The 251,392-nt window shown below is 39.1% G+C and overlaps 1 protein-coding gene and 1 long non-coding RNA gene across 4 annotated transcripts; one reads left to right on the plus strand and one right to left on the minus strand.

Annotated features, from left to right (window-relative positions):
• Positions 1 to 22,562: 22,562 nt before the first annotated feature.
• Positions 22,563 to 27,774, plus strand: LOC141501811 (uncharacterized). 2 transcript variants are annotated; one of them, XR_012472312.1, is made up of 4 exons: positions 22,563 to 22,890; positions 23,316 to 23,586; positions 26,263 to 26,399; positions 26,923 to 27,774. It is a non-coding gene; the product is annotated as an uncharacterized LOC141501811 (long non-coding RNA). The 2 variants fall into 2 exon arrangements; XR_012472311.1 differs by having other exon boundaries at positions 22,563 to 23,586.
• Positions 26,745 to 196,305, minus strand: ADAP1 (ArfGAP with dual PH domains 1). Of its 2 annotated transcripts, none has more exons than XM_074206129.1 (11): positions 196,142 to 196,305; positions 160,475 to 160,605; positions 155,519 to 155,610; positions 130,471 to 130,553; positions 61,993 to 62,105; positions 56,736 to 56,882; positions 48,628 to 48,711; positions 37,993 to 38,055; positions 36,451 to 36,522; positions 31,553 to 31,781; positions 26,745 to 30,700 (listed from the first exon to the last, which is right to left on the minus strand). In XM_074206129.1, exons 1-11 carry the CDS (start codon positions 196,221 to 196,223, stop codon positions 30,672 to 30,674), a joined length of 1,125 nt encoding a protein of 374 aa, XP_074062230.1. In that variant the 5' UTR covers positions 196,224 to 196,305; the 3' UTR covers positions 26,745 to 30,671. The 2 variants fall into 2 exon arrangements, with proteins under 2 accessions (XP_074062230.1, XP_074062231.1); XM_074206130.1 differs by lacking the exon at positions 196,142 to 196,305 and adding an exon at positions 172,776 to 175,030.
• Positions 196,306 to 251,392: the final 55,087 nt, after the last annotated feature.

A 251,392-nucleotide genomic window follows, 5' to 3' on the forward strand; every position in this document is an offset into this window, starting at 1 on the left:
TTTGATTTCACATGAAAATAAGAATTTATAGTCTTATACATTTAGCATATTTTAATCCCCAGAGGTCATCTAATTAATTCATTTTGAAGAAAAGGAAACTGAGACCCATAGAAGTGATATGCCCTGAAGCAAATTATTTAGACTTAGATAAGTGTGTTGGAGAGCTGGAATTTAAGCTAGGTCCTTTTCTCTCTAACTTTACTATCATTTCTACCATACCTCTATAAGTTGTCCTGTAGGATCAATTTTATTATGTTCCAATTTCTTTGAGGACCACTCCAGCCTATCCTGCATTCAGCTGCTGTGTGTTCAATTGTTTTCAGTCATATCCTACTCTTTGTGACCCTTTTGGCATTTTCTTGGCAAAGATGCTAACTAGAGAATTTGCCATTTCTTTCTCCTGTTCATTTTACAGAAGGGTAACTGAAGTAAACAGGGTTAAATAATTTACCCGGGATCATATAGCTAGTAAGTGTCTGAGGCTGGATTTGAACTTAGGTCTTTCCAACTCTAGACCTGATGCTCTAGCCACTGTGTTAATTAACTGCTATGTAAAGATATATATGCACGTGTTCACTGTATGTGTCTTGCATGTACACATACATGCCTATATCCATGTATCTTCAATGTACATAGTGGTTTATAAGTTGTGTCCCCTCATTAACATGCAAGCTCTTTGAGGGCAGTGATCATAATTTTGCCTTTTTTTGAATCCTAAGACAGTATCTTCACTTGACTTGTAAAACATCCTGGTTTTTTGGAGTAATTGGTTTTTTTCCCTTGGTCCTGTTGAAATATATTGTGTAGCTCAGTAATTGCTATATTAACTCTAAATTCAAGGAAGGGCCAAGTGAATGTACTGTGGTTTGTGGGAGAGAGTTGAAGAAATATGATCAAAAGGAAAATGATGTTTTAAGCATCTCCTGGTGGCTTTGCTCTATAGTTCAGTCTCAGGGCCCTTTATACTATACACTTTTAAAAATTATTGAGGACAGGACAGCTAGGTGGCACAATGGATAAAGCACTGACCCTGGAGTCAGGAGAATCTGAGTTCAAATTCATCCATAGACACTTAATAATTGCCTAGTTGTGTGACCTTGGGCAAGTCATTTAAAACCTCCACTGCCTTAAATAAATAAAATTTTTAAAAAATTACTGAGGATAGCTGCAAGAGCCTTTGTTTATCAATATCTGTCTTTGGAATTAAAACAAGTACTATTACTTTGAAAATAGTTTTGACCTCAGGGACCACCTCAAACAGTATCAGGGACACCAGTAGTCCCTGCACTATATTTTGAGCAGCACTCCTACAGAAATTTCAGTCTTTGACAACTTAAGAGATACTTCTTAGTTTTTTACCTCCTGAGTATCTGTGTGTTTAGATATAAGAAAGAACTTGGTTTTTTTTTACTCAAAAAAATTTGTTTTTGAAAATTTGAAACATTTAAAATTTTTAATACATGTATAAATACAGTTATCCTAAGGCAAGCATTATTTTAGAAAAGTGCCATGTGTCCCAAACTCTCCTATATGCATTTTTTTAAAAAAATTTAACTTTTAAATATGTTTTACATGGTACAGGGGAAAGAATGCTATCCCTAGAGATCAGGCTTCAAATTCCACCCCAGATACCTTCTCCCTGTGTGACCATAGGCAAGTCATTTTACTTTCCAGAGCTTATACCTCTGCATCTATAAACTGAGAAAATCAGACTGTCTAGCTTCTAAGACTCTTCCCAGATTTGGCTCTCTTAACTTATATTTGGCTGTGAGCATTACTCATAATTCCCTGGGACTGCAATGGGGCTAAGGTATTAGAAATATTTTGGGGCAGGGAGAAAGTAATTATGGTGATGATGGAGAATTTTGATGCCCCATCAAGAACTTCAGACCATAAGCCTACCTTTGTCCTTACCAGTGTCAAGCTAGACAGTTTTCTACAATAATAATAATAATGATAATAATAATAATATAATATAGTAGTGATAATAATACTAACTCATTTATGTAACACTTCAAAGCTTGCAAAGTGCTTTGCATTATCTCATTTTCATTTCATTAATCAGTCAACGTTTATTAAGTGCCAACTTACTATCTGTGCTAAAACTCTGGGAATAAAATGAAAACAAAGCAAGATAAAGCAAACTGTCATAATATCTTGTTAACCAGAACTCCCTGTCCACTAGTACCGACAAATTCTCCAACATTGAATAGGTTTGTGATCTCATCAACATGAATTTTTTGTTCAGATGTGATTCTGTGTGACCCCTTGTTTTCTTGGAAGAAATACTAGAGTGATTTGCTGTTTCCTTTTACATCTGTAAAAATGATACAGATGAGGAAACTGAGGCAAAGAGGACTAAGGTCATACTAGTAAGCGCCTGAGAGTGGATTTGAAATGAGGAAGCTGTGTCTTCCTGATTCCAGACTTGGCACTGCACCACCCAGCATGAAATTTTGTTAGCAAACTGACTTTGACCCAACCTGCTAGCTTTAATGACCTCATCAGTTATGCCCAATCAGAAGCCAGTGGAAGGATGAAATCAGACAATACAGATCTGTGCCAAATAAGGGCCCACCATTTCATTCCATCCAAATGTGCAGGAGAAGAGCCTAGCCTTGACAAAAAGTAAGGAGATAGTAGGAGAATACATAGTTGGCCCTTGATGAATTCAAGTCACCCGGTCCAAATGAACTATGCCTTCAAGTCCTGTAATATCTGATATATGGGTTTGAGGAACAACTGCCAGTAATAGTTAAAAGATTATGGAATTGTAAGTGAGTATGACTTGAAATCCTGGCAAAATCTTGAAAACAATCTTCTGGAAACAATCATTAAAGAGATGGTTTAGCTGTTTTTCAGTATGTCCAACTTTTCATGACTCCATTTTGTGCTTAATTGGCAAGATACTGGAGTGGTTTGCCAGTTCATTTTACTGATGAGGAGACTGGGACAAACTAGGTAAAGTAACTTGCCCAGGGTCACACAGTTTATTAGTGTTTGAGGCCTATTTTGAACTCAGTGGGTAGAGTCTTTCTGACTCAAGGTCTGACACTCTATCCACTGAGCCACCTAGCTGCTCAAAAATATGGTAGTCAAACATCTAAAAAAAGAACAAAGAACAAATATGATCTCTGCAAGAGCATGTCATGTCAGATTAATCTCATTTCTCTTTTTTTTGACAATGTTACTAAATTAGTGGATGTAGGACTTATCATGACTAAACGTTACCTAGATTTTAGCAAAGCTTTTGATATTCTTTTTTATAGTATTTTATTTTTTCTGATTATATGTAGGGCAGCTAAGTGTCGCAGTGGATAGAGCACCAGCCCTGGAGTCAAGAGTACCTGAGTTCAAATCCGGCCTCAGACACTTAATAATTACCTAGGTGTGTGGCCCTGGGCAAGCCACTTAACCCCATTGCCTTGCAAAAACTAAAAAAAAAAAACCCCAAAAACAAACAAAAAAAAACCTAATTATTTGTAAAGATATTTTTGGCATTCTTTTTACAAAATTTTGAGTTCCAAATTTTCTCCCTCTCTCCTTTTCTTCCCCTTCCCTCTTCCTAAAACAATAAACAATTTGATATAGATTATATATGCACAATGTTGTAGTATATTTCCATATTAGTTATGTTGTGAAAGAAGAATAAGACCAAAAGGGAAAGAAAACATGGAAAATTAAAGTGAAAATAGTATGGTTCAGTCTGCATTCAGAATCTATCACCTCTTTTTCTGAATGTGGATAGCACTGGAATTGTCTTGGATCATTGTTTTGCTGATAAGAACTCATTCATAGTTGATCTTTACACAGTACTGTTCTTGCTGTATATGATGTTCTCTTGTTTCTGATCATATTCTTATGGAGAAAATGAAGAGATATGGATTAGATGAATGCATAATCAGAAAGATTCAGAACTGACTATATGATGAGATTTATAGAAAGGTTGTTAATAGTACCGTGTCAGTATGGCTCCAATGGAGTCCTCCTTGAATCTATGCTTTGCTCTGCATATATATCATTTATATCATTTAATGTTTTCTATCCATGACTTGCGCAAAGGAAAAAATAATTTGCTTGTCAAATTCCCAGCTGACATAAAGTAGAATACTGAGTGACTGAAACCAGATCAAGAGGGATCTGGATAGACTGGATTAAAAGGGTTGGCAAGTTATGATCAGAGTGTGGCCTTCTACCTGTTTTTGTATAGCCTCAAGCTAAGAATAGAGGCATATTTTAGAGGTGATGTTTGTCCTTCATTCTCTGACTGGGGTTTTAGCTGCAAGTCTCTTTCTTTTTTTCAGCAAGACAGTGGAGTTAAAGTGACTTTCCCAAGATTGTGCAGGTAGGTAATTATTAAGTGTCTGAGGTCAAATTTGAACTCAGATCCTCCTGACTCCAAGGTCAGTGCTCTATTCACAGCACCACCTAGCTGCCCCCTGTACTTCATTCTTTTCTTTTTTAATTTAAAAAAAAAATTTTTTTTTTTAGGTTTTTGCAAGGCAAATGGGGTTAAGTGGCCCAAGACCACACAGCTAGGTAATTATTATTGTCTGAGGTCGGATTCAAACTCAGGTATTCCTGACTCCAGGGCCGGTGCTCTATCCACTGCGCCATCTAGCTGCCCCACCTGTCCTTCATTCTTTATTTTTTTAGGGTTTTTTTTTTTTTGCGAGGCAAATGGGGTTAAGTGGCTTGCCCAGGGCCACACAGCCAGGTAATTATTAAGTGTCTGAGACCGGATTTGAACCCAGGTACTCCTGACTCCAGGGCTGGTGCTCTATCCACTGCGCTACCTAGCCGCCCCTTTTTTTTTCTTTTTTTAGGTTTTTTTTTAAAGCTTAGTTAATGTTTTTTTTTAGGTGTTTTTTTTCAAAATCCAGGGCTGGTGCTCTATCCACTGCGCTACCTAACCGCCCCTTTTTTTTGCTTTTTTTTAGGTTTTTTTTTTAAAGCTTAGTTAGTTTTTTTTAGGTGGTTTTTTTCCCAAGGCAAATGGGGTTAAGTGGCTTGCCCAAGGCCACACAGCTAAGTAATTATTAAGTGTCTGAGACCGGATTTGAACCCAGGTACTCCTGACTCCAGGGCCCGTGCTTTATTCACTGTGCCACCTAGCCACCCCTCTGTCCTTCATTCTTGAAGAAGACCATGACATTAAGGTGATGCCTGAAAAGCACATGAATTGGATTTAAGTGAGGGGGAGCTCTGCTAAATCACTAATCTCACTTTCTTCTCCATAATTATCTGGGTCCATTGGCCTGATATGAATCAAGACAATTGGAGATAGCCCTGTATGCAAGGCAGTTTTGGGGTTAAGTGACTTGCCCAAAGTCACACAGCTAGTTAGAGTCAAGTGAATGAGGCTGGATTCAAACTCCCCCTCCTGACTCCAAGGTCAGTGTTCCATTGCACCACTTAGTTTCCCCTATTTTTGGGGTATATTGAAGAAAAGATGACTTGGGAACGGAGGGAATATTATAGCTGCCTTTATATACTGAGTATTTGAGTTATTGAGTAAAGAGGGGAATAAGACTTAGTCTGTTTGGAACCTAAGGGTGATGGTGGGAGTTGTAAATAAATTCATATCAGTACAAACTTCTTACTAATTCAAGCTGGACAAAAGTGAAACAAAAGAGGTAGGGGGCCTTCCAGTAGAGGGTGGACAACCTCTTGTACATTATAGCCCAATGTTGGGCTTCTGTGACTCAGATGTGAAGACTGAAAACTACCACCAAGTATTTATTTATTTGTTTGTTTGTTTATTTATTTATTTTAATTAATTTTTACTAAAGATATTATTTGAGTTTTACAATTTCCCCCCCATCTTGCTTCCCTCCACCCCACAGAAAGCACTCTGTCAGTCTTTACTTTGTTTCCATGTTGTACCTTGATCCAAATTGGGTGTGATGAGAGAGAAATCATATCCTTAAAGAAGAGAAGTCTAAGAGGTGACAAGATCAGACAATAAGATATCTGTTTTTTTCTAAATTAAAGGAAATAGTCCTTGAACTTTGTTCAAATTCCACAGCTCCTTATGTGGATACAGATGGCACTCTCCTTTGCAGACAGCCCAAAATTGTTCCCAATTGTTGCCTGATGGAATGAGCGAGTCCTTCAAGGTTGAACATCACACCCATGTTGCTGTTAGGGTGTATGGTGTTTTTCTGGTTTTGCTCATCTCACTCATCATCAGTTCATGCCAATCCCTCCAGGTTTCCCTGAAATCCCGTCCCTCCTGGTTTCTAATAGAACAATAGTGTTCCATGAGATACATATACCACAGTTTGCTAAGCCATTCCCCAACTGAAGGATGTTTACTTGATTTCCAATTCTTTGCCACCACAAATAGGGCTGCTATGAATATTTTTGTACAAGTGATGTTTTTACCCTTTTACCCTTTTTCATCATCTCTTCAGGGTATAGTAGTGGTATTGCTGGATCAAAGGGTATGCACATTTTTGTTGCCCTTTGGGCATAGTTCCAAATAGCTTTCCAGAAGGATTGGATGAGTTCACAGCTCCACCAACAGTGTAATAGTGTCCCAGATTTCCCACATCCCTTCCAACAATGATCATTATCCTTCCTGGTCATGCTGGCCAATCTGAGAGGTGTGAAGTGGTACCTCAGAGAAGCTTTAATTTGCATTTCTCTAATAATGATTTAGAGCATTTTTTTCATATGCCTATGGATTGCTTTGACCTCATCTGTAAATTGCCTTTGCAAATCCTTTGACCATTTGTCAATTGGGGAATGGCTTTTTGTTTTAAAAATATGACACAGTTCTCTGTATATTTTAGAAATGAGTCCTTTATCAGAATCGTTAGTTGTAAAGATTGTTTTGCAACTTACTACATTTCTTTTGGTCTTGGTTACAGTGGTTGTATCTGTGCAAAAGCTTTTTAATTTAATGTAATCAAAATCATCTAATTGGTTTTTGGTGATGTTCTCCAACTCTTCCTTAGTCATAAACTGCTCCCCTTTCCATAGATCTGACAGGTAAACTAATCCTTGATATTCTGATTTGCTTATAGTATTGTTTTTTATGTCTAAGTCCTGTAACCATTTGGATCTTATCTTGGTAAAGAGTGTTAGGTGTTGGTCTAATCTAAGTTTCTTCCATACTAATTTCCAATTATCCCAGCAGTTTTTATCAAAGAGGGAGTTTTTATCCCAATGGCTGTACTCTTTGGGTTTATCAAACAGCAAATTACTGTAATCGTCTCCTGCTTTTACACCTATATTCCACTGGTCCACCACTCTATTTCTTATCCAATACCAAACAATTTTGATGACTGATGCTTTATAATATAATTTTAGATCAGGTAGGGCTAAGCCACCTTCTTTTGCACTTTTTTTTCATTAAGCTCCTGGCAATTCTTGACTTTTTATTTCTCCATATGAATTTACTTACAATTTTTTCTAACTCATTAGAGTAATTTTTTGGAAGTTTGATTGGTAGGGCACTAAACAGATAGTTTAGTTTTGGTAGAATTGTCATTTTTATTATATTAGCTCTACCTATCTATGAGCAGTTGATATTTGCCCAGTTATTTAAATCTGATTTAATTTGTGTGAGAAGTGTTTTATAATTGTTTTCAAAAAGTTTCTGAGTCTGTCTTGGCTAATAGACTCCCAGGTATTTTATATTGTCTGAGGTTACTTTGAATGGGATTTCTCTTTCTAGCTCTTCCTGCTGTATCTTGCTAGACATATAGAAAAGTTGAGGATTTATGAGGGTTTGCTTTATAACCTGCAACTTTGCTAAAATTGCTAATTGTTTCCAGTAGTTTTTTGGATGATTTCTTGGGATTCTTTAGGTAGATCATCATGTCATCTACAAAGAGAGTTTTGTCTCTTTCTTCCCAATTCTAATTCCTTTAATTTCTTTTTCTTCTCTAATTGCTGAAGCTAACATTTCTAATACAATATTGAATAATAGTGGTGATAATGGGCACCCTTGTTTCACCCCTGATTTTATTAGGAATGCCTCTAGCCTCTCCCCATTGAATATAATGCTTGTTGATGGTTTCAGATAGATACTGCTAATTATTTTAAGGAACAGTCCATTTATTCCTACACTCTCTAGTTTTTTAATAGGAATGGATGCTGTATTTTGTCAAAAGCTTTTTCAGCATCTATTGATATGATCATATGATTTCTGATGGGTTTATTGTTACCACCAAGTTTTTAAAAGGGTGTCATATAGAAAAGGAATTCATGGGATGCAAGGGCTAGAACACCAGTCCTGGAGTCAGGAGGGCCTGACCTCAGACATTTACTAGCTATATGACCCTGGAAAAGTCATTTAACCCCAAATGTTTCTCTTTCCCCCCACCTCAAAAAAAAAAAGGAAATGTATTAATTTAATTTTTCTTGGCCTTAGAAAGTGGAACAAACATCAAGAAGATGCTGGTCAGTTGATATCAGGAAATATTTCCTAATAATTAGAACTCTTCAAAAATAAAGTATGCAGTCTCAGGAAGCTTTGGGTTCCTTGTCAATGGAGTTCTCTTTAAGCTGAGATTAAATGACCCTCATGTTGGGTCATTATTTTTTTTTAGTTTTTTTTTCTTTTTTTTTTCCCCCTGCAAGACAGTGGGGTTAAGTGGCTTGACCAAGGGCACACAACTACGTAATTATTAAGTGCCTGAGTTTGGATTTGAACTCAGGTACTCCTGACTCCAGGGCCAGTGCTCTATCCATGAATGCATCTATATGGTTATAGTGCATAGAACACTAGACTTGGAGTCAGGAAGACCTGAATTCAGGTTATCTCAGACACTTATTGGCTGTGGTGATCCAAGTCATTCTGGTTTAGAATTTCTGGTTCAGTTTCTTCATCTATAAAATAGGGCATTGTAAGAATAAAATAAAATATTTGTCAATCTCTTTGCTAACTTTAAAGCTCTAGATAAATGATTTGTTATTGTTGTATGGTGATTTCAGTCATGTCTGATTCTTCATGACCCCATTTGAGGTTTTCTTGGCAAAGATATTGGAGTAGTTTGCAATTTCCTTCTCTATCTCATTTTACAGAAGAAACAAGCAAACAGGGTGAAGTGACTAACTTTCCCAGAGTCAGTATCTGAGGCTGGATTTGAACTTAACTCCTTTTGACTCTTCTATCCACTTCAATCCACTGCCCATATAAATGCTAGCTATTATTATAATGCATTTTATATGCAACATATAATGATATTAAATGTTATTATGAGAGACAGTTTGACTTATTAATATAAAGAGATAGCCTCAAAGTCAACTGGGTGCTGCTTTATTAGGTTTGGAAGAATCACACAAGGAAGCTAAAAAGCTGATATAGATGTCAAGAACATTCTATTCTAACATTACTATAGTGCTTTAGGGTTTGCAAAGAGATTTACAACCATTTTCTCATTTAATCTTATAGCAACCCTGAGAGGGAGTGCTATGATTATTATTCCAATTTTACAGAAGGGAAAATTGAGACTGAGGGAAGTTAAATAACTGATCACCAGAGTTACACAGCTAGTAAAAGGCCAGATTTTAACTCAGGTCTTCCTAATTCCAGGTTCAGTGTATCACCTTATCTAACCTATCTAAATTGCAGGAGAGGACAAGGATACAACTGGGACTTCTAAAAGTAAGACTGAAAAGTAGCCCCTGTTGTTGTTCATTCATTTTAGTCATGCCCGATTCTTTGAGAACCCATTTGGGGTTTTCTTGACAAAGATTCTAGACCGGTTTGCCACTTACTATTCCAGCTCATTTAACTGATGAGGAAACTGAGGAAAAGAGAATGAAGTGACTTGCCAGGGTCTTGCAACTAACTAGTGTCTGAGGCTAGATTTAAACTTTGATCTTCCTGACTCCAGGCCTGGTACTCTATCCAATGTGCCATCTAGCTATCTAAGTAGGCTGTATGAATTCATAATTAAAATGGAATCAATTCAGTTTCTTGATATGGCACTGGTAGCCTGTCCAGGTTTATAGACACACATCAATGAGGTTAGTACAAGGGCTCTGTAGACCTTCAGTTTGGTAGTTAGTCTAATCCCTCTTCTCTCCCATACTTTTCTTTCAGAGTCTCCCAAATACTGAGCTAGCTCTGACAATGCATGTATCAACCTCATCATCAATGTGTACCTCCCTGGAAAGGACAATGCTGAGGTAAGTGAACTTGTTCACAGTACTCAAAACTTTTTCATTTGCCGTAACCTATGGTTTCACATATAGTTGGTGTGGTGCTGGATGATGGAGCACCCGTGTTTTCTTGGTGCTAATTGTTAGACCAAAATTAGTACAAGCAGCAGAGAATTGATCCCTACTTTGTTGCATTTCAACTTCAGAGACTGCATTGAGCTCACAATCATCTGCAAACAGAACATGCACCAACACTCCCTCCACTTCAGTCTTGGCTTGCAGCCTTTTTAAGGTGAAGAATTTGTCATCAATGCATTAGCTGACCTAAGTGATGTGTTCATCTTCAGTGAAGGCATTTGATAACATAGCTGAAAACATCATTCTAAAAAGCATGGGAGAAAGGACACATTCTTGTTTCTTTCCATTGGTGACCAGGAAGTCTCAAGAACATCATCCGCTATCTGGAATCTGGGCAAGCATGATGTCCTGAAATCATTGTATAATACTGATGAACTTCTCCAGGCAACCAAATTTTAACATAATTTTCCATAAACTTTCATAACTGACAATATCAAAGGTCTTGGACCAATCTATAAACATATACAGACCTCTATTCTGCTCCTGGCATTTTCCTGGAGTTATTGGGCAGCAAGCACCATGTTGACTATTTCCTGACCCTTTCTGGAGCCACAATAAGGTAACCATCTTCCAGGTGAAGAATCAGCCTATTGAAAAGGACTCTGGCAAGAATCTTACTAGCAATGACTAAAAGAGAAACACTCCTGTGATTGTCACAGGACAATGCAGTTACCTTTATAGAGAGGGACAATGGAGGCATCCTTGAATTCTTGGGGGATAACCTCTTCATGTCATATAATCTGGAAATTTTCAGACAACTTTTGAATGAACAATGGGTCCCCCTTCCCAGCACCTTGCAGAACTCAGCTAGAATAGAAGCAGTACCAGGTGCTTTGCCACTTGAAAGGAGCCTAATGGCATTCAAAACCTCTTCTTCAGCTAGACGAGCTAGAGACAGATTGATATCAACTTGAGGTTCCTGCATTGACTGATGGTGGTCTGTTAAAAACTCTATGTAAGTATTCAGCCTATCTCTCTAGGATCATGTCCCTATCATTAATCAATGTGGATCCATCAACATCATAGATCTTTGACCCATAAATAACCTTCAAGGCATCATAAAAGCATTTTGGATTGTTACTCTCTGCATAAAATTGAATTTCATCTTTTTACTTATCTGAGAGTCCTGAATCTTTCTAAGCTTTACTTGTGGTTTATTTTAGATGGAGTTAAATGTTGGCTTCTTAGAAATTCTGAAAATCACCTGGACAGGAGAAGATACCAGACATTGAGGTCCTTTCTCAAGCTAAACTGCCAAGCATTCCAACATTACTACAGAGTACAATTATAATGGACTGGGCATGTTCTTAGAATGCCAGAAGTATGCTTGCCAGAAATGATATTTTATGGAAAATTCACACAGGGCAAGCACTCACAAGGGTATCAGAAGTATTGATTGTACAGCATGGGAGACACTGGTACAAGACTGCCTCATCAGTGAGGTGCTGTGCTCTAAGAGGAAGGCAGAATTGAAATAGCTCAGAGGAAATGAGGGTTACATAAGTTTAGGGTAAGCCCCCCAGGTGTTTGTGCCTGAACTGTGACAGAGCATTCTGAGCACAAATGAGTCTAATTAACATAGTGATGTCATTTTGGCCTTCTTCAATAATGAAGGACAAGAACCAACATGAATTTACAACTGTCTAGACCCAAGACACAGGGAGACACAACTGGGGAATGAAAAGGAAAAGAAAACCCCTGAACCCAAGGAATACAGAAGAGCCACCTTTTCAGGTGGAATCCAAGAATTATGGACACAGCTTGGAAAGATCTTGGAGGAAACTCAAGGTCAACTCTGTCATTCACAAATGAAGAAAATAAACTCTGAATGGAATGGGGGAAGGGGAGAATGAGCAATGTCTTCTCTTGTTTCAGCTTCAGGTAAAGGGAGAAATGATATGAGTCCAATACATTTATAGAAGCCTCAACTGTATTGAGTTGGGTTTGTTTGGGTTTTTTTTGAAACAATAGGGGTTAAGTGAATTCCCCAGGATCACACAGTTATTAAGTATTTGAGGACAAATTTGAACTCAGGGCATCCTGACTCTGGGGCCAGTGCTCTATTGGTTGCATCACCTAATTGTCCCTGGGATGGTCTTTTAAATTTTGTTTAGTGAGGATTCCTTATGTTAAAGGTTTTCCATCCCTCATTTAAAGCCTAGACCTGGGAGCACTGGTTGTGGAGGTCTGCTATTATGGAAAGAGTTTTTTAGAAGGCATTCTGTGCTACTTTCATTAGGAAGGCAGAGGAAATCATTGGTTTTTGGAGCATGAAACCAATAGCTATTGTTATGGGGAGCACCAGTCTCTTTTTCCTTCTTACCTTCCTTTCCTCTAGCTTCTTCCTCCTTAAGCTGTCTGGGTAGCATAATAAAGTTAGAATCAGCTTAGGACTGGGGAGAGTCTTGGAAAACTGACTTTAATACTGCAGAAAGAACTAAGCAATGTGGTAAAATAGGTAGAGAGCCCAGTGAAACCTCTTAGTGGCCAGGCAACATAGCACTAGAGAGTCTGGTCACATGTGTGACTTTCTGTGTATGTTCCCCTGTGGTTTGCTTGTTTTCGGTCATGTCCAACTCTTTGTGTTTCCATTTGGGGTTTTCTTGGCAGAGTTATGGAGTGTTTTGCTATCTCCTTCTCCAGCCCATTTGAAAGATGAGAAAACTAATGTTAAATTTGAACTCAGGTCCTCCTGATTCTGGGACCAGTGCTCTATTGGCTGTATCAACTAATTGTTCCTGGGATGGTCTTTTAAATTTTGATTAGTGGGAATTCCTTATACAAGTCTTTCTCTCATCCCTTTGAGTTACCAAAAGTTGAACATAGCTGAAAAAGAATTGAAGAATATCATTCTTAAGGCACAGTATATGCCAGAGGGCCTAGGATAATGAGGTCAAAGACTTTTTCATCCTTGTCACCTTCTGAGATCTTCTCCACTTTCACAATTACTTATGAGTCAGGGACCATGAGAACCTGGTAGTCTGTCACCTAAAGGTTTTAACAGGGGTGACAATCTCAGAAACAAACTTCCCTTCCCTGACTACCACTCCTCTTTTCACTAGAATATAAGCTCTTTGAGGGCTTTTCATTTTGTGCTCATCTAGCAGTGTCTGTCATCTGGGACATGCTTTTCCTCAACTTATTAAATATAGTGTGCTCATCTCCATCTTTTCATTTACTCCTGTAACATAGAAAATGTGATTATAAAAGAAGAAGCCTCTGGTTGTCAAATAAGATTATGGATAATGAGAAGGGGTTTTGAAAAGCTATAAGTGGTTCATCCTGGGAAGGTGTTATCAAGGATTTGGGACTCACAAGCTCTTTCCATTCCACCCAGACATCCAAAGTGACTGATCTCCAACCTTGTTCACTATCCCTTAGCTATGTCAGCCTGACCCTTAGACTTTCATCTGATGACAATATTCCCAGCCCCATTAACTTCTTTGGAATCTTATCAGTCCTTTCTTCTTTGGTATTCTTCTTTACACCAGTAGATGTCGCTAAAACTGAAAGATTGGGACGCCGATCCTGGGGGGGGGGGAACCAGAAGAAATCCCTCAGAGTCCAAGTTTATAGGATTAAAGAGAGAGAACTGGAAGGAACCTTAGAGACCACCTAGTCTAATTCTCTTTATATGATGAGGAAACTGAGACCCAGAGAAACTGAATGACTTGCTCCACGTCAGCCAGTAAAAATTCTAGGAGAGTTTTGAACCTATGTCTTCTGACTCCAGCACTACAGACCACGTTGTCCCATCTCAAATTTACTTGGCTAAAGGGTCAGACGACAGTAGAATTACAATATGCCTACATTTATGCAGATGAATAAACTAAGATCTTGGTACAGAATAAGGTATATTTTGGGCACTTTTAAGACTTTTAAAAAGCATGTGTAAATATTTCTGTTTTATGGATAAAGAAATGTGGTGAGGTGGATAATTGGAATCAGGAATCCCTGAGTTCAAATCCCACTTATTAGCTGTGTGATCTTTTTCACAGTGCTTCAGTTTCTTCTTCTATAAAAAGAGGGAGTTGAATGGTCCCTGGGGACCCTTCAAGAGGTAACTGAATCCACAATACTATGGAATAGAAGTTAACAAAGGTGAGAGTCAAGTTTTGAACCCAGGTCTTTCCTGATCCTAAAATCCAATAGTTTTCCTACTGATTATACTGTTTTATGTGAAAGGTCCAGACCAGACAAAACATGAAGACAGAGTAAGGTTGGGGCTGAGAAGAAGGTAAGAAAATTTTGTACAGTGAATTTAGTGTCATAATATTAGCTAGCATTTGTATAGTACTTTAAGATTTGCAAAACAAATATATTTTATATATTACTCATAAGATATCTTATTCAATTCTCACATCAACCTTTTCAGATTTTTTTGTTGTTGATAGTCATTTTTCAGTCAAATCCAGCTCTCTATGACCCCATTTGGGTTTTGCTTTATTTTGTTTTTGGACAAGGATACTGGTTTGTCATTTCTTTGTGCAGCTCATTTTACAGATGAGGAAACTGAGGCAAACAGGATTAAGTGACTTGCCCAGGATGACTCAACTAGTGTCAGAAGCAGGGTTTGAACTCAGAAAGATGAGTCTTCCTGACTCCAGATCTGGTACTCTATTCTCCGTGTCTAAGATGAAGCTAAGAGAGTTTCAAGTAATTTGCTCAGGGTCACACACCTAGTAAGTAGCTGAGGCAAGATTTGAACTCAGGTCTTCTTTCCTCCAAGTTCAGCATTGTGTCCATGGCACAAACCAAACTGTCCAGAACCCTAAATTCCAATCCTAGCTCTACTTCTTAATAAGTGTAGCATTAGTCAGTAGTAGTATTTCTATTTCCAAAAAGGGAAACTGAGGCAGCATGGTATAATAGAAAAAGTGATAATTCAGGAGCTGGAGGATCCAAGTTCCCAGACAACTTCTGGCAATTACAACCTGTGTGACCTTGGGAAAGTCACTTCACTAGACCTCAGTTTCCTCATCTATAAAATAAGGAGATTGTTCTAGATAGCTCCTACGGTCTCTCTGGTTCTAAATCAGTCTTAGAATTCTAAGACTGAACTTGCATGGATGAATCTTTCTGCTGCAAAGATGCATGTAAATCCTACCTTGAATGCAGTAAGGGTGGGAGGGAGAGAGAGAGCAGGCTGGACTGTGGAATATTTCCATGGGAGGAAGTGGGATGGAGGCACAAATGGAGGCTAGGCAGATGTGAAGAATAATAGGGACTGTGAAGAGTCCCACAGGTGAAGGAAGAATGGTGGCCTTTTAAGTTAGCCCCCTTCAGATGTTGCCCACAATGCTTCCTCCCACAATGCTTCTTCCCACAATGGAGTCAACAGAGAAGTTGTCCTTTCACCTGGATTTGCCCTAGCTTAGCTCTTCCCTTCTAGAAGGTCCATGCTCCTAAGAGACAATAATATCCTCTTCATTAAAAGCTTTTTTATTGATCTTTTTTTAAAAAATTGTTTTTTACATCATCAGAATTTCCCCAAGTATTCCTCCCCCTCCTTACTCATTATTTTTTATAGATGAGGAAGCTGAAACCCAGATGAATAAAGAACTTCATCACACTCAAAATACACCTCCCTCCTACTTTGGCAGAAGTGGGGAACTACTGGGTACAGAATTTTATATAAAATTACATTGTTATAATTATTATATATTTACCAGAGTGAAGTCATGTGTTGCTTGATTTTGCTATTTCTCCTTTCTTCTTTTTTTGCTAAACTTGTTACAAAGTGATGTCTCAATGGGTAGCCAAGAGGGAGGGGTAAATTTGGAAATGGAGGTGAAGTAAAAAAAGATAAATAATAAAGGAAAATAATATCAACTCACATATGTCTGTATATATGTATATGTGTGTATGTAAATATATATGTCACCTTAAAATCTACAGAGAGGTTAGTGACTAGCCCAAGGTCACTAGAGTAGTAAGTGACAAAAATCAAACCTATATCCTTCACAACATTTTAACATTTTCTGTGCTTGGATTTAGACAGTAGTAATCAGAATGTTGGTTCTAGAGAAAGTTTTAGACTGAATGTAAGGAAAAATTCTAATAATAATAATATTCTAATAAGTTCTAAGAACTTCTAAAAATGGAGTGGGCTGCCTCTTCTTTGAGGAAAGCAACACAAGATGACTCACTTGGTTGTTTAGACAGTATTTTCTTTTTTCTTCTTTCTTTTTTTTTTTTAAGAATCTTCTTTGTCCATTTGGTCAATTTTATTTTTTTTTAGGTTTTTTTTGCAAGGCCATAGGGTTAAGTGACTTGCCCAAGGTCACACAAGCTAGGTAATTATTAAGTGTCTGATGCCAGATTTGAACTCTGGTACTCCTGACTCCAGGGCAGGTGCTCTATCCACTGTGCCATCTAGCTGCCCCTAGACAATATTTTCAAAGCCCTTTACATATATCCATTATCCCATTTGATCTTTACAAAATCTATGTGAGACACCCTATAGAAGATAAGATCAAAATGGATACAGGATTTAGACATAAAAAAAAGAAAACTAGAAGATCAAGGAGTAGTTTACCTGTCAGATCTATGGAAAGGGAAGTAGTTTGTGACTAAGGAAGAGATGGAGAATGTCACTAAAAACAAACTAGATGATTTTGATTATATTAAATTAAAAAGCTTTTGCACAGACAAAACCTACTGTAACCAAGACCCAAATAAATGTAGTAAACTGGGAAATAATCTTTGCAACTAGTATTTCTGACATAGGACTCATTTCTGAAATATACAGAGAACTGAGTCAAAATTTAAAAAAAAGTCATTTCTCAATTGACAAATGGTTAAAGGATATGCAAAGGCAATTTACAAATGAAATCAAAGTGATCCATAGTCATATGAAAAATTGCTCTAAATCATTACTAATTAGAGAAATGCAAATCAAAGCTTCTCTGAGGTACCACCTCACACCTCTCAGACTGGCCAATATGACCAGAAAGGATAATGATCATTGTTGGAAGGGATGTGGGAAATCTGGGACACTATTACACTGTTGGTAGAGCTGTGAACTCATCCAGCCTTTCTGAAGAGCAGCCTGGAACTATGCCCAAAGTGCAACAAAAAAGTGCATACTCTTTGATCCAGCAATATCACTACTGGGCCTATACCCTGAAGAGATGATGAAAAAGGGTAAAAAAAATCACTTGTACAACAGTATTCATAGCAGCCCTGTTTGTGGTGGCAAAGAACTGGAAATCAAGTAAATGTTCTTCAATTGGGGAATGGCTTAGCAAACTGTGGTATATGTATGTCATGAAACACTATTGTTCTATTAGAAACCAGGAGGGATGGGAATTCAGGGAAGCCTGGGGGGATTTGCATGAGCTGATACTGAATGAGATGAGAAAAACATTGTACACCCTAACAGCAACAAGGGGGTGATGATCAGCCTTGATGGACTTGCTTATTCCATCAGTGTAACAATCAGGGACAATTTGGGGCTGTCTGCAATGGAGAATACCATCTGTATCCAGAGAAAGAACTGAGGAGTTTGAACAAAGATTAAAAAAAAACCTGATATCTTATTGTCTGATCTTGCCAACTCTTATACTTTATGTTTCTTCCTTAAGGATATGATTTCTCTCTCATCATATTCAATTTGGATCAATGTATGCCATGGAAACAATGTAAAGACTGGCAAATTGCCTTCTATGGGGGGGTGGGAGAGAGGGAGGGAGTTAAGATTAGGGGAAAAATTGTAAAATTCAAAATAAGTAAAATTTTTTTTGTATTTCTTTTTTTAATTTTTTTTTATTAAAGATATTATTTGAGTTTTACAATTTTCCCCCCAGTCTTACTTCCCTCCCCCCACCCCCCACGAAAAGCAATCTGTCAGTCTTTACTTTGTTTCCATGTTGTACATTGATCCAAATTGAGTGTGATGAGAGAGAGATCATATCCTTAAGGAAGAAACCAAAAGTATAAGAGATAGCAAGATCAGACAATAAGATATCTGTTTTTTTTTTTTAATTAAAGGGAATAGTCCTTGAACTTTGTTCAAACTCCACAGCTCCTTATCTGGATACAGATGGCACTCTTCTTTGCAGACAGCCCAAAATTGTTCCCGATTGTTGCCCTGATGGAATGAGCGAGTCCTTCAAGGTTGAACATCACTCCCATGTTGCTGTTAGAGTGTACAGTGTTTTTCTGGTTCTACTCATCTCACTCATCATCAATTCATGCAAATCCCTCCAGACTTCCCTGAAATCCCGTCTCTCCTGGTTTCTAATAGAACAATAGTGTTCCATGAGATACATATACCACAGTTTGCTAAACCATTCCCCAATTGAAGGACATTTACTTGATTTCCAATTCTTTGCCACCACAAACAGGGCTGCTATGAATATTTTTGTATAAATGATGTTTTTACCCTGTTTCATCATCTCTTTAGGGTATAGACCCAGTAGTGGTATTGCTGGATCAAAGGGTATGCACATTTTTGTTGCCCTTTGGGCATAGTTCCAAATTCTCTCCAGAAAGGTTGGATGAGTTCACAGTTCCACCAACAGTGTAATAGTGTCCCAGATTTCCCACAACCCTTCCAACAATGATCATTATCCTTTCTGGTCATATTGACCAATTTGAGAGGTATGAGGTGGCACCTCAGTGAAGCTTTAATTTGCATTTCTCTAATAATTAATGATTTAGAGCAATTTTTCATATGACTATGGATTGCTTTGATCTTCTCATCTGTAAATTGCCTTTGCACATCCTTTGACCATTTATCAATTGGGAATGGCTTTTTGTTTTAAAAATATGGCTCAGTTCTCTGTATATTTTAGAAATGAGTCCTTTGTCAGAATCATTAATTGTAAAGATTGTTTCCCAATTTACTACATTTCTTTTGATCTTGGTTACAGTGGTTTTATCTGTGCAAAAGCTTTTTAATTTAATGTAATCGAAATCATCTAGTTGGTTTTTAGTGATGTTTTCCAACTCTTCCTTAGTCATAAACTGCTCCCCTTTCCATAGATCTGACAGGTAAACTAATCCTTGATATTCTGATTTGCTTATTGTATTGTTTTTTTATGTCTAAGTCCTGTAACCATTTGGATCTTATCTTGGTAAAGGGTGTTAGGTGTTGGTCTAATCTAAGTTTCTTCCATACTAACTTCCACTTATCCCAGCAGTTTTTATCAAAGAGAGAGTTTTTATCCCAATAGATGGACTCTTTGGGTTTGTCAAACTATTACTATAATCATCTCCTGCTTTTGGACCTAGTCTATTCCACCACTCTATTTCTTATCCAATACCAAATAATTTTGATGACTGATACTTTATAATATAATTTTAGATCAGGTAGGGCTAAGCCACCTTCTTTTGCACTTTTTTTTCATTAAGCTCCTGGCAATTCTTGACTTTTTATTTCTCCATATAAATTTACTTACAATTTTTTCTAACTCATTAAAGTAATTTTTTGGAATTTTGATTGGTAGGGCACTAAACAGATAGTTTAGTTTTGGTAGAATTGTCATTTTTATTATATTAGCTCTACCTATCCATGAGCAGTTGATATTTGCCCAGTTATTTAAATCTGATTTAATTTGTGTGAGAAGTGTTTTATAATTGTTTTCAAAAAGTTTCTGAGTCTGTCTTGGCTAACAGACTCCCAGGTATTTTATATTGTCTGAGGTTACTTTGAATGGGATTTCTCTTTCTAGCTCTTCCTGCTGTATCTTGCTAGACATATAGAAAAGTTGAGGATTTATGAGGGTTTGTTTTATGACCTGCAACTTTGCTAAAATTGCTAATTGTTTCCAGTAGTTTTTTGGATGATTTCTTGGGATTCTCTAGGTAGACCATCATGTCATCTACAAAGAGAGTTTTGTCTCTTTCTTCCCAATTCTAATTCCTTCAATTTCTTTTTCTTCTCTAATTGCTGAAGCTAACATTTCTAATACATTATTGAATAATAGTGGTGATAATGGGCACCCTTGTTTCCCCCCTGATCTTACTGGGAATGCCTCTAGCTTCTCCCCATTGAATATAATGCTTGTTGATGGTTTCAGATAGATACTGCTAATTATTTTAAGGAACAGTCCATTTATTCCTACACTCTCCAGTGTTTTTAGTAGGAATGGATGCTGTATTTTGTCAAAAGCTTTTTCAGCATCTATTGATATGATCTCAGCATCTATTGATATGATCAAGTAAAATCTTTTAAAGAGAAAAAAAGCTATGTGAGATAGGAACAATTGTTATCTCTGTTTTACACATGGAGAAGTTAAGGCTCAGATTGGGTCAGGGTGACCCAGCTCCCTAGTATCAGAGCTAGAACTCAGGTGCACTTCATCTCTATAACCCCTTACATCTGTGCATCTATGTTACATTTTAACTGTTCCAAGTACTTTAATACAGTTATCATTTTTTTGTGTATGTGTGGAAATCTTTGAGGTCATTGAGGAATTGTTGAGTTATTGAAGTGGAGAGACTGTTAGCCTGGAGAGTCAGGAAACCCAAGCTCCAGCTTTGGGCATTTGACTTCAAGCATCTACTACCTGTATGACCTTGGAAAGGTCACAACCTCTCTGGGCCTCAGTTTCCCTATCTGTAAAGTATAGAAGTTGGACTAGCTGGTTTTGAGACCTCTTCTAGCCCTAAGTTTTACAATCCCAAGTTTGTCAACCTCATTTTTCTCACATATAGATTGAAGCAATCCAACTAGATGACTTTCAAGGACCCTTCAAATTCTAAAATTGTATTCTTTCTCAGGATTATTGTAAAGAAAGTGCTTTATGAGCCTAAAAGTTTTATAGAAATGGGTTATTGTTATACAATATCATGTTACATAGCAGAATATTCTATCATTGCATGTAAGTTTCTCTAGTTAGATACATCCTCCTTGAGGGCAGAAACTATTTCCAGGTACATAATAGGTACTTAATAAAATAAATAAATAGGTACTGGATTTAATTGAATTATCCCCATTTGGCATAGCAGGAAACTGAGGCACAACTCTGTACTCGTTCTGCTTCATAATCCATTATCAACAGTGGAGGAGAGCCCAGCTTGGGTCAAAACAAGGTCTAGACTATGCTGGTGTGCCCTAGATGGATTCAGAAGGGAAAATCAATAATCTAGTAGAGTGATATATCATCTTGACCTCTTTCTTCCCTTCTCTGGTTTTTCTTCTAAGAAGGGGAGATTGCTTTGTGATCAGTCTTGCTCAAAAGAGGTATGATTTCATTGTCCCCCGTCCCTCCAACATAACTTGTCATTGCTGTTGATGAACAATCTCTTTGCTTATTCAGGGTCTTTAGAGTAAGAATTCTTAACATTTTTTGGTGAAGCCTATGAACCTTTCTGAGAAACAAAACAAAACAATTTTTCAGAACATAAACTAAAATGCGTAGGATTGCTCAGATCTAAGGTTATTGAAAATTTAAATATGATTTCTCTTTTATTCAAATTCATTGACTCCAAAATTTACAAGCTTTCCTAGTTTGTCAAGAAGAGGATGAGTTGGGAGAAAGTGAGTCTGAGGAATGTCAATAAAGAAGGAATAATAATCAGAGGCTGAGAAAGGAAAATCTGACCTGGGAGAAAGGTGATCCTATTTTCAGAGCTGCTTCTCTCTCTGCACAGTTCATCATTTCTCCTTTTTTTCATCTCCTTTTAATCATATGTGGTTGAGAGTGTGCAGAGAGAAGCAGTATTCCCCACGGTACAACCCCCAAAGTATTAGTACAACCCTCACAGAAGGAGGCTGGAGAACTGGTTTCTGAAATTTAGCCTAACTCCTTGGCTAACATCATTCTGGGTCCAGGTGGGGAGAGGGGGAGGGGAAAATAGAAAAAGCTATTCCAATGTGCTATTTAAAAGTTTCTTTTTTTAAAGTTTTATCTTATTTGGGCCTTAGAGCAACCTGAGAAGTAGGTGATATTATTATCCGTTTTACAGTTGAGTAAGTTGTAGAGACAGAGGTTATATGACTTGTCCAGGATCACAGGCTAGTAAATATCTGAGGCTGAATTTAAACTCATGTCTTTCTGACTTCAGAATTACAATTATGTCCCCGGATGTCTCCCATAGAGGCAGACTGAAAAGGGCCTAGGATTTGCACAGAGGGATCAATTTTAGAATCCTCACCCAGACATATACTAGCATTGTGAACTGGGGCAACTCACTTGACCAATCTGATTCTCATTTTCTTCATCTATAAAGTAGGTATGATAAGAATGCCTATCTTACAGGGTCTCAAATAAGATAAGAAATGTAAAGGAATTTGCCATCCTTAAACTGCTAACTAGCTGTGTGACCACTGACAAGATCTGAGGTTTCAGTTTCCTCATCTGTGCTCTTGTATTGCCTCATAATTAGGACAGCACCATCTAGTCCAGATGGGGAAATAGGCCCAGAGAGAGGAGTGGATTTGCCTTGAGTCTCTCGCACTGACTCTGTCTCTGTCTCTGCAGAAGGACTTTGGTTTCAGTTCTACAAATTCCCCATCACTCTAGATGAGTAACCCTGGGCAAGTCACCCAAGCTCTGTCTCAACTTTCTCATCTGTAAAATGGGAGTACTATTTTAAAAACACACTCAAGTGTTTTTAGATTCTGAGCTATTAATGTTAGGTTTGGAAGGGACCTTTGAGATCATCTATCCAGGAGTTCTTAAGGTGCGTGTGTGTGTGTGTGTGTGTGTGACACCTGGTGACACCTATGGACACCACCTCAAATGTGCTTGAGTTGTTTTTACGTCACTTCCAACTCTTTGTGATCCAATTTGGAGTTGTTGTTGTTGTTGTTGTTGGTTTTTGACAGAGATACTGGAGCTCTCCAGTTCATTTTATAAACAGGAATGGAGACAAATAGGGTTGAGCATTTGGGATTGGATTTGAACTCAAGAAGTTGAGTCTTTCTGATTCCCAGCCTAGTAGTGCTTTATCTACCTGGCTATCCCCTTCTCAGAAAAAAGTTTCCAATAAGGCTTTTAAAAGCACAAAATAAGATAGAATTATAAGGGAAACCAATTATCAAGAGTTTTTTTTAAATTCAGATTTCCAATTAAGAACCCCTGAATGCCAACCCCTTCATTTTACAGATGAAAAAAAGGCCAAGAGATATAAAGTGACTTGACCAAGATAATCACTTACCAGAGTGAATAGGATCATCCAAATGGGATAACTAGTATAACAGAGTTTTGAAGACTATAAAGTTCTGTAGAGCTACTATGAATTGTAAATATCATCACTCATGGTTCTCTATATATATCAAGCATATTCCTAAAAATATATTTGCAAATCATGTAATTTTAAATGCAGTTGGAAGATTTACTAGAGAAAGGATCCTATCAATGCAACCATTTTCTAAAGGTGAGAATTATTTTCTAGTATTGTTATTGTCCCTTCCCTCCACATGATCTGATATGCAAATTTGATTTTCCAGTAGCCTTTCCTGTCCTCATTAAGACTAGGGGTTGTTTGGGAAAGACTCAGGCTTTGTGGGAACAGGGAATATCAAAGACTGGAAACTATCATCCAGACTCTGCTGCCAAAAATATTAGCCAGGGGATTAGCTAGGGGATCCCAGGGTAATTATCTAACCCTTCTCTGCTTCAATTTTCTCATCTAGTGTGTGAGGACAGAATGGTGTCAAACTCAAATAGAAACTGGTCTGAGATCAATATAGTGATGTAGAAAAGACAACCACAAATTAACATTATCAATGTTGTTTTGTATTTTAAAATTAATTTTGTTAAATATTTCACAATTAGTGTAATCTGGTCTAGGATATGCTCTGGCATTTTGTGGGCTCTTGGGCCTCAAATTTGATATTTCTGGATAGGGCAGTGGACTTGGAGTCAGGAAGACTCAGGGTTATATACTTCCTCTGACTTATCAACTGGGTGACCATGGGCAAGTCATTTTGATTCTCTGCCTCCATCCTCTCATCTCTAACAAATGGCTACAATAATAACCCCAGTGCAGCAGCAGAATTGTTACTCAAATAAGATACTGTATATTGTGATGCTCGGTCTTCAGACTGCTAATGTAAATGCCCATTGCTATTACTAAGGTTTGAAAGAGTTAAAATTTAAAGTATAATATTGTTATTCAATCACATCCAACTCTTTGTGATTCCACTTAGGGTTTTCTTGGCAAAGATACTGCAGTGGTTTGCCATTTCCTTCTCCAGTTCATTTTACAGTTGAGGAAACTGAGGTAAACAGGATTAACTTGAGTCCAGGTCACTCAGGAAGTGTCTGAGGCTGGATTTGAACTCAGGTATTCTTGACTCCAGGTTCAGTGCTCTAGCTTCTCTAAAAGCAAAATACAGTGGTATAAATTATTATGGGCACCTTTAATGTGGACAATTAAGACTTGGAAGAACCCAGTTGGAAATGGATCAGAAGGATAACGCCTTATTTTAGGGCTTTTCCTCACCCACTCTATCTGTTCCTGACTCTGGGATCCTAATAATAATTTCAGGAGAATGGGGAGGGCAGAGGAACAAAAAACTTCAAGCAGGGGATGAACTGGCTTTTCCAAATGAATTTGTAACCATTTTAAAAAAATAAAAAAATCCAGCCTCAAATACTTACTATCTGGGCAAGTCACCCAAACCACTCTACCTCAGTTTCTTCATCTATAAAATGGAGTCAGACTAGAAGACCCCTTTCTGGTCTAAATCTCTAATTCTGATTAATTGACATTAACTTAACCTTTGAAAAGGGTCTTTGTCTTTTCAACAATAAAAAAATCTCAAGAGAGTTTCCTCCTCCACATGAATTCTGAAGTTATTTTGATAAATTTAACATGTGACGGTTTGCAGCCATCTGTTAGGAAGAGAAGAGAGCTGGAGAGCTTTCAAAGCAAGCATCTAAATTCCCCACCTTCCTCCTTCTTCCCCATCCCTCACCCCATTGGAGTGAAGTGAATTAAGTTTCCTAGCACCGGGGCTCAAAATAGCTCACAGAATAGGCCAGAAAACTTGGGCCTGCAAACAGTATGCCACTGCACTCAGCCAATTACATAAATCTAAGGAGGAAAAGCTGAACATAGACCCACCAAAAAAAAAAAGAGAGGCTCTTGATGATATGGTAGAAGGAGGGCTGGATGAAGATGCAACACCTGGGTTCTAGCACCAGTACCGCCTCTGATAAACTGGTCCCCACACAATGTGAGGGCTGCTCTAACTGGGTGGTGTCAAATTCAAATAGAAGCAGGAGGGGCTAAAGATCCCTGAGGGTCATATACTGACCCAGAAAATATTAACTCGAGCCCTAGAAGAAATGATGACCCATCTCAGGCACTTGCAGCTGTTTGACCCTACTCAAGTCATGGAACCTGTTTGCCTCAGTTTCCTCATCTGTAAAACTGAGATAATAACGACACTTACCTCTTTGGGTTGTTATAAGGATCAAATGAGATAAGAATTGTTGCGTACTTAGGCATAGGGTCTGGCAAATATTAAGTGCTGGGGCTATTATTAATTTTGTTAACTATTTTCCAAGGATATTTTATTGGCTTGGGCCTGCTCAGACGGAGGATGGCTTTGTGTTTGACTTCTCTAACCGATCCCTGAGGCTGTCACGTCCAGATGTGAAACTTTAATCATTCCTGTGATTGGATGATACAAAAAAGGAGGGTTTCCCAGTAGTTGTTCCAAGTTCAGCTATTTGGGGATCACTTTCCTCATCTCTGCCAAGACTGACTGTAGTGCTGGCTTGCTTCATTGATCTGACATAATTCATGGATTTGAACATTTAGTACCACGATTTTATTATCAGTGACATAACAAATTTATATAACATGATGAATGCTGCCACTGGAGGAAGGGTCTTGGAGGTGAGATTAGCAGCAGCAATAGTAACAGGCAGTAGGGGAGGCCTTGTGGATCCCACAGCACCCTCAGAGACCACAACAAGAAGGTGTATCTGGGAGGCCAGATAGTCATCCTTGCTGGCCCCAGGGAGGAAACAGTCTGACCTGGTTTCTCCAAGATGCTTGTTCAGATGTTGGCCTTATCATCTGCTCATATTCAAGTAGGTTTGGGACCAGATGGATGAGACAGGCCTGCGTTGGTGGAAGGCATGCTATGGGGGCTGGCCCTAAGCCGGGTGGAAGAAAGGGGAGTGATGGATGACTTGGCCCACCATGGACACACATGACAAGAACTTCAGGAGGTTCATCTTGTTCATAAATTTGCCATCCTGACCCTTCAGATCCAAATTACAGATCCTTTCCATGTCCCCAGTCAGGTTGGGGGCTGGCCTGGGACAGAACTGCACTAATGGGAAGCTGAGAGCTTACCATCAACATACTCTGGCCTGCCCCAGAACCAGGCTTCATCTCATGCACCATTCACCAAGGCTTAGCTGGAGCAAGCATCTTGTCATTTGCCCAGCCTACTGTTGTTTGCCCTTATTGCTCTAAGACTCCACTTACCCTTCCCTGTTATTGGACAGCCAACCCTGCCTCCTTCCCACTCACCCCCAAGTAGAACATAAATTTCTTGGACACCAGAACTCTTTTGATTTTTATATTTGAATCCCCAGAACCTAACATAGTGTCTGGTAGAAGAATAATGCTTTCTTGATTATAAACATAAATACAGGAAATGCATTTCACATGGAAAATGTTTTATTTCCCTCCCCACTCCCCCAAGTCAAACTGACAGGTCAATTTATTTGCAATTTTTTTTAACAGATAAAAATTCCAACATGCTCTGTACATGGTCCATCCACTTCTCTCACCCTCAGCATCTCAGGAGACATTGTCCACAATTGACCACTTCTAGATGGCTCCCACCAAGAAAAACTTGTCCCCATCAGAGACTGGCATGCCCCCTTCAAGCAGCTGGTGTCCAAGGGTGGGCACAGAAGTACAAAAGTGGACTGGCCAGTTGTGGAGGACAAGCAAAAGCTAGGACCAGTCTGGTGGCCTGGGATTGGCAGTCGAGGGAGCAGTGAGGCTGAGAAAGTCAGTTCAAGGTCATATCGCTAGGTGGAATTGGGAGCAAAGTTTCCCCCGTAATACTGAATCAGTTTGGTTCTCTGCCAAACTTAGCAGCAGTAAGGGTTAAACCAGCTTTGATGAGCAGTGCCAGTGACCAGCACCTTTGGATTTATATCCCCCCAACACTGGTGCTTCAATACAGTATCCTAACTTGTCAGAGGTGGAACATGACCTTCTAGATCTGTCTGACCTCCTCATTTTTATAAAGGAGGAAATTGAAACCCAGAGAGATAACTGTCATGTCTGAGGTCTCACAGCAGCCAAGCCCAGGGCTAGGACCCAGGTCCTCTGACTCCTGAGTTCAAAGAGCTCTTCATTAATCCATCCCATCCACACAGAGCTTTAGTTACAAAAGTACCAAGAGGACCTTGTTGTAAGGCAATCACAACTAGAAGGTATGGAATTTGAGGACAAGATCATAGCAAGGTGTTTGTGTTTATATACTTATACATGATGTATTTTAGCAGTCCATTCTCTCCTCATGCTACATAAAATAAAATAAATAAAAACAACACTTGTCACTACTGGCCTGCCAGAAATAAAAGCTCTAGGTTAAACTCCAAGGTAAAGTTATGTGTGCCTCTTTCCCAAAGGGGCAGAGAGGCAAGCCTAGGCCGGCTGGCCACCCCCCCCCCCCAGATCATCCCTATACTCACTTCTGAATGAACCTGGGGTTTGCCCTTACCAAAGTGTTTCAACAACAAAAACAATCAAAAGTCTACCAGGAGGAAGCAGCTAGATGGTAAAGTGGAGAGAGCACAGGCTCTGGAGCCAGGAGGACCTGAGTTCAAATGTGACCTCAGACACTTGATACTTAGTAGCTATGTGACCTCGGGCAAGTCACTTAACCCCATTGCCACACACACACACATACACACACATACACACACACACATCTCCCAGGAGATAGCACCCACAGCTCCTCTGGATTTTTTCTTTAGCACTGAGCTTTACCTTGTAGAGTTAATAAAGGGAAGAACCTATAAGCCATCCCCATTGGTCTGGTTTCACTCCTTCCACTGAGCTCCCCCCAAAACAAAGATAAACTCAGAGCCAGCTGTTGGACAGCTGGATAAATGGGTGAGTCAGCAGAAAAAATAAAGAATTCTGCGGTATTCAATGGGAATACAGAGGCAACTTGTGATGAAGCCCCTCCCCTTTGCCCAAAGGAGCCACAGCCGGTGAGTAAAAGACAAAACAAGATGGAGCATAGCATGCTGGGAATTGTAGTCCATTTGTAGGACCATGTGTTGGCCACAACTGAGCAAACAATGAACTGATCAATAATCATTAAGCGCCTACTATGTGCCAGGCACTGTCCTAAACATGGGAGCAAGACAAGGATGGCAAAGACGGCTGTGGTTCCTTCCACAATGTCTTATTCCTTGGGTTCCAGCTCCACAGTTTGGATCAGAACATGTGCCTGTCACTAGGCACCATGGATAAAAGAGGCCAGGGTTTACTAAGAGGAAGGGTTTACCCATCATTGCAAGTCATTCTCCACTGATTTGGCTAAATGACACCCCCCCCTTCACTGGGAGGGGTGGTACAGTCAGGAGACAAACCAGAAGTGGAGACGAGTTAGGGAGGCCCACAGAACCCCGAGTTAACAGGGTATATATATATTTGAGCTGGGGTCTAAAAGAGCTAGGGAAGAGAGGAGAGCTTTGCTCTTGGGGCTTAGTGGATGAGGTTCTGCTGAGAACCTCAGAAAATGGGGTACTTGGGAGAAGAGGGAAATTCACTCCTAGAGAAGAGTGAGATTAAGTTATAGGAATGAATACATGTGTGAAAGTCAAAAACCAGTTCTGTGAAATTCAATGAAGCCTCTGGGTGAATCATGGCATCTCTGCGTCCACTGGCACATCCACATGAACTGAGAAAAAATTAGGTTTACTGATTCTGGGGCTAAATTCTTTCCTACTTTCATCCACCTTTCCCCATATAGAGCAGCAGAATGATGACTACCCCAAAGCACCAAATAATCCCATGGGAGGTGTAGACTATCCACCAATTATTGGTCAAATGAGGATGGGTGAAGAGGCTGGAGCAATACAAGGGCAGCTAAGGTACTACCCAACCAGAGGAGTAGCCCAATCCTATCTGAGCTTTGAGGACTTCTCATCTTGGAAGCTTCCATCTTCATCCATGCCCCTGTCAAACCTATGAAGGTGCTGAAAATCTGCAAATACAGGGACTTAGGGATGGCTGCGAGGAGTGACAAAGCTGCCCAATGATCTCCTAAAATATCCATTTTCTTGCTGATTCCCTGTCTTGGTGCATGAGGTGCTGCCCTTATCACAGACACATACAAATACAGCAGGAGGTGTAGCCTGGGCGTTCCAGTATTGCCTCTCCTGCCAGATTCTTTTCTTTTGATAGGGAGAGATGCAAGAACAGGTGAGAACAAAGGTAACGAACTACACAGGGATCGCTAGCACAGGTGGGCATGATGAAACGGCCCAAACACCTTAAAATTTTTTTCCCCTTAGCCTTCTAATTCTTGCCAGCAGACTGACCAGCAAGGTGGTGTCTTAGATGCCCATTTTACACTAAATTCCTGTTTCCTCACAGTTCCTTTCCTATCAGTTATTACATAACTTTTAAACCTCCTCTAGGAAAACCAGACAACTCCCCAGGTACCCCCCTAGACCTTCTCCTGGGGCAGAACAATTTCCTGACTGTCTCCACTTGTTGGCACATAAATGTACCCATCATTCCCCACTCTTAAAACATATGCAAGATTCATTTCTAGAATTCTCTCTGGGGCTGTGCTAAAATAAATCTGATCTTGAGGGCATGCATACAGTTCCAAATAGGAAGCAAGCAGGCTGCCTTTTGGGCGACATGGGGGAGGGACTTCTCAAGGATCATGGCCAGCCCCTGAGCTCAGTTCCCCAGCCTCCCCTTGCCTCCCCACTCAGAAAGCTGCACTTATCTGGATTTCCAATAAATAGACTCTTCATCCCGAACCCCCTTGGAGCCAGTGCCTTGAAGTGAAACTTGGGTCCAATAGCAGGGGGAACTTGGACCAGAATTAGGCACCAGGACCCATAGGACTTGGGTTCAGATTGCTATCCCCCTCCCCAAAGTGAATGCAGGGTATTGAGGTCTTCAGCCAGAATCTCTTTTCTAATGTGGTGAGGCGAACACAATGGTTGTGAGTGAAAAACGTAGCCACTGGAAACAGCAGATGCTTGCAAAAAATCAGGCCCCTTAGCAACAGGGGATATATTTCAGGGAGAAGAGGTTGCTCCATTTTCTTTCGTCAGTCTTCTGCCCTTTGCCTTCACTACCAATCCACTCCCATGTTGTCTTCCAACATGATCAGGTGGATGCTTGTCTTTTTTTTTTCCCTCTGCTTTTTACATGTCAAATAAAACCAGGTCATTCTGTAAACAGAATCTTGTGTCCTTGGATCCCTCAAAGTCAATCTTTCTTTAAGGTTTATGTTTGAAATGGGCTTCCACTAAAATAGGAAAAACAAACACACACACACATAGAACCCATTACAGTGAGATACAACAGGAACACGATGCCCTCCCTGTCTGACAGGAACATAACCATCCCAATGACAGTTGGACCCCACTCTGACTCCTCCTATACAGATGACTTTGCCAACAGCCCTTGTCTTCCCAGAAACAAGCTGTTTCCATTTGATTTTTGGAAACCCAGAGAAGATGCTTTTGAAGGAACATAACATCCCTGAGTTCCTGTCTCCTTTCTACCCCAAGGAACCAGTCACTCACTGGCTGATCCAAACAAAGGGGAAATGGGGAAGATGTCAACATCCACCCTAAGCAAGACATAGTGACCTCCGCTTCCCTGAGATACTCAACCCAAGATCTTGGTCTCCATGACTACCATACTCCCACAGGGGAGGGTCCTGTCTCACAGAACCAGGCTCAGAGTTATGGAATTATAGCATCCCCTTCCTTTCTCCCTTTCACCAAAGAAAAGGGGGAGAAGATGGGGACTTAATGAGACTACAAAGTAAAAACATTTTACCAGAAAAAAAGAAAAGGTAGGTAAAAGCATGCTTATTGACTATCCCTTCCCCTCAAGGCAGATAGATAGTGAGAGGGGCTGGATCCCACTCCATGTGGAGGGAGGGCAGAAAATGAAGTACAGGCCTGGGAGCCTTGGGGTGGAGGCAAGAGGAAAGGGAAAATTTTCCTTGAGAAGGAGAATTTCCTTGACTCTGTGATTCAAATCGTGTGTGTGTGTGTTCTAGCTTGTTCTGAAGTTAAATCTTCATCCCACTACCACCCAAGTCTCCAAGTACCTCCAGAAGAACAAGAACAGGGGCAGCCCCTCTCACCTGCGTACTCTTGGGGCAGCATTGGCCTATTAATCACTTTCTGAAAGGCTGCAATCCATTCCCGCTGGTCACCTTCTGTCTCACAGGCAAAGAGGAACTTTCGGTCGGGGGTGACGATGGTGATGCCGTGCTGCCAGTGGTGGCCCTGAGTGGAAGTTGGAAGGCCCTCAAGAACTGTGTAGCTGTTTTCCTTACTGCCGATGAAAACCTCCCCTCTGGCAAAGGCATCCTAGGAGAAGGAAAATTGATCTGTCAACATATATCTATGTATGGCCCATACTCTAGGCAGGAATTAAGGATGCTAAGGATGAATAACACAGTGCCCATTCTCAATACATTCTAAGTATAGTACTAAGTGCCTAATGGAGGATATGGACAATATAAAACATAACATAAATATAAATATGTACAAAGACATTAAATATAAGGTATTTTGGGAGGAAGGGCACTAGTAAGTATGGGGAGAGAGACCAGGAGGTCTGCAGGTGGGACACTAGATAGATTGTGAGGAGGTCCAGAGTCAGGAAGACACAATCTGGCCTCAGCTACTTACTAGTTATGTGTCCTTGGGCAAGTCACTTAACCTCTTTGCCTCAATTTTCTCAAGTGTAAAGTGGAGGTCATAGCTACCTCTCAGGGTTGCTGCAAGCAACAAATAAGTGCTTAGCACAGGGCCTGGCCCATTCTAGGCCCAATAAAAATGCTTATTCCTTTTCCTTTCTGCAGAAGAGCTATTATGTAGTAGGACTTGGGTTTAAATCCAAGTTCTATCAGTTACTACCTGGGTGACTCAATGAACCTCATTGATGCTCATTTTTTTCAAACTGTAAACCAAAGGAGGTTGTATTATACTGGTACTGGGGGGGGGGGGGGGGAGGGTCCCTTCTAACTCCAGATCTATGACCCTAGAAATACCTCCATGTCATAGTGAATAGAATGCACCTATAGTCAGGAAGTTCTGAGTTCAAATCTAACACTCGCTGTGTGACTCTGGGCAGGTCACTTCACCCTATCTGCCTCAGTTTCCTCTTCTTTAAAATGGGCAGGAGAAAGAAATGGCAGCCACTTCAGTAGTTTTGCCAAGAAAACCCCAAGCAGGATTATGAGAAGTTGGATATGCCTGGACAAACTGAACAACAACATAAACCTATACCTGTTCATACACAGTGCTGAGGAGGAGGAGGAGGAGGAATGTTGTCCTCTCAGTCAGGAGACCTGGCTGTGCGACACTGTAACCTTAAGCTTACTCTTTCTCTCTGATATTAAAATGTCCTTCTCAAAAAATAATACTTTCCCTTTCCATTCATCCCCTAAGACTGTGCTGACAATAAAATGAGGTCATGAAAACAAATGGAAGTACTTTGAGAAGCATCAGCATACCCCCATCTCTGCCTCCTGGCTTACCTGACTTCTTATCTCAGTTAAAATCCCACTTTCTCTAAGGAGACTGTCCTGATCCCCCCCCTAACTCTAGTACTTTTATTCTGAATAATCTCCAATTAATCCTGTTATGCTGTTATGTTTTATATATATTTTTAAATTGATATTTTATTCCAGTCACATGTTATGAAAGTTTTTCATATATATATATATATCATTTGCATATATTTCTTTGCAGGTTGTCTCTCCCATTAGGCAGGGGTGCCGTTTGTCTTTCTTTGTGTCTCCAGGGCTTAAGGGAAGGGGCATTATGATACATAGCTATATCAAGTCAGGAAGACATGATTAAAATCCTGCCTCTGACCCTTTGTGAGCCTGGACAGGTTATTCACCTCCTCCTCTCCCCTAGTGGCCACTTAGTTCTTTAGACCAATGACATCTTAGGTCTTTGTACAAATACCACACTGCATCTTCTCCATACTAATAATCAATAAATCACTGATAACAACAAAATCTCACATTTTGATAGCATTTTAAAGAATCTACAAAGCACTTTTTTAAAATGGTTGCTACTCAGTAGTGCAGATATTAAGTCTGTTTTACAGATAGGAAAGGAAAAATCAAGATAAGATGACCTGTCCAGGGTCACTCATTTCAATTTGTAAAATAAGAGGATTGGATAAAATGAACTCTAAGGTCCCTCCCAGCTCTAACATTCTTTTTTTTAAATTTAATTTTGTTTTATTTTTTCAATTAAATGCATTCATTCTTTTGTAAGTTTTTGAGTTCTACATTTTTCTCTCTCCTTTTCTTCCTCCCTTCTCCATGGCAGCAAGTAATCTGATATAGGTTTTATATCTAACATTCTTTAAAAATCTTTAATTTATCATTATTAAAATTAATAAGCATTTATTTTTCTCCCTCCTACTAGTTAGCTCTAACATTCTAAGACCCCATATTCCAATCTTGCCTCTTCTACCCATTCACTACCTATGTGACTGAACCTCTCTGGGTTTTATGAAAAAATAAGGAGTTTGGATTAAATGGTCTTTGAGGGTCCCAATACAGTTTCACAGTTTTGATCCTATGAAAGGACCTTGATATTCCCTAAATGGCCATTACATTCCAAAGTTGTTACATAAAGACCTGGGACTACTTTTCTCCTGAGAAGTAAAGATGAAGAAGTTGCCATCCTATTCTAAAAACTTCAAAGGCTGGAATTGCAGAGTTGATCATTGTCTTTTTTTTTTTGGTCACTTGCTAATTGAGATTTTCAGGCTACTGTTCAAATTAGAGAAACCTGGAATTCAGTTCTCTCCTGGATGTTTCCACAGGTGTATGGGGGTAGAGGGGAAAGAAGGGAGGCCCTACCTGACAGGACTGTAGAAGTCACAAGCAATTTGCATGAGCTATACCAACTTTGGAACAGGGAAGGAGAAGCATCACCCTTGATGGTTATGGGAATAGGAGATGTTCTCTGAAATAGTCTGGTCTCTCCTGTTCCCCACCGTTCTCAATGCTTATAATGAGAGTTTTCTATAACTTATGGACAATAGGATTCCTGTTCAGGGAATGGAAAAGGGAGGAACAAATACCCTTCTATGTTGAAGAGAATGCTATGAAGTTTGTAAAGTATGTATGTACCTTGAGACCAGAGACTCTTTTGTTCAATGAGCATTTGTATTCTAGGTGACTGGTACAATGCCTGGCCTAATATACTTGCTTGATTATTTTATAATTAGCAACTCATCTCCCAGGGTGGTTGTGAGGATGAAATAAGTTAATATTTGTAAAGGGCTTAGCACAGTGTCTAGCATATAGAGGCACTATGTAAGTGCTGTTATTTTTACTTTTGTGTATTTTATACTATTATTATTATTGTATGTATCGTGCATTTCCTTATTTGTGAAATCAATATTCCCCCAGTAGAACAAAAGCTCTTTGACAGCAGGAACCAGGGGCAGCTAGATAGTGAAGTAAAGTATGTAGAGCACTGACCCTAGAGTAAGGAAGACCTGAGTTCAATCTTGACCTCAGGGCAAGTTACTTAACTCCAATTGTCTAACCAAAAAAAGTTATAAACTACTCATAATGGTATCTGACTCTATCTTTCTCTTTAGTTCTGGGTACCTATGTGTAGGCACAGAATAAATGCTTATTGAATTGAATTGGTTTGGCTTCATAACTCCTCCCCATCCTAGGGATGATCCTAGAGTCCAGAGACCAGATAGTGAAGGTTATGGAATCTGGAGTTGAAGGGGTCCATACTGCATTCTGTTGTAGAGCAGTGGCTAGCTGGTCACAGAGAAAAATGGTTCTTCCAGGGAAAACTAGCTTTTCTCTCCAACTAGAGAGAGCCAGAACAGGAAAAAAATCTGGAGGTAAAATTGTTGATGAGAAGAAGGCTATGGATCAGTATAATTCCCATCCCAGTGGATGATGGGAATTACTTCAAAACACTCTTTGTTCTCCCATCTTTACTTTACCTGTCTCTGAGCCTTAGTTTCCTCTTCTGTAAAATGAAAATAATAAAAACATCTACCATATAGGATAGTCAGAATGATCAAATCAGATGAGATAAGGTACATGAATTGCTTTGGGAACACATATCAGCTATCGTTTTGATGACCTTAGGAGGGGGTAAGGATTAGAAAAACCATAAAACCTAGTCTGGGCTCACTGAAGAGAGTAGCACACTTATGTAATCCTAGCTCATTTGCATAAGACTCTCCTTTACAGTGATGGAAACCCATCACTTAATGTTCTACATCCGAGGGGAGGGGTAGAGTTGGTCTGAACTTGAGGCAGTTTCAACCATGAAGAAATTCCCAGAAGTCTCTAGTATAGTAAGTTGGGCACTTGGAACATATTGGTGATGCCCACTTCTCTACATACTGTCTTCTTCCCAGAGTTTTCCTCTCCCTTCAGAAACCTTTCCTTGAAGAGAATTCCTGCTCTCTTGAAGCTAGAAGCCAGACACCAAGATTTCTCTTCTCTCATCTCTCAAGATCTTGCCAACTCTGCCCCTCAGGCAGGTGTTAAAGCACCAAGTAATCAATTTCCATCAATTAGGAGAATCTTGGGCAAGACGGCTTTGAGTTAGGTTATATTTGTGCTGCCCTGAAGTATCTCAAGGTTTCACATAGTACCTAAGACACAGAAAAATCACAGGGGTTGGAGGGACATGGGGTTGAAGAAGGGAAGGAATACAATATATTGCACTTATTTTGGGGAAAAGAAGGGGAGAAAGACATTTCACCTCCATTTGGGTGGGTATAAATGAGAGAGTAAGACATATATTGTCCCCATTTTTTGGAAGAAAGTAGGGAGTAAGACATCACCCAGTTTTTGACATCACCCAATTTTTAAGGGTAAGGGAAGACGACATGTATTGCTCTCATTTTGGACCTCTATATGGTCTTCATTTTGTTCTACCACAGTAACAGTTGGAGGCCAACAAGTCATGCTTCTAGAAATCCTTGGTTTCAAAGCAAACACAGCACAATCCCTGCCCTTACCAGAGGGTCTTTGAAATACATGAGCCGCCTGTCATCCATGGTGAACCAGCGTTTCTTGAAGCCTTCAGTTTGCTAAAGAAACAGAAAAATGATTAAAAGCATTGGCCTCAGAGTCAGGAAAACTGCATTCTAGTTCCAGCTATTCTATTAACTTATATTGTGACTGTGGGCAAGTCACTTCCCCTTCTCAGGTCATAGTTTCCTCGGGTGTAAAAAGACAGCCTAAGTTAAGGCTAGATGATTGCTAAGGTTCCCTCTGGCTCAGAGATTTTATGAATCTATGATTCTAAGATATAGGTACTTTCTCCCCCAGCTCAGTTCATTATTAATTACATTGCCAAGAAATTTCAGTCTTTAGCAGCCAAATTATTTCCCAAGTTTTCTAGTCCTGGCTAGTATGAGAAATACTGAAACTCACAGCTGAAAGGGAACCAAGGAGCCATCTGGACCAGTCCTTACCTGGACAGAAGTCCTCTTGGCAACACACTTGACAAATAGTTAAGCAATAATTTGAAGACTTCTAGGAGGGAGATTACTAACCACTGAGAAAGTCCATTTTACTCTTCTATAGTTCTAATTATTAGATATCAGAATGGATAGAATAACAGGCCTAATTGTCTTCAGATACTAGTTGTGTGACTCTGAGCAAGTCACTTAACCCTTCTTGCCTCAGTTTACTCACCTTAAAATGAGCTAGAGAAGGGAATGGCAAACCAATCCAGTATCTTTGTCAAGAAAACCCCAAATTGGGTCAGGAAGAGTTGAGTACTTCTGAAAAACCACTGAACAACAACTTAAAACTGTTAGATCCCTCAAGGTCTTCAGGTTTGGGACACTATCATATCAGCAACATGTACCTCAGGAAGACAGCGAGACATCTTTATTGTTTGTCAAGGGTTAACATGCCTTGGTTCTAGTTTCTATCCTTCCACCACCAAACCTTGAGTCCAGTCATTCATAAAAGAAAAAGTGGTCCCAGTTTGGGCCTCCAAAGAGGAAAGACCAAAGAAGAAACTAGAGACTCTAGGTTGAATTTGTTTAGATTAGGAAAGGAAATAAGTATGCATTATCAGGGGCTAGCCAGGCTACATGCTTTACAAATATTATTTTTTTTTTGATTTTTGCAAGGAAAACGGGGTTAAGTGGCTTGCCCAAGGCCACACAGCTAGGTAATTATTAAGTGTCTGAGACTGGATTTGAACCCAGGTACTCCTGACTCCAGGGCCGGTGCTTTATCCACTACACCACCTAGCCACCCCTTACAAATATTATTTCAACGATTCTCACAACAGTCTTGGGAGGTAGCTGCTATTACGATCTCTGTTTACAGATGAGGAAAAGCTGAGACAGAGGTTAGCAACTTGCTCCCGGTCACCCAGCAGTTAAATGTCTGAGTTTGGATTTGAACTCAGGTCTTCCTAGTAACCAGATCCAACCCTCTATTCACTGTCTGCCTCTGATCTTGTCATCACATTTGGCCAAGCAAAAAAGGAATGAAAGTATCTGTCCTTTGTGGAAGAAATAATTAGTAGTATATCCCACCTTTGGTCCTGTTTTCTCCATGTAGCCTTCCTTCAGGTAGTTTCTGGACAGCTTTGGAACAAGCTAGAGCCGACAAAATAAAGAAGAGAATTCAACATAAGGAAGACCCAAGAGACAGACCCACCTGATCTTTGGTATTCTTCCTGCTGACCTCCCAACTAATGCTAGGAGGCTGGGCTTCTGAAATCCCTTGATTTCCCTTGACTCAAGGGTGTCTGTGTGTTGCTATTGTAGACTTGGTGGATGGGGTTGGGTTTTTTTGCAGGTGAAGGTGTGGGGAGTAGTGAGAAATGAAGGGAAGGACTGCTTTTTAAAGATGTGAACAACTGTCCTTTTTAATTTAATTTTTTAGTTTTTACAAGGCATTGGGGTTAAGCGATTTGCCCAAGATCACAGCTAGGTAATTATTAAATAACTGTCCTTTTTAAATAAACCACTAGGGTTCCATATCTGGCCATAGAGGCTCAAGAGATAGGTCAAATGCCATAGATTGAGGTACTGCTAACTTATAGGTTTTTGGGGGATGGGGATTCAAAGACCAGAATGCTTTCTATAAGTTGTGGTTTCCCATAAGCTGTGGTACATGGAAGAGGCCACCTAGTAACAGGACGGGGGGACATGGACACCTGATCAGAAGGGAGTTTTGATGCTTGGCCAGGGAATCTTCACTCAGGTCCACAGACTCCCAAGAGGTTCATGGAAAGATTTCCAGGATTGGAAATAAATCAATCTTTATTTTTTACCTCCAATTGACATTGAGCATTTCATTAAATTATGAATGTAGGTACCTCTGACTCTGTTACCAATAGAAATTATAGACATTTTTATATCATATTACAGATATGATAGATAACTTGAAATAGTTTTTGGTCATCACTACTTTGAAATTACTCCAGTTATACCTACAGTAGCTAAACAGCATGTGGTTGGCCTTTTCCTGTCTACACATTGTATCTCAGTATGACTGGTTTCCTTGGTAATACTTTGAATTATATTTTATACATTTCAAAACATTATTCTGAGAAGGGGTCAATAGACTTCACTAGTGCCATGACACAAAAGAAGGAAAGAATTTTTAAATTTTACCTTTCTAAATATAACAGAAAGCTTCTAGAATTAGTTGAAACCTTTGATATGGATGCTGCTGTCCCTGAAAAGAACACTGAAAGACAAGTGGTTGCCAAGAATCTTAGCAGTTCAAGGGAGTAGGTTCACCTTGGGGGAGACCAGTCTTTTGTTGCAGTATTTCCTCATTCTCACAGTTATCTGATCCCAACAAAATGGTTTTCTAAGCATCTCAGATTTCCCATCCTGATTGTTCTGCCTCAAATGTTCTTAATGAGGAGCAAGAAAACAGATTGTTGATTCTTTTAGTTAAGGTCTTTCTCTTTCAGATTGCTTTTCATCTAGGGTATTTACCTGGCATACACTTAATTTATTTTTTTAGGTTTTTTTGCAAGGCAAATGGGGTTAAGTGGCTTGCCCAAGGCCACACAGCTAGGTAATTATTAAGTGTCTGAGACCGGATTTGAACCCAGGTACTCCTGACTTCAGGGCCGGTGCTCTATCCACTGCCACCTAGCGCCCCCATATACTTAATTATTTACAGGTTGTTTCTCCCATTAAATGTAAGCTTCTTGAGGACAGGGACTGTTTTCATCTTCATCTGGCATCCTTAATACTTAGCAAGATGGCTAACACAGACTAGATAGAATTGGAGGGTAGTAGCCCAAGTCATGAACATTTTTGGATATCTCAGGCAGAGTGGGAAATTTAAGCCTATGGTCATAAGATGTAGCCAAAATAATTATTACTCAGTGACTAAATGTGGAACTTGGTGACCACTGACAAGAGGAATAGTGTCTAGCTCTAAACTTTTAGGGTTTCAACTGCATATTGGGTCATAATATAATCTGATCTGCTCACTTTCTCTTCTGATTTTGACTTGAATTTTTGATATACTCTATCCAGCTAATTTCTTTTTTTCTGACTTTTGAACTTTCTCTTCATTTTTTAGCCTCATTAAAAAAAAATGTGGATAAACTTAGTGGTCTGATTTGGCCCCCCCCCTTTTAAAATACATTTGTTTCACAGAACAATTTTTCTTCTCATTCCAAGATAGCTGTCTGCTTCCTGCAGAACTCTGCCATTATTTGATTCAAAAAGTGTTTATTGATAACTCCATTAGGTGCTGTGAACTAGATCTCTGATTTCATTGAGATAGGGAATTCCTGTAGGATGGAATTAGAAGGGGGGTAGATAGGGAGAAGGGGTACAAAGACAAAAATCAAACAGTCCCTGCTGTCAAGGAACTAAATTTCATGGGGAGGGGCAACAGGTATAAGTAAATACAAAATATTTAGAGAGTTGTTGGGGATTGTGGTCAGGAAAAGAGGTGGCATCTGAACTGTATTCAGTTTGGATTTAGGGATTCTACATTTCTCTAGCCTTCTGGTTGGTTCCCTCTGGTTCAAGGCTCTTTCACACTTTAATCCATCAACTGACAAAGTGATTTTTCCTAAAGGGCAGATCTGAACACTACTCAAGTTCCCTATTGATTGTAGAAACATAAAATCCTCTGTGAGGCATTTAAAGTCTTGTATATTCTGGCCCCTTCCAAGATTAATAAATGCTTGACTGACTACAATGCGGAGGTGAGGAAGGAGGGCACTCTAGTCCTGGGAAATAGTCTGTACATGGGCATGGAGATAGAAGTAAGTTTTGAGCTGACTTATGGGACTGATTCTCTTTCTCACTATTTTTTAGGTTTTTGCAAGGCAATGGGGTTAAGTGGCTTGCCCAAGGCCACACAGCTAGGTAATTATTAAGTGTCTGAGGCCAGATTTGAACTCAGGTACTCCAGACTCCAGGGTCATCGCTCTATCCGCTGCGCCACCTAGCTGCCCTCTTCTCACTCTTTTGCTTCCTCCCTCCTTTCCTACCTCCTTTTGGCTTTTGGAGACAAGCTCACTCAGTTTTCCTTCTGTTTCACTGTTTGTTTTCCTTTGGTGATTCCTCATTTCCACTCCCACACTCATTCCTTAAGACAGATGTTCAGTCCCTTTCTTTCTCCTTTTCCTCTCGATACACTCACTTGGGAATTTCATTTTCTTCTAGGACTTCAGGTACCATCTCTTTGAAAACTTCCCACTTGAGCCAATCCCAGGTCAAACTCTCTCACCAGGGCATCTCTACTTGGATGTCCTGTTGGTGCCTCAAGATGCAAATTGAAATTTTCCCTCCTCTCAAACCTACTTGTCCTTATGACTTCACTATTTCTATTTCCCAAATGGTCTCCTAGGTTCAAAATCTTTTGGTATCTTTAATTCTTTTGCCCCTCCCCTTTCTATCACTTTATCTTGTCTTGTCCTTCTACTTCTAAAATCAACTCCTGAATTGGTCCCTCCTCTCTATATCCTTACTGCTCACTGTGTTTGATCAGAAGAGACACCAAACAATCTGGGGAGCTTCCAAGCTAATTTCATTAGATTACAGAAAAAACATTTTTTGGAATAAATGGGGCAACCCCCCCCCCCCATGAAGGGTAGGGACATATGCACTTCTGCCGTGTTTGAGGATAAAGGCATGTATTTGATTATTTTTCAGAGACCTGGGATATCCCCAAGATGAATTACCTGACAGACTCAAGAGGATAGACTATTGTAACAGTCCATGGTCTGTAAAACTGAGCAGACAGACTAGAGCAGAGAAGAGCAGAGCAGAGCCAATTTGTTTTCTAGGGCCAGGGAGTGGTGGTGGTGGTGGTGAAGGCTATATCTATATAGTCTTGTCCTGTTCTACCCACTCTCCTACCTTCTTACCCCCTTCTACCCACTTCCCTCAAGGACCTGACATTAGCTGTCTTAAGGTAGAAGACCATGGGAAATTCAAAAGTTTGCTTAATTAATCAAAGGAAAGATCCTGAGAGTGGACTTTTCCCAGATCAGGACATAGTAGCAACCAAGGACTGACAAATTTCCTGAAGAAACACATGACAAAAGCAAGGGTGTGTTCATGCATATGGTTCATAAAGGTGATTTATGGGCAATCTTCATGAGCTCTACACCTGTGTAATGGAATATAGATTTAAATTTCTAGGCAGTGTAATTCTTAGTAATAATCTTGGAAATATCAACTTTAGGAGTTACTTTATGGGTAACCCCAAATTCAAAAGTCAGAGTGTTAGATGTTGTATAGAAATAAAGTGATTTCAAGCATATCACATCTATTCTGGATCTCAGTTTCCACATTTATAAACTGAGGGGATTTATAGCCTTAAAAGGACCTTAGAATCTTCTACTTCAATTCTCAGACTCCCCTTCCCCATTTCTAAATTCTTTCAATGGGAGTTCTTAACCTTGAGTTCATGGTCCCCTAAGGGATCCTTCAAGAGATTTCAAGGGGGGGGTCACATAATCCCTGAACAGAATTCTACCCTAGAGAAAGATCCACATGACCCTTGCAGCTGAAGGATGAAAGCCACACCATACAAAATGTTCAATTTCTTCTAGGTCTTAAAAGCCCAACTTAAATGCTACCAGTTCCATAAAGGGAGTTCTGAGATCTGGACCTTGCCATTCCCTGATATTTTAGTGAATTATTGGGATGGGGGTCTGATATAAAATGATGTTAGTGTTTAACTTCTTTCTAGGGATGTTTAAACTGACTATAAGTCTCTCTTTTGAAAAGAAACTCACTGGGCTAAGAAGTAGTGTAGTGAGTGGATAGTGGAATAGGTAGATACAAAAGAAACAAACAGTAGTCAATAGCTATAGAAATCTACTGTTTGATGAATTCAAAGATGAGCTTCTGGGATAAGAACTCACTATTTGACAAGGGAAAACTGGAAAACAGCATGGCAGAAACTAGCAAAAACTACATCAACATCTCATACCCTATCAAGATAAGGTCTTAATGGGTCCAGAATTTAGACATAAAGAGTGATGCCATAAACCAAACAGGAGAACAAGGAAGAGTCAAATCTATGGAGAAGGGAGGAGTTTATGACCAAATAAAGATAGAGAATATTATAAATTACAGAATAGATAATTTTGACTGCATTAAATTGAAAAGTTTTTGCACAAATAAAACCAATGTAACCATGATCAGAAGAAATGTGGAAAACTGGGAAGAAATTTTTACAGCTTCTGTTTCTAATAAAAGATTCATTTCTAAAATATATAGAGATGTGAGACAAATTTATAAGAATACAAATCATTCTCCAATTGATAAATGATCAAAGGATGTGAACACAGTTTTCAGATGAAGAAATTAAAGCAATCTATAGTCATGCAAATTCCTCTAAATAATTATTAATTAGAGAAATAAAATTAAAACAACTCTGAGGTACCACCTCTCACCTATCAAATGGGCTAAAATATAAAAAATGAAAATGATCAGTATTGGAGAGGATGTTGGAAAACTGGGACACTGATGCATTGTTGGTGGACTTATGAACTGATCCGACCATTCTGGAGAGCAATTTGGAACTATGCCCAAAGGCAATAAAATTGTGCATACCCTGTGAACCCTGTGAATACTAGGTCTGTATCCCAAAGAGATCATAAAAAAGGGGAAAGGACCCATATGCATAAAATATTTATAGTAGCTCTTTTTGTAGTGCCAAAGAATTGGAAATTGAAGGGACACCCATTAATTAGGGAACTACAAGTTGTAGGATATGAATGTGATGGAGTACTATTGTTTTATAAGAAATGAGAGGCTGAGGGGTGGCTAGGTGGTGCAGTAGATAAAGCACTGGCCCTGGAGTCAGGAATACCTGGGTTCAAATCCCGTCTCAGACACTTAATAATTACCTAGCTGTGTGGCCTTGGGCAAGCCACTTAACCCCATTTGCCTTGCAAAAACCTAAAAAAACCCAAAACAAACCAAAAAAGAAATGGGAGGCTAGACTTTAGAAAAACCTGGAAAGACTGGAATGAACTGATGCTGAGTCAAGTGAGCAGAACTAGGGGAACACTGTACACATTAATAGAAAAATTGTAAAATGATCAAGACTTGTGATGGAAAATGCTGCCCATATCCAGAGGAAAAACTATGGAGTCTGAATGCAGAGCAAAGCATTCTATGTTTGCTTTTTAAGACTTGTTTTATTTGTTTCTCATGCTTTTTCCTCCTTTAATTCTAATTCTTTTACAACATGATTAATATGGAAATACATTAAGCATGATTGGACATGTACAAACTATATTATATTACTCTTGCAATGGGGAAGAGGAGAGAAGGGAAGGCGATAGAAAAATATGGAAATCAAGTTCACAAAAAGAAGACTATTGAAGTTTATCTTTGCATGTAATTGGAAAAGTAACAAAAGAAAAAAGAAAAAATGAATTCATTGAAATAATTTTGTAATTAAACATAAATACATGTATACACATACATTTACATGTTCATGTGTGTGTATAAGTGTACATATGAATTTATAGATTCCTGTCTTTTGTCTTTCTCATTTTACGTGGGTTGAAATATAGGCTGGGTCATCCTTGATAAGAATATTGTTACTTTGACCACTGGTAAGGAAGCAAGCCCCCCTTTTTTACCAATATTTGGAGAAAAATAGATACAAGCTAGACATAATCCATACTTGGAGACTTTCCTGGAGTTGTTACAGGTAAGGGTAGTGGACCAAATGAGATAATATGACCTTATTTGGTCAGTCCAGAGTCTTTGGGGCTCTCATAGCCATTATCTTTGCTACAGTAATAGGCTTCTAAATGATCTTTTGGTATTCTCTCCCTTTGCTGAAGACTAATTCTGTCTGAAAATTTGTTTTTAAATATAGATTTGGTTGTACCATTCATCTTCTCAAAAATATTTAATGGCTACCTGTCTATTAAAATTCAGTTTTGTCTGGCATTCAGGCTTCTCCAAAGTCTGGTCCCTTTCCAGTCTTATTTCATATTACTTTCTTCTAGACCATCCAGAGCATCCAGATCCCAGTCCAATGACTGCTAACTCTAAGAACACACCTTTTCCATTTCTTTATTTTACTCACACTGTATCATATACCCAGAATGTCCTCCTTCACCTTCAATTTTTTTAAAATTTCATTTTACTTACGGCAATGGGGTTAAGTGCCTTGCCCAAGGTCACACAACTAGGCAATTATTAAGTGTCTGAGGCTGGATTTGAACTCAGGTCCTCCTTATTCCAAGTCTGGTGCTCTATCTACTGTGCTATGTAGTTGCTCCCCACCTTCAAATTTTTTAAAGTTAAATTTCTTATTATAAAGAAAAACATTTTTGAAAGTGAGAACTCTAACTGATCCATGCCATGATTTCATATGTCTAAAGATGAAGCATGCTACTCACCTCCAGACAGCAGGTTGGATATGGCCAATGGGGGAATTTGCCTGATTTGACTATGCTTATTTCTTGCAAGGGTTCCCCCCCCCCTCTTTCTGTCTTTTTATTCAATGGGGCAGAGAAGGGAGGGAGAGAAAATAAATGCTTGTAATTTGAAATTTACAAAATTAAAAAGCATAATTTCTTCTAGTCCCTATCATCCATGAAGTCCTCCCTAATTTCTAAATCCAGGAACAACCTCAGACTTCATATGGCATTTTGTTTTATACCTCTTTAGTAACTAATATCCTTTATATGACATCATTACACATTATAATTATTTATATATCTATGCCTTTGGGCAGCTAAGTGGTGAAGTGGATGGAGTGTCTGCCCTGAAGTCAGAAGGAACAGAGTTCAAATCTAGCTTCAGATACTAGCTGTGTGACTATAGACGAATCATTTATTCCTATTGCCTCAATTCTATACTTTAAGTTTTTCAGGGCAACATCTTACCTAAATTTCCTATTTTCCTTAGGTCTTGGGAACAGTATATTCACCTAATAGCTATTCAAAAAATGTTTAATTTAATAAATTAGATCACTGGAAATAACCATGGAACTAGATGACAGGCTCAAACCAGGGGGGAGTCTGTTTCTCTGCCACTGCTAACTTTAAAGGAAAATGTTGCTGCCTGGACCCACAATTGGGCATGTCACTGCCTATCTCCTGAGCTGGCCTCAAGAAGGTTTAAAAAAAATAAATTTCAACCTTCGAAGCTAGGTGGGCATGGTAGAAGACTGTGCAAATCTTCCTCAGAAGACTAAAGTAAGCTTGTTAATAAAGTCAACTTGAAAGAAACCAGAGAAGGTCTTTTCCAGGGGGGTGGGATAGGGATTGAGACCATCTGATGAGTGGATGAGCATTTAAAAACTGTCTCTGCGACAAATGACTCTTAACTGCCAGGAGAGATGGAGGGAAGGAAAGAAAAAAAAAATCTTTAAGTTGTACAACCAAGTGAGATCTGGTAACCCAACTTCTCTTCATGAAACAGTCAAGGGAGCACACTTTAATTCTACCTTATAGTGCTGATTATTGATGATTATTCTGGGAGATGCATCCAGATATTCCTCAGTACTTGTCCCTAATCTATTGGCTGCTCTCCATTTGGTTGGGGTGATACAGCAAAGAGAATTAAAATGACAGATAACTTAAGAAGTGATTGAATTAGGAGTTCTTAAAAGGGCAAAACAAATCAATGTGGTAAGTTAAAATATCTCCAATCATATTGAAAAAAATGGACATCTTTGATAATCCAGCAGATGGTAGTAGTTTGAGGTATTACCTCATATCCTTCAAATTGGGAAGAAAATATCTAAAAGCGATAAAAGACAATGCTGGTGACACTGAAGAAACAGGTACATTCACTCACTGCCGACAGAAATGTAAACTTGTAGAATCCTTTTGAAGAGTCATTTTGCAGAGCCATTCTGGAGAACAATTTGGAACTAAAGGGCTTGAAAACTATGTTTACCCATTAAACCAGTAATACTACTACTGGGCTTGTATCATAAAGAGATCAAAGAAAAAGAAAAACAGGACCTATATGCACAAAACTATTTATAGTGCTTCTCTATGTGACAAATAATTGGAAATTGAGGGGATGTCTATCAATTGGAGGATGACTGAGTATTTGTAGCATATGATTGTTGATGGAGTACTATTGTGCTATAAATGACAAGCAGGATATTTTCAGAAAAAAATATGATAAAACCTATGTGAACTGATGCAAAATGAAGTGTGAGAAGAACCAGGAGATCACTGTGTACAGTGGCAACAATGTGGTAATGATATTCATTTGTGGAAGGGAACACTCTGATCAATACAATGCTCCAAGACAGTTCCAAAAAAATCATGATGATAAAATGCTATCCACTTCTAGAGAACTGAAAAACTCTCGAGTGCAAATTGAAATATTTTTTTTTTACTTTATTTTTCTAGCTCTTTATAAAAAAAAATATGGTAACTAGGTAGCACAGTGGATGGAATGCAGGAAGACTTATCTTCCTGAGTTCAAATTTGGCTCAAAATCTTACTAGCTGTGTAACCCTGAGCAAGTCACTTAACCCTATTTAACTCAGTTTCCTCAACTGTAAAATGAGCCAGAGAAGGAAATGGAAAACTATTGTAGTATCTTTTCCAAGAAAACCCCAAATTAGTTTATGGCCAAGTCTGACACAACTGAAAAATAAACAACAATGGCAATATGGAAATATGTTTTGTATGATTTCACTTGTATAATTGATATCACATTGCTTGCCTTCTCAGTGGGTGGGGAAGAAGGTGGGAGGGAAGAAGAGAATTTGGAATGTAAAATTTAAAAAGAAAAGCATGTTAAAAATAAATAATAAATTGAATTTTCTTTTAAAGAATAATTTGGCAATGAAAAAGTAGAAGGTATAAAAATAAACCTATTACAAAATAATTCCACAGCTGAGTATAAGCTCTGAAAAGTTTTTTTTTTAAAAAAGGAACTCTCTGCTCAAAGATTTTCATAGTACCCTTATGTACAATTGAAAAAAACTGGAAAAATTTAGTGTCCCAAACCAGGCAAAAGGTTAAATAAATAAAACAGGCAAAAGGTTAAATAAATCATGGTAACATAATGGAATATTATAATGTGATTAATTAAGATGAGAAAATATAAAGAAACTTAGAAAGGCCTTTACAAAATAATGCAATGTGAAAAAACAGATGAGAAGAATGGAATATCTACATGATCAAAAAAAGAAGAGAACTGAGGATGGACAGAATTCTAAAAGACACATGGATGGAGGAAGTGAAAGTGTCATGACACAATGTGATGGAATTAATTTAAGAGTAAATAGTCATTAAGCAAGTTCAATTGTTTGGAATGATGTTCTATCTTAAGGTTTTGGTAAACAAAAAAATGATTATTCTCATTGATATGCATCGACAATTCTTGGGTCAAGGAAGGATATCTTTTGATTCATCCACTTTAACAATATCTGAGCTAGCTAGCTACTGAGGAAAGACACAAGGGTTTACACAATTTTTCCAATGTTTACAGGCAGCTTGGGTTGGGGGAGAAGGGAGAAAATGATAAAAGTGGGTAGTGCAGAAGTGAGGAGAGGCTGTGGCTAGGGTGCTGGTCTAATCTTCCTGAGTGCAAATCCAGCTTCAGACACTTACTAGCTGTGAGATTCTGGGCAAGTCACTTAACCTTGTTTGTCTCAGTTGCAAAATGGTAGGACCACATCACCAGTGGAGACATTAAGGTGCTACTTCAGTAAAATATGAATCAACTCACATCAATATCGCTGGCTCCAGGAAATGCCACTTGTAAGTAATGAAATCGGGCTGCCCGGATGGCATTGAACCAATCCACAATTTCCTGAGGAGAAAAAAAAGAAACCAGAGTAATAAAACAAACATTATTAGGAGACTGTTTTCGAGAAACTAGATAATCCAGAGGACCCATAAGAACTGTGGACAGAGGAGAGGAAGGTATCAGTGAAATCAGAATATCTTTCCTGGGAACTAATGATAAGTGAAATCTTCCAAACAGGGAAAGTAGTTCCATTTCCAGGGACTGTATGCTGGCTTCCCTTCCCTTCCTCAAAGATATTTTCTGAGAGGCTTTGTCTCTAAAGAGCAGCTGACTGCAATCCTTTGGGAATAATTTTCCTATAAAGGAGTCTGATGAACTGAAGTCTCTGAAATCATTCCATATTATTCTGAACATTTGTGGAGCATGTCACATTGGCAAAATGTTATTTCCAAGTGACTCCTATCAAGGACATTTTCATATTACTTTCCCTCCTTCCCCAACTCCACCCAGGTACTCTTTTCAGGTTCCCCATCTTCCTTGAATACTTCTGGGACCAATTCCAGACCATCTGAGACTTTCATATAATTTTTGTTGTTATCTAGTCCTTTTCAGTCATGTCTAAATCTCTGTGATGACATTTGGAGTTTTCTTGGCAAAGATACTGACTGCAGTGGTTTGTAACTATTTAACAGAAGAGGAAACTGAGGCAAACAAGTTGAAGTGACTCGCCCAGGGTCAGACAGGTAGGAAGCATCTGAGGCCAGATTTGAACTCAGGAAAATAAGTCTTTTTGATTCCATCCCAGTGTTCTAACCACTGGGACACTTAATTATTTGTATCACATTATGCCATATTTGATTGATGGTCCCAGTTACTTTCTAGTTGTTTATAGTAACGTAGGTGGTTAGATGGTTGTGTTGGACTTGGAGCCAGGAAGACCTAAGTTCAAATTCTATCTTAGATACTTGCTATGTGACCCTGAGTAAATCACTTAATCATTTTATGTTTCTTCATTTGTAAAATGGGGCTATTAATGATACCTTCCTTGCAATGTTGATATAAGGGTCAAATGAGGTAATTTATAAAATACTTTGTAAACATTAAAGACCATATAAATCCCAGCTATTATTATCATTAGAAGAGGCAGCATGGCATAGCCATAGATAGAGATGGTTTCAAAGCTGAGAAGATTTAAGTTCAGGTCTTAATTTCTAACACAGACTGGTTGAATGATCCTGGGCAAGTCATTTCAACTTTTTCAGTCTCTAAGACCAAGTTGGTGTCAACCTACATTGATAGAGACAGTTTTCCTCATCTCAGAGTTCTTTATCCTAATGAAATCTCAAGTCTAGTCACAGTCACTATCTCTTAAGATAACAACAGTAGTTAGCATTTATATAGAGTTTTGGAGCAGCTAACTGGCAAATGCAGTGGCTGGAGCACCAGGTCTGGAGTGAAGAAGAACCAAGTTCAAATCCAGCCACAAGACACTTATAGTGTGATCCTGGGCAAGTCACTTAACTCTGACCGACTCCAGTTTCTTCATCTGAAAAATCAGCTGGAAGAGGAAATGGCAAACCATTCTAGTATCTCTGTCAAGAAAATTCCAAATGGGGTCATGAAGAGTCAAACATAACCGAACATGACTGAAGAACAGATAGAGCTTTAAGCTTTGCAAAACTTACAAATACTATCTCATTTGATTTTCACAATAACCCTGGGAAGTAGGTACTATTATTATTATCCCTTTTTCAGAGATGAGGAAACTGAGGCTGATAGAGGTTAAGAACTTATCTAGATCACACATCTAGTGTGTCTGAGGAAGGATATGAACTCAAGTCTCCTAACTGTTCTGTTCACTCTTGTCACCTAGCTGCCTCAGTAAAAAGCATTATAGCACCATCCACAGAACATTGTTCTAAATAAGTTATTACAAACTGAGGGGGTACAGTGGATAGTGCACTGGCCCTGGAGTCGGGAGGACCTCAGTTCAAATGTGGCCTCAGATACTTAATAATTATTTAGCTGTGTGACCTTGGGCAAACCATTAACCCCATTGCCTTGCAAAAAACAAACCAAAAAAAGATCATTTTTGGTTCTGTGCTATTCTTTTTGTTTTTAGAAAGAGTCCTGAGGGTTTGGGTTTCAGTCCTACTCTCTTTTTAAAAATTAAATTTTTTATTATGAATCTAATTATCAACAAATATTTCAATGTGCAAATAAGAATATGAAGGAGATCTGTATAAGGAACCGTAAATTTGCTACACACAACTTTTTTTAAGATACACACACACACACACACACACACACACACAGAGCTGCTGGGTGGTGCCAGCCCTGGAGTCAAGAAGACTTATTTTCCTGAGTTTAAATCCAACCTCAGTTTTACTAGCTGTTTGCCTCAGTTTCCCCATCTCTAAAATGAGTTGGAGAAGGAGATGGCAAAATACTCCAGTATCTCTGCCAAAAAAACGCCAAATGGAGTCATGAAGAGTCAGACATAAATGAAAAACAACTCAATAACAACAACAAATATTACCAGATAATAACAAACCTTTCTAGCTCTACTTCTTACATCATGGGGAGAATAGTGGAAAGTAGGCTAGTTTCAAATGAACCCACCTCTGCTGTTTATTAACCTTGTGACCTAGGGCAGGTCAATAATCTTTTAAAAGAGGGATAATAAGACCTATAATACCTATCTCTCAGTTCTTGAAAAGAACAAATGAAATAATCTATTTGTGATGCTGTAAAACCTCTGTGTAAAAACTCAGAGTGAACTGAGGGTTTGACGTTATAAGAGGAAAGTGCAGGATAGAAGAAATGTACTGGGTTTGGAGTCAGCTGATCTGGGTTTGAATCCCAGTCCTGTTACTTGCTGTGAGGTGTGAGGATGGATAAATCACTTAACCATTCTGTGTCTAAGTATCCTAAGGGCAGCTAGATGGTGAAGTGGATAGAGCACTGGTCTTGGAGTCCGGAGGACAGGAGTTTAAATCCAGCCTCAGACACTTGATACTAGCTGTGTGACCTTGGGCAAATCACTTAACTCTGATTGCCTCACACTCAGGAACATCTCCAGTTGTCCTGATTCATAACTGGCCACTGGACCCAGATGGCTCTGGAGGAGAACGTGAGGCTAGTGACTTGTATAAGACTATGCAATGTGAAAAAACAGACAGGCTCCCCCTCCCCCCATCCCACACTCAAATCCAATTCATGTGCTTGTCATGGCATCACCTCCCCAATGTTGTGGTCTTCTTCAAAAATGAAGAACAAGCATTATTATAGTAAGTATTCGTGGTTGTAAAAAGGGGGCAAGGCTATCTGATATCTTTATTATCAAATGAGAATACTTGTGAAGCACCACTTTAGCACAATGCGTGGCAAATAGTAGGTGCTTAATAAAGGCTTGCTGACTTCTCCCTCACTCTCTAACAGAGATGAAGTAAGATAATGAAAGCAAAGTTATTTGTAAATATTGAAGTTTGACAAAGATGCCATTGATTCTTAGGATTATGATTATTACATAAAGAGAACAGAGATCTCATCAGGTCTCACAGATATCATGTTATGTGGAAATATGGAGAAAGATTTCCAGTGAGGTACTATGGCTTACAGTCTCTCATGAAGGTTTTCATAGGAAATTTGGAAAGTTATCATATTAACTCATGCATGAGTATCTCCTCCCACTCTAGTATCATTTCTGAAGACTGGAAGTCATAAAAGGTGCTCACCTGACAAAAATGTTCACACCTGGATGTTCTGGCAAAAACTGGATGTGGTTATTCAGCAACAGCCACTCTTAGAAAAAGCAGTTTGGTAATGCTATGGGAGAAATGCCCTTGACAATGAAGGGTAAGATGAACTAAGCAGAGGGTTTGGAGCTAATGAAAGTCTAGGGTGGCCTATTGTTGAAGGGAATCAAGGGACACAAGGAGGGCATTTGTACAGGCAGCTGAGGAGAGATTGCTGGCTTACCCTGTTTACAGGAACCCCCCCCCCCCAAATACAGCCATACTCTGCAACCTGCTCTTGTGGGCTCTGTGTCAATGAGCCAAGCCCCAGTGCTTTGCAGGGCTGCTAACTAGGATAAATGACTCCTTTTAAGTTCTTTCAGGCTTCTCCTTCCTCCTTTCTTCTATTTTTTCTTCCTTCCTTCATTCCTTCCTTCCTTCCTCTCTCCCCCTCCCCCTTCCCCCCTTTTCTCTCTCTCTCCCCCCCTTTCTTAATTAGAATGTTTTTATGATGGTCTTCATTTCAATTGTTTGTGCACTTTCTGGGTTGCCTAGGTGGGGAGGGGGGAATGGGAGGGAGTTTATTTATAAGATCCATTCTGTAGCAGCTGAGAGCTTCCACCCACGCTGCAGGGTTACTTCCAGCCAAGCAAGAGCGGCTGCAACTGGCACACAGAATTAGGAATTTGTGGGGGTTTGGAGGGTAGTGGGATGGAGTTCACTGCCAGAATGAGGAGATCACTGATAACTAATTAGATAATATGTATCAAAGTGCTTCACATACATTATCTCATTAGATCAGGAGTCTAATCCTGGCTGGCTCTACAGTTAACCAGTTGGGTGGTCTCAAGTATGTTATTGGCCTTCCGGTCCTTAGTTTCCACATTTGTAAAAGGTGGTGGGCCCTTAGAAGTCTAGTTCAGCATTTCCCATCCCATTCTCATCACCCTATTCAAGCACTCTCTCCAAAGCAGGTACAGATTCTTATCCTTGGGAGCTAAAATGTCCTTAAATAGATTTTTTTTGGGGGGGAGTCCATGAATTCTTTTAATAGGTTCATAACTGTTATTTCAATGTAATTAAATTTGCTTCGTATTTTATTTTGTGAATTTAAAATCACTCTTCTAAGAAGAGGTCTGTCCAGTCACCGACTCTACCAGACTGCCTAAGAGCTCATGCCTCAAAAGGATGAACAATCCCTGCTAGTGATGGGAAGTACATGGGTTTGGAATATTGTGTGGATATTTTAGGCTTTTTTTTGATGGACTTTCCTGGGAGGGTTTTTTCCTTCCTTTTTCTCTTTTCATATATATATATATATATATATATATATTATATATATATATATATATATATATATATATATATATATATATATATATATATATATATGTATATATAGATAGATATAGATATAGAGATATAAGGGATGGTTCTGTGAGGAAGAAGAGATGACAAAAATTTTAGCAATGTAAAAATAAAAGAAATAAAATTTTCTTTAACAAAAGAGCATCCCCCTGCTCCATTTCACCTCAAAAGGAAGTTCTCTAGGTTTTGGAATATTTACAATAATGGGGAGTTTCGCCCCAAGAGGCAGCTAACTCTAATGCCCAGACTTGTGGCTTTTCCTCTTTAGCCTATGGAGGCAGAAATCAACAGGAAACCTATTTTAGTTGTAGTGAATCCTGGATGGTTGAGCCCAGACCCTTTGTATTTCTTAGACCTGAGCTCTTTGATTGAGAAGCTAAATGTTGGGGTGAGGAACATTCCTGTGCCCTATCTGATATGAACATAAATCAGATAACAAAAGGGAACTACTACTGGGGAGTAAGGGGCAAACTCCTATTGGCCTGAAGCCAACTTAACCAGCTTTCTTGAGTTGCTATATTTTCCAGAAAGATTGGACCTGGGGTATACAGGAAGCCCAGAAAGAGTCAAGGAGGAAGACCCTCCCACTGACAAAATTTCCACCCTTCCCCGGATGGAAGGGGCTTGAATAATTTCAGTTATATTGCTACATGGAACTCCATGCCTTGCTAGGCTCTTCTCCCAACATTGGGTTCTGATAAAATCAAATTACAGGTAGAGATTTGCTTGCAGAATCACATGGGGGGGCAACTAAGTGGTGTAGTGGATAGAGCACAGTCCCTGAAGTCAGGAGGACCCGAGTTCAAATCCAGTCTCAGACACTTAATAATTGCCTAGCTGTGTGGCCTTGAGCAAGCCACTCTTTACCCTACTGCCTTAAATAAAAAAAGAATCACATTGAAATATTATTCCTCTCTTGTAGGGGTGGGGGAGACCCAAAAGAGAGATAGACAGAGAGAAATAGACACATAGAAACAGAGAGATTTGCTTTGTGATGGTTCTCAGCAAGAGTGACACTTTCCAACTGGAGCCAAAGAGAAATCCCAAAGAGGAAATCCACCTTGGATGATGACTCCCTGGATGTCTACAGCATATTGATTTCACTTTTTTTTGTTTTTTTTTGTTTTTTTTTAGATTTTTTTTTATAAGGCAATGGGGTTAAGTGGCTTGCCTAAGGCCACACAGCTAGGTAAAATTATTTCACTTTTAAGAGAGAAAGTGCCTACTTCTCTCTCTCTTTTTTTTTTTTTGCAAGGCAGGAGACTATGGGTGAAGAACTTTGCATACAATGTCAAACTGTTGATGTCTTGGGTAGTTTTTCTAAACTGCTTTTCCTCCCCCACTTCCCACCTGTCCTTTACTTATTCTTCATTATATTATGGTTTAGTTTGAAGGTGTGGAGAAGAGATATTTTAACTTTTTTTTTTTTTTTTTTTTTTAGTTTTTGCAAGGCAATGGGGTTAAGTGGCTTGCCCAAGGCCACACAGCTAGGTAATTATTAAGTGTCTGAGACCGGATTTGAACTCAGGTACACCTGACTCCAGGGCCGGTGCTCTATCCATTGTGCCACCTAGCCACCCCGGGGAAGAGATATTTTCAGAAATGAAGGTAATATAGAAAAAGACTGTTGTTCAGTCATTCAGTCTTGCCTGACACTTTATAATCCCTTGTCCACCGGATTTTCTTGGCAAAGATATTCTATGGTTTGCCATTTCCTTCTCTAGTAAATTAAAGCAAACAAAGGTTAAATGATCTGCAGGGTCACCCAGCTAGTCTGAAGTGGGATTTGTACTCAGATTTTCCTGACTCCAGGTCCTGCTCTCTAATTCACTGGGCCATCTAGCTGCTCCGAAGAAGAAAAAAAGAAGATATCAACAAATATATTTGCTCAATTCACTCCTGTTTACATGTGTTATATCCTTGTAGTTATTTTCAGATTTTTTCCAAGTGACTGGAATGTCTTGCTCATTACAGGGTCAAGTCCCCTACTGCCTTTGCCATTTGTAATGCAGTATCAAATGAATGTTAGGCTAGGAATCTTCCAAATAACTAGTTTAACTTCCTCAATGTAGAAATTAGAAAACTGAGGCTGAGAAAGATAAAGACTAGGTCATTCAATAGGTCAAGGGCAAAGTCAGATTTAAAATTCAGCACTCAGCTCAAATTTCTTTCCACTTTACTACACCTTCTCCGTACTTTTATTCTTGTTCTGAGCTTTACCTCCCTCTCACACAACGATAAGGGCTCTTTTAATGCCAGCAGAGAGGAATTCTTTTAATTTCAGTAAGGCAGCTAAGTGGCGCAGTGAATAGGGCGATAGACCTGAGTTCAAATCTAACCTCAAGTACTTATCTGGGTAACCCTGGACAATTCTCTTCACTTCTCTCAGGCTCAGTTCCATTGTCTGAAAAATGAAAATAATAATAGCATCTACTCAGGGTTGTGAGGTTCAAATAGGATAATATTTGTGAAGAGATGTGTAAACATAGGGTGCTCCATATATGCTAGCTAGCATTATTAATCTCTTTGGTTAATTTCCATATTATTGCCTTTAAAGATCTTGCACCACCATCTTTTTTTCTGATATACTTTACTTCTTAGGAAGTATCAATTCCTGGGAGAAGTAAGTTAGATAGGTGTGTCCCATGGTTTATGTTAACTTGTGTCAAAAATATTCAGTATTGTTCTCCTTTCCATCATCCAAGTCAACTCTTCTGAGTCCATAGCTCATCTCCTGGGCCATGCTGTTTTTGTAGGTTCAAGTCAGAGAGGAACTCTATGGAATGAGGCGATTTGTCTTACCCTTGTTTGCTAGGAAATCCATGGAGAGGTTACAAAAGAACCTGCTTCCCCTTCCTTCCTTAACCACTAGAGAGAAATGGGTCCCCCCACCAAGTGAAAATCAAGTCACTCAGATTCAGGGCTATCTGCTAGGCTGAAACAGGACCTTTGCCCCATTGTTGGTGTCCTCACTATCCTTACCTTGCCATCTTCATGATACACAAAAATATTCCTGGTGCTGTTATCCTTTAGGTAAGTGATCTGGAGGCCATGAGGATTCCCAATTTTGGTTGGCTGGAAGGTAGCGTTTAAATGTTCAATCTTCATAATTGCTTTAGGTTCCTTTGCCTAGAAAACAAAATCAGATCTAGTTGGCAGCCTGGAAAACACCTCAGAGGACTATCCTGAGGGGTAGGTTCAATGCTTCCTGAAAAGGATTGTTCAAAGTGTGACTCCCACTGCCAAGGACTGATGATTCAATGTATTCACTCTATCTCCTCCCAACCCTGGTGATGTTGTCTCCAACTGAATACTCATCTTCATGCAGAAGCCTCCTTCAAGCCCAAGAAGAAAGGTGAGTTGTCAATCTCAGAAGGCTCCAAGCCACCCAGGGCTAAACAAAAACCTCCTTTGTGGATGAGTCCTTTGGTCCCAGAGAAGAATATCAGAAATGGGCAGACAATAGACTACACCTGCTGTCTGCTCCCTGATGAGCCAAAGGGCTATGCCTCCCTCCCCGGTGCCTGTTGTTACTCATCCTGGAGTCTGTTCTCCTGCCCAGTACTGAGATATGCTGCCAAGTCCCTGGGCTCAATATATCCCCAGGCGGCAGCTTGTCGAGATGTGGTGTCTCTGGCTGTCATTAGAGTCCTTGTAGCCAGTTCAGCTCAGTCCATAGGGTGGCAAGCTCTGCTCATGTCTAACCAGGGACATGTCACTTAGCTCCTGTCAGTCCATGGGTCACTGAAGCACATTTTCCACTTAGGTGTTTTGCTAGAGATTTTTTTCAGCCTGTTTCCAGAATAATCTATCAGGCTGACCATGAGGTTAAACTGATTTTCTTGTACTGATGGCTGAAAATGCCAGACAGACTCTCAATATGGTGAGTTTCTGTTGTATAAACACAACCTCAGTGTGGGCAGTAGGAAGACTACAAGCCACCTGGTTCTTTCTTTTTTCTCACACCTGACCTCCTGGGCTCTACACCTACCCCTGCAGAACCACCATCCTCCCTGGCTTCCATTCATCTTCTCAACCTCCTGAGGCTGGTGGCTCTCTTATTTCCTGTAGGGTCAAGGCTGACAACTTTATAACAAGTTGTAAATGCAGAATTTGGGCAAACACAAATATGATTTCTTTTTGTCTATCAGAATTTGGAACAGAAACTATAGAAAAACTTCACATTTACTATTCTCTTGGCAAAAGGTGTGAGACTACGGATGTAGGATGTCATTCATTGCCAGCACAGGCAACATGTTGATCTTTTACTGTACAATATTTTTTTGTTACAACTGAGTCTGGCAAATTATAGGGAAGTAGAGGGAAAAAACCCTTCAGTATAAATGTTTAAGAAAATATAAGGAATATGAAGGGGGAAATTAAGAAAATAAGGAAATCATAAGTGGAACAGAGAAGAATGTTGTGTATGGGTTGCATTAGATTACCATAAAAGTTCCTGCCAACAAAATATTTTGTAAATATGAAGTTGTCTGGGATGTAAAAGAATATGTATGTCATTTATGATAGGATGGTTGAGGGGCAAAATGTCAAATCTGTTTTTAATAAAGAAAACCTTTAGGTTATATATAATTGAAAATATATGATTGAATATAATTATATTTTAAGTTCCAATAAAAGTAAAAAAGAAAAAACCCCTTATGTTTATAGATCATTTGAGGGTTGACAAAAGCACTATTGTCCTCACTAGGTTGTTTAAGTCTTACTACTCCCCCTTTAAAGACAAGGGGACAGACCAAGGCTAAAAACAGTCTGGCGGATGGTCTATGGTCAGACCCCTAGGAAGCAGAAGGACCAAGACTTGACTCCAGACAACTATTCCAAGTCCAGTCAAGGAGAAAGTGAACATCCCCATCTCCTAAGACCTGATGCAAACTTGCCATATTATACAGACCTACTGCTGCCCTCTTTCTTCTGTTACTCTCAGCATCTGCTCTTTCTTCAGACTTCTGATGTTCATAAATGTGACAGCTGTTGAGATGGGGAAGGGGTGGAGCTTAATGCACTCAAGATAAAAGTTGATTCTTACTGGAGGAAAGATTTATTTTTTTAACTTTAAAAAGACCACTCAATAGGAGGCAACCAGGTTTAGCAATGGATAGAACTCTGGATCTGGAGTCAGGAAGACCCGAGTTCAAATATAACCTCAGTTAAATTATAAGCTGTGCAATCCTGGCAAGTCACTTAATTGCTGTCTGCCTCAGTTTCCTCCTCTGTAAAATGGATATAATATATATTATAGATTATATATAATATATGTATATATATATATATATATATATATATGTTCAATATAGCATCTACCTCCCAGGATTGTGAAAATCAAACGAGATATTTATAAAGCACTTTGCATACATCACAAGATAAAATAAAAAAAGATTACTCAATGGTTGGTGCCTCTTCTCCAAAATGATCTTATACTTATTACACACATGTGTGCTATTGTTTCCCTTGACAGAAAGTAGGCTCCCTGAGGGCAGAGATGGATTAATTTTTGTTTTCATATCTTCAGCAAATTGCTCATGCTCGATAAATATTTGTTTTTTGAGCTATAATGTTCCCTGAAACTAGTGACTATTCCCAAACCTTTTTTTTGTTTTTGTTTTTTTTTAGATTTTTTTGCAAGGCAAATGGGGTTAAGTGGCTTGCCCAAGGCCACACGGCTAGGTAATTATTAAGTGTCTGAGACTGGATTTGAACCCAGGTACTCCTGACTCCAGGGCCGGTGCTTTATCTACTGCACCACCCAGCCGCCCCATATTCCCAAACCTTTTATAGACTATTGTTATCGTTGTGTTTTCTTGGGAAACATACTGGAGTAGTTTGCCATTTCCTCCTCCAGTGGCTAAAGGGTCATAGAGCTAGTGTCTGAGGCCAGCATTCTTCCTGACTCGAAATTCAATCTAGATGGCTCTTGCTGAGTTCAAATCCAGCCTCAGACACCTATTAGCTGTGTGACTCTGGACAAATTACTTCACTCTGTCTTAGTTTCCTCATCTGTAAAATGACCAAGGAAAGAAAATGGCAAACCACTGTGGTATCTTTATCAAGATAACCCTAAATGGAATCATGAAGAGTTGGATATAACTTAAAAATGACTGAGCAACAATAACAACTTTCTGACATCTTAGCCCTCTCTTCACTGAGTCACTTAGTCTCTTTAAAAACTAGGTAACTTCAAATACCTTATGCGAAGTTTATTTGGGATTTTCCAAGTGATGTTCTTTAGAGTCTCTGGCTGAGGTAGGAGGAAGGGAGAGGAGAGGAGGAAATGGTATCACCAGTGAGGCTTTAGCTGCCTAGAGGGGCCATCCTGTCCAGGGGACTTTTCTCATCTTAATCCCAACCCTGGAAAAGTTCCTTGTCATGTGGCATCTGGAGACCTGCCGAGGCAGATCCTGAGACAGAGTCTAATCTAAGTCAGAGTCTAAGCTTGGTTTGGCAGATTCCTCTGAGTCCTTCTTGTGATGAGCATTCTCTGTTCTATCAGAGAACTCTTTTGGATTTGGGTTGGGCTAGATAACTACTGAGACCCCTTTCAATTAGAAAGTTTTGATTCTCCTTGGTTGGCTGAGCAGTGGCAGTGGGGGGGACAACTTGAGGAATTCGGATTGCCAGCATTCCCCCCTACACACACTTTCCTTTTATGCCCCCAATCTTATCTAAATAAACTGAGAGTTGCCAGGGTAGAGGTGCACTGGACTTGAAGTCAGGAAGAACAGAATTTGAATTTCACCTTTTATATTAATGATAGGATTTTACTTCTCCATGCCTCAATTTTTTCATCTGTAAAATGAAAGGCTGACCCTAAATCTAACCTTTTACCAACTCTAGGATTCTTTTTAGCTCTCAATGCATGATCCTAACTAACTAATTTTTATATAGTACTTTATAAATATTATCTCATTTGGCCTTCAAAACAACTGTGGGAGGTAGGTATTATTATGAATCTCAGTTTTTAGTTGAGATAACTGGGACAGACAGAGGTTAAGTGACTTGGCCAGAGCCATTAGGCTAGTGCCTGAAGCAGGTTTTGAACTCAGGTCCTCTTGACACCAGGGTCAGTGCTCTATTTACTTAGATTTTTGACCCTCACATGAGAGGAAGTAAGTCAGTACTCATCCCTCTCCCTACAAAGGGGTGTCCAAAAAAAAGAAAGGTATATAGACTATATATACAAAGTGTGAACTATGAGTAATAGGTATAACTAGAAAAGAGACAACCTCAGTTTTGATAGTAAGGAAAAGTTTCCTTAACTATGAGAACTACTCTAGAGTGGGATGGATGACCTGCCTTTTGAGGTGGTGAGCCCCCCCATCACTGAAGGCATTCAAGCACCATCTGGAGGGTAACTTGTCAGATGTGTTGAAGAATGGATTTGGCCTATTAGATGAAGTGCCTGGAGCACAATGAGAAATTTAAGTGCCTGGGAACAGCAAAGTGGAGTAGTTTCTGAGTCTTCCAGTTCAACCCCCGTAATTTATAGATGAAGTTCAATTCCCATAGTTTATAGAAGAGGCAAATGAAATTGGGAGATTTAAAGGAGAGAAAGAGAAACAAAGTCAGGATTTGAGCCTATATCAATGACACAATCAGAGTTTCTTCCACTGTCCCAAACTGTCCCTTGTCCACAGTGACCATCAATAGATATCTAATATGCCCAGAGAGGCCACTAAGAGGAGAGAGAATGAATGAACCGGGAGACAATGTGTGAATGAGTATGGAACAATAAGTATGGAACACTCATAAGCCTATACATTTAGCACTGGAAGGAGGACTAAAAATCATCATATCCAACATCCTCACTTTACAGAAGGGAAAACTGAAGCCCAAAGAATTTATGTGACTCAATGACCTCTAAGGTCCCTTTGAATGCCAAATCTATTATCCTATGATCTATGAATCCAAGAACTTGGGCATGTGGGAAGTTGGATATTCTTTAAACCACCACTTCCACCAGCACCAGTACCAGGAGAAAAACTTCGGCTTCTATCTTATTTCTCTATACAGAGACATAGTCTGGGGAAAGAGGAAAGGGCTTCAATTTTAAATTGGTTGTTCCTGCTGAAGAATCTGAGAGGAACTGGGGTCCAGGAAGACCTATACTTTACTTCAAAAAAAAGGATGAATGCAGAGAATCCCAGATTGAGTGGCCCACAGCTACAAAGTATACTTGCCCAACCTCCAAGCCCCCAGATTTCCATACCCATCCTGAGCTTACGTCATTTTTGTTGAAATATTTCAGTGCCCCTTCTCGTTCAGTCAAAACAAACTTCCTGCTTAAGAACTGCCCATTGTCCCGTCCTCGCTTCCAAAGAAATCCTTCTCGGTATCCTACAAGAAGAAAGCACAGATGGACACACACTGTTGGTTACAACTAACTACACCTCACCAAAAATCCAACCGATTTAACTTAATCCAACCCAGATGGTCAAAGGGTTAGAGGGTAGAAGTTTGGATAACTGCAGCCAACATTTTTATAGTGCTTTATGCTGTTGTTGTGTGGTTTTTCAGTCGTGTCCAACTCTTTGTAACTCCATCTGAAGGTTTCTTAGCAAAGATATTGGAGAGATTTATTATTCCTTCTCCAGCTCATTTTACAGATGAGAGAACTGAGGCAGTTGGGGTAAGTGGCAGGCCCAGGGACTAGTAAGTGATTAAGGTCAGATTTGAACTCAGAAAATCTAACTTTATCTAATACATGACCTAACTGCTCATGGTGCTTTACAGTTTACAAATACCTTTGATCTGAGCCTTCTAATATTCCTATAAGGTAGTATTAACTCCATTTTGCGGAAAAGGAAAATGATGCTCAGAGAGCACTAAATAGTGATTTTTTTTCCTTCCCTAAAAGTCACATGTAGTATTTGAGTGAACCAGGATTCAAACTCAAGTCCTTAGACTCTAAATCTTCCCATTAGACCACCTCTCTTGAAAGGAGAGGTAATTCTTTTTTTTTTAATTGCTTTCTTCCCTTTATTTATTTTTTTAAAGATTTCATTTATTTTAAGTTTTACAGTTTTTCCCCCTGATCTTACTTCCCTCCCCTCACCCCCCACAGAATGCAATTTGCCAGTCTTTACATTGTTTCCATGGTATACATCGATCCAAATTGAATGTGATGAGAGAGAAATCATATCCTTAAGGAAGAAACATAAAGCATAAGGGATAGCAAGATCAGACAATACAATATCAGTTTTTTTCCTAAATTAAAGGTAATAGTCCTTGGACTTTGTTCTAACTCCACAGTTCTTTCTCTGGATACAGATGGTATTCTCCATTGCAATCAGTCCCAAATTGTCCCTGATTGTTGCACTGATGGATGAACAAGTCCATCAAGGTTGATCATCACCCCCATGTTGCTGTTAGGGTGTGCAGTGTTTTTCTGGTTCTGCTCATCTCACTCAGCATCAGTTCATGCAAATCCCTCCAGGCTTCCCTGAATTCCCATCCCTTCTGGTTTCTAATAGAACAATAGTGTTCCATGACATACATATACCACAGTTTGTTAAGCCATTCCACAATTGAAGGACATTTACTTGATTCCCAATTCTTTGCCACCACAAACAGGGCTGCTATGAATATTTTTGTACAAGTGATGATGTTTTTACCCTTTTTCCTCATCTCTTCAGGGTATAGACCCAGTAGTGGTATTACTGGATCAAAGGGTATGCTCATTTTTGTTTCCCTTTGGGTCTAGTTCCAAATTTCTAAGGAGAGGTAATTCTTTAATAATAATTAATTGTGCCTGGACCTGGGAAATTTCCTATCCAGTATTATCTTCTAGGGGTCTTAAATAGCTAATAATACTTAGACATAAGTGCTTCTTAGCTATCACTTAAGAGGAAAAATAACAATGTCATAATTATAGGAAATTCACAAGATAATAGAAAAAAGGACAAAGTGACCCACAAAAAAACTACTTTGTTTTTACATTAAGATCAAAACTTTTGTATCAGACAACACAATCTGTATCTTAGTTTGAACCGAGAAAATGACATGTGGTACTCCTCCTTACCTATTTTACTTTGTCTTCGGGGTGGGACATTGGAGTCAGGTTGGGACAGGGTGTCCTCATCAGAGATATGAGGCATCAGGGTGGGCTGACTGGGCAACTCCCTCAAGGACCAAACCACTGTGCAGTTTCTAGGAAGTCCTAGCTCCTGTTGTTCTTTCTTTCTTTTTCCTTTAAACTTGGCAAATATAGATTCCCCTTGCCCTGCCAAGCACAAAGGTAGGGAGCTTCCCAAGAAGCTTCCAACACTTTTTTCTCCTACTAAGCTATTTTAGGCTGGAGACTCCCCAAGAATAACATGGGATTTCTAGTGACACATGACCACCACCCAAGTGGAATCAATTCCAAACAGACAGCTGCCACATGTTGGATGACTTTTCTGGAGCACCTTTTTGGAAGTGAATATGTGTGTGTGTGGGTGATAAACTCAGCCAGTACTAGTCAGATAGGTGGTTTTAAGCTAGATGTGGAAATAGCTTCATTATCATTTACCTTTCTAATTCTGGTGCTTGTTATGTGTGGGCTAAGGAGCAGCATAACCCACAACCCCAAGACAAACAGCCCCTTAGTTCCAATGAGCCACAATAATAATAGAACCCACACCTAAAGTGAGCCACAGTTAAATAGCTCCTCCCTTCTTAACTTAGAGGTTGTAAATTTTTTTTAATACTGTGATAACTTTATTTCTATTTTTTAAACAAGTACTTATTGATGTTTTGTTTCTTATATCCTCATGGAGATTCCCAGGCTCACTCTGTTTTTTTCTCCCTCCCAGAGAGTCATCTTGTATATATCAAATAGTATTTTTTCAAAAGGAAAATTAATTGACACAATTGATGGATACACTGCAAAAACATGTATGATTTTTTAACATATCTGGATCTCCCACCTATTTGAAGGGGTTTTTCTCATACCTCTTCATTAAGTTCTGCTTGAGCTTAATAATTTTGTTAAATGCTTCTTTGATTGTTTTGATGTGTGTGGTTGTTGTCTCCATTTCACTGATAACTGGTTTTCTTGGCTTTGTTTACTGCATTTTGCATCAATTCATGTGATTGCTACTCCAGTATAATTGGTTCCCTCTGAAACCTGATCATTTTAGTTCAATATATTTTAAATGTTCTTCTGAGAAGGGATTTATAGACTTTACTAGACTTTCACAGGGATCCATGACATAACAAGAGTTAAGAACCCCTGTCTCAGAATAAGCCTCAACCTTTCTCTACTGCATGCATTCTTCCTCACCATATGGTCTGCTTGCCACCATGTGTAGGATAGCTTGATTAAAGATGTAGGCAATGTGGTTCAGTGGGAAGAGGGCTGGATTTGAAATCAAGGCTTCCGAACTTCAGATTCTGTTGCTGATACTCCCTATGTGACCTTGGAAAAATCAATACCTTCTCTGGGCCTCTGTTTCCCCATCTATAAACGGATTGGAACTAGATGATGTCAAAGGTCCCTTCCAACTTTAAGCCCAGGATCCTTCTCCTAGTTGGTTCCACCCCATCCCCTAATAGGCACTACAACTGTTTCTTGCCCCAAGAGGATCTGCAGCTTCAGTTCAATTTAGCTGCTTCCTTGCAAAAATCTCCCTAAGGGACCTTCCAGTGAGCTTCACAAATCTTTACTGGTACCCTCCTGTTTCCACCTCCTGTTCTTCCTACTTCATCAATAAACACTAATGACCTATCCTAGCCCACCTCAAGACCCTCCTTTGTCAATGCAACTCCCCACTGATTCCACTGTGTCCCAAATGCTATGGTTTTCTTTATGGCAAGAATACTCCCACAGACAATTCTCCAGATTGCAGTTGAGCCAAGTCAGCCCACTTCAACTGCAGCCCCCAAGCAATAGAACCAGGAGATTATTAGCATATTCAATAATATGCTAATCTGAAGCCCAGACATTTATCACATCTGCTTTGGATTGGCGAGAAACAGAACTGGTTCACCTCATACTCTGACATACACATACTGAAGGGTAGTAGGGCAACTAGAAAGGAGTTGAGGTAAGAGGTGAGACAGATTAAGAGAAGAAAATTATGTGGAGTGCTATTAAGTTTTTCCCTTCCCCCAAATTTCAATATCTATGTATTTTTTTTTTTGCAAGGCAATGGGATTAAGTGACTTACCCAAGATCACACAACTAGGTAATTACTGTCTAAGGTCAAATTTGAACTCAGATCCTCTTGATTTTAAAACTGGTGCTCTATCCACTGCACCAAGCTGCCCCCTATATCTATGTATTTTCAACTGCACTTTCCCTACAGAGCAAGTTCCATGACTTAGCTGTCCTACACCACCAACTCACACAGGACCTCAACATCTACTTTAGCCTTGAAGACTCCAAAAGAGGCTAAGGTGGAGTGGGGGGAACTGGCAGATCCCAGATAACGACTAGGTGAAGAGAAGAACAGGACAGGGGATAGGAGAGAGCAACTGAATAGTTTTAAGTTGAAAAAGCCTTTAAAAACTGTCTAATGGGTGCTTCTGCAAGGATTTCATCATTAATCCTGTTCTCTGGTATAGTTAAATACTCAAATCAACAATTTTTGGAAAGATAGAGTAGACTGCAGCCTAGTTTAGGGGAGCTTACAATCTCCACTAGGCAGCTAGTTGTATCTGATGGAGCACAGGACTCAGAAGCCAGGAAACCTGAGTTCAAATATTCTCTCGGACAAGATAGCTGGGTGATTTTGGAGAAGTCATTTAATCACTATCTACCTCAATTTCTTCATCTGGAAAATGGGAATAATAATCACAGCCCCTAACTCCAGGGTTGTTGTGAAGTTTAAAGAAGATATTATTTGTAAAGAATTTTTTAAACTTCAAAAATATTATATCCATGCTATTATTATTATTATTACAAGACTAACATATGGTGAGGAGTGAGGAAAGATGAGCAAAGAAGACAAACTAATGCTTCATCAAGAGGTAAAAATGTGATATAGATGGTGAGAATCCAGGAGAGAAAGATCAACAGGACTATGGTAGTTAATTCAATTACCAGGCCCATAACCATACAATAGTAAAATTGTAAGAGTCCCTGCCTTCAGGGAACTTATATTCTGCTATGGGGGGGGGGGGGGAGCACATATGCACTGACAATCAAATAAAAATTATATGCAGGAAAAATACAAAGTAATTTAGTATGAGGAGAACACTAATGACATTCAATTTGATTAATTTGATTTCATCTTTATTAATCAGTGTGAACTATAAGGGCGAACATGGAAGATTCAATAGAAATAAATAAATGGACTTGGAGTTAGGAAAATCTTAGCTTAAATCAAGCCTTTGACTCTTTCTGTCTCTGAGACCAAGATAAGCCATTTAGCTCACCTAGGCCTCAATTTCCTCATCTGTAAAATAAGGCAGTGAGAATAAATTGTGTCTTAACTCCCTTCCAGTCTTAATCTATGATACTATCTTGTTGTTGTTAAGTCATTTCAGTAATGTTCAAGTCTCCATGACCCCATTTGGAATTTTCTTGGCAGAGTGATTTGTTATTGCCTTCTCTAGCTCATTTTTAGATGAGGAAACTGAAGGAAAGAAGGTTAACTGTCTTGCCCCAGATTACATAGCTAGTAAAAGTCTAAGGTTGGATTTGAACTCAGGAAGAGGAATCTTCCTGAATCCAAGTCTGGCACTCTATCCACTATATCCTTATAAGCTGTCTCTCATGATACTGTGACCTGGAAAGGAAGACAAGCCCTGACACTCAGTTAAATGAAGCTGGGCAAATCTTTAAATCTATATATACCTCAGGTAGCTGCCTAGGAGTTATCTATTGAGCCACAAATAGGTTTCAAACTGCATTGGGACATAGATAATTGATCTTTTGTCTATTCTCCAATGTATGATGCATTATGCCAGACTTACAAGAATATAAATATGAAACAGACCAAAGAGTATTTTCTAAAGGCAGAAGTCTGAGACAATTATAATGCAAGTTATAAACATAATTATATATATGAACCTATATAAATATATATATATATATTTATATATATATATATATATACACACACACACACACACACATAAATATGTACATAAGAGAGGTCCACAAAGAATAGTGTGAAAGATTTAAGAAGGGAATTATTCATAAATGAGAGGAGGGAAAGGGAGGTAACTGGGAAGGAGGTGGGACCTAAGCTGGGCTTTGGAAGAAGGAAAGGGTTTCAAAAGATAGGGATGTAGGGAAGACCATTAAAGGCATGGGGAAGGGAGATGCTGTTTGTATAGAGGGAAAGTAGAACAGTCAGAATGGAGAGTAGGCTAAGGGGACTATTTACAATGTGATGTCTGCAAAGGTGTATGGGAGTCAGGCTATGAAAGGCCTTAAATGACAAGAAAAAGTAATTTGTATGTTATTTAATAAGCAATGGGGAGTCACTGTAGACTGATTCTAAAGAAGCCAGGTGGCCTAGTGAATATGCAATCAGGAATGCCTCTGACATTCATTGACCACTGTATGACTATGGGCAGGGCAGCAAGGTGGTGCAGTTTGCCAGGTCAGGAGTCAGTAAGACTTATCTTCTTGAGTTCAAATCCAGCCTTAAGAAACTAACCATATGACCCTGGGCAAGTAACGTAAGCCAGTTTGCCTCGGTTTCTTCATCTGTAAAAAGATCTAAAGAATAAAATAGTCAACCATTCTAGAATCTTTGCCAAGAAAACCCCAAATGGGATTACAAAGAATTGGATATGACTGAAATGAGTCAGCAACAACAATGACCATAAATACATCATTTAGCCTTTGAATCTAAATTTCTTTATCAATGAAAGGGAAAAAATAATACCTTTCATACCTACCCCACTGAGATGTTGTGAGGAATAAGTGAGAAAATGTATGCAAAGTGTCTTGCAGACTTTGGAGTATTTACATAAATGTCAGCTATTATTGTGGTCAGAACTTTGTAAAGGTCATGTAGACCAGTGGAAAGAAACTGGCTTGTATTTCAAAAAGATTTAGGTTCAAAGCCCACCTTTGGTGCTTCCTTCCTGTGTGAGCCTTGGCAGGCAACTTAGCCCCTTGGACTTCAGTTTCCTCATCTGTAAAATGAGGAGACTGGGTTTGGATGATCTGTGAGGACCTTTCCAGTTCTAGATTTTTATAATTAAAAAAAAAATTTGAACTTAGATGACACCAAATAAGAATAATATTTCCACTGACATAATGGGAAAGAATAAGACTGCACATCAAATTGGACATTTCTGTCCTGTGGGGCAATGGGAAGTTTGGTTTTGTTCAAGACTAGATCTTAAGAGCAATAGGATGATATGATCAGAGAATTATTATTCAAGAGAGGAAGTATGATATATTAGATACGGTACTGGGTTGGAATTAGGAAGACTTGGTCTCAAATCCCACTTTGGTGATGACTCTGGACAAGTCAGGACTTCATTTTCTACCTCTGCAAAATGAAGGGGCTGGACTCATGACCTTTGAAGCCCCTTCTAAGTAGAAAGCTATGATCCAACTATTCTACTGAATATTCAATCCAGGCAATGGACCCAGCTTAAAATCCCTTAGAGTTGTTTCTCCATTCTTTTGGTTCTTATCCTGAGTTAGATGATGGATTTTCCAGACTTTCTGGGCCTTATAGTTCAGTAGATTTAATATAGTATTTTAAAGTGAAGAATTTTTTTAGCTTATAACTAAGGAGCTAGGCCTATTCTTTAGATGCAAACAAGGTAGGTTCTCAGAAGGTGTCCTAATATCTATACCCTAGTTAATGAAACAGCAGTTCTAAGGGTCTTTGCCTGGGAAGATCCATAAATCTTGAAAATGCCAATTATCTCCCATCAGTTTGCCAAAAGACTCTTTGATGCCAGGCAAGTCAAGCCTCCACCACCATCTTGACCACTATCTCCACTCAGACCCTAATGAGGACAACCCAAGACCCTGAACCCATGACTTGCCCTGGGATCAGAAAGTGTCCTAACCACCAGACCTACTTTCAGCCCAGTTCTTGCAGCCATCATTGAGAAGAAAAATCATTATGGAATCCTTTGACAATATGGTGAAGACTAGGAATCCCTTTTTGGAAGAATGTTTTAAAATACATAAACTAAAATTCACAGGATTAGCAAAGGAAGTCATTTACATTGGAGTAAAGCTCATATGAGCAGATGCAGAATGAAGAAAGCAGAGTCAAGAAAATAATACATATATATCCAATAACTATAGCAATGAAATGGAAAGAACAATCATACTGAAATAATCAAAAGCAGGATACAGCAAATTTATAAAGCTCAAGGTGGACTTAATGAAGAGGCATGAGAAGACACCCTTGGGACAGCTAGGTGATGCAGTGGATAGAGCACCAACCCTGAAGTCAAGAGGAACTGAGTTTAAATCTGGCCTCAGACACTTAATAATTGCCTAGCTGTGTGATCTTGGGCAAGTCACTTAACTCCTTTGCCTTAAATTAAAAAAACATTTAAAAAGAGATTAAGGGGCAGCCAGGTGGTGCAGTAGATAAGAGCACTGGCCCTGGAGTACCTGAGTTCAAATCTGGTCTTAATAATTACCTAGTTGTGTGGCCTTGAGTAAGCCACTTAACCCCATTTGCCTTGCAAAAACCTAAAAAAAAGAGATTAAAAAAAAAGAAGGCACCCTCAACCTACCCCTTCGGGGGGGGGGGAGTCTAGAGATGTTACCTATTATACATATTTTTTGTCCTTTTTCATGAGTTAAGTCAATTTTACCCCTGAAAAAAATCTATTCATTATATGGGATGACTCTCTGGGAGGAAGAAAAGGAGGGATTCTAGGAATTCCTATGATAATATAACAAACAGGAGATATCAATAAAAACTTATAAAAAAGAGAAAAGAAATAAAGCCACCAGAATATTAAAAAAAAAAGTTTACTACCTCCAAGTTAAGAACCTTGGCTCTAGGATGAACCATATGAAAATGACTCACTAAACTTTAAAGGTTGGTTCTTTTTCCTTTTCTGTTATCATTTTATCAGCTCATGGTGCTGAGGGGGGTGTTTGTCTTGGGGTTGTGGATCATGTTGCTCCTTAACCCACACACAACACGCACCAGAATTAGAAAGGTAAATAATAATGAAGCTATTTCTACATCCAGCTTGGAGTCACCTATCTGACTAATACTGCCCCCCCCCAAAGGTACACTAAAGAAGTCAGCTGGCATATGGCATCTATCTAGCTGTTTGGGGCTGGTTCTACTTGGGGGGGTGGTCATGTATTACTAGAAATCAGATGATGTTCTTGGGGAGCCTCTAGTCTAGAATAGCTTAGAAGTAAAGAGAAGTCTTGGAAGAGAAGACCCACTTGGAAAGTTCTCTACCTTGTTACTTAGGGGGATCTATACTTGTCAAAGTTAAAGGGAAAGGAAAGGAAGAGCAACAAATGCTAGGACCTCATAGAAACTATGACCAATGGTTTGAAAGGAATTGTCAGCTCACCCTAAAGAAGAATGCTTCCATCTTACTCATCAACACCAGAACTTTACACAGTTTTACATGGTCAATAAGAGTTTAATCATTTACTGGTAGAAGAAAAGCATGAATCTGTCAGTCAATAAACAGATATTAAGTGTCAGATACTATGCTAAAGACTGGAAATACTGAATGATTCAAAAGAGAGACCCTGCCCTCAAGGGAGATAACAAGCAAAGAAATATGTACATATAAGCCTCACAGTTTCTTTAAGAGGGGGGTGGGAAAGCCTTTCTGCAAAAAATTCAATTTGCTTAGGACTTGAAGAAGCCAGGGAAGCCAGTGGGTGAAGCCAAGAAGGAAATATCTCTTGAGCTTGGAAATTCCAGGCAATTTGGTGCTGGGCTGTTCAAAGAAAGAGCTTCATCATAAAGGTTTCTGGATATAAGTTCAAGTGACTTCAACAAGTGCCATAATCCACCTGATGGTAATAGTGTTATTATTCCACTATTCCACTGGTGCACCTTTTTTTTGGGGGGGGGGGGGCAGTGATAAGTTCAACCAGTATTAGTCAGATAGGTGACTCCAAGTTGGATGTGGAAATAGATTCATCATTATTTACCTTTCTAATTCTGGTGCGTGTTGTGTGTGGGTTAAGGAATAACATGATCCACAACCTCAAGACTAGCTTGGGTAAACCCCACCCCTAACTCACCTCTGGTTTGAGGCATGTCAGGTACCCCCAACCTGGTTTAGCCCATCTGCTGAGAGGGCTTACTGGGGTGTGACCACTAGCACATACTACAGCTTCTTGGAGTCACAGGTGAGAGTTGGGCCAATCAAGTGAATGAGCAGTCCACATCCAAGGTGCTAATCCTTCTGAACAGTCCATACAGCCAAGTGGAATGGGTAAATGAGAACAATTTGTTCCAACAGTCATGAAGGCGGCTGAAGCAGGCATATGGAGAACTCAGAGACTGGCTAGACATCAAAGATGCCAAGGTCATCCACTGCATCCTGGACCATCACCAGTCATCCTGACTTTTGTCTGGACTTTGATGACTTAGGAAGAGAGAGTGAAGCTGATGACTTTGTGAAACTCTGCCTCACTTAAATACATAAATCAAGACATCATGATGTCTTCCACCTTACTCATCAAGACCAGAATTTTACATAGTTTTACACAGACCATAAGAGCTTCATTCATTCGCTAGTAGAAGAAAAGCATGAATCTGTCAGTCAAACATATAAGTATTAACAGCCCTCTTTGAAAACAAGGAAAAAACAATTATTATTATATGGCATTTATGCAGTGCTCTTATATTTGCAAAGCACTTCATACATATTATGGTCTCATTGGAATGTCACAACTCTGAGTAGTGTTAAAGATTTTATTATTCCCATTTAACTGAGGAGGAAACAGGTTTAAAAAGAGGTGATCTGTCCATGTTCTCATTGTAAGGATTGGGGACTGGATTCAAACTATTACACTATGTTGCCTCAATTGACAGGTCTTTTTATTTTATTTAATCTCATTTATTTATACTTTTATTCATTAGTTTATTTCTTTGTTCATCCATTTATCCATCCATCTATCTATTGGGATTGGATCTCTTTCTCTTCTAGGCTGGAATGGACACAGGGTTTACTTGTACAGCTCAGTCTCACTCTGATTGGCATTAGAGTTTTGAACCTGAACTGGTTCCCTCCTTCTCTGTACAACCCTAAGTTCAAACACATAAGAAGTGTAACCTAGCTCAGCTCAGGACCCCTGAGCTCAAGAGATCCACCGGTCTCAGCCCCCTAGTTACTGGACTCAATTATGATAGGTCTTTATTAAGTACCAGCCGTGTGCCTGGAAGAGAATAAAAGAAAGTGATGATAACTTGTCAGCCAGAGGTTATAGTTTGTGTAGGGAGACAAGACCCACATGGGAAGTATTTAGAGAACAAAGCAAGACAACCAGAATCAAGCATTTGATTATATGGTACAGATGCTAAGAAGTCCCAACTCCTCCCCTAGTCCTGAAGTCCACATCCTAACAATCTATACAAGTTCTCCTCTGCCCCCCAGATCAGTGTGGGATTTGAAAGTAATTATGTACATGAAGGTACTGGGAAGCCCAGGGCTCCATGAATCTGAAATCTGCATATGAAAGGATTATTAGTCTTCATTAGTAACAAAAGTCAAAGGAGTCTGGGCTGGAGAATCACAACAGAGACATGTCACTGCTGCAATTTCTGCATTTTTAGCTTTCCAACATAGGGCAATCCACAAGCCCCATCTGACCCACTGGAATGTGGGGCTGTCCATGAGACAGCTAACTTGATACAGATGTACAACGATGGAAGGATTTAAATAGTTATCCTCTGGGCCCCCTCTTCTCTTTGACTGTATTTGGGTCAGTGACCACACTGACAATTGAGACTATATCTTATTTTAAGATGCCCCTTCGACCTGACCCCCTAGAGCAGACCCTCAGCCGCCCAGCACAAGATCTGCTGACGTGCTCTGCTGGCCAAAGAAAGAAGGTTTATTTTTTCCTGCTCTCTGGAGACAAACTCCAGTAAACAATTCCCAGCCAGGCGTCTGGGGAGTGGGGGGGGGGGGGGGAGGTTAAAAGAGAGAGAGCTGGCGCCAATTGTGGGTAACGTGTGTGGCTTGGAGCTGAATTCAAGACCTGGGACCCCTCCAGTCTGCTTTCAGCTGGGTCTCTGTCTTTAGTCCAGATTTGGTGTTCTCAGTTCAGCTGAGTTGAATTCTAGCTCTAGAGACCATAGTATTTAGAACACAATTGTTCACAGAGTCCACTTCTCAAATTTGTGATTGAAATTCCTTTGGTATATTACCATCTGATTCCTGTATCCCCTTTGACCATTATCCTTGACCTTCCCTGGCCCTTCCTCTTCCCTTGCCCGAACCTATTTAGCTTTTTTTGACTATCATTAGGAATTCTGGATAAGAGATAAAGCCTGCTACAGCAGAATGATTACCCTGAACTTAGAGACAGGATAGTATTGTGGAAAAGTGTTGAATTTGGTATCAGGAAATCTGAGTTCAAATCCCTACCTGGCTTGTTATTCCATGTAACCTGAGAAAAGGTTCTCATATATTAAAGAAGATCCCTAAAAAAAAAAAAGATCCCTTAAAAAGAAGAGGGTTTCAAAGAGATCAAAGAAAGAGGGATAAGATCCATATATATATATATATATATATATATACATATATATGTATATATATATATACATATGAAATTATAGCAGCTCTATTTGTGGTGTTAAAGAATTGGAAACTGAGGAAGGTCTCTGACAACTGAGTTGTGTTATATGAATGAAGACATGAAGAAGAGAATGATTTCAGAGAAATCTGGAAATACTTGTATGAACTAGTGAAGTGAAGGGGGCTAGATCAGGAGAATGATCTATAAAATAAAAATATTATAGAGATAACGAACTTAAGAAACTTAGGAAAAATGGTGTCTCAACTTATACCTTGAGTCTATCACCTTCCTGATAGGTGATGGACTCAGTGAAGAGACTGATAAATATTTTTTTTGACATGGCTAATGTGGGGATTTATTATGCTTATCTAAACATGCTTATAACAGGGATTTTGTTTTCTTGCTTTCTTATGGGGAGGGGAGGAGAGGGGAAGTAGGAGATAGAGCAGGCAGATCTTGGAAAAATTAGAGGGCTTGACTAGGTGATTCAGGGAGAGATGGTAGATATTTGTCTAAAAAAGTAATCAAGAAAAAATTAAATGAGAGGGTTTGACTAGGTGATCTCTGAGGTCTCAGTTCTAGAATTATGTGTAATATGATCAAAAGTAAATTCAAATCTAATTCTCACTAAGGTGTTAGACAATTATACATCGTTTCCAACTGTTATTGCATATAAAGACAAAAAAATCACTAGTAGTGACATGTAATAGGGCAAACTCAGTGCCCCTTCAATCATACCATATAGAAAGTGGTGTTGATGTTGTTCAGTTTTGTCCAACTTTGCACCACCCCATTTGGGGTTATCTTAGCAAAGATACTGAAGTGGTTTATCATTTCCTTCTCCAGTTCATTTTATAGATAAGAAAACTGAGGTGGTCAGGGTTAAGTGACCTGCCTAGAGTCAAACAACAGGTAAATGACTGAGATCAGATTTGAACTCAGGTCTTCCCCACTCCAGCCCAGTGTTCTATCCACTGCAGCTGCCTATCTACCCAGCACACCCCAGTAACTATTCCTGTCCTTCCCCAGTGAATACTTTCAGTCCCTGGAATAGGCGAAATGGGGAAGTGCTGAGAGAACATCTGTGTGGAATGGTGGTTAATGTGGGATCAGAGGTTGGGAGTGCATAGTGACTATGCCACTAATGGGGTAGTGAGTGTGGGGGAACAGGGAGCTCTTTTATGCATTCTTTACTAAAAACTGGGTTATGTGATATGATCAATAAATAAACATTTATTAAGCACCAACTCTGTATCAGTTGGTAATCCCTAGTAATCACTGGGGATACAAATATAAATAAAAGCAAAAAGTATATAAATAAAAAGCAAAAGTCCCTGCCTTAGGGATCTTACAGTCTAATGGACGGGGCAGCTAGGTGGCACAATGGAGCATGGGCCCTGGAGTCAGGAGTACCTGAGTTCAAATCCGGCCTCAGACACTTAATAATTACCTAGCTGTGTGGCCTTGGACAAGCCACTTAATCCTATAGCCTTGCAAAAATCTAAAAAAAAAAAAAAAAAAAAAAAAAAAAAAAGACAATCTAATGGCACATGGACACTTGGAGGTTAAGTGAATTGCCCAGGATTACACAGTCAGTATGCATCAGAGATAAATAATATGATTCATATCTATCATATGGCAGATAATATCTTAACATATCATGGTAAGATATGCTATTATTTTGCATTAGTCACTTGGATATTATTACTTCCTCCTGGTCTGTGAGTTCCATGACAGCAGGTCCTAGATCTTATCTGGAATTTGTATTTGCCTCAGTACAGGGCATGGACTTCTATACTTGGTAGTCACATAATACAATTTCATTTAACTTAAACTGATCAGATTACTTTTACACCTCCTCTTTCTTCTGTCTGCTCCCTCTTACCCAGATTAGACTGTTACTGTCCAAGGGAAAAATCAATCCTTGGAGTTTATGGTCTGGGATATAGAAAGCATAAATCTTCAAGAAAAAAACTTACAGTGCCGGACTGTGTAAGAGTTTGAAAAAAGGGGCGGCTAGGTGGCATAGTGGATAAAGCACGGGCCTTGGAGTCAGGAGTACCTGGGTTCAAATCCAGTCTCAGACACTTAATTACCTAGCTGTGTGGCCTTAGGCAAGCCACTTAACTCTGTTTGCCTTGCAAAAACCTAAAGAAAAAAAAAGAGTTTGAAAAAGAACTAAGATTTTAGCGAATGTCAAACTCAGGGGGAGACAACAGGGATGTGATGTGGTTGTCAAAGAAGCTTATGTGATCTTGGGCAGCATTAAGACTGGAGTGATTTCTAGGGGGAAATAGTGAGTTCCCTCTTACACTCTTATTCCTTTCTGGTCACCTAGAGTACTGTGCTAAATTCTGGAGACCATGGTTTAAGAAGGATATTGGTAAGTTGGATAATATCCAGAAGAGAGTAACCACAAGTGTGATGGAATCATCAATCCATGCTATGGAAAGGACCTCAGAGGTCAATCTCCTCATTTTTGCAAATGAGGAAGCTGAGGTCATGCCCTGTGAAGAGAATGGGGATGTTAAGCCTGGAGAAAAGAAGATTCCCAGGGGGACATGATAGCAGTCTGAAGCCTTGCCTTGTAGAAGCAGGTCAGACTCATTTCACTGACCCCAAAAGGAAGCATCAGGAGAAAAATGGATAGAGATCAAAAAGAGAAACTTGACATCAGGGAAAGTTTCCTAACAATTAGAATTATCCAGAAGTGTAATGGGAGTATTGACAATATTCCTTTTTAGGAGTGGATGGCTGCTAAGTTCCCTTTGAAAATGAAGATTGTGCAAAGACTAGAAGACTACCCACACTGATAGAATTTTGATATATTTTTGAAGTAATGAACTGAAATTCTGTTTAAGAAGGCATAACGTGTTTTTTTCCCCAATAAAAATTTCCACCCATCCAAAATAGTTAAGAATCAGGAAAAGTTTCAGTACCTCTTAACTCCCCAGATAGACTTGTTCATTCCCCTGAGGCATCCATCGAGAAGCTGAAATTTCACTATTTTTACTATTCAGTGACCTGACAGGGCAGCAGTATTCGGCACTTTTAGTTCTGCTTTCAATTTCTATCTGTGTGGACCTGATCTCCAGGGAAGTCAACTGGGTCCCTATGTTCTGCCTAAAGGCAGTGGCTGTTCTGCCAACTGTGAAAAGTGGGGAAAAACAGTAAAATAACCCAGAACCAATTGAAAACACCTCCCAACTCCTCCAGCAGATGAAACCTCTTGGGGGATGGCGTGGGGGTGGGGGTTAAGGAGATGGCTATATTTGGAATGTGCCTCTAAGGCAGCTGAGAAGATCATTTCTGAACCTGGCAGGGCAGCCGCCTGACAGACTCCTCCAGAATTAGGCAGATGGGTCAAGGTGGGTCTTCCCTGGATGAGCCTAAATCAATCCTAACAGTCTGTACTGTTGGGTTGCCTGGTTGTTCCTCCCTCCCTCATCAGCTCCCTTCTCTAGGATGGTAACTAGAGCAACTGAGCAAACTCAGTTGATTTATTTCAGCTGAATAGGACTAGACCAGATTGAAAATCAGCTTTATCTCTCCTTGCACCCTGAACTAGTATGTATTGGGGTGGGGTTCCCTAGGAAGTATCCATAGCAACATGACCCACACAGATGCTAACTCTGTGAATATACCTAAACAACCTCCCCCACACATATACCACTTGAATAATAATACTAATTAATCAACAAGAATTTATTAAACACTACTCATGGAGTTATTGTGCCAGTTAGAAGTATATGGCTCTTCAAGGTTTACAAAGCACTTTACATGTTATATCTCATTTGATTCTTACAGCTGTGAGATGGGTCCTATTTTTATTGTTCCCATGTTATAGATGAGGAAACTAAGACTGAAGAGAGGTCTAGAGATCAGGGTCATAAAGCTTTTGTCTTTGAAATTCAGTTCTCAGAAAGCAGCATTCTCCCCATTTGATAAAACTGCCTCTCACAACAGAAGAGGAAGATGTCCAAGTCAAAATACCTTAACCTACATTTCCCAGCTTCTGCTCTCTCCTGTCACCACAATGTCTACTGAATCTTGCCCCATGTCACCACAGGCTCTGCTCTCTCTCCAAATAAGGAGGCTTTTTTTTTCAACCATTATTCTCTATATACCATTAGTCTTTGGACTTGTTGATCCTCCCCCAAATACCTCTGGAAATATTGCCCCTGTTAGTTATTTCCTTTATAATGAGGGTTTCCTGTAAATGGCATTAGCCTATGAGCTTCCCTGCTTCCCATCCCTGAAATCTCCTGATCTCTTGATATTTAGGAAGTCTCAGAAACAGACTAGCTGCTGGCAGGTAGGTGTTGAAGAAAAATGATTTCACTTGGATGAGGGAAGGGGGGAAAAAGAAAGAAGGCAGGTTACATTCTGGTATCCACCCACAAGGCTGAAGATGACTGGTGAAATTTCAGGGTCTCCCAGAATTGCCCATGGTCTTCTGGTAGAATTTCAGGATGCAGCAGATAAGGGACAGCAACTAGATTTTTAATTTCACTGCAATAGAGATTTGAATTCAGAAATTCCCTTTTTAAATGCAGGTCAGCACCTGCCTTCTGAGAGAGTTCCATAGAGGACTGTGGTTAAATGACTTGTCCAGGATCACAGCTAGTCTGCATCAGACAGAACTTGGTCCCAGAATTTGTAGGCTGACTCTCTCCCCATTATGCAATGATGCCTTTCAGGATTTAGCAGAGGGGGAAGAAATTCAGCTTTCTAGGGGAAGGGAAGGGAAGGGGAGGGGAGGGGAGGGGAGGGGAGGGAAGGGAAGGGGAGGGAAGGGAAGGGAAGGGAAAGCTTATAGAGATTTGGTAGTAGGGAAGAAAAAAGGATTTGAGGGTACCATGATAACAAAGCAAACCCTGGTAGTGGGCATATCGATGGTTAACTTGCAATTATCCACCTGTGAACCTACCAGTTAGTAGATTCTCTAAGGGAAATTTCTATTTCCAAACAAATTCTGCTTGTTATCTAGAATGTTTTACCATTAAGAGTTGTGGAAGTAAAGGGGATTGCAAATTCATTCTCATATTGGTTTGAATCAAGTGTGGGAGAACTAAATGGCCTCTGAGGTATCTTCTACTTCTGGATTTATGTATGGCCTTGGAAAAATCCCTCTTCCTCTCTATTAGAGCTCAACATTTATTAAACATCTATTGTACATACAAGATACCATGGTATGTGCTGGAGAAACAAATTAAAAAAAAAAGATTGGTCCCTGCCCTTGAGAAGCTTACAATCTAATAAGGTATCTTAAACTAGTATATACATACTTAAGAAATAAAGCAGAATGTGATAAGTCAATTAGGTGGCATAGTGGACAGAGTGTCTTTGAATAAGGAAAACCTAAGTCTGAATCCACCTCAGTCACTAATCCTGTGAAAGTCACTTAATCTTGTTTAGCCTCTGTTTCCTCATCTCTAAAATGGGGGTAATATTATCAGGAAAAAAAAAGGAAGAGGGCAACTAGGTGGCACAGTGGATAGAACACTGGCCTTGGAGTCAGGAGGACCTGAGTTCAAATTCGACTTGAGACACTTAATAATTGCCTAGCTGTGTGACCTTGGACAAGTCACTTAGCCCCATTGCCTTAAATAATTTAAAAAAAAAAGAAGTAAAAAAAGAAAAAAGGGAAGAGTAAAGGAGAGATCCAAAGGACTAAGTCTCTGGAAAGAGGCTTGGGGCATTGACCTCAAGGGAAGGGAAGGATCTCAACATTGTGGTGAATAGGATAAACAAAAAAGAGAAGATGATTCTGGATATGGGGGGGGGGGGGGATGAAGAGGTGAATAATGGAGAGGGAAGAAAGAAATTCTGTTTAGCTGGACCACAGAACATGAGAAAGGTAGTATTTATTATAAGACATGGCTAGAGGAGAGACACCAGAAATGACTATATTTTATTCAGGAAATACCCAGTGAGGGCTTTTTGAACAGAGGAGTGAAATCACTTTAAAAAAGATGAAAAATTAGAGTTCAGGGTCAAGAATGGATCATAAAGAGAAGAAGCTGGAGGCAAGAAGACCACTTAGGAGGCTATTTAGGCTAGAGAAGGGAAATGAAAGCCTGAGCTAGATTAGTGGCTGTGACAAGTAGAAAGGAAGAGGCAGAAATATTGCGTCAGTGGAATTGATGAGAAGTGGTGACTGACTGGATGTGGGCGGTGAGAGAGAGGGAAAAGTCAAAGATGACAGAGGAATTTGCTGTAAATGGGGAGGGGAAATCAGTGGGTAGGGGAGGGTTGCAGAATACTAGGAAGGTCCCTTCCAGCTAGACAGTTCTATTATTAGACAGTAAACGTGCCTCTGCTTAAAAAAAATCATAATGTCTCAAAGCCAGAAAGAAATCATTTTTTTGGATGATCTACTTTTAGGATCATGCATTTTTTCCTACTCCTTTAGTGGAAAAAATTATGGGCATGTAGAATATTTTTCAGGGAAGTTAAGTGGCAGGCACAGAAGATAGAACTCTGGACTTGGAATCATGGAGACCTATCTTCTTGAATTCAAATCTTGTCTCAGACACTTTCTAACTAGGTGATCCTAGGCAAGCCTTAACCTTGTTTGCCTCAGTTTCCTTATCTGCCAAATGGAAAACCATTCCAGTGTCTTTGCCAAAAAAAAATCCAAATGGTATCACAAAAAGTCAAACATGACTGAAAAACAACTCAACAAGAATGTTTTGCACATTTAAGACACTTTTAAAATAAAATGACTACAACTGTTTTCTAGATTTATTCTTGTCTGCCAGGTCTTGTTTTGTTTAGTGGCTGATACATAGTAAGCACTCAATAAATATTCTTTCTTTCTCTTCCTATCTCACACTTTCTCACTCTCCTCTCTCTCTCTCTCACAACACACACACACACACACACCCCCACCCACCCATTACAGTGAGTTTCTAATTGGTACCCTTCTCTTCCTTCTCCATTCCAAACTTTATTCAGTTGTCAGATTAATTTTCCTAAAATGTAGGTCTGATCATGTTAACCCCATTCAAAATTCTAGTAGCTCCTGGTCACTTCAAGGTTAAATGTAAAATCCTCTGTTTGACATTCAAAACCATATACAACCTGAACCCCTCCTACCTTTCCAGTCTTCGTACACCTTTTTCCCCACCCACCATGTACCCCAACAACCTTTTGCCTTCCAATGACACTGGCCGCCTTGCTGTTCCTCAAACGAGACACTCCATCTTCAGGCTTGATATTTTTCCTGTTTGCTTCCCATCCTAGAATTCTCTCCCTCCTCATATCTGACTTCTGGCTTCCTTCAGATCTCAGCTACAAATTCCATGTTTTATAAAAAGCTTTTATTGATCTCCCTTAATGCTAGTGCCTTCCAATCTATTGATTATCTCCAATTTCATATATGTATATAAGCATGTATACATGTCTATATGCATACATCTATATATGTATTCCCTTATGCATATGTAGGTAGGATTCATGCACATATGTCTGTATGTATATATGCATGTTTGTGTGCCTATTGTTTATGTGTATGCATGGTTATTTGCATGATATATTTCCCATTAGGCTATGAGTTCCTTGAAAGGAGGGACTTTTACTTTTTGCTGTATCACCAGTGCCTAGCATATCACAGGTCCTTAATAAATGTTTGCTAACTACATCATAGGATCACAAATGTGGAGCTGGATGGGACTATTTTAGCCCAATGAGGTTATATCAACCCAGAGTCTAAGGAGACCCAATGGCTCCATCAAAAGATTTCAGGGAATTTGTGAGCTGAAGTAGGAAAACAATTATATCTTTATTCTCACTAATCTCTAACTGAAATTTAGCATTTCATTCTATTATGAATATAAAAAACACGTTTTCTGAGAAGAAATCCTGTAGGTTCTACTAAGAGTCAAAGGAGTCCAAGATACAATTAAAGTTAAGAGCCCCTATTGTTTGGTAGATAAGATAAGGAAATCAGATTCCAAAGATGTGAAATAATGTGCAGAGCCAGAATTTGAAGCCATGCCCCTGGTTCCAAAATTAGCACCCTTTCCATGACATCATGTTGGCTGCCTCCAGGAAGGCAGGAAAATCAAGGATTATTCTCATTTTGCAGAATTGGTAAACTGAGACTCAGAAGTGTGAAATGTAATTAAAATGATAGAGCCTGCAATTAGTAAGACAGGGTATAGAATTCTGGAATCCTTGCTCCCAGGTTAGGAGTCTTTCTGCTCATAGGAAAGTTCTGGAAGAAGTCAGAGACGTTTATTCAGAGATCAAAAGGGAAATGGGTCCTTTAGGGTTTCTTTGAGAGGGTGCAAGCCTATCAGTCTGAACACTGTGCCTACCCCCACATAAAACTGGCTTCCAATTTTGACATAATCTCTCCTTTCTTAATGAGCACTTAACATGCAAATTACCTCCTTCCAGAAGGCCACTTTGGGGTACAGGATGGGGGGTGGGCTTCCTGCTTGCATTAAGTGGTCTTTCCTCCTTTCCAGGGGTTGTTAAGCCAATTATGGTCCTGGTGCTGAATAGCTCCCCCAGTTACAAGCAGGATGATTAGACTGATTGCTTCCACAATACCAATTAACCTGCTGCCTCAGTCACTAACTGACTTAATCAGAGGCAATTAGTGCTGGAAGACCTAGACTGCCCTGTGAAGGAGCTGCCCAGGAAGGTGATACCCACTGTGTAGAAGTGCTTTGGGGAAGGATTGCATCACAAAGGGGTACACCTGTTAGCACCCTCCCCCACAAAGATATCCCTTTCTTACATAGTGTTCTTTTTTTCCCTCTCCTCCCTTCCCTTAGAAGCAATTAACAAACATCTGGTCAGGTGTGTGGGCTACACACCTGTAATCCCTTTGACGGACAAGACTAAAACTAATGGGTCACAGAGAATTGGACATGACTGAACAATAACAAAAAAATGTGCATCACTGGTTCTAGATTCTTTGAGGCACTTTCCAATACATGATGCATGCAACCTATTGCCTCAGTTTCCTCATCTGTAAAAAGGGAATGATTCCTGAACCATTCATCTCCCAAGGGTATTGCAAACTTTATAGGGGGACTTGTAAACTTTATAAATGTCTGTCATAATACTGGTGGTTCTCAAAAAGCTCTAGATCCTGTTGAAGGCAAAGTCCCACAGATGAAACACAGAAAGCAATGTAAAACAAGCAAATGACCAAGTGTGTGCACATGTGTATGCCTTTGTATAAATGAACACGTGTGCATGTGTAGACAGGTATGTGTAAATGTGTGTATGAATATGAGAATGTGTGCTATAGACTTTAAGTTCTACAAAAGAAAGGGTGGCATACTGGGAAGAATTACAAACTAAAAGTCAGGAGGCCTGAGTTCTCTAACTTGTATACATTTCAAGCCAAAGTAAAGAACACTTTGATACCAGAACCAGAAAAGAAAAGGAGGGTTTGGAATCTTGGCTCTGCCACTTACTATGTGGTCTTGGTCAAATCTCTGCATCTATACCTATTTCTTCATCTGTAAAATGGGGATAATGTATAGTAAGTGATAAGCCTATCTCACAAGTCTGCTGTGAAGATTAAATGAGATAAATACAATCTCCAATTCATATCAATAAAGGTTGTTTGTACAGAATTGTTTGCCTGTTATCTCCCCCATCAGACTGGGAGTGTCTGTACAGGGAGGATCTGTAGGTAGATTTTTTTTGACCTTTTTTTTTTATTGTTGGTGCTTAGCATAAGGCCTGCCTGGAAAAAATGCTTGTTAATTGACTGAATATATATTCCATAATTGCATCATTATTATGATAAATACTTTAAAGAATTCATGATTCAATTCAAGAAATAGTTATTTTGTTCTAGGAACTAGGAGCTAGAAATACAGAGACTTGCCCTCAAGGGGCTTATGTTCTAAGAGACAGAGCAAGTACACAAATAAGTTGTGATCAAAACTCTGCTTAACACAATTTCATCTTTTAAAAATATTTTATTTATCTCATTTATTTTTATACCACCTTCATTACGAAATATGTTTTTTCTTTCTCCTGTGTATGATAAAAATACACTTAAGAAAATTTTTTATTAGGAATATTCCACTCACTCTTTCCTAGTGAGTCATTCCTTGTAACAAAGAAAACAAAAGAAAGGGAGGAAGGGTAAAACAATTTTTCAAAACTAACCAAAGAATCAACTGTGACTGACAGCACGTATGTAAAGTTCTATACCTATAGTCCCCTAGCTCTGCCAACAAAGGAAGATGGGTTCATTTTCTCCTCTCTTCTTCAGGAATAAGTTTGTTCATAATAATCTTACATTATGATTATTATTTCAATTATTGATATAATTTTTATATTATATTATTGTTTTTATATAATTGTATATTATAATAACATAGTACATGATATATTATAATAATTATTCTTATTAAACATTTGTGCTCAGTTTTGTTGTTTCTTTTTTATACTGAGGAATATCGAGAAAGAAAAGTTACTGATAAACTGGTATAAGGAAAGGCATCATGATCAATACAGGCTGCAGCCCCTAGCTTAATGACATAACTATGTCACTAGAATGGAAGAGATTATTACTGTACCAAAAGAATATGTATTCAGAGAAGCATGGGAAGACTTCTATGAACTGATGTGCAACAAAGTAGAGCAATAACATAAACAATGTCTACAATGATATAAACCAGAAGAACAATAAAATTAAAGTGAAGCAGAAGGCTTGGGTTCTCTAAACTGTGTGACTTTGAGCAGATCATTGGAAAGAATCATACACTAGAGGAATGAAAAGATCAGGGTTCAGCCTTGGCTCCGCTACTTTTAGTTGAGTAGCCCTGGACAAATGTCCAAGTTTGACACTGAAGAAGAGATGAAAAAATGTCCTTCTCTCCTTTCCCACCCCCCCCGACCCGAGATAGGGAAGATAGGCATGGAATACTATGCTGTTAGGTTTTGCTGAATTTTTTTAAATCATCTTTCTTTTTAGAATCTGTTATAAAGAATGATTTTCATGTATTGGGAAGGGGAGAGGGTTATTCAGAAATAAAGTAATTGTAATGTGCTTTACAAACCTTTAAGTGCTATTATTGTTACTACTGCTACTATTAATAAATAAAACAGATATAAATTTTTTCAAAATAAAGAAAAGCATTATTGAATTGCTATGATCAAAACATAATCCATCACCTGTTTGTTCAACATTTTGATGATCTTTCTCAACCTAGCTAGGGTGGTCCTTGAGACTTGTACACAAAACCTTTCCAATTTAATAGGATCTGCCAGAGTTCACCTTCCACTATTCCAGTTTTTAACAATTCATATAGAATTAATAGAAATTTATTTGAAAAAAAAATTCTAGTCAAAGCTTAATCTTGAAATATAGCTGGGTAAATGTACCTTTCGCTAAATGCAGCTAGATGGTGAAGTGGCTAGAGTGCTAATCTTGAAGTTAGGAAGACTTGAATTCAAATCCTACCTCAAGCACTTAATAGCTATGTCACCATGGGCAATTCACTGAACCTGTCTGCCTCAGTTTCCTCAACTGTAAAATTGGGAAAATAACACCTACCTTCCAGAGTTGTTGTGAGGATCAAATGAGATAGTGAAACACTTAGCATGATGTCCAGTACATAGTAGGTGCCTAATAAATGAGTCTTCGTTCACTGGAGAGATAGTAGACCATTAGACTGTTGTATTCAATTGAATACAGCTTTGCTTTTTTCCCCCCTTTTAATTCTTTGCTATAAAGGCTGGCTCTTTGGGAAGGGTGTTGTGAGAAGAGGGAATGAAGGTGATATAAAAACAGAAGATAGAAAAAACTTAAAATTAAATAACAGAATTCAGGGTCAAATCTATACCATTATGAAGCAATTGGAGAAAGAGGTTATTCCTTATTTAGACAGTACTTCCCCAAGTAAGCTTACATCTTTTACTTAATTTGAGCCCACAACCACCTGATACAAAAGACAACATAGTTATTATTGTTGCCATTTGAGATATGGGTAAACTGTGGCAAAGTAATTAAGTTTACTTGGCTAAATTCAAGACAGAAGAATAGAATCTGGTATTCTTAACTCTCAGCCTCAAAGTCTTCCTACTAAGCAATGTTTGTTTCACTGGGTGCAGAGAACTCTCCTAGGGGCAGTGAAGAAAGAGATATAGTGGGGAGTGGTATAGTGCAGAAGAGACACTTTTCATTCTCAGGAGATAAATGTCACTGGATACATGCAGCCTCTTGGTTTCAGCAACACAGCTCAAAGGATAATTCTGGATTTAGCAGTCCTAGATGCAAAGCCAAACTCCTAAATTGCTTCCAACAAGCTCTGATGGTCAAATGCAGATTCTTTAAGCTTATCAACTTGCTACTGTTTAAATCTGTAGTCAGATAACATTGCCTTTGAACCATTTCTGAGGCTATGCTGAAATGTGCTTCGGTCTCATCCAAACTTTCTGGAGCAATTTGGAATTACACCCAAAGGGCAATAAAAATGTGCATATCCTTTGATCCCGCAATACTACCACTGGGTCTATATCCTGATGAGATCATGAAAAAAGGTAAAAACATCTCTTGTACAAAAATATTAACAGCAGCCCTGTTTGTGGTGGCAAAGAATTGGAAACTGAGGGAATGTCCATCAGCTGGGGAATGGCTGAACAAATTGTGGTATATGTATGTTATGGAACACTACTGTTCTGTTAGAAACAAGGAGGGATGGGAATTCAGAGAAGCTTGGAAAGATCTGCATGAACTGATGCTGAGTGAGATGAGCAGAACCAAAAGAACATTGTACACCCTAACGGCAACATGGGGTTGATTATCAGTCTTAATGGACTTACTCATTTCATCAGTTCAACAATCAGGAGAATTTTTAGGGTATCTGCGATGGAGAATACTATCTATATCCAAAGAAAGAATTGTGGAGTTTAAAGAAAGATCAAAGGCTATTACCTTTAATTTTTTTTTTTTAGGTTTTTGCAAGGCAAATGGGGTTAAGTGGCTTGCCCAAGGCCACATGGCTAGGTAATTATTAAGTGTCTGAGACTGGATTTGAATCCAGGTACTCCAGGGCCGGTGCTTTATCCACTGTGCCACCGAGCCACCCTATTACCTTTAATTTTAAAGAAGTTATCTTATTATGTAATATTGCTATCTCTTATATTTTATTTTTTCCTTACAGATATGATTTCTCTCTAAAATCCATTCAATTTTGATCAATGTATAGCATGGAAACAATATGAAGACTTGCCTTCTGTGGGGGTGGGGGGGAGGGAAGCAAGATTGGGAGAAAATTGTAAAATTCAAAAAACAATAAAAAATAAATTAAAATGTTCATACTTTAAAAAAAAAATCTGCTTCAGTAATTTTCTTCTACCTTCCTCCCTAGCAGCACAAGTGGTTACAAACTATCCCCTGTGGGTCCAGTAGTTTTGAATTCTATTACGCCTTGATTGTGGGAGGAGATTGCTGTGTAGTCCCAGTCACATTCAATCACCCATCCTTCCAATCTTGGGACAGGGAATAAAGAAACTTAGTTGTGCCCTTAACCATCTATGTATTATCTATAACAAATTCCTGTCTTTCTGGTCTCAGTCATTATTCATCAAATGAGCCTAGTATTTCCTATCCTGACTACATCACAGGAATAGGACAGGAAAGTGTTACAAGTGCTTACTTGGTGCTAAGTAAGCTCTATGAGCCCAAATAGAAAGAAAAAGGAGATAGATTCTGTCTTCAAAAAAGTCACATTCTAATTGGGGGAGACATGTCAGAGGGTTCATCAGAAGGGTAGATGGCAATGCCCAAGAATCCTCAAGATACAGTGTCAAGGCAAATGGCAATTCCCAAGGGTTTAGCAGGCATAGTAGTAAGGCAGATGGTAGGGATCAGTGGTCTCTAAGGAAAATTTCTAATCCCAAACTGGTTTACCCTTTGCTACCTAGCAAGTTTCAAACTTGTACAAGGTAAGATAGGAAGGGTGAAAATTCATTCTAATAGTGGTTTGAAACAAGCATATGGAGGGAGTGTGGTAAGTGAAAGAGAATGTGGGATGAATTAGGGATGCAGGCTGTGGATATGAAATGGTTTTTCTTTGTTCAAATTTAACTAGTCCTCTTGGGGACTATACCCAAAGCTAGTATGTTGGAGTTTTATATTTGGCTAGGGGAGAATGGGGAAATGAGTGAAAGACGAGATGAGAAGGGACAGGTTATTCCTCCAAATGACTATAATAATTCTGGACATTGCCATAAACACTCATGTAATGTTTTTATGCTAAATCAAGGATTCTTAATTTGGGGTCCATAACCTTAAAAATGTTTTGATACTATATTTCAATACAATTGCTATCTTTTGTAATCCTATGTATTTTATTTTATGCATTTAAAAAACATTACTCCAAGAAAGGAGTCCACAGGCTTCCACAGAATGACAAAGGGGTTCATGATTCACAAACAGGTCAAAAATCCCTTAACTAAATGAATTAAGGAATGCATCAGAGCTGTAGAATAACAGTGATGGATCTTGAGAGATGATCTGGCCAACCCCCTGCCTTCAGCCAGGTGTCCAAAGCAACCAGCACAGATGGTTGTCTCTTCAGCAGAGCATGATGCAAGAAGCCCTGGACTCAGAGTTGAGACCTGGCTACTGGCCACAATCTAGCTGTGTGACCTTGGGTGGGGACTGTGACCTCTCATGCCCTCACCTTAGTCCTCTTAACAGGACATGGTTAGACCAGATATTTTTTAAAGTTCTCTTCAAGCTCTAAGATGTGAAGTCTAAGATCACTAAAGAGATGCAGTTTGGCATAGGGGAGAAAGCACCGAGCTTGGTCAGACGATCTACTAGTCGTGTGATCTTGACTCAGCAATTGCTGATGTTCCTTTCAGTTGGACCATTCTTCAATTCTGTGCAATGGTATACCCTCCCTCAGGTTCCCATTCTAAAGTTTGAGTCTTCTGAAAGTTCATAAATTATTACTTATGTTTGAGTATAATTTCTACTGGTTTAGGCACAGGTAAGTGACAGGGTGGATAGAGTGCCTGGACTGGAGTTAGGAAGATCTGAGTTCAAACCTCAGCCTCAGACACTTATCACTGTGTGACCTTGAACAAGACTTTAAACTCTCCCACAGCATACAGGGCCATTTCCAGTCGTCATGAGCCATATCTGGTCACTGGACCAGGGGAAAAAGACTTAGCACAGCACCCCCTCAGTCAAATCTAACTCACTTGCTTGTCATGGCATCCTCCTCGGTGTCATGGTCTTCTTGGAGAAGGAAGGAAAACAACAAAACAACAACAACAAACAGGGATGCTAATAATATCTAACTCTCAGGATTGTTGTGAGAATCAAATGAGATAATGTTTATAAAGTGCTTAGCATAGTGCTCAGCACTTTATACTTGTAAGTACTTATCTTTTCCTGGATTCTTTTAAGAAATTTAGTTTAATTTTTTAATAAACAAAAATTTACTTTCTCTCTCTCTGTCATTCCCCCACTTTTCCCATGAGGGAGAAAAGAAACTAAAACAAAATCTTTCTAACATATATGCACAGTTAAGCAAAACAAATTCTCAAATTTGTTCAAGTTCAAAAAATATGTCTCAATGTGTTCCCCAAGGTTGCCTCTCTGTTGGGAGGGGGGTAGTTTGCTTCATCATGTGCCCTCATACTTTTAATTTAGACCTGTTTCTCTTCTCTAGTTTTCCATAGGCATAGGCAAAAGCTATTTTTTTATCTTCTCTTCCAGAAAAACCCACTTTAAATACTTCTGTTCACTCTGAGTTACCTGTCTCTGCTCCCTCTAATCCTTGTGGATACCACTACTGCTCCATTCTCTCCTAAACAAATTACTTCTTTTCTTTCTAATATCTCACTGTTGGGATAAGAGTCTCTCCCAAGCTGCTTTTTCAAGAGGCTCAGAGATTTTCAGATTACTTATATTTTTTCCCAGAATTCACCTCAGGCTGTAGGTTTTATGGGTTGCTTTTCCCCCAATGATATTTTGCTGAAAGTATACCATTTCCAAAGACTGTGCAGTAAATCTAAGCTGAAATAATTTCCTCCAGCCAACCAGCAATTCTACCCCCCCCCCCCACCTATGGCCTACACCATTCATTTTCAATCCTCTGCCATTTAGGCTGTAGATGATCAGACACAGTAAATTAGGAAAAAAAGGTCAGAGGGAAAGACACAGGAGGCCAGACCCCAGGCTTAAAGAGGGAGGCCTGTCTGAGCTCGGAGACAAAAAGAGCTTCAGTTATAAAGCATTCCCAGAAAGGCTTGCTCTGGTAATTTTCATCTGACCCCATGCCATCTAGAGTGGCTGGGGAGTGTGTGTGTGTGTGTGTGTCTGGGGGAAGGGGAGGCAGGAGGCAGAAAAAGACAAGAACTTGGGGAAAATATGCTTGTGACATTGTGGCTGGCTGGCGTAAGAGGGGGTTTCATCTTTCTTTGAATTTCTCTTATAATTGAAGATCAATATCTATTCTAGCCTCCATGGAAATTATGATTACATAGCAAACAATTACATATAAAAAGAAAGGCATAAATTCACAGCCCCTCCTCCAACCTATAGTTCCCTAATGCCCAATTTGCTTCCAAAGAATCCTAGAATGTTAGAACTAAAAAGGGAAGATAGATTTTATCTAGTCCCACCCACTTATTTTACAGATGAGATCACAGAAAGGGAAATGACTTGCCCAAAGTCATGGAACACTAATGCATGGGGGGAAGGGAAAGGGAACTTAAGCTAACAAACACTTTATCAATCTTATCTCATTTGATTCTCACAACTTATTATCCCCATTTGACAGTTGAAGAAACTGAGGCAAACAGAGATTCAAAGATTTTCCCAGGGTTACACAGCTGTTAAGCATCTGAAGCTGGATTTGAATTCAAGTCTTCCTATCATAGGCCCAGTCCTCTAACCAATGAGTCACTTATAGCTATCTATCAAGAGGCAGAAGAGAGCTTAGAAGTCATCAAATTTTACCCCTTGCTTGATAACTCTAATGTTATTTCTAGAGTCAGGTTGAAACTCTTCTGTTTGTAATTTAAAGCCCTTAGCCATCCTTCTTCTGTTATTCCTTTTCAATGTGCTCTTGCTGCTCCCCTCACTCAACATTCCACCTCCATCTCAACCTTGGCAGAAGCCGGCTTCATGACTGGATGTGACCCACTCCATGCTTCTACCTCTCAGAATCCCTATTTTTCTTCAGATTGGTTCAAATACTACCTCTCCCATGAAGCCTTCCTAGATTTTCCCAGGAACTAGTACTTTCACATTAACATTTTTGTATTTATAGATTAAGAAGATTCATATTTATTTTATAAATAACATATAAACACAGTCATATGACTATATATGTATAAAGACACAATATATATGTGTATATATGCATATAGTTTGAAGGCAAAAGGAAAGGGGGAGGGTAGCGAATAAGATGGATAGATGGTGTCAAGGAAACAATGAACACGAGCTTGAACAGATTTTGAGAGTGAAGGATAGAAGGGTCTGGAGTCCTATGATCCATGGGATCACAAAGAGTCAGCCATAGTGAAACAATTACATAAACATATGTGAGTATATATGAATTTCCCTATATCTATGTCTATTTACACATGCATACACACACACACACACACACACACACACACACACACACACACACACATATATATATATTTCCCTCCCCTTGGATTAGAAGTTTCTTGAGGGCAAGGATTATTGCATTCCCAGCATCAGCATCCGGTACACATCAGACACAATAAGTAATTGTTCATTGAATTCCCTCATTTTACAGAAGAGGAAATAAGCTCACAGAGACTTGGCCAAGGTCCCAAAGATCATAAGTGACAGAACTAGGATTTGAATTCAGGTCCTCTGAACCCAAATCCAAAGCTCTTACTATCATGATACCCTAAGTTGGGGATGGTGATGGGGTCAGAAGCTAGAATACCTGGTTCTCAGGTCAGTGCTCTTTCTAACATCTTGCTGTCCAATAGATCCTGGGGATTGAGTATACCCTAGTCTGGCCACAGCAAATTGCCCAACTGGGACCACGATGAGCACTGATAAATGCGGGGCAAGATAGATGCATCATGCTGCTTGACATGGGTCTTTGCAGTCCAAAATACTAATTTCAGGAGATGTCAGACAAGAAAAGAACCACCTTCACCTCCATAACCTGATCTCTGAAGTAGTTTGGAAGTTTCTCTCCAGGGTGCTGAAGTCGGGGTTAAAGTTAAATAATTCAGTGTTCCTGAACACCAAGCAAAGTCTAAGAAATCTGAAATATAAGCTCAGGGGATCCAAGATTTAGAATGGGATAGTGTCCATAAGTCAATGGAAGTCCAATTCAACTAGAGGATCAGATGTCACCTCTGGGCTCTTAAAGCCTAGTCCAACATTTTACAGAGGAGAAAATTGAGACCCAGAGAGGTCTCAATTAAGTGATTTGACTAAATCAAATGACTCATCAAGCATTTAACATGTATTTTGTATGGGTTAGACATTGAACTAAGAACTGGAGATACAAAGAAAGACAGCAGCATGGATCCTGCGCTCAGGGAGATTATGCTCTAATGGAAGAGAACATGTAAGATTTGCAATTAGAATCATGCTGAATTTGAATTCAGGTCTTCTTTCTACTATTTCCTAAGGGGCTGCTGGGTGGTACAGTGGAAAGAGAACTGACATTGGAGTCAGGAGGACAGGGATTTGAATTTGACATCAAACAACTGACTCTTATTAGCTGGGTGATCTTGGGCAAGTCTTTTAACTCTGTCTTATATCCAGAGCCATCTCCAGTTATTCTGATTCATATCTGTCAACTGGACCCAGATGGCTCTAGAGGAGAAAGTGAGTCTGGTGACTTAACTCAGCACTCCCTTATTCAAATCCAGTTCACATGCTTGCCATGGCATCACCTCCCAGATGTCAATGTTTTCTTTGAAAATGAAGGACAGGGGCAGCTAGGTGGTGCAGTGGATAGAGCACTGGCCCTGGAGTCAGGAGTACCTGAGTTCAAATCCGGCCTCAGGCACTTAATAATTACCTAGCTGTGTGGCCTTGGGCAAGCCACTTAACCCCATTGCCTTGCAAAACAAAACAAAAAAAAAAACCTAAAAAAAAAAAGAAAAGAAAATGAAGGACAAACATTATTGGCATTGTTGAACCCTGGACCTCTCTGGCTATGAATTCAATATTCTTTACTCCACCAGGCCCCAGGGAGGGGATTCATGTTTCCAAATAAGGGTTCCATAACAAAATTACTACTCCGTGGTATCTTCTAATTCTGAGATTCTTCCATTTCATGGTAATTATCCCTTCATATCAGAGTTACATAGCCCTTTCAAAGCCAATTTGACTCTTTCTTTGGAGGACAGATCATAGACCAAGAATTCAAGACCTTCTGACTCTTGTCTCCCTAGTCACTCTCCTCCTCCCCTCCCCCACCCCCCCCCCAAAAAATCAGGGTCTCATCCAAGCAATGTAATGTAGTGGAAAAATTATTAAAACTGGAACTCAAAGGACCTGAGTCTTGATTGATGCTACCATTTAAAACCTGAGTGACCCTAAGGAAAGTCATTTTAACTTTTTTAGGTAGGCCTAATTTTCCTCAGGCAGCTAGGTGGCGCTGTGGATAGAGTGTCAGAACTACAGTCAAGAAGACTCATCTTGTAAGTAATTAAGGAAAAAATATTTGGAGTCAAAAAAAAATAATTTTTTTTTTAAAAAAAGAAGACTCATCTTCCTGAACTCAAATCTGGCCTCAGACATTGTGTGACCATGGACAAGTCATTTCATCTTGTTTGCCTCAGTTTCCTCATCTGTAAAATGAGCTGGAGAAGGCAAACCAATCTAATATCTGTCAAGAAAATCCAATGAAGAGTCAGATAAGATAAATTGATACTACCATGATTTTCTTCATCTGTAAAGGAGGGGGCAGGACTAGAAGTCCCTAGGGTCCCTTCATGTTCAATGTCGAAGATCTTATGAAGAATTCCTCCCATTTCCACAAATAGAAAGTCCAAGGAGTCTCTGGTTAATTCCCTTCCCAGCACATGATAATGATTACATAATAGACAGTTAATACCACTGGCTCTAAGAAGGGATGGTGTGGCACACAGGAATGGAAGTCAGAAGACCCCAGGTACTAACCTAGGTTATTCCTTAATTAACCACTGATCCCTTTGGTCTCAGTTTTGATCCTCTGAAAAATTAGACTAAATTACTTTCTTCCTGTTCCACTATCCCAGGATCCTATAAGCAAGTCCATTTCTGTCAAAGCCATGACAATCTAAGGTTTATCATTGCTACTTAAAGCAATCAACAACAATAAAAGTTAGGAAGGAGGAAATATAAGTAAATTGACTGTTACTCTCACAAAGGGGATGGGTTAGGGGGTGGAGCAGTGTTTTCTCAAACCACAATTTCTTTAATGAATTGGTATTATTATAAGGTACATTGATACCCTTTATTTTTCTTTCTTTCTTTTTCTTGTTTTTTTGTAAGGCAGTGGGGTCAAGTAGCTTACCCAAGGCCACACAGCTAGATAATTATTAAGTATCAGAGGTCACATTTGAACTCAGGTCCTCCTGACTCCAGGACCGGTGCTCTATCCACTTCACCACCTAGCTGCCCCTCCATACCCCTTGTTTTTATAACACTTGCATTTTTCTAAGTATCCCTTCCTACTCCTCTGCTCCTACCACAGAGCCATTTCTTGACCCCCCCAAAAATGATTAAAAAGGAAAAAAAAGTTAAGCAAAATTGGCTAGCACATCAAACAAACCTGACACTATGCAAGTTTCATACCCATAGTCCAAGCAACTCTACAAAAGGGGAGGAAGGAAGGTGCATACTCATGGCTTCTTTTGAGTTTGGCATGGTCATTATAATTTTATAACCTTCATTTCTAATTTGTCATTTTTACCATTTACAATAGTCACTAGGTTCTGCTTACAATGAATTAGCTTTTCTGATGGCTCTTTACAGAGTTCCAACACCAGAGACTGAACCTCATGCCAATGAGCCTGAACTCATCAGTTTCATCCAGGGATGGGCTGGAATAGAGCATCCAGGCTCAGAGCTGAGTGTTAAATTTTTAGGGTGAGTATTTCCACCTTGGAAATCATCAAATACTATAAATCAGGGTTTGATTTATTGTTTTGTTTATTTTCTAGACTTAAAAAATGATGGTGAGAATATAAACTATGTAGAACAACTTAAAATTGGTAGCATAAACACTCCTCCTAACTCTCCTGAAGTTATCACTGGCCTCATCACATAGAGCCAGTGCCCAAACTCTTCGTATGCTCATGACTTTGAAGGGTTACCTAATGGTTCCCTATATTGGGAGTGCATTAATCTATGAAGTTTCCCCCCATCAGTTTGTTATTGCTGCTATTTTACTTAAAAATTTAAATAAAATAAACTTTTTTTTTACTGTTAAGATACCTGTCCCTTCCAATGACTCCCAACCCTACCCCACTCCTTACACTATCCCTGATTTATTGGTCAGAGTTCCCTATTTTTTTCTTTTATATCACCACATCATCCAATTCAATGACTTAAAAAATACTAACAAGCAATTTTCTGGAATGCCCTTTTGTACAGCTTAATCCACAATCCAGTCCTAAAGAGGTCCAGGCATAAAAATGGTTCTGATTAGAGCCTATAGAGCATGAGTGGACAAATCAAACTATTAGCTCCCTACTAGCCCTTCCTCTCTCTCTCCATTATGCTTATCCAGGTGACATCAGATTATCATAATTATCAAGGACAATCCTAAAAGAGGAAAAATGTCGTAGAAGTCTATAGGTCTCTGAGACAGGACAGATATTGTGTTATAGACTTTAAAAAAAAACAATTGGCATCACTCCCTCGTCTTTCTCTATGGCTGCCTCCTTGGCTCATTGTCCAAGCAATAGGGTAGAGGGGGGGATTACACAGAGAGGCTCTCTTAATAGATCTCTAAAAGATAATTTCATTGACTTGGTTTCCTCTGGTCCTCAAAAACTCCAGTATGCAAACACTTGACCTGAGAGTCAGGAACTGACCTTTACTAGATCATTGACCTTATAAAAATCACTTTTCTTCTCTAGGCCTCAGTTTCCTCATCTGTAAAGTGAAAGGTCTGGATTGGATGATCTCTCAGGTCCTTTCTCTCTCTCTCTCTCTCAATAAACACACACACACACACACACACACACACACACACACACACACACACATATATATGCATAAATATGTATATAGAAGACTTCTCTGGGGAAGTCCTTCCTCCTCCCTTAAGCTAGTATTAGAGGATTGGAGGAGACAGAAGAGATACCTGATCATCTGCCCCCACTCCCAAAAACTTTGCACTGACCTCAGCAGATGCATTAAACTCAAATAGAATACTACTGCCTGCTACTCTGCCCAGAGAAAGTTGCTGGGCATTATCTCTTTTGTTCTGTCATCACAGACCCTGAAAGCAGCTTATCTTAGGAATCATTGGGCCCAGACACTTGCAGCCTTCAGGCAAGTAAGGTATTATCTGAGGCCTAAAGAGGTTCAATGCTACTAGCAACACCTTCATAATTATAGATCACAAAAGGCACAGAATAAGAAGTTGGAGCCTTGATTTTCAGTCTGGGTCCACTAGAGACTAGCTCTGTGACCTTGGACAAGTCTCAGTTTTTCTGTGTTTCAGTTTTCTCACAGGGAGAAAGAAAGTGGGGACGAGGAAAGAAGAAGGGAAAGGAGGGAAAGAAAAGGAGGAGGGAGGGAAGGAAAGAAGGAAGGAGAGAGAAGAAAAGAAGGAAGGAGAGGAGAGAAAGAAAGAAAGAGGATATAAAAAGGAGACAGGAAGGAAAGAAGGAAGGAGGGAGTGAAAGAAGGAAGGAAAGAAGGAAGAAAGAAAGGATGGGAGAGAGGAAAGAAGAAAGGAGGAGAGGGAGGGAGGAAGGACAAAGTCTGTATCACCTAGCTGCCCTTTCTAAAGAACAAGAGTCATCACCAGCCCATGATTCATGAAAATGGCAATGCTGGGATTAAAACCCAGTTCTCCTAGCACTATGTTTTCCCACTATTCTCCATTCTGCCTCTCAATCCAATTGTACAAAAGCAACAATTGGACATTTGGCCATATTGTTCTGTCTCACCTTGGGTCATCCAACTCCTGAGTGTTGCCAGTAGGTCCAGCCAAAGGACCTAGGAGACCATTCCTTGTTCTTATCCAGTCATGGAAATAAGCACAGATCCACATGTCCAGGGTCTCAGAGAAACTAGGCAGTAGGCCTAATGAGGCTTCAAAGAGGCAGCCAAATCTCTATGATAAATGTGGAGATTATCTCCCTCAGGCTATATCTGTGGCCAGTTAATAATCCCAAGCCAACTTCCTCCCTTGAGGCCATTTGCAAAGCATTAAGTGGCTCTTGAGAGGCACTAAAGCATGTCAGTCATATATAGGGAGCTGACCTCACATTCACAAAGACATGGATTTAAGATTGGCCTCTTAAATACTGTGGCTGCAGGGTCTTGTACAGATCACCCATTCTCTTCATGACAGGAACTCTCTAAACTATAGAATAGATGCCATGGACACTGATAAAAATCACAAGTTTGGACCAAGTTTTTGAAAAGTAGTCCTCAGTTTCCTCTTGTAAAATGAATTAGAGTTGGTGTGAGATCAGAAGTTCTTAATTTTTTTGTGACATGGACCTCTCTAGCAGTCTGGTGAAATTTAGGAACACCCTCTTAGAAGAATGTTTTTAAATGCATGAAATAAAACATATAGGAAGAAAACCAATTAAACTGAAATAAAATTAGTGATTTTTTTAAAAGTTCACAGACTCCCATGTTAAGGACCCCTAGACCTGTGAGCCTAGGAGCTGATGACCCTTGTGCATGTTCAGTCTTTGCCTTCCACCACCCTTCTGTTCTGCTGATCCCAACTCACAACCATCTTTTTGATAGAGAGCACCGTTCACAAAGGATGGAAAAAGGGAAAGTTTCCTTGAACTAGGATACTTGTAGCTTTGATTGATTTTACTGGAGGGGCTGTCTAGTCACTTCTCTTTGCCCAGCACAAAAGTACAGGATGAGAAGTTCAAAGCCTTTTATTTCAATGTAGGCCATACCAGCTCTGACCTTGGATAGTCTTAGCCTCTCTTATGAGTCAATTTTCCCATCTGAGGAATGGGGTTGCCATTGGGTCTTACGAGGAGCTATTTATAAATGACATTATTATTCTAAGAGAGGAAGCATGACATAGTAGATGGAAATCAGTATTGGAGTCAGGAAGACCCAGGTTCAAGTACTACCTCTGACATATACTGGCTGTTTAGTCAAGGTCAAGTTATTTAACCTCCATATCCCAGGTACATATTTAGGATTTGATTGCAGAACAGTTGCCAATTTGTGTATTGGTGTAGGATCTCCCTCTAGCCAATGAGTTATAATTAGAACTCTGGACCATTATCTATAGCTACACACACATATATGAGGGTTATGATCTTCTCTTATTCAACTTTCCTACAAAATGACTGATTTGAGATTTCCTTCCTCTTCTACTACTACTGGCAACCTTCAGGAGGTCAATCCTCTGTGACAGGTGTTATAAGGTAGAGAAAGAAGTGGTAGAAGCAAATATTTCCATTATTATTCACTCATTTGCAGATGTGTGAGACTCTTCATGACCTCATTTGGGATTTTTTTGACAGAGATAATGGAGTAGTTTGCCATTTTCTTTTCCAGTTTATTTTACAGATAAGGAAACTGAGAGAAAGAGAGTGAAATGACTTATCTAGGGTCACACAGCTAGAAAATGTCTGAGGTCAGATTTGAACTCAGGTAGAGTTTTCCTGATTCCAGGCACAGCACTCTAGCTACTGTGCCACCTAGCTGCCTATTATTTTTTGTTTGTTTTTGTAAGCCCAAGGTCACAACCCCCTTCCAATAATTTCAATATGAAGCAATAATTAGGGGATGGCTAGGTTGCACAGTAGATAGGGCACCATCCCTGGATTCAAGAGGACCTTAATTCAAATCTGGCCTGAGACACTTAACAATTGCCCAGCTGTGTGACCTTGGGCAAGTCACTTAACCCCATTGCCTTAAATAAAAAAATTTTTAAAAGAAGAAATAATTATTAAACAACTACTGCATGCAAAGCATTGGGCTAAGTGCTATGGATCACAGCATTTAAACCTACAAAGATAAATAAGTCATGGTCTCTGCTCTTGTGATGAGAAAAAAGTAAAGGTTTTCTATAAAGCATAAACCTTCCTTAGGGGAAGCTAGGTGGCATAGTTGATGGAATAAACAAAGCTGGCTCTATTATAAGACTGGAGTTCAAATTCAGCCCCAAATGCTTACTGTTGACTAAAGTTGACCTCTGTTTACCTCAGTTTCCTCATCTTTAAAATGGGGGGTAATAATATCTATCTCCCAGGGTTGTTATGAGGATTAATTAAGATAATAATTATAAAGCATTCTGAACATTATCTACAATGATGCTGATAATCCCAGAGTAGGGAGGCACAATTCTTTCATTTGCCAGATGAAAAACTGAGGTCCACAGAGGACATGTGACTTGACCAAGGTCACAGAGTTAGATGACTTTCTATTTTTTTTTTAGGTTTTTGCAAGACAAATGGGGTTAAGTGGCTTGCCTGAAGCCACACAGCTAGGTAATTATTACATGTCTGAGGCTGGATTTGAACTCAGGTACTCCTGACTCCAAGGCCGGTGCTCTATCCATTGTGCCACCTAGCTGCCTCTGTCCTTCCATTCTTGAAGAAGACCATGACATCAGTGAGGTGATGTCATGACAAGCAAATGACATGGATTTGAGGAGGGGGTGCTATGCTAAGTCACCTGTCTCACTTTCTCCCCGGAGATATTTGAGTTCAGTGGCCAGATATGAATCAGGTCAACTGGAGATGGCCCTGGGTGCAAGGCCATTAGGGTTAAGTGACTTGCCCAAGTTCCCACAGCTATTAAGTATTAAGTGTCTTAGACTAGGTTTGAACTTGGGGTGTTGAATTTAGAAAGTTTGGAGCAGCTCTCTCAGTTCTTCCACATAACAGCAAAGTTTGGCAACCAGTTAACAAGAATGATTCATTAGAATAGAAGCACCTCTCTTACCAAGCCCAGCTTTTCTGACTTTCATGAGGCACTTCCTGCTGTCTTGGGGCCAAGTTTGTGGTACTTGCCCTGGGTGACAATCTTCCTATACGATATCTGCAGAGTCATGTGATAGATGCACTGATGACCCAAAGTCTTGGAGACCTTATAATCACCATGTAGGATGGATGCCAACCTCTGTACATAAGCAGGGTAGATGACTATGGGAGTTTTAATTATAGGAACAGAGGACAAAACAGGAGGGAAAGAGTATTTGCCCAGCCTCTTACAAAGCAACTACCATGTTTCTTTCCATGGTCATCAATGAACCCTACCCTCAAACTTGTCTTCCCCTAGAACAAAAAAAGTGAAGGGTAGGAATAGATGCTGGATGCCTTCCAGTCCTAAGTTCAGTCATCTCACCCATCTCTATGGGTTAGAAAAGTGGGTTTATCATAAAGGTTGATTGGTCTGGATCCAAATACAGTTCACTAGCAACCCTCTTCTGGTCCAGCAACACCTGGACAAGAATAACATTTGAAGGGGTGGCTAGGTGGCGTAGTGGATAGAGCACCGGCCTTGGAGTCAGGAGTACCTGAGTTCAAATCCGCCCTCAGACACTTAATAATTACCTAGCTGTGTGGCCTTGGGCAAGCCACTTAACCCCATTTGCCTTGCAAAAAAAAAAAAAAAAAAAGAATAACATTTGAGCTAGAAAAGACCACTTAGTCTAACAGGCCTAGAAAGGTAGAGACTTCTTCAAGATCACAGAAGCCAGGTCTCATGAATTCCAATACAGGGTGAATTTTTTTTTTCATTTTGCAAGGCAATGGAGTTAAGTGATTTGCCCAAGGTCACACAACTAGGTAATTATTAAGTGTCTGAGGTTGGATTTGAACTCAAGTCATCCTGATTCCAAGCCTGTTGCTCTATCCACTACGCCACCTAGCTGCCCCAGGGTGAATTTTACTAGAGCCTGATACCCACCCAGTGCCTCTGAGTTAGGCAGAGGCAGAATCTAGGGAGGTTGGGGCCAGGGCTGGTACCTCTACCCACAGGAAGGGGTAGAGGTATGGGACATAAACCACAGCACCTGGAAATTTACCAAAAGCAACCCACTCCCCCTCCCCACCTTGTTTCCTGCAGGTCCAAAAGTGGTCCTCCTCTACCTCTCTGGTCTGATAGCACTTTGGGAGGTTCAGCACTTACTTTAATCTACCCCTTGCCAAGGCTGTCATCAAAACTTAAGTGCCCAATGACTTGTCAACTTCAACAATAATAGCTATTTCCCATTAAAAACAAACAAGCACTTTCTTCTTAACAACCGTAAAGAAGGTATTACAAATATTATTTTTCCTATTTACAGATCAGGAAAATAAAACTTGGAGGAATTAAGTAACTTACCCACAGTCAGGGATTTGTATTCTAGCCTTCAGACTCCATGATGATGTTTTTTTCAAAGAACTACTTTGCCTCTCAATTACCAATTGTGGTTAGGTTTCTTATTGGTTGGTTTCAAATAGTAAAAAGTGATATGACTCATGTTTCCTCTGGTCAATATATGAGTTTAGAACTATTTGTTTGGTCTGGGGGGGGAGGAAGAGGAAGAAGAAAGAAAAGAAGAAAGAAAGAAAGAAAGAAAGAAAGAAAGAAAGAAAGAAAGAAAGAAAGGAAGGAAGGAAGGAAGGAAGGAAAGGTGAAGAAGAGGAAGAAGAAGAAGAAGAAAGAAAAAAGAAGAAAGGCAAAGAAGAAGAAAGAAGAGGAAGAAGAATGAAAGAAAGAAAAAGAAGAAAGGCGAAGAAGAAGAAGAAGAAAGAAAGAAAGAAAGAAAGAAAGAAAGAAAGAAAGAAAGAAAGGAAGGAAGGAAGAAAGGAAGAAAGAAGGCGAAGAAGAAAGAAGAGGGAGAAGAAAGAAAGAAAAAGAAAAAAGGTGAAGAAGAAAGAAAGAAAGAAAGAAGAGGAGGAAGAAGAAGAAAGAAAGAAGAAAAAGGAGGAAGAAAGAAGAAGAAGAAGAATAGAGGGAATGGGAGGGATAGAGTAGGGTATGAGATGAAAGAGAAAAGCAATATGGTGCAGTAGAACTAACATTAGATTGGGAGTCAAGATTTGGATTAAAATTCTGACTCTGCTACTTACTGAGCCTCAGCTTACTCATCTATTAAATAAAGGGATTGACCTGAATGGTCTGTAAATTTCCTCCATCTCTAAAATCTCTGATTCTATAAGTTAACTGGCTATACAGAAAGAAGGACATCAAACAGGAATTTAGGACAGCTGGTTTTACATTCTGGCTTCGTGTGTAGTTTGCCACTTAAGATCTAGGTTTCCTGGCTTCCTTGGTCTTCCCTGCTTATAACATCCATAGATATTTCCCACTTCTATGCCTTTGCATTGGCTATTCCTCATGCCTGAAATGCTCTCCATCCTCATCTCTGCTCTTTCCCGTCTTTCTTTAAGACTCCATTCAGGCTTTACCTCTGCAGTATGCACTCCCAGGCTTCCCCACCTGTCCCTCCCAACTGCTAGCACCTTACCCTCTAATCTAAGGGACATCTAGGTGAAGCAGTGGATAGAGTACTAGCCTGGAGTCAGGAGGACCCAAGTTCATATCTGGTTTCAGACACATAACCCTGATAGTCTCATATCCAGGGTCATCTCCAGTCATCCTGATTCATATCTGACCATGGGATTCAGATGGCTCTGGAGGAGAATGTGAGGTTGATGATTTAGCACAACACCCCATCCCCCACCCCAATCCCTAGTTTGGAAGTTGAAAGAATTAAGCTGCTAGGAGGAAAAAAAGACAAAGTGAACAAAGAAGGGGGGGAGAGATCAGACAACCTGATCTGACAGTCTTCAAAAGGCTACCTAATGTCTCTCATAATTATTGTCAGCCTTCAAATATAGTGCATCCATTCAGCATCCTGGCCTGGCCTGCTGCTTTCATTTTACTGTTATCTTCTCCCCAAACCTGTGTCCACTAAGTGCTGAGGCTTATTCTGAAGCATGGTTGAGCAGAATGATAGCAATTTCCAAATATCAAAGGATGCTTGCTCTGGAAATCTATTTGGAGATATATGCCAGGCTCCATCTTTCCTTCACCTCCATTCCTCAATCAGAATGGGACTTGAGCTGAGAAAGTCTTGCCCCACCCAGGTTTGGAAGCCAGGGTTATGGGATCATAGATTTATAGCTACAAGATCACTCAGTCCAACTCCTACCATTTTTTAAAATTTTATTAAATTAATTTTTTTGGGGGGGGCAATCAGGATCAAGTAAGTTTTCCAGGGTCACACAGCTTGTAAGTGTATGAGGTTGGATTTGAACTCAGGTCCTCCTGACTTCAGGGTCTGTGCTCTATCCACTGCACCACCTAACTGTCCCCAACCCTCACCATTTTAAAAGGCTGTGGGTGCTATATCGATTATGGATAGTAAGGTGGTACAGCGGATAAAGCAACAGATCTGGAGTCAGGAAGATTCATTTTCCTGGATTCAAATTCATCCTCAAATACTTACTGTAATCCTGGGTAAATCATTTCACACCATTTCCCTCAGTTTCCTCATTTGTAAAATGAGCTAGAAAAGGAAATGATGAACCATTCCAGTGTCTATGCCAAGAAAACTCCAAATGGGGTCAGATACTACTGCAAAATGTCTGAACAACAACACTATACTGAATAGATTAAAAATTCTCCTACCTAGAAACAATTCAAGTTCCCCCCCCCCCCCAATCTGAATGTGGTAATTTGGTGCTGGTACCAGCTCCTGACTTCCAGAGACTTTTAAATCAGCTTTTCAGGATGAATTACTGCCCTTTCCATTCCCTCACCCACCCCAAGAGAATGATGTCATTGACTTTAGAACACAGAGCTCTCTGCAGCCAGATCCCTAGGCTGCCACAAGTAGCATGTTCCCAAGCTGCTGTATTTGTCACTGACACCCTGCTTTTGTAGATCAGCTAGCTGGAGGATCGGCTTCCCTTTTCACTACCAGCCAGTTCCCAACATCATCCCCCTATCCTTGGGGGTCTCTGCTAAGAACTTCATGCTGTAGAGTGGAGAAAAATCTGGAGTTCAATTGATTTCTCAATTTAGCAAGCTACCTGGATTGATCCAAAAGTGGAAAACAGTCCTTGGGATACCTGTACAGGTTTGGATTTATAATCCTCATTTTTGGAATCAGATCTCTAGTGCCTTGTTTGTGGAGGGCACTTAAGTATTTGTTAGATTTGATTGGAAAAGTCTTCAAAGACCCATGAGACATCTGGGTGGGGGGCAGGATTTGAGCTGACAAAGTCTTGCCCCACCTAGCTCTTAAATCTATAACTGTAGTTGCATTGATCCTATCTTCATCACATAGAGGATTATGGGATCACAGAACTTCAACACCCAACATTTTGAAAATAAGAAAACTGACCCAGAGTTGTCAAAAGACTTGCCCCAAGTCACTCTTGTGATAAACTACAGTTATCATTCCAGCCCAGTGACTCTGAGTATGACATTTTTCCACACACAGACACACATTCACACATATGTTTAGAACTTTGGTATGAGAAGAATTAGTCAATTGTATCCACACAACACAAAGTACATGTATGTTTTCAGCCTTGTCTGACTCTTCATGACTTCATTTGGTGTTTTCTTGGCAAAGCTGTTGGAGTGGTTTGCCATTTCCTTCTCCAACTCATTTTACAGATGGGAAAACTGAAGCAAACAGGGTGAAGTGACTTATCCAAAATCATACAACTAGTTGGAGGTCAGATTTGAACTCAGGAAGATGAGACTTCCTACACTAGGCCCAGAGCTCTGGCTACTGCACCATCTAGCTATAGGTGTGTGTGTGTGTGTGTGTGTGTGTGTGTGTGTGTGTGTAGATATACATCTATGTTATTGTATATTGTAATATATTGTACATATTATATGCATGTTACATTATAATAATAACAATTATGATCATATTGCAGCAATTAGGTGTTATAGTATTATAATAATAATTACATTCACACAGCATATGAAAACTGCCAGGGCATTTTCATATTCATTTAAGCTTCTAGACTGATTCCCCAGAACCAGCCTCATGAAACAGGTGGGAGAGGTATTATGATTTCTGTTCTGCAGATGAGAAAACTGAGGCTGGAAGTGGTGAAGTGATTTACTTTAGACTGGTTATTGGCAAAACTGAGATTAGAACTAAGATCTCCAGTGTTCTCTCTATTGGACCATCCTGCCTTTCGATAAGTAAACTTTTTGTAATATAGGAACTGGGTCCCATTATTTTTTATTATTATTTTGAATGCTATTTTATTTCAATTATATGCTAAGATAGTTTTTGACGTTCATCTTTTTGCAAGCTTTTGAGTTCCACATTTTTCTACCTCCCTCCCTTTCCCCCCTTCCCTCCCCATGGTAGCAAGTTATCTGATATAGGTTATACATGCACAATTCTCAATGTTTTTTTGCATCCTGTTGCTGCTGAAGTGTCAGTTAAAGATATACTTGGGTAAATTAGTGGCCCTCCTGTAGATAAGCAAAGGCAGAAAGAGACCAATTCAACCACTGCCTGACCAAGATGGATATTTCCAAAGTAGCATGTTCACAAGCAGATTAGGGGAACAAATACTTAGGCTGCACTAAAGATGTGGCCAGAGTAGTCAGACATCTATTTAGAAGCAGGGTGGGGCTTTTAAACTGTAGGCAAGGCTTCTTCCTGAGTTCTTCTCTTAACTAAAAGCAATTTAATCTATCCTCAGCCCCAGGAAAAGTCTAGCAATTCCTAGGTGTACAGGCTTCAGAAATAAGCCTACCCCAAACCACTAGGACCCAATTCAAAACAAATATTTATTTAGTGTCCATGGTGGGTCTGAGTTTAAATCTAAAGCCTGAATTAAGGAATGAGCCTTTCAAATGGGCAAAATAGGCAGTTAATCTCATGGTGTGATTTAAAGGATGCTGGGAATGTCACTCCCTACAACAACATATATTCTTTTCTTTGATACCAAGAATTCTCCCATGAGAGAATCATTTCTTTGGGTTAAGCAAAGCCTTCCTCCAAGACTTCTTTAAATATGAGAATAACTTTAATAGGGGTCCCTACAAGAAGGCATTTTTGAGCTCTTCTAATATCATAAATTAACCATGATTTTTGTAACTTTGGTCTTTCATTCCCTCATTTATCTCTCTTTCCCTAGAAGGGTCATCTCCTAATTCATTTTTGTGGACCATGTACATTAATTCATAGCACTTCTCATTTGCAGGCATCCTTAGAGAACTTCTATTCCCTCATTCCCTCATATTATAGAGGAAGTTGGTGGGGGGGGAGTGATTAGTTCAAGGTTATCAACCAATTAATGAGAAAGCCAAGTCCAATGTTCTTTCTGCAACACCAGCTGCATCTCTCCAACATTTTGGTGTGAATCTTTACAGCTTGGAAATATTTTGGGTTGATGGAAAGAAAAGATACAACTAATATCAAATTTCACAAAGGGTACCTGGCCCCAAGGACGCAGGCAAAACTTACTGGTTCAAATGAGCTAGCAGAGAATGGTAAACATATGGACAGATGCAATATAGTAAGGGCATCAGTCTGAGAATCAAGAGACTTGGGATTTGAATACTAACAGCGGATGCCACTATGCTGGATCTGGAAGCAGGAAGATGAGTTCAAATCCTGTGTGACTATGGATAAGTCACTTGATTTCTGATTATCTCAGTTTCTTGGTCTATAAAATAAGAATGATGATAGCACTACTCCCACCAGCATTACTGTGAAGATAAAATGAAATGATATTTGTGAAACACTTTACAAACTTTAAAGCATTTTATAAATGCTATTAATGTTGTTACTGTTATTACTGATGATGTGATCTTAGGGAAGGCACTATTCTTCATCTGTAAAACAAGATAATCAGACTAGATCTCTAAGGCTACTTCCAGATCTAAATTAGAATATAAGCTCCTGGAGAACAGGGTCTATTTTTTTTTTCATTTCTTTGCATTTCCAGAGTCTGGCACACAGTAAGCATTTAATAAGTCAACTTGAATTTCACTACAAGGTTCCTCACTGCTGTAACATTCTCTGTAATCTGATGAGGCCGAGATCACATGGGGATTGTAAAATAAAGCAACTGCTTTCTGCATTTCCCAACCCCCAGAGGCAGACTTAGGAAGAGTGTGGAGTCTTACTTTCTTTTAAATGCCAAAGGCAGGAAATGGTTTGGAATCATTTCTAATTAAGACCTTGAATGCTTTTTCTCTCAACTGAGTAGTCTGTATCTCAGGGGTTTGGTCAGAATTCAAACAAAGACAAACTGAAATGGGATAAGCCCTGATGCACAGGTGCTGTACATCCTTCCCATCCTCTAAAATACCCCTCTTGGGGTCTTCTTCCTAGAGGAAACTTGTTCCTTTGGCCCTGGCCCAGAATCAGTTCCCAAGGTAAATTTCTGGTGTCCAGCTCTATCTGTCTGAAGTCTGTATAACTTCTTGTTAATTAAGTATGATTAAGTACAATTACTCTTTAACCAATGTCTGCTGCAGTTTTCTCAACTAAATAAGAATAATAATATTATCCACTACCCAGGGTAATTGTGAGGATCACATGAGGTAATATTAGCAGATTAATCTGGGACACAAGTAGGTGCCTAATAAATGCTCATTCTCATCCTCTCCCTGCCTCCACCTCCTGCCAAACAAACTGTGGGCAATGCAGTGTATTGGCAGAGCAAATTCTGAAACACCATTTGGAATGTGAGACAAAAAATGCAGAAAAAGGTGGGGAAGGAGAACCTATCATTGCTTTGAAAAGTCTTAAGAAGGAATATCAGCTAATAATTACATAGTGCTTTCAAGTTTTACAAACATTATCTTACTAGTATGCTCACAGCTCTGGGAGATAGATGCTATTATTATTGCCCCCATTTTAAAGATGAGGAAAATGAGGCAGATAGAGGTTAAGTGATTTGGTCAGGGTCACACATGTATTAAATGTCCATAGCGGTATCTGAACTCAGGTCTTTCTGATTTCAGGTCTAATGCTCTAACCACTCAATACCTAGCTGCCTCTATACAATGAGGTCCTAAATGAGAGGGGAGAAAGTGTGGAGAGTTCTCTTTGCTAGAGAAAAATTTGGAATCTGAAACTATGCTTCTCATGAAAAATGATTCAAGGAGGGTGACTTAGTGCTAAGTTCCTCTTCCTATCCCTTTGTCTACCCACAGGTTACCCACAAAGATGTTGTAATGAACTAGATTTTCTATTCCCATCTCAAAAGTCCCTAACAACACTCCTTCACTCAACTCCTACCTTACCCACAAAACCCCAATTAAAGTACAAATTTCTTGCCTAGCTTTTATAGTCTTTTATCGTCTGACTCTAGCCTATCTGTCCAGTCAATCAGGAAGAAGCATTCATTAAGTTCAAGTCAGGTGACTTGGATGGCTCAGTGGATGGAATTTTGGAAGACCTGAGTCAGGAAGATTTGAGTTCAAATCCAGCCTCAGATACTTAATAGCTGTGTGACCTTGGGCAAGTCACTCAATCTCTGTTTGCCTAGGAGGCAGTTAGGTGGTTTAGTGGATGAAATGCCAGGCCTTCTTCAGGAAGGGCTGAGTTCAAATCCAGCCTTGGACACGTATTTGATGTGTGACCCTAGGCAAGTCACTTACCCTCTGCTTCAGTTGTTTCAACTTTCAAATGGGAATAATAATAGCACCTACTTCATAGGGAGGTTATGACAGGCACACAATAGATACTTAACAGGTTTTTCCTAGTCCAATGGTCTTTCCACAGAACCATGGGTCTCCCTGATTTTATCTACTTATACAATTTATTTGAGTTCTAATTCATTAGCTTATATTTCACTAATTTCAATAAATAGCATTCCTAAACAAACATAGTCTCTTGGGGAGTTAGAAAGTTTAGTTTAAGCATAGACCAATCCTCTATCACTGCAAGCTCTTTATCTTTGCTGCCTCTTATTCTAATGGAAAGACAATCTGGGATTCATTGAGATTCCTTTACCCTGATCCAGAATAAACTCAGTCAGGGTGACCAGTCTGGTATTTTCCCACTCCCAGCAGAAACTTGGCTGTACCCATGGATTAGGCCAATTTTTTTCTATAACTACCAACCCACACTGTACTTGGACTCTTAGTCAAAGCTGCTGCTTGTCCTAATCTATCAGCTCCCTTGTTCCCATTAATAACACAACAAATTCTGAATTACCTATGCTAATGGAAGTAGAGAAAGAAAGGTATACCAAAATATCTCAGGTGTGGTAGGAACCATTAGCAGGCTTGTCTGTTATACTTTGGCTTCTCCTTCTATTCAAAAGGCATTATATTTAAGTAAGAACTTTGACCCTGGAGTAGGCTTTTCCCACACAAAACTCATTTTCTGAGCTTGGGCTTTGAGTAATGAGATCAAATGTAAAAAACCATGAAATGCAAATACACTTTCATGTGCTAAAGACCTTGAAAATAATAGAATAATTTGATAATTGTTTATTATTCTCAAGAATTACCCAGAACTTAGTCCATATTTAGTACCAATATAGTTAGAAAAATACACCACTGGAATCCCATTTAACAGGGCAGAAGTTGGTTTGAAATTTTTTTTAGAAACAATACATTTTAATGCCTAACTGGTTTACAAAGGAGACAATCCACTTGTATTCATAAAAGGGTTTGAATTCCATGAAGAAAAGCACATCCTATAAAGGACACTTAAATAGAGCCAGAGCTAGTTTAAAGCAGGCAAACAGTCTCACTTCTGTCAGGAGCAGGGAGAGACTACATGATGGCTGCCACTCCTTTCCATCTAAAACTGAATTCTAATTAACTGTGATCTTCACCTGGACCACTGCAACATTTACAATTTCTGCTTCTTCTCCCAGTGATGATGCCTATTCTGTACTTGTCTTTAAGAACAGAACAAAACAAAGGACGGAAGAAAGAAAAAGGGGAGGATTGGCATTTCCAGAAGCATTTCAACAGAGTACCATAATGAGGGTCTATTTTTAAGTCAGGACATAAACTACCTCAAAGGAAAACTGGAAGCAAAAAAAAATAAATCCAACTACCACCACCACCACCACCACCACCACCACCACCACCATTATCATCATCACTACTATCTCCACCAAAAAAACAAAAAACAAAAAACAAAAAAACCCGTTCTATAGAACTGGAGATTTTATTGCTTTGTCCTATAAGAAGGACCCAGTGTTTTGCTTTACAGCAGTGGTCCAGGCCTCCAGCTGTGGCATTTCCAGTCCCACCCACCTCCCACCCACTGCCTACCCTCTTACAACAATGCATTGTTTGGGGGCTTGGAGTGAAAGGAGGCTATTGAGCCCTGAATGTTTAGGGGGAAGGGAAGAGCGTCAAGGTCCACCAAGAAAGGCCAAAAGCTGGAGGAACCAAGAAAACTACTAAGCCTGGGTCCAGATGTACCCTTCAGAGACAGATTCTCACAAGGCAGTAGGGTGGCTTGGGAAGGAACCTGTCTTTTGGATACTGAAGTAGAGAAGACAGGGAGAAGGAAATTAATAGTGGGCTGGTCCCTGGAAGCTTTAAAATAAGAATCCTTAACCTTTTTTTGTGTCACAAACCACTTGGCTATCTGGTAAAGCCTATGGACTCCTCAAGAAAATGAATTGAAATAAAATACTTGGGATTGAAATAGGAAATGAATTAAATAGGATTACAAGGGAAACCCATTATACTGATGTATTTTTTTTTCCTATCCAAGTTCACATATCCCTCTAAATCTATTATTGAGCCTCTGGTTGAGCCCCATCAAGTGGATGTTTGATTCTGTGTATGTGGGCACACAAAACCACAAACCAACTCAATCACATACACTTTCCTAAGGTCTTTATATCTGGATTCCTAAGTCTGGCAAATTCAGTCTCTCTCTAAATTCTTCTTAACAAGGGGCAGCTAGGTGGCATAGTGGATGAAGCACTGGCCCTGGAGTCAGGAGTACCTGGGTACAAATCAGGTCTCAGACACTTAATAATTACCTAGCTGTGTGGCCTTGGGCAAGCCACTTAACCCCGTTTGCCTTGCAAAAAAAAAAAACCTAAAAAAACCCCTAAATTCTTCATAACAGAGTTAAAGTACAATCCATGTCCCCAGTTCTTGTTTTTGTTAGTTCCATTTTCTGAAATTAAGAAAAATGAGTAGTTCTCTTTTCTGAGAAGAAAGAGCTACACAGGATTCTGTAGCTCTCCTGAGTTCAAAAACTGCCTCTGATGCCTATTACCTATATGACCCTGAGTAAGTTACTTGACCTCTCTAGATTCTGGTTTCCTGATCTGGTTAACCTTATTCTGGTAAAATGTGGGTACTGATCTGAGGCCCTTATAGATCTAATGCTCTGTTGATAGGATCTTTCCACTGATCAGAGAGGTTCCATCTTTCCACCTTGGCAACCAGCCTTCCTTGAAAAAGATTAAATGGGGGTGGCTAGGTGGCATAGTGGATAAAGCACCGGCCTTGGAGTCAGGAGTACCTGGGTTCAAATCTGGTCTCAGACACTTAATAATTACCTAGCTGTGTGGCCTTGGGCAAGCCACTTAACCCTGTTTGCCTTGCAAAAATCTAAAAAAAAAAAAAAAAAAAAAAGAAGATTAAATGGATGGTCAACAGAACCTTCCCATAAGACTTCAAGTTAGTATAGGGAACTGATACCCTTCTCAATCTGGGAAGTCAAATTAGCCTATCAGCTCAGATCATGACCTTCCCACTTTCCAAAGTTATCTATCAATAACAAAATCTAGCCTTCAGAACTGCATCTGAATAAATTGGATAGGGACTGAACCTGTGATTTCATTGATATAGAAAATGCCAGGGGGTGGCTAGGTGGCATAGTGGATAAAGCACCGGCCTTGGAGTCAAGAGTACCTGGGTTCAAATCTGGTCTCAGACACTTAATAATTACCTAGCTGTGTGGCCTTGGGCAAGCCACTTAACCCTGTCTGCCTTGCAAAAACCTAAAAAAAAAAAAAGAAAAGAAAATGCCAGGGGAGGAAACTCATAATGATAACAACAATGGCATAGCAGATGGCGCAACAGGTTTGGAGTCAGGAAGACTCATTTTTGTGAGTTTAAATATGATTTCAAACTTACTATCTGTATGACCCTGGACAAGTCACTTAACCTTGTTTGCCTCAACTTCCTCCCCTATAAAATGAACTGGAGAAGAAAATGGCAAACCACTCTAGTATCATTGCTAAGAAAACCCCAAACAAGGTCACATAGAGTCAGATACAACTGAAACAACTGAAGTACAATAACAAAAACATTTATATAGTGCCTACAATCTTAGGCATCATGGTAAATCCTTTAAAAATATTATCTCATTTAATCCTCACATAATCCTGGGAACTATCATTATGATCCCCTGCTATTTTGGTCCTCATTTTCAGATAAGGAACCTGAAGAAGGAAGAAGTTCAATGACTTGCCCAAGGTCACAGTGGATCTGAGGTTAGAATGAAACTCAGGTTAGATTGAAACTTTCTGACCCTGCTGCTCTACTGCTTGTCAGAGCTGCCCCTTTGGCAGTTCATCCCAGGAACTCATAATGGGGAAATGCTTTCCACATCCAGAAAAAGAACTGAGAGAGTCTGAATGCAGATTGAAGCATACTATTTTCATTTTCTTAATTTTTTGGTATATTTTTTCCCTTTTGTTCTGTTTCTTTTTTTCATAACATGAACATTGTGGAAATGTATTTTACTTGACTTCACATTTATAACCTATAACAGATTGCTTGCTGTTGTAGGGAGGGGGGGAAGGAAAGGAAGAACTCAAAATCTCTTAAATTGTCTTCACATGTAATTGAAAAAAATTAAATACTACTTACATTAAAAAAACAACAACCTAACCTTGAAGAGTTGCCTACAGCACTTAAAAAAATTTAAGTGACTTGGCCAGGGTTCCACAACCCAGTCTCATTGGCTTTGAGGTCAGTTCCCTGTCCACTATAAAAATGATACCTCTCTTGAATGAATAAATGAATGGGAGAAAAAAAAGGTGTTTTCTTTGTATTAATCAAACACCAAGCTCAGATCCCCATACAACAGAACATCTTGGAACTTGATTGGAAGAGTGGACAGTATGTGTGCTTATTGAAGGTCTTCGATCCCTCTGAGAACATCAGAAATGAGACACAGGTCAACTATAATGGTCTGCCATTAGCTACTGAATTTGGAAGATTTGAAGAGAGCTGGCATGCCAATGTCCCACTGGCAAACCTTGGGTAATATTTACTATATGACATGTGAGGGGGAGAACGTGGACTCAAAGGAGGGATACAACTGTAGTCTCTATGTTTCCCTCTATCATCTGGCTGCTAAGCCCCTGAGAAAGATAGGCAGTCAGTACTCTGTCCTCAGGTTTGTACTGGTTGGTCTATGCCCCCCAACATTCACAGTGAACTTCAAAAAGGAGGGAAAGCAAAGCAAAGAGATGTATCACAAATTCAGGAGGAGAGTTGCTTATGACCCTAAACTGTGGAGTTCAATTTCCAATCCCAGGGAATAGGTACTTGGATCTCCTGTTGCCCTCAAACCTCCAACAGGAACACCAGGGGATGGATCAGTGATTTCATGCATAAAGGGAACTCCTGCATAAGGAAAAATCCTCCAACAATGCAGGGTATCCCATTTTTGCTACTAAAGCTGAGGTATCAAACACACAGCCTGCTGCATGAGGCCCACTACATTCCCAAGAGCAGCCTAAACCAGATAAAAATGAAATGGACAATATCTAACAAAATAAATAAATTAGTAAAGTTAGTGCACCAAGATTTTAAGTGACAGAAGTGAGTAAGCTAGTCTCTGTTAGAGGAGGACCTTCAACCCTGGTCTTCTTGTCTTCAAGATCAACTCTCTGTTCTCTATACCACACTGCCTCTCTGAAAGGGCAGAGGAGACAGTGCTGAGTTCATCTCCTTTAAACTCAGAAGGAGCAGGACTATGTTCAGACTATAGCATGAGAGATTTAGGTTAGACACAAGGAAAAAGTTTGTTATTCCCATTAGACACTTCAAAATTTTGTCCATAGGTACAGGGACCATGCTGAATCATTTGGAGACTTTAAAAAAAAAAAGGTGGTTAGAGGGGAAGAGGAATGTAATAAGCACCTATCAGTACTCCTAAGACTATTATAACTAACTTATGACAATTGTAACTATTCCTCCTCTTCCTACTACTACTACCACTACCTCTACTACTACATCAACATCTTTTACAACTATTACTATTACTAATACAACAACTACTATTTCACCATCACTATTATCACTATGACTACCACACTACCACTACTACTACATCTGCTACTATTATTACTACTACACATCACAATCACTACCACTGCAACCACTACTATCATTACTACTACTACTACATCCACTACTACTACTGTCACTACTACTTCACCATTATTACTACTACCACTACTACTACTACCACTACTACTACTACTACTGCTACTGCTACTACTACTACTACTATTACTACTACCACCACTGCATATTAAATACTGTGCTAAGCACTTAAATAAGAAAACAAGGATGAAAAATATTCTGATGACTTTAGGATTGAAAATCCAGAGATGCTTTTAGTTGTCATACCACTTTGATGTCACAAAGTAAATAATTTTTTTCTGCTTTAAAACAATACTATATTTCTAATAATTCTAGTATATATATTTCTAATATTTGTAACAGTTACTTAAGAGGGACATCTTACCCTCCAATCACTATTAAGCCATTGAATTAGTTATATCTTTTTGTCGGGGTCAGCAGTCTGAGACTGAATATCTATTGGAAAAATCTAAAAGTAGAGAGTCTGGGTGCCTCCCCACCCCTCCCCTCAGCTCTCAGTCTTACCTCTAGACCCATCAGAGAATGGGAGCCTACATTCTTGGTATTGGTATAAAATTTGGGAAATGACAAAGACATATACCTCTGACCTCAAAAGAACAAAGATGTAGATACAATCCAAGTCTTCCTAACAGGAACATCTGAAGTTAGACTCTATAGGCAGAGAAATCCCTAAACTGTGGGCTAGGGCAACCCTCATCTCCATCATCAGAATCATTCCTCTATGCTGAGATGATCCAGGATAGGCCCTATGACCCTTCTTCCCTACCTCCAAAAATGCAAAACATCTGGCTGAGAATGTGGTCTATGTCTGTCTGAAGGGATTGAGGGTAAGGAAAGGTAAGTCTTTATATAGCCACTTTTATGTGAAAGGCAATGTTATTCTCACATTTTCTTTTCACAACAGTTTGGGGAGATGGGGCTATTATTATCCTCATTTTTACAACTGAGGAAATTGAAGCAGAGGTTGATCAAGTGACTTGCCCAGGGGAAGCTAGGTGAGTCAGGAGTACCTGAGTTCAAATCCAGCCTCAGACAACTTAATAATTACCTAGCTGTGTGACCTTAGGCAAGTCACTTAACCTCATTACCTTGCAAAAACCTAAAAAAAATGACTTGCCCAAGGCCACACAGCTATTAAGTGTCTGAGGCCACATTTGAATTCAGGTCTTCCTGACTCCAGGTCCAGAACTCTATTCATTACCAACACCAGCTGCCTCTTTAATGACTTAATTAAGAGTTAAAGAGCCTCTCTTTGGGACAACTTACTTATAGTCAAGTTTCTGAAGGAATTTTACACAGGATGAGAGCCACTATTCAGTGTGATTCAGTGGAAAGATCACTGAAGTCGGCATCACAGGTTCTGTCACTTTGTCTATACAATCACTTCTAGACTTACTAATCTCCACTAAGGTTAGAACAAGTAGAATTCAAGCTAGTCTTTTTTTTTTTTTAATGTTGCGTTTTATTTTTATTTTATTAAACATTTACCAATTATATTATTTTTACTCAATGTAGTCTTAAGATTTCTTAAGTGAATTTTAAGGATTCCAGAGTTACTATATTGTATAATACTTTTAAAAGACAGGCAGAGGCTCAGATATGAACTGACAGATATGGACCTTTGAATAATAACTCAGGTCCCTTTCTAGGCCCAAAATTCTATGCCCATACAATTCAGTAAACAGTAATCGTCTTGCTTAGAAATTATTTGTGTATGCCATAAAATATGGGGCAATTAATGGTTTCTGAATCTCTGAGACTCGGATGCTTATTAGTCCCCAAGTCATTATCTAGCAAGATGTGTGAAGGAAGGAGTTACAGGCATGAATATTCATGAGAGTGGGGACAGAGATGAGTTCACATGGAAGATGCCTTATTATTCTAGTTAGAAATGGTTTAAAAGGAATAGGAATGGAATATAAATACATAATTAAACATCTCTGTAATTAATCCATACCAAGGAGCCTTTGGTTCCTTCTAGAAGGTCCAAAGATTAGCATCCCCAGCCCTTTTCCTTTGGAGGCCTTGCTCAGAATGGAATGGAAGGAAGGGAGGGGATACCTTCTGCACTTAAAGGAAAACCCAACAGCTTAGGGTGAGTTAATGAGCAATTTGTAATCTCCAAGGCTTGTTTCATCTTTGAGTATGTTAGAAGGAGCTGTGGGTATTTGAAAGATAAGGAAGCGGACTTGGGAGAGGACAAGTGAGTCTCTGAAAGTCAAACAGTACATCTCCACTAAGACTGGAAACAAGGCTTGGGACTCATAGCTTGCTAGAGGTAGAAGGGAATAATAGAGGTCATCTCATCCAGCCTCCTCCCTTCCACCAGTTCAATAGAGAGATCACTCCAAACTGTTCCCTCTTCTCTTCTGACTATTCTCCAGAAATGAAGATGCTGTATTCTACCTTTCAGAATCACAAAATCTGAGAGGGAAGGGAACTCATGGTCATCTAGTTCAAGTCACACAATGAAAGGAATTCCCATTGCCCTGACAAGAGGCCACTCAGTTTCTGCTTAAAGGCCTCCAAAAAGAGAAGAAACCCATCATTTTTTTCTAGGCAGTACATTCCACTTCTGCAATTCCTTAATGTTAGGTAGTTTTTCCTGACATCTAAATAAAAAATTGCCTATCTTCATTTTCTACCCATTGCCCCCCTGGTTAGGTCTTCTGGAATGCTTCCTCTGTGTAACAGTTCTTCTAATATCTAAGACAGTTGTTCCCTTAGAATCTTCTCTTTTCCAGGCTACCCCCCCAATACCTTCAAACAATTCCCATATGAAATGAACTTAAGGCCCTTGATCATCTTTTGTCCCCTGGAAAATCAAAATCTTACTTATACCCACCTGAAATGTTCCTACTTTAATTGAAGCCTAATTTAATTGAAACCTAATCCATCAAAAATATATGGAAAAACTATTTTTGATAATATCTTATTTTTTCCAATTACACGTAAAAATAAATTTTAACATTTTTGTTTTTAATTATTTCTATTATGACTTAGAAAAATCATCAAAAATAAGAACATTCCCCACAAAGAAGATCAGAAAATGGGGATTGAACACGAATCCATAAACCCTCTAGCTGTAGCTTTTTCCTATATATCTGTGTGTGTGTGTGTATGTGTGTGTGTGCGTGTGTGTTCGATTTAGTATGACGCACCAACATTGTCCTGCTTGTCTTCATTCCTCTCTGAACCACCTACTGGTATATATGTTTATATGTGTGTGAATATGCATATATATATATAATATAGAGATATGTCTATATTTAAACATATATGTAAATATGTAAGTTAAAATAAATTTTTTAACAATTTTTTAAAGTTTTGAGCTCCAAATTTTATCCTTTCCTTCCCTAAAACAGTAAAGAATTTGATTTATGTTATACATGTAAAACATATTTCCATATTAGTCATGTGAAAGAAAAAATAGATCAACAATGTACAACACGGAAACAAATTAAAGACTGACAGATTGCTTTCCGTGGGGGGGGGTGGGGGAGGGAAGTAAGATTGGGGGGAAAATTGTAAAACTCAAATAAAATCTTTAATAAAAATTATAAAAAAAGATTTTTTGGAGTTCCATAGGCTGGATGGGGAAGGAAGAAGAGAGGAAATTCCAGGCATCAGGGAGAATTTGAACACTCATGGATAGAGGAAGGTGAAGGAAGAAAAATTAAGTAGTTTAGATTGATTAGAATTTCAAGAGTATTGATAGAAATAGTATGAATTTAAAGGTAGAAATGTTGGGTGGTAGTAGATTGTGGATGGCATTAAATGCCAGGCTGAAGAGTTTCTACTTTGCTAAATAGGAAGAGGAATAACATGGTCATTTAAAATATTATCAGCTATTTTGATGAAATCATAATAAGAAATTTGACATCAAATTTGCAAATGACACTAAGTGAAATAGTAGTTGTGGTGGTATTAGTAATAATAATAGATGTTGATGTAGTAGTAGTGGTAGTAGTAATAGTAGTAGTAGTAGTAGTAGTAGGAGGAGGAGGAGGAGGAGGAGGAGGAGGAGGAGGAGGAAGAGGAATAGTTACAGTTGTCATAAGTAGTTATAATAGTCTTAGGAGTACTGATAGGTGCTTATTCCATTCCCCTTCCCCTCTAACCACCTTTTTTTTTTTTTTTGGAAAAAGTCTCTAAATGATTCAGCATGGTCCCTGTACCCATGGACAAAATTTTGAAGTGTCTAATGGGAATAACAAACTTTTTCCTTGTGTCTAACCCAAATCTCTCATGCTATAGTCTGAACATAGTCCTGCTCCTTCTGAGTTTAAAGGAGATGAACTCAACACTATCTCCTCTGCCCTTTCAGAGAGGCAGTGTGGTATAGTGAATAGAGAGTTGATCTTGAAGACAAGACCAGGGTTGAAGGTCCTCCTCTACAGAGACTAACTTATTCACTCCTGAAAGAAAATCTGGGTTCTCTTCTTTGCTTTGCCATTATGTAACCTTAGGTACCTCTCCAACCCTCAGTTTTCTCAGCTATAAAATAAGAGGGTCATTTCTGATAATTTCTAAGGCACTATCTCTAAATAATCTATGTTTGTGGGCATTAGTCTAAATTCCTTTTACCCCTCCCCCCTTTTTCTTCTCATGGGACCTAGCTTTTTAGGAAGTTTTTTCTCTGAAATCCAACTCTTTGACACCCACTCAATACTATCAGTTCTGTTCCCTTAGTTGGGCACAAATTTCTCTTCCTCATTCCAATTCACAAGTGTACAGAGGACAGAAAGGTCAGTATGAGAATGGGGAACAGCTATTTGTTGGCAGTCTACTCTGATTATATATTCTGAGGCAGGAGTCTTTGTTATTGATGATCAAACCTTCATCTAGTACTTTAGCACCAGTTCTAGTCCCTGAGAATTAGAACCCTGTTTTATTCCCCTTTGTCTGATTCCCTCTGACTTGTTTTCAATGGCAACTGGGACAGGGTTCCTTCCTTCTTTCTTCTTTATTCTATGCCTTTTCAAGGCTTCCCAATTTATGCTGTGGGATATCCCAGATAGCTATCACTGGTTGATTTGGACTTTGGGTTCTTTCTTGTTGCTAGACTTCTCTGAGAAAATCACATGCCTGGACCTCATGGAATCTCAGGATTTGAAGGGATGTTGAAAGACTTCTCATCTAAACAATCTTCATTCCCTTCAGTTCAGCCTCTCTACCCACAACCTCCTTTAATGAAAATTTTAAGTGGGCAAAATTTTAAAGACACCAATTTCTCTACCTCCTCTGATGCATGAACTCACGCCTGCTTGGATATGCTGCTTAATCTGTGATTTTATCAATGCAGGTAGCCCCTCTGTCAGCTCAGATAGCAAGCAATGTGACTCTTGTTCACAACCTTTCATAAATCTTACACAGTCTATTGAACATGCAGAGGGGATTCTTCTAGATCTCCTAAACTTGACTGGAGACCAATGGAGGACGACCACCAAGGTACATTTATATAATGTATACCATGTGTCCAGGTACTGTTTTCATAAATATTATCTCATCTGATACTTACAACAACCCTTAGAGGGGAATGCTATCATAAACCCCATTTTATTTTATAGTTGAGTAAACTGAGTCAATGAGAGTTTAAGTGACTTGCCCAGGGTTATATAGCCAGGAAGTGTCTAAAGCTGAATTTTCCTGACTCCAACATGCCACTAGCTGCCAAATGGCTATCATTGATTGCTGATATCATAACTAATTATTCAGTTATTCTTCTCTCCCAATACATCATTTGCCCACCTCCTTTTTCAGTTATTTATCTTTTAAGATATAATTTATACAGTTTCTCCTGTGTAATTCTTCATTGTAATATTTCACTACTAGTCACACCTATCTTGAGCTCTTTGGAGCTTGTGGTATCCCATGATTCAGTCATAGAACATTACTACAAAGATACCGATATTAAAAAAAAAAAGTAGTCCTCTCAGGGAGAAGCTGACTGAGGTAGTTTTAAGGGTCTTTTGTCTTGCTTTGGCAACTGATTTACAGTGATTAAACTTCCATATTAAATAGTGACAGTTGGAGTCAATGTTTGGCTTTTTATCCATTTCCAATTTTTCAGCATTTATAGCTTGATTTAATAGTCAAGGTGAGAACTGCCCCAACTGAAGCCCACATATTCTCATTTGGTTTTGATTTTGATATTTGCATTAACAAGCTGATGATCCATGCCTTGGAATCAGGAAGATCAGGGTTTAAGTTCTGCTTCTGAAACACAATGACTATCTGATTTGGGCAAGTCATTTGACTTTTCAATGACAGAGAAAATTTGCTGAAATCATTCCCAGAAGAGTAAGTACTCATCTCCAACAACAGATGGACCTCGTCATGGGATCCTGGTATTAAAGTGTAGACAGCTCATGGTATAGTTATAGACAGGGCTGGGCACAGTTAGATAGAACAGTGAATAGAGCATAGTACCTGGAGTCAAGAAGACCTGAGTTCAAATCTCAGTGCAAACTGTGTAACCTTGGACAAGTCACAACCCTGTTTGCCTCAGTTTACTCATCTATCAAGTGAATTGAAGAAAGAAATGGCAAACTACTCCAGAATCTTTGCCCAGAACACCCCAGAGTCACAAGAAGTTGGACATACTTGAACAACAAGAGACAATACTGGACTTGGAGACAGAAAGACCTCATTTTTAATCCTGCTTCAGAACATTACCAGCTGTGTGGTAATTATTTAACTCAGTGTGCTAATTTTTAAAATAGACATAACAACATCTCTAGGACCTAAGGTTGATGAGATAATGTAAAAAGGCTCTGAAAATCTGAATGCATGGTATCATTGCTTGGATTCTGATGAAATCACAGCTAGGGTCTTAAAAAAGCCAACATTTTTTATTTATAATATCATATTATCTGTTGCATTTATATTTTAATATCATTTTATATAGCACTTTAAAATGTTTTGTGAACTTACTGTTTTACAGGAACATTGCATCATCTCTTTGAGGCAGGTATAGTTATCATTATTTGGATTTAGAAGACAAAGAAGCAGAACTCAAAAGGGTTAACTGGCTTGCCCATGAATTGATTAAGCACCTACTATGTGCCGGCCCCTGTGATAAGCCCTAGAGATGTAAAGTAAGACAAAAAATAGTCCTCGCCTCCAAAGAGCTTACACTATAATGGGGAAAACAACAAGCAAACAAGTATGTGCAAACAAAATAAGGACAGGACATATTGGAGATCATTTCAGAGGGAAGGCATTAACAGTAAAGGATTCTTGCAGAAAGTGGGATTTTAGCTGAAACTGTTCTAGAAGTTAGGAGGTAGAGACAAGGCTGGTGGGAGAAGGGAAGGGCCCAGGAAGGGGAAAAAAGCACAGGAAATGTCAAAATCTGAGTCTGATTCCTTATCTTTCTGGCTCCAAGTCTAGTATTCTGTAAACCAAACCACACTACCCCCCCCCAAAAAAAAAGATAAAATAGAAAAAAAGAAATTCTAATAATATTAAGGTTTCAGGTTTCAGGTTCCATTCCTGGACGGGTATGCCAGAAGACAATCTTGTGGACTGTAAAAATTAGCAGAGAATGAAGAGAATGCTGGTGTTGATTTTATTGTCTTATGTGATTCCTGGGAAAGGGAGGGGGTAGCAAGAGAGTTTTTGGAGCTAGTCCATGTTTGGGGTTTGATTTCAAGGCCATGCTATCCCAAAATATTGGTTATTGCTGTTGAATGTTTAAGTTGTGTTCCACCCTTTATGATCCCTTTTGGAGTTTTCCTGGCAGATACTGTAGTGGTTTGTCATTTCCTTCTTCAATTCATTTTATAGATGAGAAACTGAGGTAAACAGGGTAAAGTAACTTGCCCAGGGTCACACAGCCTAGGAAGACTGGATTTGAACTCAGTTCTTCTTGACTCCATGCCTAGGGCTCTATCTACTGTGCCACCAAGTTGCCTCTAACATATCAAAAAGTTTGCCAAAATCATGGCTTAACATCCAGAACATTCACTGTTCAGGGTTGGGTATGGTCCTTAGTACAATGTCTTCAGAGCCTTCAAGTCTCCCTCTCCTTTATCTCCTTACCCTCTCTCTCCTCCAAAGGGCTGGAATTCCCTCTTCAATTCTTTTGGAAGCAGAACTGATTGATTATGATCATACTAAGACATCAATGGTTAGCATTGTTAGCTAAGCATTTATTAAGAAAAGTTTCAGGGCCTGTATTAAGCCCTTGGGAAAGAGAGGGAAAAAACAAAAGATGAAAAGAAAAATTATCCTTGCTCTCAAGAAGTTCTCATTTTAATGGTGGCTCAAGGATCCAAAGAAAGGCCTTTCTGGGATGTTAAACTCAAAGGAATGATGTGGTCAATCAAGCAATAAGCATTTATTGAGCATTTACTCTAAGCCAGGAACTATGCGATACAAAAAAAAGCTCTTAAGGAGTTTAGATAATATCAGAATTTAGCAGGAGTGGGTGGGGGGACTCTTTTGGGAAGGGGACTTTCCAGAACCTTGTGACATCATATTTTGTGGGTGACTAACTACTTAGCACATAGAGTTGGTCTTAATCTTTAGCTTAAATGCTCAAAGATATTCCAATACCATCCAACTTAAAAATGACCAATGGACAACAAAAAAAGAAGAAATTTGGATAAAATAGATAAGGGACCTAGAAATCTGGTGGCTAGCATTAACATACTATCCCCAAACAGAATTTGTTGACATGAGAATTGAGTTTTAGTCTTAGTTCGGCCACCTATCATCTCTATGACTCTTGGTCAAGTCACTTCCCATCCCCAGGTCTAAGTTTTTTCCAATTAAGACTAGATAACTCCTCGACCTTTATCAGATTGACAAAAATGACAAAAAGGGAAAATGAAAAATAGTAGAGGGGCTGTGGGAAAATGCCTTGCTAATGGAGCTGTGAATTCTTGGTCCAGTCATTCTGAAAATGAATTTGCAATGAGATGTGAAAAGTTACTGAAATATATATATACATATGTGTGTGTGTGTGTTCTCTTACCCAGCAATACCATTACAAAGTCTATACTCCCCTAAAGAGGAAAGGTAGAAGGAAAAGGAGAGGGAGAAAGGAGAGGGAGGAAGGGAAGGCAGAGAATGTGTGTGTGTGTGTGTGTGTGTGTGTGTGTGTGTGTGTGTGTGTGTATGTGTGTGTGTGAGAGAGAGAGAAAGAGAGAGAGAGAGAGAGAGAGAGAGAAAGAAAGAAAAGAAAGAAAGAAAGAAAGAAAGAAAGAAAGAAAGAAAGAAAGAAAGAAAGAAAGAAAGAAAGAAAGAAAGAAAGAAAAGGACCCATGGTTATAGAAATATTTATAATAGTGAATGTAACAGAATTTTATTGTATGGTAAAAATGAAAAAAGGGACAGTTTCAGAGAAACCTGGAAAAACTTTTACAAACTGATATGGAATGAAGTGAAAAGAATCAGGAGGACAATTTATGAAATAACTATTGTAAAAAATAATCAGCTTCTAAAGACTTAACAACTCTGAAAGGGGTGAGGAAAAGAATAATTTAAAAAAACCCCAAATCTCCCTGCTTATACCTAGAATTTTCCAGATAAAAAGGCATTATGGTTTAGTGAATTGAGACCTATCCTTAGAACCAAGAAGAATTAGGTTCAAGTTTCACCCCTAATATTGGTTGTGTGACCCTGGGAAGCTCAGAGGATAGAGCATAGGATCTGAAGACTCATCTTCATTAAGTTCAAATCTAGCATCAGATACTTACCCTGGTCAAGTCACTTAATCTGTTTGCCTCAGTTTCCTCATCTGTAAAATGAGCTAGAGAAGGAAATGGCAAACTCCTCTAGCAAACCACTCTTTACCCCCCCAAAAAAACCCCAACTCCAAATGGGGTCATGACTAGCCAGACACGACCGAACAGCAGAACATACCTGGGTAAAAGTCACTTAACCTTGAAGTGTTCTAGGTAACTCTTTAAGGCTTGGCAAAGAAGGGGCCAGTCTACATTGGTAGAAGGAATCCCCCAATGGATTGGGCATGTTATTAGAATGTCAGATGTATGCTTGCCCAAAAAAAACTATTTTATGGAGAACTTACACAGGGCAAGTGCTCACAAGGGGGCCAGAAGAAATGATACCAAGGTAACTGAAGGGCTCACTGAAGAACTTTAGAACTGATTGTTCAGCATGGGAGACACTGGCACAGGACCACCTAGCATAGTGTGCCTTCATCAGTGAGGGTGCTGCACTGTAAGAGGAAGGCAGAAATGAAGCAATTCAAAGGAAACATGATATACAAAAGTTTAGAGGATCCACCCCAGGTGTTCATATGGACTATTTGTACCCAATCTGTGGTAGAGCATTACAAGCTCTTATTGGTCTGATCACACAGTCAGACACATTGTAATTTGTCTCAAATATAGTAATGTCATTTTGGTTTTCTTTGATAATGAAGGACAAGAACCAGAACCAGCACTAATAAAATCATAGGTCTGATCCCTATCCCCTAAAAAAAGGTAAAGGGAGCTCTGAGGTCTATCTCCCCCTGCTCTCCTCTCTCCCAGTTCTTCATATAAAAAACATCCTTAGAAATCTGATCTTTCAGCAACTGATTAATAATCTTTCCATGACTGGAAATCATCTGTGTTTTGATCAGCAACACAAGTATACTGTTCCTGATTCATTAAGGAACATTAAAAAAAAAAGACCCAGAGGAAATAGTGGCTGTGGATGGATAGTAATTTAATTGAAAAGATACATCCTGATTGCAGGGCCAGGGGAAGGGGAGAAGATGAGTGGTGAGAAAGAGGAAAAATTAAAATCCTCTTGTAAAGGCAGCTTCACTTGAAGACAGAGAGAGAGATAAACTTACCAGTAGAGCATCTCACTGTTATCCAGATGACCGGGACATTGCTATTTTTGTGTGCCACTGAACTTGTATGGTGGTAACCCCATTAGTCATCTTTTAATGCTAGATCAGCTCAGAGGGATCAAAGTATTATGTAGGATCAATGGTCGATCACTAAGGCACTTTGCCATCATTTAAATTCATCTTCTCTCTGCTCAAAACAGAATTTGGCACCTCCAAACCAAGATCAAGCTCTCTCTCTCTCTCTCTCTCTCTCTCTCTCTCTCTCTCTCTCTCTCTCAAGAGGTAGGTCTGTTGGAAGAGTTTAATGTAATTTGAAGACCAGAAAATTAGCCATATCTGGCAGCTGAAGGTCAGTGACTATTGGACACTGAAGAAATAGACAGACCTTGCAAATACAATTGACTCAGCTTCTAAATGGTACAATGGATAAAGTACTGGGGCTGGAGGTAGGAAGCCTTGAGTTCAAATTCAGCTTTAAACACTTCCTAGCTGTGTGATCTTGGACATGTAACTTAACCTTGATTGCCTCAGTTTCCTCATCTGTAAAATGAACTAGACAAGGAAATGGCAAACCACTCCAAAATCTTTGCCAAGAAAACCCCAAAAGGGAGCACAAGGAGTAGAATATGGCTGAAAAATGATTGAAAACCAAACTTCTCTGAGGAAGCTCAGGGAATTTCTAGTCAAGGTTGGGTTCCTTCTAGGTTGGCTCAAATTTACCTACTTCATGTGTATGAATTGAGGTGAATTACATTACAGGTCTCTTTGCCCCTTACTGGCCATCAGGGCTGCACAAAGAAGTAGTGTCAGTATAATAGGAAGATCACTAAATTAAGAGTTGGAGAAGCTAAATTCAAATCTCATTTCTGATACCACCTGTTTGTCTTTAGGTATTTTGATACTTTCTGGACTTCACTTTCCTAATCTATAAAATGAAGGTTTTGAAGTAGGTGTTGCTAAAATCTCTTTCAACTTTAAATTCTAAAACACTTGGACCCTTTAAGCCTGAGTTTCCTCATTTGTCAAAAGAGGATGGAGAGTGGAGGTCCCACCATGGTAGGCTTTGCTTAGTAAATATCTCCAAAGTCACAGAACCTCATTGTAAGATTATTCCATCAACACTGCTATTTTGGAAAGCACTGCTTCTTATAATATTGTTTTACTTAAAAATTAGGTTTTCTCAGAGCCATTTAGTCAGTTAATAACATTTATTAAGCTATTATGAACCAGACACTGGGATAACAGTTCAGACTATATGAAGTGCAATACAAGCATTACAGGTTATTAATAGTAGGAGAGAACTTGGGGCGGCTAGGTGGTGCAGTGGATAGAGCACTGGTCCTGGAGTCAGGAGTGCCTGAGTTCAAATCTGACCTCAGAAACTTAATAATTACCTAGCTGTGTGGCCTTTGGCAAGCCACTTAACCCCATTGCCTTGAAAAAAACCTAAAAAAAATAGGAGAGCAACAATGAAGCAGGGCTGATACCCATGTCAACCATGAGATATTTTGTCTTTCCATGCTTCCTTGCCCATTCCCCTCCTACTTACTGCTCATGATGATATTTGTCCTTTGTTCTTGAAGAAGACCATGACATCAGGGAGGAGATACCATGACAAGCAAGTGAATTGGATTTGAGTGAAGGGATGCTGTGCTAAGTCATCAGCCTCATTTTCTCCTCCAGAGCCATCTGGGTCCAGTGACTGGATATGAACCAGGATGACTGGGAATGGCCTTTTAAAAGCTAGGTCTTTCTTCCTATTTGACTGAAGCAACTGGCCCATTTAGTCATTACATTTAGGTAAGAGAGAGACAAAGGGAAGGGGTAAAGAATGAAAAGGTGGGGGGGGGGGGGCGGCTAGGTGGCATAGTGGATAAAGCACCGGCCTTGTAGTCAGGAGTACCTGGGTTCAAATCCTGTCTCAGACACTTAATAATTACCTAGCTGTGTGGCCTTGCACAAGCCACTTAACCCTATTTGCCTTGCAAAAACCTAAAAAAAAAGAAGAATGAAAAGGTGGGAGGCTCAGATGAGGGTAGAACAAACAGCAGGACAAGAAAAATACAGAGAGGGAACAGAGGGGACATCCCCAGTGGCAGTTTCTGGAGAGCGTCAGGGTATATATATTACTGCTAACATAGTCTTGTTGGTTCTCCTACACTCCCAGGCAACAGTGGATATCCTTTCTGGAAGCACACTAATCAGGCTACAAGAACAATGGACATCCTGTGCTACTAACAAAACAAAAAGTCACATTTATACAGTGTCCCCAAAAACTGAGTGCAGTATAGAGCTTAAAATTTGTGACTTACTAGCTGAATGCTGCACTAAGTCTTTTGGGACAACCTGGATTTGTTGAATGCTTCCTTTGAAAGTTGAATGTCCACAAAAACCTAAGATGTTATCCCTCTGAGAACCTGCAAGTCTCCCATTCCCATTGATATAGGCTTCTGTAGGTTTCAATTCTAGTGTCAACTCTAACTTCAGAACACATCTACCTTAAAAAAGGGTTGGTGTTTACAGGGAAATTATAAATCTGTAAAGACTTCTGAGGAAAAGTTGTTGGGTTTTGTTTTTTTTTAAATGTGGGTTTGTGATTTTGGTGAAAACTCCTAGTGTGGAAACTCCCTTCAAACGCAAATGGAAGGTCATCTGTACCTTCTAAGCTTAGAGTTACATGAGGGAAATGAGGGGTTGTTTCCTTGGTAGAGTACATATACCTCTACAGACAATTGAGAGCATGATTTGATTGAAGCATGAACAGCAAAACATGGTAGCCATGGTCACTCCATCCTACAGGATCAAACAAGTACAAGTACAAACAAGCATAAGCAACCCTGTTTTCCCTGAGCTATAAGGCAAGGCTCTTAATGACATTTCTCCCAAAAGGTGGAAAGTCTGTAAAATTTTTGTAATCAACAGACTTCCCTGGGTAGGATCTGGCACTGCTGTTCAAGTACCTTTCTCTAACACAGAGTCTCTTTGAAGATCTTTCTCATATTAAATCATCATTCTGGGGAATGAATCTTTCTGAAAAGAAAATTCATCAGAAATTTATAAGAAATGAGTAAGCTCCAACATCATTTTACAAACTCTATTTAAGAAGGGTTAGGGTGACCACATCTATCTAGATGTTGCTGAAATGTTTGTGAGTCCAAAGCTCTTAAGGGTTACCTTAAAAGGTTGCCATAGTAAGAATACATTTTATAATAGCAGAGCCGATCAGTAAACAGCATTTATTAAGTGCCTACTCTATATCAGGCCCTGTGCCAAGAACTGAGGGTACAAAGAAAGGTCAAAAAAAGAAAAAGTCCCTGCTCTCAAGGAGCTCAGTCTAATGGGGGAGACCAAAAACAATAAAAAAAAATTGTTTCCTCTGCTATTAACACATAGAACAAAGATAGCTGGGTTGGACTCATATAACAAGGTTTGTCTATGGCTAAGAAGAAGTTGAAAGAAACCCTGATCCTGACCCTACAGAAAAGACCAGAATATCTAAGAATGGTTTCTTTATAATCAGACTAGATGGTTTAGAGAATTCTCTGAGGTCCAGATCTATGATCTCAGAATTTTCCTTGATCTGAAAGGATCTTAAATATATACAACACAACCAATTCATTCATTTTAAGTAGAAGAAACTAAAGTCCACAGTTTGGAGTAATGTCCAAAGAAGATACATCTAGGGCTATTAGTCAGACCTGAAACATAATCCATTTCTCTAGTCACAATGTCGGCTTCCATGATGGCTGTGTACAACTTGTTCATGAACCACAGATACAAAGATAGGACCAAACAACCAGCATCAACCCATGAGCAAGTGATACAGCATTAGGAAGTTTCCTAGATATTGGAAGGAGCCCAAGCTCTAGAATCAGAAGTAGCTGTTTTTGCTGTTGTTATTGTTGTTGCTGTTGAATCTTGTACAACTTTTTGTGACCTCATGGCCTGAAGTCTATCCAAGTTCATGTTCATTGCTTCCATGACACTATCCATTTCACCCTTTTCCTTTTGCCATCAATCTTTCCTAACATCAGGGTCAGAAATCCAGGGTTCAGAACCTACATCTGAGGTTTACTATCTATGTGACTGTGTGATCTTGGATAAATCATTTAACCACCCCAGGCCTCAGTTTCCTCATCTGTAAAGTAAACATGTCAGACTAGATGGCCTCTGAGCACCCTTTTGAGCTCTAGATCTATATCCCCAGATTATCCCTTGGCTTAAATAGCAACTACTATACCTGTAAGGATAAATATATATCAAGGATCAAGAGGTGAATATTAAGGGAGTCAAGCAAGTGAAAAACTTTGATCATCCTAAAGGTTGGAGATCTCTTCCAGTCTTTTATTTTAAAAGGAAGTGAGGTTGGCTCAAGACAAATGTTAGCCAAAAGAGAAAGGGCAGAATACAGGATAATATCACTTTGTCAATCACAAACACATACCCACAAGCAATCCACAAAGGCTTCGATAGCCAGCTAGCAGCTAGCTTCCTAATCTATGCTTCCAAATCAAAAAAGCTAAAGGCAGCTAGATGACACCAATGTCAAACCAATTAGTGATTAAATAATGCATACTGATGAAAAGAGACATTCCTTTTAAAAGGGGAAGTCAGCAGAGAGGGAGACTGGAACACAAAACCACATTTTTTCCCCCTTATCTAACCCAATGCAGCAAGTTGAAGGGAGCCCCGGGGCAGCAGAATATCTTGCCAGCAAAAGAGATTATTTCCAGTTGAGAACTCCATTCCTTACCTGCAGAATAGGGCTCTTGCTTTTCCGCATAAATGAATTCCTTCCTTTCATACTTGGCTCGGATCCACTGTTCTCGGAGGAGTCTGAAAGACAGAGAGAAGAGGCAAGGTCTGGGTGCTGAAAGGAAAACTGTGATCATTAATTTGACAAGGAAGATGGCAGCTGAGTACACAAGTTCCTGGAAAATGAATTTGCAGGTCAGTGGCTCTCAGGAAGCCCCATGACCTCAAAAGACTTGGAGATGTTGCCTTCTGAGTATCAACAAAACATTGCTGTAGAACCATATGGAAAAAGAAGCCTTAATCAAAATTCATTTTAACAACCTCTACCAGAGTACACTTGGTAGAGGAGTTAGTTACTCTGTGCAAACTGCCCCTGGCTGTGTTTAGAGCTTCCTAATGTAAATATTTTTTTGATTATAAATAATTAGGCTCAAAATGACATAGCCTCCATCCTCTGAATTAATATAAAAAAATGGCATTATTAAGCAGAAGGGAATGGATACTGAGCAGGGTGAGAGGGTACTTGATATGACCAAGTCAGAAGCTGAAACAAAAGGCAGAGACTGGGTAATCCCAGGATTTTGCAAGTTAATGGATTTTTGCCCTTTTATTCAAGATTTATGAGTAGATTTCTCACTGAAATGCCTGAAGTAGTCATTTTTAAGACACAGGTGCATGGAGACCAAATATTTATGATCTTTGAAGGTCTAATAGAAGACCCCTCCCATCTCTTTTCTACCCATGTCAGCCTTCACCCTTCATGCTCCAATAGATCTGTGAACTCTTTGACAGTGATAATCCTTCCAGGGATGCAGATGGCACCCCATTCCCATATATCCTGTGACTCTTAATTATATCCTCCCATAGAGAGGCTAGAGGCATTCCCAATAAGATCAGGGGTGAAACAAGGGTGTCCATTATCACCACTACTATTCAATATGGTATTAGAAATGTTAGCATCAGCAATTAGAGAAGAAAAAGAAATTGAAGGAATTAGAATTGGGAAGGAAGAGACAAAACTCTCACTCTTTGCAGATGACATGATGGTCTACCTAGAGAATCCCAAGAAATCATCTAAAAAACTACTGGAAACAATGAGCAATTTTAGCAAAGTTGTAGATTATAAAATAAACCCTCATTAATCCTCAACTTTCCTATATATGTCTAGCAAGAAACAGCAGGAAGAGCTAGAAAGACAAATCCCATTCAAAGTAACCTCAGACAATATAAAATATTTGGGAGTCTATTTGCCAAGACAGACTCAGAATCTTTTTGAAAACAATTATAAAACACTTCTCACACAAATTAAATTAGATTTAAATAACTGGGCAAATATCAACTGCTCATGGATAGGTAGAGCTAATATAATAAAAATGACAATTCTACCAAAACTAAACTATCTGTTTAGTGCCCTACCAATCAAAATTCCAAAAAATTACTTTAACGAGTTAGAAAAAATTGTAAGTAAATTCATATGGAGAAATAAAAAGTCAAGAATTGCCAGAAGCTTAGCCCTTCCAGATCTAAAATTATATTATAAAGCATCAGTCATCAAAACTGTTTGGTATTGGCTAAGAAATAGAGTGGTGGACCAGTGGAATAGACTAGGTGTAAAAGCAGGAGATGATTATAGTAATCTGCTGTTTGACAAACCCAAAGAGTCTGGCCATTGGGATAAAAACTCCATCTTTGATAAAAATTGCTGGGAAAATTGGAAGTTAGTATGGAAGAAACTTAAGATTAGACCAACACCTAACACCCTTTACCAAGATAAGATGAAAATGGTTACAGGACATAGACATAAAAAACAATACTATAGGCAAATTAGAAGATCAAGGACTAGTCTACCTGTCAGATCTATGGAAAGGGGAACAGTTTATGACTAAGGAAGAGTTGGAGAACATCACCAAAAACCAATTAGATGATTTCAATTACATTAAATTAAAAAGCTTTTGCACAGATAAAACCAATGTAACCAAGATCAAAAGAAATGTAGTAAATTGGGAAATGATCTTTACAACTAATGATTCTGACAAAGGACTCCATTTCTAAAATATAAAGAGAACTGAGTCATATTTTTAAAACAAAAAGCCATTTCCCAATTGACAAATGGTCAAAGGATATGCAAAGGCAATTTACAGATGAGGAGATCAAAGTAATCCATAGCCATATGAAAAAATGCAAATTAAAGCTTCCCTGAGGTACCCCCTCACACCTCTCAGATTGGCCAGCATGACCAGGAAGGATAATGATCATTGTTGGAAGGGATGTGGGAAATCTGGGACACTATTACACCATTGGTGGAGCTTTGAACTCATCCAACCCTTCTGGAGAGCTATTTGGAACTATGCCCAAAGGGCAACAAAAATGTACATACCCTTTGACGCAGCGGTACCACTGCTGGGTCTATACCCTGAAGAGATGAGGAAAATGGGTAAAAACATTACCTGTACAAAAATATTCATAGCAGCCCTGTTTGTGGTGGCAAAGAATTGAAAATCCAGTAAATGTCCTTCAATTGGGGAATGGCTTAGCAAACTGTGGTATATGTATGTCATGGAACACTACTGTTCTATCAGAAACCAGGAGGGACGGGATTTCAGGGAAACCTGGAGGGATTTGCATGAACTGATGCTGAGATGAGCAGAACCAGAAAAACACTGTACACCCTAACAGCAACATGGGAGTGATGTTTAAGCTTGAAGGACTTGCTCATTCCATCAGTGCAACAATCAGAAACAATTTTGGGCTATCTGCAAAGGAGAGTACCATCTGTATCCAGATAAGGAGCTGTGGAGTTTGAACAAAGTACAAGGACTATTCCCTTTAATTTAGAAAAAAAAAACAGATAGCTTATTGTCTGATCTTGTTACCTCTTAGACTTCTCTTTAAGGATATGATTTCTCTTTCATCACACTCAATTTGGATCAAGGTACAACATGGAAACAGAGTAAAGACTGACAGAGTGCATTCTGGGGGGGGGGAAGCAAGATTGGGGGAAAATGTAAAACTCAAATAATATCTTTAATAAAAAATAAATTTAATTTAAAAAAATTATATCCTCCCATAAAGCTTCCCACAATTATGAAAACATTGGGTCATAGATCTAGAGCTAGAAAGAACCTCAAAAGTATCCAAATGCATGATTTTACCTACAGATGAGGAAATTGAGGTACAGGAAGTTTAATCACTTCAACCTTCGGCAAAGGTCGAATTTGAATCAAGGTCTTTCTTGACCTCGTTTTCTTCCTCATGCCAACATGAAAGATTATTCTAGGTCAATTCCATAAGGATTTTTTTTAAAGCACCTGAACTACATAGTGCCTACTTGGTATCTGGGCATATGAAAGAAAGGCCACAGCACAGGCGTCAGAGCTCAGACATGAGACTACTTCACTTTTTTGTCTCTGAGGAATGGATGATTTCTCCCCTCATTCCGATTATGTGGTGAGTCACCTTTAAGTTGGTGCAGGAGGAAATGAGTTTTCACCAAGTGGTTCCCTGAGCATGCTCCAGGTCTAGGGATGGGCAAAAAAATCTATGGTCATTCCTGCCTATTATTAATACTGTTCGAGAAAAATCTCTCTCCTTACTAGTTAATGTGGGGAGGGAATCTGAGGACCCCAATGTGCTTTTAGCTGCCTAGATAATGGAGTGGATTCCCTGTGGATTTCAGACTTTTCTTCCTGCCAACTTTCACAGTAGGTAGATTTCCTGCTTCCATGTATAACATCCCTTAGGACATCTTAAGAAGGATGCTGAGAAACTTTGGGCAAAGGTCCAAAAAAGCAAAAATGGAAATAAGATTTAGGAGGGAAAGTTAAATAACTTATGTGCTTTTGATCTAGAGAGGATGAGACATATGAAGGGAAGATATATAAAGGATTAAAATGAGAAGATCAATGACTCAATTTCTCTACCTATTAAAATAAGGGATTGAGTTAGATCAAGGTTGCCCAAAGTGGGGAGCAAATGATATATGTATCCCCCAGGAAAATGAGAAGCTTGTCAAAAGGACTGGAGGATATATGGTTATGTTTCATAGTTCATAGTTATAGACCAGGAAGGGACCATGGAGTCCATCAAGTCCAACTCCTTCATTATACAGATGAGGAAACTGAGATAAATAGAGGTTAAATGACTTTTGCTCATAGTCACAAAGCAAGAAAGTGTCTGAGATCATGCTGATTACAGGTTTAGTGTTCTACCCAATAAAATAACTATATTCTGAATTCTATCCAATAAAATAACTATATCATCCTATTAAAACAAAAGTTCTTATTTTATTTTTATGGTCATATGCATGATAAATTCTATCATTTATTTTCTTTCAATATGAAGAGCAAATTTGCTATAAGTCAAGAGACACAGAGACTAAAAATAGTTGAGAACAGTGAGATTAGATGAAAGCTCCAAGGCTGTTTCCAGGTCTGACTTTTTATGATTCTAAGTAGTTCTCCATCTTCCCAGAGAAATGAAAAGTTGGTACAGTTATCCAACTCCTTCCCCTTCCTCTTGCCCATTCAAAATCTACCCTTTTTTTAATTTTATTTTTTATTCTCATTTTGTACAAATGTTTTTTTACATTAATAAAATATTCTTGTTTACAAGTAAACAAAATACCCCCCCCCATGAATATAGACAGACTTGCTTGGGTGAAAAAAAAAGGGGAGAGAAAAAAATTAAAATTAAAAAAATAATAGTAATAATTGTAGGTATGGCCAAGGTGGCGCAATGGATGAAGTACCAGCCCTGGAGCCACGAGTACCCGAGTCCATATCCAGCCTCAAAAACCCAGCAATCACCCACCCATGTGACATGTAAGCCACCCGATCCCCACTGCCCAGAAAAAAACAAAAAAGAAGAAAAAAAAAGACACAAAATTAAATAAAATAGTAATAATAGTAGGGGTGGCTGGGTGGCAAACAGAGCATTGGCTCTTGAGCCAGGAGCACCTGGGTCCAAATCCGGGCCCAGACACCCAAAGATCACCCTGCTATGTGGCCCCAGGCAGGCCACCCAGCCCCACTTGCCCTGCACCCTCCCCCAAATAATAATAACAAAAAATGTGTTTCAGTCTTTGTTCCAACACCAACAACTCTGTCATGGGTGGATCACATTCTTTATAAGTCCATCGCAAAAGTTACTTCCATATTTTTCCAATGTTGCCATTGCTGATCGCAACTCCCTCCTTTCTTATTTCTCCACTACCATGTACTATATTTTCTTTCTCCTTTCACTCTGGCTCTGCTGTAGGGTTGCTGAATGGCGCAGCAGACAGATCCCTGGCCCTGGGGCCAAGAAGCCCTGAGCCCCCATACCACCCTTTAGGCCCAGAATCCACCTGGCCCTATGGTCCTGGGCAGGCCTTCCAATCCCAGCCCCTTGCAAGAAGTAAAAAAGAAAATGTGTTATATCTGACCACTCTCCCCACATGGTCCATCCTCTCCTCCTTTATTCACATCCCCACCCCTTCCCCCTGCTCCCCCCTCCTTCTTACTCTAGACATCTATACCCCATTGAGTATATTTGCTGTTTCCTCTCTTAGACATCTCTGATGAGAGCAAAGGTTCCCTCATTGCCCCTTGCCTCCCCCTTCCATATCATTGCAATAGCTGATTGTAATAAAAAAAATCTTATTATGTGAAATATCTTGGACTATCCCCCCTCTCCTTTTTCTTTCTCCCATTCCATTTCCCCTTTTTTCTATTGACTCCATTTTTACACGATATTTTATCTTTGAATTCAGCTTTCTCCTGTGCTTCAACTATAAAAGCTCCCTCTACCTGCTCTATTAACTGAGAAGGTTCATATGAATATTATCAGTGTCATTTTTCTATGCAGAAATACATGCAGTTCATCATCATTAAGTCCCTCATATTTTCCCCTTCTCCTCCAATCTCCATGCTTCACCTGAGTCCTGTATCTGAAGATCAAACCTTCTGTTCAGCTCTGGCCATTCCAAAAGGAACATTTGAAATTTCCCTGGTTCATTGAAAGTCCATCTTTTTCCCTGGAAGAGGACATTCAGCCTTGCTGGGTACTTCACTCTTGGCTGCATTCTAAGCTCTTTTGTCTTCCGGTATATTGTATTCCAAGCCCTACGAGCTTCCAATGTAGTTGCTGCTAAGTCCTGTGTGATCCTGACCGCAGCTCCACGATATCTGAACTGTGTCCTGGCTGCTTGTAATATTTTCTCTTTGACTTGGGAGTTCTGGAACTTGGCTATAATATTCCTGGGGGTTGGTTTTTTGGGTTCTCTTTCTTGGCGGGGATCGGTGGATTCTCTCCATTTCTATTTTTCCCTCTGCTTCTAGAATATCAGGACAATTTTCCTGTAGTAATTCTTTGAAAATGATGTCAAGGCTCTTTTCCTGATCATGACTTTCAGGTATTCCAATAATTTTTAAATTATCTTTCCTAAGTCTGTTTTCCATATCAGTTGTTTTTTCAATGAGATATTTCACATTTTCTTCTAATTTTTTTGGTTTTGAAGTATTGATTCCTGATTTCTGGTAAATTCATCAATCTCTCTGAATTCTATTCTTTGTCTGAAGGATTTATTCTCCTCAGAGAGTTTTCTTATCTCTTTTCCCATCTGGCCAATTTTGCTTTTTAAAGCATTCTTCTCCTCCATAACTTTTTGAATTGTTTTATCCATTTGACCTAAGCTGGTTTTTAGCATGCTATTTTCTTCAGCATTTTTTTGGATTTCCTTGACTAAGCTGCTGACTTCATTTTCATGTTTTTCCTGCATCTCTCTCCTTTCTTTTCCCAGTTTTTCTTCTAACTCCCTCATTTGATTTTCAAAGTCTTTTTTGAGCTGTGTCATGGCCTGAGCCCAATTTGTTTTTCTTGGAGTCTTTAGATGCAGGAGCTTGTGCTTCCTCATCTTCAGACTGAATATTTTGATCCTTCTTGGGCTCATTTGCAAAATATTTCTCAATAGTCTTCTTTTTGTTTCTCTGCTTGCTCATTTTCCCAGCCTGGGCCTGGTTTGGGGTGCTTCCTGAGCTTTTGGGACACTCCCACAAGGGTCTCAGTGTGTGAGGTTCTGTCCTCCCTCCTAGTCTATGAATGACCATAAGCACCTCCCTCTGCCACGGGCCGAGGTGGGGGGCCCTGTTGTTCTATGGGGGGGCCTAGACTGGGATCAGGATCTGAATGTGGTCAGAGCCCCAGAGTCCTGTTCCAGGGGCAGAGGACAGAGCTCTGCAGTCCCTTTCTTCACTCCCCTCCCTCAGCTCAATGGGCTCATGCCCTGGGGGCTCCTGCTTACTGGCTCCACCTGCTTCTGTTTCCAGATCTGGGCTGCAGAAAGACCAAGCTGCTGGCTGTGTGCCCTGAGGGCCGGGCTCCACGTGCTCGCTCTGGCAGAGGTCCCCTGCTGTTCCCCCACTTTGTGCCCAGTACTCCCCGGGGTGCAGCTCAGGAGACTCCCCCGCTGCTGTGAGCCGGGGCTCCCAGCACCCTGGAGCTGCCTCTGGGAGGCTGAAGTTCTTTCGCTCTGGCAGGCCACCCCTCCGACCCGTGGAGCAGAGCCTTTCTGCTCTTTTCTAGGTTACCTTGAGTAGGAGAACTGCCTCACTGGGTCCCTTTGTGGGTTCTGTCTCTCGAAAGTTTAGTTAGAGTCCTTAGCTTATTAGTTTTATCAGAGAGCTCCTAAGACTCGATCCCTTCTTGTCGCCATCTACCCTTAAAAGAAAGACTTCCATGATCATTCTAGCTCACAGAGCTTTTTCTTCTTTTTAACTTGCTGAATACTTGTGGAATGAAGAATTAGATGAGTTGCAACATAAATAGGATTTAACTTTCTAGTTCTTAGTTGGAAGGATGACTTCACATCCTTATAACCAAAAGTGCTAAGATTGAAAATGGCCTCAACATCCATCTAGCTCACATGGTTTTTTTTTGCCAAGGTAGTCCTTGACAAAAAAAGGTTTCTGGAGTAGAAACCTTCTCTTATTTAGCTGTTGTTTAATCATTTTCAGTCATGTCCAACTGTTTGTCAACTATTTAAGGTTTTCTTTTTTCTTTTTTTTTTTTGGCAAGGCAATGGGGTTAATGTGACTTGCCTAAGGTCACACAGCTAGGTAAGTATTATGTGTCTGAGGTTAGATTTAATCTCAGGTCCTCCTGACTCCAGAGCTGGTTCTCTGTCCACTGCGCCAACCTAGCTGCCTCTATTTAGGGTTTACTTGACAAAGATACAAGAGTGATTTGTCATTTTCTTCTCTAGCTCATTTTATAGACAAGGAAATGGAAGCCAAAAGTGTTAAGGGACTTACCCAGGGTCACACAGCTAGGAAGAGTCTGTGGTCAGATTTGAGCTCAAGAAGAGAAGTTTTCCTGACACTAGGCTTAGCACTCTATACATTGTGTCATCCAGCTGCTCTACCCTCTTGTTGATTTTATTACACCTATACATCCTCTCAAGAGTCACATGGTATTTTTTTGGCAGATTAAATAATTTTTAATTTAAGGCAATAGGGTTAAGTGACTTGTCCAAGGTCATACAGCCAGGCAATTACTCAGTGTCTGAGGCTGCATTTGAACCCAGGTCCTCCTGACTCCAGGGCCAGTACTCTATCTACTGCATCATCCAGCTGCTCTAAATAAAATTTTTTTAAAAAAGTTTGATGGGTTGTATGACACCACCTGAAGTAATAAGACCCATAATAAGGAGATGCAAAACCCAGAATTTGGTGCCACTCTTTGAATTTCCACAAGCCTGGGGGCAGGCAAGTCCTTAACTGATGACTATCATCCCATCCAACCCTTGGATTCTACACTTAGAAAGAATGTAGGAAGAGCAAGAAGCTGTCCTTCCAAAATTGGCATACATTGTGCAATCTAGCTCTCTTCCTCCAGAGACAAGGACAATGTTCCCTTTGATGGGTAGCAAAGGGTATGAGGCTCTGACAGATGTTTTTGGGATTTGGAGGGGTTTGTGAATGAAGAGGGCAACCATCTATTATCACATTATAGTTTCAGGAAGTCTTGGGGAAAAATAGGAAGTAGTTATCACTTGCAAATGAGTGAAAAGAAACATAGATGTACTAGGAAGAACAATGATTTGAGAATAACGAATCTTGATTCTGTCAATAATTTGACCAAGTCATTTAATTCTTTGGGCCTCAGTTTCCTCATCTGTAAGCACTTGAAGACTTACAACAACTTTTCTCATAAGCAATATGAAAGGGAAATTAAAATTCCCTTTTTAATGATGATATGGTAAAGGGACATGTCCATGGTCGACAAGTTAGTCAAAGGCATAGTTAGCATTCAAACTCAAGACTCCTCATTCCAAATTCAAGACTCTTTGCACTCTATCAGACCACTTGCCCTGCTTTTTTCTCAGAGTTGTTTTTAAGGTCAAATAAGAAATGCATATCTTGGATTGCTATAGAAGGAGCAGTCTGGGAAGGCCCTGCTGAATTTCCCTTGAATCCCTTTCTTTTTCATACAGCATGACCTGTTCTGGTCCAGGATGTTCCTTTTAAACTTTTAACAACATACTGGGAATGGCTGATTTGTGCTTGGCTTATACATCTGGGCTATACCCTTGTGATTTGCATCTTCAACGGAGAATATTGAGAGTGATACAGAAAACAGGAGAAAAGGAAAATAAAGAGTGAATTGTAATACTGAGACTTGGATTCAGTTCTCTACAGAAGATGCCTACATGTGCACAGTTCTAGACATGGGAGGCAAAGCAAAGAAACAGCAATGGACCACATTATAGAGAAGATTTCAGCCTTCACTAGTACTGTGAGTTAGAGGGGCTGTGCAGGTCCAAGTGTAAGGAAGGAGGAGGTAGATTCTTTTTTTTTTTAAGGTTTTTTTGCTTGCCCAAAGCCACACAGCTAGGAAATTAAGTGTCTGAGACCGGATTTGAACCCAGGTACTCCTGACTCCAGGCCGGTGCTTTATCCACTATGCCACCTAGCCCCTGAGGAGGTAGATTCTTTAACAATTTCAAATTCTTTCTTCTGGAAGGGGACCAGGAGGGAAGACCTAGACTTTGAGTAACATTCCTTAGGGAAATGGGGCTTAACAAAGAGGTAAGGTAGTTTGCCTTGACTGTTTGTAGAACTGGGTGCAAGTCCTTTTATTGATAGATTAAATAAAACCTATCTTAAGTTCAATCTTTTCTTACTCAAATATTTACATGGAATTGAAGACCTTTTTCTCTTTACTTATTGATTAGTAGATTGATTATGGAGAACTAGACATGAGATGAATTCTAATTATTCCTTGGGGAAAACCAAAATGTGCTCAATGATTACTAAAAAGCTCCCCAAAGTGAAATTGGTTCCCTTAACACAGTTTCAGTTTCAGGCCATAAGTTACATGGGCACTTAACTCTACAATCTGGCAGCAATTTACCATTCCAATCTTATTTCAAATTACTTCCATCACACACACTATGTTTTAACCCAACTGTACTACCAGTTCTTTTTTGAACTTGCCCCACCATCTCACCTTTATATATTGACAAATGGCATCCCCTATACTTTGAATGAACTCCTTCTTCATTTCTACTTCCAGAAACCTTCGCTTAATTCAAGGTTCAGTGCCATCTCCTTCCCAGATCTCCCCCACTGAAAATGCTCCCTTTCATCTCCAATCTTTTAAAAGTACTTTGTCTTAGGGGTGGCTAGGTGGCGTAGTGGATAAAGCACCGGCCTTGGAGTCAGGAGTACCTGGGTTCAAATCTGGCCTCAGACACTTAATAATTATCTAGCTGTGTGGCCTTGGGCAAGCCACTTAACCCCATTTGCCCTGCAAAAACCTAAAAAAAAAATACTTTGTCTGGCTCTCTCCTCCATGTTTGTCTGAGTTTACATTGCAACCCCCACTAATAAAAAACAAATTAAAAAAAATTTTATTGATGCCTTATGTGTTTTTCATCACCATAGTTTTCCCCTGCATTCTTTCCCCTTCTCAAGAGTCATCCCTATATCAAAAAATAGTATCTTTTTAAGAGGGATAGTTAGGTAACATAATGGATGGAGTAGAAATAATGTGGAGTCAGGAGGACCTGAGTTCCAAGTCAACTTCAGGCTATGTAACCCTAGACAAGTTACTTTACCCTCCTTGGGTTAGTTTCCTCATTTGTAAAATGAGCTGGAGAAGGGAATGAAAAATTAGGCAGTAGGCTAGGTGGTTCTGTAGATACAAGATTTGTCTTCCTGGATTCAAATCTAGCTTCAGGCACTTACTAGCTACATGACCCTGGGCAATCACTTTACCCTGTTTGCTTCAGTTTCCTCATCTGTAAAATGAGCTGGAGAAGGAAATGGCAAACCACTCCAGTATCTTTGCCAAGAAACCCCTAAATAAGTCATGAAGAGTTAGACACTGAAAACAATTGTACAACACATATTTGAAGAAAAAAGAAAAAAGAGGAAATATCAGTACAACCAATCAAACACAGTGAAAAACATCTAAAACTTGTGTAATATGCAATATTGTGGTCTTCTCACCTCCATGAAAGAGATGGGGGGGGGGGTGTTGGAGAGTATCTTTTCAAATATAAGCTTTTTCTTTCTTTCCTTTTTTTTTTGCAAGGCAATGGAGTTAAATAACTTGTCCAAAGTCACACAGTTAAGTAAGTATTTAATTTGAATTCAAGTTCTCCTGACTCCAGGCCACCTAGTTGGTCCCCTCATAAACTTCTTAAGGGGAAGGACCATGTCATTTTTATTTTTTTATCTCTAGGACAAGTTGCTGTGAACACAATGGGTACTTCAAAATGTTTATTCAACTGAATTATGTGTGTGTGTGTGTGTTTATATTTATGAGTGATTTTTGAGGGAAAAAATTTCTGGGAAGCTCAAACAGCAGCTACAATAAGAACAGTATGATGCAGAATTCCCCAGCAAATAACATAGACTTGAGTGCACAACCACCACTTCTGAACACAGATCTAAACTCCTCTGGCAGCCATAAGATACAAGAGCTCACAAATATTCGTACAAGGTTAAGACAAGCCTAGACTATCATTTAGGTTCAAAGAAGATAGAGTTGAAAACTGCCTATAAATATTCATTAGTAACAGACCCTGATGCTCCAATTAGCATTTTCCATGGGGAGGTCAGCTGCCCATATTGCTCTATAACACCTGAGTTGGCAGGACCAGAGAGACCTTGGGACATGATGAATTGTGATGGGGGTTCTTACATCAGTTAGCTCTGGTTTGCTTTAGTCTGCATACAGATGCTTCCCCACTACTTCCTGCAGAAGGACTTGTAATGAGATCAGGGAGACCTGAGAGGTCCCCAAGAGGTCAACAGATCCAGCCCTCTGCCTTCAGATCTAAAGGATTCAGGACCAACAGGTTGAATATCCTCTTCTTCAAAGTCTCAGGGGAAAAGAAATCACTTTTTCAACTCCTGATCACTCATCCTATAATTTTAAGATTGTAGAATATATAGAACTAGAAAGGGTGCTCTTTAGGTTCATAAATTTCAAGCTAGAAAGAATTTTTATCCATCTGGTCTAAAGCCTTTATTTTGCAGATGAGGAAACTGAGGTACACTAAGGGGGAAGTGCCTTTACTCAGGCAACAACATTCAAATCTTGATCCTCTTCAAATTCAGTGCTCTTTCTTCTACATCAACTTTTGATTTCTTATTCCTAGAACAACCCCTGTGTATTTGGAGTTGTGAACACCTTAGGCACTCTGCTGAAGCCTAATGGATTTCAGTCTCAGAAAAATGTTGTTAAATAACTGAAGGAAATGCTAAATTCCAATATGAAAGTAAAGATATCATTTTTCCCCATATAAGTTCCCAGATCCCTTTTCTAGATGAAGGACTCCTGCACTGCATTACAGACTTCCCAATTTTCCCTTAAGTCCAATGTAAACTCTCCTGATTTGCTGCAGTCTTATTTCCAAAGATACATACAAATTACCTGACCTAGCTCTGGGCAGGTAGCAAGAGGTCAATGTTGAGAGAATTGGACTGGGTGCACCCTTGGTGTTGATATAGCTGGATTCCCATGGCCAATTAATCCTTCCCTTCTCTGAAAATTTGAGCCCAATGGAGATAGAGGCTGGAGAAGGATGGGGATGACAACTGCTCCTGCCTGATTACACTCAAAAACATCTTTGTTTTACTCCTGGATAAATTCAAATTCAGGTTTACTTTTCCAACTACCCAAGAGCACTTCACATTAGGCTAAAGGGATATAGCCCTCCTCTGAACTCTTTTCTATGACATGTACACATACAATCTGAAACAATCATTCCAGTAGTTTTTTGGCTACCTTGTATTGTGACTTATTGTTCCATTTGTGTGAATTCTGCCTCCCTAAAGAAATAACTTCCTCAAAAGTGGAGAATATATCTCTTCCTCTCATCCCTTTCTCATTGTCAGTAATGGGGTTGAGCATGCAGTTAATGCTGGATGAATTAGGCACCTTTCATTTTAGCCAATTAACCTTGTCCACATTACTTTCCTTTCAGAGTTAGTTTCTCCATCTGTACAGTTTCTATGATAACATTAATTAATATATAGCTGTATAATAACATATAGGTGACTCAGTGGATAGATCACTGGGTCTAGAGTCCAGAAGACCTGAGTTCAAATTCAACCTCAAATATTTCCTAGCTGTGTGACTCTGGGTAAGTCACTTCATCCTATCTGCCTCAGTTTTCTTGTCTGTAAAATGAACTGGAGAAGGAAATGACAAACCACTACAGTATCTGTGCCAAGAAAATGTCAAATAGCATCATGAAGTCAAAAAGAACAACTGTTTCACAGGGTTGTTGTAAGAATCAAATGAGAGGCAATGTAACGAACAGGCCAATGGACTTGAAGCCAAGACCTGGGTTCAAATTCCACTTCAGTCACTTATTAGCCATGTAATTCTAGACAAATCTTAACCTCTCCGTCTGTTTCCTTATCTGAAATGAGGAGATTGGACTCAATGACTTCAATGGCCTTCTCCATCTCTAAATCTGCAATCATATGAAATACATATAAAGCTCTGAAATAAACTCATAGAGCTTGAGGAGACCTTAAAAGATAATTAAATCTAATTTTGCAGAGGAGGGATCTAAGTGTCAGCAAATGACTGGACCAGGATAGAGATGAGACATGAACTCAAGGTCAGCTTTTTTAAAAAAAAATACTACATAAACCCTAGAATTCTAAATCTGAACTATGAAGTCAGAAGATCTGAGTTCAAATTCTGATTCTTGTAACTATGTGAACATGGGGTCTCTGGACTTCCATTGCTTTGTTAATAAAGTGACAAGACTGACCCAGACGATCTCTAGGGTCCATTCCTGCTCTAAATTTTCTGCTTTATACAATGAAAAACTTCATTGCCGACAGGCCACAGCCAAATTACAAGAAACTCCAGTAAGGCCAAAGAAAGCCATGGAGAGCATCATACTAAAGAGAGGTTGCCAAAGCTTCATTTGGGGAGGCCAGTGCCCTGGCTGGTAGAAAAAAATCTACTCATTTCTAAGTACAAAAACTCTATCTACTCTCATAAGCTCTTGAAAAACGGCTTCAAAATATATTACACTCACCCCTACATCTCACAGGAAGCTATGAACAAAGATGTTGGTTTCCATCCAATAATAAAAGTGAGAAAAAGCACCAACTCTTTCCTTTCCCAGATGTGAAGCTCAAAATACAAATGAATTTTAAAATGACACATGGAGAAAAACCTGCAACCCACACACTCCTTGCCTGGTCCCAAGACTTGATCTGGGTCATGTAAGAATAAGTCTCAGTCTACCTTCTCTTTTTTGGATGGATACAGGCTGGTTTCACCTTTATTTACTTAAAAATAAAGAATGCTTTTTACATATGGAACAACTTTATTTTCCAGTCTTTGGTTAAAAGCCTCTTGAGATAATGCTCAGATCTCAGTTTGCCTGTATGACCTTTTAAGAGTCTGTTCACATTCCTTGTTTGGTTCAGTGCTGGCTTCAGGTAGGACTTGGTCAGCAGCAGAGCATGCCACACCAGGGATGGCCAGAGCCCACATACATGGAGATAGAACCACAAGGGTGAAGCAGGAAATCAAGGAAGGCCTCAACAGTGGGCTATGAGGGCATAGATTGGGGTTCAGCTCATTCAATTCAATATTTTAATCAATGATTTTGAATGAAAGCATAGTGGAAAGGGAATAAGCATTTATTGAGTATTTACTATAGATAAATCCTCACAAACCTGAAAGGAAGGTATTAATATTATCCTCATTTTGCAGTTGAGGAAATGGAGAAAGAGAGAGGTTAAGTGTCCAGGGCCACCAACTATTTGGGGCTGTATTTGAACAGGTCTTCCTAACTTCAGGCTTACAACTCTATCTACTGCTCTATCTAGCTGCCATAGATTGGCATGTTTATCAAATTTGCTGATGACAAGCTGGAAAGAATAATTAACATTCTGGAGAATTTGTTGAAAATCTAGGAAAAAATGATCCAAATCTAGTAAGATAAAACTGAAGAAGAATAAATGGAAAAGTTGGGTTCAAAAACCCTTGTGCAAACACAGGATAGGAAGGATGCATGTGGAAAAAACAAATCAAAGAAATAAGCATGCAACGTCCATATGAGTCAGCAGCATGACAAATAAGTTAATAAATTTCCAAGTTTTATTCTTGTGGCACTGGTATCCAGAACAAAGAAGGAGGGTGAGTTTTGCTATATCTTGTCTTGGTTAGAATTCATCATTAGAGGGGCGGCTAGGTGGCATAGTGGATAAAGCACCGGCCCTGGAGTCAAGAGTACCTGGATTCAAATCCGGTCTCAGACACTTAATAATTACCTAGCTGTGTGGCCTTGGGCAAGCCACTTAACCCCATTTGCTTTGCAAAAAAAAAAACCAAACAAACCAAAAAACCCTGGAAAAAAAAAGAATTCATCATCAGAAAGACATTGTCAGATGGAAGTATATCTAAGCAGTATATTCAAGTATGGTAGAGACTCTATATATACTATTAGATTTTTAAAAATTCAACTTCTTAATATTTTTAAGTTCTAGATATTTTCTCTCCCTTGCTTATTGAGAAGGCAAGCAATAGGACATATATTTTACTTGTGAAGGTATGAAAAAGTATTTCTATATTAGCCACGTAGTTTAAAAAGAATAAAGTCAAAAAATATGCTTCAAACTACATTCAGAGTTCATCAGTTCTCTCTCTCTGGAAAGATGGATAGCATTTTTCATCATGAGTCCTTCTGAATTATCTTTGATCACTGTAAGCTGAGTCTTTCCCAAATGATTATTGTAACAATAATGTTATTACCATGTACAATGTTTTCCTGGTACCACTCATGTCACTTTTCTCAGTTTATATAAAATTTCCAAATTTTTCTGAGCCTGCTCACCCCTCATTATTTCTTATAAATCAGATGACCAGTCTCTTGATTTCCAATTCCATGAGAGGATTTATTAAAGAAACATTTAGTTTGGAAAAAAAAGAAAATTCAGAAAATATTTGAAGATTTGACACACAGAAGTAGGATTAAAATTATTTTGCTTGGGCTTGAAAGTCCAAGACCACTGTGTATGAGAGCAAAGTCTCCATCAGTGGTGGTCTTCAATCAGAGGATGGATGATACCATATTGGAGATGTATTAGAGGAGATACTAACTGGTTTGGAAGCTTGGATGATATTTAAGGTTTTATCCACCATTGAGATACTGGGATTCTGGGAGATCCAAGCACACAGTAAGCTGGGGAGATCTGATAGTGGACAACAGGAAGGAGTTCAACTGTCAAGCAGTTGGCATCTAAAAGGAATGGTATATTGTGTTGCAAAGTCAGTTAGGGAAACAAGTCCTTCAAAGGATTTGGGGATGGAAAACCAGTCTCAGTACTGGAGAACTATCAAAGGAACCAATTCAGATATTAAGACATGGAGTAGCATAGAAGGATGTTAGTTAGGAACAATAATTAGTTAGGAACAATAATTAGTCCTAAATAGTTAGGACTAATAATTTGATTGGAATAGGATCCTCTAGTAAGAAAGCTCCTCTTAATGAAGGTAGTTTCTCTGCACCTTAGCATCTTAGAGATGGGGCACAATGGATACAGCATTATGCGAGCCTGTAATCAGGAGGAACTGAGATCCAATCTCAACTCATATACATATACATATACATATACATATACATATACATATATATATATATATATATATATAGCTGTTGAACCTTGTGCAAGGCACTAAACTGCTGCTTGCCTCAGTTTCCTCAGCTGTAAAATGGGGATGGTAGTAACCCCATTTCTCAGATTGTTATGAGGATCAAATGAGATATTATTTGTAAAGTTCTTAAAATGTTAAATGCTAAAATCCTAAAAATGCTAGCTATCATCACCATCATTGTTATTTTTATTATAGAGTTGTCCTATAGCTCTGAGGTAAAATGACTTGTCTAGGGTCAATTAGCAGGTATATGTCAGTAGCCACATTTGAACTCAGTTCTCTTGGCTTCAAGGGCAGCTCTCAATCCATTATGCCAAGGGGACTCTTTAGTTCAAAGAAAAAGTAACAGTAAGGTTAATTTAAAAATAAAAAGAATGTCAGTAACTAGAGGATTCTGCAATTTACCTTTAAGTGTGATACGTAATGAAAATTTAATGGTGGAAAGGATGATGAAATAGGGTATGCTATGGATGGAATGGATGATCAGGTATGCTCAGCCCTCAGGATTGAAAATTACCACTAGGAGAATGGGTGTTTCACAGCCTGCTGTAGAGAGCTCCTTCATCACAGTGTGGGCACTTTGGAGATGTGGATGAGGAGAGATGACACTGAATTCGAACTCTGTGTGAGAGAACCAAATTTTGGTCCAAAAATTGTTTATAAGCTCATGACTATGATAATCCATAAATTTCAAATGATCTGGTCTCAAGTCAAACCAACAACATGTTAGCAATCTCTCCATACAAGGTCTACCATTACTAGCTAATATTTATATAGAGCTTTATAGATTGCAAAGAACTTTACATGTGTAAACTCATTTGATCCTCACAACAAACCTCAAGGGGTGGGTGCTACTCCCCTTTTATAGATGAGGAAACCAAGGTACACAAAGGTTAAGTGCTCAGGAACACACAAATAATGAGTGTTGGAGGCAGGATCTGGACAAAGGACTTCCTGATTCTTTATAGCTTCTGTATCACCTAGATGTCTGTAACCTAAGTTGTTATAGTCACAATTAATTACCCTTCAGCCCTAAAGCAAAGGTTTCTTCTTATCACCCAGCTCTCTCTTGCAGTTTAACAAAGTAAACCCTAGAATTCCATTGATGAAAACTGGGAAGGCAATACAAATGGATAATGAAGAATCATATTGTAGCAGAAAGATCACTGGAATCAGGAGTCCTTGATTTCAATCTTGTAACTTCCACCAATTAATTGTACTAAATGTACACCAAGTATAACCTCTCTGAACCTCACTTTCTTCATCTGCAATATGAAGATCATGCCTTCTGCTCTATTGTTGTGGCAATCAAATGGAAATAACACAACCAAAAGAGTAGAGAGATAAAGCAACTAGGATAATAAAAGGTTATGTTTTTCCTATTTCCTACTGCTCTATATTCAGCTAGATTATAAGCTTCCTTTAGTCAGAAGATCTGCTTTGTTAAATAGTACAGCTCTAGCACACAGTGTCTTTGACAAAGCTAGTATTTAGTACAGGCATACCTTGTTTTATTATGCTTTGCTTTATTATGCTTCATAGATTTTGCATTTTCTTTCAAATTGAAGGTTTATGGCAAACCTGCCTCAAGCAAGTCTATCAGTGCCATTTTTCCAACAACATACACTCCCATTGTTTCTCTACGTCATATTTTGGCAATTTCCACAATATTTCAAACCTTTTTATCATCATCATCATTATTATTGTATCGGTCATGGGGATCTGTGATCAATGATCTTTGATGTTACTACTGTAATTGCTTTAGAACTTAATTGATAAATGTCGTATGTTCTGACTCCTCTACCAACCAGCCATTCCCCTGTCTCTACCTCTCCTTAGATCTCCCTATGCCCTGAGCCACAACAATGTTGAAAAGAGACCAATTAATAACCCTCAACAGCCTCTAAGTCATGAGCATCTAACCTTTTAGCTCTTCTGGGCCACATCACTAAAAAAGAATTTAATATTTATTTATGACTATAATGTAACCCATATTACCAATAAGTATAATAATAAAATGTAATAATGCCACATGAATGGGCTTTGTGTGGGCTGTGGGTTGGATACACCTGCTCTAAGAGTTCAAGTGAAAGGGAGGGTCAATCAACTGGCAAACAATATTGTCTTATTTTTAGAAATTGCCATGGCCACCCCAACCTTCAACAACCATACCCTAGTAAGCCATCATTATCAAGACAGGACCCTCTACCAGCAAAAGGATCATGACTTCCTGAAGGCTCAGATGATGGTTATCATTTGTTTTACTTTTTTTTTAAGCAACAAAGAAATTTTAAATTGTAGTATGGATATTGGTTTTTTTGACACAATGTAATTTTATACTTAATAGACTATAATATATACATAAATTTCAGATGGATAGGGAAATTTTTAAAATTCATATGATTTGCTTTATGGTAAAATCTGCTTTATTATTAGTAGTTTGAAAGAGAACCTGCAGTATTTCTGAGGTATGTCTGTAAATGTTAAATTGAACTGCATCTTTGGGGGTAAGATCATAAGCTGCCAAAGGCAGAGATTATATTCTTCTTCTTCCTTCATCATTCTGCATTGTGCTATTATGAAATTCTACCATCCAATGTGAAGAGAAGAGAACACCTACCTAATCCACAAATATTTTAGTCTTGTGTTGGCCATCCTAGGAAATTAAAATAAGGAAATTTTGGCCACCAGGGGGCTCTCAGATTTTTGTACCCATGCCAAGATTCTGAAGGTCACAGAAGTAAAACATCTATATCTGTAACATTCATAAATACTGGCCTAAGGGCCCAGGGCAGAAGTTCATCTGTATAACAAATGTTTATTGAGTATCTATTATGTCTGATGCCCTGTCCTACGCCCTTTGGGGGATGGGAAGATGAATGAAACATAGAATCATAAGTTTAGAATCAGAAGAGTCCTTAGAGGTCATTGAATGGAACTCATTTTACAGATGAGGTCCTGAGGTCTAGAGAGATTGCAAGATTTGTCGAAGATCATACAGCATTTGGCAGAACCATAGCTTCAATTCTAAAGAACTATAGTGGAAGGTTGGAGAGGTGAGATGGGGAGGGAAGGGTACCAAGATAACACACACACACACACACACACACACATCTATAATGTAAAGTAGTCCTAAAAGAATCTGGACAGTAGATCTCAAAGAAATGAGGCAACAGGTACCTAGTCTGACATTTATTGGATTACTCTTCTTTTTGTTTAGTTTTTATTGGAATCTGTATCTAGGGCAAAGCAAGTAGGGAAGGAAAGGTGGGAGAGTGTTTTTTTGGGCAGATAGGAATTTATTTACTCTTTTGAGTGCAGGTAGGAAAAATTGATCAGCCTACCAACCTATCAAGTATTTACTGAGGGCCCCAACTCAATCATCATCATCAGAAAATAATATGATGATGATGGTTAGCATTTATAAAGCATTCATTATATACCAGATACTATGCTAAACTCTTTATAATTATTTTTTTATTAAAGATATTGAGTTTTACAATTTCCCCCCCAATCTTGCTTCCCTCCCCCCACCCCCACCCCACAGATTATAATTATTTTTCATTTGATCCTCACCACAACCTTGAAAGGCAGGTACTCCATTTTACAGTTGAAGAAACTGAAGATGTTTTTAGAGATTTTTTAAAAATGATTTGCCCAAGGTGACACAGCTAGTAAGTGTCTGAGATAACATTTGAATTCAGATATCTTCTTGACTTCTCTATTCACCATGCTACCCAGTTGCCTATGCACTCAGCCCTGTGTTCAGTTCTCACTGGGGGTAATAGTGAAGCACAAACCACGGCTACTGCAAAGTCCAAGGACAATAAATAATTGTGTCCAGAGTTAAGTGTACTGAGAATTCAAAGATGGGAAAGGTGACAGAGGGCTAAAGTAGTCAGGGAGGGCTACAAAAGGTGAGAATGGACCTTGAAGTCTGACTTAGGAGTTAGGGGTGAGGGCTGTATAAAGAAGAATTTTCCAGTTTTGAAAACCTAGGGGGTCAAAAACAAGAGCCCAGAGTTAATTGATAAGAACAGGGTCCTGGAAGCTATGGAAGGGGTGCAAGTTTTGTGGGCCAGAGAGAATTTGTGTAGGCTGCTGATGACAAAAATCAACTTCAAAAATAGCACAGAGCTCAGACTAAGTGCCTGTCCTGATTCATAACTGGAACTCCCCACATGGAGATGGCTCTATGCAAATCAAACCCACAGCAGATTCTGCTCATCCACAAGTCCAGGGAGGGGAAGGTTTGTGGTTGATGGCGGCTACATCTACTTCAGCCTAGAACTGAAGATATTTTATTTCAGTATATTTTAAGCTTCATAAGAAGTTGTCGAATTTTTCATAATAATTATTTATATCTGCATATCGTTACAAAATATATTCATAGCCCTATTTGGTTTTGGAGCTTGAGGACCTGGGTTTGAGGACCTTACGTCTGACATTTCTTACTTATTTGACTTTGGACAAATCATTCATCCTTCCTTAAAAGTTTCCTTCTCTTATTGGCTCCTACCTCTGATGGTTGTAGTAAGACTCAAATGAGATATATTTGTAAAATTAAAGTAAAATTAACACAGAGTCTGAGGCGCTAGATGTAAAGTGGATACGATGTCAGGCCTCTTCCTGAGTTCCAGTCCAGTTTCAGACACTTACTAGCTGTGTGACCCTCTGTAAGTCACTTCACCCTGTTTGCCTCAATTTCCTCATCTGTAAAATAATCTGGAGAAGAAAAGGGCAAACCAGCCCAGTATCTTTGCCAAGAAACCCCCAAATAGGTTCACAAAAATCTGGACATTAATGAAAAACAATTAATGTAGAATTTGGCATATGCTTGTTCTCTCTTCCACTTTATCTATTAGACTAGATGGCCTCCTAGGACCCTTCCTTCTAGACCTATGATGTCATTTAAAGTTCACAGCAAATCTGAGTCAGGGTAGGGATTTCTCATCACCATTTTTTGGAGGGAGGATACTAGATTTCTCTAAATTATCAACATTGAAAGTGAATCCTAGTTGCCAATCCAAGTTGACTAGCAATGGGAATTTTGACTTGTTTGATTTTCTGATGTGGGCTGGTTCATCTTTCTTATTTTCAAGGTCTACATTAAGTTTAAACTTAGTTTGGACAGCTAATTGGTTTTCCCCACTGAACTCAGAACTCCTGAGCTCCAGTCTCTAAATCCCTAGAAGCAGGGATTACAGGTATGCACCACCCCCTCTTCCCCCCCCCCCCCGAGCTTGTTATATTTCTAGTTTAAGGATGAGGAAACAGACTCAGAAGAATGATTTTTACCATAAAGTTATTTACAGATCTGGACTCTAACCCAGAGCTGCTTAATTTCCAGTGAAGCACTTGCTAGGCACTGGGACCTCTCTAAGCTATATCCTACAGGGTTTAAAAAAAAAAAAGAACTCTCCTTAGAGTGAAATCTTTGCAAATCTGATCCACAGGATAGTCTATACATCCACAATTCCAGTGGAAAGGGCTATGTCAGATTCCATGTTCTAGTACAAAGTGAGTTCCTTAGAGCAAAGATTGTTTCTATTTTGTTATTTGTACCTCCCTGCATGTCTTTGTCCCTTGGATCCCAGTCCAGGACCATATGTTACATATAGTGGATACTTATAGGCTGGGAGGCTGATAAGAGTTGGAGTGCTCAGAAAAAACTTCATGAAACCTTTGAGTTGACTCTTGAAGAATGAGCAGCATTTGAAAAGCGAAAGATTCAGAAAAAGAGATCAACTTGAGGGAAGATTCAGGATAAGCATGATGCCTCCACTCTGAGGGGTAAGAAGGACCCTGGCCTGTAGTTGAAGGACAGAAGATCACAGACTAGCTCTATGATCTTGGGTAAGACACTTCACCTCCTGGGTCTCAGTTTCCTCATCTGATAAATGAGGCAATTGGATGGTAAAGACAAACAACTTTGAAGGACTTAAGAACTCAAACAACCATGATGAACCATGATGAGAGCCCATGATGAAGCGAAAATCTGCCCACCACCTGACTCAGGGGACAAAATGAGACAGCTTTTGTGGATCTGGTTGATGAAAATTTGTTTGGCTTGACTTTGTATACTTGTTGCAAGAGTCTTGTTTTTCTTTTTTTTCATGATGGGGAGGGAAGGAATGTATTGCAGGAAAAGGAGGTGGGAGAGAAAAAAAATTTTTGTTAATTAAAAAAAATTAAAAATTTTAAAATGAAGAGGTTGAACTGGATGGTTTCTAAGGCTGCTTCTGGTTATCCACAATCCTGTGCAAAGGCAGGGGTGTGAGATAATGTTGGAGTGCATATAGCTTATTATTCACTTCAATGGAGAGGAAGAAATGCCTCCTATAGAATAGGTATAGTGCAAAGTGTTGTTTATAAATATGATCTCATTTGAACCTCACCACAACTCTGAGAGGTAGGTGCTATTATCTCTATTTTATGGCTGAAGAAACTGAGGCACACAGGGTTAAGTGACTTGCCCAGAGTTACATAGTAAATGTCTTAAGGTCATAATTGAAGTCTAGAAGTTGAGTCTTCCTGGACTTCAGGTTTAGTGCTCTATCCATTAAACCACAATTGTAGTAGGATGGTAGTAAGAAATGGAGTTGCACTGAAGGGTTTTGACCAAAGGAATATAAAAAATTGTGTGGTGGGGAAGGAGGTATGAAGAGGAAGATGTGGAAATAAGAGAAATTTCAAAGAGAAAATCTACACAACTACAAAAAAATTGTACTGTATGAGGAAGGATTTAGGAAGAGGAACTGAGCAAGAAGAAACCACCTCTAAAGTAACCACAATGCTGCTACCATGTGACAAAGGAATATTAAAAGACATGGTCCCAGACATCGGTTTATTGAATTTTTTTTAATATACACTTTCTGAAACCAAGGACAGAAAACCAGGCAGAGCTCATTATTCCATTCATCTTCACATCTATGAAAACAAATGCTTCTATTCTGAGGAAATCTTTCATTTTATCACCCACTGCAAATATAGTTCACACTTATTATTTACAAAGCAGCATGGACAACACAAAGAAGAATCTGCCATAGCCTTTGCCTTCAAGGGTGATAGAGTCTATTTAAGGTACAAACAATAACTGTAAGTTAGTAATTTCCAAGGGAGCATGGAATGCTGTGAGAATTTAGAAGTGGGAAGGGGGATTCCCAAGTCCTTGCCCAATGGTTATTCCTTGTATACCTTGGTATACCCGTAGTGCAAAGTATAGGAGCATCAGCTAGGGAGTAAACAGTCAGATCCTCTTAAAGATCACCTCTTCAGCACTCACAGGAAGGAGCCCTTCAAAACCTATAATGAAACTATTGTTGTGATAGGTATTACATGTTCTCCCACTTAAGTGTGAAGCTCTTTGAAGGCTAGTGATGACTTACTTTTTCTTTTTGTATTTCCAGTACTTAGCACAATGCTTTGGCACATATAAATTATTTTTATTCATTCATTCAGCATAACAAATGTGGACACACCTGCTCCAGTAGATGTATATAATATGGCTATTAACTCCTTTCCCATTCAGCCCCAAAAAGAAGAGACCAAAAAGAAAATGAAAACAATAGTTAACAATTGACATTTTTATAGTCTTAATAACTTGGGGTCCTGGGGAATATAGACCCTATTGACTTTTCCCAGAATCACCCACTTGAAGTTATTAAATAAAATCCCATGCATGGTATAGGCCACCTACATAAATCCAAAGAAAGCTAGCTTTGAAGAGCTCCTTCTAATTGAATCTGCCCAGTGATTTTTTTTTAAAGGCATAAGCCCAATAGTACAATTACACAGGCTCCAGCTGCAAGGATAAATAAATTCCATTTCCCAGCAAAACAAAACAAAGCCAAACCTTTGTTACTTACTGACAGTCAGAAAACGTTGGTTTGTAGTAAAATGATGGCATTTTCGATTCATACTTGGCCCTTCCTGCATGATTTCCATTGCAGGCCATAAACTGCAAAAGAAGGAAAACAAAAAACATTTATGAAACTTTGCATCCTGTCCTTTTCTCTTTTCTACTGTGCACTAATGACATTTTAAAAAAAGGAAAACAAAAATGTACTGATCTATAGACCACATTGTCTACTGTTTCATAAGTCTAATAAAAGGGTGGGGGCAGGGAGAGAATGATATTGCAAAGACTTCCCAAGAGTAGACTTAAACCTGGGTGGGCTTAAGTAGAGCAGCCAATCAACAGGTAAGTGCTTCTTGTTTGTCAGCCACGGTTTGAAACACCGAGTTCCAGTGTAAATAAAAAGCTTACATTTTAACGGCATGGAGATGCAGGTGGGGGGTGTGGGAAGGACAGAATATATAGAATGAGATGTCTACAAATTGTACAGAGTACATATCTGGAAGCATAGCTGACTGTTGACTTCAGTGTGTGTATTTATACCTCTGGGCAATTAAGTGGCACAGTGAAAAGAGCAATGGATTTGAAACCACAAAGATTTATGTTCATGGGTTCAAATTTGACTTCAAACACAATATCAGTGTGACCTTGGTTAAGTTAATGCTGTTTGTCTCAGTTTCCTCATCTGTAAAATGAGCTGGAGAAGGAAATGGCAAACAACTCCAGTATCTTTGTCAAGAAAACCCAAAATGGGGTCATGAAGAGTAGGCCAGGACTGAAAAATGATTTAACAACATATATATCATAGAAATTGGCAAATATTCTAAACCAGGACCTGATCAATTGTTTTGTTGATTGTCTAGAGTTAAGAAAGTGATGGAGGAAATGTCAATAATAATGCAGATTAAACTTCAAAATTTTTCATGCATCCCTGGTTGTTTAGCATTTATCCGAATACTCCTAAGGTATGGAAGGTTATCTCTGAGGGGAAAGAGCAAGAAAAGCAGCCAAAAAGACAACAAGGAGTTGAGGCAAATATGGAGTTTTATGGCCATCAGAGATCATTATCCCTGGCCATTGGTTAGGTTTCTCTCCAGGAAGCTTCAAGATATAAGAATTAACTATATAATGGATACATACATACATACATAAATGCATAAATACATATATATGATTCCCCCATATATAAGAATATATGTATATATGTAGGTATAGTCTCATATTTGAGGAAGTCATATATTTATATGCATATTTGTATTTGCTTATATGAAAATATATATGAATAGGTTTTTTATATATGTAGAGTATGCGTGTGTGTGTGTGTATAAAAATATACTATATTGGGAGAGAGAGCTATTTGATATGTGGATCATAATTAAGATAAATTAAGGTAAAGTCCAGATGATTAAACTTTATGAGTGTGCTTAGAGAACTGGTTTTCAAATAGCATTGACCAGTGAGCTAGAAGCAATCTCAGAGGGCAACTTCACCATTTCCATAATCTCCCTTCCAAGCCACACCCATATCAGCCTCCATGAAGGTTAGGGTGCAGTACAATGGGAACAAGTGCCTATTTAGACTGCAGGAATGAAGGAAGATTTTAGTAGCTTTTTTGAATTCACACTGTTGCTACACTAAAATGGATGGTGCATCATTTGCTGACAGCCCCAAAGTTTGAATGATCAAACCAATAAGCATCTATTGAGAAACTGTTGTGTTCATGATTCCTGTTTCAAGATTACCGTGCAATTGTTGATAACATACAAAAACTAACCTGGCATAGTGGATACTGAACTGTTCTTGAAACCAACCAGATCTGGGTTCAAGCCAGTTCTCTCATATATGCTGGTTGTATGATCCTGGGCAATCCCTCATTGCTCTATGCAACTCTCTACAACTATACAATGCTTAGGAGGTACTGTTCTACATTGGCAGAGAGTCTCCTTATGGCTGAGTTTTCTTTATCAGAGAAATCACAGGTCCTATATTTATATAATCCTTATCTCTATCTTATGTACCCTAATGCAAATTCATGCTATAAACTGTTCTAAAACCCACTGGAAAGTCCTGTAAAATAACCCGACCAAACTTCTAGTCATGGGGCTAGTATGAGGAATATGTTTTTGGGAAAAATGTTTATTTCTTCTACAAGGTTTCATTTGGCAATAAAGATGTGATGCCAAGGGTGTGGATGTTGGGAATGCTCATTCACATGTTTTATGTGCCTCAAAATTCAGGTGGTATAATAGTGCTGTACTTGAAGTAAATGTTTAAAATCTGACTTCAGTCATTTATTGGTTGACTGTGAACCTGGTGGAACCCACTTCCAGGGTTGTTGTGAGGAGCAAATGAGATGATGTTTGTAAGGAAAACAAAGTATTACATAAATGCTAGCTGCTGTTATTGCTATTTTTATTATTATTTTGACATGTTTACTGAATGGGCTGGGGCACCTAGGTGGCACATTGGAGAGAGTGTCAGGTCTGGAATCAGGAAGACTGGGGTTCACATTTGGCTCCAAAAACTAAACCAGTATTGAACCAATAGTTCAGCCTTGAACCAGTAGTTTCATATTGTCCATCTGGATAATGGGGATAATGAAAGTACCTAGGTGACAAGATTGTTGAGAGGATTAAATGAGATAATGAATGCAAAGTGCTTTGTAAAACAAGAGTGTCAAGAATATAACAAATGACTGATGGGAGTGGGGAAATGTATGCATAACTGCATCATTCATATTTTCTTCATCACTTTCTTAAGTCTAGACTATTAGTGCCAAATACTCAGCCTAACTGCTGGAGAAATCTAGCAGCAGAACTAGATTAAATTATAAGTGAGAGATATTTAACAAAATAAATAAATACAACAAAATGGAGATGATATTAATATGTGGTTTTCTAAGTCCATACACAACCACTGGGATTCTTATGTACAGTTTAATTCTCATTTTTACCAGAATTTCTCACTACTGGTCCAAGCAACAAAATGATAAATCAAAGTCCTGGTTGATAGCACTTGCTGATTTCAAAGTATTCATGCTTACACTGAAGATTTAACAACCTGAGGGCAGGTTCAGCTAGTTCTAGCACAAACCTGGCTAGGGGGTTGTGGGTGGTCTTATTCTCTAATCATTATGGTAGAAAGCAGTAAAAGCACTCAAGACCTTCTTGGAAGAAATCGAGAACATTCTATTAGAAACCAGGAGGGACAGGAATTCAGGGAAGCCTGGAGGGATTTGCATGAACTGATGCTGAATGAGATGAGTAGAACCAGAAAAACACTGTACACCCTAACAGCAACATGGGGGTGATGATCAACCTTGATGGACTCACTCATTCCATCAGTGCAACAATCAGGGACAATTTTGGGCTGTCTGCAATGGAGAATACCATCTGTACCCAGATAAAGAGCTGTGGAGTTTGCACAAAGTTCAAGGACTATTCCCTTTAATTTAGAAAAAAACCCAGATATCTTATTGTCTGATCTTGTTATCTCTTAGACTTTTTGTTTCTTCCTTAAGGATATGATCTCTCTCTCATCACACTCGATTTGGATCAATGTACAGTGGAAACAAAGTAAAGACTGACAGATTGCTTTCTGTAGGGGGGTGGGGGTGGGAAGTAAGATTGGGGGGAAAATTGTAAAACTCAAATAAAATCTTTAATAAAAGATAAAAAAAGAAGTTGGGAATATCTGGAAAACAAATGCTTCTCTGTACTTCCTGGTTCCAAGGGTTAGAGGACTCTCTACTGGGAAGGGATTTTAACTCCTGGAAAAGCAGGAATATTTTAATTGGAAGGTTGCCAAATGATCCTTTCTTGATCCAGCACAACTAACATGGACCAGACATCTAAAAATCCAACAGCATATTATTGCTGGGTTCTCTATTTTCAGGGAAGGAAAAAAATTTTTTTAGTTCTTTTTTTGCAAGGCAGTGGGGTTAAGTGACTTGCCCAAGGTCACACGGCTAAGCAATTATTAAGTGTCTGAGACTGGATTTGAACTCAGATCCTCCTGACTCCAGGACAGGTGCTCTATTTACTTCAACACCTACCTGCCCCAGGGAGGAAATTTTTTTTAAAAAGTTTTTTGTTGGGGTGGCTAGGTGGTATAGTGGATAGAGCACTGGCCTTGGAGTCAGGAGTACCTGAGTTCAAATCCAGCCTCGGACACTTAAAAATTATTTAGCCGTGTGGCCTTGGGCAAGCCACTTAACCCCGTTTGCCTTGCAAAAAACTAAAAAAAAAAAGTTTTTGTTTTGTTTTGTTTCCTTATGTGATACTATTTTCTCATGTGGTCAGATTCCAGTGATAAACACAAAGAATGGAGGTTAAGGGGAATCTTAAATATCTGATGTTCTCATTTCCTCACCCACCTCCTTGGAATCTTCTCAAGGAAAATCAATCAGTAAGTGTAGTATTTTATTAATTATCATTAATTAATTATTGTTAAGTGCCCAGAATCATGCTAGGTGATAAAGATGCAAACTCACATGTGGAGCAGGATTTGTCTTCAAGAAGCTTACATTTTACAGGGGCAGGTGATTGTTCACAGATACATAAATAAAAGAATCATTTAAGTGAAGGGCAATACTAACAGTTGAGGAAATTAGAAAAGGTTTATATTTTAAATTTATTATTTGTTTTTAATGATTAATTATTTTTTTTCCTTCTATCTCTGTCTATCCAGAGAAAGGAAAAAAGGAAGGAAGGAATAGGAGAGAGGAAAGGAAGAAAAAAGGAGGAACGGAGGGAGAAAAGAAAGGAAGGAAGAGAGAAGAGAGAAGGAAAGAAGGAAATGAGAGAGGAAAGGAGAATGAGAAGAGAGAAAAGGAGGGAATAAGGGGGAAGGAGTAGGAAGGAAAGGAGAAAGGGAGGAAGGGAGGAAGAAAAGGAAGAAGGAAGGAAGAAAAGAGAGAGAAAGAAAGGGCATACTCAGGACCTAGCCAAGAAAGCAGACTTTATACCTCTATTTGTGCTTCATCCCAAGCATCCAAACGGACTGACTTTACTTTGCTGACATTGGGGATGTTGCGGTGTATTCCTGAGCAGCTCAGGCAAATGAATACTCCAAGAGTGTAGGAGGCCCAGTCTGGATCTAAGAAACAAAATAATTATAATAATAGTGATGATGATCATAATAATGATAGCTAGTCTTTATAAAGCAGTTAAATATTTACAAGTATTATCTTTACATATACTATCTTATTCTTTTTTTAAATTTTTATTTATTCAAGGCAATGGGGTTAAGTGACTTGCCCAAGGTCACACAGCTAGACAATTATTCAGTGGTTGAGGGCAGATTTGAACTCAGGTACTTCTGACCACAGGGCCAGTGCTCTATCCACTGTGCCACCTAGCTGCCGCATATTATCTTATTCTAACCTCACAACAATCCTGCAGGGCAGTTGCTATTATTATTCTCATTTTACACATGAGTAAACTGAGGCAGATAGATTAGTTCTATTCAGTGAATGACCTAGAACAATCAGTATGGAAACAAAGAAAAGTATGGCACATGGAAAAGAGTATGAGATTAATAGTCATCAGTGCAGACTTCTTTAGTGCTGACTCAACCTAGCTATGAAATCTTGGACAAATGACACCTTCTCTAGACTTCAGCTTATTCATTTGTAAAAATGAAGGATACGGTCTTTGAAGAAACTCCCAGGTTAAGAACTATGATCATAGGGTGGCTAGGTGGCGTAGTGGGTAAAACACCGGCCCTGGAGTCAGGAGTACCTGGGTTCAAATCCGGTCTCAGACACTTAATAATTACCTAGCTGTGTGGCCTTGGGCAAGCCATTTAACCCCATTGCCTTAAATAAAAAAATAAAAATAAAAAGATTGATGAGAATGAAGAATACAAAGAAATCTGGAAGACAAGAAATAATGCAAAGGAAAAAAGGCAGAACCAGCATACTGCCAAAAAAAACTTACAAAAAAGTAAACTACCAACTATAAGCAGGGGAATGAATGAACAAACCAAGAAATCGAATGGAAGAAGTGACTGGAAAATTATGACTGAACTTTATATACTGAGATTCACTTATTTCAGTGCAATCGTTGCAGTGCATATTTTGTCAGTTACAGTGATGTTTACCCTTAAGTTTATAATAAATCATTTTAAAATACTGCCGATAATGTTGCCCATAATTCAAAACTCTTTCTAATCATATTTCAAATGCAAAAGGGAAGCTGCTGATATAGAGGAATTCTATTGTGAATTCTTCTGTAAAATTAATAATCCTTTTATAAAGTTTGTCATCATTCTCTGAATTCATATTTGAAATAAATACAAGTGTTTGTCTTTGGCATGCAATAGAGAAAATGATGACTATAAGGATTATAGGATCATAGATCCATGGCTGAAATGAGACCTCAGAGGCTGAAAACCTACCCTCTTGGTTTACAGATTATAAAAATAATGGCATTTTATAGCTCTTTAAAGCAAGATACCTTACAAATAATATTTCATTGTCACAACAACTCTAGGAGCTAGGTTCTGTTATCATTTTCATTGTACAGATGAGGAAACTGAGGCAGGTGGGGGTGACTTATTCAATTTCCCACAGTTAAAGGGTTCTGAGGCTGGATTTGAATTCAGGCCTTCCTGACTCCAGGTTCAAAGTTCTATTTGTATCTAGATGAGTAAAACTGAAGGAAGCCCCCAAAGAGGTTAAGTGATTTACCTATTATAAATCTTTTCATAAAGATTCTATGAGACAAATAACCAATGCTCCCAAATCCCTATTTTTGTATAAATAAGGATTACCATGTGAGATTTGTTTAAAGGTTTTCCTTATGTGAGACTTGTTGAAAGTGAGGTATGCCTGCAACCTCTTTCTTTGCTAAGGTTGAAAAAGGTCATTTGCTTTAGAGGCATTCACATCTGACCTCAGGTCAGGCATCCACAATCAGGAAATGGTCCATTTGTCTAACTGGTCAGGTGAGCAAATGGAAGGAAACCTTTTATTTCCACCCATTTTGACTTAAACCTCTTTCCTCCGGGCAAATTATTTCAAGCCATTTAAACTTTATCTTCTGTCCAAATCTATCCTCAAGATCCAGCCCCTGATGACTCAGACTCATATCAGAGGCTACTGTAAAAAGTGAACAAAACTCCTGGATTCTATATCCCCTCATGTTCTCACATGCCCATGTCAGTGACTACGAACTCAACAGATTCCACTCACAAGCCTTAAATTAGGTCCATAGGTCAAATGCCCAACCCTGAGCTCTGGGTTGTACAGATGATAGGAGACACACAGTCTCATATTTTGGTAGGTTGTAGAAAGAGATTCTTGCTCAGAAGAGATAACCCCTGGCCTGGTATGTTACCTAGTGTGTGCTGGTTTGGCTAGAAGTGAAACTAGACCGTATCTTATATCTCTTCCAATTCCTTTCGATTCTATGATTTGGAGTTGGTGGCACAAGTGAACAGCTCTTAAAATGAACCAGGTGGGGTCTCAGGATCAACAAAGACACAGGCAGGATCCTATGACCCTATGAATAAATGCCACCTAACTCAGAACAGTAAGAGTTGCCTTAATAAGAAGAAAAAAAAAGCAAATTGTCATAAGTTTATAGCTCTAGGACCCAGGAGGCTAAGTAACTTGTCCAGAGTCACAGAGCTGGTAAGCATTGATATTGGAAGGTAATGAAATACAGAGTTAGAATGGGGCTGAGTGAAAAGCCTGAAAATTATGGTATATAGTAATGACAGAATATTGCTGTACTATAAGAAATAATGAACTAGTTGATTGTAGAAAAACATGGATAGATTTGGGCAAAATAATGAAAAGTGAAATGAGCAGAACCAAGAGAACACTAAATACAGTAATGGTAATATTGTTTCAAAAACAACTTTGAGTGACCAAGTCATTCTGTATATTATAAATATGTAGATTAACTACAAAGGACATATGAAGAGAGATGTTATCTTCATCCAGAGGGAAAAAACCGATAAATAGAAGTATGCATAGAATGATTTTGCAAACACACACACACACACACACACACACACACACACACACACACACACACACACACAAACATATTTGTGTTTAATGGTAGCCATCTCTAAGGTGGGGGGAAGGGAAGAAAAAAGAAAAAAGTTACACAATAACTTTTTTATTTAAAAGGAATAGCAAGTTACACATAATAGATTTGCAGTTCTACATGTAATCATCTTTTTTAATTCTGATAATATGTTATGGAAGCACTTGTTTTATTTCACAAGTTAAAAATAAAAGAAAAAAGAAAGAAAAAATGGGAATCCTTCACACTGTATCAGGGTCTCACAAACTCTTGGCTCCCTTCTTTTTCATCTTCATCATCATCAACAATAACAGTAAGCATTAATAAAATGTCTACTATGGGTAGATACTGTGCTAAGCACCCCTATATTTAGAATACTTTTCCTCTTCATCTCTGGTTCCTGGATTCCCTGGTTTCCTTCAAGCCTTAGCTAAAATCCCACCTTCTAAATTAGGCATTTCCCTTCCCTCTTAGTATTGGGCCTGCCCTCTGAGAGTAGGACCAATTCATCCTGTTGTTAAGCCACACACACACACACACACACACACACACACACACACACAAACACAAACACATATATGTATATATATTTATGTTTGCCTGCTTTCTCATTCATTAGAATGTAAGTTCCTGAGGGCAAACTGTGTTTTTTAACCTTCTTTGTAGACTCAGTGATTTGCACAGTATCCAGCATATTTCAATTGTCCCTAGCAGGACCCCATCTGAGGTTATTTTTGACAAGATACTAGGGTGGTGTGACATTTCCTTCTCTAGTTGATCTAACAAATGAAGAAACTGAGGCAAACGTGTGAAAATGGTTTGCCAAGGTCACCGAGCTAGAAAGTATCTGAGGCCAGATTTGACCTTAGAAAGATAAGGTTTCCTGACACCAGGCCAGATGCTCTGTTCAACATGCCATCTAGCTGCGGCCAGGTACATAGTATAAATGCTTGTTTATTTGACTTCACTGGAGGTACAAAGAAAGGCCAAAACAAGGCCCCCCATATTAGTTGAGGGGGAAGATAACAAGTAAACCACTTCATTCTTTTTCCCCAGGAACCCGGAAAGATTCTATCAGCATTCCCTGTTATTTTAATTGGCAATGGTGGCCCCAAAAGAAAAGAGACACTAAAACAGAGAATAAAAGAGTAAAAATCAGTTATTAATCTAGGAGTGTTTCCCTCCCCAAACAGGCAGTGTCTTGGGTACTCTGTCTCTCTCACTTTTAGCACACTCCCCATTCAATCCTCCTAACAGAAATGTCATAATTTGTTTATTCTGATCTAGTCATTATGCTAAACATTTACACTACACAGAGTAGTCATTATTTATGAGGAGTCAAGAGCCTGTTCTCACTTTCTTTATACATATTTAATGGATGGTTTGAGTTGCAATTAGCACCCGCAATTGTGGGAAGCAAGGATCTGGTGAAGGAGGAAATGAAGGGTCAGTCACACCTGATCCATGCACAAGGGACATCATGAACATGGAGAAATGATACCTTCCCAGAGCTATCAGGGCAGCTCCATCTGAGCAAATCTTGGAGTGAGGGGGGAAAAGAGGACTAACAATGACTCTCCACTAATTTTTCCCAGGTCCTGTCAAGTCAGGGTCTCCCATTTGTATTTATATTCCTGGTCACCAGTACAATGTCTGGCACGAATAAATACCTTTAAAAATATCAACTTAATAAATACCAATTGACTGAATCATGCTACTCATCAAGGGACGAAGGTATTTACAAGAACTCACATTTATATAGCTTCTCTTTACTTAAAACAATACTACAATATAGACACCAGAAATATTATTCTCCCCCTTTCCCAGGTAAGGAAAAGTAGGCTCAGAGGAGATTAATAACTTCCTAGCAGTACTGAAGCTAGGAAGCTAGGACAAAAATTGAGATCTAGTGTTTAACACAGACTCTGAGTGGGTGCTTAAGAAATGCTCATGGGGGGGGGGGGGCGCTAGGTGGTGTAGTGGGTAAAACACCAGCCCTGGAGTCAGGAGTACCTGGGTTCAAATCCAGTCTCAGACACTTAAAAATTACCTAGCTGTGTGGCCTCTCGGGCAAGCCACTTAACCCCATTTGCTTTGCAAAAACCTAAAAAAAAAAAAATGCTCATTGATTGAATGCTTGAGAAGACCTCAGATTTACATCTGGAAGAGATGTAAGTACTTACTCTCTCCTCCCCCATTCTTATTTCTCTCTTCTCCCCCTCTTCTTTCTCTCCTGTCTGTCTCTATCTCTGTGTGTGTTTTTCTATGTCTCTCCTCTCAGTCCCTGATTAACTAGGTATTTTAGAGGTTATCTCTCCTAGCCCTTCATTTTACAGATGAGGAAGTAAGTCTCATAGAGATAAAGTGATTTTTTCCACAACCACATAGCTAATAAGTACCCAAGGGAGAATTTGAACCCAGATCTTCCTGCCTCTGAGTCTAGTGCTCTATTCATAATACCATCCTTCCTCACTAAGTAGAAGGGAAAAGATGGAAGGGATAGTCCAGATGGCAATACTCCAGAGATGTCTCTGCCCAGAAAGTGAAGAAAAAAATATCAAAAAAGAGGAAGCAGGATTATCTTTCACTTTCTATTGTTTCTCCCTCCCAATACCCACTCCAAACTTCCTAGAGCAAAATGATTCATGTCTGACAACATCTGAAGCCTGGTCTAATGAGAGGTGCCAGAGTTGATCCAAGAGGAAGGGCAAGGATCAATGAATAGGAGTCAGAAGAAGGCTGAGTTTGGCTCACTCTAGAAGAGAACTTATTAACAGCTAGTCAACCTGTCAGCTAGTCAATCCACTTCATAGGATCAGCAGTTGAAAAGACCATTGGAGGTAATTTAGTCTATCCTTCATAGATGCCTAAGGTCACAGAAACGAAAATGGTAGATCCAGAATTGGAACCTAAATCCTTTCTTTGACTTCAAAACCATTACTCTTCCTACTACACTATTGTGCCTCTTCACAAAGTAGCTCTATCACTGTATCAACCTAGAGGTCCCCAAGGAGGCGATAACATGCAAATTACTATCAACAAGAAGGACACATCCAAGAAATATTATATATGATCTCAGAGGAAAGGTATTAGCTTTAAGAGATAGGGCTTCTTCCAGAAAGCGCAATTTTTAGGTGAGACATGAAGGAAATCAGGGGAACCAAGGAGGAAGGTAAGAGAGACTTCAGTGAAGAGGCAAAGTATCCTTTTAGAGGAATAGCAAGGATGCCAGAGTAACTATAGTGTAGAGAACCTAGAGAAGAGAAAGATAGAGGAAAACCTCAAAAATGGGAATGGGAGTTTGGGGAGAGAGAATTAGCTTCCAATTAAAAGTCAAACAGGATTTCATATTTGATTCTGGAGGTGATAGGCAGCCTTTGGAGTTTACTGAGTGAGGGGAGTGACATGGTCAGACCTATGCTTTAGGAAAATCACTCTGACAGCTGAGATGTCAACCTCCGGTGTGAGTTGATAGGTCAAGTCTCCAAATCTATCTGGATTTCAGCTTTCCCATTCATAAAATGAGGGAGCTTAGTTGTGGTTATTCAGTTATTTTTCAATTGACTCCCCCATTTGGAGTTTTCTTGGCAAAGCAGAGTGGTCTGCCATATCTTCCTCCAGTTCATTTTACAGATGGGAAAACTGAGGCAAACAGAAAGAAATGACTAGCCAAAAGGACACACAGCTGATAAGTGTCTGAGGCCAGATTTGAACTCAGAAAAATGAGTCTTCATGATTCCAAGCCCAGCACTCTATCCACTGCACTTCCTAGAGGCCCAGAAGCTGTGCTAGATGACCTCTAAAGCTCCAACTTATGCTGAGATGCCAACCAAACTAGTTTCTCTGAAGACAATCCAGTAAACCAGTCTGACCTGGATTCAAATCAATATACTGTACTTTCTAAAGCTTTGGAACATGAACATCAAAATATTACTTAAACCAAAACTTCACTGGGCCTCTGCCCAGAACCTGCAGACCAGGAAGAGGCTGAGTGAAACTCCTAACAATTTTGGCTAAACCCCAAGGAAAGCCTCCTCCCCCCATGAAGACTGGGTGTTTTCTGGGAGGGCCTTAGATTTCTCCAACACTCTCACTTTGAGAAAATCCCAACCCCACTCAATATCCATCAGAAGTGATTCAATTCAATCCTACACTTTTTAAATGCTTGCTATTTGTAAAGCCTGGAAGCATCAAGGGAGAGTGAATAGAGTGCTTGAAATTAGGAAGGTTTAGGTTCTAGTCTCCAACACTATGACCTTGAGAAAGCCTTTTAATCTTGAACTAAATTCAAGTTGCCTCAGGCAACTGCCAGAGAACTCTCTAAGACCTTACAAAAGGCTGTTATCAGTATTGGTCAAGGGAGTTCCCTAAATTGACAGAAATCATAGCTCCTTTGTGTAAAGCAAAGAGTTAAGTGTTAGGAAGGGCTATAAACTCAGGTCTTTCATAGGTAACTTTCCAGGTCCTCTTTGTATTTGAAAAGGTTCTTGTTTGAGGTGATTTTCAAGTTCATAAAAAAAAAAATGAAAAATGAAACAAAAAAAATAAAGGACAGTTTCTGACTTCAAGGACCTTAACCTTTGTAAATAGCCCTCCATAAAACTCTCTCAGTCTTGGTGGAATACTTACTTCACAAAATGTAAAACTCAGTGGACTCTCAGAGATCCATCTATTCCAATCTGATTCTTTACAAGTACTTGACAGACAGATAATTATATTCAAATATTTCAAATATAGTTTTCTTTGTATTTTATTTTGTGCATTTCAAAATATTCTTCTGAACTGATGCAAAATTAACTGAGCAGAATCATGAGAACATTTTACACAGTAACAGCAACATTGTGTGATGGTCAACTATGAATAACTTGGCTCTTCTCAGCAAGACAATGATCCAAGACAGTTCAAAAGGATTCATGATGGAAAATGTTATCCACATCCAGAAAAGAACCAAAGGAATCAAAATGCAGATTCAAACATACAATTATCACTTTATATCAAATTGTTTACCATTTTTAGGGAGGAAAGGAAGATGGGGAAAAATTTGGAACAAAAATTTTTCAAATGAACATTTAAAATTGTCTTTAAATGTAATTGGAAAAAGCAAGACACTATTACAAAATATTCTTCTGAAAAGGGTTCATAACCACAACCACAAGTCCAAGGAATTCAATGACAACAATAAAGAAAACCCTGAGAAAGTACCAAGAATGTGACTTGCCCAAGGCCCTACTAATGTTGTTCAGTCACTTTCACCATTTGGAGTTTTCCTGGCAAAGATACTGGAGTGGTTTGCCATTTCCTTCTTCAGCCCATTTACAGTTAAGGAAACTGAGAAGACAGTGAAGTGACCCATCCAGAGTCACATAGTCAGTAAGTGTCTGAGGTCAAATTTGAACTCAGGTCTTTGAGTTCCAGACCCAGCACCCTTTTCACTAAGCCACCTACTTGTCCCTATATACAAATTAAGTAGAAGCTGAGGCAAAGTTAAGTGACTTGTCTAGGGTCATACAGCCAGTTAAGTATCTGAGGCCAAAGTGGAACTCAGGTCTTATTGACTATCCACTGAGTCCTCAAACTGCCTAACCCTCAGAAAATTATAAAATCATAGAATTTTGCATAGGAAAAACCTTAGAGACCCAACCCTACAGAATCTAGAACTAGAAGAGAAATCCAAAGATCCTTTTATCCATCCCTTCATCTTATAGGTGAGAAAATGAAATCCAGAGAAACTGAGGGATTTAGTTAAAATCACACAGTGAGAATCAGTCACTCAACTGTCATCCATTAAATGTCTATTATGTTCTAAGTACTGTGCTAAGTGCTAAGGATTTTAAAAAAAAGGCAAAAACCAGTCCCTGTCTCAAGGGTCTTAGATAACAATGTCCAAATAAGGTATAGACAGCATTATGGTACTTTTATTTAAATTTAAGGCTATGGGGTTAAGTGGCTTGCCCAAGGTCACACAGCTAGGTAATTATTAAGTGTCTGAGGCCAAATTTGAACTAAAGTCCTCTTGACTCCAGGGCTGGTACTCTATCCATTGTGCCACCTGGCTGCCCTCTACTAAGGTGCTCCTTGAAGAAGGCTTCCTGAAGAAAGTAGAATTTGAGCTGAGACTTGAAGGAAGCCAGGGAAGCCAGGAACTGGAATTGAGTAGGGAGAGAGAGTTCTTGACCTGAGGGACAGTCACTGAAAATACTCTGTAAATGAAGCTTTTTGCTAAGAACAGCAGTGAAATATAAATTGAGAAAATGAAAAGATGGACCTCAAAAATAGGAAGACTTGGGTTCAGGTCTAGATTGACACATTTTAGATGGGTGAACCTGAACAAGTCAATTAAATTTTCCATGACCCAATAATGTCAAACTCAAATAGAAACTGGAGAGCCACCAAATTTTAGAAAACCCCCATGGATAAAGGCATGTATAGTCAAAACTACTATGCTGTTGTTTTCTCCAGTATCGAGGTAGCTAGGTGGTGGAGTTGGATAAAGCACCAGCCCTGTAGACAGGAGGACCTAAGTTCAAATCTGGCCTCAGACACTTGACACTTACTAGCTGTGTGAGCCTAGGCAAACGACTTAACTCTGATTGCCTCGCATCCAGAGTCATCTCTAATTATTCTGATCCATATTTGGCCACTGGACTCAGATGGTTTCAGAGAAGAAAGTGAGGCTGTCTCCCTCACTCAAATCCAATTCATGTGCACATCATGTCATCACCTCCCTGATGTCATGGTCTTCTTCAAGAACGAAGCACAGGGGCAGCTAGGTGGCGCAGTAGATAGAGCACCGGCCTTGGAGTCAGGTGGACCTGAGTTCAAATAAGGCCTCAGACACTTAATAACTACCTAGTTATGTGACCTTGGGTAAGTCACTTAACCCCATTGCTCTGTAAAAAACAAAACCAAAAACAAGCACAAACAACAACAGCAACAACATGCTATGAGAGCTGAATCATAAGGAAAACTGACCACAGAATGGACACTTTCAAATTGTGATGCTGGCAAAGATATTAGAGAGTCCCTTAGGCAACAAGGAAGTAAATCAATCAATACTTAAAGAAATTAGCTCTGACTATCTATTGGAAGGACAAATACTGAAGCTGAAGTTTAAATACTTTAGTCACATAATGGGAAGGCATGACTCATTGGAAAAGACTGATGCTGGGAAAGACTGAAGGCAAAAGAAAGGGATGGCAGAGGATGAGATGGATATCATAAAAGCAACAAACACAAGCTTGGACAGACTTCAAGAAACAGTGGAGAAAGGAAGGATCTGACATGTTATCCTCATATAAGGATCCCTTCTGGCTGCAAACAGATTTTTAAAAAAAATTCCATATATTAACATAATCTCTGTTCCATTGTATTTTTAAAAATATTTCCTAACTACAGTTTAATTTGGTTCTTGGCAACACTGAAAAGTGTTGCTGGCACGTTTAACATCCAGGCTGCTCTATAAGACTGCGCTGAAGAGAAAAAGCTGATTTTCACTGGTAGAAGGTGTTTCCTAGACCTGAAGTTTTCCAAACCAATGAAACCTTAAGTCCAGTCCCTATCCCCATCACACACATAGTAATGGTTAGAAATCTGAATCTATTCCCTCTGACTTGAGAGCCAATAATCAACAAGTAATTCCCCCATCAGAAGCTGGTTCAACTTTTGCTACTGCTGTTGAGTTGTTTTCCAGTCATGTCCAACTCTTTGTAACTCCATTTGGGGTTTTCTTGACAGAGATAGTAGAGGGGTTGATCATTTTCTTCTCTGGTTTATTTTACAGATGAACAAATTGAGCTAAACAAGATGAGTGTCTGAGATTTGATTTGCACCCTGGTCTTCCTGACTTCAGATCTAGCACTCTATCTATTGCACCACTTAGTCAAATTCAATTCCACAAACACTTAAGTTAGATATTGAGGAAGATATAAAATTAAGAGAAAACACAATCCCTGATTTTTGGAGTTTACTCATAATTTTGTCATATATCCCCTCCATAAAAACTAACATTTCTATGGCTGGCAGCCAAGACAGCAACCAGCCCTTTAGTGTTTAACCCACCTCACCTTGTACTCTAGTCAGCAAAGCTGATCTTACCATCCCCTGGCAGTTGTTCATTCATGACTCTGTACCTATCCTCATATTCTTTTTCTTTCCTGGGATACACCTCTGAACTGTTCTCTAAGGGGCGGCTAGGTGGTACAGTGGATAAAGCACCGGCCCTGGAGTCAGGAGTACTTGGGTTCAAATCTGGTCTCAGACATTTAATAATTACCTAGCTGTGTGGACCCGGGCAAGCCACTTAACCCCATTTGCCTTGCAAAAAAACCAAAACACCTTTAAAAAAAAAAAGATGGTATGAACTGTTCTCTACCAGGATACATTATTCACTTCCTTCCGGTCCAGCCCACCTCCTCCAAGAAGCCTTCCCCACGATGCTCCTTCATTTGCCACACATGCTATATTTCTTCAGAACCTATTCCTCACTCTTCAGGATTTGCTCAGGTCTTCTTGCTGTCTTTTCTGTTTGTCTCTGCCTCCCCAAGCAAACAATAAGAGATATGAGCTTTTAGAGCCCCCTCCCACCCCCACACCTGTTTTACTGACAGGCTCACATCCAGCACCACCAAATGTGGAAGACAAGCCATTCACAAAATCAGGCAACTAGATGGCACAGTGAATAGAGCACTGGCCCTGGACTCAGGAGGACCTGAGTTCAAATCTGGATTCCAACACTTAATAATTGCTTAGCTGTGTGACCCTAGGCAAGTCACTTAACCTTTGTCTGCCTCAGTTTCTTCAAATATAAAACAAGAATCATACCACCTAGGGTTGTTATGAGGACCAAATGAGATATTTGTAAAATACTGAGCAGTGTCTGGCAAATAGCAGGCCCTTAATAGGCATTGGTGATACAAATCCAAACAATGAAGAAGAAGAAGAAATGAAATACAACATTTTCCCCTATCACTGGGTAATTTCAGTTTTCCACCAGAATGTTGCACTCCTCTCCTTCTTGCTCTCCAAACTGGCCAGCCTCAGACAAAGATTTGGGGGAACAGTTTAGGTGGCTCTGGACAATCAGAGAATAAAAGTTTCAATCTTGTCTTTGCTGCTTGTTAGCTCTGAAATCTGTGGTTATTCACCTAATCTCTCTGTGCCCCCATTTCCTAATCTGTAAAATGAAGTAGGGGCAGATTATCTGGGACATCCTCTGTCCTTGCAGCCTACCTGGCCAGATTTCTGTTCAGCAGTGGGGAGACAGGATTAGATTTATGCAATGGTACAGATCCCTATCTATGCCCCAGCCAGAATGTCAGTCCTACCTCTTGATAAGGAAGTATGATGTCACAGTAGAAGGAATGTGGGGTCTGGAGTTAGGAAGATTTGAGGTCAAATCTGGCTGTGTGACCCTGGGAAAGTCATTTAACCTTTATTTGCTTCAATTTCCTACATTGTAAAATGGGAATAATAAAACACCTACCTCCCAGGGTTGTTGTAAAGATCAAATGAGATTTTTGTTTTGGTAATTTAGTCATTTGAGTCTGACTATTTTGGGAATCTTCTTGGCAAAGATACTAAAGTGGTTTGTGCCATTTTCTTCTCCAGCTCATTTTATAGATGAGGAAACTGAGGGAAATAGGGGTAAGTGACTTGCCCAGGTTAATACAACAAGGAAGAGTCTGAGGTCAGATTCGAACTCATGAAGATGGCTTAGTGCAGCAGGAAAGCACACTAGCTCTGGAGTCAAAAGCCCTGGGTTCAAATACCAGTTCTGAAACTCATTAACTATGAGACCTTAATCACTGAATCTCTCTGGACTTCACTTTTCTTATCTGTAAAATGAGGGACTCTAGATGACTTCTGAGATCCCTTCCAGTTCCAGATCTAGACACCTATGAACTTCTCTTTATTTATTCTTTTTTTGTTTATTTTGTTATTCATTGTTCTAAGAGAATTTTCCTGGGGGCATTGAAAGGACCCACAGTATGACCAAAGGTCATCCAGGAAGCATATAGTACAAGTAGGAGGACTTGAACCCAGTTTAGCAAGAATACTGGTTCTAGAGTCAGAAAACCTGGAATCATATCCTTCTTCTGACGCTACTTGTAAAACTTCGAGCAAGTCACTAAATCTTCCTGAGCCTCAGTTTCCTCATCTTCAAAACGAGGGCCTCTGAGGTTCAACCCAATGTCCTTCATGGTCCCCCACCAGGAGGGTACAATAGGATATGTACTTCCCAGGCAAATAATTGGAGATTTATCAGGTTCACCAGTTCCTGGGAAAGAGAGAGAATGTCTAGGCAAGTAATTCAGGAAGTGAAGAGTCTGGCACTCAGCCTAAATCTGGCTCTGAATCAACTACCTGGCCTGAGGCACCTAATGGAACCTCCAGATCTCTACTTTTCCACCTGCCAGAGTGTAAGGAAAAACCCAACCCCCAGAGGAGGGGCCAGGCCAGGTTAGGAAAAGTTCAAGGTAATCTGACAGCATTCAGGGCACAGCCCTGGGTGACACAACAGACCTCGGTGACTGCCCAGGCAGAAAAATTTTCTTTGAGGAGTTCAGAATCTCTTAGGAACAGGACAAATGACATGAGGTAACAAAATGCAATCTATATCCCAAAAGCTGAATTACTGTATTGCAGAGGGGAGGCATCTTGGTACAACATAAAAAAGAGCCAGTTTTGGAATCAGAGAAGAGATGCAAGTTTGAATCCCAAATTCTGTCATTTACTGCCTCCTTGGGTGAACCTGACCAAGCCACTTAATCTCTTTCCTGGCCTCAATTTCCCCATCTGGAAAATGAAGAAGTTGAACATGGCAGTCTTTAAAGTCTTCTAAGCAAACACGACATCCATAGTCCTATGCTTGAGTGACCTTGAGTAAGTCACAGCTCTCTTGGCCCCAGTTCCCCATCTGTAAAATTAGCAGTTTGAACTAGATGAAACCTAAGAGCCCTTCCAGTTCTAAAACTAAGTTATGACATAGTGTGAACAAGCAATCCAATGGACTTCCTTAAGGTGATGACTGTATTAGAGCCAGGGACATGAATTGGCAGAAAAGGAGATTATAGGAGAGGAATGTGCCAGGTCCCAAATGGTAGAATGTCTAATTTAAGTTCTTATATTGGCTGCCTAGTATGTCTATCCTACATGGTAGATAAGAGGATTGAGCCCTGAATTCAAATCCAATCTCAGACACTTACTAGTCTTGTGACTCTGGACAAGTCAATCTCTGTTTGCTTCATTTCCTCAACTGTAAAATAGAGAGAAAAACGGCACCCACCTCCTAAGATTGTTGTGAAGACCAAATGAGATAATAGTTGTAAAAAGCCATGAACACAATGGCTGACATCTTCCTTCCTCTCTCCCTTTCTTCCTTCTTTCCTTCCTTCTTTCCCTCTTCCCTCTCTGTGTCTTACTTCCACCTTTCCTTTCTTTCTCTCTCTCCATTCTTTCCTCTCTCCTTCTCTTCCTTCCCTTCTCCCTCTCTCCCCTTTCTTCCTCTATTCCTTCCTTTATCTCTCAATCTTTCTATTCCTTCCTTCTTTCCTCTATTCTTTCCTTCCTCCTATCCCTTTAACTCTCTCCTCCTTTCTCTCTCCTTCCCTCCCTCCCTCCCTCCCTCCCTTCCTTCCTTCCTTCCTTCCTTCCTTCATTCCTTCCTTCCTTCATTCCTTCCTTTTCCTTTCCTCCCTTTCTTCATCTTTACCTGTCTTCCATCCTTTCACAAATAGATTTGGCAGAAGCAAAGTCCAGAATAAGATATATGACTGAATATCATCCTGCTGCTAGTCATGAACACACTATCATAAAAACAATTAAGAAACTACACAGGGAAACCTGCAGAGACACTTGGTAAACTCTAGCAAATCTCACCAGCCCAATAGACTTCCCTAGTCGAGTCTCTTACCAGGTGGGCCTAGCCACAGTCCTCCTTGGCCCTAGCCACTCCCTGCCTATTTGGATTCCAACCACTGGCCTCAACTCCCAGGCTCTGTGGAAACTTATGGCCAATGCCAACATAAGCTGATGACTCTGGCTGGGCCACACACATCAGCAAGGCTGGGAGAAAGTAACCAGAGAGGAAAGATAAAACCCAACACAAGTACAATGCCTTGCTACTTTATATCCAGTAACAGATGCAAGTATTTCCATGGGGCCTGGGGTGGATAATAAAAACAAGGATATTAGAGCCATTCCTGGAGTATGGGCTTCAGAGCCCAGAGAGCTCTGGGTTCAGGTTCCCCTTCTCAGACTTCCTGGCTGGGTGAGTCTGGCGAGACAGCCTTAGCCCAGAGAGGAGTTCCTTATATCAACAAAACCCAGGTTCAGTCTCTGCCCCTGAGGAGGCTGACAAACCATCAGCCATCCTGGGGTCAGCCAAAGGCCTAGATAGAAAGAAAGAATCCTGACGGTTTTCTCAGAAGTATTAGATTCAACCTAACACTTGAACTCTGACAAGTTCAGCTGCCCAAATTGTGTCAGCCCTAATTGTGGAATTATCCAAACTGTTCATTTCCAGGTAGGGGGTCAAAAAATCTTTCTCCATTAAGGGTGTCACTTCTAGAGAAAAAAACTGATAGCCCATGTTTTGTGAGATAATACAAATTTTTAAAAAGGAAAAATCTCACTCAAATAAAAACTTTAATAAAAGAAAAAAAGGAAAAATCTAAAGTATCACAGATAGCCTAATGGGAAGAAAAGAGAGAATTGATAAATGAAATCCACAGAAAACATTTTAGCAAAGGGTTTGACCTCCTCCTCACCTTGGACCTTTATAAACCTCATCAACTAGAAACACCAAGCAATGAGCTATAGGACCCTCTGCTAGGGGCCAGAGGAACCAGGAGAAAGGAAGGAAGTCCATCATCCATTTTGCTCACTGGATAATGCTCAATATACAGAACTAGATTTCATTTCTTATCAGCCATCTCAGGGATTTTGCTCCTAACCAAATGATTGACTGTAGCCCAATATCATGGAATCAACCTGTAACTGGGAGTCAGGAAGCCTGGGTTACTAGATATAGCTCTTCCCTTTTCTGGAATTCTGAACAGCAACTTCAACTTTTAGGACCTCAGTTCCTCTTTGATAAAGCAAGGGGGTTTGACCCTCTGATGATCTCTGAAGTCTTTCTCTACTCTGTTCTTTCAGGAGCAAGGAGCACTGGTTCTGGACTCAGGGAACCTGACTGGCGACCCATTCCATAGTCCTTAAAGCTGATGGGATTGCTTGAGTTAGTGAGTTAGAAGTGGTAGCAGACGGAAAAAAATCCACTGGGTATCCTTACTGTCTGGTACCAATATGGTGAGTCCCAGGGAGGGAAAGGCTGCCAGCCTGCCAAAAGAAGGGATGAATCAACCCAGGCCAGAAAAACAGAGCAGTTTAAACTTCCATGCTGATTAGTATTGGGATCAGATCCATAGATGGCTACTACCCTTCCAGGGTTGGCAAAATAGGGAAACTAAGTCTCAAAACAAAATATGACAATGTGAATAACAAAATAAAATGCAATAATGAAATAAAATAAGATATGAGGACTAAGTCATCTCTAAGGTCCCTTTCAGGTCCCAATCAAGGATACTCTCATGGTACTCTGCATCAGTACAATACAGGAAGCAGGCCATGGAAGGAGAAAAATGAAAAGCTAGAATTTCCCTGTCCTCCAGAAGACACTTACATTCTTATTGGAATGAAAGGCAAGGCTCATACTGGAATGCAAACCACCAAAATTTGTCAATCAAATGTGGAAATCTAGGGAACATACCCTAACAAGGAAGAGTTGGGGAAGGGTCCCAGTACCTGCTTGCAATTTAGGAAGCATCTGGCCCCTAGGTCAGAGAGAAAACAATTTCATCTAGGATCAGGACAAGCAAGGGCATCTCCACTTTACCACTCCCTAACAGAGGACTCCAATGAGATTTCAAGGAGTACATCTCTTGGGACCAATATTTTTTATTTAACTGAGGATGGGTAATCTACTCTATGCAGGGCCTGTTGCCAATTTTTTTTAACAGTAGGAAGATTTCTCAGTTGTCCCCCACATGGTCTGGCCACTGTGGGCTCAGGAATTCAAATACATTTTCAAAAAACCTAATTAGGAAGGTAAATCTGTTGCCAATGAAATAATAGCAGCACTTCACAAGTACAAAGAGCATTATTAACATTTGCAAAGGCTTTTCATTTATTTCACTGGAGCCTCCCCAAAATCCAGAGAGGCAGGTGATATTATTATGCCCATTTTACAGATGAGGAAATTGAGAACCAGAGAAGTTCATATGATTTACCCAGATTCTCTGGGTAAGTCTCTGGGGCAATACAGCAAGCCAATCTTTCTGAATCCAAGTTCAGTATTCTTTTGAAACAACTAAATAACAGGGGACAATCAAATCAGCCAATAAACATTCATTAAACACTGATGATGGTACCAGGTACTGTGGTAAGCATAGAATTCCAGATCTGGAGTCAGGAAGACTTGAATCCAAATTCTGCCTCAGACATTTATTATCTCCGTAACTCCCAACCAAGTGAATGAGCATCTCTCTACCTTAGTCCCCTCCTCTGTAAATTGATCATAATAACAGAACCTACCTCTCAGGGTTGTTGTAGGTCTCAAATGAGATAACACGTATAATGATACAAACCTTAAAGCATTACATATATATGCATGTCTATGTTTATGTCTATGTATTTTACACACAGATATATGCACACACATATATTTTCTTGCTATTACTATCCATTACACTTCAATACCTCTCATGTAAAACTACTGAGAATCTTATACTATTTCTACTCACCATTAATGCAGAAAAACAGCATTTGATTGTAAAGAATAGTAAAGGTATATGAGTTTTGACATTTGTTATCCTGGACCAAGCAATTTATTTATTCTAGATCAAATTAATACATAGAGATCCTCTAGTTATGGTTTTAAAGATGGTCCTTTCTCTTCCTTCCAATGTGGTATATTAGCAAGAGTGTTCTGCTGGGCTAGCATATTATCTGGGTGACTTTGGGTAAATCATTTATTCTCCCTGAGTCTTGGTTTCCTTCTCTGTAAAATGGGACTGCTGGGCTGAATCATAGGATTCCAGATCTGCAGTTGGAAGGAATCTTAGAGGCAATCTAGCCCAACCCTCTCCTTTTACAGAAGAGGAAGCTGAGGTTCAGGAAAGTGAAGTAATTTGCTCAGTGTCACATTGCTAGTAAATGGCAGTGGCAGCATTTGAACTTAGACTTCAAAGTTAAAGTGCTCTAAAAGTGGCCGAATTACACTGGGTCCTAATGTCCCTCTCTTTTTCTATATTGTATCATCCACTGTCCCTACCAGAAGAGCAGGCAAAAAATGAATGGCAAAATTTTTACTAGGGTCCAAATGGAGAATATGAGTCTAGAAATAATGGTCAATTCTCAATTATTTGTACTATAAGGCCAGCAATCATGTCAAAGCTATGATTTTGTTTTCCATTGGAAAGCCCAGCACCTAACTTTTATCATTTGGGGCTGTTCACTGAAGCAAATAATCTTGCTGGTTTCCATTTTACTTGCAGGGAATTCTTAGTGTTCCAATTCTAGATATTCATGCCTCAGTTAGAAGTACTAGAAGAAGTCTGTCAAATGCATTTACCAGAAAGCAGCCCGACACAGTCACAATGGACTTGAGACACCAGACAACTGATGAGTACAGGGTCAAGGTCAACAGTGTTAGCAGTGTGAGGGAAAGCTATAGTTTCCTAAAGAGACTAGCTAGCTGGAGGCTAGACCCTTGGCAGCTTCTCTCAGCAGCCTGCAAAGAACATTTCAGTGGTGGTTAAAAGTCCAATATGTTTCATCAAAGTATGAGACCATAGGATTATCTATATAGTGATTTGAAGGAGCAGTATGATGGGGTGAAGTTAAAAGGACCAGGAAGATTTGGGTTATGTTAAGTTTGCTGTGTGATTTAGGGCAAATCACTTAAACCTCTCTGGGCCTTAGATTCCTCCTCTGTAAAATGAAGGTATAGCCCTTTAAAGTCCTTTTCAACCATAATTATAATTCAAAGATCCTTCATCTGAAAATTTCCACCCTTGAATGGTGGATGCTTGAAATTCTACCATTAGTGATTCATTCCTTTGGATTAAAGAGTCATCTTCTTCTTATGATTCTCCTTTAATAAATACAGTCTGATGATAGAGTCTTTTTGTATCTGGTGATGAGTCATTTGTGGCTCAAAGAGATATTTTCTCCAGACTCAGATCAATCATATCTTCTCTACAGAGCATCACTGTGAGTCAGGTGTCTGGGATGCATGGTGATGAGAGAAGCTTCTGCTGATGCATTTGAAGTCTGAGCTGTATTCAAGATAACATTTAAAAAAAAGTGGTCTTTCCTCTCTACAAAGTGCTTGTGGTGGCTCAGGAGACACTTAGCTAAAAGGACTATATACCTCTCTCCATCTCTGTGTGTCTCCCTCTCTTTGAATCTGTCTCTTCCTCTCTCTCTCTCTTTCTCTTTGTCTCTTCCTTCATTTTGGTTTCTACCTGTCTGCCTCTCCTATTCTCAATCTTTGTCTCTTTTACCACATATAAAATAAACATCTTTTGGTTTAAATATTTCTTCAATTTCTTCTCTCTCTCTCTCTCTCTCTCTCTCTCTCTCTCTCTCTCTCTCTCTCCACACACACACACACACACACACACACATTCAAAGGTCTGTTGGAGGGGTGTTCAGTGGGGAGGAGACTGAAAGAGGAGGAGTGGGAGAAAAGGCAGAAGGCAATTCTTTTTTTTGTTTGTTTTGTTTTTAGGTTTTGCAAGGCAAATAGGGTTAAGTGGCTTGCCCAAGGCCACACAGCTAAGTAAGTGTCTGAGGTCAGATCTGAACCCAGGTACTCCTGACTCCAGGGCCAGTGCTCTATCCACAGAAGGCAATTCTTAAAGCAAAACTAAACTTTCTGATACTTTTGCTTATCATGATTCTCACATTTCTTCATTCAACAAACAATTCTTATGTATCTCCAAGCACTTTGCTAGGAGTAGAAGAGGAAAGGGGGTAGATACAAAGATAAATAAGAAAGCCTTCCCAGTCCACAAAGATATGACAATAGTCCTGCAACATCTTTCAATCCAGGACCATGGAACACTTTATAAGTGGTCAATTCCATCACAGGGCACCTTTCATATTTACCTAAGATGAATACCAAGGCTTACAGAGTTTTATCACAAAATAATCCATGAGTCAGAGCTCATCTTTGAGAGGATGTATTTCCTAATAACTGTTAGGTTCTGACTTGCTTTCTTTTAAAAAGAACTATTTTTATTCCTATATTTTGTTTTCCCATCACCATAATTTCTGACTCTATCACTCCCTTGAATTTCTAAACAGTAAAATTATCCCTTGTGACAATGAGAAATAAAGAGAAAATAAAAATTAGTTCAGCAAAACTAAACAACATATCAAATGAATTTGACATTTTATGCATTGTTCCATACCCAGCTCCTCACTTTTGCAAAGAAGAGGTACAATTTTTCTCTCCTTCTTGGGTCTGTTTTCCCTTTAAATAAACAGACACAGACATAGACACAAACATGCACAAAAACCCCTCTAAGTTTTTCTAGGAATGTGAAAAAATGAGACATAGGCAAGGATCTCTTTGTCCTTTGACAAAGGACATGTTGTTGTTGACATGCCCCTGAGATAACAGTAAGATTTGGTCAAAGACACTCCTGATTGCCTCTCATCTCAGACTGATCATATGAGAAAAGTGATCAGTCCTGAAACAAAGATTCCACCTAAACAATGGGTCCCTCCATTGCCATTTTATGTAAACCTGCTGAGGGCATGGTCTCCTTGCCAGTTACAGTATCATGCGGAGCTACAAGCTCAGTAAATACCTGAGGGTGACACACATAGATCAAATGGGAAATGCCAGGTTTGGCAGTTTTCCCCATTCTAAAATCTCACCTGATCTTCTCTGCAATGAACACAGAGGTACCTGCCTCTGTGTACAGGCTCCTTCAAATGCCCCTGAAAGTCTAAATAGTTAAAAGAGGAAAAGGGCAGAATGTATTCAATAGTGATTAGGGCTGATTTATTTGAAGCCCTGGTCTAGGGTCCACAAATAAAGGGAATTGGGGTAAAATCAGGGATTTTTATCTAGGATTTATGAGTCTGTGTACAGATATCAAGGCATCCTTGAACTTGGATAGGAAAGAAAATTACACCTGTATTTGAATATAATTGGTTTCCTTTGTAATTCTATCTTTTATTTTATGCTTTAAATACAGTTATCTAAAAACAGTCTTCTAAGAAGGATTCATAGGCTTCAGCAGATGCACAATGGAGGGATGACATTAAAAAAAAGGTTCAGAATTACTGGACTATTGTGGGATTTCTTGCCACACTGATGACAGGCAAAGACAATGAATGACAAGCCTTATGGATCACAAATCTCAGGTCCCTGGACCTGCTTATGGGTGGTGGTGGGTAGGGAAGATGACCTTGGATTTGACTTGAAAAGTCCCTTTATCCCTCCAAACAGTGCCCTTGTTGCCTTTTATAGGGCCTGACATTCCCCTTAAGAGATATATTTCTTTGTTTTTAGAAGGCTTTTCAACCTTTAAAAGCTCCCTATTAAAATCTAAATAGTCCTGGGAGAGAGAGAATCTTAAAAATCTTAGTGGTAAAGAACAGATAACAAAGCCTTCAAAAATAGGGTACCTGAGAGGATCAGAGAGTTTAGATCAGGAAAAAACTCTGAAGGTCATCAATTCAACCCCTTCATTTTACAGATAAGGAAAGTGAGGCCCAAAGAGGTAAGATGACTCACCAAAGGTGAGTGGCAATCAGGATTCAAATCCATATCCCCTGGTTTTAAATCTAGTTCTTTCCATAGTGCCACATTTGTTTTCCTTAAGAAGGTTTTCAGGAATGGGAAGTATATTGAAAGGAGTGGTTGTGGGTGGTGGAAACAATCGTAGCTCACAAAGCCCCTCCCAAGCCCCTGGTCATTAGTGTCCAATATTAGATATCTTTGGAAATTGCCTTATATTTTTGTACATATGTTATGATTCCTGACCCTATCTACAGGTTGCATACCTACAGAATATAAATCCTTTGATGTCAGGCATTATTTCTTTTAATCTTTATCTCTAATACCTGAAACTGACTGAGCTTGAAATCTGGAAAGCTCATCTTCCTGAATTCAAAACCAGTATCAGACAATTTTGAGTTGTGTAGCCCAGTCAAGTCACTTAATTGTCTCAGTTCCCTCATCTGTAAAATGAACTAGAAAAAGAAAGGGGAAACCACTCTGGTATCTCTGCCAAGAAAATCTTAAAGGAAAAGTTGGACAAGACTGAAGATGACAAAAAAAGGCTCTTGCACATAGTAGGTACTTAATAAATGGTAGCTAAATTGTTCATCTGAATAACTTATTTTAGGATATTCATTATTCTATTCAGTTTCAATTCCACCAAGCTTCATGATTTACAGTTATGTGTAGAGGTCTTGGATTTGTTGTATAATACATGCTTGAGACAGTACAATTTGATTATATTGATATTCAGCCTCAGGGGGATACTCTGAATTTGTTCAAACATCTAGCTTCCTTCACATCCAAATTCAGAAGGTATTACTTAAAAAAAGTTGTCTGGGCACGCACTTCCTTTGTGGTTTCATAGAGAGTATGGGACATGTCACTAGAAGACACGAGACCTGTGTTCATTCCTACACTGCTACTCACTGGTTAAAGTAGATTAGAATATAAGCCCCTTGAAGACAGGAGTTTTTGTCTCTTAATGCTTGGTACCTAGCTGGTAAGTCCTTGATAAATGCTTGTTAAATTGAATTTCTTGCAATTCTTTCTAACTCAAAGATAAATGATTCAGCTTCTGAGAAAACTTTATCACTACTGCTTTGCCCAGTCCAGGGAAACCTACAGACCCTTTTCTCAGAAGAATGTTTTAAAATGCATCAAAAAAGGTAACAAGGAAAGTAAACCAATTACAGAATGATGTGATTAACAAATTCTGTGAGATAGTTGCATTATTTGAATTTTTATTATATCTTTCCACTTAGTCAATTATATTTTAGGTATAATCATAAATTTTGAATAGTCTAAATTCAAATAATATGACCATTTCACAGATTCATTGTGTTGTATTACTTGAGACCTAGTTATATGATAAAAATAATTATCAAACTATGAAATAGACAAACTTACCAGAAGTTCTGGCAGGAACCCGTAGTCCCTGCTGCTGGGGAGGCTGAGGCTGATGGATAGCTTGAGCTAATCCTGAACTGTAATGAAGCTAAAACCAAATGGATATCCCCACTAAATTCCACATCTGAATTGTGGGTTCCTAAAAATGGAAGACCACCAAGCCAGACAACTGACCCAGGTCAAAAATGAAGTAAATTAAAACTTCCAGGCTGATCCACAGAGAAGTGAGGCTACTTACTAACTATGTGACCTTGGGAAAATCATTCCACTCCTCTGAATTTTAGTTTCAGCATCCAATTCACCAATAGAGATGATTGGATGGATGTGCAGCACAAGCCTATATATAATCCCTGACTACTATGACTGAAGTATGTCTGGAGTTCAGGATGTCTGAGACATAATTCAGGTGGGTGTTCACACTAGGTTCTGAATTAATAAGGGAATTCCCCTCCTGGGAATAAGGGGTCATAGATTGTCTAAGGAGGGGTGAACTGGTCCCATTTAGAAAATGGAGTAGGTCAACACTTCCATATTGATCAGTTAGAACTGGGCCTTTGAGTGGCTCTGAACTTTCAGCCTAGGTGAAATAGGGAGAAGGAAGGAAGGGAAGGAGGAAAGGGGGGAGGGAGGGAGGAGAGGGCAGAAGAAGGAGTGAAGAGAGGGAGGGAAGGAGGGTTGGGGGAAGGAGAAAAAAAGGGAGGGAGGGAAGGAATGAACAAACAAAGAAAGGAAGAAAGAAGGGAGGAGGGAAGGAAGGAATGAAGAAAGAATGAAAGGAGGAATGGATTGAGGAAGGGAGGGAGGGAAGGAAGGTAAAAGGGATAGAGAGAGGGAAGAAAGGAAAGAAGAAAGGAAGGGATGAAGGAGGAAGGGAGGCAAAGAGAGAAGGGGAAAGAAGGATGGAAGGAAAGAAGCAAGGAAGGAAGGAAAGAAAAAGGAAAAAATAGTTTATGGACTTCAAGTAAATTATTTCTCTCCCTACCATGCTTCCCTCTTTACCATTCCCCTAAACCCAAATTCCAAATAATAGGAAAATCATTTAACCTTTCAGGGCTTCAGTTTCTTTATCTATAAAATGAGGGCAGTTGAACTAGATTAGTTTTTGAGATACTATATATGATACATATAGATTTCTATTCTTTTACAATAGTTAATTACTTTGTATATTATAACTACAACACATGTATTATATGTACTATATTATAACCAGACCATATAAAGGAATTAAGCATAAATAATAAGAATAAGAATAATAATTAACATTTCTATTAGTTAGAACTAACTCCAAACCTAAAACTCACTCCCGTCAAACCATATTGCTACACTTTGTATTTTCCCCCAGTGCCCAACACAGTATTGTACATACAGTAAGCATTCAATAAGTGTGTAGAACTGAACAGGAAGCAGAGGTATAAAATTATTCCTGGATTCTTAATAAAATGGCATATATATATATATATAGATATAGATATATATAGATATATATGTATATATCTCAATGGCATGTAAATCAGGCAGGAAATGAGAGACAAGAGAGCACCCTGGCATCAGTGAGAAACACAATAGAGGGATGGCTTAGGGTCATACAATTTAGAGGCCAATGGCTCTACATAAGCATCATACATATATAATTATATCAATAATATAAAACAAACATTTATAACCTAATGGGGAGATAAGAAACACATACCAATACTATTGGTGGTATAGCACTGGACCTGAAGTCAGAAAGAACTTAATTAAAATCCCATCTCAGAAACTTAAAATAGCTATATGAGCTGAACAAGTCATTTTACCCTATCTGCTTAAGAGTCAGAATACCTATCCATTGTATCACGTAGAATGTGCGTTCAGGAAACAGGAAATAATTCAGTTTGACTATAGCAGAAGAGGTTTTCTAGGTAGTTCTAGAAAGGTTGAGTTGATCAAAATTTGGAGAGCTGCTGCCAAAATAATGAGTCCGGGCTTTGCTCATTGGGCAAGGTGTTCCCACTGACCACTTTTTGATCAGGGAAGAGGTATGACCATAGTGGTATTTCAGGAAGCAGTTGTATTCATCATGGTTGTCCTAAGTCATCAAGAAAAGGTTAAAACACATGTCTGATGAATTCTTGTGACCAAAGACTCAGCTTTAATAAACTTCTTCTGTCAAATAGATAATTCCCAGTACACAGGGAAGCATATAGAAGGATTTCCATTTAAATGGTTAAAACTCAAAAACTGTTAGTTCTTCAAGAGATAAGCTTCAGTTATCTGGAAAATTCACTTACTTGGAAGAGTTTACCCTGCCCTCCCCCCCAATACATATTTCACATCCTTAGGGGATTACAACTGAACATTTAGCTGACTGACCAATCAATATATAATACACAAAAAGAGGCAAAAGATAGTCCCTACCTTCAAGGACCTCACTATCCAATGGAGGAAATAAATGAAATGAATATAAATATGCACATGAAATAAGTATGCATAAACAAGTGATGTATAAGATAAATAGGAATTGACAGAAAAAGACACTAGAATTAAGAGGGGCTGGCCATGGCTAATGTGGAAATATGTAAAACACAATTGTAAATGTTTTCCCAGACTGTTCACCACCATGGTGAGGGGGGAGGGAAGGAAAGGTGGTAGAAAAATGCTGAATTCAAACTTGTAGCTGGATGATTATTGAAAAACTACCATTGTATGTAATTGGAAAAATAAAATAAAATAAAAAAAAGGGTTGGCGAAGGCTTTCTGTAGAAAGTGGAATTTTCGATGGCACTTTAAAGGAAGCAGGAGGTCAATAGTTGGAGAAGAGGAAGGAGATCAATCAGTCAGATAACTGAAGCTTATCTCAGTCAACAAGTATTTATTAAGCTCCTCCTGTGTGCTAAGTATTGTGTTAGATTCTGGGTAGGCAAAGAAAGGAGGCAGATGCAGGAATAAATGAACATCATCCTACTGAATGATTCCATAGGATATGGGAACATAAAGATCAGGAAAGGACCTAGTATCACCCCTTTATGTGCCAGATGAGGAAACTGAGGGTTTCTATAATTCTGTTAGCTGCAACATCTAATAGATGAATCTGGGCTTCAAAGTGTCTTCTTCCTCTGTAATTTACCCAGTCCCACTTAGTATAGTGTCTGGATTTACATAGTAGGAGCATTATCAATGCTTTTTGACTAACTTATTGAAAGTGTCAGAAGAGAGATACAAACCCTAGTTTTTGATCATAAAGCCGATGTCCTTTCCTGAAGGTACCAAGCACATGCTTTTAGGGAGACAAGAACACCACTGAAGTTCTTAGATATGCATCTAATATATCTGAGGACTGCACCAGAGGTCATCCTAACAGGAAATGGAAAAGTCAGATTGGTGGGAAAAAAACAGGGGAGCCACCCTCTGCTAAGCAGCATTTCACCTGTAATCTTGACCTTGATGCTCTTGGTGCAGATTTTCTCTCTTTCATTGCCAGGAAATGACCCGTATGGATGACTCCTTTCACTATTATACACTCCCAGGATTCCTTCCCCTCCCATACTCCAAAAATGGCAGCTGAGGTACAAAGCTAGGAGAGCCAAGGAAGGGGAGGGAAGGGAGGAGAGGAGAGAAAAGGAGAAGGAATGAGAAAAGAAGAGGATGAAAGGAAAAGAACAGAGATGCAAAGGGAGGGAGGGAGAGGAGAAGAGAGTGAGTGTGCCCTAACATTATAGAATGGGAAAAGGGTGTGTTCTGGGGAAAGCCTTTGAGTCCCTTTTTTCTTCTACCTCCAGTCCTGTATACAATTACAGCCCTAAACTATAGGTACCTCCCCTTCCTGCCTGTCAGTAGGAGAGCCCAGCCTAGATAGTTTGCCCTCCCCCCCACCCCCACGATGATTTTGATCTAGCCTGGGGTTTAGTTTAAGGGGATCAGATCAGATCAAAGAGTTCAGTAGCTTTTTCAGTTGAAACCCTAAAGCAATTGGGTAACCTAACAAAGCCATCACCAGAAAAAAAAAATCTTTCCCCTTTTAACTACCCGTACAAAAGAACTGAGCATCATATGCATCAAATACTAAAAATCCAAAGCCGTGTGTGTGTGTGTGTGTGTGTGTGTGTGTGTGTGTGTGTGTGTACACATGGAGAGTGGTGAGGAAGAAATCCCATATTCATTCCTTTCTAGTAAGAAAAGTCAGAGAATAGCACATCTTCCCCCCCCCCCTTACACCAGATTCCAGTATTTGCTGTAGCTGATTCAGTTTCAGTTTCCAATCAGATGGATTCAGCATAAGCTGAAGTCCCTATCAGATAGATCTGGGGTGGAAAGTGTTTTCCAGGGAAACCGAGAGGCCTCCTAACATACCAGGCACATGATTTAGAAAAGGCCACCCAGTTTGATAGGGTGCCACACGTGCTGGGAACTAGACATGAAGCCATTGCTAATATGGTAATTCAATATTGAGAGGCAGAAAATGGGCAGAAAATCTCTCTAACACAGCTCCTCCCTGGAAGTCCTGAGCAGGCAGGGTCCTGCAGTTCTCCCACTGGTAGTGGAATTCAGAAACTTTTTAATTCAGAATCTGGAATCTTGGGGTTTTAAGAGTTGAAAGGGCCTCAGAAATCATCTAATATGATTTCACTGAAGAGGAAACCCAGGCCCAGAGAAAAGTGACTAGCTCAGAGTCACAAAGCAAATTAGTAACAGAGTCAAGACTGGAGTTCAAGAATCTTTATTCAGCTATCTTCCCACTGCCCTATGCCACTTTGTCTTCATTCGAATCAGTGCCAATTCCTAAATGAAAGATACTCTAAGTCATCAAAACATTTCAGGGGAGACACTTTAACAAATTCAATTCAAACAAATACTTATTAAGCATCCATTAGATCCTAGATACTGCTCAGTGCCAGGTAATGAGGAAAGAAAATAAAAAAAAAAAACCTGTTCTTTCCTCAAGTAGTTAACATTCTAGTGAGGGAATGGAATAATGTACATGGAAAAGTAAATGCAAGTGATATGCAAGTTAACACAAAGTAATTTTAAGATGGGCCAGGTAGGTGATGAAGAGGATATAGTTCCAGGTCTGGGCTCAGGAAGACCTGAGTTCAAATGCAGCTTCAAACATGTACTAGCTGTGTGACCCTGGTTGAGTCACTTCATTCAATTTACTTCAGTTTCCTTGCAGAAGGAAATGGCAAACCATTTCATATCTCTAATAAGAAAACCCCAAATGAAGTCATGAAGAGTCAGTCAATAAAAAAAACTACTGAACAACAACAAAAATTAACAAAAAACAACTGGTCCAGTTCAATCCATCAGTAAATATACATTAAGTATTATGTGGCAAATACGGTGTTAGGAGCCAGTTGAGACAAAGGCACGGTTGGTGTTGGTAGGGCAAGAAAGGGGAGTCATTGTTAGTTCTAATCTTTTACCTCACCCTAAAATTTGCTCAGACAGATCTGCCCTGAAATCTGAGGAGAGTTTTCTCTGCACATCTGGAATGTGTCTTGTGATTGAAGAATAACTGAAGAATAAAGTAATCCCAGGAATCAATAAAGGTCTCAAAGTGGGCAGTAACCAAGCTAAATTCTAGAGCAGGGGGTTGGATCTTAACCTGGGATCTGTGGATAGATTTCAGGAAGACTGTGACTTGAATGGGAATAAAATCACATCTTTAGTTCAATGGTAATTAGTTTCCTTTGTAATCCTAAATATGCAATTAAAAACAACATTATGGAATGGTGAAAAACTTAATCTCTCCTACTGGGGAAGTTCAGGAGGGTGGGTCACTTGTGTTTGGAAGCTCTGAGCTGCTCAAGCTGATTGGATGATTGAACTAAATTAGGCACCAATAGAATGAGACCCCTGGGGATGTGGGGCGGGATCACCAGAATGTCTAAGGAGCAGTAAGTCCTCCCAAGTTAGAAAAGTAGAGCAGGTTAAGGCTTTAGTGCGGATCGATATTGGGATCAGAGCCACGAGCAGCTGCTCTACTTCCAGCCTAGGCAAGATGGGGAGAGCCAGTCTCAAAACCGAAGAAAACACATTCTCCTGAGGAGGGTCCTTAGGCTTCAGCAGGCTGGCAAAGGGGTCCATGACTCCCCCAAAAGTTGAGAATTCCTACTCTAAAGGAAGCTAGGAATCACAAAAGCAGATGTGAGGAAGGGATACATTCCACAAATGGGGGATCACCTTGAATCAGAAATATACTGCAGCCTCATCTCACTTACTGTGTTCTTTTCTATTCCTCTCCTCTGGAAATCCCCTTATCTTTGACTGAATATATGCATGCATATATGTGTATATATGGGCATGTGTATGTATGTATATATGTATGTATACACAGACATACATATATTTGTGTGTACCCACATACCCCTCCACCAAAGTTCTTGGCAGTAGCTAACCCTCCCTGCACCCCCCAAAATCACACAATAGAGGGGACCACCTACTCTACCAATGAGTAATATATCCGTCCCACTTTAAGGAATCCTTTTCGATATTTGAAAAGGGCAGACAAGCACATCAGGGACTGATGGGGGTGGATGCTGTCTCCCAGAAAGCATCAGGCAGAGAGGCACAGGAGGAGGGACATCTGGTGAATCCTACTTCCTTCCTCTGGATTTCTGATGTGAACCCCCTCGCCCAGACAGCATTTACCTCCAGAGCATCTTACACAAAAACAGAGAACTGGGCAGGAGACCACAGTACCAGACTCTGCCCAGAGGTGAGCCCTGGGGGTGGAAGCCCTGGATGCATTCTTTTGCTGACGCACAATGCAGCTCATTCCATGAGTCAGCCCAGTTTACTGCATAAACCCAAGTATCAAGGGCTGGGTTTCCTACCGCCATGATTATCACAACTGCTAGGGGGAGGAGAGGGACATAAGGTGAACTTTGCATCCTCTTAGGCAAAAATAGATTAATCAAAGGTGCAGATATTGCCCCTCACGGAGAAAGGAAATGGGCTGAGTAACTTGCATGCACAGAAGAAACAGTTTCCTAATAGCAAATGTATACTTGTTCAGGTACAGAATACAAAATCTACCTGATTGAGTGTCCCTTCAATGAATTTAGGCCAAAGACATGACCTGTTTGCTTTCCCCTTCATCTCAGTCTCCCATATTGGCATGCCATACTCTTTGTTTTTGTTTTTGTTTTTTTTTAGATTTTGCAAGGCAATGGGGTTAAGTGGCTTGCCCAAGGCCACACGGCTAGGTAATTGGTGCCTGAGGTCGGATTTGAACCCAGGTACTCCTGACTCCAAGGCTGGTGCTCTATCCACTGCGCCACCTAGCTGCCCCTGCCATACTCTTTGGACAAGTTGAAATACAGTTTTGGGGGGTAGTGAGGTGGTGGCAAGAAGAAATGGAGAAATAGGAATTTCTGCTAAGTTTGTCTCTGGGTAAAATCTAAAAATTGATGAGGGCCTGGCTTCTCATCAACACACAAGTGAATCAGACAGACTTTTTTTTTAGGTTTTTTTTTTGGGGGGGGGGCAAGGCAATGGGGTTAGGTGGCTTGCCCAAGGCCACACAGCTAGGTAATTATTAAGTGTCTGAGGCCGAATTTGAACTCGGGTACACCTGACTCCAGGTAGGTGCTCTATCTACTGCACCACCTAGCTGCCCTCAGACAGACTTTTAAAAATAAACCTCTCTTTCATCTATCTGTTCTGCTATCAACTTTACTTTCTCTGCATTCTTAGTTCTCCAACTCACCCAATTTCTACCACTCTAGATTTTGATGGAGGAGCATTGTAGGGTAGGGTAGGGATGCCTAAGTAGAGCCCAGTATTGGTATCTCCCTCCCTTCCATCTACAAGCTTTCCCAAGGCTAAAAATATGTTACACAACTCTCCAAAAGAACACCTTGAGATCTTGCACCATTTGGTTGATTCTCTCTCTTAATAATTATTTTGTGGCTATGAATAATGTTCTCAAGATATATTCATTTCACCCCTGCTAGGTCTAGTTCCAGGGTCACTGCTAAATGTAGAATGTCCCAAAAGTCTTAATGCAGCTTTAAGCAACTAAAGATTTAAAACCACAAAGATTTTTGAGACATCATATATGGATCTCTCTGTGTGTATACATTTAAAAAAACAACAATTTTTAAATACATTTACTTAGACATATCAAAGTGAATTTCGCCATGTGTTTATTTTATTCCCTCCTCCAACTCAGATCCCAAAATTTCTGCCCCCTAAACTCAATAGCTGGGAGGATGATGGGATCACAGACCTACAGCTGAAACAATCACATAACAAGGCAGGAAGGGAGAAAGTTCGAGATAACTTTTTCTGGGGTTGGGAAGGGGAGGGCACACTCTCATTCAAAAGAGGTCAATGGTCAGGGATTTTATAACAAACACTGTCAGGATTGTGTGACTCCACTATACCCCTGTGAGTTTGGTTTGAGATGGCAAGGATCAAGAAGTTAAGTTAGAAGAAACCTGAGACCTTCTAGTCCAGAGGAAAACTGAGGTTTAGTGACTTGCCCAAGGTCATACCACAGGTATTAAGCATCAGAGATAGGACTGAGGCTCAGGTCCTTTGACTCAGCAGTAGAGCCATATGTAGTAAAGTGAAAGCAGGATGCATTCTATTAGAAATGATGACTGATTTACATGTGAGAAGTAAGTGAGGCAGAAGACAAAGGCCATGCATGCATGACTAGATAAGGGGTTGGGCTGTTCATATCATCAGAATGAGGAATAGCAGAAGAACAGCCCAGGGTTGGTTTCAGTGATATCCGCAGAATAGTAAAAGAATGAGAGCAAAGCTTCCAAGACATTGGGCTCATTTTCTATGGAGGATTTATGGAAAGTCATAGAGAAGAATCACACACAGATGATTGGTTGCAATCTATGCCAGTGAGTGATATTCCCAATAAAATTACAGCATACATACATACATACATACGTAATATATATATTCAAGTATATGTATGTATAAATGCATGTGTATGTGTTTAAGTGTACACATAATATATAATTAATTAAGAAATAATAAATATATGTATATGCAGGTATATAATGCATCATGTATATGTACACAAGTGTCTGTGTACATGTATATTTAGATCATTCTGAACAGGTAGAATTTGGCCTGCATCCTTGAGCCTACTTGGAAGTGTGTAATCACGATACATGCACATTTATGTGTATATTTATATATTTATGTGAACATAAGATTATATATATATGTGTGTGTGTGTATATATATATATATATATATATATATATATATATATATATATATACATATATAAATACACAGCTACATGATGACAAAGTGGGTAGAGTCCTGGACTTGGAGTGAGGAAGACCTGAGTATCACTTATTACCTGTGTAACCCTGGTCATATCCCTTCACCTTCCTCATCTTCAGTTCCTCATCTGCAAACAGGATAATGGCACCTATCTCCCATAGTTGTTTTGAGGCTCATATGTAAAGTGCTATTGGACAGGCTGCATGGTATATGGTATCAAAAGGGAGTCTAACAGATCTGAATTCAAATCCTGTTTCTGTGACCATGGGTAACTCACTTAGGCAATCAGTGTCCACCACCCCCACTCCCATCCCAATTTCTTAAGATGCTAAGTAAGAAAAGTGTTCAAGCTCTGACTCAGTAAAAGGAATGTCCATAGATAGTTCCCCACATTGTTGAAATTACAGGTTTGGACCACTGAACAAAGATAGCCAAGTGTAATGAGCCTTCTCTGGGGAGAAGGGGAAAAGGATTATAAAACCACCTGTCATTTCTGTTATCGAAACATGGTCCAGGACTGGTTCTGCTTTTTCCATCAACTTTCCACTCTTCTTACCCTCCTTCCCCCCGACCCTATGGTATAAAGATCAGGCCTGGTAGTACTGATAAGTTATTGACACTTACTGTTTCCATTCAGACAATCCTACTAAACAACTGTGCCTTGCCTTCATCATCCCTATACCCAGAGGCACATTAAATAAGGACAGGGAGACTGTCAGGGATGAAGGGGGCACAGGGAAAATGGGGAAAACTGCCAACTCCATCAGACAGAACCTACTGGGAAGACCTCTCTGGAAGCCATAGCAAGTATGAGAGCTTCTGGCTGTCGGGTGACTGTCTCCCAGAGGAACTCAATAAAAGCCTCCATACTCTATAAGGGTATAGCTGTAATTGGTCCAACTCAACACTCTAGCCTCCACAGAGTCTGGGCCCCTAGAGGTCATGGCAGAAGAAGGGGAGTGATGGAGAAGGCTCTATATCCTCTTCCCTAGTTAGGATGGACCCTGAATGCCTTGGTGGGCTTGGGGATGGGGATCACTGAGGCAACATGGTTAAGTAAAAAACGTTGGTGCCTTCCCTCTCAATTATTTCTAACTTAAACTCTATATCTTGTTTGTATATAATTGTTTATAGGTTGTCTCCCTTCTCAAATTGTGAGCTTCCTGAAAGCAGGGTATGTCTTTTACCTTTCTTTGCAACCCCTGTGCTATGTAGCCCACTGTGAAAACACAATGCCTAGTACACAGCAAGTACTGAATAAATGCTAGCTGACTGATGGTAAAGAGTTCTTTCTGTATTTGGGGTCAAAGGACTTGGGTTCAAATCCTGACTTTGCCATTTACTACCTGTGTGACCTTGGGCAAGGCCCATATGTCTAGTGCTTAGCACAATGTCTAGCACTTAACACAGTTCCTGGGACACAGGGCACTTAATAAATGCTTTTTTGCCATAATCCCTGGGATAAAATAAGGGAGCTAACTTAAGGAAGGTGAGGAAGGGAATTCAAGCGTTCATTAAGTGCCTACTACATGTGACAAGTGCTTTACAAACATCTCATTTGATCCTTATAACAACCTTATTCGATAAATACTTTCATTATTCTCTCCATTCTACAGTTAGGGAAACTGAGGCAGAAAGAAGTTAAGTGAATTTCCCAAGGTCACACAGCTAGGAAGTTTCTGAGGTTGGATCTAAACTCACCGATTGTAGGCCCAACGCTCTACACACTACATCACCTCATTGCCTAAATGACCTCAAAAGCTTTTCTTGCCTTAAAGCCTCCAAAGTCTTTTCTCTTACAGAATCCCACAGAATGTTAGGGTTGGAATAAGGGCCTGTGAATTTGTTTTCCATCAACCCTCTCACTTTCTTAATGAGAAAATCCATTGTCTTTTGAGCCAAGCAACTTGCTCGAGTTCACAGCGCCGGTATAATGGCAGTCAGGTTCTGAACTAGGTTTTGTGACATTGAGTTCTCTTCCCATTAGAACAAGATGCTACTCTCCTGCAGTTAATGGAAAACAAGTTCACGGGCTCTTCGTGAGCATCCTTTGGGGTTGGTCCTTTCAGATAACATCTCCAGGTAGGCCCAGGGATACAGGTAAACTCCTAGCTGTCTCCAAAATGCTGCAGCCCTTCAAAATGGGGAGTGGGGAAGGGAAGGATGCTCTTATTTCTTCCCCCACCCCTTTCCCAAAGAGGTAGTCAAGCTCAGGCTCAGACTCAGGATGGGAAGGATGGCCAGGAGTTGGTTACACCCTTTCTTCCTCTCCTGAGCTGGACGTTCGTGGGACTCAGACAGCCTCCTCCCTAATCACCCCGCCGCGATTTCCTCTTTTCTGTGGAGCTACTGTTTTGCAATGGGGCAGTGGGTGAAAGCCGAACACGCATCGGAGGGGGGGAGGGAGTGGAGGGAGAAGGAAAGGAAGAAGGAAGGCGAGGGAGAGATGGGGGTTCCAGGGAATCCCATCAGGGAACCCCGTCAGGGCACGGTGCTGAGGGCAGTCTCCCTTCCCCCAGTCACCATCCGAACCAGCAACTTCCATACCCTAAAGGGAAGGAGAAACTTCCAGGAGAAGGCAGTTTCAGCACCTAGAGGAGCGGTGATTAGGTGAATACACCTGACCTGCCCGTCCTCCTCCCCCAAAGCGGGGAAGGGGCAAGCAGGTGCAGCGCTCCCAGTTTCCAGGCTATGACCTTCCCTCTAGGGGGCGGCAGGAAGGGCCCTCGCCCCTGAGGGAGTGGGAAAGGTGAGGTTAGGACCCCCGCAGTCTAGAGGAGAAAGAACGGTAGCCAGGGGTAAGGGCGGGGACTGGGAGAGGTCTGCCAGAGGCGTCCACCACCCCCCTCCCTGGAAGGTGTGTGAGTGGAGGGAAGAGCTGCCCCCTCCCCCATGCCCAAAGGCCCCCAGATCTCAGAGGGGTGGGGGTGGGGGGAGAGTCCCAGGTGGTCCCCACCCCAGGCAGGCAGACAGGTAGATGCTGGCCGGCGGTCTGGCAGAAAGGGCTGGCCCGAGCCCCGACGCCCCGAGCCCCGGCGCCCCGGCGCCCCGGCCCCCCGAGCCCCGGCGCCCCGGCCCCCCGAGCCCCGGCCCCCCGGCCCCCCGGCCCCCCGAGCCCCGGCCCCCCGGCCCCCTGCCCTCCGCCTACCCGGTGCCCCGCAGTCCGCGCACAGCTGGTTGCCGTCTCGGTGCAGGAGCTCGAGCTGAGCCCTCTTCTTCTCCTTCGCCATGGGCGGTGCTGGACCCGGCGCGGCTCCCGGCGTCTGCTGCCGTCTCCGCGGCCGCGCTGGCCCCGCCGCCGCCGCCGCCGCTCCGAAGACTCTTCTGGGGGTGGGGGTGGGGTGGGTGGGGGGAGCGGGGCGGAGAGGTGGGGTGGGACCGGGGCTGCCTCCCCGCCCGCCGCCGGGGCGGCCTGGGGGCGCGGGCGGGGGCCGGGGCGGGGGCAGCGGAGCGCGGCTGCGGCTGCGGCGCGCCTGCCTGCCTGCCTCGCGGCCCCGGCGCCGCCGCTCGTGCCGCACTCCTCCCCGCGCCTTCGGCCGCCGCCGGCTCGGTGCCTCGCAGCGCCCAGCCGGAGCGCACGGGCGGCCCCCAGCGGCGCCCTCGCCCGGGCCTGGCCCCCACCTGGCCCTTGGGGAGCGCCGGGCCGAGCTCTGCCCTCCGCGGCCGCAGTGCCCCGGGCTGCCCAGCCGGGGGGAGGGGGCCCTGTGCTGGTGCAGCGGGGCGCCCACCCACCGGAGTGACCCAGCCGGGGGGCCAAGCCTGCCCGGGGCGGCAGAGGACAGCTCCAGAAAACGGTGCTGAAACAGTCAAGCACATTCCTGACATCCTTGTCCTTTCCTTGCCCACCCCGCCGCTGCCAAAATTGAATTTTTTTTTTTTTAGTATTTTTGCAAGGCAATGGGTTTAAGTGGCTTGCCCAAGGCCACACAGCTAGGGAATTACTAAGTGTCTGAAGTCGGATTTGAACTCAGGTCCTCCTGACTCCAGGGTCTGTGCTCTATCCACTGCGCCACCTAGCCGCCCCCCAAATTAAAATTTAAATAACCCAATTGCTCAAAACCTCAGCTTAAAGTGAGGTTTCTAGAAATAAATCCCTGGAACTCTGGTCCTAAAATGAGCCTCCAAGCCTCAAAAGTCTTCCCATCCCTCTACCCCCCCCCCCCCCATGGCACTTTTCATAGTACTGGACTTCTTGGCTTATGAGAAAACTTTTCTGGGCAATTTCTGTCTGAGACTAACATCTCAGTAATTCTCCCTTGGTTTTTCAGAGGACAGTCAAAGTTGAGATGTTGTAAGTATAATACCCTCACATTGCTATCTGATACACTGGAAGGAAGGTAAGATTCAGGTTAAAGAAAAACGTTTTGGTTTTAAGAATTTTATTTGCTGTCCATTATTTATGGTGCTATATATTTCATGCTTTCCTCAGGCAAACTACAATGAAGAGAATCATGGATGATTTATACCTGGAAGGGACATTAGGGGTCACCTAGTCTGGAAACAAAGCCCAGCAAGGTTTAATAAATATAATAATAATAGATAACATTTATATGGTAAATACTGTGTGGTAGGCAAATTACAATTATTATCTATTTGATCTTCACAATAACCCTGGGAGGTAGGTTATCTTTTTACAGTTGAGGAAACTGAAGCAAATGGGTTAAGTGAATTGCCTGGGGTCACACAACTAGCAAGTAGTGACTTGCTCAAGGCCACACAGTTTAACTTAGAGAAAGTAGTTGAACTCAGAGCTATCCCTGCCACAGTACCAAGGTGGTAGGTACAAAGGGGCCAAAACAGCAGGGTCACATTAAAATGGTTCTAAAAGTCTAGTCCGTAACTTAATATCTTCTCAGATAAGTGGTGGTATTACTAAATATCTATTCCCACTCATGGACAGATCTCCCTCCAATGTATTTTGAAGGCTTGAAAGTATTGTATAGATAGTTTCAAATGAAAGTCACAACTGTTTCAGGTAGGTGTTATTATTCCCATTTGGCAAATGAGAAAACTAATACTGGAAGAGGACTAAATGATTTGCTCAGGCAGCTAATGAGCAAAATGAAATTTGAACCATCCAGCAGTCTTACCCATTGGGTTACCTTTATTGTTTCACTCATGTCTGACTCTGTGACCCATTTGAGGTTTTGTTGGCAGAGATACTAGAGTGCTTTGCCATTTTCCTTCTCCAACTACTTTTACAAAAAAGGAACCTGAGGCAAACAGGGTAGAAATGACTTGTCCAGGGTCACACAACTAATAAGTATCTGTAGTCAAATTTGAACTCAAGAAGAATAGTGTTCCTGACTTCAGGTTCAATATTCTATCCACAGCACCACCAACTGCCTTATTCGCCTATTCTTCGGTTTTCCCTTTTAGTATAACAATAATATATTATTTATTATATAATATTATTGTAATATAATAAGTGAAATGATAATAACTGGGATATTATAATTATATAATAAGTAAGAATTATTGTGATAATTGAAGTAAGTAAAATAATTTTGTAAAGAATTCAGGTGTTTTTAAAATTAACCAGGCACTTGATAGTCATAATTTCTTGTTGTCTCCAGTTCTAATCCTGTTAAATTGGTTTTTTAAAAAAAAATTTTGCAAGGCAGTGGGGTTAAGTGACTTGCCCAAGATCACCCAGCTAAGTATTAAGTGTCTGAGCCACATTTGAACTCAGGATCTGAAATCCTCCTGACTCCAGGGTCAGTGTTCTATCTACTGCATCACTTAGCTGCCCCTAATTCTTAACCTTACTGAATAGATCCAGGTCCAGGGAGAAGTCTAAATTGGCCAGGTTAGATATTCAGCGAAATGAAAGAGAATTAAAGCTACTACTGCTGTTGGAAAATGGTTATTAAGGTATTCACTGTATCAACATTTCCAGCCTTATCCCCTAAGTTATTAGGGATCTCTGCCTCCTTTTTGTGTTTTATTGTTTTTCACCAGGTCTCTGAGGTCCCTTTTAGCTCTAGAGATATAATTTCATGGTAATGACTTTCTGGTCCTCAATTTCCTCATCTGTAAAATAACCAGGTTGACCTAGGTGACTTTCTAGCTAAATTTTTCCAGCTCTAACCCTATACTCCACTGGTAGAAGGACAACTGGTGAGCCCTTCATGTTGGTGAAGGACAAAGTGTCAGAGGTGATGTTGATCAACAATCTTGGCATCTTTTGACAGCACTGACTAACATCTCAGTAATTCTCCCTTGGTTTTTCAGAGGACAGTCAAAGTTGAGATGTTGTAAGTATAATATCCTCACATTGCTATCTGATATACTGGAAGGAAGGTAAGATTCAGGTTAAAGAAAAACATTTTGGTTTTAAGAATTTTATTTGCTGTCCATTATTTATGGTGCTATATATTTCATGCTTTATGAAAAGTGAATATTATCTGAAATCACTGGTTTTTTTGGTTGAGATTGCACAAAACATCACAGAATTCTGGAGAATTATTATCAAGAAAAGATGTTTTGCATGTTACCAATTTTATTTTATTCTCCCAGTCACAACCTTGTCTCCTTACTCTCCTATTTATTCCTCACTCTCCTACTTATTCCTTACTCCCCCAAATGACATCCAATCAGGTATCATGTCTTGTTTTTTATACCTTTGCAATATCTCTCAGATATACCCCTTTTCTCTAACACTGCCATCATCACAGACAGATGTGTGCCTCCATGCTCTTATCATTCTAGTTTATTCTGCACTGATTATCAAATTTATCTTAAGCATAGGTCTGATCATCAATCATCTATTCAATAAACTTCAATGAATCTCTTTTACCTCTAGGATCAAATATAAAAATCACTACATTCCATCTCTCAATTCACAAATTTTCACTGTTCTCCATGCCTAAGAACTATTTTTCTTATCTTTGCCTCCTGGCTTCCCTGGCCTCCTTACAAGTCCCACTGCATAAAGCCATTTCTTGTCCTCCTTCACTTTTCCCTCTGAGATTATTTCTAATTTATCCTACTGATATCTTGTTTGTACATAGTTTTTTTGTAGATTGTCTCCTACATTACACTGTGAGCTCCTTAGGAGCATGAGTCTTTTTTTTTTCCTCTTTCTTTGTGTTTCTAATGCTTATCACAGTACCGGATGCCTGTTAGGGACTTTATCAATGTTTGTTGATTGCCTGACCCTCTCTCACCTTCTCTTTCCAATCTTGCCAAGTTCTGTTGTTTCTACAGTGTCTCTCTTATGTGCCCCTTTTTCTCCTCTGACATAGCTGTTACCCAACTGTTAGGGCCTCACCCCTGTACTATCTTATTGGTCTGCTTAGCTCTAGTCTCTCTACTCCAAGCTGCTGCTGCTTCTGCTGCTTGTCCTTTCTTGAAGATCATGCTATCAGGGAGGTGATACCATGACAAGCACATGAATTGGATTTGAGTGATGGAGTCCTGGGCTCAGTCACCAGCCTCACTTTTTCCTCTGGAACCATCTGTGACCAGATATGGATCAGGATGACTGAAGATGGCCTTGGTTGTGAGGCAGTCAAGGCCAAGTAACTTGTTATCTTATACTCAGCTGCCAAAGTGATCTTCCTAAAGAATGTCTGACCATGTCATTCCCTTACTCAGTAAATTCCAGTCTTTTTATGCTTTTTTTCCTCTTCTGTGTATTGTACAATACAGTGAAACTGGCCTCCTTGCTGCTCTTTTACCTGGGAAAGATCTTAATTTTAAAAGGCTGAGGTCATCACTACATCCTGGGCCATTGCTAGTCATCTTGTCATTTGTCTCACCGCTAGACTTTGATAACTCCAGAAGAGAGAGTGAGGTTGATGACTTTATTTTTACTCATATCCTTGTGATGTCATTGATCCTCTTGGAGAAAGCAGGACAGCCACAGCTTTTCTTTGCCTACCACTGACTGTTCCTCTTGCCTGTAGTATTCTTGCTTATCTCTGACTGATTTCCTTGGATTCCTTGAAGTTTTCTGTAAAGTCCTTCTTTCTGCAAGAAACCTTTCTCAGTTTCCTTAATTAGTCTCTTCTTCCTAAGTGAGCTCCAATTTATCATGCATATATCTTGATTTTACATGGCTATTTACCTGTTAGAATGTAAGCTTCCTGAGAGCTGGGAGAAATTTGATTTTGCTCTTCTTTGTGTCTGACCTCTTTCTTGGATAGGGTAGGACTAAGCACATGAACTATAGCTATAAACTCAGGTTCTCTGCCATTTCTGCTAAATTGAGAATCCCAGGAAAGACAGACAACCATGTTGAGGAGATGCAGGCAATCTCCAGTCATTAATTATTCTCTTTTTACCACTATCCCTAGAACCATATAAAAAACAATCAATATATTTCTTTGAGGTTGTGAAGTTTGGGATGGAGGGGAGGAAAATAAGAAGAAGATGACAGAGACAGAGAAACAGGGAGATTAGAGACAGAGAGACAGAGAAAGACATGATGCTTGTCCTTCATTCTCGAAGAAGACCAAGACATCAAGAATTGGATTTGAGTGAGGAGGTACTGGCTAAATCATCAGCCTAACTTTCTCCTCCAGAGCCATCTGGGTCCAGTGGCTAGATATGAATCGAGATTGGAGGTGGCCCTGAATGCAAGGCAATCAGCTAGTAAGCGGCAAGTATCTGAGGCTGGATTGAAACTCCTGTCCTCCTGACTCCAAGGCCAGTGTTCTATTCACTGTGCCACCTAGCTTCCCCTGAAAGACAGGCAGAAATTGAAACACACACACACACACACACACACACACACACACACACACACACACACACAGAATGAGAGAGAGAGAGGCAAGAATTTTCAGGGTTTTTGTTAATTGCTGCATACATAAGCAAGCACAGGTTACAGACAGCAGACAGACAGGTAAAATGTGTTTTATTTTTCTACTCAAAAGAGAGTGACATGTCATTAATAGGTATTGGATGTATATCTGTCTCATAATTCCAAAAATGACATATATATATATACACATATATATACACATACATATATATGTATATATATATATATATATATATACATATATATATAGTTTTTCCTACTGAGATACATGACCCAGAGTTTTAGTAAGATCAGGTAAGGAACATAGACAGAAAGAGGTATATATATATTTAGACAGAGAAAAAGGATTCTTTAACTACTACAAAGGCCTTTAGTACAGCTACTTATACTATACCAGACTCTTCCTGACCCCATTTGGGGTTTGACTGCTTTTGGGGGGGGGAAGTTATTTGGGCAAAGATACTGGTGTGGTTTTCCAATCCTTCTCTAGTTCATTTTACAGATGAGGAAGCTGAGGCCAGCAGAATTGCCTCAAGTGACTTTCTCCAGAATCTGAGACTGGATTTGAACTCAGGAAGACGAGTTTTCCTGACTCCAGGTCCGGCACTCCATCTACTGCGCCACCTGATGGCCCAAACTTGAACAAACAAGCATTTATTTAGTTCAACTAAAAAACAAAGAAAATAAAAACCAAAAGGATATCTTTTTTTTTAAGTCCATTGCTTGATATGTGCCTTATTAAACAAGATACAGAGAAGTGGGTGAGTTTCTTGAACTATTCAGAGTCCTTTGAGGTTTTTTTGTTGCAACTATAAAATGATTAAACGAAAGGAGGTACCAAGAGGCATTCAGTATTTCAGTGTCATAGAGAAAAAAATGAAGGATAATCAGAAATATATCACAAAGTAGTCGGTTATATTCTCTTAAAAATCTACTTTCAACAAATGTATGAGTTTGAGTGCATACAGAATGTTTACTAGGGAGTGAATCTGGAGAAGAAAGGATATCTTGAGTGCCAATTTTTGGACCTGATTCCATAACTAAGTACATGGTTCTATAGTAAAGAAAGATTATGGATCTTGAGACTGAAAATATGAATTTAAAATTTTGATGCCAATTTGACCTCCAGTGACTTCTGCACAGAAAAAGAGAATGTTTGGTGATTAAATCCATGGTATAGTTCAGCCATTTCAATTGTGATCCCATTTGGGATTTTCTTGGCAAAAGATACTGGAGTGGTTTGTCATTTCCTTCTCCAGTTCATTTTACAGAATAGGAAACTGAGGCAACTGAGGCCTGGGGTCACACAACCAGTAAGTTTTTAAGTCTGGTTTTGAACTCATGAAAATGAGTCTTTCTGATCTAAGCTCAGATCTCTATTCACTATACCAGCCAGCCATCCTTAAGTCAAAGAATTCAGTCAAAATGTGAAATTAGGGTGTGGATAACACCCAGTTAACTACTCACTTCAATTACTAGCTGTATGGCTAAATTAGGCAAAATCATCGTTTCATTACTTAGGTTCATAAATTTAGGGTGGAAGATACCTAAGATGATGAAACTAAATTCCAGTGAGGGGATTAGAAAGGGGATAATGGCAGTCAGGATTAGAATTCATGAGTTCTAACTCAAAACTCAAGTGTCTTTCTCTTAGATTTTGCTGTCTAACCTGTCTCAATCTTGTCATCAATAAGCATGAAAGAAATGGAGTGGTTAATCTTTATAAAGTCCCTTCCAGATCAAAGAATCATAGCTCTGTTGTTATATTCTTGTGGATAAGGCACTTACCCTCTGTTTCCTCATATATGAAATGAGAATCACACAATTCTCCAAAATGTGACATGGGAAAAATATTATGAAGTATTACATAAATGTAAGCTATTCTTGCCAAGCCTAGATTCCAAGTTTTGATCATTCAATAAACATTTATTAAGGGTTTATTATGTTCCAGGCAATAGGCTCTGGCAATACAAATACAAGTAGAAAGAAAGACCCTGCCCTTCAAGAGTTTGTATTCTAATGTATCAAAATAACACATAAAAGGAAGAAGAAAAGGAAAGGAGGCAGAGAAAGGGAAGTAAGATTTATTATGTGGGGCTATATAGAGAAAGTTTGGCAGATGCAAAGCAATGAAGACATGACTGACCTGGGCTTCCTCCTTAAAATGTGTGGTGGTGGTGGTGGTGGGGGGGAGATTCTCATTCAATATGAATTTATTTAGCACCAGGTTGGTAATGGGCACCAGGGATACAATGTCAGCTAAAAATAGCATCTATATGTTGTCTACTATGTATCAAGACCCATACTAAGAATTTTTTTATTATTTTTTATTATTTATTTGATTTTCATGACAACCCTGGGAGGTAGGTGCTATTTTTTATCCCATTTTATGGATTAGGAAACTGAGGTAAACCAGGGTTAAGTGGGTCACACAGTAGTGTCTAAGATAGGATTTGAATTCAGGTCTTCTTGACTCCAGACCCAGTTCTCTATTCATTGCACCACCTGATAGTCAAACCAATGAAAGTTGATGAGATGATGAAGAGGGGAAAAAAGAGGGCCCAAGACTGAACTTTGTGGATACTCCCAAGTTAGGGGGTATGATATGGATGATGAGCAAGCAAAGTTGACTGGGAAAATCAAGTGGACAGGTAGGAGGCAAATCAGGTGAGAACAGTGTCACCACAGCTCAGAATGAGGAGAGTGTTTAAGAGGTTAGGATATTCTACAGTGTTAAAGGAAAAACAAGTTGATATGAATTCAGCTTAAGAAAAGATCATCATTTGGCTTTTAGGAGAACACTGATAAATTTGGAGACAGCAGTTTCAATTGAGATTTCTCAAGTAGTTTAACTAAGAAAAGAAAGAAAGATATAGGATGATACCTTTAGGGAATGATAGTACCTGTGAAAGTTTTTTGAGGATGAGCGACATGGATGGGGTTGAAGGTGAAAACAATTATGAAACACTTTTCACACAAAATCAGATCAAAATAACTGGAAAACAATATTAATTGTTCATGGATAGACTGAGCTAATATAATAAAAAAGACAATTTTACTTAAATTGAATTACTTGTGTAATACCATTAAAACTGTCTGGTACTGGCTAAGGAATAAAGTGGTAGAACAGCAGTATAGATTAGGTACAAAAGGAACAGTGGTATATGACTATAATAATCTACTGTTTGATAAATCCAAAGATTCCAACTTCTGGGTTAAGACTTCACTATTTGACAAAACCCGCTGGGAAAACAGTATGGCAGAAACTAGGCATAGATCAAAATCTCAAACCCTATGCCAAGATAAGGTCAAAATGGGTGCAAGATTGAGACATAAAGGGTAATACCATAAGACAGTTAGGAGAACAAGGAATAGTATATCTGTTAGGTCTATGGAAAAGGAAGGACTTGATGACCAAACAGGAGTTAGGGAACATTATAAAATGCAAAATGGATATTTTTGATTATATTACATTAAAAAGTTTTTCACAAACAAAACCAATGCAACCAAGAGCAGAAGGTATGCTTAAAGTTGGGAAACAATTCTTATAGCTAGAGTTTCAGATAAAGGACTCATTTCTAAAATACATAGAGAAGGGGCGGCTAGGTGGCGTAGTGGATAAAGCACCAGCCTTGGAGTCAGGAGTACCTGGGTTCAAATCCGGTCTCAGACACTTAATAATTACCTAGCCGTGTGGCCTTGGGCAAGCCACTTAACCTCATTTGCCTTGCAAAAACCTAAAAAAAATAAAATAAAATACATAGAGAACTGAGTCAAATTCATAATAATAAAAGTCTCCAATTGATAAATGGTCAAAGGATATGAACAAGCAGTTTTCAGATGAAGAAATTAAAGCTATCTCTTGTGATTGAAAAAAATACTGTAAATCTGGAGCAGCTAGGTGGCGCAGTAGATAGAGCACCGGCCCTGGAGTCAGGAGTCCCTGAGTTCAAATCCAGCCTCAGACACTTAATAATTAACTAGCCGTGTGGCCTTGGGCAAGCCACTTAACCCCATTTGCCTTGCAAAAACCTAAAAAAAATACTGTAAATTGTTATTGATTAGAGAAATGAAAATTTGAGATACCACTTTAAGCCAATCAGATTGGTGAATGTGACAAAAAAGAGAAACTGTTGGAGAAGATGTGGGAAAAACTGGGACACTAATGAATTGCTGGTGGAGTTGTGAACTGATCCAACCATTCTGGAGAGCAATTTGGAACTTGTTGCCCTAAAGGGCAATAACAATGTGCATATCCTTTGATCCAGTTATATCACTAGTTGGTCTGCTTCCCAAGGAAATCATGAGAAAGGGAAAAACGATCCATGTGTACAAAAAATATTTATAGCATCTCTCTTAACCAATGAGATATTTTGCATTTTCTTCTATTTATTCTTCATTTTTTAAAATTTTGTTTAACTAATTTTGTTAGTTTCCACTAGCCCCAGCCTATTCTTCAATGAGTTATTTTCTTCAGTTAGCATTTGCATCTCCTTTTCCATTTGATTAATTCTATTTTTAAACGACCTGTTATCTTTTCTCATTTGCCCAATTGCATTTTATTTTTTTTAGATTTTTCAAGGCAATGGGGTTAAGTGGCTTGCCCAAGGCCACACGGCTAGGTAATTATTAAGTGTCTGAGGTCGGATTTGAACCCAGGTACTCCTGACTCCAAGGCCGGTGCTCTATTCACTGAGCCACCTAGCCACCCCGTGTGCCACCTAGCCACCCCACTGTGCCACCTAGCCGCCCCCAAATTTCATTTTTGAAGAATTTGTTTTCTTCTGACAATTTTTGTTGTAAGATGTTAATTTTATCTTGCATTTCTTTCTCATTTTTTCATTTGATTTTTAAAATTCTTTCTGAGCTCTTCCAAGAAGTCTTTCTGGGCTGGAGACCAATTTGCATTCTCTTCTGAAGCTTCATTCTTTTCTGAGATAGTGTTTTGCCCATTCTTATCTCCAATGTACCTTTCAATAGACCCTGCTTTTCTCTGGCTTTTCTTACTCATTTTGAGATTTTTACAGGGCACTATCTTAAAGTTCTTGTGTTGGGGAAGGGGCCCACTGGCAGCCCTTTGGTGTTGAGAACACTAGAGGCTTACTTTCTGGTCTGGGCCTATAGATGCTAGGAACTCCGGGGGTTGCTCAGTAGACCTATCAGTAAGGAACATCAGAGGTTCTCTTTTTGGAGTAACTGTGCTGGGGATTTCAGCTGGACTCTCTCTGGACCACTGGGAATAATGGAAACACCTGGGTTAGGGTTTACACTAGAATGCTAGCAGCCCAGTCACTGGGCTAGGCTCTCTGGGTTGGGAATGCCAGGGACTCACCATCAGAATCGGGCTGTACAGGCCAGTAGGGTCAGCTGAATGGGAGTTCTGGGCACCAGTGCTGGTGCTCTCCCAGCCTGCCCACTGCACAACTGACCCACCGAGTCTGAATTGCAAGAGTTTCTGTTGGAGATCTCTCTCCACAGCTGAGGATTCTGGGTTAGTTCTTGCCTTGTTCCTCAGTCCATTTGCTGGTTTCTGTTCTCTGCCCTGGATTTGCTTATGCTGACACCCCCCCCCCCCCCCCCCCCCCGCCCATGACCTTCCCTTCCTTGTGATAGATCTTATTCGAAGATGTTCCACTCTCTTTTGGGGATTCTGTCACTCCAAAATCTGGTAAGAGTCTTGATTAATGTTGATTCTGGGGGAAACTCAGGAAACTTAAGAAAATTCCTGGCTTCTCTTTGCTATCTTGGCTGGAAGTCAGAAGATCTCTTTATAGTGACAAAGAGTTGGAAATTGAGGGGATACTCATCAAGTGGGAAATGGATGAACAAATTATGGTATATGAATGTGATGGAGTACTATTGTTCTGTAAAGACATAATGAATTGGCAGACTTCAGAAAAGCCTGTGAAGACTCATATGAGTTCCTTAAAATAATGAGCAGTATCTATCTGAAACCATCAACAAGCATTATACTCAATGGGGAGAGGCTAGAGGCATTCCCAATAAGATCAGGGGTTAAACAAGGGTGCCCATTATCACCACTACTATTCAATATTGTATTAGAAATGTTAGCATCAGCAATTAGAGAAGAAAAAGAAATTAAAGGAATTAGAATTGGGAAGGAAAAGACAAAACTCTCACTATTCGCAGATGACATGATGGTCTACCTAGAGAATCCCAAGAAATCATCTAAAAAACTACTGGAAACAATTAGCAATTTTAGCAAAGTTGCAGGTTATAAAATAAACCCCCATAAATCCTCAACTTTCCTATATATGACTAGCAAAAAACAGCAGGAAGAGCTAGAAAGAGAAATTCCATTCAAAGTAACCTCAGACAGTGTAAAATACTTGGGAGTCTATTTGCCAAGACAGACTCAGAATCTTTTTGAAAACAATTATAAAACACTTCTCACACAAATTAAATCAGATTTAAATAACTGGGCAAATATCAACTGCTCATGGATAGGTAGAGCTAATATAATAAAAATGACAATTCTATCAAAACTAAACTATCTGTTTAGTGCCCTACCAATCAAAATTCCAAAAAATTACTTTAATGAGCTAGAAAAAATTGTAAGTAAATTCATATGGAGAAATAAAAAGTCAAGAATTGCCAGGATCTTAATGAAAAAAAAATGCAAACGAAGGTGGCATAGCACTACCAGATCTAAAATTATATTATAAAGCATCAGTCATCAAAACTATTTGGTATTGGCTAAGAAATAGAGTGGTGGACCAGTGGAATAGACTAGGTGTAAAAGCAGGAGAGGAGTATAGTAATCTGCTGTTTGATAAACCCAAAGAGTCAGGCCATTGGGATAAAAACTCCCTCTTTGATAAAAACTGCTGGGATAATTGGAAGTTAGTATGGAAGAAACTTAGATTAGACCAACACCTCACACCCTTTACCAAGATAAGATGAAAATGGTTACAGGACATAGACATAAAAAACAACACTATAAGCAAATTAGAAGATCAAGGACTAGTCTACCTGTCAGATCTATGGAAAGGGGAACAGTTTATGACTAAGGAAGAGTTGGAGAACATCACTAAAAACCAATTAGATGATTTCGATTACATTAAATTAAAAAGTTTTTGCACAGGTAAAACCAATGTAATCAAAATCAAAAGAAAAGTAGTAAATTGGGAAACAATCTTTACAACTAATGATTCTGACAAAGGACTCATTTCTAAAATATACAAAGAACTGAGTCATATTTTTAAAATAAAAAGCCATTCCCCAATTGACAAATGGTCAAAGGATATGCAAAGGCAATTTACAGATGAGGAGATCAAAGCAATTCATAGCCATATGAAAAAATGCTCTAAATCATTAATTATTAGAGAAATGCAAATTAAAGCTTCATTGAGGTACCACCTCACACCTCTCAGATTGGCCAGTATGACCAAGAAGGATAATGATCATTGTTGGAAGGGATGTGGGAAATCTGGGACACTATTACACTGTTGGTGGAGCTGTGAACTCATCCAACCCTTCTGGAGAGCTATTTGGAACTATGCCCAAAGGGCAACAAAAATGTGCATACCCTTTGACCCAGCAATACCACTACTGGATCTATACCCTGAAGAGATGAGGAAAAAGGGTAAAAACATTACTTGTACAAAAATATTTATAGCAGCCCTGTTTGTGGTGGCAAAGAATTGGAAATCCAGTAAATGTCCTTCAATTGGGGAATGGCTTAGCAAACTGTGGTATATGTATGTCATGGAACACTATTGTTCTATTAGAAACCAGGAGGGACAGGGTTTCAAGGAAACCTGGAGGGATTTGCATGAACTGATGCTGAGTGAGATGAGCAGAACCAGAAAAACACTGTATACCCTAACAGCAACATGGGGGTGATGTTCAACCTTGAAGGACTTGTTCATTCCATCAGTGCAACAATTGGGAACAATTTTTGGCTGTCGCCAAAGAAGAGTACCATCTGTATCCAGATAAGGAGCTGTGGAGTTTGAACAAAGTACAAGGACTATTCCCTTTAATGCGGAAAAAAAAAAAACCCCAGATGTCTTATGGTTTGATCTGGTTACCTCTGAGAATTCTGTTCTCTTTAAGGATATGATTTCTCTCTCATCACACCCAATTTGGATCGAGGTACAACATGGAAACAAAGTAAAGACTGACGGAGTGCTATCTGTGGGGTGGGGGTGGGGGGAGGGAAGCAAGATTGGGGGAAAACTGTAAAATACAAATAATATCTTTAATAAACATTCTATTGCTTTAAAAAAAAGACTCATATGAACTGATATTTAGTGAAGTGAGCAGAACCTGGAGAACATTGTACACATTTATAGCAACATTGTGTGATAATCAACTATGATTGACTTAGTTTTCCTTAGCAATTCAATAATCAAAGTCAGTTCTAGAGGATTTGTGATGGGGAAAAAAAACCATCCAAATCCAGAGAAAGAACCACAGACTCTGACAAAAGCATACTATTTTTCATTTAAAAATTTTATTTTTATACTTTATTTTTTTGTCCTCTTGTCTTTTGTTCCCTTTTGTTCTGATTCTAATATGGAAATATGTTTAACATAGTTATACATTTATAACCTAAATCAGATTACTTGCTGTCAAGGGAGGGGAAGAGGAAAAGGAGGAAAGGAGAAAAATGTGGAATTCAAAATCTTATCAAAAATGAATGTTGAAAACTATCTTTGCATGTAGTTGGAATAATAAAGAAATATTTTTTAAAAAAAGAAGAATCTTCACCTGCTAGTGGGGAAGGAGTTCCCTATGCTACTATTTGAACAAAGTTCTGGCTTTTGCCCAAAAGAAGATGATGAAAGAAATTTCAGAGGTTCTGGAAATCAACAAGCAGCTTTGTATGACCAACCATCATTTAAACAAAAGGTTGCCAATGCTCTTTCATTTGCTAAATCTAATTGCCTTTTCTCATTCCTCATCTTTTTTGGACTCTCTTAGTACTTAACACTGTCGACTACCATTTTACCCTGAATATTCCCTCCTTTCTGGACTTTTCATATTTTTTGAATCAACTTTCTTGATTCTTATTCTACTTGTTCGTTCATTTCTTCTCCATCTTCTTTGCCACATTCTCATCCATGACAGATCCAGTAACTGTGGCTGTCCCACAAAAGTCTGTCCCGGACCCTCTTCTTTTTCCTCTAATTCTCTAACTTAGTAATCTCAGTAATTCCCATAGGTTTAATATATTGTTTCTATGTGAATGATTCCTAAATTTGTATATCCAGCTCCAATCTCTCTTCTGAGCTCTAGTCCTGAATAATCAGCTGCATATTGGGTCTTTGAATTATGTCCTGTAAGCATATTAAATTCAAATGACCAAAACAGAATTAATTTGCTTTCCACCTCAGTCCACTCCTCTTTTGAGCTTTCCTATTTTTGTAAAGAGTGTCAACATTGACTTAACTCAGTATAGTTTTCAATTCCTCATTCTCAAAATCCCCTCAATCTCAATTTCATAAATCCAATCATTTGCCAATTCTTATAATTTCTTTCTCCACAGCATTTGTTTCATATATCTGTTCCTCTTCACCTCTTGCCTGGATTCTTACAGTGGATTTCTAATTGTCTCCCTGGATCAGGTCTCTGAAGCAGTTCATCCGTGCATTTTCCATACTGCTGCCAAAGTGATTCTCCCAAAGAAAAGGCCAGACCATGTCAATCCCCTAGCCCAATAAACTGCAGTGGCTTCCTGTTACCTCTAGGATAAATGTAATATCTACTTGGTATTTAAAGCTTTTTACAGTTTGGCTTTTCCTAATTTTTAAAATTTCTGATACATTACTCTGCTTCTTTGAAAAAAAAAACATTATTATAGTATGGGTTTCTTTCAAAAAATTGTGGAGAAGGGAAAGAATCACTTAAAAAAATTTTAAATATATATACAAATATATATAGTGACAGAGTAGGGTTAAGTAACTTGCCCAAGGTCACACTGCTAGAGTAAGCATCAAGTGTCTGAGGTTGAATTTAAACTTAGGTCCTTCTGACACCAGGACCAGTGCCACCTAACTGTCCTATCAGACATATTTTTAATGATTTCTTTTTTGAATTTCACTCCACTGCTAGGTCTTGTTGGCTTTCAAACAATTTTATATTAATAGTACTCAGAAGATATTTAAATTTATTTTTCTTGTTTAAGTAGAGCTGATGAATATACTTTAGCTTCATTCATACTAATAAAAGTTTTGTATTTATTTCTTAAAAAAACAAAACAAGATAAGCCATATGACCTAATTATTCTTCATGTACATCTCCCATCTCCAAACTTTTTGTGCTGGTCTTCATCCCTTTCCCTCCTCCCAGAATACTTTTCCTCCTCTCCTTTTATATACTTGTACTCCTTCAAGACTCAGGTCAAATGATTCCTTCTGCAGGATGACTAGACATGTCAGAGAAACATTATGTGTCAGGGTCTTCCCCTCTAAGCTTGCTTTCCATGTATGCTTATTTACGTACAGGCCATTTCTACCATTAAAAGATCTGCTCTTTCGGTGATCTAAGACATTTCACAGGATCCAACCTGCCCACTCCTAGAGAGAGAAAGAGAACTGATGACCTCTGAGTGCAGATTGAAGCAATTTTTTTTATTATTTTATTTTTCTATGTGTGTTTATATTTGCAATATGGCTAATATAGCAATATGTTTTACATGACTTCATATGTATAAGCAATATCATATTGCTTGCCTTCTCAAGGGGTCAGGAGGTTTGTGAGGGAATTTGGAACTCAAATTTTTTTTAAAAAATATAATAACCAAGGGGTGGCTAGGTGGCGCAGTGGATAAAGCACTGAACCTGGAGTCAGGAGTACCTAGGTTCAAATCTGGTCTCAGACATTTAATAATTACCTAGCTGTGTGTCCTTGGGCAAGCCACTTAATCCCATTTGCCTTGCAAAATCCTAAAAAATATATAATAACCAGGATAGAAATATGTTTTGCATGGCTGCACATGTAAAACCTATGTCAAACTGGTTGCCTTCTCAACGTGGGGAGAGGGGAGGGAGGGACACAATTTGGAACTCAAATTTTTTTAAAAGAATGTTAAAAAATATTTTGTAAATAATAAAATATTTAGTTTAATATAAATATTATTTTTAAAAATGTAATTAGTAAATATTTAATGGAAAACATAAACATATATTTTAAAAAATCAACTCCATGAAAGTAGAAATTATTTTTGCCTCTTCTTTGTATCACCAGTGCTTAACATAGTGCCTGACATAAAGTAGACATTTAATAAATGCTTCTTGATTAATTGATAGGCTCCAGAGACTAAAGGACAAACTTTTTAAGGAGTAGCCTGGGGAAACAGTGAATTCTAGAATATTAGACCAGGAACGGAGAAGATCCAAGTTCAAATCCTACTAGCTATGTAACCCTAGAGCAATCACTTAAACTCTGCCTGCCTCAGTTTCTTTATCTGTAAAAGAGGGATAATAATACTTTCCAGATTAGATATGAGGATCAAATGGGATATTTGCAAAGTTATTTTCAAACCTTAAAACTTAAGTGCTAGATATTATTATAGAATTAAATATTTCCCTTGTAAGGAAACCTATGCATATTCCAGTAATAATAGCTAACATTTATATATAACTTGAAAAGTGTTTTGTATATATTATGTCACAGCAAACTTATGAGATGGGTTACTATTATTATCCCCATTTGACTGATGAAAAATTGAGGCAGAACAGGACTAGGTTATTTGTCAAGGGTCATACAGTAAATTAAAGTATAATTTGAACTCAGGCCTTCCTAATTCCAAATCTAACATCCTATTTATGAGTATCTATCTCATGTTACATATTATTATGAACATCATGGTATCCTTACAGCAAAAATTTATGAGATTCCATATAAGACAGAAAAGAGAAACTTTCCTGTGGGAACACTAGATTGATATTCCAACCTCCCGAAAGTTCTTGTAGCCAGTTAGATGTGTTCACATTATGTTTTTCATTGTGTTATTTGTCTGATCTCATAGTTTATTAAAGGTAAGAGAATGTTTAATTAAATTGGAAATAAAAGGAACCTTGTTTCTCATTGGAGATCCCAAGAAATAAAGGACACTTCGATACAGGCCCAATTAGAATGGCATTATGTCATCATCAGAATACCTCTGGATCCAAAAGCATCAGAGGAGTTAGTTGACTCTCCATTTGTGTGACTTAGCCATATGGGTTTCCCATGTGTGTGCCTTTCATGCATGATCCCTACTAATGATATATGTATTTGTGGGAGAGTGTATCTATAGGCTATATCCTATTGCACATTTTCCTTCTATACTATTTCATTAAGTGTCTTTGCTTTGAATTAGTTGTATCCTCTGCTTGACTAGGGAGAAAGTAAACTCAATAATAGGGGCTTGTAAGCTAGGATTTTGAGCTAGGATCCACAGAAAGGAGAGTTATTCTGGGGGGCCCTGCATGAGAGGGTAATGGGACTCCAAGTGCTACACTTTATTTTTAACAATGTTTTGTGGCATTATATCTCACAGATACAAAGAAGAAAAGAAAGAAGGGTCCTTAGAGCTGACACATACAATTCATCACATACTAACAAGAAGAAAATAGTCACGAGAAGACCAGAGAAATACAGAATCAGCAGAGGCCAGGTCAAGATCACCAAAATGATGGATCAAGGCATTACTGTTATAAGCACATTAGGACTATCACCAGGACAAGGGAAGAATTCTGAAGGTGAGGCTTCAATTGAACATGGGCAGAACTATGTTTATAAGAGATGGGGGAGATAAGACTTTAGAGTTTCACTGATATTTGGGGAGAGGCAAGGGAGGAGCAATACTTGTCTTAGCATTACATGGTGGGAGTTTGGTGAATGGTAGGATGGGTTTATTCAGTATGATTTCCTGTATCTAGAAGGGAAGCAGGGCACAGGGTGAATATATACTTAGCAGGCTTCCTTCCCATAACATTCAGTTCCTACTAATGAGATATGTTTGTGAGAGGTTCAGTATACACACATATATGTTCATAAACACTTAGATGAATCTAGGTTTCTTTCATATGAAACTTTTGCCTGGGAAGGCCCCATGTCCACCTGGGACTGATGCAATATTTTAAAGATAATGCGATTTTATTTATATGGATTCTTCTTTTACTGATGCTAATTGCATCTCCTCCGTAATTGAATAAATGGACTTGAGTGTCACAAGATCTGAAAATCTATGATCCTGTAGCCAATCTGGCCTCTCTGAATTTAACTAGACTTGTCCTTGGACCACAGACATATAATAATAATGATGATGATGATGATGATGATGTTTGTCCTTCATTCTTGAAGAAGACCACGATATCAGGAAGGTGATGCCATGACAAGCACATTAATTAGATTTGAGTGAGGGGGTGCCTGTGCTAAGTCACCAGTCTCACTTTCTCCTCCAGAACCATTTGGGTCCAGTGGCCGGATATGAATAAGGATGACTGGAGACCCTGGATGCTGGGCAGTCAGAGTTAAATGACTTGCCCAAACTCACACTTAGCTGCCCCACCACAGGCATACAGTGATTTACTGGGCCTATACTAAGTTTATAGGAAAGGGTTCATCCTGTCTTTGATTTCAAAGGATAATCAGAAGGCCCCCATCAATGTCAAATTGAAAGGGTCATTGATGTTCACATATGTGGAGGGTCAGGTAGGAGATATGGAAGAGAAGATGGAGCAGGGCTCAAAGACACAGAGAGATTATGTAGTATAGTACTAAACTTGGAGTTAGGAAGATCTGAGTTCAAATATGGTCTCAGATATTTACTAGCTTTGTGACCTTGGCTAAGTCATTTAAACTCTGCTTGTGTTGATTTCTTCTCATGTGAAAATGTGGATAATAATACCTCCCAGGGTAGTGAAATGATATTTGTAAAGCTTTTGCCAAAACTTAAAGTTGATTATTATATTTTCAAAATGAGCATTTATATATCAGAAATCTGCAAACTGTTATAAATTGGTTTACTATTTTATAAATTGTTTATACTTAAGTAAATGATGGAAAAAATGTTGATAACATGAATTAAATTTAAAAATGCATACCCCTTTTTTCCCCCAGAGACTCAGTTGTTAAGTGTGTACCAGCACACTTTGAATATTCTTTCTAAAGCCCAAGACTGTGGGTAAAATCCAGATGATGAATTAACTTTACAAATCAACATCAGTGCAATGTCTAGGAGAACAACAAATTCATATATTTATACCTTGACAAACTGTTTACACCCAAAAAATATCTCAGTAAAGGTATCAACAGTGAGACTGAGCTAAGAAGAAGTTATGTGTTGTTTTTTTTTTTTTTTTTTTTTTTGGAGTTCCAGTGGGCTTTTATTGAGATAAATGAACAAAACCAAGATTTTGTCAACCATCTTTTCTGAACTTTTATGAACTGAGTGGAAACTCAGCTCTGCATTCATGTACGTACAATACATCACACATCCCAACAAAAACACAGCCCCACTGGACTATTAGCCAATTAAGAAGTTATGTTTTCTAAGGGAAAACACAGGAAGAAAGATATGTTTACTAATCCAGGATCATGAATTTTTGGTTTTTCAAGGCAATGGGGTTAAGTGACTTGCCCAGGGTCACACAGCTAGGTAATTATTAAGTGTCTGAGGTTGGATTTGAATTCTGTTCCTCCTGACTCTAGGGCTGGTGCTCTATCCACTGTGCCACCTAGCTGCTCTGATCATGAATTTTTTAAAAAATTGTATATTGATAGAATTGGTTTTCTTTGTAATCCTCTGCATTTAATTTAATGCATTTAAAAACATTTTTTGAGAAGGGGTCTGTAGGCTGCACTACAGTGGCAAAGGAATCTATGCTATAAATAAGTTTAAGAACCCCTGCATTGTGGAATATTTGGACATATTAACCTTATGTTTGAATAATCCTTTAAACTTTACAAAACATTTCTACATCCATTCATTTATTTAGTCTTCACTTATCAGAGGAGTTATTATACTCATTTGACAAATGAGGACTTTAAGATCTAGTTAGCTTAAGTTATTTGTCCCAGGCCACAAAGTCAGGATGAGAAATAAGATTTAAGTTGCCTGACTCCCACCCAGCTTAGAATTGACTGCACATAAGATCACCCTAAGAGCCAAAAACCATGTTGGGTTTCTGATTTTAACTTTTCTTCCCTACCCAGTGAATATTCCTGTGACTCTAAAATTAAGTAAAATAAAGTAATACCCTCAAAAGCTTGTCTTTTTATTGACGTTAACCTTTTACTAAGTAAATCACAAATAAATTGCTATGGTCCATTAAGAAACATTCTTGGTTCATAAAATTGACACCTGCAGATGTTTTTCCTTTTGACTAGCTTCTTATCATGATTGTAATATTTGGTATTTTTTATGAGTCCAAGCATTTCAAATAAAAAGAAAAGTTGAAAAACAGATAATTTCTTAGCATTAAAGAAAATGTTTCCCCTCTATCTGAGCTATTATAACTGAATCTAAGAGTATCAGAACTGGAAGGGGTCCTAGATGTTAATGTTGTACTCTTTTTTTTTTTTATCAATTAGTCAGTCAATAAGCACTTGCTAAACTGAGTCTTTTTTTTCAAATTGATATTTTATTTTTCCAATTACATGTTATGCAAGTTTTTCAACATTCATCCACTTGCATATGCATATTTATAAATTACATAATTTCCTTCCAACCACCCCCTCAATGGCAAATAGTTTGGCGAATATTGTATATATACATTTGTGTTTAACGTGTTTACAGATTTGTTATTTTCTGTATAAGGAATTAGGACTAAAGGAAAAGAAAGAAACTAATGAGATAGGAAAGAAAAACTTAAGAGAAAATTTCAGATTCTGAGGGGTTTTTTGGCTTTGTTTAGTTTTTCTTCCTCTGGATGTGGACAGCATTGTCCATAACAGGTCTTTCAACTCACAATGTTGTTGTTTACGTGAGCAGTGTTCTCTTGGTTCTGTTCCCTTCACTCAGCACCAGTTTTTGTAATTTGTTCTATGCATCTCTAGAATCTGACCATTTGTAGTTGGACAATAATGCTCCATAACATTCATATACCATGACTTGTTTCAACCATTCCTCAATTGATAGGCACCCCCTCAATTTCCAGTTCTTTGCTACTACAAAAAGGGCTGCTATGAATATTTTGGAGCATGTAGGACTTTTCCGATTTTTTATGATTTCTTCTAGATATAGACCTAGTATCGGTATTGCTGGGTCAAAGGATATGATCACATTTATTGCTCTTTTGTATAGTAGATCACAACTCCACCAACAGTGCATTAATGTCTCAATCCTTCTACAACTCTCCAACATTGTTCATTTTCTCTTTTTGTCTTCTTAGCCAATGTGATAGAGATGGTACCTCATAGTTATTTTAATTTGCATTTCTCTAATCAGTAATGATTTGGAGCATCTTTTTATATGATTATATATAGTTTTAATTTCTTCATTTGAAAACTGCTTATTCATATCCTTTGACCATTTATCAGTCGGGGAATGACTTGTAACCTTACAAATTTAATTGATTTCTCTATATATTTTAGAAATGAGACCTTTATCAGAACCCCTAGCTGTGAAAATTGTTTCCCAGCTTTCTGCCTTTCTTCTAATCTTGGCAGCATTGGTTTTATTAGTGCAAAATGTTTTTAATTTAATATAGTCAACATCAGCTATTTTCAGTCATAATGTACTCTATTTCTTGTTTGATCATAAATTTCTCCCCTTTCCATAGATCTGACATAGAGAGTATTTCTTGATCTATTAATGTCTAAATCCTGTACCCATTTTGACCTTATTTTGGTTTAGGGTGTGAGATGTGGTTCTATACCTAGTTTTTGCCATACTATTTTCTAGTTTTCCCAATTTTTGTCAAATAGTGAATTCTTATCCCAGACACTAATGTCTTTGGGTTTGTCAAACAGTAGATTACTGTAGTAATTTACTACTGTTTCTTTTAACCTATCCTAATTCACTGATCCATTACTCTATTTATTAGCCAGTATCAGGCAGTTTTGATGACTGTCATTTTATAGTATAGTTTTAGATCTGGTAGAGCTAGGCCACCTTCTTTTACATTTTTTTCATCAGTTCCCTTTATATTCTTGACCTTTTGTTGTTCCATATGAATTTCCTTACTTTTTTCCTAGCTCCATAAAATGGTTATTTGGTAGTTTGATTGGTAGGACACTGAATAAGTAATTTAATTTGGGTAGAATTGACATTTTTATTATAATAGTTCAACCTAACAATGGGCAATTGGTATTTTTCCAGTTGTTTAGATTTGACTTTATTTACGTGAGAAATGCTTTTAATTGCATTCATACAGTTTCTGGGTTTGTCTTAGGGGGCAGATTGAGACAATGCTGTCTGCAGTCATTTTAAATGGAGCTTCTCTTTCTATCTCTTGGTCTTGGGTTTTGTTGTTCATATATAGAAATGCTGATGATTTATGTGGGTTTACTTTATATCCTGCTACTCTACTAAATTTGTTAGTTGTTTCAAGTAGCATTTTAGATGATTTTCTCCAGTTCTCTAAGCATACCCTCATATCATCTGCAAAGAGTGAAAGTTTTGCTTCCTTGTTGCCAATTCTAATTCCTTCAATTTCTTTTTCTTCTCTTATTGCTAAAACTAACATTTCTAATACTATATTGAATAGTGATGGTGATAATGTGCATCCTTGTTTCATCCCTGATCTTATTAGAAATGCTCCTAGTTTATCCCCATTACATATTTTGTTGATGGTTTTAGATACTGCTTATTATTTTAGGGAAAACTCCATTTATTCCTAACTCTCTATTGAGCTGAGTCTTAAAAGAAGCCAAGAACCTTTCATATGTATTGTATCATCCAAATGAATGTGAACTCCAGGAGAGTTGGATTGTCTTACTTTTCTATTTGCAACCTCAACACAGTAGAATACAGCTTTGGATACAATCATTGCTTAATAAATATTTTATTCATTCATTCATTCAAGAATCTGAGGTGAAGAGAGAGTACATTCCAGGAATGGGTGACAACCGGTGACAAGACATGAAGGGGACAGTGAGGCAACAGCCTTCCACTGGAGAGGAACTAAATTAAAATCCAGCCTGAGGCACTGACTAGCCGTGTGACTCTGGGCAAGTCACTTCAACCTATTTGCCTCAGTTTCTTTGTCTGTAAATTGAACTGGAGAAGGAAATGGTAAATCAATTCAATATCATTGCCAAGAAAGCCCCCAAATGGGGCCACAAAGAGACAGACATGACTGAAATGACTTGACCAACAATATCTATGAGAAGAATGGAAAGATGGGGAAGTACCCAGGTTATGAAAAGCTTTAACTACTAAGCAGAGGATTATACTTGATCCAGGAGATGATGAGAACCTAGACCTGTACATGAGTGGAACAGAAGGGATTTTTCTGAGAGATAAGTCAATGTGAAGAAAGAAATGCCACAATTTAGTAACTAATTAAATATGTGGGGTAAGAGTGGAAAGTCAAGGATGACAAGGTTTTTGACCTTGAGTGACTGCAAGGTGGTGGTATTTTTGATAAAAATAGGAAATTCAGAAGAAAAATAGATTTGAAGGGGATGTTTTCTACACTTGAGTTTGGGATACTTATGAGACATCCAGTTCAAAATTTCCAAGAGACTGTTGGTGATTCAGAATTGGAGCTCAGGAAAGAGATTAGGGATGAATAAATAGATCTCTGAATCCCCTGCCCATGGATGATAATTGAACTGATGAGATTGCCAAGTGAAAGGTTAATGAGAAAAAAAACAAAAGGACATCAAGATAAGAGCCTTTAGGACCACCCAGAATTAGTGGGCATAAGGGAAATTAGGAAGGGAACAATCCTTCATTTAACATCTTTTTGCTGGCACTGTGATAAACATTTGCCATAATTATTTAATGACATGAAGATGTGACAAAAGAGACTGCAGAGTGGTCAGAAAAGTAGGAGGAATCCCATGTCTTTATCAAGAGCTCCAGGCAGAAGAGCCAAAAACACAGAGAGGAGAGAATACATAGGTAAAGGTGTGCATTCAGTGCTATAGAGATGTCCAAAAGGATGAGAATTGAGAAAAGGTCATCCCTTGAATCAGATTCTATTTGAGGCCTCTTCTCCTTTTGTAAATCTCTAAAGCTTGGGTATCTGGCAGAAAAGGGTTGACCACTGAGTTTGGTCCCCTGACCAGACAGAGATCTCTTAAGGTTGGCGTAGTCTTGTCAGACTTCCTCAAACCCCAGACGGTTACAAACAGGTAACTTCCTCTTTGTTCACATCTTAGGGTCATCATCAGGGGCTAACTAGTTCATTTATGACTGTAGAATGGATCCTTTTTAAAGCCTGGTTCCTTGATTCTCCTTCCTTCTTCTTCTGTTTGAAAAAGAATCCAAATAATTCACTGGGTGCATTTGGTCAATATTATTTCATTTGATCCTCACAGTGAGGTAAATATTAGTAATATCTCCATTTACAGTTGAGGAAACTGAGGCAACAGAGGTTAAGTGACTTGCTGAAGGGTCACACAGCTTGTAAGTGAAACCATATTTGACCCTGACTCTAGAACCAATGATCTATCCTCTGTGCTACTAGCTACCTATAACAGACCCTATATGCCTCTCCATATATCAAAACAGATTGGCCCGGATTTCTCAGCAACCAGTTTTTCTTTTTAGCACTCCTCTCAGGTTCTCTGTCTAGTGTTTAGACTATGAAAATTATAACCCACTTATGCAGCAAATATTCTCTGACCCTACTCTTTCAGGGCCAGATCTACTAGATAGCCCTTCAGAATTCCAGATTTCCCTGAGGGAATTTTTGAAGATGAATAGAAGAATATTTTTTCCTCTACTGCCATTGGTTTGATTCCCATTAGGATGCATTTGTTAGGATACAGTGGCTAGTCATCCAACCATTCATTTATTCATCCAACCATCCATCCATCCATCCATCCCCTTCTCCACTCATTATGTTTCTGCCTAAGCTTAGTTTAAAAAAAAAACTCCAAATAACAGCCACAGAAACCTAGAGAGATTTTGTACTTCCAATAATTCTTTAGATACAACCAGGTGACAAACCCTTCTGTCTTTTCAATGTTCACATTTACTCCCTGCTGAGTGACCCACAATCTGACAATGGTTCTATGAAACTAGCATTTTTTTTATTGACTTTTTTAGAACAGGTACTTCTGGTTGAGGTAATAATATCTTTCAATATCTTTCTCTTTCCAAAAATGATGAGATCCAGATAAACCAACACTTCCAGATGGGTTAAGACACCAACCGCTTTTGGTTCAGGTTGTTGCATATTGTCAGGGGCACCAGGAATCCTTTAGGAGTATGTCTCAAATTGCTAGGATCCTATCTGACTGGTAGCTTGGTGATTCAAAAGAGAAAGTGCTGGATCTGGGGTGTGGAAGACTATGGTCAAATCCAGTCACTGTCACTAGCTGTGTGATCCTGGGAAAGTCATTTATTTTCTATCTGTCTCAGTTTTCTTATCAATAAAATGGGATAATAAGAGCTCCTTCCTCCTAGGACATTGTAAAGATAAAATGAGATAATTCTTATAAAGCATTTTACAAATTTTAAAGTATTATATAAATGTTAGCAATTATTATTATTCTCTTTCTCTCTGGATTTTGTTTCATGTATAAACTTGCATCCTTAAAAATGCTTGTTTCCCAAAGGCAGTCTGAAAGATGGGAAAACCCTCCTGAAAATAACCATAATTATAGGCAGTGAACCCTCTCTGATTGTATTCATTAATGACAGTCTGTGGAACAGGCCAAAGCTCTGCCACTGTGAGTAATAGCCACTGTCAGTGACCTGTTAGGAGGGATTTCCTTCCATGATATAACTTGAACATGGTCCATAATCTATTCTGTTCCCTCTCTCCATTTTTGGTGACACACTCTATCCTTGCCTTTCCTTCACCTCCTTCCACAAGCCAGTCTATCCAGACCTTTCTGAAGGCATCTGGAATGTTTGACTTATCATACCACTTAAGAATCACCAACTCTATTCCTTTTGGTGAGATGGAAAACCAACAAGCCTTGCTATTTTATTTCCTACTACATCCTGAGATTCTCCATCTCCACCTCTATACTCTCCAGACCCAAGGCACTGTCATCTGTTCTACTGATGAAAGCTAAAGACATAGTTGAATTTTATTTTGTGTCCCAATTAGACCCAATTAGAAGGTGAGTTCATGAGAGCAGGGGCTGTCTTGTTTTTTCTATTTGTATTCTTAGTGATTAACTCATAATAAATGCTTTTTCATTCATTTATTGTTTGATAGGTTTTTAACTCACTTAGCAACTCCTGGTCATAAAGGGGAAAGTCAAACAAATACTCTGCCCCTTTTCCTTAAGTGCCTTTGGGATGACTTTGTTTTGTGGATTTCTTGCAAAGCTTTCTTTAAATTTGTTTTAGCCTCCTCTGTTTCTATTTTATAATGTGATGTCATTAATTGTCTTCTACTCTCCTTCTTCATTAGTTTTTATAAATGAGTCAATCTATCCTACAACCATGTTGGTCTCATTTCAATCTCCAATCCCTCCACTATTCCACACTGTCTCAGGTCATTCTGCTCTGACTTCACTTTTCTCCCTTTCTAATACAGACTCAAGAGTTAATTAATTTACTCCACCCTCTGTTGTCAAATCTAACCATCTCCATACCATTTTTTACTCTCAGATATGCCACTACTTAGTCCTGCTGGTTCCTTCCTAATCTTCAGGTTGGGATAGCTCTCACCTCTTGTCTATTCCACTCCTATTCATGTTGCTGCACATACCTGAAAGATATTTCATAACTATGCTGAATTAAGGATGTTATAAATTTATATTATCCAACTTCAACTGAATCCCTACTGTGACAAGACAATTCTTTTATTCCTTCATATTATTCCTTCATAATTGATTTCCTATTTCACTTCCTGCAGAAGTGAAATCTTCTCTTTTCAAGCTTTCTGTACTTACCCCCACTGTCTGCTTATGTTGAAGACTTCCCTTATACTTCACTGAAAAGTTGAGAACATTGACTATGAGCTCTTTCTTCTTCCCTTTTCTTCCCTTCTATTCACCTCAAAACCCTTGGTATCACCACACCTTCTTCCCCCCCCCCCCCCCCCGGCCTGGATCCTTCCTATAGTCTCTGAAAATAAGATTACCTTTTCCCTTGCCAAGGTCAACAAGTGGCTTTGATCTCATCCCCTCTTGTTTTCTCCAACAGATTTCTTCCTCGCTTACTTCCCTCAATCTTCAACCTCTCCCTATCTATTGGTTTCTTCCTTGCTGCCTTCAAACATGTCAAAATCTCCACATTCCCTAAAAACTTTTTCTATCTACTACCATGCCATCAAACTGTTTTCATATACTTCTCTTTCTCGGCCAAGCTAGAAAAATCTGTCTACATTTATGGTCTCCACACTGACTCTTCACCTCTTTTGAGAGCTGGCTTCCTCCCTCATCACTTAGCTAAAACATTTCTCATTCCGTCAAATATAAATATGTTTCATCATCCTTATCCTTCTTGATCATTTGTTGATCACTCTCTCCTGGATTCTTTCTCCTCTCTAGGTTTTTGTGTTACTCCTCTCTCCTAAGTTTCCCTCCTACTTGTCCTAATGCTTCTGACTCTGAGGATGTTTCTTATGCTCTGTCCTGGGACCTCTCTCCTATCCTCTCCTCTTTCCCCCTTTCTCACTCTCTCTTTATCAGTTCCTATTAACATGCCTATCTATGCAAACGACTCATAATTGTACCTATTCAACCCCAGTTTCACCTGTGAATTTCAGTATTATATCAGTACTATATACTGCCTCTTGCAGTTTCAAACTGGAAGTTCTAGACACATCTTAAACTAAATATATACAAAACTAAATTCATTATTTTCCCTCCAAATTCATCTTTTTTTTCTTTTTTAGGTTTTTTTGCAAGGCAAACGGGGTTAAGTGGCTTGCCCAAGGCCACACAGCTAGATAATTATTAAATGTCTAAGAACGGATTTGAACCCAGGTACTCCTGACTCCAGGGCTGGTGCTTTATCAACTATGCCACTTAGCTGCCCCTAAATCCATCTTTCTTCCAAAATTCTCCATTTCTATCAAAACTACAACCATCCTTCCAGTCTCCCAGATGTGTCACTTTATTATTCTTGATTCTTTTTTCTCTTTGCTCTCACAATTAATTAGTTGTCAAATCTTCCTATTTCTATCTTCATATCTATCACACCCAATCCCTTCTCTCTACTCACACAGTCACCCCCCCCTGATTCAGACCATCTTCATCTTTCCCAGGCAATTGTACCATTCTCCTTATTGGTCTTCTTACCACAAGACTCTGCCCATAGTGGCAATATGATTTTTCATAAGTGAAGACTTGTCCCTGTCACTTCCTCACTCAATAACTTCCAGTTCTTCCCCATTGCCAACAGGATAATATAGAAAGTCCTTCATTTTTTTAAAGCCCTTTACAACCTTGCTTCATTCTATATTTCCAACCTATTTATACATTAGTTTACTAATATACCCTGAGTCATCACCAGTTCTTTTGACTTTTGTCTTGCCACTGAACTTCAGTGACATAGAGTGAGCCTGATGACTTTATACAATTTTGTCTCATTCTAATTCATACTCAAGTCAAGACATCACCCATAACATCACTGGTCCTCTTGGAAAGCAGAAGAATGAAAAACAAGTAGGCACATGAGGCAGATGCAGTGTTGTGTTTCAACTCCCAAAATTGTGGGGCCTTCCCAGAAGCCCCTAGAGATAAAACAAGGATTCAAATAATGAGATGGATCTGTGATCTCATTGATGTAGGTATTCCCCCCAGCAATGCAGATCTTCAGTCAATCATGCCTGCCTTTCTCAGACTACCCCTGTTTTTGTTCTCCCATCCATTGAGCTGGAGGATTTCCTCATTTCTTCTGACATCACCAGAATATGCGATGCTCGTAAGTCATTCCTCATCTTCACTATCAGTCCATCCTTTTTTTCCTTATGCATTTTATGATGGCATCTTTTACTATATAGATCTTGTTAATATATAAATACTATTTAACTATAGAATTTATTATAGGGTTCCTATTACATGTTAGCATCTGCTCCATTGCTTACTGAGTGATGTTCATTTTTTAGTTTCTTCAGCTTCCTAAGCTGAAGTTGTCATAAAGCACTGGTTCTATTAGCAAGCGTTGGTTTACTTAACCTTAGCATGCAAAGGATATTCAGTAAGGACAGTATTGCATTGATTCAGTTTAGCACAGTTTTTCATCTCTGTGTTGGTCATGTTAATGCAGGTTAGCTACTAAAAAAGGGTAAATCTTTGCTTCAGGGAACAGTTTGAAGTCATTAAAAAAAATTTAATAATTTCCAAAGAGCAATACAACCCACTCCCTTTGTCCTGCTTATTTCTAGGCAAAATTCATTGTCCATTTTCATGTGCATCCAAGATATATATATACTCTTGAACAAATCTGTCCTTATTGCATGTTATAGTCTGAACAATAGGTATTCTTCATCTCAGATTTTCTTGTGGAGATGGTTAGGCTAAACTCTTTTGAGTGGTATTTGAATCTCATCCATATTTGAGGAACACCACAAAAATATATTTATTATATTTTAGCAGATAGGAAATGACTCATTACTGATGTGGGAGTCATCCAAAATCAGATCTTTGCATACTGTCAACCCACTAACTTACCAAAGAAAATAATTCATGTTATAACAAAGCTAGAAAAGGATAAAATGAGGAAAAGATATGACATGCACTTAAAGCAACTTCAGTCTGACCTGTTTACATAAGTTAATGATGCCAACAATGAGATATAGATGTGAGAAAGAACATAGTCTCTCTTTCCAGTAAAGCTAACTGAGGTAATACAGAAAGCTGACTGACATAAATTAGTTGCCATGATGAGGAAACCAAAAGAACCTAAAAATACCTTAATCAACAAACACTTGGCATTCATGACAATTCAGGATATGTAACAGATAAAGACAATCTGTCAATCAATCAGCAAGAATTTCATAATTGTCTATTATGTGTCAGTCACTGTATTAGGTGCTGGGAATAGAAAAGCAAATAATTAAATAATCCCTACTCTCAGGGAGTTTATACTCTAACAGGAAAAACAATCTGTGCATATGTGTGTAAGTATATGCATAATACTTATGCATAATATATATATATATATATATATATGATAAAGCACAAAAGAAAAACAAGGTAATAAAGAAGGGCACTAGCAGTTGACTGGATATCAGGAAAAATATCATGCAGAATGTGATGCTTGAGCTGCACCTTTAAAGAAGAGAGTTACCCCATCAAAGGAGAGCTTGGAAATGGGTCCATTCTATATTTCAGAGACAGCCAGAACAAAGGCACAGAAATGGGAGATGGCCATTTATAAGAAAGTGAGACAAACCAAGTTTGATTGGATCGCAGAATGCAGTAGAACAATGTATATTGAGGCTAGAAATATAGGATGAAGAAAGATTTTAAAGGGCTTTAAAAATCAATATATTATCCTAGAGGCATTAGGGAAGAACTGGAATTTATTGAGTAAAGGAGTGACAGGGACAGATCTTCACTTAAGAAAAAACCATATCGGTAGCTATGTAGCAGATAGACATAGGAAACACTAGCACAAGACCACCCAGCATGGTGTGTCTGCATCAAAGGAAGTACTGTGCTGTATGAGTAAAGCAGAATTAGAATAGCACAAAAGGAATAAGAGAAGCACAAAATTAGAGACTTCTTCACTCCAAATGTTCATCTGTGGTAGAACCTTCCAAACATGCATTGGTCTGATCAGTCACAGTTGGACATACTGTACATTGTGATATCTCTTTGATAATAAAGGCCAACAACCTACTCTGAATATTAGTTTAGCTTCACTCCCTTCTGAGGTGATTACTTCAAGTACTATATCTCTTAATTCATAGAGGATTCAGAGAAGTTAAGAGATTTGTGCATTATCATAGAGCTAGTCAGGAAGGATTTGAACCCAGGTTTTCCTGACTCTAGATCCAACATTATATTCTTTTACTTCATGTCATCTCTCATTCCACTGTGCCAAGACTGAGCACTCCAAAGGAGTGAGTGATTTTTCTTTTTTGCATTGCTTTAGAGAGGTCCCATGGTATAAGAGATAAAGAATTAAGTTTCGAACCAGAAAGACAGGATGCCTTGCCTTTGCCACCTTTTGACTGGGGGGACCCCTGCCTATTCATTGAACTTCTTGGTGTCCTAAGCATCTCTTTACCACTGTGTTCCAAAAAAGGTGTGTATCTGTATCGTTAGAGGGGATTTCCTTATCCAGGAATTCCTAATCTAATGATATCACAAGTGCAATTCCTATCCCTGTCCCTATTGCCTTGGAAGCCAATGGTCAAAGCTCTTCCTAGGAATCTCCATTCTAGACAAAAACACCAGGGTCCCATCAATAGTTACTTCAATTTTTGGCACTGATATTTTCCCCCAAAGGGGTCTGCCCCATAGTTCTTTCTTTCGCCTTAAAAAACAAAACAAAAGGAAGGGCTTTTTCCCTCTGCATAATTTAGGTGAGTTTAGCCCTTCCATTTTTGGAAATCCTTTTCCCAGAGTTTTCTTAGCAATAAAGAACATCTTGTCTGAAATCAGAGAAGAGCCATTGTTCTTATAAAAAATCTCTAGAAAAAGTCCCTTTGGTCATTGGAAGAGGAAGAAAAGTAATGGATGGTGAATGGGGTGCTGCTAGCTCTCCCCAAAGGGATTCTTTTTCTCCCTAAGAAGAGTCAAAGACAAAATCAAGAGGAAATATAGTGCCCAACTAGAGAGGTTTTTTAATAAGGTGTTTCACTCAAAAGAGGCTTAAATGAGACAAGCAAAATTAATACCACAAATATACAAGGAACAGCATTAACAATGTGAAATCCCTCTTGGGTCCCTATAGCCAATTCAGAGAACAGCTCTATGAAATATTGAAAACACATTCAAACATCGTAAACTAGGAGGAATGTATCAATAATTCACACCAACAATAACCAGAGCTGAGGAGTAGAGCACAGGGGATTTAATAAGTCCAAGAGAATAATTATAGTTTCAGAAGCCATTTAAGGGGAATTGGAATTTCAGTATGAACTTGAAAGGAACTAGAAGTCTGGGTAACACTTCCCATGGGAACAATTCCAAAGGATGACATAGGAGAGACTAGGTCCATCCTCTGTCTCTGTATCCTAGTATAATCTGTCCCTCATGCCTGGGAGACTCGTTTTTCAACTCTCCCTCTCAAGATCCCAAATTTCCTTCAAGCTAAGTTCAAATGTTATGTTTTTTACATGGTGTCCCAAAAGTCTCAGTGTAGTTAAAAACTTTATAATTTTTAAAACTGGATATATATATATACATATAAATATATATACATATACATGTGTACATATATAGCATAAATCCTATATATGCATATATGTGTATCTTGTAAACTGGGTATATAAATATTTAAGTTTTTTATAGCTTAAAACTGCAGTAAGACTTTTGGGACATACCATATAAGTTCTTCCCTAATCTACTGAGCTGCTAGTAGCTCCCTGATGAAGTTATCTTGCACTAATTTACTTTGCATATATTGTTCCTGTCTTTGTGCCCTCAGTACCTGGCATTACAGAGATGTTTGACAAATACCAATTTATTGATTTATCAGTTAAATGGATCAATAATAATCATAACACCTGACATTTTATATTAAGATTTATAAATTGCTTTCTATACATTATTGGAACTTCATAATTATTTTAAAGATAAGGAAATACTCAAAAGATTACATGACTTAAAGTTATACAGACCTGCAAGAAACACAGTTTGAATCTATCCATAATGCTTCCAAGGGCAGCAAAATCCCATCCTGCCTTGCACCGGGGGCAAATAGTGTGCTTCTCTGAATTTTTTTTTTTAATGGATTTCATCTGTTGTCTCAGAATTCTACACTAATGGACCATTGCAAGTACTGTCAGACTCAGTTGATGCATTGGTGATGGAATATACCCTCTGAGCCATCTCTCTAATTCCACCTGAGTATATTTACAGGGTGAATCCCCAAAGAAGGGTCATGCTCATAGGCTTCAAGTAATCCTGTGGGTCTGTAGTACTAAAATTATAGCTTATGAGACCCTGCTGAGACCTTTGATAGTTGACCAGCAGATAAAATCAACTCAAAGCAAAGGTATTTTACTAAGATGGTGAGACTCTAAGGAAGGTCCAAGTTGGAAATGGAGCAAAAATTTCACCCTCAAAAATCCAAGATTCATTCTCCTATAAAAATACACAGTATCAAGAAAAGGGTAGGAATAAACCTAGGAGTACTATTAGTGAGGAAAATATTTAGGAAATATATTTGACTTAAGACAACTCACACCTCTGTAATACCAGGTGTCATGTTATGTCCTGTCTTTTCTTGTAGTATCTCTCATGCTTCTTTTTGGACTCCATGAGTCTTCTCCCCTCTGTAAACTCAATTCTCAGTTATTAAGGATACTTTGATCTTAAATTGATAGCAGACTCTCCTTTGCCAAAGGTCATGATCCTTGAAACTACTTCTTGCCTCTTGACTATTTGAGTCTGTGTATGTATGTGTTAGGTGGTGCAATGGATAGCATATTGGTGTTGGAATCAGGAGGATGGGAGTTCAGATCCAGCCTCAGATACTTGACATAGCTGTGTGACCTTGGGAAAGTCACTTACTCCAGTTGTCTGAATTCACATCTGGCCACTGGACCCAAATGGCTCTGGAGGAAAAAGTGAGGCTGGTGACTTAGCACAGGATCTCTTCTCTGGAATCCAATTCATGTACTTGTCATGGCATTACCTCCCTGAGGTTATGGTCTTTTTCAAGAATGAAGGACAAACAAACATCATTAGTTAGTGTGTTTGTGTGTTTGTGTGTGTGTGTGTGTGTGCATGTGCGTGCACATGTGCATGTGTGTGCATGTGTCTGCCCTCTACTGGATATGATCTCTCTTCTATTGGGGAAGCAGCTCTGATGTAGATTCCATGGCACATTGGAGAAAGAAAGGTAGAATTTCTCCCTTCACATCTTAGAAGCAAAACGCTGTTCCCTGCCTTGAAAGCTCTTTCAAGTTGGCAGGCTGAGTTTTTTAATATTCACCATGGTATGTCCAGTCTTTCTCCAACCAATGCCAAACTCCCCTTCCAATTCAATCTGGGTAACTTTTTCATACCTTATAAAGAGATTATTGGATATGTGTATATTTTTACATAATACCATTGTTAATATGACCCTGTTATATGACTAAACTGGGCAGATAGTAATCACCCCATTTGTTTTATTGATTTTTTTCTTTTGATTTTTAAATCTTTGTTACAAAATCATTTGCTAAAGTTGTACTCTGAGATGAGTATATAGTTTTAATTATTATTTTATATTTATGTTATATAGTATTAAATGGATAAAGGGGAAGTAAAAAGATGGTCCTGAGGTTCATAATATTTTAACATTTGTCTCTTTAATATAATAAGCACACAGAAAAATGAAGTATCAGAAATTGGAGGAGGGAGCATTTGTTGGTTGCATGGAGTTGAACATAATGCAGGTCTTATATTATGTACATGTAGAGGCAGCATTGGTAAGGGATTGAGTGCTAACCTTGGGGTGAGGAAGATGTGAATTTAAAACACACTTCTGACTCTGAGTGACCCACGCAGAACATATAACCTCTATGTACTTAGGAAGCAACTTAGAACTTATCAACTTCTCTAACAAGTCATGACCAACTTGTATGTATGTTAATGAAGGGAATTTCCTCATTGACAAAATCACACCTCCTTCATATATTATGATTTCCTTGCAGCTTTTAAAAGCCTTATCTAAGAATTTATTTCTATACTGTATTCACTATTACATATTAATAATATATAGTCCATTCTTCTTTCCTTTTTATTCTTAAGACTGGGTCTCCTGATCTTTCTAAGTTGGAATACAGGGGCTACTCATTCCATCCTACGGGAACTCTTGGTTCAACTTGGACCTTCCATAGAGTCTCACCATAATAATGACAAACTTAGTATAGACACCCAATTGGCATAACTCATATCTCCCAAGCTCAAGAGATTTGCCAATCTCAACATTCTCAGGAACTGGGATTGCAGCATGTGCCATTATGGTGAGTTGTATTATCATAATGATAAAAATAATAATAACGATAATAGTATTAGCTAGGTGGCACACCAGCCAGGAATCAGAAAGACCTGAGTTCAAAACTAATCTCAGAGATTTAGTTGTATGATCTGGGTAAATCATTTAACACTGTTTGCCTCAGTTTACTCATCTGTAAAATGAGCTGGAGAAGAAAAAGGCAAATCACTTCCCCAAAACCCCTAAATGGAGTCATGAGGAATCAAACATGACCCAAACAACTGTATAACAACAACAACAACAACAAATAATAAACAACTGGCACTTTGCTTTAAGGTTTGCAAAATGTTTTGCAAACATTATTTCATTTTAACCTCACAACAATACTAGGAGGTAGGTGCTATTATTGTCCTTATTTTACAGATGGAGAAACTGAGGCAGACAAAGGTTAAGTGATTTGCCCAGAGTCACATAGGTAGTAAGTATCTGAGACTACATTTGAACCCAAGACTTCCTGGAAGCATATCCAAAAGAACTGAGATCATTTGACATGTGGATGTCTTTGCTTTGACAAGGACAAGGACCACCTCATTCTGTGAAACTGAGGTAAAGAATGAGATAGTGGCAGAAATTATTTAAATCAGTTTAGCATCTTAGAGCAGAGGTTCTTAAGTTTTTTGTGTATCCTGGACCCTTCTAGCAGACTGATGTAGCTTATGGACCCTTTCTAAGAAGAATGCTCCTAAATGCATAAAATCAAATATATAGAATGGCAAAGGAAACCATTATATTGAAATACAGTTAGCAGAATATTTTTTCAAAACAAGGTCATATAGTCCTTGCCTTAGCTGCCTGCAACACTGAGAGATTAGATCATCTGGGCATGTTCCCATAATGAATGTGTCAGAAAGTAAACTTGAACCCAGGTCTTCTCATTTCTAAGTCTTCATCTCAATCCATAAAGCCATACTACCTCTGAGCACATTGTGGGAGTGCAATCAATGCTAGTAGATTGGAGTGGGTTGCTAAATAGACCTCTATTAGTCCATGTTTTTAAAATGCTAACAGGAAAATAGTCACTACTGATCCTATAGCTGACCAGTGCCTTCTCACCAGAAGCTTAGTCAATTAGAGAAGTAATTTGGCCAAAGCAACTCAGGAAAATGTTTACTGAGTTGTGGTGGGATCATGACCTTCATTAATGGAGATGATACCCAGAGGTGAATCAATCTGTTGAAGTGTTGATTCAGAAGGCTTAAAGGTCTAGTATGACTTCAAAGAAAAAGAAAATTGTTTTCCTTCCTGTTTTAGCATTTATTATACATATTATGTTCTCTGCCCATTCCTATACACTCCAACACTGCATTCATATATATATGTACATATATACATCTATACCACACACATATATAGATGTATTTCTCAGAGTGAAATACACATCTTCAAATTTTCAAATGTGTCTCTCTTGCTTTGTAAACTATTATTTTTTCAAATGAGGACATTTATGTCCAGAATGCCACCCCTGTTTTCAACACATACACACACACACACACACACACACACACACACACACACATTGACAGACCTTTTTTTTAATAAGAAAGCAAAGAGAAAGAGCTCTGTAGAGAAAGAGCTACCATAAAATGGTGTATGTGTGTATATAAATATAAAACATACAAACATATCTGTCTGTCTGTCTATTAGTCCGTTGGTAAACAATTATTAAGCCTGGCCTTTAGAGAGCAAGCAAACTGTACCCATTGAGTGATCTCTACCTGAAGCATGTTCAGGTCTACTGAAATAGTTTAGGTCTAAATTGACCTAGAACTCATAATATTAGAATAAACATGTATTAAACACCTACTATGGATGAGGCACTGTGCTAGGCATTGGTGATATAAAAGAGGCAAAAGACATTGCCCACCCTCAAGGAATTTATAATCTAATAGGGAGAAAACACAACAGGTGTGTCTCAATCAGACTATTCAATAAAGTAGACCACCTTATTGCCAAACTAGAATTGGATAACAATATTTATAGAATAATAAGACGGAAAAGACAATTGTTTTCCAGAATGACAATCACAACATCTTCATAATATTAAACGTGTCTCTCTTCCTTTCCAAACTACTATCTTTTCAAATGGGGACATTTCTGCCCAGGATGCCACCCTGTTTTCAATTTAGCATTTCTCATTAACTTTTCATAGTCCTTTTCTTGGCTATTAAAATACTGCTGTTATCCACAAGTTTGCTTCTTTTCTCAGTTCAAGCCATGTGGAAACATGGCAGAGACAAACGAGTAGCTCTTTCTAACCTATCCCCACCCAACACTTCAATCACACTCAGGATAAGAGGTCTTTTATGTGTGGGAGAAGAGATTCTTAGAAAGCTGTTCCCACCCCCTTCTTCTTCACCCTCCTCCATCCTCCACTTCCAGGTATCTTGTTTTCTGATGCTTTCTTATTCCCTGTCATACATTTACACTTTGACTACTAGCACCATAACGAGTACCTGCCTCCAATTTGATAGGCAATCATCTCTCATATGGAATCTGTGAGATCTCATCTCTGCAAGCATGGTAAATTAAATGTCTTCAACTGTTATAGGCTGGTCTATAAATTGTTTCAGGTTATAAAGAATCAGCCAAGTATAAGACTGAAGGAGATTGTCAAGTAGAACTACTGAATAGACCTCAGGTTCCTACTTTAAGTGAGTTTAGAACTACAAGGAGGAGCATTTGAATCCAGGATGCAACCTTAATAGCTGTGTGACCATAGACAAAATTGGCCTCCTTAAGCCTCAGTTCCTTCCTATATAAAATGGGGGAAATTATAACTATTACATCTGTATGTTAAAAGTTATGTATATATATACAAAATGTTTTAGCTAAACAGTTATACCTACTAGCTACCTCAGAGTGTGGTTGTAGTCTAAAAGGAGATAATAAATTAAAGCACTTTGCAAAATATAAAGTGCTATAAATGTCACTTATCATTATCTTCATTGTCATCATCCAATTGCTTCATTTTATAGTTGAGGAAATTGAGAACTGAATGGGTAAAAATAATTTGTTTAAGGTCACAGAGATAGTAGGTGGCAGAGTCCTGGGTGACCTTCAAGGTTAAGTCTCAAATCAATTAGTAATACTATCTGAATGACTTTCCCAGGATATTGTGGAACTGAGTGTGACAATATCCAATGGATTCAATTTAGTCTTTTAAACATTGAAGATATTTTGAAAGTAAAATTTACAGATATCTCTTGTTTTTATACTCTCTGTTTTTTCTGTATCCTCTTCCCTTTTTCTTCCTAGGGAACCATCCCATATAATAATTTTTTGAATGAAGAGGATTTTTTTAAATGTCAGCAAAACTAATCAATACATTGAAAACCTCCCAAGAATTCATGCAGTAATATACCCTCACAGACCTTTCCCCCTCTGCAAAGTAGTGAGGAAAGTTGTCCTTTCAAATGTTTCCTTTGGGTCCAATCTTGCTTTTGATAATTTTGCAACATTTTTTGTTGTTTCGTGGTTATTTTCCTGTTTGCTTTATTAGACATTATGTGCTCTGCTCTCTTAGTTCTTCTCACTTAGCATTGCATCATTTCATTTGTCTTCCCATATTTCTCTGTGTTCATCATAGTTGTTTCTTATAGCATTGTAATATTCTACTACATTGATGTGTCATAATTTGTTTAGGTATTCTCCAATCAAGGGATATCTACTTTGCTACCACAAAAAAATGCTACAATGAGTATTCTGTTGAATACAAGGCATATATATACCTAAAAGAACATTCACTGGGTCAAAGGATATGAATATTTTAGTTTATTTGCATAATTCCAAATTGCTTTCCAGAAAATTTGTACTAATTCACTGATCTATTACACAGAGCTACTAACAAAGAATTAATGAGCTTATTTTCCCACAATCCTCTAACACTGATTTTCCTATTATTTTGTCATCTTTGCCAATTTTCAGATCATGAGGTTTCACCTCAGGGTGTTTTTAGTTTGCATTTCTCTTTTTGTTAGTGATTTGGTACATTCTTTTTTTTTTAAATTTATTTTTAAATTTATTTTTTATTCTCATTTTGTACAAATGTTTTTTTACATTAATAAAATATTCTTGTTTACAAGTAAACAAAATACCCCTCCCCCCATGAATATAGATAGACTTGCTTGGGTGAAAAAAGTAAAGGGGAGAGAAAAGAAATTAAAATTAAAAAAAATAATAGTAATAATTGTAGGTATGGCCAGGTGGTGCAATGGATGAAGCACCAGCCCTGGAGCCACGAGCACCCGAGTCCATATCCAGCCTCGTAAGCCCAATAATCACCCAGCCATGTGACATGCAAGCCACCCGATCCCCACTGCCCTGCAAAAACCAAAAAGAAGAAAAAAAAAGACCCAAAATAAAATAAAATAATAATAATAGTAGGGGTGGCTGGGTGGCAGACAGAGCATTGGCCCTTGAGCCAGGAGCACCTGGGTCCGAATCCGGCCCCAGACACCCAAAGATCACCCTGCTATGTGGCCCCAGGCAGGCAACCCAGCCCCACTTGCCCTGCACCCTCCCCCAAATAATAATATCAAAAAATGTGCTTCAGTCTTTGTTCCAACACCAACAACTCTGTCATGGGTGGATCACATTCTTTATGATAAGTCCATCACAAAAGTTACTTCCATATTTTTCCAATGTTGCCATTGCTGATTGCAACTCCCTCCTTTTTTATTTCTCCACTACCATGTACTATATTTTCTCTCTCCTTTCACTCTGACTCTGCTGTAGGGTCGCTGAGTGGTGCAGCAGACAGATCCCTGGTCCTGGGGCCAAGAAGCCCTGAGCCCCCATACCACCCCTTAGGCCCAGAATCCACCTGGCCCTATGGTCCTGGGCAGGCCTTCCAATCCCAGCCCCTTGCAAGAAGTAAAAAAGAAAATGTGTTATATCTGACCAGTCTCCCCCCATGGTCCATCCTCTCCTCCTTTATTCACATCCCCACCCCTTCCCCCTGCTCCCCGCTCCTTCTTACTCCAGATGTCTATACCCCATTGAGTATATATGCTGTTTCCCCTCCTAGCCATCTCTGATGAGAGCAAAGGTTCCCTCATTCACCCTTGCCTCCCCACTTCCATATCATTGCAATAGCTCATTGTAGTAAAAAAAAAAACTTATTATATGAAATATCTTGGATTATTCCCCCTCTCCTTTTTCTTTCTCCCATTGCATTTCCATTTTTTTCCTATTGACTCCATTTTTACACCATATTTTATCTTCTAATTCAGCTTTCTCCTGTACTTCAACTATAAAAGCTCCCTCTACCTGCTCTATTAACTGAGAAGGTTCATATGAGTATTATCAGTGTCATTTTTCTATGCAGGAATACATGCAGTTCATCTTCATTAAGTCCCTCATATTTCCCCTTCTCCTCCAATCTCCATGCTTCACCTGAGTCCTGTATCTGAAGATCAAACCTTCTGTTCAGCTCTGGCCATTCCAAAAGGAACCTTTGAAATTCCCCTGGTTCATTGAAAGTCCATCTTTTTCCCTGGAAGAGGACATTCAGCCTTGCTGGGTAGTTCATTCTTGGCTGCATTCTAAGCTCTTTTGCCTTCCGGTATATTGTATTCCAAGCCCTACGAGCTTCCAATGTAGTTGCTGCTAAGTCCTGTGTGATTCTGACTGCAGCTCCATGATATTTGAACTGTGTCCTTCTGGCTGCTTGTAATATTTTCTCTTTGACTTGGGAGTTCTGGAACTTGGCTATAATATTCCTGGGGGTTGGTTTTTTGGGATCTCTTTCTCGGGGGGGATCAGAGGATTCTCTCCATTTCTATTTTGCCCTCTGCTTCTAGAATATCAGGGCAATTTTCCTGTAGTAATTCTTTGAAAATGATGTCAAGGCTCTTTTCCTGATCATGACTTTCAGGTATTCCAATAATTTTTAAATTATCTTTCCTAAGTCTGTTTTCCATATCAGTTGTTTTTTCAATGAGATATTTCACATTTTCTTCTAATTTTTTTGGTTTTGAAGTATTGATTCCTGATTTCTGGTAAATTCATCAATCTCCCTGAATTCTATTCTTTGTCTGAAGGATTTATTCTCCTCAGAGAGTTTTCTTATCTCTTTTCCCATCTGGCCAATTTTGCTTTTTAAAGCATTCTTCTCCTCCATAACTTTTTGAACTGTTTTATCCATTTGACCTAAGCTAGTTTTTAGCATGCTATTTTCTTCAGCATTTTTTTGGATTTCCTTGACTAAGCTGCTGACTTCATTTTCATGTTTTTCCTGCATCTCTCTCCTTTCTTTTCCCAGTTTTTCTTCTAACTCCCTCATTTGATTTTCAAAGTCTTTTTTGAGCTCTGTCATAGCCTGAGCCCAATTTCTGTTTTTCTTGGAGTCTTTAGATGCAGGAGCTTGTGCTTCCTCATCTTCAGACTGAGTATTTTGATCCTTCTTGGGCTCATTTGCAAAATATTTCTCAGTGGTCTTCCTCTTGTTTCTTTGTTTGCTCATTTTCCCAGCCTAAGACTGTTTTTGGGGGTGCTTCCTGAGCTTTTGGGACACTCCCACAAGGGTCTCAGTGTGTGAGGCTCTGTCCTCCCTCCTGGTCTGTGAATGATCATAAGTGCCCCCCTCTGCCATAGGGCTGAGGTGGGGGGGCCCTGTTGTGGGGGGCCTAGACTGGGATCAGGATCTGAATGTGGTCAGAGCCCCAGAGTCCTGTTCCAGGGGCAGAGGACAGAGCTCAGCAGTCTCTCTCTCTTCACTCCCCTCCCTCTGCTCAATGGGCTCATGCCATGGGGGCTCCTGCTTACCAGCTCCACCTGTCTGGGCTGCAGAAAGACCAAGCTGCTGGCTGTGTGCCTTGAGGGCTGGGCTTCACGTGCTCACTCTGGCAGAGGTCCCCCGCTGTTCCCCTACTTTGTGCCTGGTGCTCCCCGGGGTGCAGCTCAGGAGATTCCCCCTGCTGCTGTGAGCCATGGCTCCCAGTGGCCTGGGGCTGCCTCAGGGAGGCTGAAGTTCTTTCACGTGGGCCACCCCTCCGACCCCGGGAGCAGAGCCTTTCTGCTCTTTTCCAGGTTACCTTGAGTAGGAGAACTGCCTCACTGGGTCCCTTTGTGGGTTCTGTGTCTCTAAAGTTTAGTTAGAGTCCTTAGCTTATGAGTTTTTATCAGAGAGCTCTTAAGACTCGATCCCTTCATGTCGCCATATTGGCTCCGCCCCACCGATTTGGTACATTCTTTACTATGGTTATTAGTGCAATTCTTTTTTTTTTCTTTAGTTTTTTTTTGCAAGGCAATAGGGTTAAGTGACTTGCAGAAGGTCACACAGCTAGGTAATTATTAAGTGTTTGAGGCTGCATATGAATTCAGGTCCTCCTGACTCCAGGGTTGGTGCTCTATCCACTGCATCACCTGGCTACCCCTAGTGCAATTCTTTTGATAATTGTTCATATCCTTTGATTTGAGAGGCAGGATTAAGGCAAGCATGGACATTATATGTTGACCTACCACGGGTAGTTTTTCTTTTTACATTGGTTGTGAGATTAGAATGAACTTTAGGCTGTCTGAGCATTGTTGTTGTCTTTTTTTTCAGTCCTTCTGTCTCATGATTCCCATTTTATGTTTTCTTGGCAGAGATATTGGAGTGGTTTGTACCATTTCCTTCTCCACCTCATATAATAGATGAGGAAACTGAGGCAAACTGGATGAAGTAAGGGCCTCAGTAAGTATCTGAGGCCAGATATGAACTAGGAGGAGGAGTCTTCCTGATTCCAAGGTCAGCATTCTATCCACTGTGTCACCTAGCTGCTCCCTATCTGAGCATAGTTAGGGCAGTCCCTCTCCCCAAAATCAGGTCTTAGGGTGAAGGACCCCTTTGCTGACAAGGGAAAGGGAAAAGCCAGAGGGCCAATTTCTAGGGAATGCTGGAGCCAGTTCAAACCCAGTCATGAGCTGATTAAATTTTCAGTATAAGCATTCACACCTTAGACATTGATAAATGCTACCAACCAGGTCTTGGTTTACTGTTTTGGTCTAGATGTTCAAAAAGTGAGGAAGAAAATAAAGCAGATTAAGAGTCTCGAGTATATATTCCTTCTCTCCAGCTGATTGTTAAATATTTGCTTAGTCCAGCTGATTGTTAAATATTTGCTTGCCCAATCATTGGGCACCTTGTCAGTTCTTTTATAAAAAAACTGCTGTGAATTTTCCCACAATTACAGTTAACATCCATAGCCTGTGTCTTAATTTCCTCTCCTTTTCTGTGGTTTTAGAAAAGTAGAAGAGCAGATGAAAAATCCTTTCCTATTATGTTAAGAGGGGAGAAATTATAGTTTATCTCTCAGATATTTGTAAGCAGGGAGGCTTATCTTTCATACATTGCTGGAATTATTGTAACTTTGACTCTATCTTTGCTTGGATTCCCTTCTTGGGGGCTAGTTTTCTTCCAAATCCTTTTTGGAATCTAGATCACAGCAGACTCATTTTGCTTTTACCTGGATTTTGTGTTTTACTTTAAAGTGAACAATTTAAAACAAAAACCTACCTGGGAGATGACTGAAGAGGTAAGGGCCCCATCTACAGTTATTTGTGGGTGAAATCAAAACTTCCTGAGAAGTTATTCTGAATACTCCAGTCAGTTGTGGACCCTTTCTGGCCTGCCTAACATAGGCTAGACAAGGGCAAGCATAAAATACCAGAATCAAAGCTAGAGGGTGATGAGAATTTTGTTCCAATTAAGGAATTTAACATACATTCTTTCAGTAAAGGTTAAGGTGGGGAAGGAAGAATGAACCTATTCCCTGGTCAAGGAGCAAGAAATTTTAGGCTCCAGAGCAGCCTGTGCAATCCCTTTCTTCCTAGAATCTATAAAGAAATCACTAATCACTCTGATTATATCCTTCCTCCCCTTTCCTAGGTCTTCCTTTTTCCTTCCCTCCCCAATGTAACCTTAGTGCAAATGTTCCCTCAGAAAGTCACTTAACTTGCTGTGCCTTGGTTTCTTCATCTGTAAAACACCTACCTTGTAAACTTGTGAAGAACTAATGAGATAACATGTGTAAAGTGCTGTGCAAATTTTCAAATGCTCTATAGAGACTATAATCAGTATGCCCTTATTAAGTACCTACTCTATGCCAGACATTGGTGATATAAAGGATGAAACAATTACTTGCAAGGGTCTCACTCTTCCTTTCCTCTCTTCTACAATTTGTCACTTTTAAGAACAAGCAGTTAATTCCAAGGCTACTTTCCCTTCCACACATGGAGGGGACCCTTCTACACCATCTATATTGGTTGAAAGGGCTGGAACCCCAGATCCCATGGTTTTGACAGATGACATGCCGAGGTTCCTTCTCTCAAAAGAGTTGATCCCCTATACCACTGTAGTAGCTACTTGTTTTAGGTCACATTGCCTCCCTGTGCCCATAGTTGGCAATAGTATCTGAGGTGTGGGGTGAGGCAGTGAATCAAAGTCTTCTGCCTGTTCATGCAAGTGAACATTGGTTAAAATGAAGAGTGGGGGGAAGCCTAAAGGAGAAAATATTCCAAGAGATTTCAAACTACAGATAGTCCCCCTATATGGGGGAAGGGTGTATGGAGAGGAAAGGAAGTTACCTCTAGTATCTCAGTAACAGATGATTAAGGATAGGCTATAGATGTTTCAGGGTTTGAAACCTTATTCTGCTTTATTTCAGACTAGCTACATCTCTGATCGCTTGATCATGGCTCAGAACCCCACAAAAGGCAGTGACACCTCCTCTCCCCCTCTCCCCAATGCAAACTGGGTCTACCCTGTGACAGTTCTGGCCTTAGATTTAGGCTCAATTATTTATTTGGAATGATTAAAGTTGTGATATATTTTAATTTCAACTGAAGCTACATAAGAGTATCAGGTCTTAAGATAGTAAACTCTCCATCTCTATTGTGCTTTGATTACATCCTGCCCTTGATGCTCAATAGGCTACCGGAGATAATCTACAATTTGTCTCTAACCAGTCTTCTTTACAAGGTGGTTCGTTATCAGTCCACTAGATGGAGCTTCATTATAACATTTTTGTTTTACTCGACAATGGCGAGTTTCATTCCTGTGAATAAAAGAATGGGTGAAAAGAGGCTTTCATTTTTACATATTTCATCTCATAGACTCCCTAACATGTTTCCCTACAGATTAATTTTTTGTTATCTACACAAAAAGTGATATAGATCAATAGATCTATGTATTATAGATTAAATATATACTATATATGTATATACAGTATAGATCAAATGAAATTACATTTTTCTTAGCACAATGAAAGGCATTTAATTTTCCTCTCCATTTTCTTTCCTTCCTCTTTTTTTACTTCCTCCCTTTTCCTTCCTTTTTCCTTTCCTCCCTTCCCTTCCTTCTTTCCTTTCTTCTTTTCCTCTCTCCCTCTTTCCTTGCTGCTTCCTTCTCTCCATATTTTTTGAATGGGATCTCAGAGGTCATCTAGCCCAAATCCTTTTTCCTAGAAGAGGATCCTGTGGCCTAGATAGTTTTAGCGACTTATCTAAAATCACACAGGTACAATGAAATACAAGACAAAGAGCATATTTCTGAGGGTACAAAGACAAAATGAAAAGTCAAAAAAGTTTCCAGTCCAGTGTGGGGAGAAGGATATAGAATGTACACAAATGAATAAATATAATGTAATTGGGGGGTGGTGAGGATGTGGCTGAAAAGAGAATTAGTAGCATCTGAAACAAACCTTGAGGATTCTAAGAGACAGGATTATTCAAGAAATGGGGGATCTGTCTGTGAGAAACTCAGAAAGAGGAACACCGAAGTTCTGCTTAGTGGTAGTTTTTCTTGGGAGGTACATATAGTAGAATGAATAGAGATATGAAATAAGACCAAAATGTAGAACTGTCATATTGTTGAGGGTCCTGAAGCAGTAAAGAACTTCTAATGGCTTTGATGCAGGATGATGGTATGCTCAGAACTATGCCATAAGGGCAACAACCAATCCAAGATTTAAAGTAAGGTCTTCTAAGGTCAAATCCAGAGTGTTTCCATTGTGTTTTTGGGGGCATTTCTTTCCTACACCACTAATGGTTAAAGGATAAACTGAACCTTCTATTAACAGGATTTACTTTTCTGTTCTCCATTATTAAAATAGAGCCATAAAAGAAAACAAACTCAAGATTAATATTAAAGATAGCTATTAAAAACCAGGGAAAGGATTCTGGGAAGATGGCAGAATAAGACAGGAAATTACATAGGTTTCCCAAATCCCCCCCCCCAAACAATTTTAAATAACTTTAAAGTGGCAGATATAATGAAAAATCAGGATAAAGCAGTTGTCCAGCCTAAAAACAACTTGGGAGGATGTTAGGAAAGATTTGATCTTTCAGAGTGGTGGTCTAGCCTCATTGAATTACAGGTATCCTCAGGCAGATACCACTGAAACAAAAAAAAAAAAAAAACAAGACCTGAGGGCAGCTGTATTGGTAGCAGCCTCAGCTTTAGTAATTTCACCCCAGAGTGTGTAGGGATTGGATGATTAGATTATAGGACCCTCCATCTGCACTAGATGTGGGGGGCAGTTGTACCGAACAAACTCAATTATAGGCTGTGACTATAAATAAGGAATGAGCACATGCTGGTGAGAAGAGTCACTGAGGGGCAAGGGCTGGGCAGGGGCTGTCACTCGCAAGACAGCAGAATCTTGAGTTTCAGTTCCAGAGCAGAGGCATAAGCTGAAGCTTGTAGCCAGGAGGGAGAACAGGGAATAAGAGTATTTTGGGGGGGGGGCGGCTAGGTGGCACAGTGGGGCGGCTAGGTGGCACAGTGAATAAAGCACCGGCCCTGGAGTCAGGAGTACCTGGGTTCAAATCCAGTCTCAGACACTTAATAATTACCTAGCTGTGTGGCCTTGGGCAAGCCACTTAACCCCCGGTTGCCTTGCAAAAAAAAAAACCTACCTAAAAAAAAAGAGTATTTGGGGGGCTGGTCCTACTACCTCGGGGTGGAGAGGAGGACCTGAGGTGAGGCCTCCAGATAAAACTCAGAAAACAGCACAAAAAACTCAAAGCTTGAGATCATTCCTCATACCTCAGGACTAAGAGTTAAAAACCAAGAAATAAGCTGATTAAAAGAAAATTAAGAGAGAAAGAATGCAACCATAGATAACTACTATGATGATAGAGAAGATCTGAGTTCAAACTCATATGAAAACAGTGAAGTCAAAAGCTACTTCTACTTCAAAGAAAAATATAAAATGGTCACAAGACCAAAAAAAGTTTTTGGAAAAATTTAAAAAGAACATTGAAAATCAAATAAGAGAGGAAAAATTAGGGGAAAAATAAGTGATGCAAGAAAATCAAGAAAATTATGAAAAGAAAACATGACTAACATGGAAATATGTATACATGATGGCACAGTAATAACCTATATCAGATTATTTGCTGTCCTAGGGTGGGAAGAGGTGAAAGTGGGAGGGACAAAACTTTACAAAAATGAATACTGAAAACTATATGTATAATTGGAAAAATAAAAATTTATATTCTTAAAAAAATTGGTCAGAAAGGCAGAAATATTAAATGTGTCCTTTTGAGATCATCATATAATAAAACTTATTTAATAAAGGCCATGGAAACTAATAATCCTAAAGAATGAATGGATTAAAGAACAAATCATAGAAATAATCGATAATTTTAATAAAAATAATGGCAATAATGAAACAATATAACAAAACTATGGGATGCAGCAAAATTAGTAATTGGAGGAAATTTATATCTCTAATCTATCAATAAAATAGAGAAATTGAAATTAAATTAAAAATCCCCAATTAAACATCACATTAGAAATCCTAAAAATTTAAGATAATATTAATAAAATTAGATATAAGAAAAAACATTGAATTAATAAATAAAACTAGGAGTTGGCTTTTAGAAAAAAACAATAAGATAGACAAATCATTTGCTAATATGATCCTATAAAAAGAGAGAAAATCAAATCACTAGAATCAAAAATGAAAAAGGTGAATATAATGTTAATATAGATGAAATCAAAGTAAGTATAAGGAGTTATTTTGCCCAATTATATGCCAATAATTTTTAACAACTTAAATGAATTGGAAGAATACTTACAAAAATATAAACTGCCCTAGATTAAAAGAAGAGGGATTGGAAAATAAAACCATTTTAGGAAACATAAATTGAATAGGCAATAAATGAGTTTAAATTCATTAAGATCAGGTAGATTTACATATCAATTCTATAAATATACAAAATCTACAAAAATATTTAAAGATCAGCTAATTCCAATATTAAATAATTTTAAATAATAGACAAATAGGGAGTCCTACAAAAATACTTTTATGCAACAAATATGGTGCTGATACCTAAACCAGAAGAACAAAAAACAGAGAAAAAAATTAAAGATTAATTTCATTAATGAATATAGATACAAAAATCCTAAATAAAATACTAGTTAGAAGACCACAACAATATATATCACAAATATTATATACATTGTGACCAAGGGGGATTTATACAGGAAATGTAGGGAATGGTTCAATATAAGAAAACCTATTAACATAATTGATTATGTCAATAACAAAAGTAACAAAAATCATATGGCTCCATCAATAGAGCCAAGAAAAGCTTTGAAAATCAAGTATAGGGGCAGCTAGGTGGTGCAGTGGATAGAGCACTGGCCCTGGAGTCAGGAGTATCTGAGTTCAAATGTGACCTCAGACACTTAATAATTACTTAGCTGTGTGGCCTTGGGCAAGTCACTTAACCCCATTTGCCTTGTAAAAACCTAAAAAAAATCAAGTATAGTTTTTTTCCCTTAAAATGTAAATCAGCTACCTAAAACCATTAGCAAGTATTACTTGAAATGAGGATAAACTAGAAGCTTTTCCAATAAGAGCAGATAAAATAAGGATGCTGTTATTACCAGGATTCTATTAGAAATCCCAGCAATAGAAATAAGAAAAGGAAATTGAAGGAATCAGAATGGGAAATGAGGTTATAAAATTATCTCTTTTTGAAGATGATAAGATGACACACTTGGAATATCTCCGAGACTTAAATAAAAAAAAAAGTTAGTGGGGTGGCTAGGTGGTGCAGTGGATAAAGCACCAGCCCTGGAGTCAGGAGTACCTGGGTTCAAATCTGGTCTCAGACACTTAATAATTACCTAGCTGTGTGGCCTTGGGCAAGCCACTTAACCCCATTTGCCTTGCAGAAAAAAAAACCCTAAAAAAAAGTTGTAGGGGCAAGTAGGTAGTGGATTGAATAGAGCACTGGTCCTAGAATCAGGAGAACCTGAGTTCAAATCCAGCCTCACACACTTAATAATTACCTAGCTGTGTGACCTTGGGCAAGTCATTTAACCCCACTGCCTTGCAATAAATGAATGAATGAATGAATTAAAAAGTTAGTTGTAACAATAATTTTAGCAAGCTATAAAATAAACCCATTTAAATCATTAACATTTCTATATGTCATCAGCAAAACCCTGAAAGAAGAGATCATATAAGATACTCAATTAAAAATAATTATAAACAGCATAAAATATCTGGGAGTATATCTGCAAGAAAAACCCAAGGACTACATGAAATTAATTAAAAAGCATTTCATATGCAAATTAAGTCAGATTTAAATAATTGAAGAAATATTGTTTATGGGTAGGCAAAGCCAATACAATAAAAATGATAATTATAATTTGCTTATTCAATGCCATCCTTAAACTACCAAAACTATTTATAGAGATAGGAAAAATGGTAACAAAATTCATTTGGAAGAATAAAAGATAAAAAAAATATCAAAGGAATTAATAGGCAAAAAGAAAGGAGGTTTAACAGTATCTGATCTTAAACAATGTTATATGACAGTAATTATCGAAACTATCTGGTACTGGTTAAGAAATACAAAGATGAATCAACAAAATAAAGTAGGCAAATAATACATAGTAATAATTCAGTATTTGGTTTAAAAAAATTAGAAAAACTGGAAAGCAGTCTGTCAGAAAATGGATAGACCAGTATCTTATATGATTTACCAAGATTAAGGTCAAAATGGGTACATGTAAAAAATATATGTATTATATATATTTTATATTATCATCTAATCATGTATTAGATAATATTAGATAATAGATATATAAAAGATATAAAAGGAGAAAATCAAATAAATTAGAAGAACATGGAATTATCAGGCTTATGGATAGAAAAATTTATGAATAAAAAAGATGAGAGCATTGTAAGCTGTAAAATGTATAATATTGATTACATAAAATTAAAAAGTTTTTTATATGCATAAAATTTAGCCAAAATCTAAAAATCAAAAATTGGTGGTGGGGGGGAGAAATTTTAATAGTTTCTTGGAATAAAGGTCTCACATCTCAAATACAGAGAACATTTTACCAAATTTATAAGAATAGTAATCATTCCTCAATTGATCAATGGTTAAAGAATGTGAACAGCAGGTTTTGGACAAATTAATCAGAGCTACATACATAATCACATGAAAAATGCTCTAAATCATTATTAGAGAAATGCCGATTAAAACAACATTTTGACATATCTTACAATCCTGTAAGATTGACTAAAATGATAGTAGAAGAACATGACAAATGTTGGAGGGGATGTGGAAAAATTGGGATACTGTTGACAGAACTATGAAGTGATCCAACATTTTGGAGAGGAGTCTAGAATTATGCCCAAAGAGTTATAAAAGTGTGTGCCCTTTGTTCCAGCAATACCATTATATTGCCCATTTCCCAAGCAAGCAGGATCATGGAAAAAGGAAAACAACTTTTATGTTCTAAAATATTTATAGCAGCTTTCTTTGGGATAGCAAAGAATTGGAAATTGAAGGGATGTCCATCAATTGAGTAACACTAAACAGAATGTGGCACATGATTGTGATGGAGTATTACTATGCTGTAAACAATGATGAGTTTGGTTAATTTTAGAAAAACTTGAGAAGATTTACATGAAATAATGAAGAATGGAATTTGCTGAACCATGAGAACATTGAATACAATAATGGCAATACTGTTATGTTATTCTTAGTATTATACTCAAATCAACTAAAAAAACCTATGAAGATGCTATCCACCTACAGAATAGAAGTACAGATAGTATAGTTTTACACATATGTATGTTCATTAAGTGGCAACCTTCCCTAGAGGAGGGTGGGGAGAGAGAATGTTAAAATGTTAACACAAAAATTAAATTTTTAAAAAAGCAAATCAATGTACAGGGTACGGTTTAGAGTTGTTACACATTTGGCTACTCCCTATACTATTCAGAATGATTCACAATTCCAGAGATTCATATCAATTATGAAAGACTTCGTTACATTCACCATGTTCTTACTAATGCAGGAATGTTCTTACAAATGCAAGAAAAAAGATTAAAACACTTTAGAAAGAATTGAAGCAGTTTTCTTCATTAGTCTAATTTAACAAGAAAACAGAATTAACTAGCACACCTTATTCCTCAAGCATTTAGGTAAATCAAGATTTGTGATACAGGAATTTAATTTATAATACCTTGTTTCCAGAAGAGTATAGGTGAATATATCTTTCAAGCATCTTCTCAGCTCTAGATTGGCTAGGACATTCTTGTTATTGGCTTTCTTTTTAAAAGAGTAGCAAAGGTAGGATCCTAAACTTAAGACCCTAAAAGCAGCTAGATGGTACATGGATGGAGCACTGAGCCTGAAGTTAAAAAGACCTGAATTCAAATTTGACCTCAGATATTTATAGCTGTGTGACTGTGGGAAAAGACTATGTCTCAGTTTCCTAAGTGTAAAATTATGATAACAGCACCTACATATTTCCCAGGGTTCTTGTGAGGATCACATTATAATATTTGTAAAGCTCTTGGCATAGTACCTGCAATATCAATCAATAAAAAAAAGCAATAAACATTACCTTTTCTGTTTCAGGCACAAAGGAAACTGAGAAACTGAGGCAAACAAGTCATTCAAACTTTGTCTGCCTCAGTGTCCTCAGTTGTAAAATGGGAATAGTAGCATATAACTCCCAGAGTTGATATAAGGATAAAATGGATATATTATTTGTAAAGCACATAGGACCTCTTGTATGTCATGGCAACTTAGCAAATCCTTCCCTATTCCCCAGTCGAAAAACCTAGATTACTCACACCATCTGTTTCCTTTGTTCCTACTAATGCACATGAATGAAATGGGAGGAAATCATGAAACCCAGCTGTTTGATCCACTGTAAATTTGTGCTATGTAATCCAATTGGATACTTAATACATTGCAAGGACATCCTACAACTCTTCCCTAATTTATTCTGTCACACTTACTGCAGCAGCTGTTACAAATCTCTTCAAGCCTCTCAAACTCTTCACTCCTTTACTGAGAACCTCCCATCATATTTCACCAACTTTGCTCCTCTCTTATCTAACATCCCTTGAACACATTTCATCCTTTATTCTAATTTCTGATGAGATAGCCTTTCTGCTTGCCAAAGCAAAACCTTCTACAATGCCCCCCTCGACTCCATTCCTTCTCTCTTTCGCTAACAGATTGCTCCTATTATCCTCTAATTTTCAGATTCTCCCTATTTATAACTGTTCATAGCTACCTGAAAGCAGACCCATTATCACACTTATCCTTAAAAATCCCAAAAGAAAAACCCTAACCAGATCCTATCATCCCATTCTAATAAAAACTCGAAAAAACCATCCACCCTGGTGCATCCATTTCCTCTCCTCTCACTCCCTTTTTAAACCATTATAATTTGGCTTCCAAACTCACCATCAACTGTAACTAGTCTCTCCAAACCCATCAAATCATCCTTCTTAACTTCTCTGTAGCATTTAATGCTGATGACCATCTTCAATACTCTCTTCTCTGGGTTTAAATACCTCTGCTCTCTGTTCTCTTGTCTGAACCTTCTCAGTTTCTTTCTGTATCTTTATGCATTCACTGTGGATGTCCCTTAAGTTGTCTCTCAGACATTCTTTTACTTTTCACTCCAAACTCTCTTATCTAATTGGCTTCCATGGTTCAGTTCTCATATCTATTAAATCGATTACCTCATTTACTTTGCCATCAATTGCCCATCTAATAACATTTTAGACAAGATGATGTAAAGATCTCAAACTCAACATATCCAAAACTGAACTGATTCTCTTTTCCCCAAAACTTTCCCCTCTTCTCAAATTTCCTATTACCGCCAAAGTTTATCACCATCCTCCTAGTCACCCAATCCCTCAATCTCAGTGCCTTCCTTGATTCTGTTCTTGATCAAACTACATATATAATCATTTGCCAAATCTTGCAATTTATTTCTCTACATTTATATGTATGTGTGTTTTTCATACATATCAGGTATATATGAGATGTTACGAGATATAGGAGATATATGACACACACACACACACACACACACACACTCACTTACAGAACACTAATTCAGGTCCTAATTCTCACTCTAGGACTATTCCAATAGTCTCTAATTGGTCTCCCTGATTTAAGTGTCTGTCCATTTCAATCCACTGTCCATTGAACTGCCAAAGTAATTTTCTTTTTCTGTTTGGATAATTAAAAAATGATTCTTATTTATTTAACACTTTTTTAAGAATTGCATTCCAAATTTTCTCCTCTCCTGTCATTCCTACACCCCTTGAGAAAGCCAAGTAATATATCACTTATAGTCATACAACATATACTTTCATATTAGCCATGTTGCAAAAAAACAAAAGAAAAATAAAGTGAAAAAATACTTCAATACAGGGGCATGCAATGAGGAGGCAGCAGCGGGGGCAGAGCCGAGTCTTACCCGGGATTGTGCTTATTGTATGAAGCAGGTGCATGTGTTCAACCTTTCACAATCAGAGTGAGGCTCAGGTCTGCCTTCCCTGCCACCCCCTCATTGCAAGTCCCTGTGAAGCTGATTATTTCCCCCCATAGATCCTTTGCAATTGTCTTGATCAGAGATGCTAAATCAAAGTAATATTCTTATTACTGACCATTATCACCAGCTCCCTTTCCATAAACTCCAAATGCTCCCTTTTACCTCTAGTATTAACTGTCATCCTAGATTATTATAAATTTTTCATATACATATATGAATTATAAAATTTGGCACTTGATGACTGGACCCATGGTCTCTGCCATGGCATCCAGCTTTCCTACATTCTACTACCAGATGTGTACTATGTAATGCAATCACATGCCATTTTCCATACCTTTGCCTTAACACTGGCAGTTCCCAAGTCTGAAACATTCTCTTTCCTCACCTTAATCTTAGTTTCCCCAGCTTAACTTCAAGATTCAACCCAAATCCTACCTTCTATGGGAATCCTTAGTCTCCCCCAAGTCCCTGGTTAGCTTCTGACTGCTTTTTAAAAATGTATTTAGGTATTTTGATTCTACTTGTTTCTCCAAGCTCTCTAAAGAGCAGGGACTGTTTTGACTCTTCTTTCCTTTTTATAATGCATCATAAATATTTTGTATTTTAG

This window comes from Macrotis lagotis, chromosome X, assembly GCF_037893015.1.
Source record: "Macrotis lagotis isolate mMagLag1 chromosome X, bilby.v1.9.chrom.fasta, whole genome shotgun sequence".
NCBI lineage: Eukaryota > Metazoa > Chordata > Mammalia > Peramelemorphia > Peramelidae > Macrotis > Macrotis lagotis.

Coding starts and splice junctions, on each gene's coding strand:
- ADAP1 (XM_074206129.1), bottom strand. CDS start 196,223: ATGGCGAAGGAGAAGAAGAGGGCTCAGCTCGAGCTCCTGCACCGAGAC. Junction 56,883..61,992: donor AATATTTCAACAAAAATGAC/GTAAGCTCAGGA, acceptor TTTGTTTTCTAG/GCAAAGGAACCTAAAGCAAT. Junction 36,523..37,992: donor TGGAGAAAACAGGACCAAAG/GTGGGATATACT, acceptor CTGTTTCTTTAG/CAAACTGAAGGCTTCAAGAA.